The following is a 288,358-nucleotide window of genomic DNA, read 5'->3' on the forward strand; positions in this document are numbered from 1 at the left end:
GTATGTTCTTTGGCTAATCTCTTCCAGTCAGCCTACACCCCTGCCCTCTGAGATTTGTCATCGTGTTCCATGTAGCCATGCTTCTGGTTTTATTTTGCTTGTCAGTTTATTTTATTCATTAGATTCCCATATGAGTGAGATCATATATTATTTGTCTTTCTCTGATTGGCTTATTTCAATTAGCATAACAGGCTGTCGCAAAGGGAAAGAGTTCTTTCATTTGTATAGCTGCATGGTAGTCCATTGTGTAAATGTGAGATTTGCATATGCTGAACCATTTTTGCATTCCAGGGGTAAACCCCACTGGATCATAGTGAATAATCCTTTATTGTACTGCTAAATTTGGGTTGTCAGCACTTTACTGAGAATTTTTGTATCTATATTCATTAGAGATATTGACCTATAGTTGCAAGAAATATTTTTAACAATCAAAAGTGTAGTTATATAACTTACCAATTTAAAAATAAGATATAAGACTTTTAAGTCATGTAAGTGGGATATAAATACCAGCTCTGTTTATCTTGGGAGTCTGAAATGGAGACAAGTAAACAATTTTATGGAACTTAAGAAAATTAAAAGCAAAAATTAAGTAAGATAATATAATGTTGGTAGAATAATGGAAATAACTAAATTTGCATGATTAGTTGCTTTTATATATGAAAATATGAAGGATATTGTTTTTTAGGTATTTTAGTTGACCATATAATGTGTCAGGTGCTTTGTCTGTTTTATCTCATTGAATTCCCCTGACACCTTGGTGAGAATAATTATTCCCATGTTAAACAAATCTTAAGGGATGTGTGTGATATGATAAAATCAGTAACTGGAAATTCTCTCACCTTCCTATTACAACAAATTCTTGTTTAATGGGAATCACTAGAGTGAAAGCAATAGGGAAAAGCATGAATGAAAAAGAGTAGCTCATATGACTCAAGAGCCAGGATGTAGAAGGCACTCAGTGAATATGAGCTAGGCAGTAGTCTTACTCTTTTTCAAACAGTACTGGATTGTATCAGGGTCCAAGGGCCAGCATATTTATTATACTACTGTAGAAAGACCCTCTAAGTAGAGTAGTATCAGTCTTTAGTCATCAGGAATTAATAAACATCAGAAAGAAGGCTGGCAGTCCAAATAGTAGTAATGCTAAGCAAAGAATAAAAAGCAGAACAGAAACATCTGATAAGTCTAAATTCGGGGGGGTGAGAGGGGAAAAAGCATCCTGGCTAGCTCTTTCCCAATTCAGTTCCTCTAAGGCACACATTATTTGCTTCAACTGGAAACATTGATTCACAGCTCAAGATAAAATTCCCTCACTGCTCAGACTTCATGTTTCTGCACAATGAGGAGCAGATATTGTGCATTTTATCCAAGTAGGTATAATTTAATGAAAACCATTTGAGTGTTCTTTATCCCTTTGGAGAAACTTCTGTGTCTTCTGCATGATTCTTAGCTTGCTGTTGCATAGTTCCTCAGAAGAGTAATAATAAAGAAGTGTAGTTTGTTTTGTTCTGTTAGCCTCACAGAGAAGGAAGTGGTTTGAACTTGCAGCCAGGGGAAAATTGGGGGCTTATTTTGGGGCCTCTCAATTTATTATCTATAACATTTTGCTATTATTATCTATAAATATTTTTGTTCTTAGAATATATCCTGAAAAGTAATAGGATGCCTGTAATTTGCTTCCAAAAAATCCACTGGGGGCAGGAGTGAGTAGAGGTGTAGATGAAACCAAAGTTGTCATAAATTTATTATTGTTATAGTGGGGTGATTGATACACAGGGGTTCAGTTGTCTGTTTTTCTACTTTTTAGTATGTTTGGAATTTTCTACAGTTAAAAATTTTTTGAAGATCCTGAACTGTAAATAACTAAGATTGGTATCTGAGTAAGACGGCCAGATCCAAGCAGTTTCTTCATAAGATGTATCTTGTAAAATAGATGAGAATAGATGAACTGGTATGTGTGTCTGTTGTTTTCTATCTGTGTAGATTTTGATCACTATACTAAAAGCCTCTTGCTATCAATGCCTGGGAGGCTTCTGGAAGATAAAAGGGAAAATCTTTCTTCCCTGGGGTCCTGTGGGAAAGTCCAGGAGCCTGTGCAGAGAGAAACACCAGGATGCTGCTAGAAGCCATGAATCTATAAAGGGATGGGGGTCCACTTCACCATGTGGTCAAAGCTATTTCTGTGGGTGCTCTGGATCTCATTTCTGAGTCATAGCCATGTCCTCTCTGTCTCTGTTCTAGGGCTCTGGGTCCTGCTAATATCATGGGGAACTATTGCCCGGAGGTCTGGAAGTGAGTATATTCAAACAAACCCCACCCACCACCTGGAGCCCAGGAAAGGAACTTCACACTAACAAGGACTTATCCTTGGGAATGGTCTTCTTAGGTTTTGAGAAAGTGATCCTTCTTTTTCAAACTTCCAGTCTATTACCAAGGGCTCTTGTTTGTGTGAAGACAGGCATCTCTTCCCTTTCCTTCCTCCATCTCTTTGTTCCCAACTGGCAGCTGGCATCTTCTGAGGGAGCTCAGACCTAGATGTCCATTTCTCACAGCTCCTTGTGCTCGGTGCCCACGCAACGCCCATTGTCTCAATGCCACTTCCTGCTGCTGTGATCCTGGATTCACTTCTCTGTCTGGAAAGGCCATCTTTAGCTCTCTCTTGGAAGTCTGTACAGGTAAGAAGCTGAGGTAAAATAGAGGGGGGTATCAGAAATTTGGGGGCATCTAAAGTCCTCAGCTCTTAAAGTAGCATTAAGATTCTTTGCCAAGGGTAGGAGAGAGGAGTCAAGAAACAGGGCACTCAGTTCTCATGGTCAGGGGTATAGTGTTCAGAGCTCAGGCTTCAGAGCTGGCTATCTGAATTCCAGCTGTATTACTGACTAGCTGTGTGAGTCCAGGTAATTTGTCTCACTTCCTGGCATCTCAATTTCCTTATCTGTAAATCAAGGGTAATAATAATATCAACTCATCTAGTTGCTTTAAATTAATGAATACATATTAATGGAATCCATGGAGACAGAAAGCAAAATGATAGGTACCAGATGCTGGGGAAGAGGGGAATGGGCAATGACTAATTAATGGTGATTACTTTTAGAGAGATAAAAATGTTTGGGAAGTAAGTAGAATTGGTGGTTACACAGCATTGTGAGTTAAATACAACTGAATTGTTCAGTTTAAAACAGTTAATTTTGTTATGTGAATTTTCATCTCAATAAAAAAAGATAAATAAATAACATGTAAAAACAGGACACTGCCTTTCACCTGACAAGTCGATGCATGTTGTTGTTGTTGTTGTTGTTGTTGTTGAAGTGTTGTTGTTGTAAATTGGTCAAGGGTAGAGGCACCATGGCAAAGGAGGAAGCTCTGGCGAGGACCACAGAACAACCACAGATTTGCAATGTTCCACCAACTCTAGCACTTGTTTGCAGAAAAGTCCATATAAGTCAGAATCTCAGTTCCTCCATCCAAAAATAACCACTGTAATTTCTTGCCAGTATGGCCATTTTGCATCTGTACAGCACAATTTCTGAAATTAAAATTAACTTAAACCACATGCTATCTAGATGATAATATTATTATCCCCCACTTAGGAGGAAACAGACTTTGGGAAGTAGCTTGCTCAGGCTCACCCAGCTGGTGGTACGCTGGAATTCAGACAGGGTTAATATGAAGATGAGGAAGCTCTTAAACAATGTCCCGTAAGAGGCTCAGAGCAACCCCTTGAAAAGTAAATAGAAAGAAGGAACTCCTACCCTTTGCAACAGCATGGCTAGAACTAGAAAGCATTATGCTAGGCAAAACAAGCCAGGAAGTGAAAGACAAATACCATATGATCTCACCTTTAACAGGAACCTAATCAATAAAACAAACAAGCAAAATACAACCAAAGACATTGAAATTGAGAACAGGCTGACAGTGACCAGAGGGGAGAAGGGAGAAGGGAGGGAATTTCAGGGGAAAAGGGTGAAGGGTTTGCAGGAAGAAGTATAAAGGACACATGGACAATAACGGGGAGTGGGGTGTGGAAACAGGAGGAGGTGGGGAGGGCTGGGGGGGTTAGCTGGGGTGGGGTAAAAGGCAGAAAACTGTACTTGAACAACAAAATAAAAAATAAAAAAAAGTAAATGAGAAACCTTGGGGCTTGAGAGGTGAAGTAACTTGTCCAAAGCCACACAGCTAAAAAGTGGGAGAACATGGACCACATCTCAAACTACAGTTTTCTGAGTTGATCATGAGTTAGATAAAATATGAAATATTCTTACTATGGAATATTCTATAGGCATGAAAGTTATTTATTATTTTGATATGGAACAGTTGTCACAATATATTTCACAATCCTGGAAGAATTTGCATAAACCTAAGCTGCACTGTGATTCCATGGGAGGTGGGTATAGATGAAAAAGTAATGATCCAGTCTTAATGATTGGTGAAGCTGAGCAATAGGTATATATTCTCCCTTTTAAAAATTGTTTCAGTGATTGCATATCTGTGTTCCTTGCATCTTCTGCTTTTCCAGTTTTCTCCTGCAAACACATTATTTTGTTTAAAATGAAAACACAATGAGTAGAAGCATTTAAATCTGGTTTCTACAAATTCTAACCAGAATTTTGGCCCATCCTAGCTGTTCTCACTTGTGTTTCAGATATCAACGAGTGTGGTCCACCATTATACGTGTCTTGTGGAAATTTTGCAGATTGTCATAATGTGGAGGGAAGTTATTATTGTGAGTGCATTTCTGGGTACCAGCTTGTTTTAGGAGGCACCAAATTCAAAAATGAGACAAACACTTGTCAAGGTAAGTAGTTATCCATGTCATGTGTTCCCTTTACCTGTCTCCCCATGCCACTCTCACACTCAAGTTCATCCAGTCAGTTTTGAGACTCTCTTGGAACAGTTAATTACTAGATCTGAGAGCCCAGGAGAAAGCCCACTTGGGTCTATTTAGGGGCCCATTTCTCGCATTTTCTGTTCTTGTTCAGACTTGCAACTCCATGTTAGGGTACATTTAGAAAGTTATTTATAGCAATGTAATACGCAATAGTTAAAGATTGGAAACAAATGACATGACATTCAGTAATGTATTATGGTAGAACCATACAATCATAAACTTAAGAACTTTTTCATGACTTCTTTTTTTCTTTTTGGTGGGCAGTTCTATGAATTTTAATGCATGTTAAAAACTTGGGTTACCATCACCTTTAGGATCCAGAATAATTAGTTCCATCATCCCAAAGTGCTTCCTCATTTTGTCCCTCTATAGTCACCCTTGCCTCTATCCACTGACAACCCTTAATCTGTTATTTTGCCTATAATATTGTCTTGAGAATATCATATAGAAACAGAATAATGCAGGTGTTTGAGTCAGGTTACTTCCAGTCAGTGTAATAGTTTTGAGGTTCATCCAATAGTTCCACTAGTTCATTTCTTCTTATTGCTAAGTAATATTTTATTACATGGCCATACCACACTTTGTTTAACCATTCACTCACTGAAAGACATTTGGGTCACTTCCAGTCTTGGATGGTTATGAATAGAACTAAATGAGAAAGCTCTTGATAAACTAAATTGAAGTGCTTTCCAAGTTCTGTTTTCAAATTTTTTGAAGTGCTGCAGAATTGTTCCTATAGTATGCCAATAGCTTTTCTTCTCCCTGATCTTCCTTTTTGTTCATCTCCAGCATTTCTTTATAAATATATTTTTATCTTAAAACTCTTCAAGTCCCTTTTAGTAGTATTAAGACAATAATTTCATCATAGGTATGGTCTGATTTCCTATCACTGCTCTGGGCTGCACTCCAGGGCCTGCAAATAGAACTGGGAAGGATAGCCCTGTATCCTGGAGTTTCCTCTTCAGTGGGCAGAGAGACCTGAAGACAAGGGCAACATAAATCAAAGGGCATGAAAAGGAGCAGTGTCTGTGCATAAACCACCCACTTCATGGGTAGATGATGTCCTTTTCACCATTGTGTCAGTGCCTGATACATGGAAGGCATTTAAGAAATATGCATAAATGAATCACTTGAAAGAGCTCTGTTGTTACAATAATCAGAACCACCTTGGCCCTGATATTTGACCTTGGTTTTGGCCAAGTGTTTTGAAATTTCTGGTCTTGGGTTTTTCATGTATAAGTTGGGAATGATAATACCTACTCTTGAAGAGATTAAGTTTTTAAAAAATATATTAAGTTATTTATCTTATAGGATAGAGTTCAACACTCTTTAATTAAAGTATAGTTGACATACAATATTATGTTAGTTTCAGGCACACAGCATAGTTATTCTACATTTACATACCTTACAATGTGATCACCATACAAAGTTATTATGATGTTATTGACTATATTCCCTGTGCTGTACACTGCATTCCCATGACTTAATTTATTTTATAACTGGAACTTTGTACCTCTTATTTCCCCTACAACCCTGCCCTCTGGCAACCATCAGATTGTTCTCTGTATCTATGAGTATGCTTCTGTTTTATTTTGTTGAGTGTTTTTTTAGATTACACATATAAGTGAGATGATACAGTATTTGTCTTTCTTTGTCTGACTTACATCACTTAGCATAATACCTTCTAGATCCATCTATGTTGTTGCAAATGACAAGGTTTCATTTGTTTATTGCTGAATAATATTTCATTGTACCGTACAATACACTTTAAATAAAGTTTAACAGACTTAAATTAATTAATGACTTTTCAATGTATTAATTATTTTGATACTATTTATTTTTATTATTTATATAGTTGTTTGAATAATATTTTAAAGTATTTGAAATAATTTAGAGATGGAGGTATTTAGAATTTACAAAGAGAAAAGTAAAATGTTAAATCTTTCAACATCCCTGGCTGGTGTGGCTCAGTGGATTGAGTGCTGGCCTGCAAACTCAATAGACTGAGTGCCAGCCAGTTTGATTCCCAGTCAGGGCACAAGTCTGGGTTGCAGGCTATGTCCCCAGTAGGGGGCAGGTGAGAGGCAACCACACATTGATATTTCCTTCTCTTTCTGTCTCCATTCTCCTCTCTCTAAAAATAAATAAATAAATTCTTTAAAAAGTAAACCTTTCAACATTAAGAAATATGACATCAATATATTTGCTTTAAAATGTTTTTTGAAAGATTGATTTAAATTTATTGGGGTGACACTGGTTAATAAGATTATACAGGTTTCAGTGTACACTTCTATGAGACATCATCTGTATGTGAACATCAGTCTTGTTGGGAGGATTATCTATTTCTAAGCTATTCACCAGCCCTGGAGGAGAGAAACCTCCAACCTTCAGGGCTCCTCTCACTTCATTGTCTGGGTTACAGACAGAAAAAGTTATACTTAAATATTGTCCAAACTCTACTCTCCTGGTATCTAAGTTAGCAAAAGAGGGTCCAATTTCTCCCCTAACTAGAAAAGAGAGAAAGATAAGTTTAGAGCCAAATAAATTTGAAGATACCCACATTTACTCAACACTGTGACCACAGTCACATGGCTTCCTCATTTCTCATCCACAAACTTCTCTAGAAAGAAGGAACTTCTTCTGAGTGAGGTGATTGCACAAATACCTGAGATATCCTGAGGCCAAAATAAGTTCCTTCTAGGTGTGGCATTGAGAACAGACCTACCATCCACCCCATAGGTTGTGGGCAACCCTGAGGCTATCCTGGAGTGTAGACCTGTGGCTGGAGCCATAGGAGGTTGAGGAAAAGCATCAGCCAGTGGCTGGGAGCTTTGTGAGCTGGCTAATCACAGCTCAGGTTACCCATCAGACTCCTAAGAGCTGATTCCAACACCACTTGGCTGGAACCCATTCTCAGGTTCCTGAATGGACCATTGTACTAGTTTCCTATTGCTCATATAATGAATTTCCACAAACTTAGTAGTTGAAAACAAAACAAATATATTCCCTTAGAGTTTGGGAAGTCAGAAGTTTTAAACAGTTTCTTCTAGTGGCCCTAGGGGAAAATCTGTTTCCCGCCTTTTAGCTTCTAGAGTTTACCTGCATTCCATGGTTCTAGGCTTCTTTCTTTCTCTTCAACACCAACAGCATATCTATCATCTCTTTTCCTCTCTGACCTCCTCCTCCACTCTTATAAATAGGACCTTTGTGATTATACCAGGTACACCCTGGTCATCCAGGATTATTTGCCATTTCAACATCCTTAATCACAAAGCTCAAAAATTCTTTTGAATGAAAGGTAACGTACCTTCCAAAAATTAGGTAACATACATTCCAAAAATTAGAACTTGAACACTTAGACATTTTGAAGAGGCCATTGTTTTGTCTACCATACTCACCACTCACCAAGCAACTCTGATGAAAGATATAACACACATGCACTCACACTCACACTCACATAGTTCTTGTCTTGCCCACCTTGCTTGAATATAGAGACCAGAAAACTCCTTCTGTGAAGGGCCATATAGTAAATATCTTAGGCTTTGGGGACCAAAATGTCTCTGTCACAACTACTTAATTCTGCCATTCTAGTTTGAAAGCAGCCATAGACAACATATAAATAAATAGGTATGACTTTATTCCAATAAAACTTTATCTATAGATACTAATATAAGTTTAATTTTATAAAATTTTCATGTGTCATAAAAGATAGCTCTCTCTTTGACATTTTTTGGCCACTTAAAAATATAAAAAAACATTGTTAGCTAGTTCATGGACTGTATAGAAACAGGCAGCAGGTGGGCTTGGCCTGGGACCATAGTTTGCCAGCCCCTGCCCTGAGGTGGTAGGAGAGCAGAGAGTGACACCACAAGATGGTACCCATTTTAGCTGTGATGGACTCCTTGATGCCTGCACTTGAGGAAGGTGGTGAAGGGTAGTAAGGCTGGGATTGGCAAGTAGAAGAGAGGCCTTAGCAGGGCTGGGCTAGGGGACTGATCCTCTTTTTTATGTCTCCAGATGTGGATGAGTGCAGCTCAGGACAACACCAATGCCACAACTCCACCCGCTGCAGGAATGTGAGGGGCAGCTACAGATGCTACTGTCATCATGACTGGGTGACCAGGTCCAGCCCTCTGAATGGTCTAAACACCACTGTCTGTGAAGGTATATTGTCTTGACACACCCACACAAACAGACACACATGTGCGCACACATACATGTATTCAAGCCACATTACTGCATGTGTGCACAAATGTGCGCACAAAAAACAAGTGCACACATGCATCCACACATATGCACACTCACAAGGTGCACATGCATACACATACCAATGGTGCTCCTGCATCTTTTCCTTGCAGAGGCCCCCTTCTCCTCTTGGACACCACCTTCTGGAGTCAAGAGTCAGGTGAGTGAAGACTCAGAAGAAGACCAGGAAGCAGAAAGATTCTTGCCAACACCATCCTGTGTCTCTGTCCTCTCCTCAAGTTCCCTCTTCAGGATCTCTGATCAACCTCCATGTTTGGTCTCCCCAGAGCCTCACCCACTTCTTTGACAAACTTCAGCAGTTATTTCAAGACTTCAAGCCAGCCTTGGCTGAGAACACCATCCAGGTAAAGTCAGAACCAAGAAAGAGGCAAGATATGGAAATCTCATAGAGACTTGGGTTGCTTTGGTAGCAGTGCAGCCAAATGCCGATATAGTAGACACTGCAATTGGCCTCTCATCCACAGTGGGGAGAAGGCTGGGACACTCAGGTATCTAGAAACACTTTTAAAAGCACCCAGGTGTACTAACTAACTTATGGTTCTTTCCCTATTGCTGGCTTTGGACTTTGGGTTTATGTCATCCTTGGAACTCCTGACCCAGGTTGACCTTTGTGTGGCTAAGATCTAAGCAGCAAAGGCCATCTGAGGAATCTAATTCGGTGCCATTGTTATTCTCCAAATAGATGGTTTCTAGGGTCTGTTTTCTGGGGCTAAATAATCAGGGTCTTCATGAAGCTCCTTTGGTCTGTTACCCACTGTCTTGTGTCCCCATTGTCCCAGAACCTCATGCAGGAGGTGGATGAGCTGCTGGAGACCCCTGGGGACCTGGAGACCCTGCCCCACTCAGAGCAGCACTGTGTAGCCACTAACTTGCTCAGTGGCCTGGAGGATGTTCTGAGAGGGCTGAGCAAGGACCTGTCCAATGGGCCATTGACTCTGCATGCTCCTGCAGGCACAGGTAAGCACCTGGGTCTACCTCATACTCCTGTTCCACCTATTCACCATTCCTCCTTCTCCCTACAGATTGCCCCAGTGGAACCAAGTGACCACACTCACATTTCAGGGTTTTATTTAAAATAGAATATTACTAGTACAAGAAAATAAAGCCCTATGAAACTAAGTTCTTCATTTGTTTCAAGCACAAAACTTAAATTTTAAAAAAAAATGAGAAGCAAAAATAAATATATGCAAATCATCAGTGATAAGTATATCATTATATTACTTACATAATTATAACAAAATACCTGCAATTATATTAATTACAATAAAATGTTAAAAAATAGACACTTCCCCAAGGAGAGGATGTACAGAGGGCCAAAGACATATGATAGGATGCTCAGCATCACTAGTTAAAACCACAATGAGATACAACTTTACACCAGTCAGAATGATCATCATAAACAAACCAACAAACAAGTGCTGTTGAGGTTGTGGAGAAAAGGGACCCCCTAGTCCACTGTTGGTGGGGATGCAGACTGGTGTAGCCACTATGGAAAACGGCATGGAATTTCCCCAGAAAACTAAAAATGGAACTGCTTTTTGACCTGGCAATTCCAGTGCTGGAATTATACCCTAGGAGCCCTGAAACACCAATCCCAAAAAACCTATGCACCCTAATGTTCATAGCAGCACAATTTACAATAGCCAAGTGCTGGAAGCAACCTAAATGCCCACCAGTAAATGAATGGGTCAAAAACCTATGGTACATTTTCACAGTGGGATACTACACAGCAGAAAGAAAGAAGGAACTCCTACTCTTTGTGACAGCATGGAGGAAGTGGAGAACATTATGCTAAGTGAAATAAGCAAGGCAGTGAAAGACAAATACCATATGATCTCATTTTTAAGTGGAACCTAATCAACAAAACAAACAAGCAAGCAAAATATAACCAGAAACATTAAAATAAATAACAAAATTACAGGAATCAGAGGAGAGGGGAAAGAGGGAAAATGGGGGAAAATAGGGGAAGGTCTATCAAGGAACATGTATAAATGACACATGGGCAAAGCCAAAGGGGGTAGGTTTGAGGGTGGGGGGTGGGGATGGGTGGGATGGGGGGGTTGTGGTGGGGTGAAAATGGAGACAACTGTACTTGAACAATAATTTAAAACATAAACACTGCTTGCAAATGAAGAAAATGCAATTAATCTTGAAATGTTGAAAATTAGAAAATATTTTATCTGTTTTAAGTACAATCTTAAATAACATTACATCAATGGTTTCACTGTGGAAACATGTCATTTTTGTGTAATTTTCTCAGTTCTTTCAACGCCTATACTGCCCAGGAAGATGGTAAGAGAGAATTAAACACTGGTCAAAATTATTTCCCTCTGACTCCTTCATCCTCAAATAATTTTGGTCATTGCAATCATTTTATTAATGGTTCCATCTGTATTTCAAAGAAAGCATTTACAGACATTTTTAAAAACTTCACCATATGTAGGTGGCAGTTATCAAGCAGACTTAACCTTGATCAGGTGTTTTTTGAGAGTATTTTTAGGATGTAATTTATACACCATAAACACAAGTGTATAAGTCAATGGTGTTTAGCATAGGCACAAAGTTGTGCACCATCACCATGAAATAATTATGGAACATTTTCACCACCTCAAACAGAAATCCCATATCCATTAGCAGATATTCCCATTCCTGGAACCCTGATTCTGTGGAAACCACTAATCGGCTTCCTATCTCTGAAGATTTACCTACTCTGGCCATTTTGTATAAATGGGATTATATAATATATGGTTTCATGCAATTGGCTTCTTTCACTCAGCATGATGTTTTTGAAGTTCACTCATGTTGTAGCACATATCAGTATTTCATTTCTTTTTATTGATGACTAGTATGCTATTGTGTGGTTATACACATTTTATCTAGTCATTTGATGAACATTTAGGTTGTTTCTGCTTTTTGGCACTTATGAATTAACATTCATGAACAAGTATTTGTGTGGATGTATGTTTTCATTTCTTTTGGTCACATAACTAGGAGTGGAATTGCTGGGGCATATACCAACTCTCTATTTAACATTTTAAGAATTGCTAAACTGTTTTCCAAAGTAAATGCACCATTTATATTCCCACCAGTAGTGTATGAGGGTTTCAATTTTGGCACATTTTGCCAACGTTTGCTATTATTTTTAGTTTTTGATTGTAGCTATTCTACTAGGTATGAGGTGGCATCTCACTGTGGTTTTAATTTTATTTACCTAATAACTAATGATGTTAAATATCTTTTCATATGCTTATCATAACTTTCTATAACTTCTTTGGAGAATTGGTTATTCAATCTTTTATCTAATTTTAAATTGGGTTATTTGTCTTATTACTGAGTTGTAAGAACTCTATACGGGGTGGGCAAAAGTAGACAGTTGTGAGTACATAAAGCAGAGTTTATTCTTGTATTATTATGTATTAATTATTGTACTTATTAGTATTATTATTACTAATCTACTTTTGCCCACTCCTGTATATCCTGGGTACTAGACCTCTGACAGACTGAGTTGCAAATGCCTACATCAGATTTAATAATAGTGTTGTATGCATTTAAATTTTTAAAATCTTTGAACTAGAGTTAGAATTGTCATTGCAATGGAAACCTTGTCTTGTTTGAGAGCATTTTCTTCCTTTTCTTAAGATACATTACACAGTTTTAGTAGAGTGTTTCCTATATAAGCACAATTTTTGGAGACACTGGTTTTAAGCTTTTAAAAATGCTAAAATAACAATCTTACACCAGCCACACTACTCTTTTTTTTATTACTTAAATTTCATGTCATTTGCCAACACACTGAAAAAGCCAGTCCCAAATACAAGAAGTAACCTGACTTTTCCCATCTCTCATGCTGTCAACACCACTACAGAACTGTCTCTGATGGTGCAGGAGGAGCAAGGAGTGGGAGCCGTCACCTTGGGACAGAGCCAGGCAAAGATGCAGTTGGACTGGAATGTGGTGCAGAAATCCAGTGACTTAGGTAATGACTGAGGTGGGGAAGGGAAGGCCACTGAGACCTTGTTATGAAGCAAGACAGCCAGCATGAGACACAGAGGATTATTAAAGATTAAAAAATAACATGTAGGGTGGGTAGGCCCACCAGGGAGAGTTCATATGAGAGAAAGTCACTCTGGTGGGCACCCTAAGATGTCAGCCTTGGCCTCATTCTGCAGGTCCTTCTGTGGTGGGCCTTATCTCTACACCAGGGATGGGCAAACTGCTGGCTGAGGCCTCTCTGGTCCTGGAGACACACAAAGGCTTGCTGCAGGGGGTCTCACCCATCCTGGTCTCAGATGTCAACTCCGCCTTTCTGAGCAACAAAGACACCGAGGACCTCAGCTCCCCAGTCACTTTCATCTTCTCCCACCACGTGAGTTCTGGTGGGACTGGGCTGTAGGTGTGGAAGGAACCTGAGTCCTGGACACAGTCTTGCTGCTCAGCTCAGGCTATGGGTTCAAGTGGCCTCCCCCACAGGTGCATCATATCCCCAGGAAAGTCAGCCTTTCCAGGGTCAGCCTTGAGTCAGCATCTCTGAGCATGAGAACCATTAGCCAGCTCACACCTGTGCCCTATTCCTACAGCCGATGATCCCTGGACCCAGGGAGGAGGTGCTGTGTGTCTTCTGGGATCGTGGTCAGGATGGATGTGGTCGCTGGGCCACTAAAGGTTGCAGGATGGTGGACACCAGAAACACCAGCACCACCTGCCTGTGCACCCACCTCAGCAGCTTTGCTGTCCTCATGGCCCGGTATGAAGTGCAGGTGAGATCCCAAACAGCCAGGAGACAGGGATACTTGGAACTGAAAAGACTTGAAAGAGATCCCATCAGAGGGCAACCAGTGAGAGCAGCCGCATCAAGGGCCAAACTCTTTGGTCACATGATATAGTTACTTTCTCTGGGGGATCACCAGGATTTGAGATTCACCCACATGACATAAGGTAATGAAGATCCACATGCAGATAAGGATGAAAACTCTTTTAGCTAAATGGCCAGGCTGCATGGGTATTCAGAAAAATTCACCTCCCCCCAAAAAACAAATGTGTTTCTTCCTGCTACTTTGCTATAGAATAGAATACATTGTGTAAGTTTTCTAATTTAATTTTTTATTTTTATTTTTATTATTTAATTTAAATTTTTGAAGATATAAAAATATTAAAAACTGTAAGGTAACAGAAGGGATAACATTGAAGTATTTTCCCCACCCATGTTCCTCAGTGATCAGGGTCCTTCTTAGAAGAAATCTCAGTTTCTTCTGAGCTCTCTTAGAGATATTTTATGTATAAATAAGCACATACACATAATGTACACTTTTGTTTTCACTCACACCCTTCATACTGTATTCACTCATGCATTTTTTTTTTATTCAGAGACAGAAACACCAATATGAGAGAGAAATGATCAGTTACCTTCCATATGTACCCTGACCAGGGATTGAACCTACAACTCTTTGGTGTACAGGACAATGTTCCAACCAACTGGGCCACCCAGCCAGGGTTATTATTCTCACTTAAAGTATTTGAGAGATTCTAAACCAGTACATACCAAACTTTCTCATTTATTTTTATATCTATATAACTTTCTATTCCATGGATGTTGTACACTTTAACAAGCCTAATGATAACCATTTTCTTTTTAGTATTTTGCTTCTATGATAGAGTAACATTGCTGGGTTGAATTTGTAGTTGTAATTCTGATAGATATTCTGCCACATTTCAACACATTTCTGTAGCTGCCCAGTAAATACCTTTAAACTTTTTTCTTTGCAGACAGAATTATTTATTTATTTATATTTTTAAGCTTTTTTATTGATCATGCTATTACACTTTTCCCAATTTTTCCCCCTGTATCCTCCCTCTGCACCCCCAACCCTCCAGCATTCCTCCTCCTTAGATCATGTCCATGGGTTGTATATATAAGTTCTTTGAGTTCTCTGTTTCATATGCCATTTTTATCTCTCTGCATCTATTTTATGCCTATTAATTATGCTTCTTCTTCCCTGTACATTTTCTCCCCTATTCCTCCCTTCCCCCTCCCCACTGAGATCCCTTCATGTGATGTCCATTTCAAATCTGATTCTGTTCCTGTCCTAGTTGTTTGCTTAGTTTTTGTTTTCATTGTTTTTCTTTCCTTTAGGTTCATTTATTGATAGTTGTGAGTTTGTTGTCATTTTATTGTTCATATTTTTATCTTTTTCTTAGATAAGTCCCTTTAACATTTCATATAATAAGGGCTTGGTGATGATGAACTCTTTTAACTTGACCTTATCTGGGAAGCACTTTATCTGCCTTTCCATTCTAAATAAAAGTCTTGCTGGATAGAGTAATCTTGGATGTAGGTCCTTGCCTTTCATGACTTGGAATACTTCTTTCCAGCCTCTTCTTGCCTGTAAGGTTTGTTTTGAGAAATTAGGTGATAGTCTTATGGGTGCTTCTTTGTAGGCAACTCTCTCCCTTCCTCTTACTGCTTTTAAGATTCTCTATCTTAATCTTGGGTAACTTAATGATGATGTGCCTTGGTATGTTCCTCTTTGGGTCCAACTTCTTTGGGACTCTCTGGGCTTCCTGGAATTCACGGAATTCTATCTTCTTTGCCAGATTGGGGACGTTTTCCTTCATTATTTGTTCAAATAAGTTTTCAATTTCTTGTTGTTGTTCTTCTCCTTCTGGCACCCCTATAATTCAGATATTGGAACATTTCAAGTTGTCCCAGAGGTTCGTAAGTCTCTCTTCACTTTTTAAAATTCTTGTTTCTTCATTATGTTCTGGTTGGATGTTTATTTCTTCCTTTTGTTCCAAATTGTTGCTTTGAGCCCTTGTTTCCTTCCTGTCACTGTTGGTTCCTTGAATATTTTGCTTTATTTCATTTTGGGTATCTTTCCTTTGTTTTTCACATTTTTGACCAAGCTCCATCAATTCTGTGAGCATGTTGATTTACAAGGGCTTTAAATTCTCCATCAGAGAGGTTGGCTATTTCCTCACTGCTTAGCTCTCTTTCTGAAGCTTTGCTTTGTTCTTTCACTTGGGCCCTATTTCTTTGTCTCAGAGCACCTGCTAAGTTGTAAGGGGGTGGGGCCTTAGGTATTCACCAGGGGAGGGCAACCTGCCTGTTGGGGAGGGGACAGAGAGGGAACAATGCAATGTACCTGCTCATCTCTAGCGCACTTACCAACAAACTCTTGTGTGAGACTGGGAGTTTCTCCCACCTCAGCAACCCCCGAGGTAGTCCACAGTCAACTCTGAGTCTCAGTTTTACCTTCAGCCCACCCCGCCTACATGGTCTGCTGCTTCGTTGTGGGTTCTTACTGGTCTGGTTGTTCTGGTTGATTTTTTTCTTGGTTCCTTGGTTGTAGGAGTTCCATGCAGTTTGATTTGCTGGCCCTTCTGGCTGCTTATTGATTTTAGATTGGTTGTCATCCTTCTTTTGGTTGTGTGAGGAAATGAAGGGTTTCTACCTATGCCTCCAACTTGGCCAGAACTCCAATACCTTTAAATTTTTCAGTTTGCTAACTGTACTTTCATTCTTGGATGTTTCCCCACCCAGCCATGGAAGGTGTTTATTTTAAGTATATAAATTCAACTTTCTTCTATTTTTGAAAAATATGTCTTTAAATCTAATTTACAGATTTTGAGTTTGCTCTCATCAATTTGATTTTCTTCATTGAAGACTCCAATTATGCATTTGGTGGCTCTCTTTTGCCTAACTCCCATGTTTTGTTCCCTGATTCTTTTTTTTTTTTACTCTTTTTAATGTTAATTTTACTATTTATTTTTTCATTCTCATTCTCTATGTTCCTTAAACCAAGTTTCCATCCGGGTTCATTCTTAATACCTTCTTAAATTGTGACTTAATTACTTGTTGGTTTTTTTCCTTTCATTTATTTAATGAGCTTTTCTAATGCACAGTTTCACCAGCCCTCCCTTAATGAGTGAGGTCTTGCATCTTTGTTTTTATTTGTGGGTTATAAAGGCAGTGTTTCCTTACCTATTGTGATTCATGGTCAGTAATGTCACAACTTTCACTTGGTCTGTGGTAACAGTTATCTGGTGAGTCTTCCTTCCTTGATTTTTTTTCTTTTTCCCTTGTAATATTTTCTATAGATATTATGTTTATTCTTTTGATTACTTGTCTGAAAACAGGACTTTTCCTGGAGGAATTATTTCCAAGGTATTTCTGTAAAAACATGGTCAGGGCTATATTACAGAGTATCACAGAGATTTTACATGGGTTTTGAGATTTATCCAAGCAAACTAAAATGTCAGCAATGAGATGTTTGTGTCACCACCGAGCAACTCGCACAAAGAGCAGAAATTCATTTCTTAATTGACTTTACTGGATTACAATAGATTTGCAATAAAAGCCAGGTGATAACCAAACAGGTCATGAGTTTTGATAATAGTAAACACACTGTAACCATGACCGCAACTGAGATGCAGACCCTTTCTCAGGCCTCGCAAAGCCCCTTGTAGAGTCCCAGGCAATGCTCTCATGCCTGCCCTAGGAAAACAGGATCTGATCTTTTTCTATTTTTATATAAAACAAGATATTTCTCTTTATTTTTATTATTGACAATATTACAGATGTCCCTATTTCCTCCTTCTTTTCCAACTCCACCCAACCCCCAGCCCTGTATTCCCTCTGGCCATCGCCACACTGCTGTCTGTGTCCGTGGATCATGCTCATAGGTTCTTTGGCTAATCCCTTCCCCTTTATCACCATAGTTTACTTTTGACTGCTCCAGAATCATGCAGTAGAGTAAAATGATTCTCCCTCATGTCTGCTCCTTCTGTTCGTCGTAGTGTCTATGAGCTTCTCCCTTGTTATATATTCTGTAACCAGAGTTCATTCATTTTTAATGCTGTATAGCATGCCAATGTATGACCACCCTACAATTTGTTTATCTTCTCTCTAATTACTGAACATTTACATTGTTTCCAGTCTGGGCTGTTATGCATAAAGCTGCTATGAACATTCTTAAACATTCTTTCTATGAACTTTTTCTCATTTCTCTTGGATAAATTCTCAAATATGGAATTTATGGGTCATATAGTACATGTATGTTTATAAGAAACCACAAAAATCCACTCCAGAAGAGGTTACCTCTTACATTCTCACCCAGCAGTGTATGAGAGATCCAGTGACTCCATTTTCCCCACATTTGTCACCATTTTTTGTTTGTTTTGTCATTCTAATCTGTGTACTTTGAAAAACACAACTGTACCCCAGAGCAGAAAAATGTGACTGAGATCTCTTTGCTGGGTCCTAGGAGGAGGATCCCACCCTGGATGTGATCACCCACATAGGGCTGAGCCTCTCTCTGCTGTGCCTCTTCCTGGCAGCCCTCACCTTCCTGCTGTGCAAAGCCATCCAGAACACCAGCACCTCCCTCCACTTGCAGCTCTGCATCTGCCTCTTCCTGGCCCACCTGCTCTTCCTCACGGCCATTGACAGAACAGAAATTAAGGTACTGATATCCCCAAGGACCTTTGTCCTGTCCAGGAGATGCAGAGTTCATGTGGCCATGCTGCACTGGATGCCTTAATAAAATGTCCTTGGATTCTGGGAAGGGTAGAGTGGTGAGTAGCCAATTTCACACTGACTGATGCAACAGGATGACAGATCCTCTCTTGACAATTCCTTCATAAACAGAGTTCTCTTTGAGGTATAGGACAGGTCCTAAGGCCATGCTCCACCCTGACAATCCCATCTGGTGACTCTGACTTCTTCCCCAGGTGCTGTGTGCCATCATCGCGGGTGCCTTACACTACCTCTACCTGGCCTCCTTCACCTGGATGCTGCTGGAGGGCCTGCACCTCTTCCTCACTGCACGCAACCTGATGGTGGTCAACTACTCCAGCGTGAGCAGATTCATGAAGAAGTTCATGTTCCCTGTGGGCTATGGAGTCCCGGCTGTCATTGTGGCCATTTCTGCAGTGTCCCGGCCTCAACTTTATGGAGCATCTGCCCGGTAAATTAAAGTTCACACTAGTCGTATTTTCCCTACATGAATGGTCATCTTCTCCAGATGAATAACCAGCAGAGAACCAATGTAGCACTATTATTTCATGAGAACATGAAAAACAGGAGAAAACTCAGTAATCACCTGCAGATGTCTTTTTGGTAGAAGACTGTGGTCATTAAAGTAGCTGTTTTTATGTCCTAGAGATTTAATTGTCTTAAATGTTAATTACATTGTATATAAATAATTATATATTCATATAGTATTGTGTGTAATACTAATAATATACTAACATATTGATTATTAATAATTATAAATTAATGTGTAGTTCAAATAATTGAAGTGACTATTTTTTATCTTTTAGATTTAATTATTAATAACAATTATATATTATATTAATAACTACTTATTGGTATAATATTAATTGTACCTTATAATTAGTGAATATATGAATATCATTCATTGCATTAATTGATGAGACTGAGTTTTTGTTTTTGTTTTTTTATTTTAATATATTTAATTGATTATACTACTACAGTTGTCTTATTCCCCCCCCTTTATTCCCTCCACCCTGCACACCCCCTTCCACCCACATTCCCCCACTTTAATTCATGTCCATGGGTTTCACAAAGAAGTTCTTTTGCTTCTACATTTCCTACACTATTCTTAACCTCCCCCTGTCTATTTTCTACCTACCATTTGTGCTACTTATTCCCTGTACCTTTTCCCCCTCTCTCCCCTTCCCACTCCCCCACTGATAACGCTCCATGTGGTCTCCATTTCTGTGAATCTGTTCCTGTTCTACTTGTTTGCTTGCTTTGTTTTTTTTTTAAATTTGGTTATTAATAACTGTGCACTTGTCATTTTATTGTTCAGAGTTTTGATCTTCTTTTTCTTAGACAAGTCCCTTTAACATTTCATACAATAAAGGCTTGGTGATGATGAACTCCTTTAACTTGACCTTATCTGGGAAGCACTTTATCTGCCCATCCATTCTAAATGATAGTGTTGCTGGATAGAATATCTTGGATGTAGGTCCTTGCCTTCCATGACTTGGAACACTTCTTCCCAGCCCTTTCTTGCCTATAAGGTCTCTTTAGAGAAATCAGCTGATAGTCTTATGGGAACTCCTTTGTAAGTAACTGTCTCCTTTTCTCTTGCTGCTTTTAAGATTCTCTCCTTATCTTTAATCTTGGCTAATGTAATTATGATATGCCTTGGCATGTTCCTCCTTGGGTCCAGCTTCTATGGGAGTCTCTGAGCTTCCTGGACTTCATGGAAGCGTGTTTCCTTCACCAGACTGGGGAAGATCTTCTTTATTATTTTTTCAAATAAGTTTTCAATTTCTTGGTCTTCCTCTTCTCCTTCTGGTACCCCTATGATTCTGATGTTGGAACATGTAAAGATGTCCTGAAGGTTCTTAAGCCTCTCTTCATTTTTTAAAATTCTTGTTTCTTCATTCTGCTCTGGTTGAATGTTTCTTTTTTTTTCTTGTCCAAACCATTTATTTGAGTCCTGGTTTCCTTCCCATCACTGTTGGTTCCCTGTAGATTTTGCTTTATTCCACATAATGCAACCTTCATTGCTGCCTGGGCCTTTTTTATGCTGTTAAAGTACCCAGTGAGTTCCTGGAGCATCTTGGTTACCAGTGTTTTGAACTGTGCATCTGATAGGTTGGCTATCTCTTCATTGCTTAGTTGTATTTTTCCTCAAGCTTTGATCTGTTCTTTCATTTGGGCCATTTTTTTTTTTGTCTTGGCATGCCTGTTACATAGTAAGAGGCAGAGACTTAGGTGTTCACCAGGGAGGGACAACCCACATCACTGAGTTGTGGTGCTGTATGTGGGGGAGGGGTCCAAGAGGGAATAGTGTCGCTTGCTCTGCTCTCTGCTGGTTATCAGTCAGTTCCCCTGCTACCCACAATCAAATTGGACCCTTCTGGTGCTTATTCCCACGTGGGTGGGTTTTTGTACATTATGGGACCCTGTGGGTCTCCCCAGCAAACTCTCCTATGAGGCTGGGAGTTTCTCCCACTGCTGCCTCCACCCCCATGGGTGTTTTCAGTCAGACATTTTCAGGCTTTATTTCCCCCTACTGGAACCCTGGATTGTGTGGTCTATCTTGCTCCCCAGTTGTTCCTCCTGGTTTATCTGCATGCAAATGTGGGACTACCCAGTTTGCCATCCATCACCTTGCCTGGTCCACCAGCTGCCCTTTTCCTCCCTAGTCTTCCAGCAGCTGCCTTACTGTGAGTCTTCTTCACCCAGCTGCCCATCTCTGCTCCTCCTACTGGTCTGGATGAATGTTTTTTCTTGAACTCCTTAGTTGTCAGACTTCCATACAGTTCAATTTTCTGTCAGTTCTGGTTGTTTTTTGTTTTTAAATTTGTTGTTGTCCTTCTTTTGGTTGTGTGAGGAGGCACAGTGTGTCTAACTATGTCTCCATCTTGGCCAAAAGTCAGAGACTGAGTTTTTTGTTTTATTTATTTATTTAAGTATAGTTGGTATACAATATTATATTAAATATATTAGTTTCAGGTGTACAATATAGTGATTTGACATTTTTGTACCTTACAATATGATCACCCCACTAATTCTAGTAATTGTCTCTCACCACACAAATTTGTAAAAATATTATTGACCATATTCCCCTTCACCACTGAAGGGGCTGTTTCAAATCTTCTAGAAAGCAAAATTGAATGAAAGAATGGCATGGGTATGTGTAACCCACTTCCCCTAATTCTAGAAGAAATGGAAGATGATTTCAATGAGGAAGTCATTATTACTCAAACTAATATTTATAAATGAAACTGATATTTATAAATTAATATCTATATACTTATGAAATGCAATCACTGTTTTAATATGTTTTATGTATAAACTCAAATCATCCTCCCAACAACCTTCTGAGGTGGAAACTAGTGAAATGTGAGTTTTACAGATGAGGAAACTGAGGCACAGAGATGACTGGCCATGGTCATACAACTCAGCTTGTTGGTGGCAGAGCTGGGACCAAACCCAAGCAGTCTGGCACTCACAACATACTCTCATGCTGACAGAATGAATGAAGGTTCACCTCTGTCAGACGAGGCCTGACCAATTGGCCTTCCTACACATCTTAGCATAAAGTCAGCAACTTTTCCTATAAATGGCAAAAGACTACATCTTTTGAGCTTTGTGGCCATATAATCTCTATTGCAACTACTCAGTTCTGCTCTGGTAACATAAAAGCAGCCACAGACAATATGGAAATGAATGAGTATAACTGTTCCAGGAAAACACATTTACAAAATCAGGTGATAGCTGAAGTTGTCTCACAGGGTATAATTTGCCAACAGTGCCTTAGTAGTGTTTGTTTTTAGTTTTCTGGTGGATCCATATAACTCCATGGTCCTCGCACCTCCCAACTCATTCTCAAGCATCTCACTTGGCCTTGAATTACTGACTATGTTTCCTTGAGCATCAGATGCCTGACCTGTCATTATCTGAATCTGTATGTTGTCCTAAGAAATAAATTATGGGATGTACATGAGCTCTGCTTTAGTGCTGTGTCAGGTCACAGTCATCATCTTTTTTTACCATCATCTTACATGTCCTAGACTTTCTCACCTTCTTTATACCTGCTCATATTTTATATCTCAGAATAAACAGAATAAGTTCTCTCAGGATCCTTCCTTACTAACCTCCTATACCCCAGACTAGGCTACTGATCCAGCTATGTGTTCTCATAGCTCCTCACACTTGATCAAAAAACTCATCATCTTGATTGTTTCTATTGTGTAATTGGTAACCTTCCTACCCAGCTGGGGCCTCCCTGAGGACTGAGACCAGCCTATCTTTTTTAATCCTCACCTGAGGATATTTATTGATGAGATAGATAGATAGAGATGTGAGAGAGAAACATGGATCTGTTGCCTCCCATACATGCCTCACTGGGGATCAAAGCCATAACCTAGGTATGTGCCCTGACTGGGAAATCAAACCCACAATCTTTTGGTGTACAGGATGATGCTCCAACCAGCTGAGCCATGTGCAAAGGCTGAGACCAGTCTATCTTAATTGCAATTGGATCTTCAGACCAAGCAGATGTCCTGGTTCAGAGGAGACACAATATTTGCCCAATAAACCATAATTTTTTAAAATTGAATTTATTGGGGCAACACTAGTGAATAAAACCATACAGGTTTCAAGTGTACATCTCAATAAAACATCATCTGTACACTGCATTGTGTACTCACTACCCAAAGTCAAGTCTCTTTCTTCCACCATTTATTTTCCCTTTGCCCACTCCTACTCCCCCTCCCCCCTTTCCCTCTGCTATCACAATACTGTTGTCTGTATCTATGTGTCAAAATATATATATTTTGCAGCCCTGGCTGGTGTAGCTCAGTGGATTGAGTGCGGGCTGCAAACCAAAATGTCGCAGGTTCGATTCCCAGTCAGGGTACATGCCTGGGTTGCAGGCCATGACCCCCAGCAACTGCACATTGATGTTTCTCTCTGTCTCTCTTTCTCCCTCCCTTCCCTCTCTAAAAATAAATAAATAAAAAATCTTTAAAAATTATATATATATTTTGCTAATCCCTTACCTTTTTTTACCCAGTCCCCCAGTGCCCCTCCCCTCTGATAGCTCTCAGTGTGTTCTATATATCTATGCTTCTGTTTTTATTAACCATAAATTAATTTGTTGCTTCTTTTAAGAGCTTGTATTTATTTCTGCAAGCATTTTGGGGGCCCAAAACTTAGCAGAGTTTTTTAAAAAGAATTTAAAATTTTAAAAACCACTTTATTAAGGTTAGGTGTTTGATGTGTAAAAAGTTGTGCGTTGTGCATGTTTAATGTCTACAACCTGATGAGTTTGGGTATAAGTATACACTCATGAAACCATCACCACCATCAAAGGAATAAAATGGTATCAATATGAAAGATAAATAAGTTTGGGAGATCTGTAGACCATATACAGATTTGTAGTATCTGTAGCTAACAAATTGTATTGAATACTTATAATTTACTAAGAGGGCAGATCTCAAAATGTTCTTACCCACACACACACACAAATAATAATAAGGAGTCACAGAGAAACTATGGGAAGTGAGGGATATGTTTATTTATTGATTGTTTACCCACAAAGGCAAACAGATTCTTCAATTTCTTTCCATCTCCCTCTTAGATGCTGGCTCCATGCACAACAGGGATTTGTATGGACTTTCCTTGGCCCCGTCTGCATCATCATCTCTGTGAGTAAAGGATGGCATCAGAGCATCCCTTCTTCTCAGCTAAGGGTCAATCAAAGAGCAGGTATATAAGGAGGGCTATAGGCAAGGTGAACAGTCAATCAGTTTCTCCAGGACTGAGGGGGCTCCCAGGAGGCACCGTTACAGTTTTAAATCAGGACAGATTGGATTTCTAAGACATTGGACTTTTGGTGCTAAAACTCAGAAAATTGGGATGACTTGGTCACCCCAGTTAATGGACAAGAATGTGCCTGAGTTAACTTCTTTTGGGATATGGTTTTCTATGACTGCTATGAAATACAAAAGCTTCTTACCTGCTGGGTTCAGTGTTTGATGAGCTAGGAGAAAGCTATACACATGTGGAATGTATTCAATTTGCCTTGTGGGGTTCCTGCAGATTAACTGGGCTTTCTTTCTGATGACCATCTGGATTCTTAAAAACAAGCTCTCCTCCCTCAACAGTGATGTGTCCACCCTTCAGAACACGAGGTGAGATGGGTCAGAGGGGCATACTGCCCCACACAAAGCAGGGCCCAGGAGCAAGGGCCTGCGGTTCCAAGCTCCGGGTGTCCTTTCATAGGGATTCTGAGGAGGCGGGAGGAGAAAGGCAGCCACCCTCCCTGGAAACCTGCTCAGATACTGTGCTTTGCTACCAAATGCAAGCCAGAAACTTTTTATTTCTTCATAAATCCAGCATGAAATTAACTAGTTACAGAGATATTGACTTCATTCTGTTAAATGTGGATTACTTCCATGGCCCTATGAAAATATCCAAAAAACATTTACATCTTTATAAAACTCTTAGGAAATCACCTACCTGTTCCCAGAACCCAGCACTCACCTTCATGCCCACACCTTCATGGAGGCTCTTCCCTCTGTCCTCTTCAATCCTACACCTGCTAAAATCAGGTTCTTTATGCACATACCACATCTTCTGAAAGGCCTGGGATGTCCTTTGCTTTCCCCAAACTTACACAGAATGAATGGTCTCTATTCTGAGCAAAACATACCTGGGGATAGTTCATGAAGAGAGAGAAGACAGGACCAGTACTGGATGGGACCCAGGCAGAGGTACTTCACACATCACAAATATTATAAGTGGACATTTCTTCTATGAAACTGCAAGGTCTGTGAAGACAGAAATTGTCTTTCATATTTGTAAACCCAAGACCCAGCACAGAGTCAGGTACATAGAACATCTTCAGTAATGTCAGTTGAATGAAATTAGGGACATTCATAATACATCATGATCATTTTGAAACCCATATTATGAATTATCACTACTTCAGTCCAAGTCAAAATACCATCACAGTTCCTAATTGCATTTTTTCAGAGAATCATTGAGAGTAAAAATCAAAGTGGGTTACAATTCAGTCACATGCATCCATGGGGTGGAGATGAGAGTGGCCTTTATTCTGTTGCTCTTGGTACACCATGAGCTGCCCTTCTCCTTCTACCCAGGATGCTGACATTTAAAGCAATGGCCCAGCTCTTCATCTTGGGCTGCACGTGGTGTCTGGGAGTCCTGCAGGTGGGCCCAGCTGCCCGTGCCATGGCCTATCTCTTCACCATCATCAACAGCCTGCAGGGCGTCTTCATCTTCCTGGTGTACTGTCTCCTCAACCAGCAGGTACCACAATCTGACTTCCACCCAGCACCCTTTCTATTCTCAGTCCTCTCAGTGAGCTGACTCAGAGCATGCTTTGCCTCTGCAGGTCCGGGAACAATACTGGCGATGGTTGAAAGGGGTCAGGAAAACAAAAGCAGACTCTGAGAAGTACACCCTCTCCAGCAGGGCTATGTCAGATGACCCTAAACACAGTCTGGTAAGATCACTCATCGCTCCCAGAGCACCTCACTAACTGATGGCATTGAGCTTTCATGCCCATCATACTAGACAACTCAGGTATACAGCAGGGGATTCCCTAAAGTAGACCACACTGGGTTTACTCCTAGACTCACTCAAAAACATTTTCCTGTTATGAATGGAACTCTTCCCCTACTATCACTCACTGTGTTTCTATGCTCATCTTAACCCTTGCAAACAACTATGTTCTCATTCCCCATGTGTGTAGAGCACCCACTTTGTGTGACATGGTGCATGTTGTTCTTAATCTTACTGAGTGAGAAGACACAAAAAACTTCGTCATAGGCAGAGAAAATCTACAGTCAATGAGCAGGAACTAGTGATATGAAGCTGTGATGTTCAAAGTGCACAGTCACAGCACCACCCTTTGTCCCAAGACATTCCATGCTCCTCTCTATATGAAGACAACAAACACATGGTAGATGTCATCATAAAAGTTAATAAAATAAATATTAAGTTGGATTTGACTTTCTTTAAAGTCTGCAATCATTCCTGATACTATCAGCACATACATACCTGGGAAAATCAGGGAGGATAATTATGGAGGGCAGAGGAGAGATCCTGGCAGTGTGAATCCTACCAAGTATTTTTATGTTTGGGTTTACAGAACTATTTTCATATTTTTTGTTCATATGTATTCACATTTGCACTTGAAAGTAAGTATTATGTTTCCTCTTGTAGATGAGGGAAATGAGGCCCATGGGGTTCATATGAATTGTTCAAGGACTTCAACTTTCCTCAACTTCCATGTACCCACCACACTGCCTGGCAAGCCTTCTGCATTTTTCTCGGCTTCCATATTCACCCTCCAAAACTACTTCCCAAACTCCCTACTCCTCCAAAGTCTCATTCTTCTAACTCCTTCCTTTTCCTAGCAGATGTTCCTACCAGCTTCTTTACAGAGATAATACAAGTCAGCAGGGTGAAACAAGGTCAACTTTGTGCTCTGAAAAACACCAGCTATTTGACATCTGGTTCATTCTCTTCTTATTCCATTTTATTACCACAGAGAAGATGTGCTTCCTATTTTTTAAAGCAAATTCTTCAACATGTATTTTGCTTCTCAACCCTCCTGACTTCTCAGTAAATTTATATTATTGCTTTTGCAATCTCTGTCTATTTTAATCAGTCTCATATTCTCAACAGCACTGTTTTACTTTAATTGCAACATGCTCTCCCATAATAAATATTAATGATTCCCTCCTGCCTACACATTCAAAAATGGATTTTATCTTTATTATTCCACCCAAAGACCTCTCTCTTAAGCCTCCAGTAATCTCCACTGACAAATATATCTTGGTCCTCTTAGCAGTATTCAATGCTTTGGTTCCTGCCTCCATTTTAAACTCTTGTGTTCCTGACTCCCATGTCTCAATACCTCCCAGAACTATTGCTATCTCTCTAGCTGACCTTTCTTTATCTCCTTTGTATTTCAACCACACTATCTGTCTTGGTTCTGAAAGCATTTCTATTCTAATTTAAACCATCCTCACAGGCAGTTTTGTCCATAAGGACTTAATGTATCCTACAGAAAGAAAGAATGGCCAAATTTGTTTCTTTAGCACTAAATTACCTATGAGCTCCAGACCACTACATTTTTCAGTTGCCTACTTCACAACTCTACTTAGGTATCTCAGAAGCAGTCCAACAAGGTCATAAACAAACATCATTTTTCACCAACACAATCCTCTTTGGGATTTCACATCTCAAATGCATGTCTCTTCTTGCACCTGGAACATCAAGGACTTGAAGCATCTTTGACATTATCCTGTTCCTACTATGCTCCATTCCAAACCAATCCATTGCTAAATCAGGCTACAATTTCCTTTTCACTATCTCACAAATTGGTCTTACTGACACCATCTCTATCACCTTCTCCCTAATTTCAGCTGACATCTTTCCTTGGCTAGATTGCAATATCTTCCTAATGGGTCTCCCCATATATTCTTCTCCTACCTCCAGTAGTTTTCCACATAACAATGGTTTCCCATTGCCCCTAGGAACAATACCAAAGTATACGAAGGTTCTGATTTCCTCCACATTCTCCCAAAACTTGTTAATATTTGTCTCTCTTATTCCTTAGGGTGTGTGAAATAGTTTTTCATTTTGCTTTTGATTTTCAATCCCTCATGTCTAATGATGCTGAGCATCTTTTCATGTGGTTATTATCTATTTGCATATTTTCTTTGGGGAAATATTTAGTTGAATCCTTGCCAATCTTTTATTGAACCATTTTCCTTTCATCAATAGGTTGTAAGAATGCTATATATGTCTGAATACAAGTCCCTTGTCAGATACACAATTTTCAGTTATTTTCTCCCATTCTGTAGTTTTACCTTTACTCTCTTGAAAATGTCCATTGATACACAAAATTTGTTAATTTTGATGAAGACCAAGTTATCTATATTTTTATTCACTTGTGCTTTGGGTATCATATCTAAAAAAGGATTGTTTAATATGAGGTCAAAAAGGTTTAAATACTTTTCCCCCAAGACTTTTATAGTTTTAGTTATTATGTTTATATATTTGATTTATTTGGAATTTTTTGAATGTTGTCCTGTCACCATTTATTGAAAAGATTGTTCTTTCCCCCAATGAATTGCCTTGATATCTTATCAAAATTAATTCACTGTAAATATAAGGGTTTACTTCTGGACCCTTGATTCTCTTCCATCATCTGTTCTTGATTAGAGTAGCTTTGGAACAAATTCAAAATTGGAGAATTGATTCTACAGATTTGTTCTTATTTTTCAGGGTTGTTTCAGCTAGTTTGTGCCCCTTGAAGCTCCATATGCGTTTCAAGCTGTGCTTGTCAGTTTCTGAAAAGTATTTAACTGAGATATTAAAAAGGATTGTATTGAAGGTGTAGGTCAGTTGGGGGGGAATATTGCCATCTTAACTATATTAAGTCTTCTGATTCATGAACATGAGTTGTTTTTCTACTTCTTTAGGTTATTTCACTTCTTTTGACAATGTTTTATAGGTTTCTGTGTACAACAAGTCTTAACACTTTTTAACCCTATCATTGTTACACTTTTCTTTTCAGGAAGAATTATAACAAACAGCTAAAGTTGATGATCTTGACTCCTAGAAAATGAGGAAAATTATGAACTGTAATACTTTGGGCAAAGTGTATAGAAAATATTTTTTTGTGTTTGTTTCAAGTAACTTTTCTTGGCATCATTGTAGGAGGGCATATGCAGAAAATGTTTGACATTCAGTTGCTGGAAAATTGGGATTTTCTGGTCCACACAGCATGCTCAGCTCACTCCCATAACAGTCAGGGAGCTTTGACCCAGTTCCTCAATTGCCTTAGATTAATCCCTCTGCACCAACCATTCTTCTACAAAGGTGTCCCTCAAGTTGAAGATATTTAATAAGGAAAATTCAAATGGCTTTTTAAAAATAGCATAAAAGAGAAAAGTAATGTTAAAATACCTGCACATAGGGCAAACAACTAATCCCAGTTCTTCAAGACTTTCCAGTTTTAGAATCAATAGTCCTACATCCTAAGAAACACCTGAGTTACAGGCAACTAGCGCGGTTGGTCTCCCTACCTGCTTGCCTCAATTTATCCACCCTTCATTTCTAAAGACTTACTAATTTATTCACTCAAAAATTATATTTTTATTACTCACCATGTGTTGCATTCAGATTACAACAGATCTAATTTCTGATTTCACAAAGCTTACATAAAAAAAACCAATAGAGTAAAACTGTTAATAGAATACCTACATCTTTATCATTTATAATGTAGTCTGTAGTAAAAGGCATGTATGCTACTGCACATTTTGTAACATGTATTTACACAAATCATATCATTTCATCCTCAGAATGTGAGCTAGGCAAGATCTAAATCTAGAGCAGTTACACCTAAAAGAAATTCCCTATGGGACCCCATTGCCCAAATCTCTACCAACTGAACATCAAAAAAAGTACTGTAAATGATTACAACATATTAAATAAAAATGCATGATACCTAAAATATCAGCCTGTAAATGTAGAAGATATGCTAGAATAAGAATAATTATGTTTTTTTTCAATATTCAGTATGACCACTAAAAGCATAGGGTATATAACAAACCAATTAGCCTGGACTCTTCTAAAGGTATCATTTTAAAATGCAATATACAGATGATGTATTATAGAGTTATACACTTGAAACCTATACAATTTTATTAATTCCACCCAATAAATTTAATTTTTAAAAGTGGCTAGAGGCTGATCTAGATTAAAAGAGACAAAAGGGATATAAAATAAAATTCAATGTCAATTTTGGTGAGACTCTGGTTCATGTATATAGTTAAAAATGACATTTTGGAAACTATTGAAATAATTGGAATATGTATTGTACATTAGAAGTTATTATAAAATTGTTAATTTTCTTGAGTATAATAATAGCATTTTGGTTATGTAGGAAATATCCTTTAAATGTTTTAATATTTGTTGAAGAATTATTAAAGTGTCATAATGTCACCCAATGAGCATAAATGCTTTAAGAGACATTGAAATAAATAAAGAACAAACTGACAGTAACCAGAGGGGAGGGAGGAGGGGGATGGTGAGGGGGGAAGGGGAAGGATTGTCAAGGAGCATGTATAAGGGCACATGGACAAAGCCAAATGGGGGTAGGATCAAGGGTGGGAGGTGGGGATGGGTCAGGTAGGGCAGAGTGGTGTGAATAAAATGGGGACAACTGTACTTGAACAACAATAAAAAAAGTAAAAGAAAATATGTATGTATGTATATAAATTGAGAAAAATTTTAATATGGTAATATGTTGATAATTGTTGAATCTAGATGGAGAAAATAAAAGTATTTATTGTCATCATTCTTCTAAATTCTCTCTATGTTTAAATATGGTAAAATAAAAGATGTGCCAAAAATAATGAAATAAATAAGTTATTAATTCATTAAAGTAATACCCCCATAAATTCCTAGATGTATGTATCAAATGCTTTTACTCTGCACAAATTGTATAATAGACATTTTATAAAATTATGAATTCACAGGACTATAAGCTGATGGATTTAAAGTAAAAATAAAATTATTAAATTATTAGAAGATAGTAGAGGGAAATCCCTATTTCTGACTGGGAGATAAAAAGTGGAAATGAATATCTCTCTCAACCTAACAATAAGAAAAATTCATATTAACAACAAAATCATTATTTTTCTTGAACCTGTAGGAGAACTAAGGGAACAGTAACCAAAAATCTAGGAAGATAGGCTCATCCAAGGAGAGACCATCAGGAGCACTGAATCCACTATAGCAGAGCATAGAAGGGAGAAATCTAGATGCCAGACAAATAGTTAAGAGGAATTCACCTACATTTTTAATGAATTGCTTAGGGCCCAGTGGGAAATTAGATAGTACAGAGCCTCTGAGGGAATAGAAGAAATGTGGAGAGATCCCCTCTGAGAATCAGCCACACTGGGAAAGTTTACATCTGAAGGTGGGGTAATGAGGAAAAAAAAAAAAAACCCTCTATCAAAGTAGCCCCAACACAAGCACAAGATAACAAGGTCACACGAGAACAAAATGAAAGCCAGGGTGAAATATCTCTCACTAGGTAGATTCAAACTCCCTCAAAAGCAGCCTAACAGAAGAATAGCTATGCCTATTGCCAGTAGCATTTAACCAAAAATTATAAAACATAAGCAAAAGCAAGAGTAAGGAACATGAAGAAATCGATAGAACCAGACTTAAATGAACAGACACTGAATTTTAAATAACTATGATTAGTATGTAAAAGGCTCTAAAGCAGTGCTCACCTGGGGGACAATCTTGTCCCAGGGAACATTTGGCAGTTTCTGGAGACATCTTTTGTTATACAACTGGATGGGTACCAACTGGCATGTAGTGAGTGAAGGCAAGGGATTTTCTTCAACACTCTACAATGCACAGGACAGCCACAGCTAAAGATTTATACAGCCTCCAAATGTCATAATGCTGAGCCTGAGAAACTCTGTTCTAAATTCCCTTACATTATACAGATGCTAAAAACAGGTGTCTTACTTTTCACTATAGAAATAGGAAAGTTTCTATAACAACATGTAAGATAGAAAGAGAGAGTAGCCCTGGCCGGTGTGGCTCAGTGGGTTGAGTGCCAGCCTGCAAACCGAAAGGTCACTGGTTCAATTCCTAGTCAGGGTGCATGCCTGGGTTGTAGACCAGGTCCCTGGTTGTGAGTGTCAGAGAAGCAACCAATTGGTCTTTCTCTCACACATCAATGTTTTCCTCCCTCTTTTCCCCCTCTCTAAAAAATTAAAAATTAAAAAAAAATAAGGAGAAAGTACACTTCAACGGGAAATTTTATGTTCTTTTCTGTTACCCCCCAAGGTTAAGAAAACCTGTTTTACTGAGGAAAGTGGACATTATGAATATATGGCAAACTTCAAAAGAAAATAGAGGCCACAATTTAAAATTTCATTAATAACATTCTTTTAATCAAAATCCAAAGTCAAAGAAAAAAACTTATGACATTTACTACTTAAATGAAAGTATCTAGGTGATAAGACACCATTTTAAAAAGTCTGTAGTGACGGAAGATGAGATGACTTTCAGTGATAGGCACACATGCAATATACAAATTATGTGTCATAGAAGTATACTCAAGTATACATATTACATAGGTTTTGAGTATATTATTTGAGCATAGGTTATTGATTAATAAGATTACATAGGTTTTGAGTATATTATTTGAGCATAGGTTATTAATAAGATTACATAGGTTTTGAGTATATTATTTGAGCATAGGTTATTGATTAATAAGATTACATAGGTTTTGAGTATATTATTTGAGCATAGGTTATTGATTAATAAGATTACATAGGTTTTGAGTATATTATTTGAGCATAGGTTATTGATTAATAAGATTACATGGGTTTTGAGTATATTATTTGAGCATAGGTTATTGATTAATAAGATTACATAGGTTTTGAGTATATGAGTATACTCAAAACCTATGTAATATGTATACTTGAGTATACTTCTATGACACATAATTTGTATATTGCATGTGTGCCTACCACTGAAAGTGATAGTCATCTCATCTTCTGTCACTACAGACTTTTTAAAATGGTGTCTTATCACCTAGATACTTTCATATACTCATATAATCAAAACCTATGTAATCTTATTAATCAATGTCACTGTAATAAATGGTGGGGTGAAAATGGACACAATTGTACTTGAACAACAAAAAATTTTTTAATAAAAAATTTTAAGTCTGAAGGTAAAATAGTTGCTTGTTAGTAAGAGATTCATCATCACTTCTCAGCTTTTTGACTAAGATCAAGTGTAATAAGAGATTCATATCGTCATCATACAAAGAAATTCTTCCCTTTGCAACAGCATGGAGGGAACTGGAAAGCATTATGCTAAGCGAAACAAGCCAGTCAGTGAAAGACAAATACCATATGATCTCACCTTTAACAGGAACCTAAATAACAAAACAAAGAAACAAGCAAAATATAACCAAAGTCACTGAAATAGAGGACAGGCTGATGGTAACTGGAGGGGAGAGAAGAGGGAATTTAAAGGGACAGTGGGAAGGGTTCACAGGAACAAACTTAAAGGACTCATGGTCATAAGCTAAGGGGAGGGTGGTAATGGCAGGGAAGTGGGGAGGGTGGGAGGGGGGACTGGATTGGGAGTAAAAAGGAGAAAACTGTATATGAACAATGGTTAAAATTAAAAAAAATTAAAAAATTAAAAAAAGAAATTCTTAAATTCAATGACAAGGCTAACTTATGATAAAATATTGGAATAGTATAACAGAGTAGTCCTTCCCATTTTCTGATTCTCCAGTTACTTTCCAAGCTCTACATTCTTTCAGTTTCTCACATCTGCCATTCATGGAACTTGTATTTTCTGAGTTCTCAGAATCCCAAATGGCTAAACTTTGGATTCCTGGACATCAGATACCACAATTTCAATTCTTTTCTTTTTAATACCTTTTTTATTGTTGTTCAAGTACAGTTGTCTCCATTTTCTTCCCACCACTCTCCCCCACCCCAAACATCCCCACTTCCCACCCTTGATTCTACCCCCTTTTGGTTTTGTCCGTGTGTCCTTTATAGATGTTCCTGAAAATCCTTCTTCCCCCTCCCCCCCATTATCCCCTTCCATTTCTCCTCTGTCAGTTTTGTTACTGTCAGTTTGTTCTTAATTTCGGTGTTTCTGGTTATACTTTGCTTGCTTGTTTGTTTTGTTGATTAGGTTCCACTTACAGATGAGATCATATGGTATTTGTCTTTCACCACCTGGCTTATTTCACTTAGCATAATGCTCTCCAGTTCCATCTATGCTGTTGCAAAGGGTAAAAGTTCTTTCTTTTTCTCTGCTGCATAGAATTCCTTTGTATAAATGGACCATAGTTTTTTGATCTACTCATTTACTGATGGGCACTTAGGTTGCTTCCGGCATTTGGCTTTTGTGAATTGTGCTGCTATGAACATTGCAGGGCATAGGTTCTTTTGGATTGGTGTTTCAGGGTTCCTAGGCTATAATCCCAGCAGTAGAATTGCTGGGTCAAAAGGCAGATCCATTTTTAGTTTCCTGAGGAAATTCTATACTATTTTCCACAGTGGCTACACCAGTCTGCATTCCCACCAACAGTGCTTTAAGGCTCCCCTTTCTCCACACCCTTGCCTGCATTTGTTTGTTAATTTATGATGGCCATTCTGACTGGTGTGAAGTGGTATCTTGTTGTGGTTTTAATTTGCAAGTCCCTGATGGCTAGTGATGCTGAGCATCCTTTCATATGTCTCTGGGCCCTCTGTACATCCTCCTTGGAGAAGTGTCTGTTCAGGTGTTTTGCCCATTTTTTAATTGAATTTTTTGCCTTCCTGGAGTTGAGTTGTAGAAGTTCTTTATTTATTTTGGAGATCAGTCCGAGGTATTGTTGGCAAATATATTTTCATATATGGTTAGTTCCCTTTTCATTTTGCTGATGTTTTCTTTAACCATACAGAAGCTTTTTAATTTGATGTAGTCCCATTTGTTTATCTTTTCCTTTATTTCCCTTGCCCTAGATGTATCAGCAAAAATATTGCTGCATAGAATATTTGAAACTTTACCGCCTATGTTTTCCTCTAGGACTTTTATGGTGTCTCAGCTTATATTTTTGTATTTTTATCTATTTTGAGTTTATTCTAGTATATGGTATAAATTAGTGGTGTAGTGTAACATTTTTGCATGTACCAGTCTAGCTCTCCCAGCAGAATTTGTTGAAGAGCCTATTTTTACTTCATTTTATGCTTCTTCTCCCTTTGTCTAATATTAATTGACCATAGCGATATGGGCTCTCTATTCTGTTCCATTGATCTCTGTGTCTGTTCTTATGCCAGTACCAGACTGTTTTGATTAGAATGGACTTGTAGTATATTTTTGTATTAGGTATTGTGATCCTTCCTACTTTGTTCTTCTTTCTCAAGATTGCTGTGGCTATTCAGGTCATTTTTGGTTCCATAATTTTTGAAATATTTGTTCTAAATCTGTGAAGTATGTCATTGGTATTTTATGGATAGTGCATTGAATCTATAGATTGCTTTGGGTAGTATGGATATTTTTATGATGTTGATTGTTCCAGTCCATGAACATGGTATATGTTTCCATTTGTTTGTGTCTTCCTTAATTTTACAGTGTTGCATAGTTTTCTTAGTATAGGTCTTTTACCTCCTTGGTTAGGTTTTATTCCTAGATACTTTATTTTTTCTTGTTGCTATAGTAAATGGGAATTTTTTCCTAGTTTCTATTCTGATATTTCATTGTTGGTGTATAAAAATGCCTTCAATTTCTGAATATTGACTTTGTATCCTGATATTTTGCCAAATTCACTTATTAGGTTGAGTAGTTTTATGGTGGAGCTTATAGGCTTTTCTATGTACACTATCATGTCATTTACTGGCAACAATGACAGTCCCATTTAAATTTTAAAACAAAAACTTCAACAGTAGCTAGAACATTCATACAAGAATGCATAAGTTTAGAAAGAATTTTTATCGGGACCTAAAATGATAGATATGGGAATCTAGCTTTATTTAGCATGTTAAATTACATGGGAAGCATTGTCAAATAAACATTGATTATAAACTTTAGTTATATGTATATGGATGTTACTGATATAGGTAATCTAGAAATTGAAGTTCATACACATTTGTCAATATTGTCATTGTCTAGTTGTTAATTATTATATGCCATGAAAATAAATAAATTTTCTTAATAAAGGGGAAAAAAGAAATGCACAAAGTCCTCAAGGACAATACTATAAAGTGTAACTGAAAAAAAATCATAACCTACATAAAGAGAATTATACTGAAGTGATAGAAAATGTTAATGTTGTAAGAAACTATTAACTCCACATTAATCTACACTGTAAGTGCAATCACAGTGAAAGTCCCAAGACATTTTTTACAGAACTTAGTAAACTATCTACAAGGTTATACTGAAGAAAAATGTGAAAGGAGAGACAGAACAGTTGTAAACAATAATAAGTAATCAAGTGTTCACCTTATCCATTGCTTTTTCTTGGCCTTGTTTTGACCATACTTAAATCAGGCTTCTCTTTTCATACAGGCCCCTGAACTCTGCCTACTCCAAGTCTGACCAAGCACTCACACAGAAAGTATAACATGCCCTCTCATCAGTTTCTCTTGGGAACTGGCTGACCACAGAGATCCCCATTTCCTGTCACAACTGTGATAATTTCCCCCTTTTTTTTTTGCAATTCCCCCCGCCTTTTTTTTTTTTTTGAAATTTCCCCTCCAAAGATTCTACTAATTTTGGCCTGCTTTTTTTTTACCCTGTAAAAGACAAATCTTTTTCTGTATGATTTTGAGATACTCACAGATTTCTGAGGATCAGAGCATTCTCCCTATTGGAATATCTTTCTAATTAAAGTCTCCTCTTATCCAAGTCCACATTTGCATTTATTTGATATTAAACACAGAAATTTGCCTCTCAACACACACACACACACACACACATTCTATGGCATTTTAAAGAAGTATAGCATTTTTCCAGGAATAGAGAAATGAACCAATGAAACAAAATAAAGGATACATTATACATAACATACAGTGTTAAACAGAAATGGCATTTCAAGTCAATGTGTGAAAAATGGCATGTAAAGCCAGGAAAATAACAATATTCTCTCCAACAATTGGTGTCAGGATGACAGTCTGTTAATTTAGGAAATATTGTTTATTGAACAAATTGCTGTTATATTAAAAACTATTAAAATTATTTTTCCTCTTTGCTATTACTATTGCCAGTGGAAATGGGATCTCTTCATGCAGGCACAGGAAAAGCATTTCCAGGGACCCATGCATGAGAGGGTGAGGTTTAGTGGTAAGATTTATTGGGGTTGAAATAAACGGCTGGGCCCAGGTTACCAGTGTCTGATTTCTATCCATCCCCCTGTGGAAAAAGTCCAGTTTTGTCTTCATCAGGCCCAAAAGAAAGGCCAGGATCCAAAAATTCTGTGCCATTGGTTCAGTCCAGTTTGGTCCCTGTCCCCATCTGGGCAGTTTAGCTTCTTTTCCTGGCTGTCCTTCAGCTGACACTATATTGCTATACCCAGGCTCATGCCCATGGCCCCAAGTGGTTACTAGGGCCACATGGCTGCTACAGAGAGAGAATGTGCAAGAGGAGAGAATGAGAGAGAGAGAGAGAGAGAGAGAGAGAGAGAGAGAGAGAGAGAGAGAGAGAGAGATTTGTTAAGCTTGAATTATATTATTATCTTGGGCTTGAGAAGGACCAGGTTCCCTTTCAAAATAACCAATATGTCATTAGGCTGGTTTTGGTTTCTACTCCCCTAACTGATTTATGTCCAGGATTTTTGTCCCTAATCCAATCTGATTTTTTTTCCCAAGCTAGGCTCTGCTCCTCATTTTTTCCCTCTTAGTTCCTACTGCTCATGCCTCAGAGTAGAAGCACCTCCCTGTGACATCTTGGCTTCTACTGGGTGTGTGTGCGCTGGAAATTTTCTTTTTATTGTTTATTCCATCTCCCCATGGTCTGGCAGATGTATGGTTGTACCCCTGGGAGATTGAAAGCCCATCCTTCTTCCTTAGATGAGGGAGGGGGTTGTTTTGCCCTTGGTGGGGCAAAGTTTGCAATCCTCTGGAGTGCCTATGAATGCTTGTAACTTCCAATCAGCTCCCTAGTTTATTTTGCTTGATTAATGCCTGATTCCCTTTTACTCCCTTCCTTTATCAATATCTAGCTCTCAACACTGACAATATTATCTCTCTTTTTTCTGTTTTTGTTTATTTTTCAATTACAATTTATATCACTGATAGTCTGTATTAGCTAAAACATTAGAAAAATGAAAGGCAATATCGTAGGCAAGACTAAAGCAAATTCATACAGTAAATGATTGAAAAAAGCTGGAAAAACAGTTTATAGTGATGCTACTCTCAATTTTATTTATTTATCTATATATATATTTATTCTAACCCAAGGACATGCTCATTGATTTTAGAGGGAGGGAAAAGGAGAGAGAGAAAGAGGGAAAGAAACATTGATGTGAAAGAGAAACAACCTATCGGTTGCCTCTCGAACATGTCCCAACTGGGGACAGAACCTGCAACCTAGGCATGTGCCCTGACAGGGAATCAAACCTGTGACCTTTGGTTTACAGGACAACTGAGCCACACCATCCAGGGCTCAATTTTATTTTGATTACAATTTTAATGGGAACAATCTTTACTCAGTTTACTATTAACATGAGAACAGATGTGTGGAATGACCAGGTGAGACTGGTGTTCAAAGATATACTCCTGTCCACAGGGTTATAAAACTGTGCTCTGAACAGGATGTACAAGCTATTCTGGCCCTAATGCACAGAATTCAACACTTTGACTGCTGGCATCCTCAGTATTTATCCTCCCTGGCAATATAGTTATCTATTCTTATCCCAAGGGGTGGCCCTAATCACATAGGATCAATGTTTTTAATCAGATTTCAATTTGGAAGGGGCAGCTAGATTATATTTTCTCTTTTTATCCAAAGACCAGAAAAGGGAAAGCCTAGCAAAACATAAAATATTTCAATAGTAACTTCCCCTACTCCAACTAAACATTACAGAGAAAAACTGGTCACATGCTTATCCTCATCATCAAAAGTCAAGTAGGAAGTCCAGAGCTCTACCCTAACCCACCTGTAATGAAGCATTCCTTGCCACCCCGATGGGGTTGTAGCAGAGAAGCAGCTGAGCCTTTCATCAAACCCAAGAGTAGAGAGCTCTTCTCAGTTATGTCAGTAGAGGCTATGTGGGCAGCAGTTGCAAGGCCTCCTTAGAACTCCAAGAAAGAGTGGTGCAAGCAGCAGGGTGATGTAAGCAGTGGGCTGGTGGGAGTGAGAACTTCCGACTCCATCCAGGAGTGACAAGGTATCCCTCCTCACCAGAGAGTCAGTGGACCCAAGTGGGAAACCTGGATTTTCACCCTCACTTCCAGCAACAAGATGGCATGGTGTCAGAGAAGTCTTCCAAAACAGAAGATTATTAAAATTCAGGGATTTGAAATATAATACCTTAAGTATCCAGGATACAATAAAAAAAAATCATTGTGCTGTGAAGAGCCAGGAAAATCTTAGTTTAGAAACAATTGAAATTATTTGACGAGTATTTTAAAGCTGCCATAATCAAACAATGTTTCAATGAGCAATTGCAAACAATGTTTTGTAACAAAGGAAAACATAAATTGTCTCAGTAAAGAAATAGAAAACCTTGACAAAGAAGCAGGTGATAGAATGAAGACCAAAATGAATATTTTAGACCTGAAAAGTCCAATAACTTAAATGAAAACTCTAGAGTTTTGCTATTAAGCAAAACTCTACTTTGCTTAATAGCAAAATGAGACAAAAGGGGAGAAATCAATGAACTTGAAGACAGAACAATATAACTTACCCAATCTGAACAAGAGACAGAAAATAGACTACAAAAAAAAAGGAGAAGAAGAAGAAGAGTCTCAGGAACCTGTGGTACTATAACAAGGTATATTTAATATTTCTGTTATTGAATTCTACAGGGAGTGAAAGAACATGGAACTGAAAAATCATTCAGAGAAAAAAATGAATAAAAATTTTTCAAATTTTCCAAAAGACAAAAACATACACATTCAAAATCTGAGGAAACTCCAAACAGGATAAACTAAAAGGAATCCAGGCCAAGACACATCAAAATAAAACTTTGGAAAACTAAAGGCAAAAAAAGTCTTGAAAGCAGCAAGGATTGAAAAATAATGATATTCATCAGTAAATGGAAAACAGAGGAAACATCAGCTAATTTCTCATCAGGAATTATGGGTGCCAGTAGCACAACATGATTCAGGTTTTGAAAGAAAAGTGTTGTCAACCCAGAATTCTATATCTGGAAAAAATATTCTTAAGGAATTAATTGAAAATCAAGACATCTTCCTATGTAAAATTTACTCTTTCCATAACTTTCACAAATATTAAATAAAACATGGTATTTTAAGTGAATTGTGTCCCCATTACATTTATATGTTGAAACTCTAACCCCTGTAATTATATATGGAGAGAAGGTCTTCTAGGAGTAAAGGTAAGTGAGATAAGAAGGGTGGGGCCCTAATCACATAGGATTGATATTCTTAAGAAAAAGGGACACCAGAGATCTTGACATCACCTAGATCTTGGACATCTAGACTCCATTGCTATGAGAAAAGAAATGTCTGTTGTTTAAGCTGTCTGGTCTGTTTTGTTTTGTTATAGCAACCCTAGAAAACTAATAGACATGGACACATAGATAAGAGAAAATGTAAAAAGTGCAGAGAAGATTAACAGAATTTTATCACACAGGCTACAGGCAAATTTGGGAGGTATGTTTTCCTTATCTTTTTTTAAAGATTTTATTTATTTATTTTTACAGAGGGAAGGGAGGGAGAAAGAGAGAGAGAGAAACATCAATGTGTGGTTGCTGGGGGCTGTGGCCTGCAACCCAGGCATGTACCCTGACTGGAAATCGAACCTGCGACACTTTGGTTCGCAGCCCACACTCAATCCACTGAGCTACACCAGGCAGGGCGTTTTCCTTATCTTTTTTAAAAAGTATTTATTTATTTTTAGAGAGAGGGGAAGGGAGGGAGAAAGAGAGGGAGAGAAACATCAATGTGTGGTTGCCTCTCATGCACCCCACACCATGGAACCAGCCCACAACCCAGGCATGTGCCCCAACTGGGAATCAAACTGGCAACCCTTTGGTTCACAGGCCTGCACTCAGTCCACTGAGCCACACAAGCCAGGGCTGTTTTACTTATTTTTAAAAACATATCAATAGGTATGAATCTAAGACTGTTAGGAGTATTGCTGAAGAATAAAGAACATCTTAGTTTTAGACCTGCCAGGGTTTAGGGATGTGGGGGGTAACATGGAGGAGATCTTTGTGATGAATGAATCTTTATGTATCTTGATTGCAGAGACAGTTATAGGAATCTACACATGGGAGAAAATGTCACAGAATTGTATACACGCAGTATGCTAATATCAATTTCATACTTGGATTAATCCAATTTAATATTTGGATTAAGTATTTGACTATCATTACATAAAAATGTAACCTTTGTAGGAACCTGGATGAAAGGTACACAGGACCTTTTAACATTGTTTCTACAACTTCACATGAACCTATTAATTATTTCAAAATAGCAACATAAATTTAACTTTTGAAGGTTCCTGAAAAAAATAAACACAAAATTACCATATGATCCAGAAATTTAACTTCTGGGTATTTATCTGAAGAAAACACTAATTCAAAAAGATATGTGCACCCCAATGTTAACTGCAACATTACTTACAACAGCCAAGATATGGAAACAATGTAAGTGTCCATCCATGGATGAGAATATTATTTAACCATAAAAAGGATGAAATGTTGCTATTCATGACAACATGGATGAACCTTGAGATCATTAGGCCTAGAAAAATAAGTCAGGCAGAGGAAGTTAAATACCATATGATCTCACTCTTTTATGAAATCCCCCCCCAAAAAAGCTCTTAGATACAGAAAACATATTGGTTATTGCCAGAGAAAAACTGGATGTGGGAGGGTAGGGTGTAAAACGGATAAAGGGAGTGAAAAGATACAAAGTTCCAGTTGCACAATAAATAAGTCATAGAATCTAATGTACAGCATGGTGGCTATACTCAATAAGAAAGTATTGCATATTTGAAAGTTGCTGACAATGTAGATCTTAAAAGTTCTCATGACAATAAAAATTGTAACAAGATGTGGTAATGAATGTCAACTAGACATTGTGGTGATTATTTCCCAGTAAACACAGTTATTGAATTATGATGTTGTACATCTGAAACTATGTAATGTTGTAGGTCAGTTATACTTCAATAAAATGTCTATTAATAGGTAATTTTGTTTACTCTGACCTAAGGTCCTCAAATAGGCAAAAAAGACTAGTAGAGTGATTATTCATTTGGGGAGGTCTTTGATTACACAGTATCACATCTTCTTATGTAAAGAAACTTAAGAATTACACTCAACAATCTCACTTCTGGGAATATATCCTAAGAATCCCAAAACACTAATCAGAAAGAATATATGCCCCCCTATGTTCCTAGCAACATTATTTACAACGCCAAGATCTGGGAACATCCCAAGTGCCCATCAGTAGATGAGTGGATAAAAAAGCCCTGGTGCATTTACACAGTGGGATACTGTGTGACTGTATAAAAGCAGTAACTCTAACCTTTCGTAACACCATGGATAGACCTGGAGATTGTTATGCTAAGTGAACTAAGCCAGTTAAAGAAAAACAAATACCATATGATCTCACCTATAAACAGAATCTAATGAATAAAATAAACTGATGAATAAAATAGGCCCAGAGGCATGGATACATGGAACAGACTGACAACTGTCAGAGGGGAGGGTGGTGGGATGGCGGGGGGGGACTGGAAGAAATAGGCAAGGAACACATATGCATAACACAGACAGCAATGTGGTGAAGGCTGGTGGGGAGTGCAGTGGCTGGGTGGAGGGGGACAGGGGATAAATGGGGCACATCTGTAATAATGTCAAAAATTTAAAAAACAGCTACAGAAAAGAAAACACACACATGGAAAAAAAACACCTTCAAGGAGGCTTCTAGTACAAGTACTCATGAAACTGCAAATCCTTAAGAGGAAGTGGTGTTTCTGAGAAGTTAATTATTGGCCAGATTTGAGGAGGAAAGCATCCACACTAGTGGTTTCCTAAGTCACCTCCTCCAGGGCACAACACATACTTAAAACAGGGAGTGTTTTTAACACACACAGACCAAGATCAGACATCCTCCGTGGCTGTGTCTGCACCATGAGAAACAGATGTCTAAGGCTGCTGCCAGGTAGGTAGAATTATAACAGTGACAATAGACAGTTAAAGCTATCTGGGAACTCTCTACCCAGCTTGAAAATATTCCCTGTTCTTCTTTATATCTAGCTTGTTTTCCCACTGCTTTTATAAGAAACAAAAGAAAGAAATTTAAAGAAGGGTATTGGCTCATTTGTATTAACTCTCAAAGGAAAAGTTAGTGAAACTCATTCCTACGGAATACTTGAGAACTTAACAGACATTCTCATTTTACCACTTGCATTAGTCCAGTTTCTCCAGAGGCAGAATCAATAGGAGAAAGCACATGCAGGAGAGAGAGAGGGAGAGGGAGGGAGGGGGAGGGAGGGGGAGAGAGGGAGAAGGAGAGAACGCTTTATTATAAAGAATGAGCTCATGAGATAGTGGAGGCTGAAAAATTCAAAATCCACAGGGCAGGCTAATAGGCTGAAAAACCAGGGAAGAATTGACTTTGCATCTCAAATCCAAGTCCATAGGCGATTTGGAAGCATAATTCTCTCTTCCATAAGAGGAAGAAGTCAGTCTTTTTTTCTCTTCAGGTCTTTAACTGATTGGATGAGGCCCACCCAGATTATGGAGGGTCATCTGCTTTACTCAAAGTCTACCGATATAAATCTTAATCTCATCTAAAAACAAACAAACAAAAAAACATATTCACACAAACATCTCAACTCATGTTTCACCAGATGTGTGGGTACTGTGGCTTAGCCAGATTGATCCATAAGATTAACTAACACACTGCCTATATTGTCTCAGAAGAGTAGATGATTGAATTATCTGAAAACCCCATAATGCTAAGAAATACATTATCTTTGTGTTCATATCATGGCAGGATGTAAAAGACAGTGAATTAGTAAAAATCAATATTAATGAGGTTAGCTGAAGTCTGATTAGTCTTTATTTCTCTCAATGCTTAGGATAATAACTGTCATCTAGTAAGTTAGGTATTCCTTATAGATTGTCCCTATTGGTTATAATTTGCTTTCTGGTTTTTATGAAAAATAGCCATATTTATCATTATCTGATTAGTGGAGCATGATTTTTCTAATAATGGACATATTTTGGGAAGTTCTTGTAAAGGCACACAGATCTGAATTTTCATTGGGTTCATGCTCACACGGATGAAATGACAGACTGATAGGTGACCCAGTTATTGCCTGTGGGGTAGAGCTTATTCCTCTGTACCCTTAGTGGTTTTCATACCACGTAGCCTGTCCAGTGACATTTCTCAGGACTGAACGGGTTGAGAAAGGGCAAACGCTGAGCCTTCAGTGCACAACAGGGGGACCAGGAGCTCACTTGGAAGCCACATAGAAGGAGGCATAGAAGCCACAGTCCTGTACCTGGAGAGGCCACTGACCCAGGAGATAGTGGCTGTACCTGCAGGTGCCTTAGTTCTCACTCCTCACCTCCCATCACCTTCCTTCTCTTAATTCCAAAGCTCCCATCCCTGCTGATACTGTGAGCTAGGGTTTGCACTTTGGGAGTCTAACTCCAATACCCACGTTCTTTTTGTATACCCAGAAAATGTACGTTAAGCAAGGGAAATGATCCTGGAAAAAAAATTCTCAGATTTGTGCCACTGACAGAAAACAAGAACCTGGGACTGGGCAAAGGGACACCAGTCTGAGGACTTTCTCCTTTAGGATGTACCCCCTCCATTGGGAGAGGTTGGGATTTCTAAGGTGTGTCCCTGTTAGCAGCTGTGTGTATGTTCTGTCCCTTTACCTGTGACACCTGAGGTTCCATGAGGATTGTGTCTTTTGGTGACTGATTCCTCTGGGTGGGGTGTCAGGGGTCTTGAGAGATGGAGGAGAAAGACAGGGTCCTTGATTCTGAGTAAAGTACAAGAAGAACCTGCTGAAGGCTGTGGACTGCAGGGCAAGAGCCACCTCCACAGAAAGCAATGGCCATGCAGCCAAGAGTTGAAATTGGAGATTGATTCTCCTTTCTTTGTCATCTCTCCATCTTTTTCTGTCCCAGAACTGTCAGTGCTGCTGATGTTGCCTCAGGTTGGTGCAGCCCTTAAAGATACAGGTGAGTCTGCCCACACAGATCCCCATTAGTGACATTAAGCTGAGATCTGGGTCCTCTTACCAGGTGGGAGGGAAGAAGGCTAATTCTGTGAGTGAGGCTCAGAGATGGTCTTCTAGAGATAAGGGAAGCTAAATGCCCAGAGGTCTTTTTTTTTTTCCTCTCCTTTTCCAATAGCAGCCATTTCTCCTTTCTCTCCCCTCCTCCAGTCTTGGGCCCATAGTCGTCCATGGTTTTATACATTCCTTGAGCCTTCTGATCATGGTTTCCATCCTCACTGTTCTGTTCCCACAGCCTGCATTCAATGGTGCCCTCCAAACCCTCCATGTGTCAATGCCCATGCCTGTCACTGTGCTCCGGGATTCAGCTCTGCATCTCCTGACATCTTCACTGGCCACTTGGAGAGTTGTTATAGTATGAAGGTTTGGGGATGATGGAGGGACATAAAGAGGTTGTTGAGAAAGACTGTGGGGCCTCCTGAGCCACCGTTCCTGAGAGCAGCTCCGAAGCCCTTTGTCAAGGACTAAAGATAGGAGGCAGGGCAGGATAGCATGAGGGAAGTGGGCAATTAGGATTCTGTGATTAGTAGAAGCATGTCGAGAGCTTACACAGTGGAGTTGGGCTATGTGGGTTCAAAGTCTAGCTTTACCACTGACTGGCTCTCTGACCTTCAGGAAATTATGTCTCCTCTCTTTCCCTCAGTTTCCTTGTCAGTATATTGGGAATAATCACTGTACATACCCCACAGGGATGGTGTGAGGTTTCATAATTACCCGTATGAAAAAAACTTTGAAAGATGAGAACAGAGAAATTGTCAACAAATGTGAGCTGTTTTCATTGTTATTGCTGTTATTGTAATTATTATTTTCACAGCACAAAGAAAAGAAAAAATAAGGGGAGCAACAGGAGGGAAAGAAACACCAAGGACCTGGAACCTCAGGCTCCCCCACCAGCTCACGCTCACCAGGAATCCTGCCCACTCATGATCATGGTTGCCCACTCAGACTCACAACAGAGCCAGGATGGCAGAGCTGGGGTTTTTCCTTTTCCCCAACTTGACTCATTTTGCCCCACTTCTGGAAACCCCCAATCTGTTTTCCACATCTATATGTTTGTGTGTGTGTGTGTTTTAATTTCACATTTAAGTGAGATAATACTGTATTTGTATTTTTCTTTCTGACTCATTTCACTTAGCCTAATGCCCTCAAGATCCATCCATATTGTCATAAAGGACAGAGTTTCCTTCTTTTTATGGCTGAATAATATTCATTATTATTCATTATCCATTCATCTATCAATGGACTCTCAGGTTGTTTTTGTATCTTGGTTGTTGTAAATAATGCTGCAATGAACATGTAGGTACAGACATCTTTTCAAGATTGTCATTTACTTCTTATATACCCAAAAATAGAATTGATGAATCACATGGTAGTTCTATCTTTACATAAATTACATAATTTACTCCCTCCATCTACTCCTCAAGGCCTGGAAAGATGGATGCAGCTCCATCATGACACAGCAGAGTGTCTGAGTCTAGGTGCCCTCAGAGCAGCCAGAGAGTAAAGATTAGCAGAGGAGTCAGCAGGCTCTGGATCAGCTGACTCTGCCCAGCCCAGCCCCAGGAGTACCACACTGGACCTGCATTCTGTCCAGTCCCCATCACAGGGTTGGACTGTAAGCCAACTTACAGTCCTTCTCTGCCCTGTAGGAACCTATGCCTTTGAGAGGTGACATTTTGTCTTCTTGTATTCCAGACATCAAGGAATGTGGACCATACTCAAGAGTGTCCTGTGGAGTATATTTAGACTGTAAGGACTTCATGGAGAGTTACTGTATGTGCAACCCAGGCTACAGACCTGTTTCTGAGGCAATGTTCGACATTGATCCCCACAAACCATGTGATGGTAAAAAGAACCCTGTGTCTTCTTCTCCTCATTCATCAGATTTGGGATTCTCAACCCTTTCTCCAGGCCATCAGTGGGATAGCCTAGGCATGTACCAGGTCACCCACCCTCTCTGAACCCTAAGGCTCTGAACTTCCTGGCTAAATGCCACTTAGACAATTTTGGAACATCCTCTATTTACCACCTGATATCTTATTTTCATAACACAAAGAAAGAGGTGGCATTCAAAATGCTTTAAGAGCTCACAGAGTGTTGCATTCCGGTGCAATATTCATCTTCATCTTCTTCATCAGTGACTGCCAGGTTGAGACCTTCCCTCACTAGAGTTCACATGGATTCAGCCACTCCAGGAATACTCTCAGACCCCACAGGCCTTGAAGAGCCCTGTTTAGAAGTGTGAGAGTGGAAAGAATCAAGGGCAGGTCCATGTTGCCCAGCTGGCCTTGCCCTGGTCAACACCCATACCTGGTGACACCCCTCCTTGCACCCGACTCCACTTTTCAGCTCCTCAGCTGTATCTATTTCCCCAAACAAGTCTCCACTCTTATTTAATCCAATAATTTCAGTTCCTGGGCCTGTGGGCAACTCAGATGACTGGGATGGGCAGGGTGACATAGACTACCCCACGCATACTTGGAAAGCTGAATAAAAGGAAGAGGCTCCTATCTTGATGGGATTGAAAAAGAGGACATAATTGGACACCATTGCTCCAGGCCCAACTCTCTCCTGTAGAGGTCAACGTAGGTCACCTGGGGGCCCAGACCACTGGGGGACAGATGATGGAGGCTGAGCTCCCCTCAGCAGGACCTACCCATTTTTGTCCCTGGTAGGAAACCAAAGAGCCAGATGATAGAAACAGCTGCCACTCCTCACCCATCAGACCCTGCTCCCCTCTTGAGTCACTTGGCCCTCACCTACCACTGGCCTTGCTCAGAAGTGGATTCTTACCACTTCCTGCCAGTCTAGGGGATGCCTTTGTGGGGGTCAGAAGAGGCACTTCACCACCCTGGAGAGGACATCAACCTTCATTGTCCACCACAGGCTGCCATCTTCCACTGTCTGGGTGGGCCAGCCTTGCCTGGTATCATCTTTATTCTCCTCACTCCTTCCTGTAAGCCCTTTGAGGATTTGGGCTCATGGGTGGGTCCTGAGCCAGCTCCATGGGGCTTGAGTGTCAGAATTTGCATGGATGTGAGAGGTCTGTCCTGCCAGCATCACCAAAGTTCCAAGGAGAATTCAGGCTGGCTTGGAGGAGGGAGGACAAAGGCCATCACTGGGAGCCAAGATCTGTACTGCTCAGAGGATGTAGCATTCCTCCTGCCCTTGGTTCCCAGCAGGGCCTATCCTGGCCTTTGTCCAAATCCTCAGGCTAGCACACAGGTAACCATGATGTCCCCACCCCACCCAGGAGCTGCAGAGGGAAGTGAGGGCACAGGGGCTGAAAGACAGGTTGCCTCAGGCCACTTCCACCCACATCTGGACAACAGAGCATCAAGGCCACCACAGTCACCCATAGGATGGATGCCTCCATGTGAAATGGTACCTACTCAACAAGGAGGAGAGAATGGGGTCTTCACAAACTAGATTTCTACCATTGGCAGAGAACAAAGTATGTGCATAGTGTAGAAGTCAAACCAATCTGAGGACTTTCTTCCTCCTGTAAGATGTATGCCCTCCATTGGGAGAGGTTGGGGTTTCTAAGATGTGTCCCTGTCATTAGCTGTGTGTATGTTCTGTCCCATTACCTGTGGCACCTGAAGTTCCCTGAGGGCTGTGACTGTCAATGACTAACTCCTTGGGGAGTCCCAGGAAATGAAGGGGAAAGACTGAGTCCTTGATTCCAAGTAAAGTATAAAATCATCAGAAAAGCTGCCAGAACTCTGTAGGCTGCAGGGCCAGACCTACCTCCCCAGGTGGCAATGGCCATGTGGACAGGTGTTGAAATTGGAGCTCCACTTTCCTATCTTTATCATCTTTCTGTCTATCTGCCCCAGGACTCATTTTGCAGCTGTTTTTGACATTGATTGCCGCAGAGGAAAACCTGATAGGTGAGTTTGCCCAGTCAGGCCCGTCAGTGACTTAAACTGAGGAATAGTTGTTGAGGTCTGGGTCCTCTCACCAACAAGTGGGGAGTGGAGGCTTACCCTGCAGGATGGGCCCAGAGATGGTCTTCTGGAATTAACAGGAGCCATTTCTGCCTCCTTAAATGCCTAGAATTTTCTGAGCTCTTCCAAGTCCAATGGCAACATCATTCATTCCTTACGCCCTTCTACTTTTGGATCCCCAGTTGGTAGCTGACTTCCTTCATTTTTGGGGCCTTCTGACCATGGTCTACATCCCCACAGCCTCTGCCCCCACAGCCTCTGTCTCCAAAGACTGTGCTCTATGGTGCCCCCCGCACTCCACATGTGTCAATGCTACTGCCTGTCGCTGTCTTCCGGGATTCAGCTCTTCATCTGGGGAGATCATCACTGACCTCTCGGAGACTTGCGATGGTACAGAGACTTGGGTGGGGAGTGGAGGGCATACAGAAATTGTTGCGGGGGGAGGTTGTGGGGCATCCAGAGCCCTCATCCCTGGGAGCAGCACAGGAGCATTTTGTCAAGGATAAGAGAGAAGAGACAGGGCAGGGAAGGAGGGGGGAAGTGGGCAGTTTGTTATGAATAGTCTATCAAATCCACTACCCATTTTTAAATTAGATTGCATAGTTGTTTTGTTGTTGTTGTTGTTCTGTTGAGTTCTATGAGTCCTTTATATAGTATTTTGGATGTCAACCACTTATCACCTATATGATTTGCAAACATTTTCTCCCAAGTTGTAGGTTGTCTTTTTATCTTGCTGATGGTTGCCTTTGCTATACAGTAGTTTTTTAGGTTAATGTAACCCCATTTATTTATTTTTGCTTTTGTTGCCTTTGCTTTATATGTCAAATCCAAAAAATCTTTGCTAAGTCCAATGTCAAGGAATTCAGCTCCTGTGTTTCATTCTAGGACATTTATGGTTTCATGGTAGTATTGTTTTTTAAAAGATCATAATTTGTAGCAAAGGGATTGAGTAAATTATCCAAAGTCACACAATTAATAAGGTGGTAGAACCTAGATCCAGGACTAAAACTGGAGTTTTTATTCTTCAGTAACACAAGATCAGGAAAGGAAAGTATACTTCTTAAAATGGCAAAAATGGTAAATTTATGCTATGTGAATTTTACCACAGTATACAAGGGGCAAAAACTTTATATGTTTTTACACCAAGAAATTCTCTTCATCTACTCAAGATAGTCTTAGATGCATATTTATTGATAATTTAAAATCATTCCTTTGTGTTTTAAACAATTAAAAAATTCCTAAAATTTCTCAGTAGTCTGTGTAGTGAACTTATAGGTGATTTTCTTTGTTGTCTGCATTTTCTTTGTTTTCTAAGTATCTATATGGTATTTAATATTGAGTGAAAAATAAATTTTATTAGGAGAAAGAAAAAGATGTTGAGTAATGCCCAGCCAATCCATGACCCTGGAGGTATTCCTAAAAAATCCTTCATGCATTCGTATGTGGATGTCTCATGAAAATTTGTAGACTCAGTGGACATGGAAGAGATCCTGCCGCTACTGTAACTGGATCCCAGCTTCTTGCTGGGAGCACACTTGTCAGGTTGAGTAATTTCCCATTGTCATGTCTTCCAGAGCCACACTCCTGGTTTCAGCTGTTTCTCATACAACTCTACCCCATACTCTTAACCTGGGAGATAGGCCTCCAGCCATTGTTATGATTTCACCAAGAGCAGAAGCATCCCTCCTCCTTTTTCTCTGACCTGGTGCTGACACCCACAGCCTAGGCCAGGGACCTTAGAGGGAAAACCCACATGTTCAAAGAAGAAACTTTGATCTGAAAGAGACCAGCTGAGAGTCCTATCAGGCTCTAAAGTCTTTGGTTCCCTGCATTTTGGTTCATTCTTGTGTATGTGGTTCTTATTAAGCCATTGTTTCTAGCCAACAGTGCCTAGCCCCTGCTCAGTGGGTCCCTGAGCTACTCAAAGGGGACCTGGGTCATTGGCATCTCTTTCTGTCTCATGCTCAGAGAACAAGGAGATAAGATGCCAGAAAACACTTTAGTGACAGCTGTGAGCAGCTTCATGCTGCTTCCTCATTTCACATCTGTGATAGACTCTGATAAGAGGGAACTTCCTCCAGAGATGGAGACAAGAAGACTTCCCTGAGAGACATCCTGGGGTATCTTCAAAAGGGCAGACATTGGTTGCTGGGAGAGGGCCTGACAAGGAGGGTGGGGTGCAGTATACTTGGGCCACTCTGAGTAATGGGAGGTGGAGACCTCAATGGTCAGGGGCCAGACACCTGGCTCTGTCTTCGGGTGTGAATGATGGTATCACCCTGGACAGTCCCCAGCCATGACCCCCTCCACGACCTCAGCACTGAGGGTGGCCTTCACTGCCACACTGACCCTGACTGGAGGCCACTCCCAGGTTCCCAGTGGTGCAAACAGCACAACAGTGGAGGGTTTGTAGCCTGAGTCAGTGTCTCCATCTACCACTCAAGGCCTGGAATGGGGGATGCAGCCCTCCTTCCTGCTCCATCATGACACATCAGAGTATCTGAGTCTAGGTGCTCTCAGAGCAGCCAGAGAGCAGAGATGAGCAGAGAGGTCAGTGGGCTCTGCAGCAGCTGGCTCTGCCCAGCCCAACCCAGCCCAGCCCAGCCCAGGAGTGCCACCCTGGCCCTGTGTTCTGTCCAGTCCCCATGACAGTGTCTGGCTGGGTGCCAGGGCCTCTGTTATATGGGAACTTACACTGTTGAGAAGTGACCCTTTGTCTTGTTTGTTTCAGACATCAACGAGTGTGGACCACCCTTGTCAGTTTCCTGTGGAAAATTGGCAGTGTGCCAGAACATGGAGGGGAGCTACTACTGCATGTGCACCCCAGGATACAGGCTTGTTTCTGGAGCAATGAATTTCAGTCATGAGAGTCAGAACACGTGTCAAGGTAAGAATGATCGGAATCCTCCATCTCCCTGTCCTTGCAGTTTGGGGTCCATTGCCTCACTTTCTTCAGGCATTAGAGGGCCATCCAGGGCACCTACTTGATATCTGCCTCTCTGAACCCTAAGGCTCAGAACCCTCCACAGGGTGCCACTTCCAGATGTTCAGTATGTCCCTCCTGCCAACCTGGAATCTTATTTTTACAAAATAAGAGGAGGAGTAGTATTAATACTTCACATTTTAGGAGGTGACCCTTGGTTTTCTTGTGTTCCAGACATCAATGAATGTGAACCATCCTCAATGGTATCCTGTGGAAGATTTGCCAACTGCCAGAACACAGAGGGGAGCTATTACTGCAGGTGCAACTCAGGATATAGGCTTCATTCTGGGGCAACAGTGTTCTGGAATGAAAATGAGAACACATGTCAAGGTAAGAACCTCCCTGTGTTTTCCACCTCTTGTCTGTAAAGTTTTAGGTCATTTGGCCCACTTTCCACAACATAAGAGGACTGTCTTACTTGGTCACCTGCCCTCTCTGAAATCCAAGGCCCAAAACCCTCCACAGAGAGTCATTTCTGGAAGTTCAAAGTATCCCTCCTGCCTTTCTGGCATCTTATTTCCATAAAACAAAAGAGAGGGATAACATTCAAGACTCTTCGGGAGCTCATAGTACATTGTATACCAGCACAATATCCATCCTCTCCACCATCACCAGTGACTGCCAGACCAGGATCTTCCCCCACTGCAGCACATGTGAGCTCAGCCATACCATACAGAGTCTCAGGCCTCTTGGCCTCTGACAGATCCAGTGAGTTTGTCCAGAAACATGGGAATGGGGGTTCTAGGATGGGCCTATCTTCCCTGGCCATCCCTGTCCCCAACCAACAACCCTCCCACCCTGGCCCCACTTCTCAGCTGCTCAGACTCCATCTATTTCTAAGTGATGTCCTTGAACCACCCCCCAGTAATTTCAGCTCACCACATGAGGACAACACAGATGATGAGGACCCAGAAGAATGTTGGGTCAGGTCTGGGCAGGATGACATGGACCCAACCACACACACGCAAACTTGAAGAGTCACATAAATGGAAGAGGTTACCATCTGAACCAGGCTACAACAGAGGGCACCATCGGGGACAACTGCCTCACTCATGGGGGTACACAGGTCTGTGTTCCTGGTGGGAGACCAAGGGGCCAGAGCACAGAAACGTCTGCCACCCCTCATTCATCACACCCGCTCCCCTCTCCAGCCAGACAGCCCTCACTTCCTCGGGTCTTCATCAGACATGGATTTTCTCCACTCCCTGCCAGTCTAGGGGATGGCTTCTTAGGAATGAGAAAAAGGCACCAGGAATGGCAGGCTGGATATCATCCCCCAATGACCAACCAGGACTTGGTTTCACTGTCTGGGTGGCCCTGTGTTGTCCAGCAACTTCATTCTCCCTGCCCCTGTCATATAGCCTCATCTGTGGAGGGCCTGCCTCAGCGATGGTTCTTGGGCCACCTCTCTCTAGATTTCTCAGGGTTGGTGTTGAGGGGAGGCTGCTGCCCTGACAGCGTCAATAGGATTCCAAGGAGAACTCAGCCAATGAGCAGCCACTCTTCAGGAATTAGGACAAAGGCTATTATGGGAACCCAAAATGGATCCTGCTAGTGAGATGCAACATTTCTTTTCCAGTCAGTTCTCAAGAAGACCCACTCTGTCTCTGCCCCCCACCCAAGCTGGGAGCTTCCCAGGAAAGCTGAGGGTACTGGGGGTGGCAGACAAGTAGGACTCAAGCTGATTACACCCACTTCCAGACAACAGAGCATCTAGACCACCACATTACTATGCTATGAGGCCTTCATGTGAATAAGAAAGGGGGCCCACTAACTGGTGGGGAGGAAAGCAGGGGATCATGGGTTCTTCCAGCTGCTCCCAAACCAGGGTTTGTGAATTACCAAATGACAATCTGGGAAGGTACCAGGCCAGATCTGTCAACAGACTCCATCCCCAACACACACACACACCCCAAATGAACTGTTGTTCTTTCCATACCAGGAGCATCCTTCCCCAACTGGACTACACCCCCTAGAATCAACAGCAAGGTGAGTGGCTCAAGCAGAAACCAAGAGGCAAAAAATACCTCTGTGTTGCCTACAGCACACATCTAGTTTCCCCAAGTTCCCCCATCTACCTGGGAGTCTCTCTGACCATCTTTTCTCCCCTCACCCCAGAGCTATTCCCAATTCTTAAAAGAAATTGATGATTTGGGCAGAGACTTCACATCATCCTCAGCTATGGACACCATCCAGGTAAAGATAGAACCCAGGGGAGGCAGGTGAAGGCAGCTCATAGAGGACTGGGGGAACCTTGGTTTGGGAAGAGACGGACCTCAGCACAATGGTACCCTGCTCTGAGTCCCTGCCTCTCCTGGGTGGGTGGGAAGAGCAGACACACAGAGTTTGTACTCACTGTTAGACACCACGTGCACAGATTACCATCTTTCCTCTCACTGTTCCTGCCCCTTGGGTTTACATCAACATTGGCATTCATGAACAATTGGCATTGGCTGACCTCTGAGTGGCTGGAGTGCAGGGGCAAAGACCCAGGAAATGCCACCTGGTACCATTTTTCTCTTCAAATAATCAGTTGTCTATGGCTGAGTGTGTAGAGTCTTCCTGTAGCTCCTCTGGTGTAATATCCACTGCTTCTGTCTCCCCAACTTCTCCCCAACCCAAGAACATCGTACAGGTGGTTGACAGCCTACTGGAGAACCCTGAAGACCTGAAGACCTGTTCCCGCTCAGAGCAGCACTCTGTGGCCACTAACCTGCTCTTCAACATGGAGCATGTCTTGAGAGAACTGAGCAAGTCCCCACCCAATGAGTCACTGGCCTTTAATGCAGCAGGAGGCACAGGTAAGTACTGGGGTCTGCCCCTGGCTCTTCTCTGTCCATTCTCTACCTCATTCCTCCCCCAACCTCATGGCAGCTGAGTGACCACACTTGTATCTCAGTGTTATTCTCATAAACAAATTAAAATAAAAGCTTAAAAAGAAATGAATAAATTGTGCAAAGTGAAATAAGTCAGACAGAAACAAATACTGTATGATGTCACTTGTATGTGGAATCTAAAAAACAAACTCATATATACAGAGACCAGGCTGGTGGTTGCCAGAGGCAGGGGGTAAAGGGTGGTTGAAATGGATGAAAGTTCAAAAGCTACAACTTCCAGTCATAGAATAAATAGGTCATGGAGATATGGAGTGCACAGCATGGCAACTATAGTTAATAACCGTGTATTATATATATAAAAGTATCCGTTTGAGTAAATCTTAAAGGTCCTTATAGCAAATCTTAAAAATTTAGTAACTATGTATAATGACCAATGTTAGTTAGACTTATTGTGGTGATCATTTTGCAATATATGTGTTGAACCATTTGAACATCTGAAAGTAATGTCAATTTATACCTCAATAAAAGAAAAATGAATACAATTATAAATAATATATACTTTCATAATAACATTAATTATGAACAGATGAAGTAGAGATAATGAAGAATTTAAAATACAAAACACTTCAAAAAAGAATAATTTATTTCATTTTAAAGAATATATATTTAATATTACTTGGTATTTAAAATGATTGGTCTTATTGAGGTAAAATTCACATAACATAAAGGTCACCATTTTAAACAATTGTACAATTCAGTGGCATTTAGTTCATTCAGAGGTATAATCATCACCTCTTCATCGAACATATTTCCGTCACTCCAAAGCCAAACACAGTACCCACTCAGCACTTGCTCCTCATTTCTTCCTCCTCTAGCACCTGGCAACCACTTACCTGTTTTATGTCTCTATAGATTTGCCTATTTGTGACATTTCATATAAATCAAATCATTAAGTACATTACCCTATTATTTAGCTTCTTTTGCCTAACAATGTTTTCAAGGTTCATCTGTGTTGTAGCATGTATTGTCAACAGATGATACTTGGCACCAATTCAAACACAAACAGGAATCCCCAATTGGGGGTGTGGTAAAGAAGAAAACTACTCAGTGCAAAATAGTTCAGTTGTGGTAGAGCAAGACTGTGAAAACAGAACAGCTGCAGGACAGCCATGGGGCCAGGCCCCTCTCCAGCCAAACATCTCCTCTGCTCCTCAGTGGTCTGCTCTGCTCTGCTCTGCTCTGCTCCACAAAGTGCAGGCCTGCTTTACTCCACTTTAGTGAGACACCTTCAGTATTTCAGCTCAGCCAAGGAGACACAGCCCAGGAAATGAGGTGGCTTATATGGACAAAAGCCCCCATTCCCAGTTTCTGATTGTTCCCTTCTCATGCAAATGAGGATGCCAAATGCATACAGTTTGATTGATCCAAAGGGTACTTTCCTGATTGGTCAGAATAGAGACTGTCTGATTGGTTGCCACTGGGCAGCCTTGGCTGGATGGGGAAGCCTCAATCCTATTGGTTGAAACAGGATTCCAGGAATCCTGTATAAGGGCTGGCTCTGATGGCAGGCATTTTAGGGCACAGCCAGGCCCTTTAGCACAGAGTCCAGTCTGTGATGTGCAGTTTGCCTAAGAGGGCCCTGCACAGGAATGACTGCTAGGCTTTTGCTTTCCTTTGGTTTGAGCCCAGTTAGCTACCAGGAACCCTTCTTAGTAGGTGTCTTTGGTTCCTCAGGGTTCATAGTATCATATTTCTTTCCTTTTTATGGTTGAATAATAGTCCATTGCATATGGACATACCACTTTTTGCTTATCCATTCGTCCATTAATACACATGTAGGCTGTTGCCTCCTTTTGACTATTGTGAATAATGCTAATATGAATATTGGTGTACAAGTTTTGTCTGAATAACTTTTTCACCTCTTTAGCGTATATAACAGGATGAAATTTCTGAGTGATGTGGTAATTCTACATTCAATTTTTTTGAGGAACCACAAAACTATTTTTCCAAAATGCCTCTTCCATTTACATTCCCAACAGCAATTTACTAGAGTTCCAGTTTCCACATCCTCAGAAACACTTGTTGCTTCCCTTTTGTTTTGTATCTTTTTATGGCTTTTCTAGTGTATGTGAGGTGACATCTCATTATGGCTTTGTTTTGCATTTCCCTAATGACTAATGCTGTTCAACATTTTTACCTGTCATTTTTTAACCTTTGAGTATGTGTTTTGGATAAATGTCTATTCAAGTCCTTTGCCTATTTTTAAATTTTGGTTGTTGAGCTATAAGCATTTGTGGTATATCCTAAGAGGATACCCTATAAGATACATGATTTGCAGCTTTTGTCCCAGTCCATAGGTGGTCTTTTCACATTCTTCATAGTCTTCACTAGTGAACAGATGCTTTGGGTATGATGAAGTCCATTTTATCTACTTTTTTCTTTTTTTGCATGTACATGTGGTATCGTATCTAAGAATCCATTTCCAAATTCAACACCATAAAGATTTGCCCTTATATTTTTTCCTAATTGTTCTAGTTTTAGCCCCTAAATATAAGTCTTTGACTCTTTTAAGTTAATTTTTGTTTAGTGAAGGAGGTAAAGTACAAACTTCTTTTCATGTATATGGATAACCAGGTGGCCAAGCACCATTTGTAGAAGAAACTACTCTTTTTACAGTGAGGGATTTTTGCAACTCTTGTTGAAAATTAATTGACCATAGACAAGCGAGTTTGTTTCTAGACTCTCAATTCCATTTTGATGGTCTATATGTCTATCCTTATGCTGGTACCATACTGGGTTTTTTTAGTGTAAATATAATATTTATTTATTTATCAATTATTTTTTAAATTAAAGTTGATATTCAATATTATTTTTATTAGTTTCATGTGTACAGCATACTGGTTAGACATTTATATAATTTACAAAGTGATCCCCTGATAAGTCCAGTACCCACCTAGCACCATATAGTTATTAAAATATTATTGACTATATTCCCTGTGCTGTACTTTACATTCCTGTGACTATTTTGTAACTACCAATTTGTGCTTCTTAATCCCCCTTCCCCTTTTTCACCCAGTCCCTTAATTAAACCTCTCCCCATACAGCAACCATCAGTTTACTCTCTGTATCCATGAGTCACATTCTGTTTTGTTTATTTTGACCTTGATATTCCACATTAAAGTCATATGGAATTTGTCTTGCTCTTCCTGACTTATTTGATTTAGCACAATACCCTCTAGGTCCACCCATGTTGTCACAAATGACAAGATTTTATTTTTTTTCTATGGCTGAATAAGATTCCATTGTGTATATGTGACCTCCCCTTTATCTATTCACGTACCGATGGGCACTTAGGTTGTTTCCGTATGTTGGCTATCGTCAGTAATATTGCAATGAACACAGTGGTCCATCTATCTTTTTGAATTACTACTTTGGATTTCTTTGAATAAATACCCAGAAGTCGAATTGCTGAGTCATAAAGCAGTTGTATTGAATTGTTTTTAGAAACTTCTATACTGTTTTCCATGGTGTCTGCACCAATTGTACCACCAACAATGTACAAGTGATTTATTCCACATCCTCACCAAAACTTACTTATTGTTGAGTTATTGATGATGGCCATTGTGACAGTTGTGAGGCGGTATTTCATTGTGGTTTTAATTTGTATTTCTCTGATGATTAGTGACATTGAGCACCTTTTCATATGTCAGTTTACCATCTGTGCGTCCTCATTGGGGAAATGTCTGTCACATTCTCTGACCATTTCTTAATTTGATTATTCATTTTGTTTTGGTGTTGAGTTGTATGAGTTCTTCATAAATTTTGGATATTAACCCCTTATCAAATGTATCACTAGCAAATATCTTTTCCCAATTCGTAGGCTGTCTTTTTGTTTTGTTGATGGTTTACTTTGCTGTGCAAAAACCTTTTTAGTTTGATGGAGTCCCATTTATTTATTTTTTCTTTTGCTTCCTTAGCTTGAGAGGATATATCAAAAAATACTACTGTGAGTAATATCAGCAAGTTTACTGCCTCCCTTTTCTTTCAGGAGTTTTAAGGTTTTGGGCTTGACACTTAAACCTTTAATCCATTTTTACTTTATTCTCATATATAGTGTAAGAAGATCATCTAGTTTCAATTTCTGGCACGTTTCTGACCAGTTTTCTCAACAGCATTTATTGTAGAAATTGTCTTTACCCCACAAAGGAGGTATATTCTTGCCTCCTTTGTCATAGATTAATTGTGGGTTTATTTCTGAGCTCTCTATCCCACTCCATTGATCTAGGTGTCTGTTTTTATGCCAGTACAATGTTGTTTTGAATATTATAACCTTGTAGAAGAGTTTAATATCAAGTAGCACGATACCACCACCTTTGTTCTTCTTTCTTAAGATTGCTGTGGCTATTCAGGACCTTTTGTGACTCAATATAAACTTTAAAGTTGTTTTTTCTATTTCTGTGAAAAATGACATTGGTATTTTTGGTCTTTTTTAATAGTAAATTTATCTGAGTGACATTGCTTAATAAGATTACATCGGTTTCAAGTGTACATATCTGTGATACATGATGTGTATATTGCATTGTGTGCCCACCACCCAAAATCAAATCATCTTCTGTCACTACATAATTGACCCCATTTTGCCTTTACTAACTTCCTGTCCCAACTTCCCTCTGATAACCACCATACTGTTGTCTGTGGCTATCAGTTTTTGTTTGTTTGTTCATACATTGCTTTCACTTTTACATCTCACACAAGTGAAATCATATGATTCTTAACTTTTTCTGTACAATTTATTTTGCTGGGCATGATATTCTCAAAGTCCATCCATGTTGTTGCACATGGCATTTTGTTATGGCTGAGTAGTATTCCATTGTGTATATCTCCTACATCTGTATCCAGTTATCTATCAAAGGATGCTTTGGTTGTTTCCATATCTTGGCCACTGTGAATAATGCTGCAGTGCACATAGGGCTGTGTATATCTTTGCAAATAAATGTTTTCAAATGTTTCAGGTAGATACTTAGAAGAGGGGTTGGTGAGTCACGTGGTAACTATTCTCCATTTTTTGCAGAAACTCCATATTGTTTCCCATAGTTGCTGTACAAGTTTACATTCCCACCAGCTATATATGAGGGTTTCTTTTTCTCCACAGACTCTCTGGCACTTGTTATTACTTGTCTTGTTGATAATGGCCATTCTAACAGGTGTGAGGTGGTATTCCATTATAGTTTTGATTTGCATTTCCCTAATAGCTAGGGAAATTAAACATCTTTTCTTATATCTGTCGCCATTTGTATGTCTTCTTGGGAGAAGTGTCTGTTCAGATCCTCTGCCCATTCTTTAATTGGATTTTTCATTTGTGTGGCATTGAGTTGTATAAGTTCTTTATATATTTTGAATATTAACCCCTTTTGAGAGCCACTGATTGCAAATATCTTCTCCCATTGGTTGACTTTTTTTTCTGATGGTTTCATTTGCTGTGCAGACGCGTTTTGTTTAATATAGTTGCATTCATGTATTTTTCCTTTTCTTGCTTTTGGGGTCAACTTCATAAACTCTCCTCTATGACCAAGGTCCATAAGATTAATACTTATGTTTTCTTCTATGTCATTTATTGTTTCACATCTTATATTTAGGCCTTTGATCCATTTTGAGTTGTGCCTCCATTTTGTCTAGTTCTTCTCTGGAGTTTTCTGTTCTTTCATTTGTGACATGTTTCCTTGTCTCTGCAGTTTGGCTATTTCTGTGTTTGTTTGTATGTATTAGGTAGATCTGCTATGTCTTGCAGACTTGTCAGGGTGGCCTTCTGTAGCATCTGTTCTGTGAGTCCCAATGGTGCAGTCTCCTTGATTTCTTGAGCTGGGTGCTCCAGGAGTGTCCCTTGTGTGAGTTGAGTGTGCCTTCCTATTATGGTTGACTTTTGATTGCTGTTGGCACATCACTGGGTGGGGTTGACCCTCAGGCTGATTGGCTGTGAAGACTGGCCATGACCACAGTGTATGAACTGATTCCACGTGTAGGGACTGATTCTATGGTGAAGAATTTGCACCAGTGGGACTCTGGTGTCTGTGGAAACCATCCTTTGGTTGTGCCACTTGTGGAGCTAATCAGGTACTGCTCTTTTGCAGTCTGAAGTCAGTCTTCATGTTGGTTCTGGGGCCAGTGATCAGCACGGGGCCATCCTGTGGGAGCTACAAATCTATCCATGACTGGTAGCTGCTTGTGCTGAGCCTGGAGTCGTGTGGGGGAAGCCTATGAGTTGAGGCCAGCTGCCACCAGTACTGGGCATGGGGCCTCTCACTAAAGGCCAGGGACTACCAAGGACTGCTGCGATATTCCATCTGTCTGTGAGGCTGAGCTGCTGAATGAGCCTTTGGCTGTGTGGGAGTTGGGTGAGGTGGGGTCTCAGGGAGTCACCAGGATTGAGCGAGTGGTTTTCATTAGGTTAATGCAGATTCAGATTTGGCATCAGTGCTGAGCCTTGGGCCATTCAGCAAAAGGCCCAGGGCACAGTGAGACCAGCCACTGCCTGTCTGGGGCCTGTGGACCTTTTGAGAGTTTTTAAGAAAGACCGCAGCATGGACCAAGGCTGCCTGCCTGCCTCTGAGCAGCCTCCAGCAGTGCATGGGTACTTGTCAGCTTCTTGCTGCTGAAAGAGCCTTTGGCGGGGCCTCAGTTGGGTGGGGCAGGGTCTCAGGGAATCCACAAGGTGGGATGAGTTATGTTCACCAGGCCAATGTAGATTCAGACTTGGTCATGTGGGGGAAGGGCTCAACACAGAAAAGGTGGTGCTCACCAGCCAGCTTGTGTGGGAGGAAGACTCAACTCAGAGACAATAGAAGCTGTCCTTCCAGCCCTGGCCCTGAAGCCATACAACTTAGTTTCTCCCTGTATGTCTCTGGTTCCCCTGAACCTCTCTCCCTCTGCCAGAACCCAGAGTAAGCACCTGCGAGTATGTGAGTCTGTGTGCAGACCCTTTAAGAGGACACCTGGCTTTCCAAAAGCCATTCATCTCACCCAGGTCGACAGAATTTCTGCTGGTTCTCATAGACAGATATGGGGGCTTTTCTACCCAGCACTGGTACTTCTGACTTGGGAGGCCAGCGTGGGGCTTGGACTCCTCCCTTTTGAGGGGGGACCTCTGCAGCTGAGACGTCTATCTGAGCTCTCAGCTGCTGTACTGAGTGTGCTGCCAGCTCATCTCCACCCCCACCAGTGTTGATGTGGCTTTTTCTTTATTTCCTTAGTTATAGGACCTCTGTACAGCTAGTCTTCTCAGGGTTCCGAGCTGATTGTTCTGTAATTTAGAAGTAATTTTGATGTGTTCATGGTGAGTAGAGTGTTTACCTACTTTGCCATCTTGACTGGAACTCAGCACCATACTGCTCTGATTACTTTAGGTTGACAGTATGTTTGAAATCAGGAAGTGTGAGTCCTCCAGATTTATTTTTTATTTTTAAGATTGTTTTGAGTATTTGGGACTCTCGCAATACCCTATGAACTTTAAGATGATCTTGTCCCTTTCTGTAAAAAGAAATAAATAAAACGATGTTGCAATATTGATATGGACTAAATTTAGTCTGTAGATTACTGGGAGACTGTTGCCATCTCCAATCCATTAACATAAAATGTCTTTTGATTTATTTACAGTTTAAAATTTTTCTTGATAATATTTGTAGTTTTCCATGTACATATTTTGAACTTTGCTAGATAAAAATATTCCCAATATTTGGTTGAATAATTGTACATCTCTGTATATAAGTGATACTGGTCTACAATTTTATTTTCTTGTAATGTCTTTACTTGAATTTGATCTCAGGGTAATGGTAACTCCTTAGAATAGAATTCCAAGTCACAGAATTACTCAGCATTCCTTCCTCTTCTATTTTATGGAGAATTTTACAAAGGATTTAGTGTTAATTCTTTCATAAATGGCTGGTAGAACTCACTAATGAAGCCATCAGTTATGAGCTCTATATTTTGAGAAGTTTTTGATTACTGGTTCAACCTATTTACCTGTTATATGTCTGTTCTAAATTCTTATTTCTTATTAATTCAGTGTTGGTAGTTTGTGTGTCTCTAGGAACTTCTATATTTCATCTAGGTTATTTAAGCTGTTGAATGACTGTTCATGATATTCTCTCATAATTCTTTGTAAATCCCTAACATATATATGCTATTATTATGTATACCAAATATTACGCGCAATATTGTAATGTGTGCCAAATAATACCATTACATAAAATAATATTTATTATTCAATATATAAATACGATGTTATATAATATAGATATCTTATATAGATTATTTATATAATATATTAAATATCTATAATAGGATATTATAGCAGCCATTGCAAGTGCAATTACTAATCTAACTCCCTTATGTAACTCACAGAACTGTCCCTGAAGGTAAAGGAGCAAGGACAAAGGAATGTCAGCTTGAGTGTCAATAAAGCAAAGATGCTGCTGAACTGGGATACAGTTCAGGAATCTGGGGACGCAGGTAATGGTTGAGATGGGGAGAAGGTCACTGAGACTTCACAGTGGGACAAGATGCCCAAGGATAGGACAAATGGAAAATTGAAGTCTAAAAAAAGTGAGGACTATGGTGGGTCCACAAGGAAAGTGTCTACCTGAAGAAGAAGAGGTCCTATTGGGCACCCCAAGATGTCAACCTTAACCTTGTCCTGCAGGCCCTTCTGTGGTGGGCCTTATCTCTACTCCAGGGATGGGCAAGTTGCTGGCAGAGGCCCCCCTTGTGCTGGAAACTGAGGGACTGGAAGTTCTTCATGAGACACACACAGGCTTGATGCAGGGGGTCTCCCCGGTCCTGCTCTCAGATGTCGTCTCTGTCTTTGTGAGCAACAACAACACCAGGAACCTCAGCTCCCCAGTTACCTTTGTCTTTGAGCATGTGAGTCCTGTGGGATGGGGCTGTGGGTGTGGAAGAGGCCAGAGTCTTGGCACAGTCTTGGGGCTCCAGGGGCTTCCCCATGGGTGCATCATCTCCCCAGGAAAGCCTTTCAGAAGCGATATCTGGGTCAGCATTTCTGGGCACCAGAACCACCAGCTCATACCTGTGCCCTGTTCCTACAGTCAGTGACCCCTGGGCCAAGGCAGCAGGTGCTCTGTGTCTTCTGGGAGCATGGCCAGAATGGAAGTGGTCACTGGGCCACCAAAGGCTGCAGGATGGTGGGCTCTAGAGACACCAGCACCACCTGTCAATGCACCCACCTCAGCAGCTTTGCCGTCCTCATGGCCCAGTATGACGTGCAGGTGAGAGACCTAAGAGAAGGTGAATTCAATGTCTATTGCTGTGTAATAAATGCAGACAGATGTCCCACCTTTAAACACACACACACACACACACACACACACACACAAATTTGTTATCCTGCAGAATCCTCAGGTCAACCATCTAACACAGTGTAGGTGGGTTGTCTACTCCAGGTCTCACAAGGCTGTAATGACTGTGTCTGCCAGGCCTGTAATCTCATCTGAATCTAGGAGTTCTCTTCTAAGCTCCCCGTTGCTGGCAGAATTCAGCTCCTTGCAGTTGTAGGACTTATTTCTCACATCTTCACTAGCTGGAAGTAGGGGGCCACACCCAGCTCTGGGGGTTACCTGCATTCCTTCCCATGCAGCCCTCTCCTGTACTCATTCTCCCACAGTTAATCAGTATTCCTACCTGGAGGCTAGCAGGAGAAGACCCCTCATATGAAAACTCAAAGTTTGAATCATTTTTTCCAAGAGCTGAGATCAGGTAAGGGCTCATCTGATTAGGTCTGACCCACCTAAGATGAACTCCTTCTCTTCAAGTCAATTGACTGTGGATCTGAATTCCACCCAGACTGCCTTCACAGAAGCACCCAGATGGCATTGGACTGACAACCTGGGAGCAGTTATGCATACACATGTGGGTAGGGTTATGGTTGCCAAACTAAGATTCTGCCTACCAAAAGGATCTTCAGGACAGCAGTAATCAGGGGCAGCAGACAGGAGGATATGGTGATGGCAGAGGTCAGAGAGGGCTGGAGAATCCAGTGAGTACAGGTGAGTTAGTGGCTGTGTTTGCCTCCTCCCCTGCCCAGTTGAGCTATTTACTTCTCTAGTTCAACAAAACCAGAAGCTTGCTCAGGAGACTTCAGGTAAGGGGGCATTTACTGAAATAAACGTGGCACCCACATGAAAATAACCATGAAAAAGATAACAGCCACATGGCCAGATCTCACAGAAGCTTCCAGAAGTGTGAACAACACTACATGACCATGTTTCCTCTGGCCACATCGCTAGATAACACAATATTTATACTTGTATTGACATACCATTTTACATTTGCTGAAGACTTAAAATATTTGTGTTTCGGAGTTCCAGCCAAGATCGAGTCATAGGTAGAAACCCTTCACTTCCCCACACAACCAAAAGGACAATAACAACCAATCTAAAATCAATAAACAACCCAAAATGCCAGGAAGTCAAACTGCATGGAACTCCAACAACCAAGGAATTAAGAAAAAATCAACCAGAATAACCAGACCAGTAAGGCAGACCACTTGGGCAGACTCAGAAAAACCATGGCAGGGTGGCTGGGGGGCAGGGCTGACCACCTCAGAAGAGCTGCACAGGAAGGACAGACTTAAGGGGAAAACTGAGGCTTAGAGCTGACTGTGGGCTACAGGTTGGGATTGTGGCGGTGAGAGATACTTCCAGTCTGACACGGGAGACTGTTGGAAAGTGCGCTGGAGATGAACAGGCAAGCTGCATTGTTCCCTCTATGGCCCTTCCCCCACAAGCAGCACAGCAAAGAGGGTTGCCCCACCCAGGTGAATACCTAAGGCCCCACCCCTTTTGGTGCACCAAGACAAAGAAATATGACCCAAAAGAAAGAACACAGCAAAACCTCAGAACTAATCGATGAGGAGATTGCCAACCTAACTGATGGAGAATTTAAAGCCTGGTAGTCAAAATGTTCACAGAACTGATTGAGGTTGGTTAAAAAATGAAACAACAGATGAAAAATACCCAAAAATGAAATAAAGCAAAATATTCAGGGAACCAACAGTGACAGAAAGGAAACAAGGGCTCAAAGCAACAATTTGGAACAAAAGGAAGAAATAAACATCCAACTGGATCAGAACAAAGAAACAAGAATCCAAAAAAATGAAAAGAGGCTGAGGATTCTCTGGGACAACCTGAAACGGTCCAATATCCAAATTATAGGGGTGCCAGAAGAACAACAACAACAAGAAATTGAAAACTTATTTGAACAAATAATGAAGGCAAACTTCCCCAATCTGGCAAAGGAAATAGACTTCCAGAAATTCCAGGAAGCCCAGAGAGTCCCAAAGAAGTTGGACCCAAAGAGGAACACACCAAGGCACATCATCATTAAGTTACCCAAGATTAAATATAAAGAGAGAATCCTAAAAGCAGCAAAAGAAAAAGAGACAATTACCTACAAAGGAGTTCTCATAAGGCTATCAGCTGATTTCTCAAAAGAAACCTTGCAGGCAAGAAAGGGCTAGAAAGAAGTATTCCATGTCATGAAAGGCAAGGACCTACATCCAAGATTGCTATTCAGCAAAGTTTTCATTTAGAATGCAAGGGCAGATGAAGTGCTTTCCAGATAAGGTCAAGTTAAAGGAGTTCATCATCACCAAGCCCTTCTATATGAAATGTTAAAGGGACTTATTTAAGAAAAAGAAGATAAAAAGTATGAACAATAAAATGACAACAAACTCACAACTATTAACAAATGAACTTAAAAGAAAAGAAAAACAATGAAAACAAAAACTAAGCAAACAACCAGAACAGAAACAGAATCAGAGAAATGGATATCACACAGAGGGAGGTCAGTGGGGAGGGGGAAGTGAGGGGGGTCGGGGGGGGGGAAACAGTACAGGGAAGAAGAAGCATAATCAGTAGGCATAGAATAGATGGGGAGAGATAAAAATGGTATAGGAAACAGAGGACTCAAACAACTTATGTGTACAACCCATGGACATGAACTAAGGGGAGGGGGGAATGATGGAGGGTTGGGGGGTTAGGATGAACAGGGGATAAAGGAGGAAAATGGGAAAACTGTAATAACATAATCAATAAAAATATTTTAAACAAATAAAAAATATTTGTGTTTCAAATTCAAACAGAATGAGAGAGAAACACTGAAGATTGTTCATCTCATTCCCCCAATCCCAACACCTAGTTCCTCTTGCCCCAACCAACCAAAGTTGTTAGTTTCTCCTGCAATTTTCTGTGGATATTTTATACATACAGGTTGGGCCAAAAGTAGGCTTTCAGTTGTTTGTGTGGAGAATAACACAATATAATAAGTAGTAATAGAAGAATAAATGCTGCATTTCAGGTACTCACAACCTATTTTGTAAACCTATTTTGCCCTACCCTGTGTAAAAGCAATGCAGGTACTTGTTCTTTGGTCTTCTTTTTCTCAAAGACTTGGTGCTGTTTTTTTTCACTGTTGTGAAAATTGTGTTTTATTTATTACATCTAGGAAACCTTCTATTCTAGCCTACAAAGAGACACTTTACTACCTTTATTGCCACATACCATTTTGTTCTGTGAATGCACCATAAATTATACATGAAGGCCTCTCATAGTGGGGTTTTGATCCTCTCCTAATAAATAATGTTGCAATTATCTACACACAATTAATTCTTCTCACATGATAACCTACAGTTTAGTCATGCCAAAATGTGCAAAGGAAAATAAACCCTGTGAATTCCAAGGATCGGTCTTGAGTGAGGACTCTCCTATACCTCAATTTTCCAGCATCTGAATGAATTAGTTCAGAACTCTAGAAAATTCTAACAATATCCAAAAATATCTAAAATTTACCTGGTTCCACCTCCATTCCTAATTTTGTTGTACCCCCACCCCCCCACACACACAAACTAAAAATGGTGGAAGTGTCAATTTCCAAGAGCAGGAAAGCATGACTGAGATCTCTTTGCTGCGTCCTAGGAGGAGGATCCCTTCCTGGCTGTGATCACCCACATAGGGCTGAGCCTCTCTCTGCTGTGCCTCCTCCTGGCAGCCCTCACCTTCATGCTGTGCAAAGCCATCCAGAACACCAGCACCTCCCTCCACCTGCAGCTCTGCATCTGCCTCTTCCTGGCCCACCTGCTCTTCCTCACAGCCATTGACAGAACAGAGATTAAGGTACTGACATCCCCAAGGACCCCTGTCCTGTCCAGGAGATGTAGAGGTCATGTAGCCATGCTGCACTGGATGCCTTAATAAAATGTCCTTGGATTCTGGGAAGGTTAAAGGGGTGAGTAGCCAATTTCACACTGACTGATGCAACAGGATGACAAATCCTCTCTTGACAATTCCTTCATAAACAGAGTTCTCATTGAGGTATAGGACAGGTCCCAAGGCCATGCTCCACCCTGACAATCCCACCTGGTGACTCTGACTGCTTCCCCAGGTGTTGTGTGCCATCATCGCGGGTGCCTTACACTACCTCTACCTGGCCTCCTTCACCTGGATGCTGCTGGAGGGCCTGCACCTCTTCCTCACTGCACGCAACCTCACTGTGGTCAACTACTCCAGCGTGAACAGGTTCATGAAGAAGTTCATGTTCCTTGTGGGCTATGGAGTCCCAGCTGTCATTGTGGCCATTTCTGCAGCATCCAGGCCTCAACTTTATGGAGCATCTGCCCGGTAAATTAAAGTTCACACTGGCCTTATCTTCTCCACATGACCAAGGCCAGCAGAGAACCCATGTAGTACTTCACTTTCACTAGAATATGATAAACAGAGAAAAACACAGTAATCACCCAAAAACATCTTCCTGGTTTCATGATTGCATTCTGTGAAAGAAATGTTTTTAAGAACTTAAAATTTCATTGATTTAAATATTAATTATGTAGCATGTTAATTATATATTTATATAATGTTGATTGTATTATATTAAAAACTAACACTATCATAATAATTAACACTAACAATTATAAGTTAATATATTGATAAAATAAATGAGCTGGCATATATCTTTTAGATTTCATTATTTTAATCAATTATTTAAATCAATTCTATGTTAATGACTCTATTACATTAACAAACATGATACATAATATTAATCCCTTCTTGTATATTAGTAAATATATATTAATATAATATTCATTACATTTAATGTTTGAAATCTTCTAGAAAGCAAACTGGAAATGAAGGAATGGCATTGGTTGGTGTAACTTCTCTTCTTAGTTTAAAAGAAAAAAGGAGGATGATTTAGAAAATGAAACTGTGATGAGCAGAGCTAAGATTTAGAGATGGCTTCTGACATGCAATCATTGTTCTGAACAGTTTTCATGTACTCAAGTCATCCTCCCAACAACCCACTGGGGCAGAAACCAGTGTTATACAACTTTCGTGGATGAGGAAACTGGGGCACAGAGATGACTGACATGACCCAGATCACACAGCTGGTTGGTGGCAGAGCCAGGACCAAATCCAGACAGTGTGTCATTTACATATTCCTATGCTGATAAAATTAATGTTTGCTGACATCAGAGGAGCCCTGGCCAGCTGGCCCTTCTATATAACTTGCACCAAAGTCAGCAGATCTTATCTCCAAAGGACCACAGAGTAAATATTGCAGCTTTGTGGACCATGTGGTCTCTGTTGCAACTGCTCACCCCTGTCCTTGTAGCACAAGAGCCACTGTAGACAATATGGAAAGGGAATGAGTGCAACTGTGTTCCAGTAAAACACATTTGCAAAGTCTGGTGGTGTCCCTATTGCCCCACAGTGTACAGTTTACCAACACAGCCTCAGTAGTGTTCACTTTGAGTCTTCTGGTGGATCCATCGAACTCCATGGTCCTCACACCTTCCAACTCATTCACAAGCGTATCACTTGGGATCATTTCCAGTTCTCTCATTTCTATCACTGTGGCCTTGAGTTACTATGTTTTCTCAAGCATCATATGCCAACCTGTGATCACTTGAGTCTCAGTGTTGTCATGAGGAATAAATTACAGAATGCACATGAGACTGAATTACTACTATCAGTCTATTGTTATATTTTTTATTGTCATTTGTCATGTCCCCAAATTTCTTACCTTCTTTACACCTGCTCATGCTTCACATATCAGAATGAACACAATCAGTTCTCTCAGGGACCCTTCCCAACTACCTGAACCTCCTATACCCCAGACTAGGCTATTGCTCCAGCTACCTGTTCTCATAGCTCCTCACACTTAATCACAAACTCATCATCTTGATTGTTCCTATTGTCTAATTGGTGACCTTCCCACCCAGTTAGGGCCTCCCTAAGGACTGAGACCAGTCTGTCTTAATTGCAACTGGTACTTCAGGTCAATCACAGGTGCTAATACAGAGGAGACACAATATTTGTTAAATAAATTATCAATTAATTCATTGATATTCTTGATTTTTCATTTTAAAATGTATATATTTGTCTGTCAGTATATCTCGGGTCCAGGACTTAACAAACCATTTTGGAAGCAAAAACCTGATAAGTTTGAAGATAAGTAAACAGCCAGTACCATCACATATATCAAGGACACACCCAAAATATCAGTTATGAAAGATAAATAAGATAAAGAAATCTATAGAACATGGTGCCTATAATTAATAATGCTGTACTATATACTTAAAATTTACTAAGAGGGTAGGTCTTAGCATAAACGTTCTTACCAAAAAAGCAATATTAATATTAACATTAAAGGAGGCAGAAGAAAATGTGGGAGGTGAAGGATATGTTAATTTATTCATTGTTTATCCACAAAGGCAAATATATTCTTCAATCCCTTTCCATCTCTGTCCTAGATGCTGGCTCCACACACAACAGGGATTTGTATGGACTTTCCTTGGTCCCGTCTTCATCATCATCTCTGTGAGTAAAGGAGGACATCAGAGCATCCCTCCTGCTCAGCTAAGGGTCAATCAAAGAGCAGGTGTAGAAAAGGGGTAACAGGCAGGATGAGCAAACATTCTGGTTTTCCTGGGACCGATAGGGCTTACAGAAGGCAAAATATCTGGTTTAAAACAAGGATGCAAAGGTTTCCTGAGACATTGGACTTTTAGTGCTGAAATGTGGGAATTCCTCTGTAAACTGTGTAAACTGGAAGTTGGTCACTCCACTTACAGGTTGAAAGGGACCAAGAGTTACTGAATGGGTGGTCACTTTTTCTATAAATGCTATGAAATGTGAAATCTTCTTACCTTCTGGGTTAGGTGTTCAATGAGCTAGGAAGAAGCTATACACATGTGGCATGTATTCAATATGCCTTGTGGGGTTCCTGCAGATTAACTGGGCCTTCTTTCTGATGACCATCTGGATTGTGAAAAACAAGCTCTCCTCCCTCAACAAGGATGTGTCCACCCTCCAGAACACGAGGTGAGATGGGTCAGAGGGGCACACTGCCCCACACAAAGCAGGGTCCAGGAGCAAGACCCTATAGTCCCAATTTCCTGGTGTGCTTTCACAGGGATTCTGAGGAGACAGGAGGAGAAAGGCAGCCACCCTCCCTGGAAACCTGCTCAAATACTGTGCTTTTCTGCTGAAATGCAAGCCAAAAATATTTCATTTCTTCATAAATAAAACATGAAATTACCTAGTTACAAAGATACTGACTTTGTTCTGTAAAATGTGGATTACTTCTATTGCCCCTTATGAAAAATTTTCTTTTTTTAAATATATTTTATTGATTATGCTATTACAGTTGTCCCATTTCCCCTTTCACTCCCCTCCACCCTGTACCCCCTCTCCCACCCACGTTCCCCCCCCTTTAGTCCATGTCCCTGTGTCATACTTATGAGTTCTTTAGCTTCTACATTTCCCGTACTATTCTTGCCCTCCCCCTATTTTCAACCTACATTCTATGCTACTTATTCTCTATACCTTTTCCCCCTCTCTCCTCCTCCCACCCCTACTGCTAGCCCCCCCATGTGCCCTCCATTTCTGTGGTTCTGTTCCTATTCTAGTTGTTTACTTAGTTTCTTTTGGTTTTGCTTTAGGTGTGGTGGTTAATAATTGTGAGTTTGCTGTCCTTTTACTATGCATGTCTTTTCTTTATCTTCTTTTCTTAGATAAGTCCCTTTAGCATTTCATAAAGTAAGGGCTTGGTGATGATGAACTCCTTTAATTTGACCTTATCTGAGAAGCACTTTATTTTATCTTCCATTCTAAATGAGAGCTTTGCTGGATAGAGCAATCTGGGATGTAGGTCCTTGTCTTTCATGACTTGGAATATTTCTTTCCAGCCCCTTCTTGCCTGTAAGGTCTCTTTTGAGAAATCAGCTGACAGTCTGATGGGAACTCCTTTGTAGGTTACTGTCCCCTTATCTCTTGCTGCTTCTAGGATTCTCTCCTTCGTTTTTACCTTGGCTAATGTAATTATGATGTGCCTTGGTGTGTTTCTTCTTGGGTCCAACTTCTTTGGGACCCTCTGCGCTCCTTGGATTTCTTGGAAGACTGTTCCCTTTGCCAGTTTGGGGAAGTTCTCCTTTATTATTTGTTCAAATAACTTTTCCACTTGTTGGTCCTCCCCTTCTGGTACCCCTGTAATTCGGATGTTGGAACGTTTAAAGGTGTCCTCGATGGTCTTAAGCTTTTCTTCGATTTTTTGAATTCTTATTTCATCATGCTTTCCTGCTTGGTTGATTCTATCTTCCTTCTGGTCCACTGTGTTGTTTTGAGACTCAGATTCCTTCCTTTCACTATTGGCTCTCCTTCATGTATCTTCCTGCATCTCTTTTATGGTAATCTGCATTTTTTCATGTAATTTGCATCCAAAATCAATCAGTTCCATGAGCTTCCTGATCACCAGTGTTTTGAACTGTGCATCTGATAGATTGGCTATTTCTTGGTCACTCAAAAGGATGAGTCCTGGGGGACTGATCTGTTCTGCTGGAAACATGTCTTCTGTCTTTCCCTGTCTCTCCTATTATTTTATTTATTTATTTATTTTTTTCCCGGTCTGGTCGCTCTTGTTATGGGAGGGGGCGGAGCCTTAGGTGTTCACCGGGGCTGGGCACCCCAGTCACTAGATTGTGACGTTATATGTGGGGGCAGGGGCGGGAGCAGGGACAGGAGGGATCAATGGCGACTGTTCTGTTCTCCTGGAGTCAGACACTTCCCTGGGCTTCTGGGCCGTGAGCTCTGCCCTGGTCCACAATCGCTGCCCCACTGATTCCCCCAGCCGCTGCTTGCGTACTCAGGGATCACCGCTGCACCGCTGCGCTCTTGCGTCCCGGATTGCTGTCGTGCCGATTTTGCGCCAAATTTCCCCCGACCTACGTGCGCCTGCGACCCGCGCCAGCCCCGCGCCTGCTCGGCTCGTCGTCCCCTACCAGTCTGGATGTACGGGTCTATTTCAACTTCTTGGCTGTCCGACTTCCATTTAGATAAATCCTCTGACAGTTCTGATATTATGACTCCAAATCATTGTTGTAAATTATTGTTGTTCTTTTCTAGGTTGTGCTAGGAGGTACAGTGCGTGCACCTATTCCTCCATCTTGCCAGAAGTCCGAAAAATTTTCAAAGAATATTTACATCTTTATAAAACTCTTAGGAAATCACCTACCTGTTCCCAGAACCCAGCACTCACCTTCATGCCCACACCTTCATGGAGGCTCTTCCCTCTGTCCTCTTCACTCCTACACCTGCTAAAATCAGGTTCTTTATGCACATGCCACATCTTCTGAAAGGCTTGGGATATCCTTTGCTTTCCCCAACTTTACACAGAATGAATGGTCTCTATTCTGAGCAAAACATACCTGGGGGTAGTTCATGAAGAGAGAGAAGACAGGACCAGTACTGGATGGGACCCAGGCAGAGGTACTTCACACATCACAAATATTATAAGTGGACATTTCTTCTATGAAACTGCAAGGTCTGTGAAGACAGAAATTGTCTTTCATATTTGTAAACCCAAGACCCAACACAGAGTCAGGTACATAGAACATCTTCAGTAATGTCAGTTGAATGAAATTAGGGACATTCATAATACATCATGATCATTTTGAAACCCATATTATGAATTATCACTACTTCAGTCCAAGTCAAAATACCATCACAGTTCCTAATTGCATTTTTTTCAGAGAATCATTAAGAGTAAAAATCAAAGTGGGTCACAATTCAGTCACAGGCATCCATGGGGTAGAGATGAGAGTGGCCTTTATTCTGTTGCTCTTGGTACACCATGAGCTGCCCTTCTCCTTCTACCCAGGATGCTGACATTTAAAGCAATGGCCCAGCTCTTCATCTTGGGCTGCACGTGGTGTCTGGGAGTCCTGCAGGTGGGCCCAGCTGCCCGTGCCATGGCCTATCTCTTCACCATCATCAACAGCCTGCAGGGCGTCTTCATCTTCCTGGTGTACTGTCTCCTCAGCCAGCAGGTACCACAGTCCAACTCCCACCCAGCACCCTTTCTATTCTCAGTCCTCTCAGTGAGCTGACTTGGAGCATGCTTTGCCTCTACAGGTCCAGGAGCAATACAGACAATGGTTGAAAGTCATCAAGAAAACCAAAGTGGACTCTGAGAAGTACACCCTCTCCAGCATGGCCATGTCTGAAGCTTCCAAAGACAATGTGGTAGGTCTTGCATTGCTCCCAGAGCCCTTCACAAACTGATCCACTCAAGTAGCTCATGCCCATCACACTGGACAACCTGCGTGTATAGCAGGAGATGCCCTAGCACAGCTCCCACTACCCTCACTTGTGGGCTCACTCCAAGGCATCTTCTTGTCATGGAAAGGGGTCTTCCCATACTTTCACTCACTGTGTTTCTGTGCTCATCTTAACCTTGCAGATGATTATCTTCTCACTCCCCATTTGTGTAGAACACCCATTTTCTGTGACACAGTACATGTGGTTTTTAATCTTACTGAGTGAGCATATGACATAAAAACTTCCTCATAAGCAGAGAGAGAAGCTATGGTCAGCTCAACAAGCAGGAAATTAGTGATGTGAAGCTGTGATGCTCAAAGTGCACAGTCACAGCACCACCCTTTGTCCCAAGTCATTCCAGGCTCCTCTCTATATGAAGAACAACAAACACATGGTACATGTCATCACAACAGTCAGGGAAATAGGTGTTAGGTTGGATTTCAGACTTTCCATCAGATTCTGCTACCACTTCTCATGTTTTCAACATACATGAATAATGCAAAGCAAAGATGGAATTCTCCATCTCCATGATGGAGAATTGCAAAGGGCTGAGGAGAGGTCCTGGCAATGGCAATGAACATTTGTACCTTCTGGTTAACAAAACCTTGTCTCATGCTTTCTTTCACATGTTCTTCACATCTGCACTTGGAGATAAGTATTACTATGTTCCCACTTGGTAGGTGAACACAGTGGGACTCGCAGGATCTATATGAATTGTGCAAGGTTTTCAGACAATTTGTTTTTTCCTCCCAAATTTCATGGACCCACCACGGTGCCTGCCAAGCCTTATGCATTTTACTCATCCACTTGTTTGTCCAACATTCTACCACTGCTCTTTCCAAAATTCTTCACTCCTCAAAAAGCCTCATTGCTCTACCTCCCCTTCCCAGCAAAAGTTTCTACCAGTCTCTTTTATAGCAAATGAAGTCAGCAGGATGAAGCAAAGTCAACTTTGTGCTCTCAAAATACCAGGCACTCGACACCTGGTTCATTCCCTCCTCATGCAATCCTATTGCCACAGACAAAATATGCTTCTGGATATTAAGGCTAATCTTTATTCCATTTTGGTTCCCTATATTCTTGATTTCCCCACTACTTTACTTTACTGTTCATACATTCTCTCTCTGATCCTTGCACAGTCTCACCTTCTCAACAGCATCCTTTCCACCTTTATTGCAACATGGGAAATCTCTATCTTAATGCAAATTATTAAAGTTATACATTTAGTTCCTCTCCTTCATCACACAATCAAAACTGGCATTTGTCTCCACCATTCCTGCAAAACAGCTTTCTCTTAAGCCTGAATGACCTTCATACCAATGGATAAAATAAATATTGTTTGTCCTCTTGTTTCTGGAGAAACCCTGGTTCCTCTCACCAACACAATAAAAAATTACAGGTCAGTGAGCCTATTAGCATGCACACAAAGTTTATTAGTGCTAAATTCTAGTGGGAAAGCAATAGCAAGGGTGGCAAAAGCACAGTATGCAGGGATTGGGTGATTGGCACCTGGGTGTCCAGAGGCCAGGTGTCCAGGGGGCAGGTGGCCAAAAAGGGTTGGGTCCCTTGTGCTTACGACTTATATAGTTGGCAGGGTGGGTTTGAGGGAATTACATTTTAATTGGTGGGTAAAAGTGGTTCCAATTTTCTGTGACTGCTCACATGTAGATAGGGGTGGGGGCCTGTTAGTCTGAATCTTTATCTTGCTCTGGACTCTATTTGTCCCTTTTGTACAAGACAGGAGGCAGACAGTTAACCAAAGTTGTTTTAGGGGCTTTGGGGGCACTGTAGTTCCCCTCCCCTTACCCCTTCTAAGACTTGGGATGAATACATGGTCTCAAGGTTTTCTTTTTCCCAGTTAGTGGAGATGATACACAGAGACTTTCAAGGGCTCTCCACTGTATTATCATAGTTTACTTGTGTTGTTCAGAATACCTGGCAGCTTTATCGGACCAGGCTCAGGATTACTGGGTTAATGGGTGAGACACATCTTCCTTTGCTTTTAGTCACCTGTATTAAGTTCTTTGTTAGACTGCAGCAGTGAGGGCCCTGCTTTTATTTCCCCTCTGGCCACTCATTCCACTGTAACACTCAGTACTACTAGATGCTGTGGTTACTGCCTCCACCATGAAACTTCTCTTTTGTCCCTAGCTTCTATATCACAACATCCCTGGCATTCTCCCTTTCTGGATGAGCTTTCTTCATCTTCTTTAGATTCCATTTATTCTACCTAATTTTGTTTTAGTAGCACTTCCATTATCACCTTATAGCCTCCTTATAGACAATCTTGTCTACAAGGCAAGGCACTCAATGAGCCACACAGAAGGAAATGATGGCCAAATATATTTCTGTAGCTCTGAGTGGTAACTATGTAGCTGTGATCCCCAGACACATTCTTCCCAAATGCCTTGACATCTCTATTTAGATATCTCAGAAGCATCCCAACATGGCAATAAAAGAATTTATATATTTTTTTTTTACCAACTTACTCCTCTTCAGGGTTTCTCATCTTTTTGAGTGGCATCTCCATTCATCACATTGTACCAGTCATGACCTGGAAAATCCTTACCATTATTCTCTTCCCTCCCCTGTTCTGCACCAAATTGGTTCATTGCTAAAACATGCTAGTATTTCCTTCTCAGCTGTCACAGATCTGCCTTGTTGACACCAACTCCAACATCTCCTTCCTAAACCCAGCTGTCATCCTCACTTGGCTGGCTTCCCCCATCTACTCTTCTCCTTCTTCCAGTAGTTGCTCACATAAAACTCAGTTTTCTTCACAAAAGAAATATTTGATATACTACCATGTAGTATAAAAGTCCTTAAAGTGGTTCCCCAATTCTACTAGAAGCAAGATAAAATACATAAGGTTTCCAATTTCCTCCACATCCTTATCAAAACTTGTTGTAGTTAGCTGTTTTTTTTTTTAATCTTCACCTGAGGACATGCTTATTGATTTTACAGACAGGAGAAAGGAAGGAGAAAGAGATGGGGAGAAATATCATTGTGAGGGAGAAACATGGATCAGTTGCCTCTCTCATATATCTCAACCAGAGGTCAAACCCACAGCCTTTTGGCTTAGGGGACAACACTTCAATCAACTGAGCCCCACCAGCCAGAGCTCGTTTAGATTTTCATACCTTAGTGCATGTAAAGTGCTTTTTCATTAGGCTTTTCATTTGTGTCTCCCTAATGTCTATCATGTTGAGCATCATTTCACATGGTTATTAGACCTGCATACCTTCTTTGGGGAAATATCTATTTAAAGTCTTTTGCTATTTTCATTTGGGTCATTTATCTTTATTGATAAGTTGTAAAAGTCTACATCTATTCTGGACACAAATCCCTTGTCAGACATATGATTTTTAATTTTTTCTCTCATTTTGTTGATTTTTCATACCATTCATAGTGTCCACTGATATACAAAAGTATTTCAAATTGGTAAAGTCCAATTTATCTTTTTTTATTTGCACTGTGGGTATTATATTTAAACAACAACTGCTTAATACCTATAAAATTAATACATGTTTTCTTTCTAAACACCCACAGTTTTCATTATTACATTTAGGTATATGATTTATTTTGAATTAATTTTTGAAAATTGTTTGAGGTTTTAATATGGTGTGAGGTGCATTCCTTTTAAAAAAGATTTTATTTATCTATTTTTAGAGAGAGGGGAAGAGGGAGAGAAAAAGAAGGAGAGAAACATCAATGTTTGGTCACCTCTCACATGCCCCCTACTGGGTACCTGGCCTGCAACCCAGGCATGTGTCCTAGACTGGGAATGGAACTGGCAACCCTTTGGTTCCCAGGCCTGTACTCAATCCACTGAGCTATGGCAGCCAGGGCTTAATTGTCTTCTTCTAAAATATATTTTATTAATTATGCTATTACAGTTGTCCCATTTCCCCCCTTCATTTCCCTCCACCCTGCACACCCTCTCTCACCCACATTCCCCCCCTTTAGTTCATGTCCATATGTCATAAGTTCTTTAGCTTCTACATTTCCCATACTATTCTTGCCCTCCCACTGTCTAATTTCTACCTACCATCTATGCTACTTATTCTCTGTACCTTTCCCCCTCTCTTCTCCTCCCACTCCCCTGTTGCTAACCCTCCATGCAATCTCCATTTTTGTGGTTCTGTTCCTGTTCTAGTTGTTTTTCTTTTTGTTTTAGGTGTGGTTGTTACTAATTGTGAGTTTGCTGTAATTTTACTATATGTATTTTTTATCTTCTTTTTCTTAGATAAGTCCCTTTAACATTTCATAAAATAAGGACTTGGTGATGATGAACTCCTTTAATTTGACCTTATCTGAGAAGCACTTTATCTGCCCTTCCATCCTAAATGAAAGCTTTGCTGGATAGAGTAATCTTGGATGTAGGTCCTTGCCTTTCATGACTTGGAATATTTCTTTCCAGCCCCTTCTTGCCTATAAGTTCTCTTTTGAGAAATCAGCTGACAGTCTTATGGGAACTCCTTTGCAGGTAACTGACTCCTTTTCTCTTGCTGATTCTAGGATTCTCTCCTTCATTTTAATTTTGGCTAATGTAATTATGATGTGCCTTGGTGTGTTCCTCCTTGGGTTCAACTTCTTTTGGACTCTGTGAGTTTCCTGGACTTCCTGGAAGTCTATTTCCTTTGCCAGATTGGGGAAGTTCTCTTTTATTATTTGTTCAAATAAGTTTTCCACTTGTTGCTCTTCCTCTTCTTCTTCTGGTACCCCTATAATTCAGATGTGAGAACATTTCAAGATGTCCTGGAGGTTCCTAAGCCTCTCCTCATTTTTCTGAATTCTTGTTTCTTCATTCTTTTCTGTTTGGTTGTTTCTTTCTTCCTTCTGGTCCACTCCATTGATTTGAGTCCCAGTTTTCTTCCCATCACTGTTGGTTCCCTGTGCATTTTCCTTCATTTTACTTAGCATAGTCTTCATTTTTTCATCTAATTTGTGACCAAAGTCAACCAATTCTGTGAGCATCCTGATCACCAGTGCTTTGAACTGTGCATCTGATAGGTTGGCTATCTCTTAGTCGCTTAATTGTATTTGCTGTGGAGCTTTGATCTGTTCTTCCATTTGGGCCTTTTTTTTTGGGGGGGGGGTCTTGTTGTGCCTGTTATGTATGAGGGGAAGAGTCTTAGGTGTACACCACTGCAGAGCAACCCAGTTGCTGGGTTGTGATGTTGTATGTGGGGGCAGGGTCCGAGATGGAACAATGGCGCTTGCTCTGCTCTCTGTCAGATTTCAGTCCCTCCCACCGCTTCCCCCAAGCAAACTGGGCCTTTTTGTGCTAATTCCCATGTGGGTGGGCTTGTGAACATTCTAGGACCCTGTGGGTCTCTCCAACGAATTCTCCTGTGAGGCTGGGAGTCTCTCCCTGCACCTCAACTCCCACAGGTGTTTTCAATCAGTGTCCTGAGGCTCTATTTCTCAGTGCTGGAACCCTGGGTTGCTCAGTCTTCCTTGCTTCCCAATTTTGCTTGGTTTAGCTGCACGCAAATGTGGGACTGCCCAGTCAGCCAGCTGCCTTGAGTGTAGTGCTTTGCTTCACAATTGCCACCTCCCTGGGCCTGCCCATTGCCACCCCATGCCCAGGGTCTGGCAGCCACTGCCTGCATGCCCAGGGTCTGCCTTCTGTGGTCTTGTGCACCCGGGATGCCTTACGTGCCCGGTGCCACCACTTTTTGTGCTGACACCCCTCTCTGCCCAGCTGCCCAACTCTGCCCTTCCTACCAGGTCTGGATGAATGTGTTTATTTTAACTCCTTGGTTTTTGGACTTCCATACAGTTCAATTTTCTATCAGTTCTGGTTGTTATTTTATTTCTAAATTGTTGTTTTCTTTATTTTGGTTGTGTGAGGAACCAAAGGCATGTCTACCTATGCCTCCATCTTGGCCGGAAGTCTTAAATGTCTCTTTTTATTGTTGTTCAAGCACAGTTGACTCCACTTCCCCCTCAATCACCCTCCCCCACCCTTCCCATCCCTACCTCCCACCCACAATCCTACCCACCTTTGGCTTTTCCCATGGATCCTTTATACTTGTCCCTTGATGATCCTTCCTCTTCTTTTTCTTTTACATTTGGATATCCAGATGTCCTATCATCATTTATTGAAAAATTGTTCTTACCATCAATGAATTGTACTGGCATCTTTATGAAAACTAATTCATCATAAATACAAGGTTTTATTTTGGGACATTTAACTCTTCCATCATATCTTGATTGCTGTACTTTGTACCAAGTTTGAAATTAGGGCATCCACTCTACAAATTTGTTCTTCTTTTGCAAGATTGTTTCTGCTATTCTAGACCCTTTGAAGTCCTATATAAATTTTAAGATGTGTTTGTCAATTTCTGAGGAAAATTTAACTGAGATATTGATAAGGATTGTGTTGACTCTGTAGATCACTGTGGAGGTATTGTCAGTGTAACTATATTAATTCCTCTGATCCCTAAAAATGCAATATTTTTCCCATTTCTTTAGTTTCTTTGATGTCTTTTGATAATGTTTTCTACTTTTCAATGTACAAGTCTTGTACTTTTTAACACCATGTCATTTTTACTTCTTCCTTCTCAGGAAAATAAATTTAACAACTAAACCAGATGATCCTGTCTCTTGGAAAATGAAGAAAATACTGAACCGTCAACCTTTGGGCAAAGAGTATAGAAAATACTTTTGTGTCTGTTACAAGTCACTGATCTTGGCACCATTGTGGGAGAGAGTATGCATTAAATGTTTGACATTCAATTGCTACAGAATTGGGGTTTTGGATCCACACCACATGCTCAGCTCACTCCCAGAACAGTCAGGGAGCTATGACCCAGTTTTTCGGTTGTCTTGGGCTAAGCTCTGCACTTCAACCTGTTTTTCTACAAAAATGTCCCTCAAGCATAACAATGAAAACCACCCTCAAACATCTTTCTTATAACAGCATAAAAAGGAAACTAATGCTCAGTCAAATATCTGTATTTGGTCTCCATACCTACATGCCTTGACTTTTTCACTCTTCATGTCTGGAGACTTACTGATTTTTCACTCAAAAAGTAGTTTTCTTATTCACCACTTGCTTCACAGAGATCTCAGTTCCTGATTTCACAGAGCTTATATGTAAAAAAAAAAGTTAGAGTAAAATCAGTAGAGTCCATACATCCTTACATTTTACAAATGGAGCTCTGGAAAAGGTGTATATTCCTACAGCACATCATGTAAGATGTATTTATACATATTATGTCTGCATGTGATCTAGGCAAGACCTAATTCCAGAGCAATTACACCTGAAAGAACTTTCCTGTGGGTTTCCATGGAACACATTTGCATAATTTGAACACCACAGAAAATGACTGTAAATGGTTATAACATTAAAAACATTCATGAGTCCATAGTGATACCTAAAAATATCAGCCAATAATTGTAAAAGACAAGATAGAAGTAGAAATTCATGATTTTTCTTTTCTTTTTTTATTATATTTTAATCATTGTTCAAATACAGTTTTCTCCTTTTTACTCCCAATCCATTACCCCCTCCCACCCTCCCCACTTCCCTCCCATTACCACCCTCCCCTTAGTTTATGACCACGTGTCCTTTAAGTTTGTTCCTGTGAGCCCTTCCCACTGACCCCTTAAATTCCCTCTTCTCTCCCCTCTGGTCACCGTGAGCCTGTCCTCTATTTCAGTGTCTTTGGTTATATTTTGCTTATTTCTTTGTTTTGTTATTTAGGTTCCTGTTAAAGGTGAGATCATATGGTATTTGTCTTTCACTGCCTGGCTTGTTTCGCTAAGCATAATGTTTTCCAGCTCCATTCACACTGTTGCAAAGGGTAGGAGCTCCTTCTTTCTTTCTGCTGCATAGAATTCCATTGTGTAAATGTACCATAGTTTTTTGATCCATTCATTTACTGATGGGCATCTTGGTTGCTTCCAGCACCTAGCTATTGTAAATTGTGCTGCTATGACACTGGGATGCATAGGTTCTTTTGAATTGGTGTTTTAGTATTCTTAGGATAGAGTCCCAGCAGTGGAATTGCTGGGTCAAGAAATTCATGATTTTTCAATGCTGAGTAAATGGCACTAAATACAATGAGAAAAGCTATCCAGAGAACAGGCTAGTCCACACTGCCAAAACAACCACCTCACAGATTACTGATTAATTACAAGGGCCAACGTGCACATTTATAATAGGGAGATCTGAACTTAATGGTCAGCTTCACATTGTCAATAATGGGAAACCTGACTTTATAGATCTCCTGATAAGACATGAAGTTCCAACATCCCATGGGTGGTAAATAATGAATTATGTGCAAATCAGTCTACCCTAAGTCTAACCCAGCCTTTATATCAAGGGTTGGAAAACTATAACATGCAGGCTAAATCTGGGCTTCTGCCTGCTTTTGTAAATAAAGTTTTATTGGAACACATCAAAGTAATTCACTGCTGGGTTGTTTATGTTTCCTTTCATACTACATTGTCAGAGCTGAGTAGTTGTGAAAGACACTGCAAGGCCAAAAAACCAGAAAAATATTTACCAACTAGCCCATTATAGAAAAAGCTTGCTGGGATCTGTTCTTTCAAACCTAAGTATCAGTGTACATGGAATATAGGGAACAGAATAAGAAGTCAACTGACATCATGAGGAAGCAATCAGGCAAATCAAGAATATAGAGCATTCAACAAGCCAGGTCATCTGGACACTTCTAAAGTTAGTATCATTTTAAAAAATAGTTACTATTACTTGAAAAGTGATTACAGGCTATTCTAAAAACAGACAAAAGCAATATAACAATCCAATTCAATGTCAATTATATTGGGATTCTGATTTAGAGACACAACCATAAAAATATTTTGGAGGCAACTGGGAAATCATCTACATGTATCAGATATTACAATTATTATTAATAAATGTCTAATCACTATGCTGTAAACCTGAAACTAATAAATATTGTATACCAACTATATTTGAAAATAATTTTTGGGGTGTAATAATAGTTTCACAGGAGAATTTTACAAATCATTTAAGGAAGATCTAACCCCTATCCTTCTCAGACTATTCAAAAAAATCCAAGAAGAAGGAAGACTCCCAAATGGTTTTTGTGAAGCTGGCATCATCCTAATCCCAAAACCAGATAAAGACACAACACAGGAAGGAAACTATAGGCTGATGTCACAGATGAAAATAGATGCTAAAATCCTCAACAAAATATTGGCAAACCACATCCAGCAATCCATTAAAAAGATCATACAGGATGATGATCTTTTTAGTTCCAGCCAAGATGAGGGCATAAGTAGAAACACTTTGTTCCCTCACACAACCAAGAGAAGGATAAGAACCAATTCAAAAACAATAAACAACCAGGACTGCCAGAATAGCAAACTACATTGAATTCTGACAACCAAGGAGTTAAAGAAACATTCATCCAGACCAGTAGGAGGGGACAGAGACAGGCAGTCAGGCAGGCAGAGAGGACCCTCAACAAGTGAGGAAGTGCTGGCTCATCAGGAAACTAAGACTCAAAACCTCTAGCAGAAAAATACTGTGAGCCTGAGAAAACAGGAGAAACTCCCAGTCTCATAAGAGAGTTCATTGGAAAGTAGGGCTAGAGCAGAGCAAGCAAGTGATTTTGTTCCCTGTCTGACTCCTCCCCCACAGACAGTACCACAATACACCAGCCAAGGATTGCCCTGCCCTGGCAAATACCTAAGACTCTGCCCAAAGAAATATGGAGACAAAGAAATATGGCCCAAATGAAAGAACAGATCAAAACTCCAGCAAAGCCCTGGCTGGTGTAGCTCAGTGAATTGAGCGTGGGCTGCGAACCAAAGTGTTGCAGGTTCGATTCCCAGCCAGGGTACATGCCTGGGTTGCAGGCTATAACCCCCAGCAACCGCACATTGATGTTTCTTTCTCTCTCTATCTCCTTCTCTTCCCTCTCTAAAAATAAATAAATAAAATATTTAAAAAAAAAACAAACTCCAGCAAAAGAGCTAAGCAATGAGGAGATAGACAACCTATCTGATGCAGAGTTCAAAATACTGGTAATCAGGATGCTCACAGAAATGATTAAACTCAGTCACAAAATAAAGGAAGAAATGAAGGCTACACAAAGTGCAATAAAACAAAATATAGAGAGAACCAACAGTGAAGGAAAGAAATCAGGACTCAAATCAATAATTTGGAACAAAAGGAAGAAATTAATAAATAAAAAAGAACAAAATGAAAAAAGAAGAATTCAAAAAAATAAGGAGAGGCTTAGGAAACTCTGGAACAACTTTAAACATTTCCAACACCTGAATCATAGTGGTGCCAGAAGGAAAAGGACAACAGCAAGAAATTGAAAACTTATTTGAACAAATAATGAATGAAAACTCCCCCAATCTGGTGAAGGAAATAGACTTACAGGAAGTCCAGGAAGCTCAGAGAGTCCAAAAGAAACTGTGCCCAAGGAGGAACACATCAAAGCACATTATAATTAGGTTACCAAAGATTAAAGACAAACAGAGAGTCTTAAAAGTAGCAAGAAGAAAGGAGACAGTTACCTACAAAGGAGTGCCCATAAGACTATCAGCTGATTTCTCAAAAGAAACCTTACAGGCAAGAAGGGGCTGGAAAAAAGTATTTGAAGTCATGATAGGCAAGGACTTATATCCAAGCTTACTCTATCCAGCAAAGCTTTCATTTAGAATGGCTGGACAGATAAAGTGCTTCCCAGATAAGGTCAAGTTAAAGGAGTTCATCATCACCATGCCCTTATTATATGAAATGTTAAAGGGACTTATATAAGAAATACAAGATAAAAACTATGAACAGAGAAATGACAACAAACTAATAACTGTCAGTAATCAAACCTAAAAAACAAAAACAAGGACTAAGTGATGCATGGGTCACCGGCCAGCAGTGACCACGGAACGCTGTGGATGGCTCGACAATAACACGTGAGATAAAACATGCACAGAGACAAGACTAGTTTCTGTGGGGAAGTAGGGACGAAATGGCCACCCCCCCTAGTGGGGAGCGCACCGATTTACCATCCGTACCTGCTTTTATTGGGCTCATTTTGCATAATAATTCAGGTAAAGTACAGTACTTATCAGGGGGAAGTAAGGAACTATAGAAAACAAGGAACTCTGCAGGTCTATTGAGTCGGGGTCAAAGAGCTGTAAGACTTTGAGGAACAAACTAACTTCCTCCTTGGACCCCTCTCATTCAACTGAGAGCATTCTAAACAAAGAAGGTTTCACAGTAATTTACATATTCTTTCTTAGGCCTGATCACCTGGGGAATCTGCCCTTTTCAGCACAGAGCTACACCACCCTGTCATTGTTTCAGGCTTAGGTGGAGCAAGGGAACTAAGGCAATAAGGAGATTTTCTCCCAGACGATGAGACGGCTATGTCAAAGCCGAGGAGCGAGGGTCCATCACCCCCTTTTGCTGCAGCGCCCCAAGTCCTTCTTTTGGGGGGCCTCCCAAAGTGATCGTGCCTGTCTTAGGTCATTCCCCCCATGGGGAATCTTACCCATCTTTGGCTAACCGACCAAGCTTTTTGGGGTTCAGTTATGAATAAAGCAGCAGAAGCAGCATTCCTGCCAGGGAGATAAGCTTTTGTCTCCTTGCTGGCTTACGGTTCCAAGGTCATTCCCTTAGCCTTAGCCTAGGCGGGGGTTTCAGCTTCTGATACCAGTCAGGGCGGTTCCCAACACCATTCCTGATGTTTTCTCTCCTGGTGTGTGTCCTCTTATGCACAGTAAGTGAAGAGCTGTGCCTGAAGGCCTTCTCGCACTGATTAAATTCATAAGGTCTCCCTGCGATGTGGGTTCCCACATGCACCATAAGGTGTGAAGACTGGCCAAAGGCCCGCCCACATACCTGACATGCATAGAGTTTCTTCCCAGGGTGGGTTTTCATGTGGCTCTTGAGGGTGGAGAGACGACTCAACACCTGACCGCAAGTGGTACACTCATAAATTTTCTCCCCTGTGTGGATCTTCTTGTGAATGTTCAGATGGGTGCTTGTCCGAAAGGGCTTCCCACACTGGCTGCACTCGTATGGTTTCTCTCTGGTGTGAATCTGCAGATGAGTCTTCAGACATGAATGCTCCCTGAAGGCTTTCCCATACTGACTGCACTCAAAGGGCTTCTGTCCAGTGTGAGTCCACATGTGGCTCCTCAGAGAGGACAGCTGGTTAAAAGCTTTCCCAGTCCTTACATCCATAGGGCTTCTCACCTGTGTGGCTCCTCTGGTGCAATATCAGGTTGAAGTTCCTCATGAAGGTTTTTCCACACTGACTGCACTCAAAGGACTTCTCTCCAGTGTGAGTCCTCATGTGGCACCACAGATTTGAGGAGTACTTGAAGGTGTGCCTACACTCCTCACATTCAAAGCACCTCTCTGAGGCATGGGTCTTCTCGTGCCTGATAAGTTCGGAGCTGTATCTGAAGGATTTTTCACATCTGTTACATGCATAGGTTTTATCTCCACTATGGATCTTCTCACCCACTATTAGGCGAGTAGTCTGGAAGAAGGTTTTCCCACCCTCTTGGCACTTGTAGGGGTTGCCTCCAGCATGAATTCTCTCATACTGAAAAAGCTGTTTAATGCTGTCAAAGTGTTGTCTAAGTTCATTATATATATATATTTGCAGGGTTTTTTCTCCAGGTGGAGGCTGCTCCTATCAAATGAGGAAAATGCAAAACCCAATACTTTGTTACAATCAACATTCTCCTCCAAGTGAACTGTGTGTGGAATCAAGGCATTTCTACAGCTGAAGCTTTCACCACTTCTTTGTGTCTGTACTATTTCTACCTACGTTCTTTCACGTGGATGTGACACCACAAAGAACCATCATTTCCATTTCTTTCATGGGCTTCTTAGCTGTAGATTTTTTCTGAATTGCTTAAGGCTACACTAAGTTTTTTTGTTTGTTTGTTTATAGAGAAGGGAAAGGAGAAAGAAACAGAGGGTGAGAAATATCCATCAGTTGCCTCTCACACCCAACCAACCTAACCCACTGAGCCATGCCTTCAGGGCTGCACTAAGTTTAAATTGACTATGTCTGTTTCTCATTCATGAACATGGTTAGGTGTGAGAACTCTGTCAATATGTGTCTTGGTCCGCGTTTCAAGTTTTCTCTCACTTCATGACATTCACAGACTCTCTCCCAAGAAACAGCTTTCTCCTGGGTGAGCACCCTTTGCCTTCAATCTCTCTCTAGCCTCAGAGCCTCAGCTTCGACCCCAGACTTTTGCTATTATAGAAGGCCAAGTATATTATTTGTGTACCTTACCTTTTTCATGCCAATGGATGGGATCTCTGCAGAAGTAACTTGCTTAAGAATGGACTCTTGGGGTTGAAGCTGAGGTTCTGAAATGAATTAGGGGAAAACAGTAAGTGTACAGAGAACGAAGCTGCAGAATCAAGTGGACCAAAAAAGTAAGCAAGGCACATGTAGAGTATTTTTTAAATACTGACCTTAAATACAGAAAGAAATTATGAAAAGAAGGAGTGTATCAGAGAGTAAAGGAAAATTTTAAGGAATTTGGCTATATGAGGAATCATGTAATCACAGAAACCAAGGACAGAAATAGTAGATAATTTAATATGACTAAGACTGATGTTGAAAGAAAGTATTAACAATGTACAGTGGGGAGTAACTGCATGAACTGTACACATGGAAATGCTAAATGTGAAGAGCACAGGGGATAAATCATTCTATGAAGCCAGAGTAAACTACTGGAAATGAGAAGAGGAAAGGGGAAAGGAAAAAAGTTGCTCTAAGGAAGCTCAACCAACAGCCTTCCCTGTCAAGGATGTTGAAAGTATTCCTTTACTGACACTTTCCAAATCTAACATTCACCTTACTGATCAGAGCTGGTGCTCCACCCACCTGCCTGGTGCTCACCTGTTCTGGCTCTTGGGAAGATCCTTTTCTCAGTGGTCCACATCACTTCTCTTTGCCCCAAATAGGAAAAGGTACTGAGCATGCGTAGTTGACCTCCTGCTTGTAGGGAAAGATACATGGAGTGGGCAGACTGCACGTGCCTCAAAATCGAGGCTGACAGTTTTTGGGGCACTGGCATGGGAGCAGTGAAATGAGCCTGCCTAAACCCTGATGGGCATAGCAGAGGTCTTCCACTAAGAAACAAGCTCCCTCACTGGGTCTCCAGAGGCACTGCAACATTCTGGTCCCCAAAACCAAAGGTTTAGCCCAGGGATGTGTTTGAGAAGCTGAAACAACAGAAAGACCTTTATTTCCACAGGGAAGGCACTATATCGTAGGCACCATGACAGTCTGTCTTCACCTCTCAGTTCCTGGAACCCACACTTGCTGGGTGTGTGTGTGGATGAAGCAATGAGACCAGCCTTACCCACTGAGGCCAGGTTCCTGTAGTTCTCCAGCATGATGTCTCTGTACAGGCTTCTCTGTGCAGAGTCTAGAAACCTCCATTCTTCAAGGGTGAAGAACACGGTCACATCTGCAAAGGTGACTGGTTCCTAAAATGCACACCCACCAGGCTCAGTCAGGGGCCACCTCTGCCAATACTCAAGAAGATGATGGGGGGCAAGCAAGCCTGGGGCAGGGAGCCACTGTACAGAGGATTTTCAGATGGGGGCCCCGAAGTACCTCTGTCCCTTGGCTTAGGCCTCGAGACTAAAACTCTTCTCTCTCTACTCTTCCCTTCCAGAGGGAAAGAATCCAGAGGCATAGCATCAAAGGACCTCAACTTCATGACAGGACTTAGCTATTGACAACTAGCCAGGAAGCCCTTGCAGTTGTATTCCTCACTAGCCCCAGGGTCCAGCAGAGCTGAGCCTGCTACAGGCAAGAGAGAGATATTTGCTCCAGGAGACCAAGAAGGTTATAAGAAGAGGGCAGCTCACACTCTTCCTTTGTTTTCCCTCCTAATGCTCAGCAGCACATGGCACTCGACAACCTGGGGAAGGTGTGACAGGGGTGGAGGTCACTGCCTAGGCTGGTCTCCACCACTGTGAGAGGCCTAGTACCTGTGCCTGGATATCAGCCCTGTGGGGTTGAGAAGTTCCAGGCCATGCAAAGGGGACAACGAGGCAAAGCAAGAAAGAAAAGCAAGAAGGATGTCTTCCTTACCGGTACACAGGTGGATGGCACCCCAGGAATCACAGCTTCTTCCTCCATCCTCTCCCCCTGCAGCCACTCAGGGTCCTGAGCAGGCAGAGCTAGAGAAGAAGAGGAGAGCTGTGAGACCCAGTGAGCTCACTCACAGGCCTGAGGGCTGCCCACCCTGATGGTAGTGACCACGTGTATACACACTTGTATGCACACACTCACAGGGTCACACACAGCACCCACACACCCAGTCCTCTTCTCAGTCTTCTGTACAAGCTCCTCTTCCACCTCATCTCTGGCTAGCATGCCCATGTGCCAGACCTTCCTGTTCTCATCCCCCTCAGTCCTCTCTGCTTCAGCTGCCAACCTCCTCCTCTAGGCTTCAGTTCTCAACTCAACTTCACAAGGCCCAGATCTGTAGGCTGAGTCATCTGAACTCCAGACCCAGACACCCAACCCCTGGCTCTAATCTCTCCACCCACCTATCTGGGGGAATCAGAACAGAATATCCAGAATGAGCCAGAGAGCAGGGTTGTTGCCCAAGCAGGCAGAGGACAGAGCCTCGAGCCACAAAGGATTGTTCCCAGGCTTTGATAATGTCCTGCTGGGTTTTAAACTGGCCTGGAACCCAGGACCCCTTTCTTCTCTCACACTGGGAATGGAAATGTCTGTCCTGAGCCTATCCTACCCTTGTATTATGGATGCAGAGATGCCCTCCTCTGGTTTCACAAGTTTGCAGATGGAGAGACAGTTTGCCCCCAGGCTGGACCACACCCTGAGTCTAACCCTCTTACCTGATTTGGATGATTTGCATGATGAAATTTGTGACTTTCTGAGTTGGTGAGATTTAGATGAGGTTTTAAACTTGGACTTGATGCTGGGATGGGTAAAAATTTTGGGAATGTTAGGATCACGTGAATGCATTTTGCATGTGAAGAGGACATAAACATGGGGAAAGCTGAAGGCACACTGTTATGGATTCTGTTCCCCAGTAAAAGAGGAAGTTCTAACTCCCAGTACTTTGAAATGTGACCTTATTTGAGTTACAGGGGTTTTGCAGATGTAATTACTTAGGATGAAGTACAGTGAAGTAGAGTGGGCCCTCAATCCAGTGACCGGTGTCCTTACAAAAAGAGAAAAAGAGACACAGAAACAGGGACACATGTGGGGAGATGGCCACGTGGCCATGCAGGCAGAGACTGGACCAATGTATCTACAAGCTAAGAGACACCAAGGATGCCACAAGCTCCAGAAGCCAGAAGAGAGGCAAGGAAGGACCAGATTTCACAGGAAATACGACCCTGCCAACACCTCGATTTCAGACTTCTGTGCTCTTAGAACTATGAGGCATAAATTTCTCTTGTTTTACTGCCCCCCTATTAAAAAAACATGCACTCAGCACCTTCTTCCCAAAGCCTGTTCTTCCTCCAGTGTTCCCAATATCAGGAAATGACATCCCCCCTTTACATGAGAAATCTCACCCCCCTCTGACACTCAACAGACCCCAACAACTAATCCACAAACAATGAGTTGTGACCTCTCTACATGAGGCACCCACAGCTCCCCAACCCCACCCACCCATTTTCTTTCCTCCTAACCTGGCCCTCTCCAGGGCTCATGCCAGTCACACCTTCCTCCCTCTTGGATCCACATAAATGTCACTCCCTCGTGACTTAGATGTCACAACCCTGTCCCCCACACCATGCTTGGCACATAAATGCTCTGCCTCATCTGCTAAATGTATAGACACAAAACTCACCAAAACTGTCTCAACTTGACCTCCTTTGTGTCTCAGAATGAATGTTCCATCCTTCTCTACCGTGCAGATGAGAGTTAATACAGCAGCTTTGTGCTCCTTAGCAAGGCTGATGGCAGGGTTGGACTTCGGCTGCAGTCTGCAAACTTGGATTTCAAGAGGGTTCCCACCATCCTCACTAATAAGAGGAGTGCACTCTGCTTAAACTGTTTGTACAGTGTAGTCTGTGCTCCGTGCCTGCTTTCCTACTAGGAGTCTGGATTGTAGGCATGCTCTGGGCAGAGGGCATACACATGCCTAGCCTTGACTAAAATCACTGGGTACTGAGTCTCTAATCAGCCTCCCTGGCAGACAACACTTCACACGTGTTGTCCCTGCACATTGCAGGGAATTAAGTGCATCCCATGTGATTCTGCTGGAAGAGGGGTCTGGATGCTTGTGCCTGGTTCCCTCCAGGCTTCACCCCATGTGTCCTCTCCCTTGGCTGATTTTGTTTTGTATACTTTCCCTGTAACAAAGCATGGCTATGTGCACAACTGTATGCTGTGCCCTGTGAGGCCTCCTAGTAAGTCATTGAACCTGAGAATGGCCTTAGGGACCCCCACCACATCAACTCCACACCCACCCCAAGTCCAGACCACCACCACTCCATTCCTAACTGCCTTCATCCACCACTCACACCCTCCCTGAGGCTCACCGTCCTCCCAGGTCCTGGAGGCCTCTGTTAAAACAACAGGTGCATGGGCTCACTCACCTAAATGCATCCCTAACACCCAGAAGCCTTAGAACATGAGCCAGGGTTCTTTTCCCACACTCCCAGGCACCGAAGGATCTGTAGCTCACTCACTTTCCAGTCAATTCACCCCATTTCCCTGTTCCCCCTTCCCACAGACTGCTATGGGCCCCTGGGCATGCCAGGCTCTCTCTCAGTGAAGGGTTTTCCAGAAGCTGTTTCCAGGTCTGAAATTCTCTCTCCAAACATTACATCTGGCCAAACTAAAGGATACAGTAATTATGGTTTAATCCAGTGCTTGAAATTAAAGTTAAGGTATGCACTGACTGGTGTGGCTCAGTGGATTGAGTGCTGACCTGTGCCCAAAGGGTCACTGGTTCAATTCCCAGTCAAGGTACATGCCTGGCTTGCAGGTCAGGTCTCCAGTGGGGGGCATGAGAGAGGCAACCACACTTTGATGTTCCTCTCCCTCTCTTTCTCCCTCCCTTCCCTCTGTCATAAGCAAATACATAAATAAATGAAATCTTTTTTTTAGAAAAGATGTTATCTATCTTCAAGAATTTTTCCTCTACTTCTTGTACATACAAAACCCTATAGTCTTCACCAAAAACTGCTCATCCTGAAAAATTAATTTGACAAAACAGCGGGATACAAAGTCCATATCCAGAAATCAAAGGCATTTTTGTACACCAACAATGAAATACCAGAAACAGAAATCAATTAAAAAATCCCATTTGATACAGCAACAAGAAAAATAAAATACCTAGGGAGAAACCTAACCAAGGAAGTAAAAGACCTGTACTCAGAAAACTATACAACACTGAAGAAAGAAATCAAGGAAGACACAAACAAATGGAAGCATGTACCATGTTCATGGATTGAAAGAATTAACATCATCAAAATATCCATACTACCCAAAGCAACTTACAGATTCAATGCAATACCTATTAAAGTACCAATGACATACTGCACAGACATAGAACAAACACTTCCAAAAATTATATGGAACCATAAACAACCATGAATAGCTGCAGTAATCTTGAGAAAGAAGAGCAAAGTAGGAGGAATCACAGTATCTGATACCAAACAGTATTACAAGGCCACTATAATCAAAACAGCCTAGTACTGGCATTAGAACAGACACATGAACCAATGGAACAGAACAGAGAGCCCAGAAATAAACCCAAGTCTCTATGGTCAACTAATACTCGACAAAGGGGACAGAAGCATTAAATGGAGCAAAGATAGCCTCTTCAACAAATGGTGTTGGGAGAGCTGGACAGCTACATGCAAAACAATGAGACTCAACCACCAACTTACACCATACACAGAATAAATTCAAGGTGGATAAAAGATTTAAATATAAGTCATGACACCATTAAAGTCCTAGAGGAGAACATAGGCAGGAAAATCTCAGATATTCCATGCAGCAATATTTTCACCGATATGTCCCCTAGAGCAAGGGACATAAAGGAAAGAATAAACAAATGGGATCTCATCAAAATAAAAAGCTTCTGCATAGCTAAAGAAAACAGCATTAAAATGAAAAGAACCAACTGTATGTGAATACATATGGAATAATGCTCAGTATTGCTAGCCACCAGAGAGATGCAAATTAAAACCATAATGAGATACCACTTCACACCAGTCAGAATGGCCATCACAAACAAAGCAACAAACAACAAATGTTGGAGAGGGTGTGGAGAAAAGGGAACCCTACTGCACTGTTGGTGGGATTGCAGACTGGTACAATTACTGTGGAAAACAGTATGCAATTTTCTCAGAAAAATAAATAGAACTGCCTTTTGATCCAGCAATTCCACTGCTAGGATTATATCCTAAGAATCCTAAAACAACAATCCAAAAGAACCTATGCACCCTAATGTTCATAGCAGCACAATTTACAATACCCAAGTGCTGGAAGCAACCCAGGTGCCCATCAGCAAATGAATGGATCAAAAAGCTATGGTACATTTACACAATAGAATTCCATGCAGCAGAAAGAAAGAATGAGCTCCTACCCTTTGCAACAGCATGGATGGAACTCGAGAGCATTATGCTAAGCAAAAAAAGCCTGGTGGTGAGGGACAAATACCATATAATCTCACCACTAACAGGAACCTAATCAACCAAACAAACAACCAAGCAAAATATAGCCAAAAACAGTGAAACTGGGAACAGGCTAACAGTATCAGAAGGGAGAGGGAAGCGGATAATGGGGGGAAAGAGTGAAAGATTTACAGGAACAATTATAAAGGACACATGGACAATAACAAGGTGAAGTGGAAACAGGAGAGGGAGGCAGGGAGCACTGGGATGGTGGGGAGGAAAGGCAGAAAACTGTACTTGAACAAAAATTTTTTAAAAATTTAAAGAAAAAAAGAATTTTTCCTCTGTTTCTCACCAAATGTGTTTTTTAAACTTATTTTTAAAAAGTTCAGTTAAATCATTGCCATGTATAGTACATTCAATTGTAACCTCCACCATTGTCATAATTGTGTCATGAAGAATTTAATCTCTCCCAAAGACAGGACTGGCCATTTGCCACAGCTCAGTGGGGCCTGCTCTTTCTTAACAGAAAGATCTGGGACCAAAAAAAATAAATAAATAACTGAGGACTGTTAAAGTGCCTTTCCCCCCAAACGTATAGATCATGAGAGGCCCTCATGTACTGTCTCCCAGTGGTGCAGGGCAATGCCAGCAGTCAGAGGAGATGAAGGCTGCAGGTGCAGGTTCCCACAGGAAAGCCAGGCCATTCGACTATGATACCACCCGGTTCTCACTCACCAGAAGCTCTGGCCCTCCAAGGGTCAGGGATGCCTGATGCAGGGTCCCGTGTGGCCACCCTTTGAGTCTGCACAGTCGCCTTCAGCCCCTGGACAGTGACAGGGACAGATTAGAGTCAGATGGTGGTCAATGGGATCCGCTCACACCTGCTCACTCTGACTGAATCTGCACGACCTGCATTTCCTCATTTGGGGAACATACTGATAAAAGGACATGCCCGATTATCTGCCCAGATCTGCCGAATTCTTCAAGAACTGCAACTCCTAGAAGGCTAGAGAGAAGGGGCCCCAGCACAGGAGGACTCCTCTGAGCAGCCTCCAGCTGTGAGGGGAACGCTGAAGCAAAGTGGGCAGAGGGTGCCAGCAGGCTGAGGGATAGAGGGTGGGTGTGGGGTGGACCCATGCAAATGAGGGCAGTTAGAAAGTTATTTCTGAAAGGAGGCCCCTTTGTTGGAGAAAGGATTAGAATGCTGCTCTAGTGGTAGCTGCTCCCTCAGGAATCTGACCTGACTTGCACCGCTAAGAGACGCCTCTGGCCTGTGTCCACAGTGAGACCAGTGGAAGCAGGAGCCTTTTGGAAGCAGTTCCAGCTGGAGTGGGTAGGGGTGTAATGGTGAATCTGGGCAGGGTGAAGACAGTGGAGACAAAAGGAGCAGTCTCAGGTAGGTTATGGTTTGGCAGAAAAGCTATAGGATTTGGTGGCAGGTGGGAAGTAAACCCAACAGGTACCTCAGGAAAGGGGATGGGCAGGTGCAGGGAGGTATGTATGTATGTGTCTCAACTATAATTTAAGAAAAAAATATTAAAAAGTTATGAAAATTGATAATTTTCTTTGATGTAATAGTATAGTTACATAGAGAATGTTATTTAAATTCTTCAATATTTGGTAAATATTTAAAAATGAAGTGTCATGATATCTGCCACTGTCACATATTTCAGCAAGAACATGTATATGTATGCATATACTTTAAGAAAGAACTTCAGTGTGATTCTAAATTTTTGCAGTTGTTGACTCTAGATGGACAGCATATGTGAGTTTATCAGTTCAAATTCATCTTATTTTGAAAATTGTAAATAAAAGGTAACAGGGAAGTAAATAAATCTATTAATTAGTTATTTATTTATTAACATAAACCCTCACAAATTCCTAGGAAAAATGTCTTTTTCCCTGCACAAGTCTTTTCCAATACAAGTCAATTCCTATCAGGTCCCCTCATCATCTTCCCAATTTGTCCATCTTCATTCACAAAATTTTCCACGTAGTTCTTCCCAGACTCCTGTCTTGTTCTATCAGTCTTTCAAATTCCCACCCCAGAATGCCCCAGGGCAAGACTGACTTGACCCAGCTCAGTTCCGAGCTGGCCCCATGGGTCCCTCCATTCATTCCATCCCGGCCTCCTTCTCCAGGGTGCCAGCTGAGGCCGCCCCTCTAACCCTGAGGAACTTCCATAACCCAGGCTCACGCCAGAACGCTCAGATCACCAGGACCCAGATCCAACTTCTGCATATCAAAGTCATTCCTGGGACCTGAGAACTCCAAGTCTGCACGCTCTTCTGTTGGTAGTTTTGTGGCCCCTGACCTTCAAACTTACCGTTCTGGTTCTGTGCTGGGTGGCGTCCTGACTTCCGGTTTTTTGTTAGGCGCTCCAGGCATCCAGATCCTGTGTTCTCCACTAGGGGGCTCAATCCTGAATGAGCTCCTGTTTCCTCATCCATACAGTGACCATGGATCCAGAAAGGGGGCGCTGGGTGATATGAGCTATCACAGCAGACCCCCGAAGTGCAGCTGGAGGGAGTGGCCTCTCCACCCTTGTGCCTTAGCCCCTCCCTGCTCCCTTTGACGGGAGTGGGATTGTACTGGGACCCCAGTGTGGGAAATGGAACCCCACTTCAGAGCCGTGTCTCATGGCAGTTTCTGACTCGGTGACATAGTTCTGGAGCAATAAGCTGGGAGATCCCCAAGCCCACTTTCCCTCGTTAATTCATTTGTCTTTGTGGTTCACACTAGAACTTAATCTTTATTTTCTCCCTGAACATTCATGAGAAAATTAATGCTGTTATTCGCATTATAAATAAAGAAAATAGATTTAGTAGATTTAAAAAGAAGGCAAAAGGGTAAATGCTGAGATCTGCCTCCCAAATCATAATCATCTAGGGATACTCCCAACAGCTAGCCCTAGAGCTCCCTCCCACCTGCCTTCCCAGCCATGTCTGTGTCCACCTTTTGCCCTGTCCCCACAGTATCTACTCTACTGCATTTTCCAGGTTTCCTGGTTTCCCACCTTACATACTGCTGTGGACTGAATGTTCACGTATCCGCACCCCCCAGAAAGATTCCTTTTGAAGCACTAACTCCAACTTGATGGAATATGTGATTACACCTTTGAGAGATAATCAGAATTAGATAAGGGTGGGGCCCTCATGATGGGATTAGTGCCCTTGTCACAAAAGACACACAAGAGCTTTTTATCTGTTGTTTTCCTTCGTTTTTAATCTCTTCCTGTTTGAGCACAGAGGAAAGCCCTTGTGAGCCTACAGTAAGAAGGTGGACTTCAGCACAACAGCAAGAGACTTCTCACCCAAAACTGAACTCTGTCAACCTTGATCTTGAACTTCTCAGTCTACAGAACTGTGAGAAAATAAATCCCCATTGTTTAAGATACCCAGTCTGTGAGGTTTTGTTTTGGCAGCCTAAGCTAACTAATACACAGGTAGTCAAGATCCTGGACACGGAGATTATGTCTGCCTCGTTCATTTCAGTTTCTTTCAAGCTAGCATCATCCCTTTCAAAAGAGCAAGTGCTAATCAAATATTTGAATAGTGAATAAATAAATTATTGTAGGACAAAGAGCTCTCTTGAACATCCTAGGACAGAGGTCAGCAAGCACCAGCCAATAGGCCAAACCTGGCTCACCACCTGTTTTTGCACAGCTGACAAGCTAAAAATTTTTTAGATTTTTAACTGATGAAAATAATCAGCAGAAGAATATTTTGTGTCATGAGAACATTACATGAAATTCTAACGCAGTGTGCATAAAGTTGTATTAAAACACAGCATGTTTATTCACTTATTCATGAGTGTCTACAGTTGTCTTTATGACACAATGGCAGAGTTGAGTTGTTGCTATAGATACAAGCATATCCTAATTTTATTGCACTTCACTTTATGACACTTTGTGGACACTACATTTTTTTTTTTACAAATTGAAGGTTTATGGCAACCCTGCCTCAAGCAAGTATATCAGCACCATTTATCTAACTGGCTCAGAATGGTTAGCACTTTTTAGCATTAAACTATTTTCTAATTAGATCATGTGAATTGTTTTTTGAACATAATGCTTTGCTCACCTAATAATTTCTACATGCACAGAGAAACCAAAACAATTGTGTGACTTATTTTACTGCAATATGTACTTTATTGTACTGCTGGAACTGAACCTGCACTGCCTCCAAAGTTCACCTTTACTTGGCTGTGATGGTTAATTTTATTTATCAACTTGACTGGGTCACAGGATGCCCAGATAGCTGGTTAAACATGACTTTGGGATCTATGTGAGGATGTTTCTAGAAGAAGTTAGCATTTGGTAAACTGAGGAAAGCAGATGGCCCTCTCCAATGTGGATGGGCTTATCCAAGCGGTTGAGGGCCTAACCAGAATGCAAAAGTGGAGCAAGCTTGATTTAACTCAGCCTGACTGAGCAGGGACACCTGTCTGCCACCCTCTGTGCTCCTTGGTTCTCAAGATCCCAGACTGGAATCTATACCATCAGCTCTCTGACTCTCAGGTTTTTGAACTACACCACCTGCATTCCTGGGTTTCCAGCTTGCAGATAGCAGACTGTGAAACGTTTCAGCTTCCATTATGGTGTGAGTCAATATCTTGTATTAAATCTTCTCATTTAGACATATAAATGAAAAGAATTAATAGAACTGATAGAAGTGGCGGGGGTGGGGGATCAAGGGAATAAAAAGAAATAAATCTTCCAACTACTTGCGTTAATCAAGACTTTCTCAATTTTATGTGATGGAAATCTAACTTAAGTTTTGTGAAGTAAAAGAGGGTATTTATTTACTCCTAACTGGCAAAGCCAAGTGGGAAAAAATGATGGTGAAATGCAGGCATTTTCAAATGAACAAAATCTAAGCACTTTCACTGCTCACAAACTCTCTCTGGGGCACATGTAACAGGTAAACTCCAGGAAGACAGTAATCAGATTCAGAGCTATGTAATGACACTCAAGAAAAAATCACTGTTCAAAGAGAGTGTTAAAATATGTTTAAGCCTCAACGGAAACACAGAATAAGACAAGGCTCTTTATAACGACTGATTCAGAGAGTTTTAATAAAAATATGTAATCATACAGCCAGACCAAAATAACTTGTATGGTAACAGGGGTTTCAAGTTAAAATAGTCTAAGATTGTTTAGGGGCTAGGCTGTCATAGTGATTAATGTTGGCTTTGGAAGTTACATAGCAATGTTTTGAAAGGATGAAAGGTAACTTTTATAGTAAAGGGGCAGACATAGAATGTAAAATCTCCTTTTAAAAAAAGAACTTGTAAACTCTTGGTATATCCAAAGGAAAAGTAAAAATAAACACAGCAAATGCATGACAGGGAGCAAAAAGGATGCTTTAAAAGCCATCCAAACATACCAATAAACACAACAAGTGAAAATGAACTAAACACACTAGTTAAAGACAGACATTTTGAGAATAAGTGGAAGAAAATAATAGACAATAATGCAGCTATATGAGAGTTTCCTGAGTCAAAGGGTGAAGTAGCATTAGAAAATTAAAAAGGAAAAAGATTATAACAAAGCAAAGCTGCTATACCAATTAATGTCTGACAGACAAATAAGATAATTTTAAGGGAAATGTGGTAGTTGATCAGTCATCTCCTGATTTTATATCTAAAGGACATGTTGGAGAGTGAGGGAAGTCACTATTAATAATTTCTCAGGACAGTAAGCATACACCAGGACTGTCCTTGGAAAATCAGAATTATGGAAATTAAATAGATCATTACATGAGATGAAAAGGAAAATTTAAAAAATCTAAGTGTGTGCAAACCCTTTTTCTTTGCTTATAAATACAAACAATAAGATATTATTAAATAACCAAGAAATATATCAATTATATTTCTCTGGAAAACCATAATAAACTAACACACTGGCCCACAAAGCCCCAAATATACATGTCATGACCTGAGCTGTTAAATGCCTGCATTTTGATGTGAAGATGAACAATGGAGTCTGTGCCATGGTTGACAGGACAGTGGCTCAGGGACAGGGACCTTCCACCTCTGAGGCAACTCTAGGGGCAGAAATTACTCTATTTCCCTCTGAGAGCCTCATGAAGCCAGGACCTGGGTCTCTCTTGATCTGTTTAGACATGTAAGTAAATAATATTTTTGAATGAGTAAACAATTAAACCCATAGAAATACTAAACAAAGAAATTAAGAAATCCAGATTATGGTGTGAACAGTCCACTCTTTTTCATGTTGTTGGCATGAAAACCCTTCAAGGCTAGTTTTCCTGCTCATAGATGTTCAGACTCTGGAAGAGTCTTTGTGGGAAGGAGACACTTTGCAGTAAGTTAACCTAAAGTTCCCAAGGAATTGGGCCACCATTGACACTTTACATGCTGAGTTTTCCAGGTACACTTTCAGAACACAGAAAAATTCCAGGTTTTGCAGGGATTGAGTTTCCAGTGTGTCCACCATGACTTCTTTCACATTGCTGATATAACGAATTTCTCGAAACACACCACAGACGTTTTTATCCTCTCTCAATGGCTCAAAGAATGACAGTTCAGAATTCCATGGGATAAGAGGTGATAGGCTGAAAGATCTTTTTAATTGACCTGCAAAGAGAATACTGTAGAAGTGAAATACAAGAATACGGAGAGACAACTTGAAAGTTTACTCTGATGAAAGAAATAAGAAATTTAAGAAACTTTTAATCACAAAATTCTCTTGCTAGCTGGATTGGTCAGGGCAGGAAAAGGCTGTATCAATTGTATTTTGTTAGACCTGGGCTTCCTCAGAAATTTCATATATCTTCCTATATTTTCTAACCCCAAATAACAGAAGATAAGAACAACTAAATGTGCTACAAAAATGGTCTACCTCTTGCAAAATGTATGTTCTGATCCCTGTGCTTCAACATTTCTGAAATGTTACTTTATGTTTGCAGTCATGAAAGAGGGCAGGTGGGAAATTAATGAAAGGTCAGAAATGCTATCTATTGTCCATTACTGAAGACATAAAGGAAGTGGCATTGAATTCTTCTGTTTTCCCCTTATCCTTTCCATCACCAATATGACTTATTTATTCCTAGGTCTAGAGGAAGCTCAGTGTAATTCCTAGTGCTTGACATGGGCAACTTCATATGCCTCTCTCTACTCAAGAAGTTTATAAATGTTGTGCTTCAGGAAATTATTCAGAACTGAGCACAAGAGAAAGTACATGTAACAGGTTTCACACAGGGGTGACATGATTTGTGTTTTTTGTTTTGAAAAGCTGACTTCTGGGTAAAGAGGCATTGGAAGGTGACAAGAATGGAAAGGAGTGGTCAGTCAGGGGAATGTTGCAGTGGTTCAGGCAAGTGAATATATCAGCCTGGCTCAGGGATGGGGTGGGGATTGAGGAGTTGATGGAGACTAAGTCAGCTGGGAATATTGGGGACATACTGATAAGATATGAACAACAGGATTGTATAATGGATGGGTGGTTGAGGGAAATAATTGATAAGAGTAACTTTCAGTTTCCAAATTTGGGCCACACGATGGATGTAGTTCCATTCAGAGAGAAAAAGACACCGTGGAAAGGGTAGTAGGAGGGTAAAGACCCTGAGTCTTATCTTGGAAGGCTGAGCCAAGATGCCTTGGGGATATCAACGGTGTCAAGTAAGCAACTGGAAATGCTCTTCTAGTTTTCAGAGGAGAAGTCACAACTGAAGAAACATACATGGTGCTGAAATCAAAGTAATGAATGCTATAGCCTTGGAAGAAAGAATTTAATGAGAATTGAAGTGGCTCTGGAACCAATCCATTGGATGAAGGGATGAAGAAAAAGAGAAAATAAGAAAGATATGAAGGAGGAGCATGGAAGTCAAATTGAGACAGGATAAGGATAGAGTGTTTCATGAGAAAGCAGTGATAAATAGTGTGAGGAGTTTCTGGGAGGCCCTTCAGGGACATGGAGATCATTGTAACCTAAGAGATATTTGCTTTGGTGGAATGATGGGGGAGAGAAGCCATATTCACATGGGTTGAGAGAGTAAATTTAAAGCAAGGAAATAGAGACAGAGAAGAGTCAACTCTTGGCTCATAAGTAGCTACAAGGAAATGGCAGGCCAAGTGGTACATGACTATAAGATAGAAAAGAACCAATCATGTTTCTATGACAAGGGGAATGAACTTTTGAGAAGGCAAAGGAAGGATGAATGGGGAGATGTATAGAGAAAAGGGAAGAGGGAAGAGAAAGAGAAAGGGAATGTGTAAAAATAATGTAAGGATAATTGATAAGGCATGAATGATGGGATTCAACATGCAGGTGGAAGTGCTGTCTTCAGAAAGAAGGAAAATAGAGTCAATGGCAGTGTGGGGAGGATGCACACTAATGTCTGCATGGTGTGGTTGAGAGCATGCAGTTCACAGTCATCGTGATATCTTGGATATTCTCTGTGAAATAGGTGGTAAGAATATTTGCTGAGAGAGGGAAAGGAAATAGAAGATTCAACTGTGAAACCAGTGCTTGTGTGAAGGATGGTGAACAGGTGAGAGAAATGCAACACTTCCTAGGAGCACAGTTGGCTCCTTTAAATGGGAAAGAAGACTCAACACATTTAATGGAAGAGGGAAGAAGAGGTGAAAAACTTAAGTAAAAGAACTTTCTATGTCTAAAAACATTTTTTAATTAAAAAAGAGCCTTTAAATCTATGCAAGTGGTGATTCTTAGTAATCACTGCCAGGAATTTTCCCATGCACTACAGCTTGTCTTTCCTGGTTTTGCAGTGGGTGGAGGGTGCTGAACATATCAGGCAATCTTACTTAAAAAGTCTGAAATGCCAACTAACACTGATTTCTGTTTAATTCTTAAATATGTACATCATTTCCCCATCTTTGCCCTTTTTGGGGGGGGGTGCTGAATGACTATGAAATAGAGGTGGATGAAGGATAAGATGTGGCTCTCTGAGTGGAATATGCATCCCTGCTTCAGGTCATTGATTCTCAGTCATTTAGTTAACCATGCATGGCATGTGGTAGGTGTTCAATAAGTGTGCTGTTATGTAAAAGTCAAGATGAACACAGTTGCTAAGGAGTAAGAGCAAAATACATGTTTTTCAGCTGAGATCATTGCTAATGGTTAAGGAGCCAAATGGTAAAACCCATGGGAGTCATGCTAGGACATCCCCTACTGTATTCCCAGGTTGTCCAGTGTGAGAGGCATAAACTACTCAAAAGGATCAGTTAGCAAAGGGCTCTGGGAGCAATGCGGTACCTTACCATGCTGGGCTTGTAAGCTTCAGGTGTGACCCTGCTGGAGAGGGTGTACTTCTCAGAGTCTGTTTTGATTTTCCTGATCCCTTTCAACCATTTCCTGTATTGTTCCCAGACCTGCAGAGGCAAAGCATACTCCTAGTCAGCTCACTGAGAGGACTAAAACAGAAAGGGTACTAGGTGGGTGTTGGACTGTGGTACCTACTGGTTGAGGAGACAGTACACCAGGAAGATGCAGACACCCTGCAGGCTGTTGATAATGGTGCAGAGATAGGCCATGGTTTGGGCAGCTGGGCCCAGCTGCTGGATTCCCAGACACCACGTGCAGCCCAAGGTGAAGAGCTGAGCCAAAACTTTAAACATAAGCATCCTGGGAAGGAAGAGAAGGGAGGCCCATTGTGGAAAGCAACCTTATCAGAACCCAGAACAACAGAATCAAGGCCATTCTCATCTCCACCCTATGCATGCTCCTTCCTGCTTTCCCCTGTTGGTGGTGAGTTCACAGACTGAGTTGTGTTCAGCTCTGACCTTTACTGTCAATGATTCTCCACAATAGAAATGCCACTCTGGTACAAGGTGACATTTTGACTGTATTGAGTGGGGTTATGACACTTCCTAATGTAAGTTCAAAAATGTATGACGCTCCTTGGAGATCCTTGTTTTTATTAAACCAACATGTCTGAGGCTGCACTGTGCATTAGGCTGGCTCTGTGCTGGGGCCTGGGCAGTGAAAGTAATAGAGGCACGACTTCTATTTTCACAAACCTCTCAGGCTCTTCGAATTATTGACACAACCAAGTAATGACATGCAAAAATTAGAAAGGATACTGATAGGAACATACAAGAAAGAACATTATATTTGCACAGGGGTTCCTGAAACAAAGCAGTGCCCATGCTTCCTAGAATAGAATTTTTTCCTGACAGAAATGGAGAGGGCTGAGAAGGAACCTGAACACAGGGTGGTATGAAAGGGTAGGCTGGGTGCATACACATTCTTTGTACTTTTGTCAAAGGACTGCTGACAAAAGTCCAAGTTCTTCCTACTGCTGAGGGAGGTACAAGTTGGGGTTAGAGGTGGAGCATTGTGGCCAGGGAGTCAGCTGCACACTACTGAATCCCAGCCTGCTGCCACACAAGGATCACTGCATCTCTTTACCCTGGGTTCCCTTGGCACACCCTGAGTGGGGACATCAGGGGCTGCTGAATCACATGGATTTGCTCTTGGGATCACACGTGACTGCAGGGATGTCACCCTCTTCTCCAGCTTACTTTGTATTCTGCAGGGTGGACACATCAGTGTTGAGGGAACAGAGTTTGCTTTACAAAATCCAGAGAATCATCAGAAAGAAAGTTAGATTGACCTTAAGGAGCACAGAGGGTGAGTGAATAAAATTTTAATTTGTTATCTCTAGCCTAACCTGTCCAATAGCAATTCCACACTTCAGTAGTTTTCATACTTAGTAACAATGTCAGAGTTTGTAGTTTCAGGAGCAGTTTTAGAAAACCAAAGCAACCCCATCAGAACCTAGGAAAAGTCCTGCCCCTGCCATTCCCCCACACACACACTTATAATTCTGCTCTTCTAATGACCCTCAGCTGATCATTAAGGATGCTCTGATGTCACCATCACAGAGATGATGGTGCAGACAGGTGCAAAGAAGCTCCACAGAAATCCATTTGTTGTGCTTAGCAAGCAGCTAAAAAAGAGGGAGAATCACAAATACATCAGTCCTTAGAAATATAGAACAATTATGTAAATCCACTCACTGATTCATCCATCAACAAATACTGAGTGTCCCTTCTGTGATAAGGCTCTGTGTTTGGCTCTGAACATTCCAGTCATGAAGAAATCAAACATGGCCTTAAATCCCACACATCTCACATCAGGCAGGAGACACACAGACACAATGCAACTACAAAACAAAATGGGTGGCTAAGAGAATGTTACATTGGATGTCACGCTTAGTTTTGCATCTAGGAAATTAGCATGTTCTGGGAAGATTCCACAAGGAAATATTATCTGACCTGAGATTGGAGCAATGAGTGGATGTTACTGAGGTTGTGTTGAAGCACAGGAGAAGTCTTTATATGTGTTAACAGTTTTTGAGAGTCCTGTGAATCTCACATGACTTTAAGAGCTGTTCCTGCCCCAGTCAACATAATTATTTTCATCTGCTGCAAAACCCATCTACTGAACATTTTGAATTATGGCTCTTTTGAGATGTATTTCACATACCATAAATTTCACCCATTTACACTGTACCATTCAGTGACCTTTGAAATATTCACAGAGTTGTGTAATCATCACAATCTCACTTAGAATGTTTTCAACTCCTCAGAAAATTCACATTAGCAGTCAGTCCTCATCCCTGCTTCCATGCACCTCACCACCCACCACAGTCCCACAGCACCAGTGCTCTACTGTCTGTCTCCTTGGACATACCTGAACCAGACATAAATGTATTCATACAATATATGGTCTTTTATGACTGGATTCTTTCACCTAGCTGAATGTTTTTCAATCAAGGTTCACCATGTTGCTGCAAGTTTTTATGTCTGAATAATATTTTTAATTCCTTTTTAATGGCTAAACAATATTTTATTGTAGAGATATGCCATTCTTTTATCCATTGATCAATTGATGGACATTTATTGTGTTTCCAATTTCTGGCCATTTTGAATAATGCTGCTATGAGCATTCATGTACAATTTTTTTTGTGGACATGTGTTTCCATTTGCTTTGCGTATATACCTAGGAGTGGAATTGCTGGGTCAAGTGGTAGCTATGTGTGTTCAACATCTGAGAAACTATCAAACCATTTTATAAAGTGGCTGCACTATTTTACATTCCAACCAGGAATTCATGAGGGTTCAAATTTTTCTACATCCTTGTAAACATTTTTTATTCTCTGTGCTTTTATTTTAACCATTTTACCTAATTGCTATGAAGTGACCTCTCATTTTGATGTTTTTGATTTTCATTTTCCTAATGACTAATGAAGTTGAGCATCTGATCATGCCCTGACTGCTCATTGACGTATCTTGTCAGAAATGTCTATTCAAACATACTGACCCTTTTTTAATTGGGTTGTATTGTCACTGAGTTATTTCATGTGATTTTAACAACAATGCACAACAGAAGTTCTTACATGATTACAGGTTTGTACCAGAAGCACAAAGGGCTTGAATCTATTGCTCAAGGTTTTACTGATACACGGAGTTAGAATTCACTCTTGATCCAACATTAGGGTAATGCACAGGGGTGGGGAAGAGGAGGTTTACAGTTGTGTGTACGTGAAACACAGAGTTCATTCTTGTAATGTTATTTACTAATTATTATATTACTTTACATTCAAACAACTGTTAACCTATTGTTTTCCACCCATATATAGAGTAAGGCAAGACATTTAGGATAGTGAAATATACACTGAGAATAATGCAAGCAAGAGACAATGGAAGCATTTCCCTAACAGCTAGTGAAGTTGAGCATCTTTTCATATATTTGTTGACAAATCATGTATCTTGGGAGAAGTATCTGTTCAGATCCTCTGCCCATTTTTACTTGATTTGTTTGTTTTTTCTTGTTGTTGAGTTCAATGAGTGCCTTATTTTGGGTATTAACCCCTCATCCCAGATTTTATTTGCAAATACCTTCTCCCACTTAGTGGCTTACCTTTGGGTAGCTCCCAGAAAACATTTATTCACAAAGATATATGCATCCCTATGTTCACTGCAGCATTACTCACGGTGGACAAGACATAGAAACAACTGAAGTGTCCCTTGATAGATGATTGAATAAAGATGTGGTACTTACATGCAATGGAACACTATTCAACCACAAAAAAGACAAGTACTGTATTTGCAACAACATAGGTGGATCTTGAGAAATCATGCTAAGCAAAATAATTCAGACAGAAAAGTCAAGAATGATTTCACTCATATGTGGGATATGAAACTGAAAGCAACAAATGAACAAACAAGACAAACAAACAAACAAAAAATCACAGACACAGACAACAGGATGGTGGTGACTGGAAAGGGGGATGGCAAGAGGGAGTGAGGGTAAAGGTGGTCAGATATAGGGTGATGGAAGGAGATTAGACTTTGGGTGGTAAACACACAATGCAATATACAGTTGGTATATCAGAGAATTGTACACTTGAAACACATATAATACTACTAACCAATGTCACTACAATAAATTTAATTTAAAAAATACTTTAAACTTGTATGTGTATGTTTATAGTGGCACCTTTCATAGTAGTTACAAATGGAAACAATCCAAATGTTTATCGATTGAGGAATGGATAAGACTAGGTGGTATACTATGTAATGGGATATTGTTTACAAATAACACCAGCAACAACAATAACAGCAACAAAGAATGATCTCACGATACTTGCTACAACATGATGAACATTGAACATACCATGCTAAGTGAAAGAATCCCATCACGAAAGAAGAAATGTATGATTTCATTTATGGGAAATATCTGGGATAGGCAGATCCGTGTAGATTACTGGTTGTCAGGGGTTGGAGCGAGGTTTCTTTTGGGGAAGTTGAAAATGTGAAATTTGATTGTGGCATCTGTTGCACTACTCTGCGATTATTCTCAAAACCACTGATCTGTACTCTTTAAAGGAGAAATTTTATGGTACTTGAAATATACTTCAAAAGTAAGTAGAACCACGAAACCCAGTATTTAAAGCTGAAAATAAGAGAGTGAAGCTCTGGAACTTGACTCCCTGGATTGAATCCCTGCTCTGCTACTTACTAGCTAAAATACCTTGGGCATTTACTTAAACTATTTTTGCCTCGATTTACTTATCTGTAAAATGGATCAAATCACAGCATCTACTTTACAGTGCTGTGTGAGGATGAATAGTTTTGACCAATATACAAACAGCTAGAAAAATTTCTGGCACAGAGTAATCATCATGTAAATCTCAACTATGATACAATCTATTCTTCAGATTATTTAAATCATCTCTACTTTACTTTATGTAAAATTGGAATATCTTATACAATTTGAATAAAGAGGAAGGCTAAATTGTTTACAATGATAATCAAAGCACTGGGCATGACTAAGCTGTAGGTTACCGTGTGAGGGTCACAGGGGTGCACAGCTTTGGGTTGCTGTGTGACCGAGTCTACACCTGGAGACTCAATGTCCAGGGATCAACTCCCCACCCCAGACTCACTCACCTCACCCCTGTAACACCTCTTCCTTACAGTGAGGTCCTTGGTTAAAGAAGGGAAAGTACTATGCTCTGATGCCTTTGGGGTTTTTTTTAAGATTTTATTTATTTATTTTTAGAGAGGGAAGAGAGGGAGAAAGAGAGAGAGAAGCATCAATGTGCGGTTGCTGAGGGCCGGGGTCTGCAACCTAGGCATGTGCCCTGACTGGGAATCGAACCTGCGACACTTTGCTTCGCAGCTGGCACTCAATCCACTGAGCTACACCAGCCAGGAGCATGCCTTTGTTTTTAAAGATTAAAAATTTGTGCCTATTTTTTCAAATCATCTTAAATCCACAAGGAGAATAAAAACTATTAATTATAGTGTAAGTGACAGAAAGAAAGGCAGGGAGAGAAAAACAGAAATGTGAAAATGATGAAGAAAATGGAGGTAAATGTTTAAAGTAGTATTGAGAGTTTGTTTCATTTGCTTTTTAAACTTAATATATTCTTGAGAATACCACAGAGAAGTGAGCATGCCCATCCAGGGTGGTGTGATTGGCCCCAGAACAGGGAGGAGCAGGCAGGGCCCAGCTGAGGACAGACCACATTACTTCCCTGTTCCTGCAGATGTACTGAAGGTCAATGGCCCACGGGGCAGGCTCTTGCTTGGCTCTGTCAGGACCTGCTTCTGGACTGTGAGCATGCTCAGGGGTGGGTGGTCAGTGGGGCACTAGCTGGAACAGGGCCTCTGGTGTCAGGCCACAATGTTCAGTTACTGGGTCATGGGGAGGTGTTCTGTGGACCCCACCAGGTGTGGGTGGGTGAATGCAGGATGAGCCCACCTGGGCTGTGCAACCATCCAGAACCAGTTGGGCCACACCATCAAGAACCCGCTGCTTGTCTCAGATAAGCTGGCCTCTTATCTGTGGGTTTGGAGGGCAGCCCTGGGACTGGTCACCTCCACATCATAGTGGGCCATGAGGACGGCAAAACTGCTCAGGTGTCTGCATCGGCAGGTGGTGCTGCCATTCCTGCTGCCCACCTTCCAGCTACCTGTGGTGGCCCAGTACCTGCCACTGTCATTGTCGCCCTTCCAGAAGGCACAAATTAGCTCCTGCCGTGACCGGGGCTTCTCCTCCTGTGGGTAGGTGGGGGTGGTCAGAGATGCTAGCCTAGAGCTCACTCTTGGGTTCTGAGCTTGAGCTGGGTCTGAGAAAGGGCTGATTGCAATTGACAAGTATTTACTGAGCACCTACTGTGTGTGCCAGCCAGGGGCACAGCACAGAACAAAGCAGACACAGTCCCTGCCCTTGTGGGGCTGATATGCTCATAGGGAGACAGGCAGTACATAGTAAACCTAATAGATAAGTAAACTAGATAGTGTTGTAAAAGGTGATTGGAGCTATTTTTTAAAAAAAGAAAGAAGCAGGAATGGAGAAAGGTGGGGTATGATTGATAACTGGTTGTAATATTAAATAAGGAGGTCACAGAGGGCCTAAAAGAGAAGGTGGCATTAGAACAAACACTAGAAACAGGGAAAGGACTGAGTCATGTGAGGGAAAGCTGTCCCAGGCAGAGAGCACAATAAGTGCAAAGGCCCTGGGGTACATGAAGGAAGCAGCAGAATGGGTGGAGGTGGGGAAATAGAGACTGCAGAGGGGCCTCCATGACATTGTCTATGGGGTGAAGAGTGGGGCTGATCCCCTGTACCCACCCAAGGACTCACAGGGTGGGAGAAGGAGAAGTTGAGAGGAGAGCCTAGTTTCTCCATGTTCTTGTTGCTCAGAAAGACCATGTTGACAGTGGAGAGGAGCCTGGACTGGCTACCACTAACAAGACCTCCATGTGTGTTTTCCAGCTGGGCTTTCTTCTCAGGGTCCAGCTCCAGTGAAGCATTGGCCAGCAGTTTCTGCATGTTGCATCTGGAGAATAAGCCTGCCAGGGTGGGGCCTGGGGGACAGGCAGGCTGGCTGCCTTCTCCTGCCCTCCCACCTCCCTCCTAAGAACTATACAATAGGCATTTCCAATTGTTACATATTTGGAACGTCACCCCTAGCCACACCCAGCTCTTTCTTCCCCCTCCCTGGCACCCGCTCCGGCTCCCTGCTGTTACCTGGCTTGGGACCACAATTGCCTCAGCCCAGTTCAGCTGCATCTGTGCATGGCTCTGGCCCAGGGTGACGGTTCCATTCCCTTGTTCCTGGCTTCTGTTCAGGGACAAATCTGAGGGGAGAGGGGCAGTGACTGGGGGCTCCAGTTGCAGGGTAGGTCCCAAGGCTGATACGAGGCAGGAAGACAGCTCACCTATGTCCCAAGGGGAACAGTAGTTGAAGGAGAGTTCAGGTATGGTCTTGGCCAGAGTCCTCAGGACTTCTTCCAGGTACAACAGCAGGTAGGTAGCCACCTGCTGGGAAGGCAGGGTCAGGACCTCCAGGTCCCCAGGGACTTCCAGTAGCTCATCCAATGCCTTGACAACATTCTGGAGGGGAAGGGTGACAGCTACTGGGTCACTGCACCACAGGAACCTCCCAAAAGACCTGATCTCACTTCCTTATGAGGGGACACACCAGGGAACCACCCAGGGTGCCTGGGGGACAGCCACGGGGGAATCATCGAGACACGGCAGTAGCCAGAAGGCAAGTAGGGGGATCAGTGGATGCCTCTGAGCACCTGAAACAATGACTGTTAACATTGATCAGTCCCTGACGTTCCGCCAGGAACTGTTCTCAGTCTGCACTGTCCAGGACAGTCACCATGAGCCACATGTGGTGCCACATTGAAGTGGTAATATTTTGGATCTGTTGAGTTAATGCAACCTTCACATTAATCTCACCTGTTTATTGTACTTTTTTTAAAAAAAAAATAAAGCTACTGGAAAATTTAAACTGACATAAGGGGCTCATATATTTCTGCCAGTCGAAATGAATATGCTAAAACTTACATCTAATGCTAACTATGTGCCGGGCACGCATCCCTGAGTCCTCTCTTAGTTCACTTAACCCTTCACAACTGCTGCATGAAGTAGGAGGCTGAGCCCCACACAGGGGGAGTCATTTGCCTGAGGTCACAGCAGAACGGTGTGGGGGAAGGGGACAGTTGGAACCTTTGTGGCTCAGCTCTGGAGGCAAAATTCTCCCTTGCTCCATTCTGTAGCCATTAGATCCCTCATGAGTGTGAGTGTGCGTGCCAAGGCCCTGTTCCAGCCATTGGGGGACCCAGGAACTAGGGATATTTGTACATCTGTGTTTGTGTGATGGGGATATCGATGAGGTGTATATGCTGTGCACACAGCCACACATGTTTCTCTGATCGGAAGCCCTTGCCTGGGCTGCCTCCACTCACCCGGAAGCATTCACAGCCAGCCCCTCACTGTCCTTGCGTACCCCCAGGTCCAGCCCTTACCTTGATGGTGTCTTTGCCTGAAGCAGGCCTGAAGTCTCTGCCCGGATCCTGGACTTTTTCACAGAAGTGGGAGAGACTCTGGGAGAGAGGAGAGGAGGGGTCAGAGAGCCTCACCCGTGGTGGGGGAGCAGCACAGGATTAGGGGAAACAGTCCCTGCTGGAGTCCCTCACCTGGCTCTTGATTCTGGGGGGAAGGGTCCAGGTGGGGAAGGAGATCTCTGCAGGGCACAGAACAGAGGCTCTTAAGTGAGAGAGTGTCTGTGTGTATTGGAGGTGGGGTCCAGGGTCAGGCCAGGTACCTTCACACTGGGGAGTCCTTTGTTTATGTGGAAATCCAGGTTTGGGCACCCAGCCTGGGAGGCAGTGGAAAACATATGAGCCAGGAGTGTTCATGTAGAAGTTGCAGTTGTCACACTAATGCTCCCTGGAGGTGTACTCTTTCACATGTGGGGACATGAAGAGGGGGTCAGGCCCTGCCTGTCCCAGGCAGATCAGGCCCCTCTCCTCTCCTCATCCTGCCCCTTCCTCCTGTGAGTCCCCCTATCCCTACCCTTTGGCTGGAGGTGAAGACACCTAGTGACTGCAGGTCCCTGTGTGGTAAACTCAGGGGCTATGGGAAGTGTGCAAAGGCCTGACCTGTAGCAGGTGAGCCCCACACAGATGTACACATGTCAGGTATCGAAATATCTTCATCTCAGTTAATAATTAGCTGCTGCTTGGGTCCCCCAGGAGCCTTCCCCTGGATACCCTGGCTCCTTCCTCAGGACCCCCAAGGCCTTCTCTCATTTAGCCTCCAAAGAACTGATGCCAGGACAAGAGGACACCCACCAGCATTCATTCTGCTGGGATCCTGTGGGTGTCACTGTGGTCTTCAGAGTGTGTGTGGGGTCTGAACTCCGAACCTTCACAGACATTCCAAACTTCTGGAAATGGGCTCTGTACAGGGTTCTGAGCCCCAGGGTTCACAGAGGCTGGGAGACCAGGTAGGTGCCTGGGATGGCCCATTGATGCCCGGAGAAAGTGGGGCGAGTGGCCAAGGAAGTGAGTGGCCTGGGTCCTGCTCAAAGCAGGCCTCGTGGGCCATGACATGAGTAGACAGGCCTCAGGTGGGCAAAGGATGGAATGCCGAGGTGGGCAGAGGGCCCAGCTGAGCCCGTCACAAAGCTGTGTGGTCAGACGGCAGGTCCTGATCCAAACCAGCAGGCTGCTCTCTCCCTTGAGGTCCCCCTCACTCTTGTTCAACCGTGTCTCTGCCCAGCAGCTCCAGGCCTTGCTCTCAGCCCTGGCCCCTTTCTCACACAGCAGCACATCTCCTCACTCCCCACAACCACCACCTGTGCCGCAGGGCTTGCCTCAGTCCAGGCACAACAACCGTGATCCATGGACACCATGGGCAGTTGTGCAGGGTGTCACTACACAAGGGTGTCCAGCCAAACAGGCAAATGGGGGCTAAAGATCAGCTCACTCTCCACTCCTCAAACACACACAGTGTTCACCTGGAGATGGGGAACTTTTTCCAATTTCCTCTGCCCTCTGGCCAGCCTACATATTTGGGGCATAACATCCACCCACAGAGACCCCTGTGGACCAGCAGTGAGGTGGATGGAGCTACCCCATTGGGCTCCAGGCAGGTGTGGGTGCAGCTGCCCCCTTCCCTCCCACCAGGGGGCTCTGCCACCTCCCTTCTGCATGCAGGGCTGAAGGGAGGGTGCTGGGACCATGGATTCAGGCTCTTCTCTCTTCAGCCAGGTGGGCCTGTGGACCTTGCTCAGAGTCCTCCAGGATCCTTGACCCAGCCTCCTCCTCCCCTCTCTGAATTCTGCACTAACCCCCTCTCTCTGGGCAACTCCTGGCTTCTGCCTGACCACTGCTGGCCCCATCTGCCCCTGCAGATGCCTGAAGCCCCTTCCCTGTTCACCTGCTCCTCCCAGAAAGGAGGAAGCTCTGCATCCCCTTCTTCAGTCCTGGAAGGGTAAACTAGGCACAGATTCCAGGCTTGTAGAGACCTAGCTCCTCTCTCTTTAGGAAGCCACATTTATTCACTTCTCATTTTTCACATTTGTATCCTTTCCTTTCTCTTTTTTCTGTTCCTGATGACAGTCTGAGGACAAAGGCTGAGGCCCTCAACCACCATTCATGTCTCCATCGGGGCTCTCCACCCCCAAATCCTGAATACCATCACAGGTCTCTAATGGATTGGTGATAATCTCCACAAAGGAAGAGATGAATCTCAGAAGACAGCAAAAGGCTGTGGCATTGACACACTAGGAGTAAGGTGGGTACCAGCAAACACAGGTAATAGAGACAAAGGCTCTCAGGGAGAACACAATGGTCACAAGATGAGTGCTGAGACAGGGGCTGGGGAGGAGTGTTGGGAGAGGCAACCCTGAGCTTCCCCCTGCAACAGGCCTTTCTCCTGCCTGTGCTGAGAAGTGCAGGTGAGGGCTGGGACTGTGGCTGTGGACTGAGTTACTCCCAGCAGACTCACCTCTGGTGTTCTGGGGTTGATCTTCCAACACAACCAGCAAGATACATAGCACTGGACAGAGAGATGGAGGGTCAGGGAAGTGTTAACATGTGGCAGTAAGGAGCTAGGGAAATTCCTTAATAAGTGGAATAAGAGAAACTGAGACAAAATAAAAGTAAACAAGGACAAACAATTTGAGCAACTTACAACCAGCTAGTAAATCATAAAGTTTTTATCTCCACTAACCAAGGACACTTAGAAGCAAATGCTTTGCACACTCCAGACCATCCCTGGGACACCAGCCTCAGTCCTGGTCCCTCTTCAGTGAACTCCTTTGAAAATAAAACTAATTAGAAAATAAAACTAATTACTATTAGAAAGTACCCCCAACGCTCTATACACACATTTTGATGAATCAACACATTGAAGGACATACCTGGAAAGCTAATAAATATTCTGTTAAGAACCTCACCTGATTTCCAGCCAACATAAGGAATAGGTAGATATACTGTGCCTCCTCACACAACCAAAAGAAAGACGACAACAAATTTAAAAACAAAAACAACCAGAATTGACAGTAAGTCGAACTGTATGGAAGTATGACAGCCAAGGAGTTAAAGAAGAAACATTCATCCAGACCAGTAGGAGGGGTAGAGACAGGCAGCCAGGGCTGAGAGGATGCACACAAGGCAGCAGCTGGTGGACTGGCGTGGTTATGTGGTGATGGGCAGACCCAGGAGATGCAGTGGCTGGTAGAGCAGGCAGTACCACATTCCTGTGAGGATAAAACAGGAGGAACAACTGGGAAGTGAGACAGACCATGCAACCCAAGGTTCCAGTTCAGGGAAATAAATTCTCAGAACCTCTTACTGGAAAAACCTGTGGGTGTTGACATGCCAGTGGGAGAAACTCCCACCCTCACATGAGAGTGCATGGAGAGCCCAGTGGATCCTAGAATGTACAAAACCCCACCCACCTGGGAATCAGAACCAGGGGGACCCAATTTGCTTGTGGGTAGCAGAGGAAGTGACAAAGGCAACCAAGAACACAGCAAACACATTTTTTCCTCTCTGACTCCTCCCCCAAATACAGTACCACCACACAGTAACCTGGGTTGCTCCACCCTGGTGAATAACTAAGGCTCCACCCCTTGCTATGTAACAGGTACTCCAACAAGACAAAAAAATATGGCCCAAATGAAAGAACAGATCAAAGCTCCAAAAAAATACAGCTAAGTGATGAGGAGGTAGCCAACCTATCAGATGCACAGATCAAAACACTAGTAATCAGGATGCTCACAGAAATGGTTGAGTATGGCCACAAAATAGAGGAAAAAGTGGTGGCTATGAAAAATGAAATAAAGGAAAATATACAGGGAACCAATAGTGACAAGAAGGCAACCAGGACTACAATCAACAGTTTGGAGCAGAAGGAAGAAATAAACATTCAAACAGAAGAGAATGAAGAAACAAGAATTCAAAAAAAAAAATGAGGAGAGGCTTAGGAACCTTCAGGACAACTTTAAATGTTCCAACACCCTAATCATAGGGGTGCCAGAAGAAGAGGAACAAAAGAAATTGAAACTTATTTGAAAAAATAATGAAGGAGAACTTCCCCAATCTAGCAAAGGAAATAGACTTCCAGGAAGTCCAGGGAGCTCAGGGGGTCCCAAAGAAGTTGAACACAAGGAAGCATACACCAAGGCACATCATAATGACATTACCCAAGATTAAAGAGAAGGAGAGAATCCTAAAAGAGAAAAGCAGTTACCAATAAAGGAGTTCCCATAAGACTACCAGCTGATTTCTCAAAAGGAACTTTGCAGGCAAGAAGGGGCTGGAAAGAAGTATTCCAAGTCAAGAAAAGCAAGGACATACATCCAAGATTATTCTATCCAGCAAAGCTTTCATTTAGAATGAAAGGGCAGATAAAGTGCTTCCTAGATAAGTCAAGTTAATAAAGGAGTTCATCATTACCAAGCCCTTTTATATAAAATGTTAAATCGACTTATCTAAGAAAAATGAAAAGTTAAAAAATATGAACAGTAAAATGACAACAAATTCACAGCTATCAACAACTGAATGTAAAAACAAAAACAAACTAAGCAAATGACTAGAACAGGAACAGAATCACAGAAATGGAGATCACATGAAGAGTTATTAGAGGGGCAGGGAGAGAGAATGGGGAAAAGGTACAGGGAACAAGTGGCATAAATGGTAGGTCCAGCATATAGACAGGGAGAGGTTAAGAATAGTATAGAAAATAGAGAAGCTAAAGAACTTACATGTATGACCCATGGACATGAACTAAGGTGTGGAGAGGGAATGTGGGTGGGAGGGGTGTGCAGAGTGGAGGGAAATAAGAGGAGGAAATGGGACAACTGGAATAGCATAATCAATAAAATAAAATTTTTTTAAAAAGGACTTTACCTGCAACCTCCTCTAGGATTTTCACTGGCTCAAGAAAGATAAAGAGTCTCAAGACAAAGGACCCCCAGCACACTTTTGCTGAAGCATGCCATGCCTGATATCCCTGTTTTCTTTCTCCTAAACTCTAAGAGTCCCCATGAGACTGGCAATCAGGGGAGTGGCAGGCAGAAGCAGCTTGTCCTGGGCTTACCACCTGACCCTGGCTCCAAGGCCTACTTTTCTGACTTTCCTGCAAACTAACAGTAGCCCTACCTTCACTCACTTCTGTCACTGTGACTTTTACTTCTCAGTGAATTCATGAAGCACAACTTGGCCCACTTCTTTCCTATAACATTTCTAGATAGCCAAAGCTGCCCTACTTAGGTTCTCCCCTACTGCTTCTTCTGTCCTAAGCCTTTCCTTTGTTTCACTGTCCCCAACTTTAATAGAAATACTCTCAAAATCACCTAGTCTCATGTTGTGAAATGTTTCCTGCCATTTCCAGCATGAAGTTGAGAAACCACACACTACTGGTGGGCCTGAGGCAAACCTACCTGGACCCTGTCCCTGGCCAGATATCATTTGGCAACCCAGGTGGGAGGTAGGTTTGTTCTCTCTTCTTTACTCTCTTTCTAATTCATCTTTCCTGTCACTTCTCTTTGTTGGTGTGGGAGAATTTACCTGTCAGCTGTAATGTAAATCCTTCATCAAAACATGCCTCATCAATGCTGAGATGGAAGGTAAGTCTGCCCTCTGGACACAGTCACTGTCCTTACAACTGTAAGGACACAACTGTCCTTAGGTTACACCTGAGTGATGAAGTCTGATGAGTCAGGACCCAATTACCTCTGATATCTGAAGGGATCTTTTCCCTCCTACTCATACTATAATTCCTGGTGTTCCACCTAGAGCATTTATTGCACCTTTTTAAAAAAGGTTTTATTTATTTATTTTTATAGAGAGGGGAAGGGAAGGAGAAAGAGAGGGAGCAAAACATCAATGTGTGGTTGCCACTTGTGTGCCCTCTACTGCAGGTGGGGGGCCCTGGCCCACAACCCAGGCATGTGCCCTGAATGGAAATCGAACCAGCAATCCTTTGGTTCGCAGGCCTATGCTCAATCCACTGAGCTACACCAGCCAGAGCTCATTACACCAATTTTAACAACTTCATTTTTGTCATGCCACACTTATCTTCCACCACCAGATTTCTCTTTCTCCTGTTTACACAGCTCTTTGGGACAATACCTGTGTAATTCCTTGAACTGGGGCCAAGACTTTCCTTGTTTCCACAGCTTATTCATGGCCTTTGAAGCTTTCATTGAGAGTCTCAACATCTTCCTACTGGGTAATTAAAAATGTAAACAAGAGTTCAAAGATGGTGGAGGAGTGAGTGGAAAGTACACTAACCTCCTCCCCGGACCAACATGGAATTACAACAAAATTGTGGAGAAGCAAACAACCAGAACAAACAATGGAGCAATAGCAAGAAAGAAGCTATAAGCTCAGACAGACAGAAGAATCAGTGTCAGCACAACTTGACTGGTAGGACATGTGATAGAGATGTGAGAGGGCTGGCCAGGCACCACAGGTTGGGGCTGAAGCACTGGAGGGATACTTAAGCAGCCAGTTGGATTCCTCTGAGAAGTGTTGGATCTTCAAAAATATTGCTGATGAATATAGATGCTAAAATCCTCAACAAAAATATAGGCAAATGGCATCCAGCATTACATCAAAGAGTTCATGTACCATGACCAACTAGGATTCATCCCAGGGATGCAAGGATGGTACAATCTTCAAAAGTCAATACATGTAATACATCACATAAACAAAAGGAAAGAAAAAAATCACATGATCATATCAATAGATGTGGGAAAAGCATTTGATAAGGTATAGTACCCATTTATGATAAAAAATACTTAGCAAAGTGGGAATAGAAGAGGTACACCTCCACATAATAAAGACCATATATGAGAAACCTACAGCCAACATCATACTCAAAGGTGAAAACTAAAAGCTTCCCACCTAAGATCAAGAACAGGACAAGGGTGTCTGCTTTCACCACTTGTATTCAACATGGTATTGGAAAATCTAGCCAAAGTGATCAGACAAGAAAAACAAAAAATAAAAGGCATCCAAGTTGGAAAGGAGAAGTAAAACTGTCTTTGTTTGCAGATGACATAATAGTGTATATAGAAAATCTTATAGACTCCACCAAAAAACTGCTCAACCTAATAAATGAATTTGGCAAAAGGCGGGATACAAAGTCAATATCCAGAAAGCAAAGAAACCATATTTTTGTATACCAACAATGAAACAGCAGAAGCAGAAATCAAGAAAAAAACCCATTCGATGTAGCAAAAAGAAAATTAAAAAACCTAGGAATAAACCTAACCAATGAGGTAAAAGACCTGTATGCAGAAAATTACACAACACTGAAGAAAGAAATCAAGGAAGACACAAACAAATGGAAACGTACACCATGTTCATGGATTGGAAGAATTAACATCATCAAAATGTCCATACTACCCAGAGCAATTTATAGATTCAATGCAATATCTATTAAAGTACCAATGGCATACTGCACAGACATAGAACAAACACTCCAATAATTTGTAGAGAACAATAAATGACCCCAAAGAGCTGCTGCAATTTTGAGAAAGAAGAGCAAAGTAGGCAGGATCACAGTACCTGATACCAAACTGTATTACAAGACCACTGTAATCAAAACAGCTTGGTACTGGCATAAAAACAGGCACCTGGACCAATGGCACAGAACAGAGAGCCCAGAAATAAGCCCAAGTCTCTGTAGTCAATTAATATTCAACAAAGGGGACAGCAACATAAAATGAAGTAAAAATAGCCTCGTCAACAAATGGTGTTGGGAGAACTGGACAACTACATCCAAAAAAATGAAACTCAAGCACCAACTTTCACCATACACAAAAATAAGTTCAAGGTGGATAAAAGATTTAAATATAAGCCATGACACCATTAAAGTCCTAGAGGAGAACATAGGCAGAAAATCTCAGATATTCCATGCAGCAACATTTTTACTGATATGTCCCCCAGAGCAAGGAACATAAAGGAAAGAATAAACAAATGAGATCTTATCAAAATAAAAAGCTTCTGCACAGCTAAAGAAAACAGTATTAAAATAAAAAGAGAACCAACTGTATGGGAAAACATATTTGCCAATGATACCTCAGACAAGGGTTTAATCTCCAAAATATACAAAGAACTTGCATGACTCCACTCTAAGAAGACAAGCAATCCAATTTAAAAAACAGGGCAAAGGACTTGAACAGACACTTCCCCAAGGAGGACAAACCGAGGATCCAGACACACATGAAAAGATGCTCAGTATCACCAGCTATCAGAGAGATGCAAATTAAAACCACAATGAGATACCACTTCACACCAGTCAGAATGGCCATCACAAACAAAGCAACAGGCAACAAGTGTTGGAGAGGTTGTGGAGAAAAGGGAACCCTAGGTCACTGTTGGTGGGATTGTAGACTAGTACAACCACTATGGAAAACAGTGTGGAATTTTCTCAGAAAACTAAAAATAAATCTGCCTTTTGACCCAGAGATTCCACTGCTAGGATTATATCCTAAGAACCCTGAAACAGCAATCCAAAATACCCTATGCACCCCAATGTTCATAGCAGCAAATTTGCAATAGCCAAATGCTGGAAGCAACCTAGGTGCCCATCAGTAAATGAATAGATCAAAAAACTATGGTACATTTACACAATGGAATCCTATGCAGCAGAAAGAAAGAAGGAGCTCCTACCCTTTGGGACAGCATGGATGGAACTGGAAAGCATTATGCTAAGCAAAATAAGCCAGGCAGTGAAAGACAAATACCATATGATCTCGCCTTTAACAGGAGCCTAAACAACAAAACAAAGAAACAAGCAAAATATAACCAAAGACACTGAAATAGAGGACAGGCTGACAGTGACCAGAGGGGAGAGAAGAGGGAATTTCAGGGGATGATGAGGAGGGTTTACAGGAACAAATTTAAAGGACACATGGACAAAAACTAGGGGGAGGATGGTAATGGTAGGGAAGTGGGGAGGGATGGGTAGGTCGGCTGTAATAGGAGTAAAAGCGTGAAAACTGTACTTGAACAATGATTAAAATAAAATTTAGAAAAAGAAAGTAAAAAATAACTATGATACAGTTACACAATGGAATTCTATGCAGCAGAAAGAAAGAAGGAGCTCCTACCCTTTGCAACAGCATGGATGGAGCTGGAAAGCATTATGCTAACTGAAACAAGCCAGGAAGTTAAGGACAAATACCATATAATTTCATCTTTAACAGGAACCTAATCAACAAAACAAACAAATAAGCAAAATATAACCAAAGACACTGAACTTGAGAACAGATTGACAGTGACCTGAGGGGAGAGGGGAGAAAATTTCAGGAGGAAAGGTAAAGGGTTTACAGGAACAAGTATAAAGGACGCATGGACAAAAACAAGCATGGTGGAAATGGGAGGGAGGTGGGGAGGGCTGGGGGGTGGGCTGGGATGGGGGTAAAAGGCAGAAAAGCATACTTGAACAACAATTAATTTTTTTGAAGTCTACTAGTTGAATAAATAGATAATAATGTTCACTCTGACCTAATGTCCTCATGTGGGCATAAAGTGAAGTAAAGTGATTCTTCATTTGGGGAAGTCTTGGAGTGCAGAGTCGCACATCTTCCTATGTAAAAGCATTTAAAATCACTGGCAAGGAGGCTTCCAGTACAAATACTTGTTACTAAGCAAATCCTTAAAAAGAAGAAGTGGTGTCTCTGAGAAGTTAATTATTGGGCAGATTTGGGGAGGAAAACACCCAGACCAGAAGTTTCCTAAGCCACCTCCTCCAGGGCACAACACATACTTAAAACAGGGAGTGTTTTTAACACACACACAGACCAAGATCAGACGTCCTCTGTGGCTGTGTCTACACCATGACAAACAGATGTCTAAGGCTGCTACCAGGTAGGTAAAATTATAACAGTGACAGTAGACAGTTAAAGCTATCTGGGAACTCTCTACCCAGTTTGAAAATATTCCCTGTTCTTCATACCTAGCTTATTTTCCCTCTGTTTTTATAGAAAACAAAAGAGAGAAACTGTATAAAGGGTATTAGCTCATTTGTATTAACTCTCAAAGGAAAAGTCACTGAAGGTCACTCCTAGGGGAAGGTGGGGATGTAAAAGAGAGTTCTAATTTTACTACCTGTATTAGAGCAGTTCACCAGAGAAACAGCCAATAAAGTGGAGGGGTGTAGATTTAAATCACTATGCTTCACATTATATCCCCAAGCATTTAAAAGCATTGGTTCATTAAATCTGTAGGACAGGCTGGCAGGCTGGGAGCCCAGGGAAGACTTTCACAGCTGAATTCAAGTCCAAAGGCAGTCTGGAGGCTGAATTCCCTCTTCCTCAAGAGAGGCCAATCTTTTTTCTCCCCCACTGATTGGATGAAACCCACCCAGATTATGGAGGGTGATATGCTTTCTTCAAAGTGTACTGATTTAACTGTTAATCTCATCTAAAAGGAAAATAAACCTTCACAGCAACATCTATCTACACTAGGGTTTAAACAATTATCTGTGTGCTATGGCCTAGCCAAATTGGAACATAAAATTAACTGTAATACCACTTATATTTTTTTTCAGAAGAATAAACAACAAAACTATCGGAAAACTCTACTACACTAAGAAAAATATCATCCTTTAGCCTATAGGCTTTGTGTGGGTCATGGAATGATTTAAAGGGCAGTAACAGTGAAAGAGTAAAAACCAGTATCAGTGAAATCAGCTGAATTCTGATTGGTGTTTATTTCCTTTAATGCTTACATGTTACCTAGTAAGTTAGGTGTTCTTTACATATTGTCTTCATTAGTTATAATTTGTTTCCTGATTTTTATAAAAATAGCCACATTTCTTATCATCTGAATTTGGAACATTATTATTGTTTTAATGCTGGGCATGTTTTGGGAAAATTCTGGAAAGACACACAGACCTAAAAAGACTTTCATGAGGTTCATGGCTCACAAAAATGGGCATTGGCTCTAATAAGTGGTCTGTTCACTGCCTACAGGGAACATTTCATTCCTTTGTACCTGTCATGGCTTTCACACCACAGAGGGCAAACAAGGGCTAGGCCCCCATGCATGACATGGGGGCCAGGAGCTCATCTGGAAGGAGGCATAGAAACCATGGTGCTGTACTGGAGAGGCCACTGACCCAGGAAGTAGTGGCTCTACCTGCAGGCACCTTAGTTCTCACTCCTCACCTCTCATCAGCTCCCCTCTCTTGATTCCAGGGCTCAATATCCTGCTCATCATTATTTGAGAATTCAAACTTTAGGCTGTATGACTTCAATACCTATGCTATTTTTGTATATTCTGAAACTGTGTGGTAAACCGGAGAAGTGATCCTGAAAGAGAAATACTCAGTGCAGATTTCTGTCATTGCCAGAGAACATAGAACCTGGATCTAGGCAAAGGCACACCAATCTGAGGACTTTCTCCTTTAAGATGTAGCACCTCCACTGGGAGATAGTGGGGTGTCTAGGATATGACCCTGTTACCAGCCATCTGTGTGCTTTTTCTCCCCTCACCTGTAACATCTGGTGTTCCGTGAGGACTATATATGTTAGTGACTCCTCAGGGAGTCTTGGCACATGGAGGAGAAAGGCCTATTCTTCCATTCTCAGTAAGGTCAGGGACATCCAGGAGCTGCTGGGAGCTGTGGGCTGCAGGGCTAAAGCCACCTACTAAAGGGGCAATGGCTGTGCTGACAGGGGTTGATATTGGAACTTGAGTGTCCTCCACTTTATCATCTCTCTGTCTTTCTGCCCCAGGACTCTTGGCGCTGCTGCTGTTGACACTAGGAGCAGCACCCCTGAACTCTGGAGGTGAGTCTCCCAGACATCCCATTAGAGACATAATCTGGGGAGTCATGCTGGGGTCTGGGGATTCTCACCAACCAGTGAAAGAAAGGAGGATTTCACTGCAAGTGAGGAACAGAGATGGTCTAGAGATAAGAGTAGCTGTTTCTTCCTCCCTGCATGCCCAGAATTTTGTGCTATTTTCTCTTCCAGTGGCAGCCATCTCCTCACTTCCTTCCTCTTCTCTACTATGGACCCTTGGCTGGCAGCTGGCTTCATCCATTCCTTGGGTCTTTAACTATGGTCACCATTCACACTGCCTTAGTCCCAACACCCATGCTCCATGGACCCCTCCAAACATTACATGTAAATTCCACCACATCCCCAGATTCAGCTCTTGACCTAGGCACCTGTCAGGTTGAGGAATTTCCCATCTTCATGTCCTCCCATTCCATACACCTTATTCTCAACACTCCTCCACTCAACTCCACCCGATCCAATCAACATTTAAGACAGATCTCCAGCCATTGCCACCACCTGAGCACAGAAGAGGAAGCCCTGTTACCCAGGTAGGGACTAAACATAAATCCCTCAGATGTCTATCCACCTGCTTCCTCTCACGTGCTCGTGCTGACACCCACAGCTGGGTCTTGGCCCTTAGAAGGGAAACATGCAGGTGAAGAGAAGAGAACTCTGATCTGAGGAGACCAGTAGCCTACCCTGACTCATCATGACACTGTGAGTCCTTTCAGGCTCTAAAAGTCTTTGGTATGATCTCAACTTAAGTGGAATTTAATCAACAAAACAAACAAGCAAACAAAATACAACCAGAGACTTTGAAATAAACAACAAGCTGACAGCAACCAGAGGGGAGGTGGGAGGGGGATACTCAAGGGAAAGAAGGGGAAGGGTCATCAAGGAACATGTATAAAGGACCCATAGACAAAGCCAAAGGGGGGCAAGACTGAGGGTGGGAGGTGGGAATTAGTGGGGTAAGGGAGACAGGTGGGGAGAAAATGGAGGCAACTTACTTGAACAATAAAAAAATATTTTAAACTAAAAAAAGAAAGTTAAAAAAAGAAGTCTTTGGTCCCCTCATTGGAATGTACAGGACCATACATTCTTCCTTTCATTTTGATTCATTCTTGTGTTGCTGATTCTTACTAAGCTGTTGTTGTTTAAGTCAATAGTGTGCAGCCTCTGCTCTGGGGGTCTCTGAGCTATTCAGTGGGGAACTGGGTCATTGGCATCTGTCTCTCTCATGTTTAGAGAACAGGGAGGTAAGATGTCAGAAGCACTGTTGTGAGCAGTTTTGTGTCGCTTCCTCATTACACATCTACAATGGGTTCTGTTAAGGGGTAGTAGAATGACCCCCCCAGAGACAACTTGGGGCATCTGGAAAAGGTCCGACATTAGGAGCTGAGTGAGTGCCTGGCAAGGAGTGTGGGGTGTACTTGAACCACTGTGGGATGGAAGCCATCAATGGGCAGGGACTCAACCACCTGGCTCTAGCCTCAGGTGTGAATGATGTCACCCTGGAGATACCTCAGCCATGACTCCCCCCATTATCTCAGCATCAAAGAAGGACTTCAATGCCATTGTCATACTGACTAGAGCCCACCCCTAAGTCCCCAGTGGTGCCGTTTGGAGCTGAGTCAGTGCTTCTGTGTACCCCCTCAAGGCCTGGGAAAGGGATGCAGCCCTCCTCCCCACCCCATCATGACACAACAGAGTGTTTGAGTCTAGGTGCCCTCAGGGCAGCCAGACAGCAGAGATGAGCAGACAGGTTAGTGGGCTCTGGAGCAGCTGGTTCTGACCAGCTCAGCCCCAGGAGTATCACCTAAAAGCTAGTTCTGCTCTGTCCCCATGGTTGTCACACTTGAGGCCAAGATTTCTGCCCTGTGTAAACGCGTGCCTTTTGGAGGTAATACTTTTACCTTGTTATGTTCCAGGCATCAATGAGTGTGTACCGAACTCAACAGCGTCCTGTGGAATGTATGCAGAGTGCGCAAACAGAGAGGAGAGCTACTGCATGTGTAGCCCAGGATATGGGCCTGTTTCTGAGGCAGGGTTCAGGAAGGAGAGTGAGAACACATGTGAAGGTAAGAAGGACACTGCATCTTCTGCTTCCTCATCTGTGGTGTTCAGGGCCACTCACTCCACTTTCCCCAGGCATCAGAGAGACATCCTGGGCATCTGCCTAGTGTCCCGACCCCAAGGCTTCACACCTCAAACAGAGTGCCAGTTCCACAATTTTGGAACATCCCCCTTGCCACTTGCATCTTATTTTGGTAAAATAAAGAAAGGGGTGGAATTCAAGATAGTTCTAGAACTTACAGTGCACTGCATTTCAACACAATGTTCATCCTCTTCTTCATCAGTGACTGTCAAAACTAGAGCTCCCCTGACTAGAAACCCCATGGGCTTGGCCATGCAAGGAGCCCTCTCAGACCCAGGGGCCATGATGAACCCAGGAACTCTGTGCAGAAATGTGAGAGTAGAGAGATTGGCTGGGGGTGGGGGGTCCTACTTATTCAGGCTGCCTTGCCCCTGGCCAGCAGCCCCACCTGGAGAAAACACCTCCTGGCTCCCTAACCTGGTTCTTTGGCTGCTCAGCCTCCAGTTATCTCCCCTGAACTTCCCAACAATTCAGCTCATGGGCCTGTGAGCAACACAAATGAGTGAGACCCAGGAGGATGTTGTGTCAGGAGTTGCAGGGTGACATGGATCCCCCCACGTACACTCCAGAGTAAGATGAATGAAAGATGCTCCCATCTGTGCTGAACTGAAAGAGAAGGTGTCATTGCCCCAGGCTGGGCCCTCTTCCATGAGGTCAGCCCAGGCCCCATGATGACCTAGATGACACAGGGACAGAGATGAAGGCTATGCCCCACTACAACAAGGCCCACAGGACTGCATCCCTGATGAGAGGCCATAGGCTGAGATGACAGTAATGCCTGCCTCCCCTTCCCACAAGCACATGCTGTCCCTTCCAGCCATCCAGCCCTCACCCAAGGCTGGCCTTGCTCAGATATAGATTCTCACCACTTCCTGCCAGTGCAGGGGATGTCTTTGTATTGATCAGAAAAGCACCTTTACAACCCCAAGGCTGCAGGATCAGATGTCAACCCCCATGTTCATTCCAGCCTCACACTCACTCAGGGTCTTAGTGGCCCTCGCCTGTCTGGCTCATTGGTCACTCTTCACACCCGTCTTGTAAGTCCTTTGAGGGGCCTATGTCAAGAGTGGTTTTTGGTCCAGTTTCATGGATGGGAGAGCTCTGCCTCCCAGAGTCTCTGGGATTTCCAGAATTTGGGCAGAGCTCAGCTTCCCTGGGGGAGGCAGGACACAGGCCATCACTGGGAGTCAAGATGGGTATTTCTCTGGGAACACAGCATTTCTCCTGCACTTGGTTCCAGGAAGACCCACCTTGGCCTTTGTCTAAATCCTCAGGCTAGGACTAAGGTGGCCACAATGTTCCCGTCCTACCTGGGACCTGCCCAGGTAAGCTGAGGGTCACAGGGCTTACAGGTGGTGAGACTCAGGCCACTTTTTGCCACTTCTAGACAATGCAGCATCGAGGCCACACATTCACCCATAGGGTGGATGCCTCCATGTGAATAAGAAAAGAAAAGGCACCTACTCACTGGGGAAGAGAGAGTAGAGTGGGGCTTTCACAAAACAGATCTGTGCCATTGCCAAAGAACGAGACCCTGGGTCTGGGCAAAGACACCCCAGTCTGAGGACTTTCTTCTTCAAGATTTATTCCCTCCATTGGGAAAGTTGAGAGTTCCTAGGATGTGTCGCTGTCAGCAGTCTGAATCATACATTTAAGTATGACCACACATATGATGGTGGTCCCATAAGATTATAGTGGAGCAAAAAAGTTCCTGTCACTTAGTGACATAGTAGCTTGTGATAACATCACAGAGTGACACATTACTCAACTGTTTGTGGTGATGGTGTAAACAAACCTACTGCACTGAAGCCATGTAAAAGTATAGCACATGCTGTTATATAAGTACATGATACTTGATAGTGATAATAAACAACTGTTTCTGGTTACATATTTACTAGTCTATAGTTTTTATTATTATTCTAGAGTGTACTCACTATTTATAAGAGAATGTTTGCTCTAAAACAGCATGCTGTGTTATGCTGGCAGCAGCCTCATACATCTCATGTTCACAATCCCCTGATTGCATTAGTGGCTGTGTGCTTGATTTAATCCCATGTTGTTTTGTTCAACGTGGCCCCTAGTTATAGAGGATTCACTGCTCGTGCTGGAAGTAAGAGGTCACCTTGAGTGACAGATCTGGAAATGAAATTAAAAGTCAATAAGGACTAGGAATGTTGAAAATCAGTGTTGGTTCTTGCTCAGCAGTCAGGCATGTCCCCATCCACCATGGCTATGATCTTAAAGGGCAAGAACAATGTGATAGGAGGCTGTCAAAACATCTGCTTCATCGAAAGCAACAAGACTAACAAAAATGCAAGAAGGGCCTATATCAAACACAAAGAAACTTCTAAAGACTTGGTTTGAAGACCAAACAAAAAGTGTATCTCTCATAGCACTCTGATGTTCATGGACAAAGCAAAAACTTTGTTTGCAATGTTGAAAGAAAAGGCTGGGCTGGGCTACAGTGTTAAATTTACTATCAGTTCTAAGTGGTTTAAGTGCTTCCAGAATCATTGTGTGATGTGGAAATGAGTGGTGAGTCTCAGTGCTGATGTGAAGGCAGCTGAAGAATGTTTTAGAGACTCCAGATAAACTGACTGGAAGAAAATTACCTGCCAGACCAAATAGGCAAAACAGATGAAACCTCCCTGTTCTGGAAATGGATACCTGAAAGGACATTTATCCATAATGAGGGCAAGTCTAGGTCAGGGTTCAAGGTTTAAGAACAGGATAAAGGTCATGCTCGGGGACCATGCTGTAGGCTGCCAATGGAAGCCCTGTGTGACCTGGCAGTGAGAGGACCCCAGGGCCTTCCAGCACAGCAGTCAGCACACACTGCCAGGGCACTGCAGGGCAGTAAGAAGTCACGAATGACCCAGCTCCTCTTCCATGACTCCTTTGTAAATTGCTATGCCAGTGAAATGGAGGAGTATGTTAGGAGAATAGTACTAAAATAGTAATAGAATTTAAGATTTTGCTTATTGTTGATAGTGCTCCTGGGCAATGCTTTCCCATGTAAAATGCACACTCATGTTTTGGCTCAAACTTCCAGGAAAATATCTTTCACTTAAATTTTTAATTCACTTTTGTATTTATTTATATTTAGAAACAAAAGCAATTATTGCATTCCAGGGTATCATTTTGCATAAGGATATCCTTATTGCTTTCTAGAGTTACACTGTTAATGCATAAACATTAGTAAAAGAATTAAAAACATTTGCCCTGGCTGCCATAGCTCAGTGGATTGAGCATGGACTGGGAACCAAAGTGTCCCAGGTTCGATTCCCAGCCAGGGTACATGCCTGGGTTGCAGGCCACAACCCCCAGCAACTGCACATTGATGTTTCTCTCTCTCTCTCTGTCTATCTCCCTCCCTTCCCCTCTAAAAATAAACAAATAAAATCTTTAAAAAATTTTTTAAAAAAGAATTAAAAACATTTATATAGATGTGGAATTAATACTATCCATGTACTACCCATGTACCCATGTGCATCCTTATTTTTCCCTCATAAATTTGGGTACCTGGCTGGTGTAGCTCAGTGGATTGAGCTTGGGCTGGGAACCAAAGTGTCCCAGGTTCGATTCCCAGCCAGGGTACATGCCTGGGTTGCAGGCCATAACCCTAGCAACCACACATTGATGTTTCTCTCTCCCTCTCTCTCTCTCTCTCTCTCTCTATCTCCCTCCCTTCCCTCTCTAAAAATAAATAAATAAATAAATAAATAAATAAATAAATAAAATACACATTATACATGGTAAAATATGGTACTCCTTTTAATGGTGATCTTCTTCCTAACATCAATGTGGTATTTTGTCTCCCAACACCACCTCTTTAATTTAACCAATGGATAAAGGAGTTATAGCAGCTTTTAAGCCTTGCTGCCTGAGAGGAACTTTGCCCAAGTTATTGCTGCAACTGAGGAAGACACTAAGGAGACACAGATGCAATTGTAGAAGGGTAACAACACCTGTGACTGCATTGAGAACCTTGCATGGGCTTGGGGTGATGTCACTAAGGAGCATATGAATGGCATCTGAAAGAAGACATCAAGAGGTTTCTGTATGACTTCAAAGGACTTATCAAGGATGAGGAGGCTGCAGAAATCAACAAGGCTGTGAATGAGACAGCAAACAGTTTAACTTGGGTGTGGAAATGGAGGACGTGAGGGAGCTCAGAGCTCCTAGAGGTGGGTTTCAAGAACTGATTAATGAGGGGTGTAGGGAACTGGAACAGGAATGCAGAGCTGAGGAAGAGTCAAGAGAGAAGGAAGTGGAAGGAGAAGAAAAAGAAGAACCCCTAAGAAGATTTCCATAGAAGCATTTAGCAGAAGTTTTTACAGATCTCAACAAGCTTTTCAAAGTCGTTGAAAACATGGACCCCCAAGACCAAAAGGCTTTCATTGACAGAGAGGAAAGTTCATGGTGCAGTTTCTGCTTACAAGCAAACCTGTGATGAAAAAAAAAGAAAAGAAAGAAACCAAGCAAACCACTGTGAACATATTTCTGAACAGAGTGACACCTCCTCCAGAAGAGCCTCAGGCAGGTCCTTCAGGAAGTGTTCCTGAAGACACTGTTACCCCAGGAGATGAAAGTTTCATGTGTGTTATTGCCCCTGAAGACCTCCCAGTGGGAGGAGATGTGGAGGTGGAGGCAGTGATGTTGATGATCCTGACCCTGTGCAGACCTAAACTAATGTGTGTGTTTATGTCTGAGTTTTTAACAAAAAGTTTAAAATAAAAAAAATATTTAAATAGCAAAAAAGTTTATATAATAAATATATAAAGAAAGAAAATATTTTTGTACAGCTGTACAATTTGTGTTTTAAGCTAAGTGTTATTACAGAGAAGTCAGAAAGATTTAATGAAGTAAAAAAGTTACAGTAAGCTAAGGTTAACTTATTATGAAAGAAAAGAAATTTTATCAATGTACTGCAGCCTAAAATCGTACAGTGTTTGTAAGTCTGCAGTAGTGAGCAGTGATGCCCCAGGCCTACATATTCACTCACCACTCACTCACTGACTCATCCAAAGCAACTTCCAGCCCTGCAGGCTCCACCCATGGTAAGTATCCTATCCAGATGTACCATATTTTTAATCTTTTATGTCATACTTTGCCATACCTTTTCCATGAGTACATCTGTTGAGACACACAAATACTAACCATTGTTGCCTGTATTATTTAGTGTAGTAGTGTTGTAGCCTGGGAGCAGTAGGCTGTGCCACGTAGCTTAGGCTGGACCATCTAGGTTTGTGTGAGTGCACTGTATGCTCCTGACACAACAGGAGCCTAAAGACACTTTTCTCAGTGTGTATCCCCACCTTAGTTGGCACACAATTGTATTCTGTCCCCATATTTGTGCCACCTGAGGTTCCACAAGGAAAAGGCTGGGATGGAGGGAAAAGGTTAAGTATTCAATTGCAAGTAAGCCACAGGAGCCTTGGGGAAGCTGCTAAAAAGCTATGACATGCAAGTCCAGAGCCACCTACTAAGGAGGCAATGGCCAAGCTTTCAAGGTATGCTTGAAATTAGAGCTCGACCCTCCTCTCCTTGTCACTTCTCTGTCTTTCTGCCCCAGGATTCCTGGTGCTGCTGCTGTTGACATTGGGACCTGCAGATGAGAACGCTAGAGGTGAGTCTGCCCAGCCAGAGGTGTTAGTGATGGAAGACAGGGAGTGCATGCCAGGGTGTGGGTCCTCTCATTAACAAAGGGAGAAGGGAGAATGTTTTGCAAGTGAGGCTCAGAGATGGTCCTCTAGAATGTGAAAATCTATTTCTTTTTCCTTATGTGTTCAGATTCTTTTGGAGTTCTTCCACTTCTAATTAATACTGTCTCTCTCCCCCAACCTCCTCTCTTGAACCTCCAGCTAACAGCTGGCTCCCTCCATTTCTTGGGCCTTCTGACCCCGTCCCCTCAGCCTCTGCTGCCACAGCCTCTGACTTCACAGCGTCTGCCCCCACAGCCTCTGCCCCCACAGCCTGTGCTCACTGGTGCCCTCTGCATTCCACATGTGTCAACGCCACTGCCTGTTGCTGCCTTCCAGGATTCAGCTCTTCATCTGGAGAGATTGTCATCAACCCCATGGAGACTTGTGATGGTACAGAGGTTTGAGGGGTGGAGGGCATACGGGGATTGTGGGGGGAGGCTGTGGGGCATCCAGAGCCCTTGTCCCTGAGAGCAGCACAGGAGCACTTTATGAAGGATAAGAGAGAGGGGGCAGGGCAGGGAAGGAGGAAGCAAGTGGACAATTGGGTTTTCATGATCAGTAGGTAGAGTGCTGAGGGCTTACACAGTGGAGCTTGGTGGTGTGGGTTCAAAGTCTAGCTCTGCCACCAACTAGCTCTCTGACATTAATGAAAGTATGCCTCCTCTCTTTGCCTCAGTTTGTTTGTCTGCAAACTGGGGATAATCATTGTACCCTCCCCACATACATGGAGATTTAATATTTACCTGTGTAAAGAACAGGTAAAGATTTGTACAGAGAAAATTGTCAATGAATGCAAGTTATATCACCGTTACTCTTATTATCACTGCACAACAAAAGGGAAGAAATAATGGAAGCAATGAGAAAAGAGAAACACCAGGGCCTGGAACCTCAGGCTCCCCCACCAGCTCAGACTCACCAGGAATCCTGCCCACTCACAACCATGGTTGCCCACTCAGACTCATGGCAGCTCCTTGATCCAGGCAGAACTAGCTGGTTTTACTTCCAAACCACTTTTTTTACCCCTCACTCCCTAGCTGTGTAAACCACATGTGTCTGTGTGTTAGGTTTTTTAGATCCCACATGTGAGATTATATAGTATTTGGCTTTTTCTGTCTTATTTCAGTTAACATAATGCTCAAAAAATGTATCCACATTGTTATAAATGACAGGATTTCCTTCTCTGTTATGACCAAATAACATTTTACTGTATGCATACACAACATTTTTATTATCTATTCATTCATCAATGCACACTTAGGTTGTTTCCACACCTTGGCTATTTGAAATAATGCTTCAGTGAACATGGGCATGCAGGTGTCCCTTTTACTTAGTGTTTTGGATTTCTTCAGATGAATGCCCACAGGTGGAATTACTGGATCATATAATAGTTCTATTTTTAATTTTTTGAGGCACTTCCATACTATTTTCCATAATGGCTGCACCAGTTTAAAATACACCAACAGTACACAAGGGTTCTCTTTGCTCCACATCCTCACCAACACTTACTATTTCTTGTGTTTTTTTTATAACAGTCATTATAAAAGGTTCAAAGTTACAAATATTTGATTATGTGGGATTTTTTTTACTTTTTTATTGAAGTTCAAATACAGTTGCCTCCATTTTCCCACTATCACTTTCCCTCACTCACCCACGCCCACCTCCCACCTTGAATCCCACCCCTCCTTGGTCCCATCCATGGATTCCTCATTCATGTTCATTTACTCCCCTTTCCCTTCTTTCCCACATTATTATGGTTTTAATTTGCATTTCCCTAATGATTAGTGATGTTGAGCAACTTTTTATTTACCTGTTGGCCATTCAAATGCCTTCTTTGGAAAATGCATGTCTGATCCTCTGCCAATTTCTATATTGGATGTTTAGCGTTTTTTCGATTGAGTTATATGAGCTATTTATATGTGTTGAATGTTAACGCTTATCAGATATATGATCTGCAAATATTTTTCTACCAAATTGTACATTGCCTTTTCATTTTGTTGATGGTTTTGTCGCTGTGCAGAAGTTTTTAATTTGAGGTGCTTCTGCTTGTCTATTTATGCTTCTGAAGTCAAACCCCAAAAATTCTTTGCCAAGACCAATGTCAAAGTGCTTAACCTCTATGTTTTCTCCTAAAAGTCATATGGTTTCAGGATAGCATCCTTTTTAAAATGATCATAATTGGACTCAAGAGATTGAGTGATTTATCCAAAGTCACAGAATTAATAAGGTGGTACAACCCAGATGTCAGTCTAAAACTAAAGGGTTTTTACTCTTCAACAGCACAGCATCATAAAAGGAACTTATGTAATTAAAAATGGTTATGATAGTCTACCTGGCTAATGTGGCTCAGTTTGTTGGAGTGTTGTCCTATAAACCAAAATGTTGCAGGTTCAATTCCTGGTCAGTGCACATACTTAGGTTACACATAAGAAAAGCAACTGATTGATATTTCTATCCCTCTCTCTCTCCTTCCTCTCCCCTCTTTCTAAAATCAATAAGCATGTCTTCAGATGAAGATTTTTTAAATGCTTATGATAGCAAATTTTATGTTATGTGCACATTTTACCTCAACAAAAAAAACAAAGAAGGAGGAGAAGGAAATTACATGATTTTTACATCAGGAAATACCATTGATATACTCAAAATGGTCTTAGGTAAATATTTAGTGCTAATCAAACATTCTTAATATATTTGAAGCAATGAGGAAAAAAATCTCTAAAATTTCCCAGGACTCTGTGTGGTGGACTCATGGGTAATTTTTTTGTCTTCAATTTTTATATTTTCTTTGTTTTTCTAAGTATCATGTTGTTATTTAACATTAGGAGAAAAGTTGATTCATCAGATAAAAAGGTGTTACTGTGACTAGTGCCCAGCCCATCCATGGCCCTAGAGGTATTCCTAAAGGTCCTTTGTGCATTCTCACGTGTGTGTCTCATGGAGACTTGTAGACTGGATGCACACAGAGAGGAGATCCTGCTACTCCTGTGCCTGGGTTCCAGCTCCTTGCTGGGAGCACACTTATTGGGTCGAGGAATTTCCCATCCTCATGATTTCTCCTCCACAAACCTCATTCCAAGTTTTCCTCCACTCTATTCCACCCCATCTTGTCAAACTTGAAGACAGATCTCCAGCCATTGTCACCAACTGAGAACAAAGGAGGAAAGTCCCATTGCCTCTGTAGGGAATGCACATGAATCCCTCAGGTGTTCATTCCTCCCACTTCCTCTTGTATCCTGGGGCTAAAACCCCAAGCCTGGGCCTGGGGCCTTAGAAAGGAAATCTGCAAATGTGGAGAAGAAACTCTGACCTAGGGGAGACTAGTTGCCTGCCCATCATAACACCATGAGAGTTTTCAAGCTCTGAAGTTTAGGCTCCTTCATTAGAATGTATAGGGTCAAACATTCTGTCCCTGCATTTTTTATTCATTTTATGTCTCTGGTTCTTACTGAGTTGTTGTTATTATTGTTACTTAGTGGTGTCCAGGCCCTGCTCTGGGGGTCTCAGAGCTACTCAAAGGGGACCTGGCTCATGGGCATCTTTCCTCTCACTTTCAAAGAACAGTGGAAGGTAAGATGCCAGAAAATACACCCAGTGACTCACCTGTGAGCACTTTCAGGCTGCTTTGCTGTTTCCTCATTTCACATCCCTGATGAGCTCTGATAAGGAGGGATTACCCTCAGGGGTAAAGATAATAAGAAGAGTCTCTCTGAGACATCTTGGGGCATCTGAAAAGGCTTGACATTGGGAGATGAGGGAGTGTCTGGTGAGGAATGTGGGGTGGACTGTGGCTGCTGTGATTAAAGGAGGATGGAAGCCATCAGTGGACAAGTGTCTTACAACCTGGCTCTACCCTCAGGTGTGAATGATGATGTCACCCTAGACAGCCCGCAGCCATGCATGACTCCCTCCTCTACCTCCACATTGAGGGCATTCTTTAATGCCACTGCCACCCTGACTGGAGGTGATGCCTATAGTCCTGATAGTCCTGCACTGTAAGGGATGATCTAGAGACTCAGTGCTTCTGTCTACCCCTCAAGGCCTGAAGAAGGGGATACAGACATCCTTCCAGCCCCATCATGACACAGAAGGCTCCAACCAGAGAGCAGATATAACCACCTAAGTCACCAGGCTTTCTGGAGGATCTGGCTCCAGCTCAGCCCAGCCTCCAAAATACCAGGCAGGATCTAAGTTCTGTCCAGCCCCCACAGTGGCATCAGGCTGGAAGCTAGGTTCTCCCCACTGTGGGAATTCATGCCTTTAGAATGCTACCCTTTGTCTTGTTCCAGACATCAATGAATGTGAACTACCCTCGGTGTCCTGTGGAAAATTTGCCAACTGCCAGAACACAGAAGGGAGCTATTACTGCAGGTGCAACTCAGGATATAGGCTTCATTCTGGGGCAACAGTGTTCTGGAATGAAAATGAGAACACATGTCAAGGTAAGAACCTCTCTGTGTTTTCCACCTTCTTATCTGTGAAGTTTTCGGTTATTTGGCCCACTTTCCACAACATAAGAGGGCTGTTCTACTTGGTCACCTGCCCTCTCTGAAATCCAAGTCCCAAAATCTTCCACAGAGAGTCATTTCTGGAAGCTCAAAGGATCCCTCCTGCCTTTCTGGCATCTTATTTCCATAAAAGAGAGGGATACCACCCAAGACTCTTCGGGAGCTCATAGTACATTGTATGCCAGCACAATATCCATCCTCTCCACCATCACCAGTGACTGCCAGACCAGGATCTTCCCCCACTGCAGCACACGTGAGCTCTCAGACTCTCAGGCCTCCTGGCCTCTGACAGACCCAATAAGTTTGTCCAGAAATACAAGAGTGGGGAGTTCAAGGGCAGGCCCACCTTCCCTGGCCAGCCCTGTCCCTGACCAACAACCTTGACACCCTGGCCCCACTTCTCAGCTGCTCAGACTCCATCTACTTACCCATGTAAGTGACCCCCTGACTCCCCACCCCAATAATTTCAGCTCACTACATGAGGACAACACAGATGATGAGGACCCAGAAGAATGTTGGGTCAGTTCTGGGCAGGACAACACAGACCCCACCGCACACACACAAGCTTGAAGAGTCAGGTAAATGGAAGAGGTTCCCATCTGACCCAGGCTACAACAGAGGGCACCATCAGGTGGGAGACCAAAGGCCAGAGCAAAAAAGCACCTGCCACTCCTCACCCATCACACCTGGTTCCCTCTCCAGTCAGCCAGCCCTCACCTCCGAGGGACTTCCTCAGACATGGATTCTTGCCACTTCCTGTCAGTCTAGAAGATGCCTTCTTAGGAATGAGAAAAAGGCACAGGGGATGTCTGGCTGAATATCAGGCCCCAGTGACCAACCAGGGCTTGGTGCCACTGTCTGGGTGGCCCTGTCTTGTCCAGCAACTTTTTCATTCTCCCTGCCCCTGTCATATAGCCTCATCTGTGGAGGGCCTGCCTCAAGGATGGTTCTTGGGTCATCTCTCTCAAGATGTCTTAGGGTTGGCATGGAGGCAGGACTACTCCCCTGACAGTGTCCATGCGATTCCAAGGAGAACTCAGCCAGTGAGCAGCCATCCTTTGGGAATTAGGACAAAAGCCATTATGGAAACCCAAAATTGGTCCTGCTGGTGACATGCAGCATTTCCTTTCTATTCAGTTCTCAAGAAGACCCACTCTGTCTCTGTCCCCCATCCGAGCTGGGAGCTTCTCTGGAAAGTTGAGGGTCCTGAGGGTGACAGACAGGTAGGACTCAGGCTGATGCAATCCACTTCCAGACAACAGAGCATCTAGGCCACCACATTAACCCACAGGACACTAGGAGAACTCCAATGTGAATAAGCAAAGGTGCCAACAGGGTGGAGAGAATTTCCATATTCTTCTATTCCTAAACTAGGGTCCCTGAGCTACCAAATGACAGTCTGGGAAGTCACCTGGCCTAACCTGACTCCAGACCCCACCCCAACCTTCTGTCTGTCTCTCTCTTTCGCTCTCCGTCTCTGTCTCTCTCTCTCTTACACACACACACACACACACACACACACACACACACACCTAATAAACCGCTGTTTTGTCTGCAGCAGGATTCTCCTTCCCCACCGGGACCCCACCCTCTGGAAAGAAGAGCAAGGTGAGTGGTTCCCTGAAGAGACCGAGAAGCAGAAAATACCGAAGCGCCCACCTGTTTTCCTCACCACCTGTGAGGCTCTCTCACCCCCTCATCTCACCTCTTCCCAGTGGCTTTCCTGCTTCTTTAGAAAAAAAAAATGTTGATCTGGGGAGAGACTTCACATCAGCCTCAGCCCTGGACATCATCCCTGTAAGCATATCCCTATAGAGCAGGTGGAGGCACCCTATAGAGCATTGCTCCCCAACCTTTTTGGAACCAGGGGTCTGTTTTTCTACAGGCAGGTGGGAGTCGAGGGGTGGAGACAGGAGGCAGACCTCAGGTGAGCTTCCCTGGTAACTGGATTCCTAACAGGCCTCAGACCAATACCAGCCTGCAGCCCAGGGTCTAGGAAACCCTATCTCAATCCTAACCCCAGACACCTAATTCTTCTTGCTGCAGACACCCAAAATTGTTCGTTTCTCCTACTTTTCTATGGATATTTTATACATATAAAAGTAATATATGTATTATATTTGTTCTTTGTCCCTCTTCTTTTCAGACATAGTGTTTTCTTCAGTGTTATGCATTCTGTGTTTTTATTACATCTAAGAAGTTATTCCATCCCAGTATACAAAGAGACATGCCATTATTTTTATTGCCACATAGCACTTCATTGTGTGGGTGTGCCATAAATTACACATTAAGGCCTGTTATAGTGAGTGTTTTGTTGTGATCATTAGTACACATATAATACAAATAATGTTTCAATTGTTCACACACACTTCATTGTTCTCACATTTGAATATGCAAAAAAGAATATGCGGACAGGACAAATACTGGATCGGATTCATAATTGTATGTTGGTAGATTTTTCCATATTTCAAAATATAGATATTGTAGCTATGAACAATTCCACCAGTATATTATGAAGACGTGTGATTCCTCACACCTCACTACAAGCTTATTATTAAGTTTTCCAAATCTAGGAAAATTTTTGTATCTTTTTTCTTATGAGTGAAATGAAATATATTTAAGAGTGGCTCTTATTTCATTTTCTGGAAACGATTTGTTCACATTCTTAGCCTATTTTTCTATTGGCCTGTTGCTATACTACACATGGATTTGTGAGAGTATTTTTTATATAGTTGGGAAATTAGAGGTTTTTTTTCCTATGCCAAAGATTCTCAAAATTTAGTGTGCATCAGAATCATTTGGAAGATTTGTTACTTATTCATTAACATTTTATTAGGAATCAGTTACAAACTTACAGATAAGTTGCAACAATTAAAAAGACAAATATCTTGCCCTTTACTCAGATACACCAGCTTTAAACATTTATATCTGCACTTCCTTTATCATTTGCCAATTTCTCTCTTCCTCTTTCCTCTCTCCATTCTCATCCCTTCTCCCTACTCCTCCTCCCTCCCCTAGGTACACTAAAATGGAATTGATGGAGAGGGTGAGGTTCCTTCTCTCAAATATATGATTTGTAAAGTGAGGCAGAAAATATGAATTTTAAACTATCACTATTAAAAACATAGTAGTTTTCCTCCATTAACTCAGGATCAAGCTATAAATGTGTAAACATTAGTGACTGGCAAGAACAAGTGTTGGAGAGATGAGGTGAGTGAAGTCCAAAATGGGGAGTTGATACCTGGACATTGAGTCTCCAGGTACAGACTCGGTCACACAGCATCATGTAATGGGGATGGCAAATGGCACTCAACATGGAGTTTCTGTGCCTCAGTGACCCTCACAGGGTAATCTATATTCTTAGTCATGCCCAAAAGTCCTTAAAAAAATAATAAACCTTATGAGTTCCAGGAGTTGGTCTTGAGTAAGGACTATTCCATTCCTCAAATATTTTAGTATGAATCACTTAAAAGCCTCATAAAATTCTAACATTACTCATAAACATCACAAGTCTACATGGCTCCTCCATTCTTGATCTTGTTACACCAAAAAATAAAAGTAAAAATGGTGGAAGGGTCATTACCCCAGAGCAGGAAAGTATGACTGATATCTCCTCTTTGTTGGGTCCCAGGAGGAGGATGTCGCCCTGACTGTGATCACCTATGTGGGGCTGAGCCTCTCCCTGCTGTGCCTCTTCCTGGCAGCCCTCACCTTCCTGCTGTGCAAAGCCATCCAGAACACCAGCACCTCCCTCCACCTGCAGCTCTGCATCTGCCTCTTCCTGGCCCACCTGCTCTTACTCATGGCCATTAACAGAACAGAGATTAAGGTACTGACATCCCCAAGGACCCTTGCCCTGCCCAGGGTATGTGGAATTCATGTGGCCATGCTGCATGGGACCCCTTAATAAAATGTCCTTGGGTTCTGGGAAGGTTGGAGGGGTGAGTAGCCAATTTCACACTGACTGACACAACAAGAGGACACACCCTCTTTGGACAATTCCTTCATATATAACAGAGGTCTTCCCAATGGCACGGCATAGGACAGGTCCTAGGGCCATGCCCCCCACTGACAATCCCACCTGGTTATTCTGACTGCTTCCCCAGGTGCTGTGCGCCATCATCGCAGGTGCCTTACACTACCTCTACCTGGCCTCCTTCACCTGGATGCTGCTGGAGGGTCTGCACCTCTTCCTCACTGCATGCAACCTCACTGTGGGAAACTACTCCAGCGTGAACAGGTTCATGAAGAAGTTCATGTTCCTTGTGGGCTATGGAGTCCCGGCTGTCATTGTGGCCATTTCTGCAGCATCCAGGCCTCACCTTTATGGAACATCTGCCCGGTAAATCAAAGTTCACACTGGTCTTATCTTCTCCATATGACCAAGGCCAGTAGAGAACCCATGTAGCACTTTACTTTCACTAGAATATGATAAACAGAGAAAAACACAGTAATCACCCAAAGACATCTTCCTGGTTTCCTGATTGCATTCCCTGAAAGAAATGTTTTTAAGATCTTAACATTTCATTGTTTTAAATATTAATTATTAAATATGCATATAATATTGATCATATTATATTAAAAACTAACACTATCATAATAATGAAACATTAACAACTATAAATTATTATTAAAATTATTTAGTTGATATATATATTTTAGATTTAATTATTTTAAATATTATCAATTCTATGTTAATGATTCTATTACATTAACAAACATGATACATAATATTAATCCCATCTTATTTATTAGTAAGTGTATATTAATATAATATTCATTACATTTAATGTTTGAAATCTTCTAGAAAGCAAACTGGAAATGAAGGAATGGCATTGGTTGGTGTAACTTACTTCTCTCCTTAGTTTAAAAGAAAAAAGAGGATGATTTAGAAAATAAAACTGTGACGAGCAGAGCTAAGATTTAGAGATGGCTTCTGACATGCAATCATTGTTCTGAACAGTTTTCACGTACTCAAGTCATCCTCCTAACAACCCGCTGGGGTAGAAACCAGTGTAATACAAGTTTCATGGATGAGGAAACTGGGGCATGGAGATGACTGACATGACCCAGATCATACAGCTGGTTGGTGGCAGAGCCAGGACCAAATCCAGACAGTGTGTCATTTACATATTCCTATGCTGATAAAATTAATGTTTGCTGATATCAGAGGAGCCCTGGCCAGCTGGCCCTTCTATATAACTTGCATTAAAGTCAGCAGATCTTATCTCCAAAGGACCACAGAGTAAATATTGCAGCTTTGTGGACCATGTGGTCTCTGTTGCAACTACTCACCCATGTCCTTGTAGCACAAGAGCCGCCATAGACCATATGGAAAGGGAATGAGTGCAACTGTGTTCCATTAAAACACATGTACAAAGTCAGGTGGTGGCTCCATTGCCCCGCAGGGTACAGTTTACAAGCACAGCCTCAGTAGTGTTTGCTTTGAGTCTTCTGGCAGATCCATCTAACTCCATGGTCCTCACACCTCCCAACTCATTCACAAACATCTCACTTGAGATCATTTCCAGTTCTATCATTTCTATCACTGTGGCCTTGAGTTTCTATGTTTTCTCAAGCATTATATGCCAACCTGTGATCACTTGAGTCTCAAAGTTGTCATGAGGAATAAATTATATAATGCACATGAGACTGAATTACTACTATCAGTCTATTGTTATATTTTTATTGTCATTTGGCATGTCCCCAAATTTTCTCACCTTCTTTGCACCTGCTCATGCTTCACATCTCAGAATGAACACGATCAGTTCTCTCAGGGACCCTTCCCAACTACTTGAACCTCCTATACCCCAGACTAGGCTATTGCTCCAGCTACCTGTTCTCATAGCTCCTCACACTTGATCACAAAACTCATCATCTTGATTGTTTCTATTGTCTAATTGATGACCTTTCCACCCAGGTGGGGCCTCCCTGAGGACTGAGACCAGTCTATCTTAATTGCAATTGGATCTTCAGGCCATCACAGATCCTAATACAGAGGAGACACAATATTTGTCCAATGAATTGTAAATGAATTTACTAGTTGATTCTTGTCTTTCATTAAAAAACATATTTTTTCTACTAGCATATCCGGAGTCCAAGACTTAAAATACTAATTTTTTTATTGTTTTAATCATTGTTCAAGTACACTTTTCTCCCTTTTTCTCCCATTCCAGCCCACCTACCCATCCCTACCCACTTCCCTAACATTACCACCCCCCCTAGTTTTTGTCCATGCGTCCTTTAAATTTGTTCCTGTAAACCCTTCCCATTGTCCCCTGAAATTCCCTCTTCTCTCCCCTCTGGTCACTGTCAGCCTGTCCTCTATTTCAATGTCTTTGGTTATATTTTGCTTGTTTCTGTGTTTTGTTCATTAGGTTCCTGTTAAAGGTGAGATCATATGGTATTTGTCTTTCATTACCTGGCTCATTTTGCTTAGCATAATGCCTTCCAGCTCCATCCATACTGATGCAAAGGGTAGGAGCTCCTTCTTTCTTTCTGCTGCATAGAATTCCATTGTGTAAATGTACCATGGTTTTGGATCCATTCATTTACTGATGGACATCTAGGTTGCTTCCAGCACTTAGCTATTGTAAATTGTGCTGCTATGAACAACACGGTGTGAGGGTTCTCTTCTATTGGTGTTTTAGGGTTCTTAGGATATAGTCCCAGCAGTGGAATTGTTGGGTCAAAAGACAGATCCATTTTTAGTTTTCTGAGAAAATTCCATACTGCTTTCCATAGTGATTGGACCAGTCTGCAGTCCCACCAACAGTGAACTAGGGACCTCTTTTCTCCACAACCTCTCCAACACTTGTTGTTTGTTGCTTTGCTTATGATGGCCATTCTGACTGGTGTGAAGTGATATCTCATTTGGTTTCAATTTACATCTCTCTGAGAGCTAGCGATATTGAACATTGTTTCATGTGTCTTTGGATCTTCTGTATGTCCTCCTTGAAGAAGTGTCTGTTCAAGTCCTTTGCCCATTTTTTAATTGGGTTGCTTGTCTTCTTAGAGTGGAGTCGTGTAAGTTCTTTATACATTTTGGAGATTAAACCCTTGTCTGAGGTATCATTGGCAAATATGTTTTCCCATACAGTTGGTTCTCTTTTAATTTTGATATTGTTTTCTTTAGCTGTGCAGAAGCTTTTTATTTTGATGAGGCCCTATTTGTTTATTCTTTCCTGTATGTTCCTTGCTCTGGGGGACATATCAGTAAAAATGTTGCTGCATGAAATATCTGAGATTTTTCCTACCTATGTTCTCCTCTAGGAATTTAATGGTGTCACAGTTTATATTTAAATCTTTTATCCACTTTGAATTTATTTTTCTATAAGGTGTAAGTTGGTGTTCTAATTTCACTTTTTTTTTTTTTTTTGCACGTAGCTATCAAGTTCTCCCAACACCATTTGTTGAAGAGGCTATTTTTATTCCATTTTATGTTGCTGCCTCCTTTGTTGAATATTAATTGACCATGGAGACTTGGGTTTATTTCTGGGCTCTCTGTTCTGTTCCATTGGTTCATGTGCCTGTTTCTATGCCAGTACCAGGCTGTTTTGATTACAGTGGCTTGTAGTATCCTTTAATGTCAGGTATTGTGATCCCTCCTACTTGACTCTTCTTTCTCAAAGTTGCAGCAGCTATTTGGAGTCATTTATGGTTCCATATAAAATTTTGGAGTGTTTGTTCTATGTCTGTGCAGGATGCAATTGGTGCTTTAATAGGTATTGCATTGAGTGTGTAAATTGCTTTGGGTAGTATGGACATTTTGATTATATTAATTCTTCCAATCCATGAACATGGTATATATTTCCATTTGTTTGTGTCTTCCTTGATTTCTTTCCTCAGTGTTATGTAGTTTTCTGAATACAGGTCTTTTACCTCCTTGGTTAGGTTTATTCCTAGATATTTTATTTTTCTTTTTCCTAATTCAAATGGGATTTTTTTCCTTGATTTCTGCTTCTACTGTTTCATTTTTAGTGTACAGAAATGCCTTTGATTTCTGGATATTGACTTTGTATCCCACTGTTTTACCAAATTCATTTATTAGGTCAAGCAGATTTTTGGTGGAGTCTATAGGATTTTCTATATACACTATCATGCCATCTGCAAACAATGACAGTTATGTTTCCTCCTTTCCAATTTTGGACACCTTTTATTTCTTTTTCTTGTCTGATCATTGTGGCTAAAACATCCAGTACTATATTGAATAGAAGTGCTGAAAGTGGACAGCCTTGTCTTGTTCCTGATCTTAGTGGAAAAGATTTTAATTTTTGCCCATTGAGTATGATGTTGGCTGTAGGTCTCTCCTACATGGCCTTTATTATGGTGAGGAATGCTCCCTCTATTCCCACTTTGCTGAGTGTTTTTATCATAAATGCCTGCTGTACCTTATCAAATGCTTTTCTGCATCTATTGATATGATCATGTGGTTTTGTCTTTGCTTTTGTTTATGTGATGTATTACATTTACTGATTTGTGAATATTGTACCATCCTTGCATGACACCACTTGGTCATGGTGTATGATCTTCCTAATGTACTGTTGGATGCGGTTTGCCAGTATTTTGTTGAGGATTTTAGAACCTATGTTCATCAGTGATACTGGCCTGAATTTTTCTTTCTTTGTTGTGTCTTTATCTGGTTTTGGAATTAGGATGATGTTGGCCTCATAAAAAGAGTATGGGAGTATTCTATCTTTTTGGATTTTTTAGAATAGTCTGTGAAGGCCAGGGGTTAGTGCTTCCTGAAATGCTTTGTAGAATTCTCCTGTGAAACCATCTGGTCCAGGGCTTTTGTGTGCCGGGAGTTTTTTGATTACTGCTTCAATTTCTTTTGCTGTTATTGGTCTGTTCAGGCTTTCTGCTTCTTTTTCATTGAGTTTTGGAGGATTATATTTTTCTAGAAAGTTGTCCATTTCACCTAGGCTTTCAAATTTCTTGGCATACAGCTCTTCATAGTAATTTCTTATAGTCCTTTGCATTTCCGTGGTATCAGTTGCAATCTCTCCTCTTTCATTTCTGATTGTGTTTATTTGCGTCTTTTCTCTTTTTCTCTTGATGAGCCTGCTTAAAGGCTTGTCATTTTTGTTTATCTTTTCAAAGAACCAGCTCTTGGATTCATTGATCCTTAGAATTGTGTTTCCAGTCTCTATGTCATTTAATTCTGCTCTGATCTTGGTTATTTCCTTCTTTCTGCTTGCTCTGAGCTGTCTTTGTTGTTGTTCCTTGAGTTCTTGTAGATGTAGGGTTAGGTTGTTTGTTTGGAATGTTTCTAACTTTTTTAGGTGGGCCTGTATCACTATGAACTTCCCTCTCAGGACTGCCTTGGCTGTGTCCCATAAGTTTTGGGTTGTTGTGAGTTTGTTTTCATTTGTTTCCAGAAACCTTTTGATTTCTTCCCTAATATCATTCTTGACCCCTTCATTGTTTAATAGCATGCTATTTAATCTCCATGATTTTGAGTGTTTTGGGTTTTTTTTTCCATGGGGTTGGTTTCTTGCTCTAGTCCCTTGTGATCTGAGAAAATCCTTGTTATGATTTCAATTTTCTTGAAATTGTTGAGGCTTGTTTTGTGTCCTATCATGTGGTCAATCTTTGAAAATGTTCCGTGTACATTTGAAAAGAATGTGCATTTAGCTTCTTTGGGATGGGGGGCTCTGTATATATCAGTAAAGTCCATTTCATCAAGGGTGTTGTTCAATGCCACAATATCTTTGTTGATATTTTGTTTAGAAGATCTGTCCATTTTTCAGAGTGGGGTGTTAAAATCCCCCAGAATAATGGTGTTGCTGTCCATATCTTTCTTGAAGTCTTCTAAGATTTTCTTTATGTATTTGGGTGCTCCTATGTTGGGTGCATATATATTTACAATATTTATGTCTTCTTGGTGGATTCTTCCCTTGAGTGTTATGAAGTGACCTTCTGGGTCTCTCTTTATGGCCCTTTTGTAGAAGTCTATTTTGTCTGATATGAGTATTGCTACCCCACCTTTTTTTTTCCTACCCATTTGCTTGGAAAATTTGTTTTCAGTCCTTCACTTTCAGCCTGTGCAGGTCTTTTATCCAGAGGTGTATCTCTTGTAGGCAGCATATGTGTGGATCATGTTTTCTTATCAGTTCAGCTATTCTATGTCTTTTGATTGGAGCATTTAATCCATTTATGTTTCAGGTTATTATTGATAGGTGCTTATTCATCACCATTTACATAACTGTGTTCCTCTCTCTCTCTTTTCCTTCCTTTCCTTAAAGCAGTCCCTCTAGCATCTCTTGCAGAGCTGGTTTGGTAGAGGTGTATTCTTTTAGACTTCTTTTGTCTGGGAAGCTTCTTATTTTGCCTTCTATCTTGATTGAGAGACTTGCTGGGTAAAGTAACCTTGGTTGCAGACTTCTGATTCTCATAACTTGGAATATTTCTTGCCATTCTCTTCTGGCTTGGAGTGTTTTCATTGAGAAGTCAGCTGTTAGCCTTATTGGGGCTCCCTAGTATGTTACTTCCTGTTTTCCCTCGCTGCCTTTAATATTCTCTCTTTTTCTTCAAATTTTGCCATTTTAATTATGATGTGTCTTGAGGTGGGCCTCTTCGGGTTCCTCTTGATTGGGACTCTCTGTGTTTCCTGGATTTGTGTCATTTTTTCTCTCATCAAATTAGGGAAGTTTTCCTTCATTACTTTTTAAAATAGGTTTTCTATACCTTGCTCTTCTTCTTCTCCTTCTGGTATCCCTATTATGCAGATATTTTTACGTTTTCTATTGTCTTGCATTTCTCTTAATCCTGTTCATTTTTTCTGAGCTTCTTTTCCTTTTCTTGCTCTTTCTGGGTGTTTTTTTCTACTTTGCCCTCCAATTCACTAATCCGGTCCTCTGCCTCATCAGTCCTGCTTTTCATTCCTTCTACTGTGTTCTTCAGTTCAGAAATTGTATTCTTCATTTCCTCTTGGCCCTTGTTGAGAGTTTCTATTTCCTTTTTCATGTTGATGTAGTTTGCAGTGAGATCATTGTAGCTTCCCTCTAGTTTCTGGTAGCTCATTGTGAACTCACTGAGCTTCCTTATATTCATTATTTTGAACTCAATATCTGAGAGTTAAGTTGCCTCTATTTCATTTAGCATTCTTTCTGAGGCTTCCTCCTTCCCCTTCATTTGGGGATTGTTTCTTTGTCTTCTCATTGTCTGTGAGACTCTTCTTGTTAGCCTCAGCTTCTTAAGTTTATCTGTTCTGGTTCCCTGTGTTTATGGTGTAAACTTCTGTGGTAGAATACCTGTGAGATTCAGTGGTGCAGTCTCCTTCATGTATCCTGGTGTTCAAAGCTTCTCCCTATTCTTTTTTTGTGATCAGTTGGAGGAATAAGGCAAAATGGTTTAAGAAAGCAAGACAATATTCTATGATATTTACAGTAGCAGCCAGTAGAGAATAGATGGGAGATCCTTTGGCTATGTATAGTGTTAAGCTTAATCTTCCACCCCACTAGCCACATTTAGAAAGGATGGAAAGAAGGTAAGACTCTTATTGGGGAAGAAAGGATTGTTAGTTGGATCTAGAAAGCTATGAGGCTGTGGGAAGTCAGATTTTAAGGTAGGGTGGGAATAAAGAATAGTAAATAAGAGTAGTGTGTAAAATAATAGAGATAACTCCTACAATAATATAGTTCAGGAAATTGCAAAGTGGGCTGAGATCTGGGATGGGTGTTGTGTAGTATTTACAATTGTATGAACTGAGTGTTATTTACAGTAATATTAAAGTAACAATCCTGTGGCAGACTCTATGAGATCTAGATAACAAGAATAAGGAGTATAGAACCTTGAGAGGTGTACTAATGGAACACAAATGAAGGACAATAAATTATCAACACACTATGAATGAGATAACAAGGGGAACCTATCAAACGACAGTATAACCAGCCAAGCAAAGAAGATTATACAGAAAGAAAAAGAATACCAAAATACTATTAAAATAAAAAATGTCAGAAAAGTGAGAAAAAGATAATACAAATTTGCAGTAACTTGCAGGCTCAAAAAAAGGGGGGGAAGCAGAAGATGGAATGCAGGACAGATAAATTTGAAGTGGAAGGAATAATACTAGGATGAAAGGAAGAGAAACATAAGGAATTAAGAGATATAAAAATAATAAGAATTAAAAAATAAAAAGTCTAAAAAACAAGGAAAATCAAATAATCAAACAACAACAACAGCCCCCCCCCATACACACACACACAAAAAAACCCTCTTGTTGGTTTCTAACTGGCCAAACCAGTTTTTCTGGTCTTGCTGGCTTCAGCAGGCTGAGGGGCATTTGGAATGCTTTTTACTCTTCCCAGTCAGAACTCAGTCAGTCTCTCTCCTACTGTCCCTAGGGCTAGTAGTGTGCTCTCCCCAGAGCTGATCTGATGCTTTCCCCGAGGGACCCTGGGTGTGGGTATGGCCGCTCCCAAGCACGCTCTCCGGAGCTCACTGCGGTGAGAGCGCAGTGTCCTGTGCTCCAGGGCCCCACAGAGCTCCTGGGTCTTTTCCGTGTTCAGGGTGCAAGCTCCGGAGATAGAGAAGGGGCACGCACTTCTACCAATTTCTCCGCTGTGGGCTCCAGGAACCCAAGTGCCCGCATCTTTTCTGGGTTCACAGCGCAAGAGTTGGGAATCCCGAAAGGGCACATGCTCCCCCGAGTTCACCACCGCAGGGTCCAGAAACCCGCAAACACCTGTTCCCTTTCCTTATTCAGGGCTTTGGGGTCTGTGTCTTCCACAGAACCACACTCTCACCAGGTTGGGGGTGCAGGTGCACGGCCAGGCTGCCCTTGGTCGCACAGGCTGGGGGCACTCACCATTCCCAGGGCTATGTGTGGGTGCTCGCAGCCCCTGTGTGATTGTCTCCCAATCTAACTCCCCTCTCTGTGTCTTCAAGCAACAAGGCCTCCCCTGGTGCTGCTCAATTCTTGTTTTCTGGGGAGGAAGCTGTGACTCCACTCTCCCAGGTGCCCTGAGGCAGACCCAGGAGCACTGGGCCTGGGGGCTGCAACCCCCCTGGTCCCCGAGCTGATCCCTGGGCCCTTATTATCCTGAAGCAGTCTCCTGACCATCTGGTTTTTCAATGTCCGCTATAATTTTTGATGTCCTGTTTTCATAAATGTTGCGATAATCTAGGCCCCTTGCTCTGTTCCTCCACAGATCCACGAGTTTTTCTCCCTGCAACAAAGCTGCCATCTTCTTTCTCCTCTTAAAATACTTATTTAAAACACATTTATCTTTTCTTAAAACCACATTATTATGGCATGATTGATTTGTTAAACTCTGTGCATAGTTAATATGTGTAACTTGATGAGTTTGAAGATAAGTAAACAGCCAGGAACATTGCCAGCATCAAGGCCACACCCTAAGTTTCAGTTATGAAAGAAAAATAAGATAAGGAGATCTAGATAGCATAGTGCCTATAATTAGCAATATTGTATTATATACTTAAAATTTACTAAGAGGATAGTTCTTAGCATAAATATTGTTACCAAAAAAAGATCAACAATAGTATTAACAAAAAGAAAACAGAAGAAACTGTGGGAGGTGAAAGATATGTTAATTTATTGATTCTTTATCCACAAAAGCAAATAGGTTCACCAATTCCTTTTCATCTCTGTCCTAGATGCTGGCTCCACACACAACAGGGATTTGTATGGACTTTCCTTGGCCCCGTCTGCACCATCTTCTCTGTGAGTAAAGGACAGCATCAGAGCATCTCTCCTGCTCAACTGAGGGTCAAAGAGCAGGTATATAAGGAGGTTATAGGCAGAATGAGCAATAATTCATTTTTCCAGGAATGAAGGGGCTTGCAGAAGGCAAAATTTCTGGTTTAAAACAAGGATGCAAAGGTTTCCTGAGACACTGGACTTTTAGTGCTGAAATGAGGGAATTCCTGTGTAAACTAGGACAAGTTGGTCACCCGAGTTACAGGACAAGAGGGACCAAGATTTACTGAACGGGTGGTCACTTTTTCTATAACTGCTATGAAATGTGAAAGCTTCTTACCTACTGAGTTAGGTGTTCAATGAGCTAGGAGGAAGCTATACACATGTGGCATTCAATATGCCTTGGGGGTTTCTGCAGGTTAACTGGGCCTTCTTTCTGATGACCATCTGGATTCTGAAAAACAAGCTCTCCTCCCTCAACAGTGATGTGTCCACCCTCCAGAACACGAGGTGAGATGGGTCAGAGGGGCACACTGCCCCACACAAAGCAGGGTCCAGGAGCAAGGCCCTATGGTTCCAAGCTCCTGGTGTCCTTTCACAGGAATTCAGAGGGGACAGGAGGAGAAAGGCAGCCACCCTCCTTGGAAACCATGCTCAAATACTGTGCTTTGCTGCCAAAATGCAAGCCAAAAATATTTCATTTCTCCATAAATCCAGCTTGAAATTACCTCAGCTACAGAGGGATTGACTTTGTTCTGTTAAATGTGGATTACTTCCATTGCCCCCTATGAAAAATATCCAGAGAATGTTTACATTTTCATAAAACTCTTAGGAAATCACCTACCTGTTCCCAGAACCCCACATGCACATTCATGCCCACACCTTCATGGAGGCTCTTCTCTCTGTCCTCTCCACTCCTACACCTGCTAAAATCAAGTTATTTTTATCCACATATCTCATCTTCTGAAAGGCTAGGGGTGTCCTTTGCTTCCTCAACTTTACACAGAATGAATGGCCTCTATTCTGAGCAAAGCACACCTGGGGGCAGTTCAGGGAGAGAAGAAGGGACCTGGATGGGACCTGGGCAGAGGTAGCTCACACGTCACAAATATTATAAGTGACCATTTGTTTTAGTCTTTCTATGAAACTGTAAGGTCTGTGAACACAAAAATTGTCTTGGTTATTTCCAAAGCCCAAGACCTAGCACAGGATTGGGTGCACTGAACTTCTCAGTAATGTCAGTTGAATGAAATTTTGAACATTCCTGATACATCATGATCATTTTGAAACCCATATTAAGAATTATCACTATCTCAGCGCTGGCTGGTGTGGCTCAGTGGATTGAGTGCTGGCCTGCAACACAAAAGGTCACCAGTTCAATTCCAATTCAGGGCATGTGCAAGGGTTGCAGGCCAGGTCCCCAAGTGGGGTATGCAAGAGGAAACCGATCTCTCATATCTCTCTCTCTTTTTTTCCCTCCCTTCCCCTCTATAAATAAACAAACAAACAAACAAACAAACTCTTTTTAAACAAATAATTATCACTACTTCTGTCCAACTACAATTGTCATCCTGAACACAAAGAGCACTTCTTTTGAGGGAATCAAGATCAGGGAGTAAAGATCAAAGTGGGTCACAATTCAGCCGCATGCATCCATGGGGTGCAGATGACAGTGGCCTTGATTCTGTTGCTCTGGGTGCACCATGGGCCTCCATTTTCCTCCTACTCAGGATGCTGACATTTAAAGCAATGGCCCAGCTCTTCATCTTAGGCTGCACATGGTGTCTGGGAGTCCTGCAGCTGGGTCCAGCTGCCCCTGCCATGGCCTATCTCTTCACCATCATCAACAGCCTGCAGGGCGTCTTCATCTTCCTGGTGTACTGTCTCCTCAGCCAGCAGGTACCACAGTCCAACTCCCACCTAGCACCCTTTCTATTCTCAGTCCTCTCAGTGAGCTGACTTGGAGCATGCTTTGCCTCTGCAGGTCCGGGAGCAATACAGGCAATGGTTGAAAGGAATCAAGAAAACCAAAGCAGACTCTGGGAAGTACACCCTCTCCAGCATGGCCATGTCTGAAGCTTCCAAAGACAATGTGGTAGGTCTTGCAATGCTCCCAGAGCCCTTCACAAACTGATCCATTCAAGTAGCTCATGCCCATCACACTGGACAACCTACGAGTATAGCAGGACATGCCCTAGCACAGCTCCCACTGTCCTCACTTGTGGACTCACTCCAAGGCATTTTCTTGTCATGGATAGAGGTCTTCCCATAGTTTCACTTACTGTGTTTCTGTGCTCACCTTAACCTTGTAGATGATGATCTTCTCACTCCCTATTTGTGTAGAACACCCACTTTGTGTGACATGGTATATGTGGTTTTTAATCTTAGTGAGTGAGAAGACACAAAACTTCCTCATAAGCAGAGAGAGAAGCTACAGTCAGCTCAACAAGCAAGAAACTAGTGATGTGAAGCTGTGATGCTCAAAGTGCACAGTCACAGCACCACCCTTTGTCCCAAGTCATTCCAGGCTCTTCTCCATATGAAGAACAACAAACACATGGTACATGTCATCACAACAGTCAGGGAAATAGGTGTTAGGTTGGATTTCAGACTTCCCATCAGATTCTGCTACCACTTCTCATGTTTTCAACATACACAAATAATGCAAAGCCAGGATGAAGAATTGCAGATGGCTGAGGAGAGGTCCTGGCAATGGCAATGAACATTTGTACCTTCTGGTTAACAAAACCTTGTCTCATGCTTTCTTTCACATGTTCTTCACATCTGCACTTGGAGATAAGTATTACTATGTTCCCACTTGGTAGGTGAACACAGTGGGACTCGCAGGATCTATATGAATTGTGCAAGGTTTTCAGACAATTCATTTTTTTCTCCCAACTTTCATGGGCCCACCACGATGCCTGCCAAGCCTGATGCATTTTACTCACCCACTTGTTTGTCCAACACTCTACCACTGCTCTTTCCAAAATTCTTCACTCCTCAAAAAGCCTCATTCCTCTACCTCCCCTTCCCAGCAAAAGTTTCTACCAGTCTCTTTTATAGCAAATGAAGTCAGCAGGATGAAGCAAAGTCAACTTTGTGCTCTCAAAATACCAGGCACTCAACACCTGGTTCATTCTCTCCTCATGCAATCCTATTGCCACAGACAAAATGTGCTTCCGGATATTAAGGCTAATCTTTCTATTGCATTTTGGTTCCCAACATTCTGGACTTCCTCTTTACTTACTTTACTGTTCATACATTCTCTCTCTGATCCTTGCACAGTCTCACCTTCTCAACAGCATCCTTTCCACCTTTATGGCAACATGGGAAATCTCTATCTTACTGAAAATTATTAAAGTTATACGCTTGTTCCTTCCTCTCCTTCCTCACAGACTCAAAACTGGCATTTGCTTCCACCATTCCCCAAAAACAGCTTTCTCTTAAACCTTCAATGACCTTCATATTACTGGATAAAATAAGTATTTTTTGTCCTCTTAGTATTATTGGGTGTTGTTGTTACTGCCTCCACCATAAGACTTCTCTTTTGTCCCTGGCTCCTATATCACAACATCCCTGGCTTTCCTATGTTTCTGGATGAAATTTCTGTTCTAGTAACACTTCCATTTTCACATTATACTCTCCTCATAGACAGCTTTATCTACAGGGACTCAATGAGCCATGCAGAAGGAAGTGATGGCCAAATATATTTGTGTAGCTCTGAATTACCTATGATCCCCAGACCACTATTTCCAATTGCCTGCTTGGCATCTCTACTTAGATATCTCAGAAGTATCCCAACATGGCAATAAAAGAATTTATCTTTTTTTTTCTTACAATCTTACTCCTCTTCAGGGTTTCTCATCTTTTTGAGTGGCATCTCCATTCATCACATTGTACCAGTCATGACCTGGAAAATCCTTACCATTATCCTCTCCCCTCCCCTGTTCTGCACCAAATCGGTTCATTGCTAAACCATGCTAGTATTTCCTCATCAGCAGTCACAGATCCCCCTTGTTGATACCAACTCCAACACCTCCTCCTTAAACCCAGCTGTCATCCCCACTTGGCTGGTCTCCCCCATCTACTCTTGTCCTTCCTCCAGTAGTTGGTCGCATAAAACTCAGATTTATCTCCTCAACACAGAAATTTGATATTCTACCATGTTGCATAAAAATATCCAAAATGGTTCCCAATTCCTCAAGGAACAAGACAAGGTATATACAGGTTCCAGTTTCCTTCACATCCTCATCAAAACTAGTGGTTTAGCTTTTTTTTTTAATCCTCACCCAAGAACATGCTTATTAATTTTAGAAAGAGGTGAAGGGGGGAAGAGAGATGGGGAGACAAACATCAATATATGAAACATCGATCCATTGCCTCTCACACCACCCTGAGTGGAGACTGAACCTGCAGCCCAGGAATGTGCCCTGACCAGGAATCAAACCTTCAACTTCCTGGTTTACGGGATGACACTCCAACCAATTGAGCCACATCAGCCAGGGCTGGTTTAGGTGTTTATCCCTTAGTGTGTGTAAAGTGCTTTTCATTAGGCTTTTGATCTGTATTTCCCTTATGTCTAATGATATTGAGCATCTATTTTTTTTTTGCTTATTTGTGCTTTCAGTATCATATTTAAAGAATAATTGCTAACACCTATAAGATTTATACTAGTTTTCCTTCAAAATGCTTATAGTTTTAGTTATTACATTTAGGTATATGTTTAGAATTAATTTTTTAAATAGTTTGAGGTTTATAATATGGTGTGAGATGCACATCCCTGTACATATGAATGTCCACCTTTCCCATCATTTTTATTGAAAATATTATTCTTGTCATCAATGAATTGTACTAGCATTTTATGTAAATCAATTCATCATAAACATAAGGTTTTACTTTTGGACACTTAACTCTCTTCCGTCATATCTTGATTACTATAGTTTGTAGCAAGTTTGAAATTGGGGCATTGACTCTACAATTTTTTTCTTTTTTTAATACATTTTATTGACTATGCTATTACTGTTATCCCATTCCCCCCCTTCACTCCCCTCTGCCCTGCACGCACCCTCCCACCCACATTCTCCCCCTTTAGTTCATGGCCATGGGTTGCACCTGTAAGTTCTTTGGCTTCTATATTTCCTATACTATTCTTATGCTCCCCCTGTCTATTTTCTACCCACCATCTATACTACTTATTCTCTTTTCCCCCTCTCTCCTACTCCCACCCTTCTGTTGATAACCCTCCATGTTATCTCCATTTCTGTGGTTCTGTTCCTGTTCTAGTTGTTTGCTTAGTTTATTTATGTTTTTGTTTTAGGTGTGGTTGTTAATGATTGTGAGTTAGCTGTCATTTTATTGTTCATAGTTTTTATCTTCTTTTTCTTAGATAAGCCCCTTTACCTTTTCATATAATAAGGGCTTGGTGATGATGAACTCCTTTAACTTGACCTTATCTGAGAAGCACTTTATCTGCCCTTCCATTCCAAATGAAAGCTTTGCTGGATAGAGCAATCTTGGATGTAGGTCCTTGCCTTTCATGACTTGGAATACTTCTTTCCAGACCCCTCTTGCCTGTAAGGTCTCTTTTGAGAAATCAGCTGACATCTGATGGGAACTCCTTTGTAGGTAACTGCCTCCTTTTCTCTTGCTGATTCTAGGATTCCCTCCTTCATTTTAATTTTGGCTAATGTAATTGTGATGTACCTTGGTGTGTTCCTCTTTGGGTCCAGCTTCTCTGGGACTCTCTGAGCTTCCTGGACTTCTTAGAAGTCTATTTCCTTTCCCAGATTGGGGAAGTTCTCCTTTATTATTTGTTGAAGGAACTTTTCCACTTGTTGCTCTTCCTCTTCTTCTTCTGGCACCCCTATGATTAGGATGTTAGAATATTTAAAGATGTCCTGGAGGTTCTTAAGCCTCTCCTCATTTTTTTGAATTCTTGTTTCTTCATTCTTTTGGCTGGATGTTTGTTTCTTCCTTCTGGTTCACACTGTTGATTTGAGTCCCAGTTTCCTTCCCATCACTATTGGTTCCCTGTACATTTTCCTTTATTTCACTTAACGTAGCCTTCATTTTTTCATCTAATTTGCAACCAAATTCAACCAATTCTGTGAGCATCCCCATTACCAGTGTAATGGTACCTATCTGTGCATCTGATAGGTTGGCTATCTCTTCATCTTTTAGTTGTATTTTTCTGGAGCTTTGATCTGTTCTTTCATTTGGGTCATTTTTTTTTGTCTTGATGCACCTGTTATGTAGTGAGGGGTGGAGCCTTAGGTGTTCACCAGAGCAGGGTAACCCATGTCACTGTGTTGTGATGCCGTATGTGGGGAAGGGGCCCAAAAGGGAACAACGGCACTTGCTCTGTTCTCTGTTGGATTTCAGTCACTTCTCCTGCTTCCCACAAGCAAACTGGGCCCTTCTGGTGCTGATTTCTATGTGGGTAAGTTTGTGTACATTCTAGGACCCTGTGGGTCTCTCCAACAACTTTCCTGTGAGGCTGGGGGTTTCTCCTGCTGCTGCCTCAACCCCCACATGTGTTTTCCATCAATGGTTTGAGGCTTTATTTCCCCACATTGGGGCCCGGGTTTTGAAGTCCATCCAGCCTCCCAGTTGTTTCTCCTGGTTTATCTGCATGTGAATGTGGGACAGCCTAGTCCACAATCCACTGCCTCGCTGGGTCCACCTGCTGCTGCCTTGCCAGCCAGCTGCAGCCTTGTGCACCCTGCTCTACAATTCGCTGCCTTGCTGGGTTGCCAGCCACCACCCTGCCGAGAGTCCTCTCTGCCAGGCCGCCCATCTCCACCCCTTCTACCAGTGTGGATGAATGTGCCTTCATTGTTGGACTTCCATACAATTCAGTTTTCTGTCAGTTCTGGTTGTTTTTTGTTTTGTTAAATTGTTGTTGTCCTTCTTTTGGTTGTGCCAGGAGGCACAGTGAGTGTGTCAACCTATACCTCCATCTTGTCCAGAAGTCCAGTTCTTTTTTTCTTTTGCAAGATTGTTTCAGCTATTTTAGATGCTTTCAAGTCCCATGCAAATTTAGGATGTGCTTGTCAATTTCTGAAAACAATTTTAACTGAGATATTGATAAGGAATGTGTTGACTCTGTAGATCACTGTGGAGGTACTGTCAGCATAACTATATTAAGTTTCTGACCCATGAACATGTAATAATTTTTCCATTTCTTTAGCTTCTTTGATGTCTTTTGACAATGTTTTCTAGTTGTCATTTTACAAGTCTTGCACTTTTTAACACCATATCATTTTTACATCTCCCTTCTCAGGAGGAGTAAATTAACAAGCAAACCAGATGATCCTTTCCCCTGGAAAATGAGGAAAACACTGAACTGTCATCCTTTGGACAAAGAGTATAAAAAATACTTTTGTGTCTGTTACAAGTAACTTATTCTGGAACCATTTGGTAGAGACCATGCACAAAATGTTTGACATTCAACTGCTGGAGAATTGGGATATTCTGATCCACACAGCATGCTCAGCTCACTCCCAGAACAGTCAGGGACCTATGACCCAGTTCCTCGATAGTCTTGGGTTAACCACTGCACTTCAACCTGTTTTTCTACAAAAATGCCCCTCAAGCATAACAAGGAAAACCATCCTCAAACACCTTTCTTATAACAGCATAAAAAAGGAAAGTAATGTTCAGTCAAATACCTGTATTTGGTCTCCCTACCTACATGCCTTGATTTCTTCACTCTTCATGTCTAGAGACTTACTGATTTTTCACTCAAAAAGTAGTTTTCTTACTCACAATTTGCTTCACAGAGATCTCAGTTCCTGATGTCACAGAGCTTATATGTAAAAAAAAATAGAATAAAATCAATAGAGTCCCTATATCCTTACATTTTACAAATGGAGCTCTGGGAAAGGTGTATATTCCTGCAGCACATCATATAAGATGTATTTATACATATTATTTCATCCAAAGCATGTGAGCTAGGCAAGATCTAATTCCAAAACAATTACACCTGAAAGAAATTTCCTGTGGGTTTCCACAGAACATATTTGCATAATTTGAACACCACAGAAAATGACTGTAACATTTATAACATTAAAAACATTCATGAGTCCATAGTGATACCCAAAAATATCAGCCAATAATTGTAAAAGACAAGATAGAAGTGGAAATTCATGATTTTTCAATATGGAGTAAAAGGCACTAAATACAATGAGAAAAGCAATTGGAAAACAGGCTAGTCCACACTGCCAAAACAACCACCTCACAGATTACTGATTAATTACAAGGGCCAAAGTGCACATTTATAATAGGGAGATCTGAACTTAATGGTCAGCTTCACATTGTCAATAATGGGAAACCTGACTTTATAGATCTCTTGATAAGACATGAAGTTCCAACATCCCATGGGTGGTAAATAATGAATTATGTGCAAATCAGTCTACCCTAAGTCTAACTCAGCCTTTAGATCAAGGGTTGGAAAACTATAACATGCAGGCTAAATCTGGGCATCTGCCTGTTTTTGTAAATAAAGTTTTATTGGAACACATCAAAGTCATTCACTGCTGGGTTGTGTATGATTACTTTCATACTACAATGTCAGAGCTGAGTAGTTGTGAAAGACACTGCAAGGCCAAAAAAAAAACAGAAAAATATTTATTAGCTAGCCCATTATAGAAAAAGCTTTCCAGGATCTGTTCTTTCAGGCCTAAGTATCAGTGTACATGGAATATAGGGAACAGAATAAGAAGTCAGCTGACATCATGAGGAAGCAATCAGGCAAATCAAGAATATAGAGCATTCAACAAGTCAGGTCATCTGGACACTTCTAAAGTCAGTACCATTTTAAAAAATAGTTACTATTACTTGAAAAGTGATTACAGGCTATTCTAAAAACAGACAAAAGCAATATAACAATCCATTTCAATGTCAATTATATTGGGATTCTGATTTAGAGACACAACCATAAAAATATTTTGGAGGCAACTGGGGAATCATCTACATGTATCAGATATTACAATTATTATTAACAAATTCTAATCACTATGTTGTACACTTGGTACTAATATTGTATGTTGATTATAATTTTAAATGAATTATTAAAAAGTTATGCAAATTGATAATTTTTGGTATAATAACAGTATGATAGGTATGTAGAAAACATTATTTAAATTCTTCAATATTTGGTAAATATTTAAAAATGAAGTGTCATGATATCTGCCACTGTCACATATTTCAGCAAGAACATGTATATGTATGCATATACTTTAAGAAAGAACTTCAGTGTGATTCTAAATTTTTGCAGTTGTTGACTCTAGATGGACAGCATATGTGAGTTTATCAGTTCAAATTCATCTTATTTTGAAAATTGTAAATAAAAGGTAACAGGAAAGTAAATAAATCTATTAATTAGTTATTTATTTATTAACATAAACCCTCACAAATTCCTAGAAAAAAATGTCTTTTTCACCGCACAAGTCTTTTCCAATACAAGTCAATTCCTATCAGGTCCCCTCATCATCTTCCCAATTTGTCCATCTTCATTCACAAAATTTTCCACGTGGTTCTTTCCCAGACTCCTGTCTTGTTCTATCAGTCTTTCAAATTCCCACCCCAGAATGCCCCAGGGCAAGACTGACTTGACCCAGCTCAGTTCCGAGCTGGCTCCATGGGTCCCTCCATTCATTCCATCCCGGCCTCCTTCTCCAGGGTGCCAGCTGAGGCCGCCCCTCTAACCCTGAGGAACTTCCATAACCCAGGCTCACGCCAGAATGCTCAGATCACTAGGACCCAGATCCAACTTCTGCATATCAAAGTCATTCCTGAGACCTGAGAACTCCAAGTCTGCACGCTCTTCTGTTGGTAGTTTTGTGGCCCCTGACCTTCAAACTTACCGTTCTGGTTCTGTGCTGGGTGGCGTCCTGACTTCCGGTTTTTTGTTAGGCGCTCCAGGCATCCAGATCCTGTGTTCTCCACTAGGGGGCTCAATCCTGAATGAGCTCCTGTTTCCTCATCCATACAGTGACCATGGATCCAGAAAGGGGGCGCTGGGTGATATGAGCTATCACAGCAGACCCCCGAAGTGCAGCTGGAGGGAGTGGCCTCTCCACCCTTGTGCCTTAGCCCCTCCCTGCTCCCTTTGACGGGAGTGGGATTGTACTGGGACCCCAGTGTGGGAAATGGAACCCCACTTCAGAGCCGTGTCTCATGGCAGTTTCTGACTCGGTGACATAGTTCTGGAGCAATAAGCTGGGAGATCCCCAAGCCCACTTTCCCTCGTTAATTCATTTGTCTTTGTGGTTCACACTAGAACTTAATCTTTATTTTCTCCCTGAACATTCATGAGAAAATTAATGCTGTTATTCGCATTATAAATAAAGAAAATAGATTTAGTAGATTTAAAAAGAAGGCAAAAGGGTAAATGCTGAGATCTGCCTCCCAAATCATAATCATCTAGGGATACTCCCAACAGCTAGCCCTAGAGCTCCCTCCCACCTGCCTTCCCAGCCATGTCTGTGTCCACCTTTTGCCCTGTCCCCACAGTATCTACTCTACTGCATTTTCCAGGTTTCCTGGTTTCCCACCTTACATACTGCTGTGGACTGAATGTTCACGTATCCGCACCCCCCAGAAAGATTCCTTTTGAAGCACTAACTCCAACTTGATGGAATATGTGATTACACCTTTGAGAGATAATCAGAATTAGATAAGGGTGGGGCCCTCATGATGGGATTAGTGCCCTTGTCACAAAAGACACACAAGAGCTTTTTATCTGTTGTTTTCCTTCGTTTTTAATCTCTTCCTGTTTGAGCACAGAGGAAAGCCCTTGTGAGCCTACAGTAAGAAGGTGGACTTCAGCACAACAGCAAGAGACTTCTCACCCAAAACTGAACTCTGTCAACCTTGATCTTGAACTTCTCAGTCTACAGAACTGTGAGAAAATAAATCCCCATTGTTTAAGATACCCAGTCTGTGAGGTTTTGTTTTGGCAGCCTAAGCTAACTAATACACAGGTAGTCAAGATCCTGGACACGGAGATTATGTCTGCCTCGTTCATTTCAGTTTCTTTCAAGCTAGCATCATCCCTTTCAAAAGAGCAAGTGCTAATCAAATATTTGAATAGTGAATAAATAAATTATTGTAGGACAAAGAGCTCTCTTGAACATCCTAGGACAGAGGTCAGCAAGCACCAGCCAATAGGCCAAACCTGGCTCACCACCTGTTTTTGCACAGCTGACAAGCTAAAATTTTTTTAGATTTTTAACTGATGAAAATAATCAGCAGAAGAATATTTTGTGTCATGAGAACATTACATGAAATTCTAATGCAGTGTGCATAAAGTTGTATTAAAACACAGCATGTTTATTCACTTATTCATGAGTGTCTACAGTTGTCTTTATGACACAATGGCAGAGCTGAGTTGTTGCTATAGACACAAGCATATCCTAATTTTATTGCACTTCACTTTATGACACTTTGTGGACACTACATTTTTTTTTACAAATTGAAGGTTTATGGCAACCCTGCCTCAAGCAAGTATATCAGCACCATTTATCTAACTGGCTCAGAATGGTTAGCACTTTTTAGCATTAAACTATTTTCTAATTAGATCATGTGAATTGTTTTTTGAACATAATGCTTTGCTCACCTAATAATTTCTACATGCACAGAGAAACCAAAACAATTGTGTGACTTATTTTACTGCAATATGTACTTTATTGTACTGCTGGAACTGAACCTGCACTGCCTCCAAAGTTCACCTTTACTTGGCTGTGATGGTTAATTTTATTTATCAACTTGACTGGGTCACAGGATGCCCAGATAGCTGGTTAAACATGACTTTGGGATCTATGTGAGGATGTTTCTAGAAGAAGTTAGCATTTGGTAAACTGAGGAAAGCAGATGGCCCTCTCCAATGTGGATGGGCTTATCCAAGCGGTTGAGGGCCTAACCAGAATGCAAAAGTGGAGCAAGCTTGATTTAACTCAGCCTGACTGAGCAGGGACACCTGTCTGCCACCCTCTGTGCTCCTTGGTTCTCAAGATCCCAGACTGGAATCTATACCATCAGCTCTCTGACTCTCAGGTTTTTGAACTACACCACCTGCATTCCTGGGTTTCCAGCTTGCAGATAGCAGATTGTGAAACGTTTCAGCTTCCATTATGGTGTGAGTCAATATCTTGTATTAAATCTTCTCATTTAGACATATAAATGAAAAGAATTAATAGAACTGATACAAGTGGCGGGGGTGGGGGATCAAGGGAATAAAAAGAAATAAATCTTCCAACTACTTGCGTTAATCAAGACTTTCTCAATTTTATGCGATGGAAATCTAACTTAAGTTTTGTGAAGTAAAAGAGGGTATTTATTTACTCCTAACTGGCAAAGCCAAGTGGGAAAAAATGATGGTGAAATGCAGGCATTTTCAAATGAACAAAATCTAAGCACTTTCACTGCTCACAAACTCTCTCTGGGGCACATTGTAACAGGTAAACTCCAGGAAGACAGTAATCAGATTCAGAGCTATGTAATGACACTCAAGAAAAAATCACTGTTCAAAGAGAGTGTTAAAATATGTTTAAGCCTCAACGGAAACACAGAATAAGACAAGGCTCTTTATAACGACTGATTCAGAGAGTTTTAATAAAAATATGTAATCATACAGCCAGACCAAAATAACTTGTATGGTAACAGGGGTTTCAAGTTAAAATAGTCTAAGATTGTTTAGGGGCTAGGCTGTCATAGTGATTAATGTTGGCTTTGGAAGTTACATAGCAATGTTTTGAAAGGATGAAAGGTAACTTTTATAGTAAAGGGGCAGACATAGAATGTAAAATCTCCTTTTAAAAAAAGAACTTGTAAACTCTTGGTATATCCAAAGGAAAAGTAAAAATAAACACAGCAAATGCATGACAGGGAGCAAAAAGGATGCTTTAAAAGCCATCCAAACATACCAATAAACACAACAAGTGAAAATGAACTAAACACACTAGTTAAAGACAGACATTTTGAGAATAAGTGGAAGAAAATAATAGACAATAATGCAGCTATATGAGAGTTTCCTGAGACAAAGGGTGAAGTAACATTAGAAAATTAAAAAGGAAAAAGATTATAACAAAGCAAAGCTGCTATACCAATTAATGTCTGACAGACAAATAAGGTAATTTTAAGGGAAATGTGGTAGTTGATCAGTCATCTCCTGATTTTATATCTAAAGGACATGTTGGAGAGTGAGGGAAGTCACTATTAATAATTTCTCAGGACAGTAAGCATACACCAGGACTGTCCTTGGAAAATCAGAATTATGGAAATTAAATAGATCATTACATGAGATGAAAAGGAAAATTTAAAAAATCTAAGTGTGTGCAAACCCTTTTTCTTTGCTTATAAATACAAACAATAAGATATTGTTAAATAACCAAGAAATATATCAATTATATTTCTCTGGAAAACCATAATAAACTAACACACTGGCCCACAAAGTCCAAAATATACATGTCATGACCTGAGCTGTTAAATGTCTGCATTTTGATGTGAAGATGAACAATGGAGTCTGTGCCATGGTTGATAGGACAGTGGCTCAGGGACAGGGACCTTCCACCTCTGAGGCAACTCTAGGGGCAGAAATTACTCTATTTCCCTCTGAGAGCCTCATGAAGCCAGGACCTGGGTCTCTCTTGATCTGTTTAGACATGGTAAGTAAATAATATTTTTGAATGAGTAAACAATTAAACCCATAGAAATACTAAACAAAGAAATTAAGAAATCCAGATTATGGTGTGAACAGTCCACTCTTTTTCATGTTGTTGGCATGAAAACCCTTCAACACCAGTTTTCCTGCTCACAGATGTTCAGACTCTGGAAGAGTCTTTGTGGGAAGGAGACACTTTGCAGTAAGTTAACCTAAAGTTCCCAAGGAATTGGGCCACCATTGGCACTTTACATGCTGAGTTTTCCAGGTACACTTTCAGAACACAGAAAAATTCCAGGTTTTGCAGGGATTGAGTTTCCAGTGTGTCCACCATGACTTCTTTCACATTGCTGATATAACGAATTTCTCGAAACACACCTCAGACGTTTTTATCCTCTCTCAATGGCTCAAAGAATGACAGTTCAGAATTCCATGGGATAAGAGGTGATAGACTGAAAGATCTTTTTAATTGACCTGCAAAGAGAATATTGTAGAAGTGAAATATAAGAATACGGAGAGACAACTTGAAAGTTTACTCTGATGAAAGAAATAAGAAATTTAAGAAACTTTTAATCACAAAATTCTCTTGCTAGCTGGATTGGTCAGGGCAGGAAAAGGCTGTATCAATTGTATTTTGTTAGACCTGGGCTTCCTCAGAAATTTCATATATCTTCCTATATTTTCTAACCCCAAATAACAGAAGATAAGAACAACTAAATGTGCTACAAAAATGGTCTACCTCTTGCAAAATGTATGTTCTGATCCCTGTGCTTCAACATTTCTGAAATGTTACTTTATGTTTGCAGTCATGAAAGAGGGCAGGTGGGAAATTAATGAAAGGTCAGAAATGCTATCTATTGTCCATTACCAAGGACATAAAGGAAGTGGCATTGAATTCTTCTGTTTTCCCCTTATCCTTTCCATCACCAATATGACTTATTTATTCCTAGGTCTAGAGGAAGCTCAGTGTAATTCCTAGTGCTTGACATGGGCAACTTCATATGCCTCTCTCTACTCAAGAAGTTTATAAATGTGCTTCAGGAAATTATTCAGAACTGAGCACAAGAGAAAGTACATGTAACAGGTTTCACACAGGGGTGACATGATTTGTGTTTTTTGTTTTGAAAAGCTGACTTCTGGGTAAAGAGGCATTGGAAGGTGACAAGAATGGAAAGGAGTGGTCAGTCAGGGGAATGTTGCAGTGGTTCAGGCAAGTGAAGGTGGAAGACTGGCTCAGGGATAGGGTGGGAGAGGGGATGTGATGGAGACTGAGTCAGCTGGGCATATTGGGGACATACTGAGAAGATATAAACAATAGGATTATATAATGGATAGGTGGTAGTGGGAAATAATTAATGAGAGTAACTTTCAGTTTCCAAAGTTGGGCCACACAATGGGTGTAGTGCCATTTGGAGAGATTGGAGAGAGAAAGACACTGTGGAAAGGGTAGTAGGAGGGTAAAGACCCTGAGTCTTATCTTGGAAGGCTGAGTCAAGATGCCTTGGGGATATCAATGGTGTCAAGTAAGCAACTGGAAATGCTCTTCTAGTTTTCAGAGGAGAAGTCAGAGCTAGAGAAACATCTGTGGTGATTGAATCAAAGGAACGAATGCTATAGCCTTGGAAGAAAGAATTTAATGAGAATTGAAGTGGCTCTGGAACCAATCCATTGGATGAAGGGATGAAGAAAAAGAGAAAACAAGAAAGATATGAAGGAGAAGCATGGAAGTCAAATTGAGACAGGATAAGGATAGAGTGTTTCATGAGAAAGCAGTGATAAATAGTGTGAGGAGTTTCTGGGAGGCCCTTCAGGGACATGGAGATCATTGCAACCTAAGAGATATTTGCTTTGGTGGAATGATGGGGGAGAGAAGCCATATTCATATGGGTTGAGAGAGTAAATTTAAAGCAAGGAAATACAGACACAGAAGAGTCAACTCTTGGCTGGTAAGTAGCTACAAGGAAATGGCAGGCCAAGTGGTACATGACTATAAGACAGAAAAGAACCAATCATGTTTCTATGACAAAGGGAAATAACTTTTGAGAAGGTGAAGGAAGGATGAATGGGGAAATGGATAGAGAAAGGGAAAGAGGGAAGACAAAAAGAGAGGGAATATGTGAAAATAATGTAAGGATAATTGATAAGGCATGAATGATGGGATACAACATGCAGGTGGAAGTGCTGTCTTCAGAAAAAAGGGAAATAGAGTCAATGGCAGTGTGGGGAGGATGCACAGTAATGTTTGCATGGTGTGGTTGAGAGCATGCAGTTCATAGTCATCATGATAAATTGGATATTCTCTGTGAAATAGGCGGTAAGAATATTTGCTGAGAGAAGGAGAGGAAATAGAAGATTCGACCATGAAACCAGTGCTTGTGTAAAGGAGACACAAGTGCTGTGTCTCCTTTACACAAGCAAGATGGTGAACAGGAGAGAGAAATGCAACACTTCCCAGGAGCACAGTTGGCTCCTTTAAATGGGAAAGAAGACTCAACATATTTAATGGAAGAGGGAAGAGGAGGTGAAAAATTAAGTTAAAGAAGTTTTCATGTCTAAAAACTTTTTTTGTGGATATAATCATCTATCTTTATTAAATCAGGACAGGAAAAATATTGTTATTAGACGAAAGTGCCCCATAGAAATATATGGGGAAGTAACTTTTTTTCTTTCTTTATATTTATTTTAATTGTTGTTGCAGTACAATTTTCTGTCTTTTACTCCCATCCCAACTCACCCATCCAGCCCTCCTGACCTTCCTCCCATTTCCACCGCCCCTAGTTTTTATCCACGTGTCCTTTATACTTGTTCCTGTAAACCCTTCCCCTGTTCCCCTGAAATTCCCTCTCCTCTCCCCTCTGAACTCTGTCAGTCTGTTCTTTATTTTAAAAAAGAGCTTTTAATTCTATACAAGTGGTGGTTCTTTGTAATCACTGCCAGGAATCTTCCCATGCACTATGGCTTGTCCTTCTGGTTTTGCAGTGTATGGAGAGTGCTGAAAATGTCAGGCAATCTTACTGAGAAAATCTGAAATGCCAACTAACACTGATTTCTGTTTAATTCTTAAATATGTACATCATTTTCCCCATCTTTGCCTTTTTGTTTGGGTGGTGCTGAGTGACTATGAGATAGAGGTGGATGAAGGATAAGATAATGTGGCTCTTTGAGTGGCATGTGCATCCTTGCTTCAGGTCATTGATTCTCAGTCATTTAGTTAACCATTCATGGTATGTGGCAGGCATTCAGTAAGAGTGCTGTTATGTAAAAGTCAAGATGAACACAGTTCCTAAGGAGTAAGAGCAAAATACATGTTTTTCAACTGAGATCATTGCTAATGGTTAAGGAGTCAAAGAGTAAAACCCATGGAAGTCATGCTAGGACATCCCCTACTGTATGCCCAGGTTGTCCAGTGTGAGGGGCATGAGCTACTCAAGTGGATCAGTTAGCAAAGGGCTCTGGGAGCAATGTGGTACATTACCATGCTGAGCTTGTAAGCTTCAGGTGTGGCCCTGCTGGAGAAGGTGTACTTCTCAGAGTCCACTTTGATTATCCTGACTGCTTTCAACCATTGCTATATTGCTCCCAGACCTGCACAGGCAAATCATGCTCTGAGTCAGCTCACTGAAAAGAGTGAGAACAGAAAGGGTACTAGGTGGGTGTTGGACTGTGGTACCTGTTGGTTGAGGAGACAGTACACCAGGAAGATGAAGACACCCTGCAGGCTGTTGATAATGGTGCAGAGATAGGCCATGGCTTGGGAAGCTGGGCCCAGCTGCAGGACTCCCAGACACCAAATGCAGCCCAAGGTGAAGAGCTGAGCCAAAACTTTAAACATAAGCATCCTGGGAAGGAAGAGAAGGGAGGCCCATGGTGGAAAGCAACCTTATCAGAACCCAGAACAACAGAATCAAGGCCATTCTCATCTCCACCCTATGCATGCTCCTTCCTGCTTTCCCCTGTTGGTGGTGAGTTCACAGACTGAGTTGTGTTCAGCTCTGACCTTTACTGTCAATGATTCTCCACAATAGAAATGCCACTCTGGTACAAGGTGACATTTTGACTGTATTGAGTGGGGTTATGACACTTCCTAATGTAAGTTCAGAAATGTATGATGCTCCTTGGAGATCCTTATTTTTATGAAACCAACATGTCTGAGGCTGCACTGTGCATTAGGCTGGCTCTGTGCTGGGGCCTGGGCAGTGAAAGTAATAGAGGCAGGACTTCTATTTTCACAAACCTCTCAGGCTCTTCGAATTATTGACACAACCAAGTAATGACATGCAAAAATTAGAAAGGATACTGATAGGAACACACAAGAAAGAACATTATATTTGCACAGGGGTTCCTGAAACAAAGCAGTGCCCATGCTTCCTAGAATAGAATTTTTTCCTGACAGAAATGGAGAGGGCTGAGAAGGAACCTGAACACAGGGTGGTGTGAAAGGGTAGGCTGGGTGCATACACGTTCTTTGTACTTTCGTCATAGGACTGCTGACAAAAGTCCAAGGAAGTTTCATGAACCAACAGAAGTTCTTCCTACTGCTGAGGGAGGTACAAGTTGGGGTTAGAGGTGGAGCACTGTGGCCAGGGAGTCAGCTGCACACCACTGAATCCCAGCCTGCTGCCACACAAGGATCACTGCATCTCTTTACCCTGGGTTCCCTTGGCACACCCTGAGTGGGGACATCAGGGGCTGCTGAAACACATGGATTTGCTCTTGGGATCACACGTGACTGCAGGGATGTCACCCTCTTCTCCAGCTTACTTTGTATTCTGCAGGGTGGACACATCAGTGTTGAGGGAACAGAGTTTGCTTTACAAAATCCAGAGAATCATCAGAAAGAAAGTTAGATTGACCTTAAAGAACACAGAGGGTTAGTGAATAAACTTTTAATTTGTTATCTCTAGCCTAGCTTGTCCAACAGCAATTCCACACTTCAGTAGTTTTCATACTTAGTAACAGTAGCAGAGTTTGTAGTTTTAGGAGCAGTTTTAGAAAACCAAAGCAACCCCATCAGAACCCAAGAAAAGTCCTGCCCCTGTCATTCCCCCCACACACACTTATAATTCTGCTCTTCTAATGACCCTCAGCTGATCATTAAGGATGCTCTGATGTCATCATCACAGAGATGATGGGGCAGACGGGTGCAAAGAAGCTCCACAGAAATCCATTTGTTGTGCTTAGCCAGCAGCTAAAAAAGAGGGAGAATTACAAATGCATCGGTCCTTAGAAATATACAACAATTATGTAAATCCACTCATTAATTCATTCATCAACAAATACTGAGTGTCCCTTCTGTGATCGGCTCTGTGTTTGGCTCTGAACATTCAGTCATGAAGAAATCAAACATGGTCTTAAGTCCCACACATCTCACATCAGGCAGGAGACACACAAACACAATGCAACTACAAAACAAAATGGGTGGCTAAGAGAATCTTACACTGGATGTCAGTTTCAGTCTAGGAAATTAGGATGGTTAAAGAAGAGTCCACAAGGAAATATTATCTGAGCTGAGACTGGAGCAATGAGTGGGTGTTACTGAGATTGTGTTGAAGCACAGGAGAAGTCTGTATTTGTGTCAACAGTTTTTGCAATTATTCTCAAAACCACTGATCTGTACTCTTTAAAAGAGTAAATTTTATGGTACTTGAAATATATTTCAAAAGTAAGTAGAACCATGAAACCCAGATTTAAAGCTGAAAATAAGAGAGTGAAGCTCTGGAGCTTGACTCCCTGGAATGAATCCCAGCTCTGCTACTTACTAGCTGAAATATCTTTGGGCATTTACTTAAACTATTTTTGCCTTGATTTACTTATCTGTAAAATGGATCAAATCACAGCATCTACTTTACAGTGCTGGGTGAGGATGAATAGTGTTGATGAATACAAAAACAGCTAGAAAAATTTCTGGCACAGAGTAATCACCATGTAAATTTCAACTATGATAAAACTTATGCTTCACATTATTTAAATCATCTCTACTTTACCATATGTAAAATTGGAATATCTTTTTTCTTTTTTTAACATTTTATTTTAATTGTTGCAGTACAATTTTCTATCTTTTACTACCATCCCAGCCCACCGACCCAGCACTCCCCTCCTCCCTCCCATTTCCACCCGCCCTAGTTTTTTATCCATGTGTCCTTTATACTTGTTCCGGTAAACCCTTCCCCTTTTCCCCTGAAATTCCCCTGAAATTACCTCTCCTCTCCCCTCTGAACACTGTCAGTCTGCTCTCTATTTCAGTGTCTTTGGTTATATTTTGCTTGTTTCTTTGTTTTGTTGTTTAGGTTCCTGTTAAAGGCGAGATCATATGGTGTTTGTCTTTCACCATCTGGCTTATTTCGCTTAGCATAATGCTTTCCAGTTCCATCCATGCTGTCCCAAAGGGTAGAAGCTCCTTCTTTCTTTCTGCTGTATAGAATTCCATTGTGTAAATGTACCATAGTTTTTGGATCCATTCATTTACTGAAGGGTATCTAGGTTGCTTCCAACACTTGGCTATTGTAAATTGTGCTGCTATGAATACTGGGGTGCATAGGTTCTTTTGGATTGGTGTTTCAGGCCTAATAGCATATAATCCTAGCAGTGGAATTGCTGGGTCAAAAGGCAGATCCATTTTTAGTTTTCTGAGAAAATTCCATACTGTTTTCCATACTGGTTGTACCAGTCAGCAGTCCCACCAACAGTGCACTAGGGTTCCCTTTTCTCCACAACTGCTCCAACACTTGTTTTTTACTTTACATGTTATTTACTTGTTTTTTACTTATTGCTTTGTTTATGATGGCCATTCTGACTGATGTGAAGTGGTATCTCATTGTGATTTTAATTTCCATCTCTCTGATAGCTAGCTATACTGAGCATCTTTTCATGTGTGTCTGGATCGTCAGTATGTCCTCCTTGGAGAAGTGTCTGTTCAAGTCCTTTGCCCATTTTTTAATTGGGTTGCTTTTCTTCTTAGAGTGGAGTCATGTAAGTTCTTTATATATTTTGGAGATTAAACCCTTGTCTGAGGTATCACTGGCAAATATGTTTCCCCATACAGTTGGTTATCTTTTTATTTTAATACTGTTTTCTTTAGCTGTGCAGAAGCTTTTTACTTTGATGAAGTCCCTTTTATTTATTCATTCCTTTATGTCCCTTGCTCTGGGGGACATATCAGTAAAAATGTTGCTGCATGAAATATCTGAGATTTTCTTGCCTATATTCTCCTCTAGGGCTTTAATGGTGTCATGGCTTATATTTAAGTCTTTTATCCACCTTGAATATATTTTTTTGTATGGTGTAAGTTGGTGCTCAAGTTTCATTTTTTGCACATAGCTGTCCAGTTCTCCTAACATCATTTGTTGAAGAGGCCATTTTGACTCTATTTTATGTTGCTGCCTCCTTTGTCAAATATTAATTGACCATAGAGACTTGAGGTTATTTCTGGGCTCTCTGTTCTGTGCCATTGGTTCATGTGCCTGTTTTTATCCAGTACCAGGCTGTTTTGAATACAGTGGCCTTGTAATACAGTTTGGAATCAGGTATTATGATTCCTCCTACTTTGCTCTTCTTTCTCAAAATTGCAGCAGCTATTCAGGGTCATTTATGGTTTTATACAAATTATTGGAGTGTTTGTTCTATGTCTGTGCAGTATGCCATTGGTACTTTAATAGATATTTCACTGAACCTATAAATTGCTCTGGGTAGTGTGGACATTTTGATGATGTTAATTCTTCCAATCCATGAACACGGTATACATTCCCATTGTTTGTGTCTTCCTTGGTTTCTTTCCTCAGTGTTATGTAGTTTTCTAAATACACGTCTTTTACTTCTTTGGTTAGGTTTATTCCTAGGTATTTTAATTTTCTTTTTGCTATATCAAATGGGATTTTTTTCTTGATTTCTGCTTCTGCTATTTCATTGGTGGTATACAAAAATATTATTTCTTTGACTTCTGGATATTGACTTTGTATCCTGCTGTTTTGCCAAATTTGTTTATTAGGTCAAGCAATTTTTTGGCCAAGTCTATAGGATTTTCTATGTACACTATCATGTCATTTGCAAACAATGACAATTTTGTTTCCTCCTTTCTGATTTGGATGCCTTTTATTTCTTTTTCTTGTCTGATCACTGTGGCTAAAACTTCCAATACTATATTGAATAGAAGTGGTGAAGGTGGAGAGCCTTATCTTGTTCCTGATCTTAGTGGAACAGATTTTAGTTTCTGTCCATTGAGTATGATGTTGGCTGTAGGTCTCTCCTATATGGCCTTTATTATGTTGAGGGATCCTCCCTCTATTCCCACTTTGCTGAGTGTTTTTTATCTAAATGGGTGCTGTACCTTATCAAATGCTTTTTCTGCATCTATTGATATGATCATGTGATTTTGGCTTTTCTTTTGTTTATGTGGTGTATTACATTTACTGATTTGCGAATATCGTACCATCCTTGCATCCCTGGAATGAATCCTACTTGGTCATGGTGTATGATCTTTTTAATGTATTGTTGGATGCAGTTTGCCAATATTTTGTTGAGGATTTTAGCGTCTATGTTCATCAGCAGTATAGGCCTGAAGTTTTCTTTCTTTGTTGTGTCTTTATCTGGTTTTGGGATTAGGATGATGCTGGCTTCATAAAAAGAGTTTGGGAGTCTTCCATCATTCTCAATTTTTTGGAATAGTCTGTGAAGGATAGGGGTTAGTTCTTCCTTAAATGCTTTGTGGGATTCTCCTGTGAAATCATCTGGTCCAGGGCTTTTGTGTGTCAGGAGTTTTTTTTATTACTACTTCAATTTCATCTGCTGTTATTGGTCTGTTCAGGTTTTCTGCTTCTTGTTCACTGAGTTTTGGAAAATTATATTTTTCTAGAAATTTGTCCATTTCACCTAGGCTTTCAAATTTCTTGGCATATAGTTCTTCATAGTAATTTCTTATAATATTTTGCATTTTTTGTGGTAACAGTTGTAATCTCTCCTCTTTCATTTCTGATTGTGTTTATTTGGGTCTTCCCTCTTTTTTTTCTGGTCAATTGTGTTTATCCTTTCAAAAAAACCAGCCCCTGGATTTATTGATCCTTAGAATTGTGCTTTTAGTTTCTATGTCATTTAATTCTGCTCTGATCTTGGTTATTTCCTTCCTTCTACTTGCTCTGGGCTGTCTTTGTTGTTGTTCCTCGAGTTCTTGTAGACATAGGGTTAGGTTGTTTGTTTGAAATGTTTCTATCTTTTTTAGGTATGCCTGTATTGCTATGAACTTCCCTCTCAGGACTTCCTTGGCTGTGTCCCATAAATTTTGTGTTGTTGTGAGTTCATTTTCATTTGTTTTCAGAAACCTTTTGATTTCTTCCCTTATTTCATACTTGACCCATTCATTATTTAATAGCATGCTATTCAATCTCCATGATTTTGAGTGTTTCAGGCTTCTTCCCTTGGGGTTTGGTTTCTAGTTTCAGTCCCTTGTAGTCAGAGAAAATGCTTGGCATGATTTCAATTTTCTTGAAATTGTTGAGGCTTGTTTTGTGTTCTATCATGTGGTCTATCTTTGAAAATGTTCTATGCGCATTTGGAAAAATGTGTATTTTGCTTCTTTGGGATGGGGGCTTTCTCTCTCTATATATATATCACTTAAGTCCATTTCATCTAGGGCATTGTCCAATGCCTCAATATCTTTGTTGATATTTTGTTTCAAAGATCTGTCCATTTTTGACAGTAGGGGTGTTAAAATCCCCTACTATAATTGTGTTGTTGTCCATATCTTTCTTGAAGTCCTCTAAGATTTTCTTTATGTATCTGGGTGCTCCTATGTTGGGTGCATATATATTTACAATGTTTATGTCTTCTAGGTGGATTCTTCCTTTAAGTAATATGAAGTGACCTTCTGGGTCTCTCCTTATGGCCCTTTTTTGGAAGTCTATTTTGTCTGACATGAGGACTGCTACCCTGGATTTTTATTCCTGTCCATTTGTTTGGAAAATTTGTTTCCAGCCTTTCACTTTTAGTCTGTATATATCTTTTGTCCTGAGGTGGGTCTCTTGTAGGCAGCATATGTGTGGGTCATGTTTTCTTATCCATTCAACTATTCTATGTCTCTTGATTGGAGCATTTAATCCATTTACATTTAAGGTTATTACTGATAGGTACTTATTCATTGCCATTTTTGTACCTGTGTTTCTCTCTCTCTCTCTCTCTCTCTCTCTCTCTCTCTCTCTCTCTCTCTCTCTCTCTCTCCCTCCCTCTCTCTCTCTCCCTCCCCCTCTCCCTCTCCCTCTCTCTTCCTTTCCTTAAAGTAGTCCTTTTAGCATCTCTTGCAGAGCTGGCTTGGTGGAGGTGTTTTCTTTTAGACTTCTTTTGTCTGGGAAACTTCTCATTTGGCCTTCTATCTTGACTGAGAGCCTTGCTGGGTAAAGTAGCTTTCTGGTTCTCATTGGAATATTTCTTGCCATTCTCTTCTGGCTTGGAGTATTTCCATTGTGAAGTCAGCTGCTAACCTTATTGGGGCTCCCTTATATGTTACTTCCTGTTTCTCACTTGCTGCTTTTAAGATTCTCTCTTTGTCTTGATATTTTGCCATTTTAATTATGATGTATCTTGGGGTGGGCCTCTTTGGGTTCCACTTGATTGGGACTCTCTGTGTTTCCTGGATTTGTGTGACTTTTTCTCTCATCAAATTAAGGAAGTTTTCCATGAATATTTTTTCAAACAGATTTTCTATCCCTTGCTCTTCTTCTTCTCCTTCTGGTATCCCTATTACATGAATATTATTATGTTTCATATTGTCTTTCATTTCTTTAATCCCTTTTGTTCTTTCTGAGCCTCTTTCATAGTGTATTTCCCTTTCTTGCCCTTTCTGAGTGTTTTCTTCTACTTTATCTTCTACCCCATTGATCCGATCTTCTGCTTCATCAGTCCTGCTTTTCACTCCTTCTCCTGTGTTCTTCAGTTCAGAAATTGTATTCTTCATTTCCTCTTGGCCCTTGTTGAGAGTTTCTATTTCCTTTTTCATGTTGATATAGTTTTCAGTGAGTTCATTGTAGCTTCCCTGTAGTTTCTGGTAGCTCATTGTGAGCTCATTGAGCTTCCTGACAATCATTGCTTGAACTCAATATCTGATAGTTGAGTTGCCTCTATTTCATTTAGCATTCTTTCTGAGGCTTCCTCCTTTCCTTCATTTGGGGATTGTTTCTTTGTCTTCCCATTGTTTGTGAGACTCTTCTTTTTAGCCTCAGCTTCTTAAATTTATCTGTTCTGGCTCTCTGGGTTTATGGTGTGAACTTCTGTGGTAGAATACCAGTTGGTTTCAGTAGTGCAGTTTCCTTGATCTCTCAAGCTCACTGATCTTGGGCTGTCATTTAAGTTGGCTCTGTGTTTGTCTTTGGGTTTTGATTGTTGTTGGGTCTTTCTTTGGTGGTTCCTTCCCACCAGCTGGTTAAATGAGGGTTACTCTGTCCACCCCTTCTTGTATTTTGTTGTGCTGGTAAGGGCAGGTTGTTTTGAATCTGGTTCTTCTGTGTGTATAAGGTTCTGAGGATTCTCTCTTGCTCTTTTTCAGTTGTTTGTACTGGGTAGTGTCTCTACTATTTAGTTGTATTTCCAGATAGGTCCTGGATTGAGGTTTGTGTGGTTTCCACTCCTTCCTTCACCTTCTTCTTTTGTTTTCTGTTAGTGGTTCCTTTGTTGTTGGGTTTCCTCTTCCAGCAGGTATCCTGGTGTTCACAGCTTCCACCTACACTTTTTTATGATCAGTTGGAGGGGGAAGGCAAAATGGTTTAAGATAGCAAGAGAGTATTCTATGACATTTACAGTAGCAGCCAGTAGGAAAGAGATAGGAGATTCTTTAACTATGTATGGTGTTAACCATGATCTTCCACCCAGCTAGCTGATTTTTACAAAGGGTGGAAAGAAGATAAGACTCTTGTTGGGGAAGGAAAGATTGTAAGTTGGATCTAGAAAGCAGTGGAGTTGTGGGAGGTCAGATTCTGAGGTAAGGTAAGAGTAAAGGATAGTGAATAGGTGTAGTGTGTGAGAAAATAGTGTTAACCACTACAGTAATAGAGTTCAGGAAACTTTGAAGTGGGCTAAGATCTGGGAGGGGTGTTGTGAAGTATTTACTATTGCATAGAACAGCAATTATTTACAATAATATTAGAGCAACAATCATATGACAGAATCTATATGATCTAGATAACAAGAGTAGGGAGTATAGAACCTTGAGTAGTGTGCTAATGGGACACAGGTGACATGAAGGACAGTAAATTAGCAATACACTATGAAAGAGATATCGGGGAAACCTATAAAATGATACAATATAACCAGCCTAGCAAAGCAGACTATACAGAAAGAAGAGGAATACAAAGGTACTATTTTTTAAAAATGTAAGAATAATTGGAAAATAATAATAATACAAATATGCAATAATTTTGCAGGTTCTCTGTAATAGCAGAGTGAAATTTTCTCACTGTCGTAGCTGTTGTGATGCCTCTTCTTTGGGTTCCACTCTGGTCTTTTCACAGTTTCAGGTTTTTGTCTCACTTGTAGGTATTTAGAAAAAGAAAAGCATACGAAGGAAGGAAGAAGAGATAAAATTGGAGGAAAGAAAGGCTGAAGGAATAAAACAAGAAAGCAGGAAAGAGAGGAAAAAGAAATTAAAAGAGAATAAAAATAATAAAAAGTAAAAAATTAAGAATTGTTTTTTAAAAATAGAATAAAATTAAAAAGCCTCTTGGTTTCAAACTGGCCAAACCGGTTTTTCTAGTCTTGCTGGCTGCGGTAGGCTGAGGGGTGATTGCTATGGCTTTTCTTCCCTCCAAACCTGCACTCAGTCAGCTGGGTGCACTGTCTGAGGAGCAATCGTGGCACCTCTCCCCTGCACCCTGGAACCAGGCCTTTCTCCAGGGTTACCGCTGTGGGCTGGGGTGCGGGGATGTGCTCCCGTGCACACATGCCCTCGGCCAGACTACCTCACCCTTCCCAGTGCTATGGGGGTGTGCAGCGTCCTCCGCACAAGCACAATCTTCCATGCAACCTTGGGATCACTGCTCAGCTGGGTGGCAGGGAGGCTGGAGCAATTGCTGTAGGAGAATTCCCCAAACAGTGTCTGTCTTTTCACTCCTTCTTCTTGAGAAATTCCTCCTACTCAAGCCTGCCACTCCATATAATGGCCTGGCTTCTCCCGCAGCCCAACTCTCCAGCCAGACCGGTGACCATGGGGGTCAGGGTCCAGTGCGTGACCCAACCCCGCCAGTATCCACAGACTCCATGGGTGCTCACAGCCCTTGTGTGTTTGCTAGCAACTGGGTTTCTCCCAGTGCTGCTCAGACCTTGTTTGGCTGGGGAGGGAGCAGTTGCCCTGGGTCTCTCCAAAGGACTGTGGCAAACCCAGCAGTGGGCACTGGGCCTGGGGCTGCAGCCCCCACCCCCAAACCCTGAGCTGGTCCCTGGGACCCTACCATCCTGCAGCACTCCTCTCGCCATCCAGTTTTTTGGTTCTGCCACAATTCTTGGTCCCTTATTTTCATATATGTTCAGGTATGTTGGTTGCTTGCTCTTTTGCTCCGTAGATTGACCAGGATTTTCTCCTGTGTGTAGGAGAAAGTTGAATCTTCTCCCTCCTACTCCGACGCCATCTTCCTTCCAAATTGGAATATCTTACATGATTTGGATAAAGAGGAAGGCTACATTGTTTACAATGATAATCAAAGCTCTATTTTAAATTACACCTTTGTTATTTCAAAGAGAGGTTTGAAGACATTCTCCCTATTATTATAAATAGCCAACAGAAAGATGCCCTAAGGATTAACACTTGTTCTCTCTACTACTATGACCTGGCATAATCAAATGCTGCGTTGGTTTTACAAAGGCCATAGACATGGTGAAGAAGTTAAAGTCCGAATTTGCTCTTACGAGGAACTTCTTCCATAAATGTTATGCCCCAAATCTGTAGAGGTGGCCAGGACTCTGTAGCCCACAGGGAACATGAGCCACTTCATGAACCTGCTCACAGTGGAGTAGTTGCCCACCATCAGGTTGCGTGCGGTGAGGAAGAGGTGCTGCAAGCCCTCCAGCAGCACCCAGGTGAAGGAGGCCAGTAGAAGTAATGTAAGGCACCCGTGATGATGGCGCACAGTACCTGGGAGAGCAGTCAGAATAACCAGGTGGGATTGTCAGGGTGGAGTATGGCCCCAGAACCAGTCCTGTACCTTGCCACTAGGGAGAACTCTGTTGTATATGAAGGAATTGTCAAAGGAGAGTGTGCCTTCTAGGTGTGTCAGTCAGTGTGAAATTGGCTACTCACCCCTCTAACCTTCCCAGAAGCCAAAGACATTTTATTAAGGGGTTAGAGATGACACCCTGAACTCCACATTCTATGACAGGTCAGAGTCCTTTGGGACAGCATCAGTACCCTGCTCTGCTCTGTCGATGGCCGTGAGGAAGAGCAGGTGGACCAGGAAGAGGCAGATGCAGAGCTGCAGGTGGAGGGAGGTGCTGGTGTTCTGGATGGCTTTGCACAGCAGGAAGGTGAGGGCTGCCAGGAGAAAGAACAGCAGAGAGAGGCTAAGCCCCATGTATGTAATCACACTCAGGGTGGAATAATTCTGCTGGGACCCATAAAAGAGGAGGTATCAATCAAAGTTTCCTGCTCTGTGATAATGTCCCTTCCAACATTTGGGGGGATTTGGGGGGGAATAAAGTACAAAAAAATTAGGAATGGAAGAACCAGGTAAATGTGTGATATTATGGATACTGTTAAAATTTTCTGGTCTTATGAACTGATTAATTCAGAACCTGAAAATATTGAGATATGGAGAGCCCTCACTCAAGACCAAGCCCTGGAATTCACAGGGGTCACTTTCCTTTGGACTTCTGGGCATGACTAAGCTGCAGGTGACCATGTGAGGGTCGCAGAGGTGCACAGCTTTGGGTTGCTGTGTGACCGAGTCTATACTTGGAGACTCAATGTCCAGGGAACAACTCCCCACCTCATCCCTGCAATGCCTCTTCCTTACAGTGAGGTCCTTGGTTAAAGAAGGGAAAGTACTATATTCTGATGCCTTTGTTTTTAAAGATTAAAAAGTTTTGTGCCCATTTTTTCAAATCACCTTAAATCCACAAAGAGAATAAAAACTATTAATTATAGTGTAAGTGACAGAAAGAAAGGCAGGGAGAGAAAAACAGAAATGTGAAAATGATGAAGAAAATGGAGGTAAAATGTTTAAAGTAGTATTGACAGTTTGTTTCATTTGCTTTTTAAATTTAACCTAATATTTTCTTGAGAGTACAACAGAGAAGCAAGCATGCCCACCCAGCGTGATATGATTGGCCCCGGAACAGGGAGGAGCAGGCAGGGCCCAGCTGAGGGCAGACCACGTTACTTCCCTATTCCTGCAGCTGTACTGAAGGTCAATGGCCCATGAGGCAGGCTCTTGCTCGGCTCTGTCAGGACCTGCCCCTGGCCAGTGAGCATGCTTAGGAGTGGGTGGTCAGCAGGGAACTAGGTGGAACAGGGCCTCTGGCGTCAGGCCACAGTGTTCAGTTGCGGGGTCATGGGGAGGTGGTCTGTGGGCCCCAAGGAGGGGACTGGGTGGGTGGATGCAGCATGAGCCCACCTGGGCTGTGCAACCATCCAGAACCAGTTGGGCCATACCATCAAGAACCAGCTGCTTGTCTCAGCTAAGCTGGCCTCATCTGTAGGCATTGAGGGCAGCCCTGGGACTGCTCACCTCCACGTCATAGTGGGCCATGAGGACGGCAAAACTGCTCAGGTGTCTGCATTGGCAGGTGGTGCTGCCATTCCTGCTGCCCACCTTCCAGCTACCTGTGGTGGCCCAGTATCTGCCACTATCATTGTCACCCTTCCAGAAGGCACAAATTAGCTCCTGCCGTGGACGGGGCTTCTCCTCCTGTGGGTAGGTGGGGGTGGTCAGAGATGCTAGCCTAGAGCTCACTCTTGGGTTCTCAGCTTGGGCTGGGTCTGAGAAAGGGCTGAATGCAAATGACAAGTATTTACTGAGCACCTACTGTGTGTGCCAGCCAGGGGCACAGCACAGACCAGAGCAGACTAAATCCCTGCCCTTGTGGGGCTGATGTGCTCATGGGGAGACAGGCAGTACATAGTAAACCTAATAGATAAGTAAACTAGATAGTGTTGTAAAAGGTGATTGGAGCTATTTTTTAAAAAAAGAAAGAAGCAGGAATGGAGAAAGGTGGGGCATGATTGATTACAGGTTCTAATTTCAAATTAAAAGGTCACAGAGGGCCTAAAAGAGAAGGTGGCATTAGAACAAAGGCTAGAAACAGGGAAAGGACTGAGTCATGTGAGGGAAAGTTGTCCAAGTCAGAGAGCACAGTAAGTGCAAAGGCCCTGGGGTACATGAAGGAAGCGGCAGAATGGGTGGAGGTGGGGAAATGAAGACTGCAGAGGGGCCACCATGATATTGCCTATGGGCTCAATACAGGGCTGATCTCCTCTACCCACCCAAGGACTCACAGGGTGGGAGAAGGAGAAGTTGACAGGGGAGCCTAGTTTCTCCATGTTCTTGTTGCTCAGAAAGACCATGTTGACAGCAGAGAGGAGCCTGGGCTGGCCACCACCAACAAGACCTCCATGTGTGCTTTCCAGCTGGGCTTTCTTCTCAGGGTCCAGCTCCAGTGAAGCATTGGCCAGCAATTTCTGCATGTTGCATCTGGAGAATAAGCCTGCCAGGGTGAGGGTTTGGGGGACAGACATGCTGGTTGTCTTCTCCTGCCCTTCCTCCTCCCTCCCAAGAACTATACATTAGGCATTTCCAATTGTTACATGTTTGGAACCTCACCCCTAGCCACACCCAGCTCTTTCTTCCCTCTCCCTGGTGCCCCCTCCAGCTCCCTGCTATTACCCAGCTCCCTGACTCCAACTGCCTCAGCCCAGTTCAGCTGCATGTGTGTGGCTCTGTCCCACGGTGATGGTTCCATTCCCTTGCTCCTAGCTTCTGTTCAGGGACACCTCTGAGGGGAGAGGGGCAGTGACTGGGGGCTCCAGTTGCAGGGTAGGACCCAGTGCTGGGGTGGGGCTGGAAGAGGCCTCACCTGTGTCCAAACGGGAATGGTAGGTGAAGGAGGGTTCAGGTATGATTTTGGTCAGGGTCCTCAGGACTTCTTCCAGGTACAACAGCAGGTAGGTGGCTACGTGGTGCCAGTCAGGCAGGGTCAGGGCCTCCAGGTCTCCAGGGACTTCCAGTAGCTCATCCAATGCCTTGATGACATTCTGGAGGGGAAGGGTGACAGCTGCTGGGTCACTGTACCACAGGAACCTCCCAAAGGACCTGATCTGACTCCCTCACAAGGGGAGGGAGTCAGATCCCCCAGGGAACCACCCAGGGTGCCTGGGGGACAGGCACGGGGGAATCATCGAGACACGGCAGTAGCCAGAAGACAAGTAAGGGGATCAGTGGATGCCTCTGAGCACCTGAAACAATGGCTGTTAACATTGATCAGTCCCTGACGTTCTGCCAGGGACTGTTCTCAGTCTGCACTGTCCAGGACAGTCACCATGAGCCACATGTGGTGCCACATTGAAGTGGTAATATTTTGGATCTGTTGAGTTAATGCAACCTTCACATTAATCTCACCTGTTTATTGTACCTTTTTTTAAAAAAAAATAAAGCTACTGGAAAATTTAAACTGACATAAGGGGCTCATATATTTCTGCCAGTCGAAATGAATATGCTAAAACTTACATCTAATGCTAACTATGTGCCGGGCACGCATCCCTGAGTCCTCTCTTAGTTCACTTAACCCTTCACAACTGCTGCATGAAGTAGGAGGCTGAGCCCCACACAGGGGGAGTCATTTGCCTGAGGTCACAGCAGAAAGGTGTGGGGGAAGGGGACAGTTGGAACCTTTGTGGCTCAGCTCTGGAGGCAAAATTCTCCCTTGCTCCATTCTGTAGCCATTAGATCCCTCATGAGTGTGAGTGTGCGTGCCAAGGCCCTGTTCCAGCCATTGGGGGACCCAGGAACCAGGGAGTATGTGTACATCCGTGTTTGTGTGATGGGGAGATCGATGAGGTGTATATGCTGTGCACACAGCCACACGTGTTTCTCTGACCAGAAGCCCTTGCCTGGGCTGCCTCCACTCACCTGGAAGCATTCCCAGCCAGCCCCTCACTGTCCTGGGGTCCCCCCCAGTTCCAGCCCTTACCTTGATGGTGTCCTTGGCTGAGGCAGGCCTGAAGTCTCTGCCCGGATCCTGGACTTTTTCACAGAAGTGGGAGAGACTCTGGGAGAGAGGAGAGGAGGGGTCAGAGAGCCTCACCCGTGGTGGGGGAGCAGCATGGGGTGGGGAAAACAGTCCCTGCTGGAGTCCCTCACCTGGCTCTTGATTCTCCGGGGAAGGGCCCAGGTGGGGAAGGAGATCTCTGCAGGGCACAGAACAGAGGCTCATGAGGTGAGACAGTGTCTGTGTGTATTGGAGGTGGGATCTAAGGTCAGGCCAGGTACCTTCACACTGGGGAGTCCTTTTTTTATGTGGAAATCCAGGTTTGGGCACCCAGCCTGGGAGGCAGTGGCAAACATATGAGCCAACAGTGCTCATGTAGAAGGTGCAGTTGTCACACTAATGCTCCCTGGAGGTGTACTCTTTCACATGTGGGGACATGAAGAGGGGGTCAGGCCCTGCCTGTCCCAGGCAGATCAGGCCCCTCTCCTCTCCTCGTCCTGCCCCTTCCTCCTGTGAGTCCCCCTGTCCCTACCCTTTGGCTGGAGGTGAAGACACCTAGTGACTGCAGGTCCCTGTGTGGTAAACTCAGGGGCTATGGGAAGTGTGCAGAGGCCTGACCTGTAGCAGGTGAGCCCCACACAGATGTACACATGTCAGGTATCAAAATACCTTCATCTCAGTTAATGATTAGCTGCTGCTTGGGTCCCCCAGGAGCCTTCCCCTGGATACCCTGGCTCCTTCCTCAGGACCCCCCAGGCCTTCTCCCATTTAGCCTCCAAAGAACTGATGCCAGGACAAGAGGACACCCACCAGCATTCATTCTGCTGGGATCCTGTGGGTGTCACTGTGGTCTTCAGAGTGTGTGTGGGGTCTGAACTCCGAACCTTCACAGACATTCCAAACTTCTGGAAATGGGCTCTGTACAGGGTTCTGAGCCCCAGGGTTCACAGAGGCTGGGAGACCAGGTAGGTGCCTGGGATGGCCCATTGATGCCCGGAGAAAGTGGGGCGAGTGGCCAAGGAAGTGAGTGGCCTGGGTCCTGCTCAAAGCAGGCCTCATGGGCCATGACATGAGTAGACAGGCCCTCAGGTGGGCAAAGGAGGGAATGCCGAGGTGGGCAGACGGCCCAGCTGAGCCTGTCACAAAACTGTGTGGTCAGACGGCAGGTCCTGACCCAAACCAGCAGGCTGCTCTGTCCCTTGAGGTCCCCCTCACTCTTGTTCATCCGTGTCTCTGCCCAGCAGCTCCAGGCCTTGCTCTCAGCCCTGGCCCCTTTCTCACACAGGAGCACATCTCCTCACTCCCCACAACCACCACCTGTGCCACAGGGCTTGACTCAGTCCTGGCATACCAAGCGCGATCCACGGCCACCATGGGCAGTTGTGCAGGGTGTCACTACACAAGGGTGTCCAGCCAAACAGGCAAATTGGGGCTAAAGATCAGCTCACTCTCCACTCCTCAAACACACACAGTGTTCACCTGGAGATGGGGAATTTTTTCCAATTTCCTCTGCCCTCTGGCCAGCCTACATATTTGGGGCATAATATCCACCCACAGAGACCCCTGTGGACCAGCAGTGAGGTGGATGGAGCTATCCCATTGGGCTCCAGGCAGGTGTGGGTGCAGCTGCCCCCTTCCCTCCCACCAGGGGCTCTGCCACCTCCCTTCTGCATGCAGGGCTGAAGGGAGGGTGCTGGGACCATGGATTCAGGCTCTTCTCTCTTCAGCCAGGTGGGCCTGTGGACCTTGCTCAGAGTCCTCCAGGATCCTCGACCCAGCCTCCTCCTCCCCATTTGAATTCTGCACTAACCCCCTCTCTCTGGGCAACTCCTGGCTTCTGCCTGACCACTGCTGGCCCCATCTGCCCCTGCAGATGCCTGAAGCCCCTTCCCTGTTCACCTGCTCCTCCCAGAAAGGAGAAAGCTCTGCATCCCCTTCTTCAGTCCTGGAAGGGTAAACTAGGCACAGATTCCAGGCTTGTAGAGACCTAGCTCCTCTCTCTTTAGGAAGCCACATTTATTCACTTCTCATTTTTCACATTTGTATCTTTTCCTTTCTCTTCTTTCTGTTCCTGATGACAGTTCTGAGGACAAAGGCTGAGGCCCCCAACCATCATTCATGTCTCCATCTGGCCCTCCACCCCGCAAGGCTCCATACCATCACAGTTCTCTGAAGGGTAGGTGATAATCTCCCCAGATGAAGGCATGAATCCCTGAAGGCAGCTACAGGCAGTGATGTTGACACCTGCGAAGTGTGGAGGGCACCAGCGAGCACAGGCCATGGAGCCAGAGGCTGTGAGGAAGGACACAATGGTCACAAGACCAGGAAGAGACAGGGACTGGGGAGAAGTGTTGGGAAGGGCAACCCTGAACTTCCCCCTGCAACAGGCCTTTCTCCTGCCTGTGCTGAGAAGTGCAGGTGAGGATGGGACTCTGGCTGTGGGCTGAGTTACTCCCAGCAGACTCACCTCTGGTGTTCTGGGGTCAATCTTCCAACACAACCAGCAAGATACACAGCACTGGAACAGAGAGATGAAGGGTCAGGGAAGTGTTAACATGTGGCAGTCGAAGCTAGGGAAATTCCTTCATAAGTGGAATAAGAGGAACTGAGACAAAATAAAAGTAAACAAGGACAAACAATTTGAGCAATTTACAACCAGCTAGTAAATCATAAAGTTTTTATCTTCACTAACCAAGGATGCTTAGGAGCAAATGGTTTGCACATTTCAGACCACACCCAGGCACACCAGCCTCAGTCCTGGTCCCTCTTCAGTGAACTCCTTTGAAAATAAAACTAACCACAAAGTAACCCCAATCTCTCTATTCACACATTTTCATGAACCAACATATTGAAGGACACACCTAGAAAGCTAATACATATTCTGTTAAGAACTTCACCTGACTTCCAGCCAACATGAGTCATAGCTAGATACACTGTGCCTCCTCACACAACCAAAAGAAAACAACAAATTTAAAAACAAAAAGCAACCTGAACTGACAGAAAATAGAACTGTATGGAAGTATGACAGCCAAGGAGTTAAAGAAGAAACATTCATCCAGACCAGTAGGAGGGGCAGAGACAGGTAGCCAGGGCTGAGAGGATGCACACAAGGCAGCAGCTGGTGGACTAGCGTGGGCTACGTGGCGATGAGCACAGCTGGGAGAGGCAGTGGCTGGCAGAGCAGGCAGTACCACATTCCTGTGAGGATAAAACAGGAGGAACAACTGGGAAGTGAGACAGACCATGCAACCAGGAGTTCCAGTGCAGGGAAATAAATCCTCAGAACCTCTTACTGGAAAAACCTGTGGGTGTTGACATGCCAGTGGGAGAAACTCCCACCCTCACATGAGAGTGCATGGAGAGCCCAGTGGATCCTAGAATGTACAAAACCCCACCCACCTGGGAATCAGAACCAGGGGGACCCAATTTGCTTGTGGGTAGCAGAGGAAGTGACAAAGGCAACCAAGAACACAGCAAACACATTTTTTCCTCTCTAACCCCTCCCCCAAATACAGTACCACAACACAGCAACCTGGGTTATCCTGCCCTGGTGAATAACTAAGGCTCTACCCCTTGCTATGTAACAGGCACTCCAATGAGACAAAAAAAAAAAAATGGCCCAAATGAAAGAGCAGATCAAAGCTCCAGAAAAACACAGCTAAGTGATGAGGAGGTAGCCAACCTATCAGATGCACAGATCAAAACACTAGTAATCAGGATGATCACAGAAATGGTTGAGTGTGGTCACAAAATAGAGGAAAAAGTAATGACTATGAAAAGTGAAATAAAGGAAAATATACAGGGAACCAATAGTGACAGGAAGGTAACTAAGACTCCAATTAACAGTTTGGAGAAGAAGGAAGAAATAAACTTTCAAACAGAACAGAATGAAGAAACAAGAATTCAAAAAAATGAGGAGAGGCTTAGGAACCTCCAGGACAACTTTAAATGTTCCAACATCCTAATCATAGGGGTGCCAGAAGGAGAAGAAGAACAGAAGAAATCAAAACTTATTTGAAAAAATAATGAAGGAGAACTTCCCCAGTCTAGCAAAGGAAATAGACTTCCAGAAACTCCAGGAAGCTCAGGGAGTCCCAAAGAAGTTGAACACAAAGAAGCATACACCAAGGCACATCATAATTACATTACCCAAGATTAAAGAGAAGGAGAGAATCCTAAAAGCGAAAAGCAGTTACCAACAAAGGATTCCCATAAGACTACCAGCTGATTTCTCAAAAGGAACTTTGCAGGCAAGAAGGGGCTGGAAAGAAGTATTCCAAGTCAAGAAAAGCAAGGACCTACATCCAAGATTACTCTATCCAGCAAAGCTTTCATTTAGAATGGAAGGGCAGATAAAGTACTTCCCAGATAAGGTCAAGTTAATAAAGGAGTTCATCATTACCAAGCCCTCTTATATAAAACGTTAAAGGGACTTATCTAAGAAAAATGAAAAGTTAAAAAATATGAACAGTAAAATGACAACAAATTCACAGCTATCAACAACTGAATGTAAAAACAAAAACAAACTAAGCAAATGACTAGAACAGGAACAGAATCACAGAAATGGAGATCACATGGTTAGTTATCAGAGGGCAGGGAGAGAGAATGGTGGAAAAGGTACAGGGAACAAGTGGCATAAATGGTAGATACAACATAGACAGGTAAAGGTTAAGAATAGTATGGGAAACAGAGAAGCTAAAGAACTTATATGTATGACCCATGGACATGAACTAAGATGTGGGGAGGGAATGTGGGTGGGAGGGGTGTGCAGAGTGGAGGGGAATAAGAGGAGGAAATGGGACAACTGGAATAGCATAATCAATAAAATAAAATTTTTTAAAAAAGGACTTTACCTGCAACCTCCTCTAGGATTTTCACTGGCTCAAGAAAGATAAAGAGTCTCAAGACAAAGGACCCCCAGCACACTTTTGCTGAAGCATACCATGCCTGTTATCCCTGTTTTCTTTCTCCTAAACTCTAAGAGTCCCCATGAGACTGGCAATCAGGGGAGTGGCAGGCAGAAGCAGCTTGTCCTGGGCTTACCACCTGACCCTGGCTCCAAGGCCCACTTTTCTGACTTTCCTGCAAACTAACAGTAGCCCTACCTTCACTCACTTCTGTCACTGACTTTTACTTCTCAGTGAATTCATGCAGCACAACTTGGCCCACTTCTTTCCTATAACATTTCTAGATAGCCAAAGCTGCCCTACTTAGGCTCTCCCCTACTGCTTCTTCTGTCCTAAGCCTTTCCTTTGTTTCACTGTCCCCAACTTTAATAGAAATACTCTCAAAATCACCTGGTCTCATGTTGTGAAATGTTTCCTGCCATTTCCAGCATGAAGTTGAGAAACCACACACTACTGGTGGGCCTGAGGCAAACCTACCTGGACCCTGTCCCTGGCCAGATATCATTTGGCAACCCAGATGGAAGGTAGATTTGTTCTCTCTTCTTTACTCTCTTTCTAATTCATCTTTCCTGTCACTTCTCTTTGTTAGTGTGGGAGAATCTACCTGTCAGCTGCAAAGTAAATCCTTCATCAAAACATGCCTCATCAATGCTGAGATGGAAGGTAAGTCTGCCCTCTGGACACAGTCGCCTGCCCACACAACTGTCCTTAGGTTACACCTGAGTGATGAAGTCTGATGAGTCAGGACCCAATTACCTCTGACATCTGAAGGGACCTTTTCCCTCCTACTCATACTATAATTCCTGGTGTTCCATCTAAAGCGTTTATTGCACCTTTTTAAAAAAGGTTTTATTTATTTATTTTTATAGAGAGGGGAAGGGAAGGAGAAAGAGAGGGAGCAAAACATCAATGTGTGGTTGCCACTTGTGTGCCCTCTACTGCGGGTGGGGGGCCCTGACCCACAACCCAGGCATGTGCCCTGAATAGAAATCGAACCAGCAATCCTTTGGTTCACAGGCCCGTGCTCAGTCCACTGAGCTACACCAGCCAGAGCTCATTACACCAATTTTAACAACTTCATTTTTGTCATGTCACACTTATCTTCCATCACCAGATTTCTCTTTCTCCTGTTTACACAACTCTTTGGGACAATACCTATGTAACTCCTTGAACTGGAGTCAAGACTTTCCTTGTTTCCACAGCTTATTCATGGCCTTTGAAGCTTTCATTGAGAGTCTCAACATCTTCCTACTGGGTAATTAAAAATGTAAACAAGAGTTCACAGATGGTGGAGGAGTGAGTGGAAGGTACACTAACCTCCTCCCCCAACCAATATGGAATAACAACAAAATTGTGGAGAAGCAAACAACCAGGATAAACAATGGAGCAATAGCAAGAAAGAAGCTAAAACATAGGCAGGAAAATTTCAGATATTCCACATAGCAATATTTTCACCAATATGTCCCCAGGGCAAGGGACTTAAAGGAAAGAATAAACAAAAGGGACTTCATCAAAATAAAAAGCTTCTGCACAGCTAAAGGAAACATTAGCAAAATGAAAAGGAAACCAACTATATGGAAAAACATATTTGCCAATGATACCTCAGACAAGAGTTTGATCTCCTAAATATATAAAGAACTCACATGACTCGAGACCAGGAAAAAAACAACTCAATTAAAAAATGGGTAAAGGACCTGAACAGTCACTTCTCCAAGGGGGACATACAGAGGGCCTAGAAACATATGAAAGGATGCTCAGTATAGCTAGCCATCAGAGAGATACAAATTAAAACCACAATGAGATACCACTTCACACCAGTCAGAATGGCCATTAAAAACAAATCAACAAACAAGTGCTGGCAAGGTTGTAGAGAAAAGGGAACTCTAGTGCACTATTGGTGAGAATACAGACTGGTGCAGCCACTGGGAAAAACTGTATGGAATTTACTCAGAAAATGAAACTGCTTTTTGACCTGGCAGTTCCACTACTGGGATTATACGCTAAGAATCCTGAAACACCAATTCAAAAGATACTATGCACCCCTATGTTTGTTGCAGCATTATCTACAATAGTCAAATGCTGGAAATTGCCTAAGTGCCCATCAGTAAATGAGTGGATCAAAAATCTCTGGTACATTTACACAATGGGATACTACGCAGAAGAAAAAAAGGAACTCCAACCCTTTGCAACAACTGGGATGGAACTGAAGAGTATTATGCTAACTGAAATAAGCCAGGTGGTAAAAGACAAATAGCACGTGATCTCACCTATAAGTGGCATATAATCAACAAGACAAACAAGCAAGAAAAATATAACCAGAGGCATGGAAACAAGGAACAGAGTGACGGTGACCAGTGGGAGAGGGGAGGAAACGGGAAAGAAGGGAAGTGACAAGTCAAGAAATATATATGAAGAACCCATGGACAAAGTCAAGGGTGGGAAGAATTGAAACTGGAAATTGTGGGGTGGGTAGGGCAGGGGAGAGCAAAGGGGGGATAAATGGGGAAAACTGTAACTGAACAACATTTAAAAAAATTTTTTAATTGTAAATAAGACTGATGTAATTGAGGTGAGAAACAGAGGGGGGATACATGAGTCTTTTTAAACACCCTAAATGCTCCTTCCAAGGCCCACTAGCTGCTGTGGTCCCAGGAACAATAGGGGAATTAATGCCCCCCACACCCACACCAGAACCCTGTGCAGGCTGTGGAAACAGTAGAGGGAGTTGCACCACCTCATTGTGAAAGGGGAAAGTACCACTTTTAAAACCCCAAGAGGCTGAAGTCACCCAAGCCAGATATCTAGATCTCTTTTCTCCAGCCTCCTTAAAAGATATCAAAGACACTAGGTAATTAAGCAGATTGCTTTTGAGCACACTAAAGTAATGCAATAAGCACCACACTTTGAATAGATGGTTTAAGTTTAATGTCTTTTCATGGTATTAACATTAAATATGTGTTTATTTTGTCTGGGTTTACAAAAAAGTTTCATGTTATCCCTGTTATACCTCTTAAAAATGTAATTGTATTTGCCAATAGAAACAACCTGTTTCAGCCCTGGCTGGCATAGCTCAGTGGATTGAGTGCAGGCTGTGAACCAAAGTGTCACAGGTTCGATTCCCAGTCAGGGCACATGCCTGGGTTACAGGCCATGACCCCCAGCAACCGCACATTGATGTTTCTCCCTCTGTCTCTCTCTCTCTCTCTCTCTCTCTCCCCCCCCTCCTTTCCCTCTCTAAAAATAAATAAAATCTTTAAAAAAAAAAGAAGCTCAAGGGTATGTAGCTTTAAAAAAAAAGGAAACAACCTGTTTCTAAAAGTTATCATCACATGTGCTCATGAATTTGCCAATCTAAAGAATGGTAATTACTTTTAGTTGTCAATAAAAATTAAGGTTTCTAAAAACTAGAATTTTAATTCAGTTTAAAATAAACTGTATGGTTTTAGTAATAGAAGAAAAATACATTTTTGAAGGATAAGAATTGAAAATACATTGTCCTAAAGATAGTTATTTTTGAATGAGTTTAAAAAATCCAATTAAAAGGGACTAGGTAAGTTGTAGAAAGTTTGTGTAAGTCACACAATGTTTGTGTAAGTTGAAGAGTTCTGAATGGGAAAAAAGCAAAAAGAGTAGGAATTGAGGAAATGGTAAAAAGAGGGAGAAAGGCCTATAAAGGAAAGGGACATACATATTAACAGGGAAGAATACTGGAAGAAGGATTTTCCTAAATGTAAAAAAGACAAAAAAGAAAGAAAGAAAAAAAGGAAAAGCACATAGATAGGTGGTAAATCAGAGTGATAATTTTAATAACAAATGAAAAAGCTTGCAAGCTCCCATTAACTTTTCAAAACCAGTTGTTATTTCTCCACAGAAACCTCAAGTACAATTGACAGTGGAGAACAAGTTGGTTGGTTTCTTAGTCAAAAATCTACAAATTTCTGCCCTGGCTGGTATGATTCAGTGGATTGAACGCCAGGCTGTGAACTGAAAGGTTGTCGGTTCAGTTCCTGTCCAGGTAACATGCCTGAGTTTCGGGCCAGGTCCCCAGTTGGGTGTGGGAGAGGTAACCAATCAATGTTTCTCTTCCTCTCTTTCTCTCTCCCTTCTCCTCTCTCTAAAAATAATAAAATATTTAAAACAACCACTATTGTGGTTTTTTAAAAAATCTACAAATTTCTGAGACACTTTTATTTGTAAATCTGATTGTTATCTTAAAACATTGTTACAAAAAAGCAAACTCTTTTGTCAAATAACCATGTCATTTTACTCTAATGCTTTTGCAAATACGTTAAAGAACTCTTATTTATTCTAAATTACAAATTTATAAAAATAAATTTTTAGATTATACCTTTAACGTGAACAAATATTTCTAAACTCTAAGGAACAACTGAATCAACACTTTGACCAGTGCTGGGCCCACATTTTGGTACTGGAGGCCCCATCACCAGTCATCAGCTGCGTTGACCAGGTAGAAAGAGGTGAAGTGGGTGTCACCAAAAGCATTCCCCCAGATTCCCTCCTAAGGTGTCTCCTTAACAAAGGGCTACCTTTAAGGGTGAGGATCAAAAGAAAAACACCCCATTTTCTTTTGCAGTGTCACCTGGCCTCAATACAAATTCAGGGATGGGGAAGTCTGGCCTGTAAATGGATCTCTGAATTATAACACTATTCTTCAATTAGATTTGTTTTGCAAGAGTGAAGGTCAATGGAGTGAAATGCCTTATATTCAAAGGTTTATGGCCCATTACCAACATAGGGATTTTTAAAAGTTTTGTAGGATGTGTGTTGCCACAGCATCAGATGAATTAGAGGAAACCTTCCTCACAGTCCCAGCAAAAAGCAGGACCTTGCTCCTGGTAGATCAAAGAGAATGCCCCCAAAGGTGGAGCAGCCCATTTCCAAGCTCACTCTCTGACGTCTCCCAAAGTGTAGCCACCTTTATATAACCCCTCTCCCAGTGCACAGCTGTGGCACCTGCACCTGCTTGTCATCCTGCCACTACCAGGAGCAGAATTCAGTATCACCCAAACCCTAACATGTTACCTCTGAGGGAAGTAGCAGATGGGGAACCCTGTAGCAGAATTATTTAAGTACATGTTTCCTTCTCTATGTCTGACCTGGCCATTTGCAGAGAAAAACTTGGTCAGTTTTCTGAAACCCCAATCAAGTTCACAAAGGAGGTTATAAATATATAACCCCTCTCCTACTGCTGCACTATAGATTAAAAGCAGTGCATAATTGGAGCCTCTAGGGCTTATGCTGATGAATTAGCTGGTTGTCATGCTCAATATCACATATTACACCAAGGGAAGATGCAAGTCCAGATCAGGACCCTGACTAGGTCTATCCAACTGGGACAGGTGAAGGACAAGAGGGAAGGGACTGCCAGACCATTGTGGTTACTTATCTCAGAGAGGGATGAAAAAAATGTACTGTTCAGCCTGTTACTTATGGCAAAATGAAAAAGGTTACTGAAGAAAAGGATAGAAACCCTCCCCTTTTTCAGGGGTGATTAACAGAAGCTTTACAAAAGTACACAAACATCTACCCTGAGTCTGCCAACGGTCGACCATATCTGGAGGTGCATTCTATCCATCAGGCAGCCCCAGACATCAGGGGAAAATTACAAAAACTAGCCTTGGGACCTCCAGCCCCAGGCCTCCACTGAACAACTGGTAGACATAGCTTTCAGTGTTTTTAACAACTGAGACAGGGCAAAGGATAAGCAAAGAGTAACCTCATAGAAAGAAAAGACTCACTTGTTAGCCACAGCTTTAGCTCCTATGCCCTCTCTGGACCACTCAGCCCCCAGGCTATAACGAACATCAAAGGGGCAATGCTACAACTTGAGGAAAGAAGGAGTGCCCACACCTGACTCCAGCTTGGGCTCCACTGCCTCCAGGACCCTCTCCCCTCTGCAAGAAGGAAGGCCATTGGAAAGGCAAGTGTCCTGGACTACAAAGGGATCCTAGTGCCTCCAAACCAATGATGGTTGAAACACCCCAGAATTCATGGTGCCTGAGGCCTTCCGCTGCCCCCACCAACCATCTGACCATCTCACCAGAGGAACCTTGGGTGACTGCGATGTGGCAGGTAAGCCCACTGCATTTCGATTAAATATGGGGCTGCTTGCCCTGCTCTGGCCCACTCCCCAGGGCCTCCTTCTTCCAAAACCCGTTTGATCCTTGGGATGAATGGGCATCCTCAATGCTACTATTTTACTCAATTCCTCAGCTACTGCATCAGAAATCTCACTTTTAGTCATGCCTTTCTTGTAGTTCTGGGATTCCTCATCCCCATTCCATTATTATGAAGGGACATCTTGTCTAGTGTAGGAACTACTATGACCCCCAGCGTCACCTCGCTCCTCCTCTCCACTTAATGCAGGTACAACACAGGGACACCTGCCCTGGAGAAGACTGGCAGATTAACTTCACTCAGATATCCCCTGAAGCTGGATTTGAATATTTGCTAGTATTTCAGACACTTTCGCCAGATGAATTGAAGCCTTTCCTACCAGACCAGGAAAAGGCTACTGACATGGCCAAGTACTTGCTAAAAGAAATCTCACCTAGGTTTGAACTACCAAGAAGCTTACATAGTGACAGTGGACTCTCTTCTGTAGCCAATATTATACAACAGCTGGCTCAAGCTTTAGGAATCGACTATCATACTCATTATGAAGACCTTAATCCTTGGTTAAGATAGAAAGAGTTCATCAGACCCTGAAAAGGACTCTAGCCAAGCTATGCCAAGAAACCACAGAGGCCTGGGTATCTGTGCTATCCATAGGTGTCATGAGACTGAGAGCTGCACCTAAAGAAAAGTTACAAGTGAGCCCCTTTGAACTCACCTATACTTGGCCCTTTCTTAGGTCTGACCTACTAATAAATGAGGAAACCCTCCAGCTGTTGTCTTACACCATTAATCTGGTAAAAGTACAAAAAGCATTACAGGAATATGAAAACAAAATTCTACCTGCCCCTGATTAAAAAAAAAAATCTACCAAAACAAACAAGGTAAACCAAGAGATATGGTCTACTTCAAAGCTGGGAAGATCAATTGTCCTAAGTCCCAACTGCAGCCCCATTGGAAGAACCCACATTAGGTCCTACTAAGCACCCCAACTGCAGTAAAAGCTCCTGGGGACACCTAGTTGGGCTTACTTTATCTCGAAGTAAACCTGTGAGTCCCCACAGAAAACACAACTTGAGACCCTTGAGAACCCATCACAGACCTCAAGCTCCTCTTCAAGAAACAAAAAACCTGTTACACATAAGTAATGTAATAACTAGGCCTTGATATAATGATCTTCCTCATATTTCTGACATTCCTTCTAATAGCCTGTTTAAATGCCCAGCCTCCTCCCCCAGAAAAGGAATGTTTCTGTCCCTGTTGGATTTAACCCTTATCAGGTAAAACTCCCAGGTCGTCCACTCCATTAACATTTTTGTCAAACGTATCACTCTAGGATAAACAATTTCACGTCAAGATGATGGCATTTCAGGGATTACAGCCCATCTCTACTTTAGAAAAATCAACAAACAGCCTCTCGGTTTCAGTTTCATATCCCATTCCCTTATCCCTCTTACATCAGGCAGGGAGGAGACTTCCATACCCTACACAGGCTGAGACCATGACTCTTGTCAGCAGGAAGGAATTACTGAAAATATATCATCCTCCTTATCAACCCTAAGATTCTAGGGATGGAAACCTCTAAGGGGGAAATGTGGCAGGATAGTAAGAAGCTAGGGAAGTTTCTTGACAAGTGGAATAAGAGAAACTGAGACAAAATAACTCAACAAAGCCAAACAATTTGAGCAATGCACCAAATTGAGCAAACAGTTTGAGCCAGCTAATGAATCACAGTTTTATCTTTTTTAACCAAGGATACTTAGGAACAAATGGTTTACAAATTCCAGATTATTCCATGCCTCAGTCCCTGTCCCTCTTTGATGATGATCTTTGAAAATAAAACTAACCAGAAAGTAACCCTGACCCCTCTGTACATACATTTTGATGAACCAACATATTGAAGGACACACCTGAAAAGCCAATGAGTATTCTGTTCAGATCTCCTGTTAAAAATCCTCCTCTGAGACCATACCTAGGATTCCTACTGGCCATAGAAAGAAAAAAATCTCAAGACAAAGGACCAATCACACACTCTCCTTAAAGCATGCCCATGCCTTGTATCTCTGCTCTCTTTCTTTTAAACTCTCAGGGTCCCCACAAGACTTACCACCAGGAGAACAGCAGGCAGCGGCAGCTTCTGATCCAGTCTCCAAAGTCCCCTTTTTTCCTAACTTCCCAGTGAGCTAAAAGCAGTCCCAACTAGGCTCATTTTTTTCCTATAACTTTTCTAGAGAGCCAAAGCAGCCCTGCCTAGGCTCTCTCCTGTTGCTTCATCTACCTTAATTGTTTTCTTTGTCACAATGTCCCCAGCTTTAATAAAAATACTGTCAAATCACCTGGACTTGTGTTGTGAAACCTTCCCTACAAAGTCAAGAACCCACACACTATCATCCAACAAGAGACAGACCCATTCTAGGCCCAGACCTCCTGCAGTAATAGTATCACTATTATTGTCCTTCAAAACATTTCATGACCCACAAAGCTATAGACTAAAGGACCATGTTTTCTTCAGCAAATTAGAGTTCTCAGAAAGCTTGGTTTTCTAGTCTTCTGAAAAAAATTAGGTTGTGTTATAGTTATTTTATGTATCAAATTGTCCAGGTCACAGTGCCCAGATACTTGGTCAAACCCTAATGTAGATGCTACTGTGAAAGGGTTTTTTAGATGAGATTAACATTTAAATCAGTCGATTTTGAGTAAAGGAGATGACCCTTCATAATTTAAGTGGGCTTCATCCAATCATTTGAAGACCTTAAGGGAAAGAAGACCAACCTATTCTGAGAAAGAGGAAATTCTGGTTCCAAACTGCATTTGAACTTGAGATGAAACAAGAAGTCTACCCTGGGTTTTTAACCTGCCAGCCTGCCCAGCAGATTTTTTTTCCAACCTCCACTATCTCATAAGTCCATTTCTCAGAATAATACATACAGTAAGTCTTTACTTGATGTTAGTGATAGGTTCTTGTAACTGTGGCAAAATGACATATAACAAGACCATTTTTAACACAGGCTAATTGCTCTAACCAAAAGTTAGTTTCCTATAGCATCTCATGAATGTTATAATCAAACAACTTTGAATAAAATAATGTTATTCCAGAGCCTGCTGTATATTCCGTTTCTCTAGCAAACCTAGACTAATGCAGGTAGAAAAATGAGAAATTTCTTTTAAGTCCCAAGTTTGCCCTAGAAATAAGTTTCACTGACTTTCTCCTTTCAGCACTTAATATAACTGAGTTAATAGCTCCTTAAAATTTCTTCTCTGCTTTTCTTTATGTAGTGGGAAAACCAGATATATGCAAAGAACACAGAGAATTCTCAAACTGAGTGGAGACTTCCCAGACAACTTTAGAGTTCCCAGAGAGTTTTGCATTGTCATTGTTATAATTCTACCTACCTGGCAGCAACATTAGACATCTGTTTTTCATGGTGCAGACGGCAGCAAGCCCAGACAGAGTGCCTTTGACATTGGTCTCAGACTTCCTGTTTTAAATGTGATTCATGCCTTAGATTAGCTAATTAAGGAAACAGCTAATCTAGATGCTTTCTTCCCTCTGTTTTGTCCACTAACTTCTTTAAATTTCACAATTCCATTTTTTAACTATTTGCACAGCATTACTCATATTCTTACTGAGGCCTCCTTGAAGGTAGTTTTTAATGTCTTTTTGATAAAGAAAAAACTCCCAACTATGAAGAATCACTCTACTGGTCCTTTTGCCCCTACAAGGATCTTGGATCAGAGTGAACAGACTTATCTATTCTCTATTAACAAGCTTCCTTATTTTTTAGTTTTTATTTTCACATAAACACAGATTCACATAAAATTACAAAAACAATACCAAAAGGTCCTCTGTGCCCTTCACCCAATTTCCTGAAAGGGTTGCATTTCTATGTAATGATAATCCAATATCTAAACCAAGAAACTGACATTGGTACAATGTATGTTCAACCCATGTCATACTATCAAGTGTAGATTCCTGTAACTGTCACTGCCATCAAGATGCATAAACACCCCATCAGCACAAAGATCTCCATCATGCTAACCCAACATCTTTAAACCTTGGCAAGTCTAAAACTAAGGTGTTGTTATTCTTCAACAACACTCAAAATAGTTTTAGGTTCATATTTATTGATGACGGAAAATACTTCTGATACGTTTTAATAAAAGATGAGAAAAAACATAAAAATCCCCAAAACATTCCAGTAGTCCATGTGGTAAAATTATGGTTTTCCTTGTCAACATTTTTTACATTTTCTTTGTTTCCTACATGGTCATGTATGTTAGTCTACTAGGGCTGCCATAACAAAACAGTATAGACTGGTCAGCTTTAAACAACAGAAATTTCTTTCTCTTGGTGTTGGAGGCTGGTTGTCCAAGATCAAGCTGCTGGCAGTGTTATTTCCTGGTGAGAGCTCTCTCTTGGTGTGTAGATGGCTGCCTTCTTCCTGTGTCTTCACATGACCTTTCACTTAGTGCAGATCCACTGTCTCTGATTCCCTGATACAGAAAACCATGCTCCTCAGGTCATAAACTTCCAGTTTCCAGATTCAGAGGATCTGAACATCCAGGGATACTAACATCCAGGGATTGGTGGCAAGGGGCTGAATCCTACCTAAGATCTTTTTTATCCACCAGACTGCAGGAAGTTTTCCCTGCTCATGAAAGCTTCAGAAGTAGGGAGCTCAAGGAGTGTACTAACTTCCATATGTTCACTGCAGCATTGTAAGGGGGATAAACACAAAACACTCAAAAAACTATCAATAAAAAATGGCAACAGAAAAGTAATTTCAATTTTAAGTAATGCTGGCTCACAGACACAAAGACTGAATTACTTCTATTTATCTTGACACAGAAAAACCTCCAGGTACAATACAAAGTGAGGACAACTTGCTGTGTGTTTTTAGGAAAATATTATATAATTCTAAAAGTATATATTTATTAACATTTTGAAGTTTTCAAGGGTATATTTTTATTTAACTAACAATGAAAATATAAATTCTATGTCTATCAGAACAAACTATAATTGTGTGGTGGTAGAGGATACCAACTTAAGGAGGTTATATTAAGGCAAGGATCAATCAGATACCTTTTGTACTTGTAGTATTATGTTTTATAACAAGACTGTGTCCATTTTTACATATTATCAAAAATAAATTTTTAAAACATTATTTTCATAATGTGCATTATTCAAACAAAAGCAAGTCTGTTGTCTTCAGAAATAAACCCACATGTATATGAGGAAATAATTTTTGACAAATGAGTCAAAATCATGCAATGGAGAAATGAAAGCTTCTTCAGTAAATGGTGCTGGGGAAATTGGAAAGCCACATGCAAAAGGGTGAAAGTGGGCTGCTATTTGTCATCATATACAAAATTTAATTCTAAGTGGGTCTAAATGTAAGATCTGAAACAATAAATTACATGGAAGAAAACATAGGTACTAAACTTATGGACTTTGTTCTTATAGAAGATTTTATGAATTTGAAATCTCTCTATTTCCTAGCTTTTGAGGGAAATCTCTCTATTCCCTTGCTTTTGAGAGAAATAGAATTCCCTCAAATGCCCAAATAACTAAATGGGACTATATATAACTAAAAAACTTCTGCACAGCAAAAGAAACCTAAACAGAAACCATCAACAAAACAAAAAAGTAACCAACTGAATGGGGGAAGATATTTTCAAACCACTCCTCTGATAAAAGGTTAATATCCAAAATATATAAAAACTCATGTAATTCAACAACAACAAAAATAAGCAATCCAATTAAAAATTGGGAAGAGGACCTGAACAGACATTTCTCCCAAGAAGATATACAAATGTCCAACAGATATACAAAAAGATGCTCAACTTCGCCAGCTGTTAGGGAAATGCAAGTCAAAACTGTAATGAGATACCACCTCACACCTGTTAGAATGGCTATTGTCAATGAGACAAGTAACAAGTGTTGGAGAGGTTGTGGAGAAAAAGGAACCTCCACATTGCTGGTGAAAGTGTAAACTGGTACAGCCACTATGGAAAATAGTATGGATGTTTCTAAATAATCAAGACTCCAGTTACTCCATGACCCAGCAACCCCTCTTCTGGATATTTACCAAAAAAAAATTGAAGCATTTACTCTCAAAGATAGGGAGACCCCTATGTTCACTGCAGTTTTATTCACAGTGGCCAAGACATGCAAATGACTGAAGTTTCCTTCAATAAATGATTGGATAAAGAGAATCTCATTGTATATATGTGGGACATATATGCAATGGAATACTATTCAGCTGTAAGAAAAGATGAAATGGTGCCATTTGCAACAACATGGATGGATCTTGAGAACATTATGCTAAGTGAAGTAAGTCAGACAGAAAAAGTCAAGAGCCACATGATTTTACTCATCTGTGGGATCTGAAACTGAAAGATACAAATGAACAAACAGTCTAAATAAACAGACAAAAATTCATAGATGCAAACAACAGTATGGTAGTTACCAGAGGGAAAGAGGCACTGGGGTAGGTAGGAAAGGGGATCAAATATATGGCAACGGGTGGAGACATGACTGGGTGATAAATGCACAATGCATTATACAGATTGTGTATTATGGAATTATACACTGGAAACCTATACAATTTTATTAACCAATGTCACCCCAATACATTTAATTTTTAAAAAGTGAAGGCAAGAATACAATTACTGAAATGCAAAGTCTGAGACATGATATATTCCAACTTTAATTCTTAACTTGTGGTCTGCCTGGAACACTTCGTGAAATTCCTTCTGCATGCAGATCATCTGGTATCTTTTATTAAATTGATTCAATAACCACTGGGCCTTGTCCTTTGGTTGTGCAGCAAGATTTACTGTGCAGCAACCTCATGGTCCACATGTTAAATATTCATTTTGAAAGCTCTCAAAATTGATACCCAAATTGGCTCACAATTCATTATTCCACCTTCTACATCAATCCAATCCAATGAAAAAGAGAAAAAGATACAAGTAACATAAAGCAGTTATTATTTGCAGAAGGCATCATTGGCTACCAAGAAAACTTCAGAGAGTTCACCAGAAAATATTGAAGGTTCTGTAAGATGTCTATAAAAAGATCAACATTCAAAAAGCAATGGTTTTAAAACAAAAACAAACTCATAGACACAGACAACAAATGGGTGGTTACCAGAGGTGAACAGATGGGGAGAGGACAAAATGGGAAAAAGAGGTCAAATATATGCTGATGAATGAAAACTAGAATATTGTTAGTGAGCACACTACAGTGTATACAAATATTAAATTTATTTTTATTTTGAATAGAATTTATTTTTTTATTTTTGTTCAAGTAAATTCATTTCCATTTTCACCCCACCACACCCCACCTTGCCCCATCCATCCCTGCCTCCCACCTTTGAACCTACCCTCCTTAGCTTTGTCCATGTGTCCTTTATACATGCTCCTTGATGGCCCCCCTCTATTATCCCCTATTGTCCCTCTCCCCTCTCCTCTCTGGTTACTGTCAGTTTGTTCTTTATTTCAATGTCTCTGGTTGTATTTTGCTTGCTTGTTTGTTTTGTTGATAGGGTTCCACTTATAGGTGAGACCATATGCTATTTGTCTTTCACCACCTGGCTTATTTCACTTAGCATAATGCTCTCCTGTTCCATCCATGCTGTTGTGAAGGGTAAGAGCTTAATGTTGCACACTAAAAATTATATAATGTTATTAACCAATGTTATCTCAATAAAAAAAGAAAAACCAAATTTTTCTTCTTTAAAGAAATTTTTAGAAAACAAAATGTGATGGTGTTTTATCAAAGAAAAACTCACAAACAAGAAAAATATAACCACAGGCATTGAAATTAAGAACAAACTGGCAGTAACCAGAGGGTAGGTGAGAGGAGATAATGGGGAGAGTAGGGAAAAGGGGCATCAAAGAACATGTATAAAGGACACATTGACAAAACCAAAGGGGGGCAGGATCGAGGGTGGGTAGGGATGTATGGGGTGGGGAGGAGTGGTTGGGGGAAAATGGAGACAACTGTACTTGAAAAATAATTTTTGAAAAGAGGGAATAAAAGGAAAACCCAATTTTAAAACACAGTAGGAAAGTCACTTAAAATTTTAAAACAAAACTTCAACAATACCTAGCAACATTCCTACAAAAATAACAGGGAAAGAAGGTGGGAGGGCTGGGCTGGTGGGGAGGGGTGGGACCAAAGGCAGAAAACTGTAATTGAACAATAATTTTAAAATAATAATTAATTAATCAGTTAACTTTAAAAAGAAATGCATAAAATTCTGAAGGGCAATACTATATAAAGTGTCTTCTTCTCAGACTGTTTCATAGAATTCAAAAGGAAAGAAGGCTCCCAAACTCATTTCACAAGGCCAGCATTATTCTTACTCCAAAACCAAATAAAGATACTACAAAGAAAGAAAATTATAGGCCAATATATCTGATGAACATAACTGCTAAAATCCTCAACAAAATGTTAGAAAACTGAATACAGCAATGCATCAAGAAGATCATACAGCATGATCAAGTGGGATTTATTCCAGAAATGCAAGGCTGGTACCAGAGTAGCAAATGAATAAATGCAATTTGCAACATAAACAAATTGAAGGATGAAAACCACATGATAATATCAACAGATGCAGAAAAACCACCTGTTAAAATCCAGCACCCATTTATAATAAAAACTTTCAGCAAAGTGGGAATAGAGGGAACATACCTAAACATAACAAAGGCCATATATGACAAACCCACTGCCAACATCATACTCAGTCGGCAAAATCTACAGGTGTTCTCCTTAAGATCTGCAATAAGACAAGGATGTCTGCTTTCACCTCACTTATTCAGCATAGTACTGGAAGTCCTAGTCACAGTAACCAGACAAGAAAAAGAAATAAAAGGCATCCAATTGCAAAGGAAGTAGTAAAACTGTCTTTATTTGCAGATTCCATGATTCTGTACATTGAGAACCCCAAAGATCCCACAAAAAAACTACTAGAACTGATCATTGAATTCAGCAAAGTAGCAGGACACAAAATTAATATCAAGAAATCAGTTGCATTTTTATATGCCAACAGTGAACTAACAGAAAGGGAAATTAAAAAAAACAATCCTATTCACAATCGCTTCAAAAAAGAATAAAATACCTAGGAATAAATCTAATCAAGGATGTTAAAGACCTGTACTCAGAAAAATGTAAGACACTGAAGAAAGAAGTTGAAGAAAGTACAAGTAAGTGGAAGCACATACATGTTCATGGATAGAAAGAATTAACATCATTAAAATGTCCATACTACCCAAAGGAATCTATGCATTCTGTGCAATTCCTATCAAGATTCCAATGACATATTTCATTGAACTAGAACGAATATTTCAGAAAGTTATATGGAACCACAAAAGGACCTGGCATAGTGACAGTGATCCTGAGAAAGGAGAACAAAGTTGGAGGAATCATGCTACCTAACATCAAACTGTACTATAAGGCCATTGTAATCAAAACAGCATGGAACTGGCATAAAAACAGTCACATAGATCAATGGAACAGAATGCAGGGCCCAGAAATAAACCCATATCTTTATAGTCAATTAACATTTGACAGAAGAAGCAAGCACATGCACATACAATGAGCAAAAGATAATTTGTTCAATAAATGATGTTGGGAAAATTGGACAGGTACATGGAGAAAAATGAAACTAGACCACCTTCTCACACCTCCCAAAAGAATAAATTCAAAATGGATGAAATACTTAAAGGTTAAACCTGAGACCATAAAAATTGTAGAGGGAAACATAGGCAGCAAAATCTCAGACATTGCTCATAACAATTTTTTTATCAGATATATTTCCCAGGCAAGGGCAACAAAAGAAAAAATAAACAAATAGGACTACATCAAGCTAAAAAGATTTTGCACAGCAAAGGAAATCATCAACAAAATAAAAAGACGGCCCACAGAATGGGAGAACATATTCACCAATACATCTGATAAGGGGTCCAAAATTTACAAAGTACTTACAGATACCAAAAACAACTCAATTAAAAAATAAGCAAAGGACCTGAATGGACAGTTCTCCAAAGAGGGCATACAGATGGCCAATAGACATATTAAAAGATGTTCAACATCACTAATTATCAGAGAAATGCAAATTAAAACCACAACAAAATACTATCTCACACCTGTCAGAATGGCTATCATCAGTAAATCAACAAACAAGTGCTAGCAAGGATATGCAGAAAAGGAAACTCTTTTGCACTGTTGGTGGGAATGCAGGCTGGTGCAGCCACTGTGGAAAACAGTATGGAGATAACTCAACAAATTAAAAATGGATCTGCCTTTTGACCCAGCAATTCCACTTCTGTGAATATATCTGAATGAACCCAAAACACTAATTCAAAAGAATATAAGCACCCCTCTGTTCCTTGCACCATCATTTACAATCACCAAGATATGGAATACTACTTGGCTGTTAAAAAGAAGAAAATTTTACTCTTTGCAACAGTGTGGATAGACCTGAAGAACATTATGCTAAGTGAATGAAATAAGCCAGTCAGAGAAAGACAAACACCACATGGTTTTACTCATATGTGGAATCTAATGAACAAATGAACTAACAAGGACAATGGGAACAGACTCATAGATGGAGAACAGAATGACAGCTAGTGTGGGGAAGAGGTTAGGGAGTGGAGGGATCGGGCAAAAAGGAAAAAGGATTCATGGACATGGACAACAGTGTGGTGACTGTTAGGGAATAAAGAGGTATAAGGGGACTAAAAGGAAATGTGAAAAAACAATAAACATTGACTTTTTAAAAAAGAAAGAAAGAAAAATCATTACCTGCCTAAAGATAGAATTTTACTGATTGGGTGGAAGAATCATAATGTTATACAAAAGCTATTAACTCCAAATTAATCTACACAGGCAATACAATCAGAATGAATGTCCCAAGACATTTTTTTCGTGGAACTTAGTCACCTACTTATAAAGTTCACGTGGAAGAAAAATGTAATAGAAGAAATAGCACAATTGTGAAGAATAGTAAGTGATCAAGTGTTCACAAATTCCTATTTCTTACCCTTGCCTTACCCCCAAGTCTGAGCAAGCACACACACAAAAAATGTAAATGCTCCTCTCATCAGCGCCTGTTGGGAAAGAGCTGACCACAGAGACCCATTTGCGTCACCACCCTTTGACAGTTTCCCCTATTCATCCAGCTTCCCCTCCAAAGACTCTGCTCGTCTCTGCCTGTTTCCTCCTTCACCCAACACAAGAAATCTCTTTTCCTGTATGATTTTTGAGATGCTCACTGATTTCTGAGATCAGAGACTTCTCCCTATTAAAATAGTTTTTCTAGTTAAAGTCTCCTCTTATCCAAGTCCAGATTTGGATTATATAACATAAAACACAGCTTTGCCTTATAACATCTATAAAAGCCCAACCATGTCATTTTAAAAGAATAGTATTGTTTCAAGAATAAAAAAATGGATCAATGAAAGAAAATTTAAAATACATCCTATGTAGCAATATTATATTTAACAGAAATGGCATTTTGAATTAATGTGTGAAACTTCATGTATGAAGTCAAGACAGACAATATAGTCTACCCCCAGAATGGTGTCAGGAAAACACTCTACTCACTTGAAACTATTATTTAATAAAAAGTTTCAGGCACATTAAAAATCTACCAAAGTTATCAAAGTAGTAGAAAAAAAGGACAATATCCTAGGCAAGACTAAAGCAAAATCCATACAGTAAATAATTGAAAAAAAAATAAAAGGACAATTTGTGGTGAAACAGCTCCCAGCTGCATCTCTATTACAACTGTAACAGACACATTTGCCCCGTTTACTATTCATGTGCACACAAACATGCAGTGAGATGGGTGCTCAAGTGTGCTCCTGTACAGCATGGTCTGAAAGTGTGCAGTGAACAGGGCACACACGTCATCCTGGGCCTGTGCATGGCATCGACTCTGACAGCTGGCATCCTCAGCATCTGTCCCACCTGGCAGCATACTTATTGACTTTTTTCTTTTTTTTTTAATTTTTCAATTAATTTTAACATTTAATATTATTTTATATTAGTTTCAGGTGTACAACGTAGTGGTTAGACATTTATGAAGAGGGACCCCCCAAAAATCTGGAGTTTATTTATAAAAAGTTGTGTATTTATTCTTACCATGTTCAAACTTCAGTCACCTTCAGAATACTCTCCATTTGATGCAACACACCTATGGTGATGGTTTCTCCACCACTCAAAACTGTTTTTGAACTTGCCACTTTGTTACCTTTCAGTGCTTCTGCCATTTTTGTTTCACCTCTTACACATAGGCAAAACATTTCCCTTTGAGGATTTTTTTCATCCATGCAAACACACACAAAAAAAGTCTCTCAGGGTGAGATCAGGTAAATAGGGTGGGACACAGGGATCATGCTGTTTTCAGTCAAAAACTGCTAAATACTCAGTGCAATGTGGGCAGGAGTGCTCATAAATCACCCATCATGAAATAGGCAAACATGTTGAGTCTTCAAAAACAATTCACTGAGACCGAACACAGCTCTCACAACAACACCAGCTGACACACTGATAAAGATGAGTTCCTAGAACACTCACCTAGCAGGGGGAGCCTGTACAAGCCTGTACTACAAGGATCCACCCTCCAGAAGATAATTCCCGGGTTTGGGGGGCCCACCCCTTGTTTATAATTTACAAAGTGATACCACCATAAGTCTAGTATTCACCTGGCACCATACATAATTTTTACAACACTATTGACTATTTCCTTAGCTATACTTTATATCCTCATCACTATTTTGAGACTACCAATTTGTACTTCTTAATTCCTTCACCTTTTCACCCAGTTTCCAAATCCCCCTCCCCTCTGTCAATCATCAGTCTGTTCTCTGACTCTGTGTGTCTGTTTCTGTTTTGTTTGTTCATTCACTTCGATTTTTAGATTTCACATAGAAGTGAAACCAGATGGTACTTGTCTTTCTCTGTCTGATTTATTTCACTCAGCATAATACCCTGTAGGTTTATCCATGTTGTTGCCACAGTAAGATCTCATTGTTTTTATGGCTGAATTATATTCCACTGTATATAAGTACCACATCATCTTTGTCCAATTTTCTATCAATGGACACTGAGATTGCTTCTATTTCTTGGCTATTGCAAATAATACCACAATGAACAGAGGGGTGTATATATCTTTGTGAGGGATGGGGTTTTTTCAGATCAATACCCAAAAGTGGAACTTCTGAGCATAAGATAGTCTTATTTTTAATTTTTTAAGGACCCTCTTTACTGTTTTCCACAGTGGATGGATGAATTTGCAATCCCACCAACAGTGCACAAGGATTCCCTTTCATCCACATCTTCACAACACTTGTTTGTTGATTTATTGATGATATACATTCTGACTGGTGTGAGGTGATATCTCATTGTGGTTTTAATTTGCATTTCTCTTATAATTAGTGATTTTGAGCATCTTTTCATATGTGTAATGGCCATCCGTATGTCCTCTTTGGAGGACTGTCTATTCAAGTCTTCTGTCAACATATATAATAAAATGTCCCAGAACTAAACACACACATTGTACCAATGTCAATTTTTTTTGCTTAAATATTTGATTCTCATTACATAAAAATGTAACCTTTGCAAAAAACTGGGTGAACAGGAAACATGACATCATGGTATTGTTTTTGCAACCCCTGTGAATCTATTTTATTTCAAAATAAAAACTTAAAAATAAAATTTGAAGGTTCAAAAAATTAAAAATAAAATTATCATATCATCCAGCAATTCCACTTCTCAATAATGGTCTGAAGAATATGAAACTGCCAGCTCAGATAAATATATACATGCTAGTGTTCATTGCAGCATTATTTATAACAGACAGATGAGGAAACAATCTGAGCCTTCATCCATGGATGAGCAGATTTTTAAAGTGTGTTTATAGACATTGAGATATTATTCATCAATTAAAAAATGAAATCTTGGCATTGTGACAATACAGATGGACCTTGAGATGCTAAGGGAAATAAGTCATATAAATTAAGAAATATAAAGTATGATCTAACTTTTATGTAAAATCTAAAAAATAAAATCAAACCCATAGATACAGGGAACAGACTGGTGATTGCCAGAGACAAGGGTAGGTTGCTGAAATGCACGAAGGAAGTCAAACCTACAAACTTCCAGTGATAAGATAAATCATGGGGATACAATGTCAAACATAGTGACTACAGTTAATAATACTTCATTAACATATTTCAAAGTTGCTAACAGTGTAATATTAAAAGTTCTCATCACAAGAAATAATTTTTTATAACTCTGTATGGTGATGCATGTAAACTATACTTACCGTGTTGATGATTTCAAAATACAAACAAGTATCAAATCATTATGTTGTACTCCTGAAACTATAGTGTTGTAGGTCAATTATATTTTCTTTACAAAGTCTGCTAATAGACTAAAGATGGCAGTGAGATAGGAGGGAGTGGATTCCACTTGTCCCTACACACGGGAGAAAAACCTAACCAATCTATGAGGAACAGAGCAAACAGCCAATAGTACCCCAGCATATATGAAGATAGGAGACCAAAAATTCTAGAGGACATTGAAAAACCAAATGGTAAAGAGAGTGCTTCTGGACAATAAGGCCCCTGAGACCAGCGTGGAGGCCAGGGCAGCTGCAGCCCCAGACCCTGTGCCCACCAGGTCTGCCACTAGGTTCTTGGGCGAGCTGGGTCAACAGCTCCCTCCCCTGACAAACAAGGATTGAGCAGCACCAGGAGAGACCTGGTTGCTTGAAGTCACAGAGAGGGGAATAAGGACTAAGTGGCAAACACACATGGGGCTGTGAACACCCATGGAGTCTGTGGACGCCGGCTTGGGACAATTGAGAGTTGGGTCATGATGGGCCCTGACCCAGACCGTCCCCAGTCTGATTGAAGAATTGGGCTTTGCAAGAGGCCAGGCCTCTTTATGGAGAGGCAGACTTGAGCAGGGGGAATTTCTCAAATGGAAAAAGTGAAAAAAAAAATCGGCTGTTTGGGGAATTCTCCTGCAGCAGTCACTCCAGCCTCTTCCCCAACCAGCCACGCAGCACTTCCAAGGTGGTGTAGAGAGAGCCCTGCACATACTCCCGTAGCCCTGGGAAGAGTGCATGCCCAAACCTGAGGGACTGAAGGCAGCCTGGCTGAGCACACACTCCCACAACCTGAGAAGAGTGCACTCTGTAGAAGGCCCCAAGCCCACACCTGTAGCTCTGAAAAGAGTGCGCTCTGAGGAAGGCCTGGCGCCCACACCCAAAGCCCCCAGGAGAGTGAACACCTGAACCGGTGGAACCTGAGGGACCAAGGGGTGCTCGGGAACTGGGCTGGAGGCTGACTGAGTGCAGATCAGGAAGGGAGAAAAGCAAAACCAATTGCCCCTCAGCCTACTGCAGCCAGGAAAACCAGCAAAACTGCTATGGCCAGTCTGAAGCCAGCAAGAGGATTTTTGGCTTTTTTTTTTAAGTAATTATTTATTTTTTACTATTTTTATTATTTTTTATCTTTCAACTCTTTTTTCTTCTCTTTCCTTCTTTCTTCTTTTATTCCTGCTTCCTTTCTTTCCCATTTTATCTCCTCTTCCTTCCTTCCTTCTTTATTTTTTTTTTTTTGTTGTTAAATTCCCACAAGAGAGACAAAAAAACCTGGAACTGTGAAAAGACCGGAGTTGGACCCAAAAAGGGGTCATCCCAACATCTGGGACAGTGAGACAAATTTCACTTTGCTACAACAGAGAACCTGGAAGTTATTGCATATTTGTATTATTTTTTCATTATTCTTATGTCTTTTATTAGTATTTTTGTATTTCTCTTCTTTCTGTTCAGTCTCCTTTGCTTGGCTGGCTAAACTATATTGTTTGATTGGTACCCCTTGTTCTCTCTTTCATAGTGTATTCTTAATTTACTGTCTTTCACTTCACTTGTGTTCTATTAGCACACTACTCAAGGTCCAATACTTCATATTCTTGTAATCCAGATCACATAGATTTTGTCATATGATTGCTGCTCTATTGTTACTGTAAATAATACCTGTTCCATACAATTGTAAATACTACAAAGCACCCCTTCCATATCTTAGTCCACTTCACAGTTTCCTGAACTTTATTACTGTTGTGGTTAACTCTATTCTCTCACACACTACACATACTTTCTATCCTTTACTCTCACCTTACCTTAGAATCTGACCTCCCACAACCTCACTGCTTCCTAGGTCCAACTCACAACCCTTCCCTCCCCAACAAGAGTCTTATCTTCTTTTCACCCTTTCTAAAAAGTGGCTAGTTGGGTGGGATATCACAATTAACACTATATATAGCCAAAGGATCTCCTATCTCTTCTCTACTGGCTGCTACTGTAGATATCATAGAATACTCTCTTGCTGTCTTAAAACATTTTGCCTTCCCCCTCCAACTGATCATAACAAAAGAGTAGGCCAAAGCTGTGAACACCAGGATACCTGCTGGAAGAGGAAACCCACCAACAAAGAAAACACCAACAGATAACAACAGAAGAAGATAAAGGAGGGAGTGGAAGCCACACTAACTTCAATCCAGGACCTATCTGGAAATACAACTAAATACTGAACAAATTACCCATAACAAACAACTGAACAAAGGCAAGAGAGAATCCTCAAAACCTTGTACACATGACAACCAGCTTCGATACAACCTGCCCACACCAGCACAACAAAATACAAGAGGTGGTGGACAGAGTGACACTCAGTTAACCAGCTGGTAGTAAGGAACCACTAAAGAAAGATCCTGGGCTGGAATGGGAGTAGGGGGGAGAAAACTGTACTTGAACAATGATTAAAAAAAAAAAAAAAGATCCAACAACAATCAAACCCCCCCAAAAAAACCACAGAGCCAACTTAAATGACAGCCCAAGACCAGTGACCTCGGGAGATCAAGGAGACTGCACCACTGAATCTCACAGGTATTCTACCACAGAAGTTCACACCATAAACCCAGGGAGCCAGAACAGATCAACTTATGAAGCTGAGGCTAACAAGAAGTCTCACAAACAATGGGAATACAAAGAAACAATACCCTATACCGTGTTCATGGACTGGAAGAATTAATATCATCAAAATGTCCATACTACCAAAAGCAATTTACACATTCAATGCAATACCTATTAAAGTACCAATGGCATATTTCACAGACATAGAACAAACACTTCAACAATTTATATGGAACCATAAATGACGCCGAATAGCTGCTGCAATTTTGAAAAAGAAGAGTAAAGTAGGAGGGATCACAATACCTGATACCACACTGTATTACAAGGCCACTGTAATCAAAACTGCCTGGTACTGGCATAAAAACAGGCACATTGACCAATGGAACAAAACAGAGAGCCCAGAAATAAACCCAAGCCTCTATGGTCAATTAATATTTGACAAAGGAAGCAGCAACATAAAATGGAATAAAAATAGCCTCTTCAACAAATGGTGTTGGGAGAACTGGACAGCTACGTGCAAAAAAATGAAACTCGAGCACCAACTTACACCTTATACAAAAATAGATTCAAGGTGGATAAAAGACTTAAATATAAAGCGTGACACCATTAAGGTCCTAGAAGAGAACGTAGGTAGGAAAATCTCAGATGTTTCACACAGAAACTTTTTTACTGACTTGTCTCCTAGAGCAAGGGACATAAAAGAAAGAATAAACAAATGGGACCTCATCAAAATTAAAAGCTTTTGCACAGCTAAAGAAAACAGTATCAAAATAAAAAGAGAACCAACTGTATGGGAAAACATATTTGCCAATGATACCTCAGACAAGGGTTTAATCTCCAAAATATATAAAGAACTTACATGACTCCACTCTAAGAAGACAAGTAACCCAATTAAAAAATGGGCAAAGGACTTGAACAGACACTTCTCCAAGGAGGACATACAGAAAATCCAAAGACACATGAAGCGATGCTCAATATCGCTAGCCATCAGAGAGATACAGATTAAAACCACAATGAGATACCACTTCACACCAGTCAGAATGGCCACCATAAACAAAGCAACAAACAACAAGTGTTGGAGAGGTTGTGGAGAAAGGGGGTCCCTAGTGCACTGTTGGTGGGACTGCAGACTATTACAACCACTATGGAAAGCAGTATGGAACTTCCTCAGAAAACTAAAAGTGGATCTGCCTTTTGACCCGGCAATTCCACTGCTGGGACTATATCCTAAGAACACTAAAACACCAATACAAAAGAACCTTTGCACCCCGATGTTCATAGCAGCTATTTACAATAGCTAGGTGCTGGAAGCAACCTAGATGCCCATCAGTAAATGAATGGATCAAAAAACTATGGTACATTTACACAATGGAATTCTATGCAGCAGAAAGAAAGAAGGAGCTCCTACCCTTTGCAACAGCATGGATGGAGCTGGAAAGCATTATGCTAAGCGAAACAAGCCAGGCAGTGAAAGACAAATACCACATGATATCACCTTTAACAGGAATCTAAACAACAAAACAAAAAAACTAGCAAAATATAATCAAAGACGCTGTAATAGGGGATAGCCTGACAGTGACCAGAGGGGAGAGAAGAGGGAATTTCAGGGGGGAATGGGTAGGGTTTACAGGAACAAATTTGGAGGACACATGGACAAAAACAAGGGGTGGGAGGTAATGGGGGGGAAGGGGGGAGGGTTGGGTGGGTGGGCTGGAATGGGAGTAGGGGGGAGAAAACTGTACTTGAACAATGATTAAAATTAAAAAAAAAAGAAACAATACCCAAGTGAAAGGAAAGGAGGAAGCCTTAGAAAGAATGGTAAATGAAATAGAGGCAACTCAATTCTCAGATATTGAGTTCAAAGCAATGGTTATCAGGAAGCTCAATGAACTCACAGAGAATTACCAGGAACTATGGGGAAACTACAATGAACTCGCTGCAAACTATATCAACATGAAAAAGGAAATAGAAACTATCACCAAAGGTCAACAGGAAATGGAGAATACAATTTCTGAACTGAAGAACACAGTAGAAGGAATCAAAAGCAGGCTAGATGAAGCAGAAGACCAGAGCAGTGAGCTGGAGGACAAGGTAGAAAAAAACACCCAGAAAGAGCAAGAAAAAGAAAAGAGTCTCAGAAAGAATGAAGAAGGATTAAGAGAAATTCAGGACAACATGAAATGTAATAATATTCATATAATAGGGATACCAGAAGGAGAAGAGGAAGAGCAAGGGATAGAAAATCTGTTTGAAAAAGTATTCATGGAAAACTTCCCTAATTTGATAAGAGAAAAAGTCACACAAATCCAGGAAACACAGAGTCCCAACTAAGAGGAACCCAAAATTACGGTTTTAAGATCCACTTCAAGACACATCATAATTAAAATGGCAAAATACCAAGACAAAGAGAGAATTTTAAAGGCAGCAAGGGAGAAACAGGAAGTAATATACAAGGGAGCCCCAATAAGGTTAGCAGCTGACTTCTCAATGGAAATACTCCAAGCCAGAAGAGAATGGCAAGAAATATTCCAAGTAATGAGAACCATAGGCCTGCAACCAAAGCTACTTTACTCAGCAGGGCTCTCACTCAAAATGGAAGGCCAAATAAGGAGCTTCCCAGACAAAAGAAGTCTAAAAGAATACACCTCCACCAAATGAGCTCTGCAAGAGATGCTAAAGGGGCTGCTTTAAGAAAAGGAAGGAAAAGAGAGAGGGAGAAGAACACAGGTATGAAAATGGCAATGAATAAGTACTTATCAATAATAACCTTAAATGTAAATGAATTAAATGCTCCAATGAAAAGACATAGAATACCTGAATGGATAAGAAAACATGACCCACACATATGCTGCCTACAAGAGACCCACCTCAGGACAAAAGACCTACACAGACTGAAAGTGAAGGGTTGGAAAAAAATTTTCCAGGGAAACTGACAGGGAAAAAAGCCAGGATAGCAATACTCATATCAGACAAAATAGACTTCCAAAAAAGGGCCATAAGGAGAGACCCAGAAGGTCACTTCATAATTCTCAAGGGAAGAATCCACCAAGACATAAACATTGTAAATATATATATGCACCCAACATAAGAGCACCCAAATGCATAACGAAAATCTTAGAGGACTTCAAGAAAGATACTGACAACAACACAATTCTAGTAGGGGATTTTAACACCCCAGTCAAAAATGGACAGATCTTCAAAACAAAATATAAACAAATATATTGTGGCGTTGAACAATGCCCTAGATGAAATGGGCTTAACTGATATATATTGAGCCCCTTGTAACAAAGAAGCTAAATACACATTCTTTTCAAATGCACATGGAACATTTTCAAAGACCACATGACAGGACACAAAACAAGCCTCAACAAATTCAAGAATATTGAAATCATAACAGGCATTTTCTCCAACCACAAGGAACTGAAACGAGAAACCAACCCCAAGGGAAGAAGCCTGAAACACTCAAAATCATGGAGATTCAATAGCATGCTATTAAACAATGAATGGGTCAAGAATGAAATTAAGGAAGGTATCAAAAATTTCTGGAAACAAATAAAAATGAACTCACAAAAACCCAAAACTTATGGGACACAGCCAAGGCAGTCCTGAGAGGGAAGTTCATAGTGATACAAGCCTACCTAAAAAAGACAGAAACATTTCAAACAAACAACCTAACCCTACACCTACAAGAACTCAAAGAACAACAACAAGACAGCCCAGAGCAAGTGGAAGGAAGGAAATAACCAAGATCAGAGCAGAATTAAATTGCATAAAGACTAAAAGCACAATTCTAAGCATCAATAACTCCAGGGGCTGGTTCTTTGAAAAGATAAACACAATTGACAAGCCTTTAAACAGACTCATCAAGAAAAAAAGAGGGAAGACCCAAATAAACACAATCAGAAATGAAAGAGGAGAGATTGCAACTGATACCACAGAAATACAAAGGACTGTAAGAAATTACTATGAAGAACTGTATGCCAAGAAATTTGAAAACCTAGGAGAAATGGACAAATTTATGGAAAAATATAATCTTCCAAAACTCAATAAAGAAGAAGCAGAAAGCCTGGACAGACCAATAACAGCAAAAGAAATTGAAGCAGTAATCAAAAAAAAATTCCCAACACACAAAACCCCTGGACCAGATGGTTTCACAGGAGAATTCCACAAAGCATTTAAGGAAGAACTAACCCCTATCCTTCACAGACTATTCCACAATATCCAGAATGATGGAAGACTCCCAAATTCTTTTTATGAAGCCAGCATCATCCTAATCCCACAACAAGATAAAGACACAACAAAGAAAGAAAGCTTGAGGCCAATATCACTAGTGAATATAGACTAAAATCCTCAACAAAATACTGGCAAACCACATCCAACAATACATTAAAAAGATCATACACCATGGCCAAGTGAGATTCATTCCAGGGATGCAAGGATGGTTCAAATTTGCAAATCAGTAAATGTAATACACCACATAAACAAAAGCAAAGACAAAAACCACATGATTATATCAATAGATGCAGAAAAAAGCATTTGATAAGGTACAGCAGGCATTTATGATAAAAACACTCAGCAAAGTGGGAATAGAGGGAGGATCCCTCAACATAATAAAGGTCATATATGACAGACCTACAGCCAATATCATACTCCTTGGGAAAAAACTAAAATCTTTTCCACTAAGATCAGGAACAAGACAAGGCTGTCCACTTTCACCACTTCTATTCAACATAGTATTGGAAGATGTAGCCACAGTAATCAGACAAGAAAAGGAAATAAAAGGCGTCCAAAATTGGAAAGGAGGAAACAAAACTGTCATTGTTTGCAGATGACATGATAGTGTACGTAGACAATCCTATAGACTCGACCAGAAAAACTGCTTGACCTAATAAATGAATTTGGTAAAACAGCAGAATACAAAGTCAATATCCAGAAATCAAAGAAATCATATTTTTGTATACCAACATTGAAACAGCACAAACAGAAATCAAGAAAAAAATCCCGTTCAATATAGCAAAAAGGAAAATAAAATACCTAGGAATAAACCTAACCAAGGAGGTAGAAGACCTCTATGCAGAAAATTACACAACACTGAGGAAAGAAATCAAGGAAGATACAAACAAATGGAAATATATACCATGTTCGTGGATTGGAAGAAATAACATCATTAAAATGTCCATACTGCCCAAAGCAATTTATAGTTTCAATGCAATACCTATTAAAGTATGTCTGTGTAGGATCCAATCGCATCCTACACAGACATAGAACAAACACTCCAAAATTTTATATGGAACCATAAACGACCCCAAATAGCTGCTGCAATTTTCAGAAAGAAGAACAAAGTAGGATGGATCACAATACCTGATACCACACTGTATTACAAGGCCACTGTAATCAAAACACCCTAGTATTGGCATAAACACAGGCACATGGACCAATGGAACAGAACAGAGAGCCCAGAAATAAACCCAAGTCTCTAGGGTCAATTAATATTTGACAAAGGAGGCAGCAACATAAAATGGAGTAAAAATAGCCTCTTCAACAAATGGTGTTGGGAGAACTGGACAGCTATGTGCAAAAAAATGAAGCTCCAGCACCAATTTACACCATACACAAAAATAAATTCAAGGTGGATAAAAGATTGAAATATAACCTGTGACACCATTAAAGTCCTAGAGGACAACATAGGCAGGAAAATCTCAGATATTTCACGCAGCAACATTTTTACTGATATGTCCCCTAGAGCAAGAGACATAAAGGAAAGAATAAACAAATGAGATCTCATCAAAATAAAAAGCTTCTGCACTGCTAAAGAAAACAGTATTAAAATAAAAAGAGAACCAACTGTACAGGAAAGCATATTTGCCAATGATACCTCAGACAAGGGTTTAATCTCCAAAATATATAAAGAACTTACATGACTCCACTATAAGAAGACAAGCAACCCAATTAAAAAATGGGCAAAGGACTTCAAAAGACACTTCTTCAATGAGGACATACACAGGATCCAGAGACACGTGAAAAGACGCTCAGTATCGCTAGCTATCAGAGAGATGCAAATTAAAACCATAATGAGATACCACTTCACACCAGTCAGAATGGCCATCATAAACAAAGCAACAGACTAGTGTTGGAGAGGTTGTAGAGAAAAGGGAACCCTAGTGCACTGTTGGTGGAATTTCAGACTGGTACAACCAATATGGAAAACAGTATGGAATTTTCTCAGAAAACTAAAAATAGATCTGCCTTTTGACCCAGAGATTCCACTGCTAGAATTATATGCTATTAGTCCTGAAACACCAATCCAAAAGACCCTATCACCCCAATGTTCATAGCAGCACAATTTACAATAGCCAAGTGTTGGAAGCAACCTAGATGCCTATCAGTAAATGAATGGATCAAAAAACTATGGTACATTTACACAATGGAATTCTATGCAGCAGAAAGAAAGAAGGAGCTCCTACCCTTTGGGACACCATGGATGCAGCTGGAAAGCATTATGCTAAGTGAAATAAGCCAGGCAGTTAAGGACAAATACCATATGATATCACCTTTAACAGGAACCCAATCAACAAAACAAACAAACAAGCAAAATATAACCAAAGACACTGAACTTCAGAGCAGATTGACAGTGACCTGAGGGGAGAGGGGAGGAAATTCCAGGGGAAAAGGGGAAGGGTTTACAGGAACAAGTATAAAGGACACATGGACAAAAACAAGGAAGGAGGTGGAAATGGGAGGGAGATAGGAACGGCTGGGGGGTGGGCTGGGATACGGGTAAAGGGAAGAAAACTGTACTTGAACAACAATTAAATTAAAAAAAAAAAAAAGGCTCTGCTAGTAGAATAAGTAGATAATTCTGTTCACTCTGACCTAATGTCCTCATGTGGGCATAAAGTGAAGTAAAGTGATTCTTCATTTGGGGAAGTCTTGGAGTGCACAGTAGCACATCTTCCTGTGTAAAAGCATTTTAAATCACCGGCAAGGAGGCTTCCAGTACAAATACTTGTTACTAAGCAAATCCTTAAAAAGAAGAAGTGGTGTCTCTGAGAAGTTAATTATTGGGCAGATTTGGGGAGGAAAACACCCAGACCAGAAGTTTCCTAAGCCACCTCCTCCAGGGCACAACACATACTTAAAACAGGGAGTGTTTTTAACATATACAGACCAAGATAAGACGTCCTCCGTGGCTGTGTCTGCACCATGAGAAACAGATGTCTAAGGCTGCTACCAGGTAGAATTACAACAGTGACAGTAGACAATTAAAGCTATCTGGGAACTCTCTACCCAGTTTGAAAATATTCCCTGTTCTTCTTCATATCTAGCTTGTGTTCCCACTGTTTTTATAAGAAACAAAGGAAAGAAATTTTAAGAAGGGTATTAGCTCATTTGTATTAACTCTCAAAGGAAAGTCAGTGAAAGTCACTCCTAGGGGAAGGTGGGGATGTAAAAGAGTTCTGATTTTACTACCTGTATTAGTTCAGTTCACCAGAGAAACAGCCAATAAGGTGGAGGTGGTATGGATTTAAATCACTATGCTTCACATTATATCCCCATGCATTTAAAAGCATTGGTTCATTAAATCTGTAGGACAGGCTGGCAGGCTGGGAGCCCAGGGAAGACTTTCACAGCTGAATTCAAGTCCAAAGGCAGTCTGGAGGCTGAATTCCCTCTTCCTCAAGAGAAGCCAATCTTTTTTCTCCCCCACTGATTGGATGAAACCCACCCAGATTATGGAGGGTGATATGCTTTCTTCAAAGTGTACTGATTTAACTGTTAATCTCATCTAAAAGGAAAATAAACCTTCACAGCAACATCTATCTACACTAGGGTTTAAACAATTGTCTATGTGCTATGGTCTAGCCAAATTGGAACATAAAATTAACTATAATACCACTTATATTTTTTTCAGAAGAATAAACAACAAAACTATCGGAAAACTCTACTACACTAAGAGAAACATCATCCTTTAGCCTATAGGCTTTGTGTGGGTCATGGAATGATTTAAAAGGCAATAACAGTGAAAGAGTAAAAACCAGTATCAGTGAGATCAGCTGAATTCTGATTGGTGTTTATTTCCTTTAATGCTTACATGTTACCTAGTAAGTTAGGTGTTCTTTACATATTGTCTTCATTAGTTATAATTTGTTTCCTGATTTTTATAAAAATAGCCACATTTCTTATCATCTGAATTTGGAACATTATTATTGTTTTAATGCTGGGCATGTTTTGGGAAAATTCTGGAAAGACACACAGACCTAAAAAGACTTTCATCAGGTTCATGGCTCACAAAAATGGGCACAGGCTCTTATAAGTGGTCCATCCACTGCCTATAGGGAATATTTCATTCCTTCGTACCTGTCATGGCTTTCACACCACAGAGGGCAAACAAGGACTGGGCCCCCATGCATGACATGGGGGTTAGGAGCTCATCTGGAAGGAGGCATAGAAGCCATGGTGCTGTACTGAAGAGGCCACTGACCCAGGGAGTAGTGGCTCTACCTGCAGGCACTTAGTTCTCACTCCTCATCTCTCACCAGCTCCCTTCTCTTGATTCCAGGGCTCAATGCCCTGCTCATCATCATTTGAGGACTCAAACTTTAGGCTGATGACTCCAATACCTATGCTACCTATGCTATCTGAAACTGTGTGGTAAACAGCAGAAGTGATCCTGGAAGAGAAATCCTCAATGCAGATTTCTGTCACTGCCAGAGAACATAGAACCTGGGTCTAGGCAAAGGCACGCCAATCTGAGGACTTTCTCCTTTAAGATGTAGCACCTCCACTGGGAGATAGTGGGGTGTCTAGGATATGTCCCTATTACCAGCCATCTGTGTGCTTTTTGTCCCCTTACCTGTAATATCTGGCATTCCGTGAGGACTATATATGTTAGTGACTCCTCAGGGAGGCTTGGTATGTAGAGGAGAAAGGCCTATTCCTCCATTTCCAGTAAGTTCAGGGGCCTCCAGGAGGAGCTGCTGGGAGCTGTGGGCTGCAGGGCCAAACCCACCTACAAAAGGGGCAATGGCTGTGCTGACAGGGATTGATACTGGAACTCAACTGTCCTCCACTTTGTCATCTCTCTGTCTTTCTGTCCCAGGACTCTTGGCACTGCTGCTGTTGACACCAGGAGAAGCACCCCTGAACTCTGGAGGTGAGTCTCCCAGGCATCCCATTAGTGACATAATCTGGGGAGTCATGCTGGGGTCTGGGGACTCTCAAGAACCAGTGAGAAAGGAGGCTTCTTCTGCAAGTGAGGAACAGAGATGGTCTTCTGGAGATAAGAGTAGCTGTTTCTTCCTGCGTGCCCAGAGTTTTGTGCCATTTTCTCTTCCAATGGCAGCCATCTCTTCACTTCCTTTCCCTTCTCTACTATGGACCCCTGGCTGGTGGCTGGCTTTATCCATTCCTTGAGTCTTTAACTATGTTCACCATTCACTCTGCCTTCGTCCCAACACCCATGCTCCATGGACCCCTCCAAACTTTACATGTCAATTCCACCACATCCCCAGATTCAGTTCTTGACCTGAGCACCTGTCAGGTTGAGGAATTTCCCATATTCATGTCCTCCCATTCCATACACCTGATTCTCAACTCTCCACTCAACTCCACCCCATCCAATCAACATTTAAGACAGATTTCCAGCCATTGCCACCACCTGAACACAGAAGAGGAAGTCCTGTTACCCAGGTAGGGACTAAACATGAATCCCTCAGATGTCTATCCACCTGCTTCCTCTCATGTGCTCGTGCTGACACCCACAGCCGGGTCTTGGCCCTTAGAAGGGAAACATGCAGGTGCAGAGAAGAGAACTCTGATCTGGGGAGACCAGTAGCCTACCCTGACTCATCATGACACTGTGAGTCCTTTCAGGCTCTAAAAGTCTTTGGTATGATCTCAACTTAAGTGGAACCTAATCAACAAAACAAACAAGCAAGCAAAATACAACCAGAGACTTTGAAATAAACAACAAGCTGACAGTAACCAGAGGGGAGGTGGGAGGGGGATACTCAAGGGAAAGAAGGGGAAGGGTCATCAAGGAACATGTATAAAGAACCCATTGACAAAGCCAAAGGGGGGCAAGACTGAGGGTGGGAAGTGGTGGTCGGTGGGGTAAGGGAGACAGGTGGGGGGGGGGGTGGAAATGGAGGCAACTGTACTTGAACAATAAAAAAATATTTTAAAGTAAAAAAAAGGAAAGTTAAAAAAAGAAGTCTTTGATCCCCTCATTGGAATGTACAGGACCATACATTTTTCCCTTCATTTTGATTCATTCTTGTGTTGCTGATTCTTACTAAGCTGTTGTTTAAGCCAATAGTGTGCAGCCTCTGCTCTTGGGGTCTCTGAGCTATTTAGTGAGGAACTGGGTCATTGGCATCTGTCTCTCTCATGTTTAGAGAACAGGGAGGTAAGATGCCAGAAGCACTGCTGTGAGCAGTTTTGTGCCGCTTCCTCATTACACATCTACAATGGGTTCTGATAAGGGGTAGGAGTAATATGACAGCCCCAGAGACAACTTGGGGCATCTGGAAAAGGTCCGACATTAGGAGCTGAGTGAGTGCCTGGCAAGGAGTGTGGGGTGTACTTGAACCACTGTGGGATGGAAGCCATCAATGGGCAGGGACTCAACCACCTGGCTCTAGCCTCAGGTGTGAATGATGATGTCACCCTGGAGATACCTCAGCCATGACTCCCCCCATTATCTCAGCATCAAAGAAGGACTTCAATGCCATTGTCATACTGACTAGAGCCCACCCCTAAGTCCCCAGTGGTGCTGTTTGGAGCTGAGTCAGTGCTTCCGTGTACCCCTCAAGGCCTGGGAAAGGGATGCAGCCCTCCTCCCCACCCCATCGTGACACAGCAGAGTGTTTGAGTCTAGGTGCCCTCAGGGCAGCCAGACAGCAGAGATGAGCAGACAGGTTAGCGGGCTCTGGAGCAGCTGGTTCTGACCAGCTCAGCCCCAGGAGTATCACCTAAAAGCTAGTTCTGCTCTGTCCCCATGGTTGTCACACTTGAGGCCAGGATTTCTGCCCTGTGTAAACTCGTGCCTTTTGGAGGTAATACTTTTACCTTGTTATGTTCCAGGCATCAATGAGTGTGTACCGAACTCAACAGTGTCCTGTGGAATGTATGTAGAGTGCGAGAACAGAGAGGAGAGCTACTGCATGTGTAGCCCAGGATATGGGCCTGTTTCTGAGGCAGGGTTCAGGAAGGAGAGTGAGAACACATGTGAAGGTAAAAAGGACACTGCGTCTTCTGTTTCCTCATCTGTGGTGTTCAGGGCCACTCACTCCACTTTCCCCAGGCATCAGAGGGCTGTCCTGGGCATCTGCCTGGTGTCCCGACCACAAACCTTCACACCACACACAAGTGCCAGTTCCGCAATTTTGGAACATCCCCCTTGCCACATGCATTATTTTGGGGGGGGGGAGGTAAAACAAAGAAAGAGGTGGATTTCAAGATAGTTCTATAACTTACAGTGCACTGCCTTTGAACACAATGTTCATCCTCTTCTTCATCAGTGACTGTCAGAACTAGAGCTCCCCTGACTGGAACCCCCATGGGCTTGGCCATGCAAGGAGCCCTCTCAGACCCAGAGGCCATGATGAACCCAGGAACCCCATGCAGAAATGTGGGGGTAGAGAGATTGGATTGAGGTCCTACCTTACCCAGCCTGCCTTGCCTCTAGCCAACAACCTCACCTGGAAAAGACACCTCCCGGCTCCCTGACCTGGTTCTTTGGCTGTTCAGCCTCCAGCTATTTCCCCTGAACTTCCCAACAGTTCAGCTCATGAACCTGTGGGCAATGCAGATGAGTGGGACCCAGGAGACTGTTGTGTCAGGGGTTGCAGGGTGACATGGATCCCCCCACATACACTCAAGAGTAAGATGAATGGAAGATGCTCCCATCTGGGCTAAACAGAAAGAGAAGGTGTCATTGCTCCAGGCTGGACCGTCTTCCATGAGGTCAGCCCAGGCCCCATGATGACCTAGATGACACAGGGACAGAGATGAATGCTATGCTCCACTTCAGCAAGGCCCTCAGGACTGCATCCCTGATGAGAAGCCATAGGCTGAGATGACAGTAATGCCTGCCTCCCCTTCCCACAAGCACATGCTGTCCCTTCCAGCCATCCAGCCCTCACCCAAGGCTGGCCTTGCTCAGATATAGATTCTCACCACTTCCTGCCAGTGCAGGGGATGTCTTTGTATTGATCAGAAAAGCACCTTTACAACCCCAAGGCTGCAGGATCAGATGTCAACCCCCATGTTCATTCCAGCCTCACACTCACTCAGGGTCTTAGTGGCCCTCGCCTGTCTGGTTCATTGGTCACTCTCCACACCCATCTTGTAAGTCCTTTGAGGGGCCTATGTCAAGAGTGGTTTTTGGTCCAGTTCCATGGATGGGAGAGCTCTGCCTCCCATAGTCTCTGGGATTTCCAGAATTTGGGCAGAGCTCAGCTTCCCTGGGGGAGGCAGGACACAGGCCATCACTGGGAGTCAAGATGGGTATTTCTCTGGGAACACAGCATTTCTCCTGCACTTGGTTCCAGGAAGACCCACCTTGGCCTTTGTCTAAATCCTCAGGCTAGGACTAAGGTGGCCACAATGTTCCCGTCCTACCTGGGACCTGCCCAGGTAAGCTGAGGGTCACAGGGCTTACAGGTGGTGAGACTCAGGCCACTTTTTGCCACTTCTAGACAATGCAGCATCGAGGCCACACACTTACCCATAGGGTGGATGCCTCCATGTGAATAAGAAAAGAAAAGGCACCTACTCACTGGGGAAGAGAGAGTAGAGTGGGGCTTTCACAAAGCAGATCTGTGCCATTGCCAAAGAACGAGAACCCGGGTCTGGGCAAAGACACCCCAGTCTGAGGACTTTCTTCTTCAAGATTTATTCCCTCCATTGGGAGAGTTGAGAGTTTCTAGGATGTGTCCCTGTCAGCAGTTTGTGTCATATATTTAAGTATGACCACACATATGATGGTGGTCCCATAAGATTATAGTGGAGCAAAAAAGTTCCTGTCACTTAGTGACATAGTAGCTTGTGGTAACATCACAGAGTGACACATTACTCAACTGTTTGTGGTGATGGTGTAAACAAGACTACTGCACTGAAGCCATGTAAAAGTATAGCACGTGCCGTTATATAAGTACATGATACTTGATAGTGATAATAAACAACTGTTTCTAGTTACATATTTACTAGTCTATAGTTTTTATTATTATTCTAGAGTGTACTCATTATTTATAAGAGAATGTTTGCTCTAAAACAGCATGCTGTGTTATGCCGGCAGCAGCCTCATACATCTCATGTTCACAGTCCCCTGATTGCATCAGTGGATCTGTGCTTGATTCAATCCCATGTTGTTTTGTTCAACATGGCCCCTAGTTATAGAGGATTCACTGCTCATGCTGGCAGTAAGAGGTCACCTTGAGTGACAGATCTGGAAATGAAATTAAAAGTCAATAAGGACTAGGAATGTTGAAAATCAGTGTTGGTTCTTGCTCAGCAGTCAGGCACGTCCCCATCCACCATGGCTATGATCTTAAAGGGCAAGAACAATGTGATAGGAGGCTGTCAAAACATCTGCTTCATTGAAGACAACAAGACTAACAAAAATGCAAGAAGGGCCTATATCAAACACAAAGAAATTTCTAAAGACTTGGTTTGAAGACCAAACAAAAAGTGTATCTCTCATAGCACTCTGATGTTCATGGACAAAGCAAAAACTTTGTTTGCAATGTTGAAAGAAAGGGCTGGGCTGGGCTACAGTATTAAATTTACTGCCAGTTCTAAGTAGTTTAAGTGCTTCCAGAATCATTGTGTGATGTGGAAGTGAGTGGTGAGGCTGAGTGCTGATGTGAAGACAGCTGAAGAATGTTTTGGAGACTCCAGATAAACTGTGGAAGAAAATTACCTGCCAGACCAAATAGGCAAAACAGATGAAACCTCCCTATTCTGGAAATGGATACCTGAAAGGACATTTATCCATAATGAGGGCAAGTCAAGGTTAGGGCTCAAGGCTTTTAAGGACAGGATAAAGGTCATGTTTGGGGGCCATGCTGCAGTCTGCCAATGGAAGCCCTGTGTGACCTGGCAGTGAGAGGACCCCAGGGCCTTCCAGCACAGCAGTCAGCACACATTGCCAGGGCACTGCAGGGCGGTAAGAAGTCACAGATGACCCAGCTCCTCTTCCATGACTCCTTCATAAATTGCTATGCCAGTGAAATGGAGGAGTATGTTAGAAGAATAATACTAAAATAGTAATAGAATTTAAGATTTTGCTTATTGTTGATAGTGCTCCTGGACAATGCTTTCCCATGTAAAATGCACACTCATGTTTTGGCCCAAACTTCCAAGAAAACATCTTTCATTTTAAATTTTTAATTCAATTTTGTATTTATTTATATTTAAAAACAAAAGCAATTATTGCATTCCAGGGTATCATTTTGCATAAGGATATCCTTATTGCTTTCTAGAGTTACACTGTTAATGCATAAACATAAGTAAAAGAATTAAAAACATTTATATAGATACAGAATTAATACTACCCATGTACTACCCATGTACCCATGTGCATCCTTATTTTTCCCTCATAAATTTGAGCAAAAAAGTACACATTATACATGGTAAAATATGGTACTCCTTTTAATGGTGATCTTCTTCCTAATATCAATGTGGTATTTTGTCTCGCAACACCACCTCTTTAATTTAACCAATGGATAAAGGAGTTACAGCAGGTTTTAAGCCTTGCTGCCTGCAGAGGAACTTTGCCCAAGTTATTGCTGCAACTGAGGAAGACACTAAGGAGACACAGGCACAACTGTAGAAGGGTAACCACACCTGTGACTGCATCGAGAACCTTGCATGGGCTTGGGGTGGTGTCACTAAGGAGCATATGAATGGCATCTGAAAGAAGACATCAAGAGGTTCCTGTGTGACTACAAAGGACTTACCAAGGATGAGGAGGCTGCAGAAAATCAACAAGGCTGTGAATGAGATGGCAAACAACTTAACCTGGGTGTGGAAGAGGAGGACGTGAGGGAGCTCAGAGCTCCTAGAGGTGGGTTCCAAGAACTGACTAATGAGGGGTGTGGGGAACTGGAACAGGAATGCAGAGCTGAGGAAGAGTCAAGAGAGAAGAAAGTGGAAGAAGAAAAAGAAGAACCCCTAAGATTTCCATAGAAGCATTTAGCAGAAGTTTTTACAGATCTTTTCAAAGTCATTGAAAACATGGACCGCAAGACCAAAAAGCTTTCCCTGATAGAGAGGGAAGTTCATGGTACTTACAAGCAAATCTGTGATGAAAAAAACAAAAAAAGAAAGAAACCAAGCAAACCACTGTGAACACATTTCTGAACAGAGTGACACCTCCTCCAGAAGAGCCTCAGGCAGGTCCTTCAGGAGGGTTTCCTGAAGACACTGTTACCCCAGGAGAGGACAACTCCATGCGTGTTATTGCCCCTGAAGACCTCCCAGTGGGAGATGTGGAGGTGGAGGCAGTGATGTTGATGATCCTGACCCTGTGCAGGCCTAAACTAATGTGTGTGTTTGTGTCTGAGTTTTTAACAAAAAGTTTAAAATAAAAAAAATTATTTAAATAGAAAAATAATTTTGTTTTTGTTTGTGTTTTAAGCTAAGTGTTATTACAGAGAAGTCAGAAAGATTTGATGAAGTAAAAAAGTTACAGTAAGCTAAGGTTAATTTATTATGAAAGAAAAGAAATTTTATCAATGTACTGCAGCCTAAAGTACAGTGTTTGTAAGTCTGCAGTAGTGAGCAGTGATGCCCCAGGCCTACACATTCACTCACCACTCACTCACTGACTCATCCAAAGCAACTTCCAGCCCTGCAGGCTCCACCCATGGTAAGTATCCTATCCAGATGTACCATATTTTTAATCTTTTATGTCATACTTTGCCATACCTTTTCCATGAGTACATCTGTTGAGACACACAAATACTAACCATTGTTGCCTGTATTATTTAGTGTAGTAACATCTGGACAGGCTTGTAGCCTGGGAGCAGTAGGCTGTGCCACGTAGCTTAGGCTGGACCATCTAGGTTTGTGTGAGTGCAATGTATGCTCCTGACACAACAAAAGTGCCTTAAGACACTTTTCTCAGTGTGTATCCCCATCTTAGTTGGCACACAATTGTATTCTGTCCCCATATTTGTACCGCCTGAGGTTCCACAAGGAAAAGGCTGGGATGGAGGGAAAAGGTTAAGTATTCAATTGCAAGTAAGCCACAGGAGCCTTGGGGAAGCTGCTAGAAAGCTATGAGATGCAAGTCCAGAGCCACCTACTAAGGAGGCAATGGCCAAGCTTTCAAAGTATGCTTGAAATTAGAGTTCGACTCTCCTCTCCTTGTCACTTCTCTGTCTTTCTGCCCCAGGATTCCTGGTGCTGCTGCTGTTGATATTGGGACCTGCAGATGAGAACGCTAGAGGTGAGTCTGCCTAGCCAGAGGTGTTAGTGATGGAAGACAGGGAGTGCATGCCAGGGTGTGGGTTTTCTCATCAACAAGGGAGAATGGAGAATGTTTTGCAAGCAAGGCTCAGAGATGGTCCTCTAGAATGTGAAAATCTATTTCTTTTTCCTTATATATTCAGATTTTTTGGAGTTCTTCCACTTCTAATGACAACTGTCTCTCTCCCCCAACCTCTACTCTTGAACCTCCAGCTAACAGCTGGCTCCCTCCATTTCTTGGGCCTTCTGACCCCATCCCCTCAGGCTCTGCTGCCACAGCCTCTGACTTCACAGCATCTGCCCCCACAGCCTCTGCCCCCACAGCCTGTGCTCACTGGTGCCCTCTGCATTCCACATGTGTCAGCACCACTGCCTGTTGCTGCCTTCCAGGATTCAGCTCTTCATCTGGAGAGACTGTCACCAACCCCATGGAGACTTGTGATGGTACAGAGGTTTGGGGGGTGGAGGACATACAGAGATTGTTGGGGGAGGCTGTGGGGCATCCAGGGCCCTTGTCCCTGAGAGCAGCACAGGAGCACTTTATGAAGGATAAGAGAGAGGGGGCAGGGCAGGGAAGGAGGAGGCAAGTGGACAATCGGGTTTTCATGATCAATAGGTAGAGTGCTGAGGGCTTACACAGTGGAGCTTGGTGGTGTGGGTTCAAAGTCTAGCTCTGCCACCAACTAGCTCTCTGACATTAATGAAAGTATGCCTCCTCTCTTTGCCTCAGTTTGTTTGTCTGTAAATTGGGGATAATCATTGTACCCTCCCCACATACATGGAGATTTAATATTTACCAGTGTAAAGAACAGGTAAAGATTTGTACAGAGAAAATTGTCAATGAATGCAAGTTATATCACCATTACTCTTATTATCACTGCACAAAAAAGGGAAGAAATAATGGAAGTAATGGGACAAGAGAAACACCAGGGCCTGGAACCTCAGGCTCCCCTACCAGCTCAGGCTCACTAGGAATCCTGCCCACTCATGATCATGGTTGGCCACTCAGACTCATGGCAGCTCCTTGATCCAGGCAGAACTAGTTGGTTTTGTTTCCAAACCACTTTTTTCACCCCTCACTCCCCAGCTGTGTAAACCACATGTGTCTATGTGTTAGTTTTTTTAGACCCCACATGTGAGATTATATAGTATTTGTCTTTTTCTATCTTATTTCAGTTAACATAATGCTCAAAAAAATGTATCCACGTTGTTATAAATGACAGGATTTCCTTCTATGTTATGGCTGAATAATATTTCACTGTATACATACACAACATTTTTATTATCTATTCAATCATCAATGCACACTTAGGTTGTTTCCATATCTTGGCTATTCAAAATAATGCTTCACTGAACACGGGCATGCAGGTATCCTTTTTAGTTAGTGTTTTGGATTTCTTCAGATAAATGCTCACAGGTGGGATTACTGGATCATATAATAGTTCTATTTTTAATTTTTTGAGGCACTTCCATACTATTTTCCATAATGGCTGCACCAGTTTAAAATACACCAACAGTGCACAAGGGTTCTCTTCTCTCCACATCCTCACCAACACTTACTATTTCTTATTTATTTTTGTAATAGTCATTATAAAAGGTTCAAGGTCACAAATATTTGATTTCTTTTACTTTTTTTATTGATGTTCAAATACAGTTGACTCCATTTTCCCACCACCACTTTCCCCCACTCACCCATGCCCACCTCCCACCCTCAATCCCACCCCTCCTTGGTCCCATCCATGGGTCCCTCATTCATGTTCATTTACTCCCCTTTCCCTTCTTTCCCACATTATTATGGTTTTAATTTGCATTTCCCTAATGATTAGTAATGTTGAGCAACTTTTTATTTACCTGTTGCCATTCAAATGCCTTCTTTGGAAAATGCATATCTGATCCTCTGCCAATTTCTGTATTGGATGTTTAAGGTTTTTTTCTATCGAGTTATATGAGCTATTTATATGTGTTGAATGTTAACGCTTATCAGATATATGATCTGCAAATATTTTTCTACCAAATTGTACATTGCCTTTTCATTTTGTTGATGGTTTTGTCGCTGTGCAGAAGTTTTTAATTTGAGGTGCTTCTGCTTGTCTATTTACGCTTCTGGACTCAAACCCAAAAAATTCTTTGCCAAGGCAAATGTCACGGAGCTTAACCCCTATGTTTTCTCCTAAAAGTTTTATGGTATCAGGGTAGCATCCTTTTTAAAATTACCATAATTGGGCTCCAGAGATTGAGTGATTTATCCAGAGTCACAGAATTAATAAGGTGGTACAACCCAGATGTCAGTCTAAAAGTAAAGGGTTTTTACTCTTCAACAGCACAGCATCATAAAAGGAACTTATGTAATTAAAAATGGTTACGATAGTCTACCTGGCTAATGTGGCTCAGTTTGTTGGAGTGTTGTCCTGTAAACCAAAAGGTTGCAGGTTCAATTCCTGGTCAGTGCACATGCTTAGTTTACACACAGGAGAAGCAACTGATTGATATTTCTATCCCTCTCTCTCTCCTTCCTCTCCCCTCTCTCTAAAATCAATAAGCATGTCTTCAGGTGAAGATTTTTTTTAATGGTTATGAGGCAGGAGACAGCATAGGAAAAACTCAGACTGCAATACTGTCACTGGCCAGCATTTAGCACCCTGGTTGCCAGGTAACACCTTTTACCAATTAGGTAGAATAAACAGTAAACCGAGGCAGGAGGGAGAAAGAAGACAAGTCTCACATGTTAACTCAGCAGTCCTAAGCCTGGTCTGATAATATTGCCAGGTGTTCCAACATCACAAGAAACACTATGTTAGCAAGAAAGAAGGAAAGTCCTTGAAATTCTATGTAACATTTCCACAATCTGGGAAGGAGAGCCTTGAGTCTGTGCTTTCATCCCACGGCCTGAATATGGGAGAGGATCCCCGGTACCCACAGAAAGAGCCCATAAATAACTTTGGAAAGTGACCAGTTTTAATTAACTGCCTCCTGACACGTATTTGTTTTATGACAGGATGACCAGTTGGAGTCTGGAGCAAGATAAGGATTCGGGCTGACAGACCCCCACACATCCCTAAGTTTGGGTAGTCACATTTCCCCAGGAAAGCTGGCACCACATTTACCTGTTAATCAATATGTGACTTTTTTCCCCTCCTATCTCATCAACTATATAAGTCCTGAGAACAAAGGATGCGCTCACTCTCTCTCTCCCCCCCCCCCACCCCCCCCCGCCGGGCTCTTGGCTCTCAGGCCATAGGGCCTCTGGCCACACGGCCTCAGGCTGCCCAGGGGCTTGCCACCCTGGTCTCCAGCCTCTCTTGCTTTTCTCACCCTGCTTTGCCCTGAAAATTTGCCTTTTACCCCCTACTCTACCCAGTCCTGTTCTCTTCCATGGGAAAGGGCCACTAATAAACTGATTACATACTACTAGATTTGCTGATATGTAATTCTTTACATGCATCAGCAAGAAGAACCAGGTCTCTCCCGTCAACAAATTTGATAGTAAATTTTATGTTATGTGCACATTTTACCTCAACAAAAAAAAAAACGATGAAGGAAGGGAAGGAAATTACATGATTTTTACATCAGAAAATATCATCAATATACTCAAAATGGTCTTAGGTAAATATTTACTGCTAATAAAACATTCTTAATATATTCAAAGCAATGAGAAAAAAGTCTCTAAAATTTCCCAGGACTCTGTGTGATGGACTCATGGGTAATTTTCTGTCTTCAATTTTTATATTTTCTTTGTTTTTCTAAGTATCATGTTGTTATTTAACATTAGGAGAAAAGTTGATTTATCAGATAAAAAGGTGTTATTGTGACTAGTGCCCAGCCCATCCATGGCCCTAGAGGTATTCCTAAAGGTCCTTTGTGCATTCTCCCATGTGTGTCTCATGGAGACTTGTAGACTGGATGCACACAGAGAGGAGATCCTGCTGCTCCTGTGCCTGGGTTCCAGCTCCTTGCTGGGAGCACACTTGTTGGGTCGAGGAATTTCCCATCCTCATGATTTCTCCTCCACAAACTTCATCCCAAGCTCTCCTCCACTCTATTCCACCCCATCTTATCAAACTTGAAGACAGATCTCCAGCCATTGTCACCAACTGAGAACAAAGGAGGGAAGTCCCATTGCCTCTGTAGGGAATGCACATGAATCCCTCAGGTGTTCATCCCTCCCACTTTCTCTTGTATCCCGGGGCTAAAACCCCAAGCCTGGGCCTGGGGCCTTAGAAAGCAAATCCACAAATGTGGAGAAGAAACTCTGACCTAGGGGAGACTAGTTGCCTGCCCATCATAACACCATGAGAGTTTTCAAGCTCTGAAGTTTTGGCTCCTTCATTAGAATGTATAGGGTCAAACATTCTGTCCCTGCATTTTTTATTCATTTTATGTCTCTGGTTCTTACTGAGTTGTTGTTATTATTGTTACCTAGTGGTGTCCAGGCCCTGCTCTGGGGGTCCCAGAGCTACTCAAAGGAGAACTGGCTCATGAGCATCTTTCCTCTCACTTTCAAAGAACAGTGGAAGGTAAGATGCCAGAAAATACACCCAGTGACTCACCTGTGAGCACTTTCAGGCTGCTTTGCTGTTTCCTCATTTCACATCCCTGATGAGCTCTGATAAGGAGGGATTACCCTCAGGGGTAAAGATAATAAGAGTCCCTCTGAGACATCCTGGGGCATCTGAAAAGATCTGACATTGGGAGATGAGGGAGTGTCTGGTGAGGAATGTGGGGTACACTGAGGCCACTGTGATGAAAGGAGGATGGAAGCCACCAGTGGGCCAGTATCTGACAACCTGGCTCTACCCTCAGGTGTGAATGATGATGTCACCCTGGACAGCCCCCAGCCATGCATGACTCCCTCCTCTACCTCTGCATTGAGGGCATTCTTTAATGCCACTGCCACCCTGGAAGTGATGCCTATGGTCCTGACAGTCCTGCACTGTAAGGGATGGTCTGGAGCCTGAGTCAGTGCCTCTATCTACCCCTCAAGGCCTGAAGAAGGGGATACAGACATCCTTCCAGCCCCATCATGACACAGAAGGCTCCAACCAGAGAGCAGATATAACCACCTAAGTCACCAGGCTTTCTGGAGGATCTGGCTCCAGCTCAGCCCAGCCTCCAAAATGCCAGGCAGGATCTGAGTTCTGTCCAGCCCCCACAGTGGCATCAGGCTGGAAGCTAGGTTCTCTGCCCTGTGGGAATCCATGCTTTTAGGATGCTACCCTTTGTCTTGCTCCAGACATCAATGAATGTGAACTACCCTCGGTGTCCTGTGGAAAATTTGCCAACTGCCAGAACACAGAAGGGAGCTATTACTGCAGGTGCAACTCAGGATATAGGCTTCATTCTGGAGCAACAGTGTTCTGGAATGAAAATGAGAACACATGTCAAGGTAAGAACCTCTCTGTGTTTTCCACCTTCTTATCTGTGAAGTTTTAGGTCATTTGGCCCACTTTCCACAACACAAGAGGGCTGTTCTACTTGGTCACCACCCCTCTCTGAAATTCAAGACCCAAAACCTCTCACAGGGAGTCATTTCTAGAAGTTCAAAGGATCCCTCCTGTCTTCCTGGCATCTTATTTCCATAAAACAAAAGAGAGGGATAACATTCAAGACTCTTCAGGAGCTCATAGTACATTGTATGCCAGCACAATATCCATCCTCTCCACCATCACCAGTGACTGCCAGACCAGGACCTTCCCCCACTGCAGCACACATGAGCTTGGTCACACTTTACAGATTCTCAGGCCTCCTGGCCTCTGACAGACGCAATAAGTTTGTCCAGAAACATGGGAGTGGGGGTTCTAGGGCAGATCCATCTTCCCTGGCCAGCCTTGTCCCTAACCAACAACCCCCACACCCTGGCCCCACTTCTCAGCTGCTCAGACTCTATCTATTTCTATGTGATGTCCTTGAACCACATCCCAATAATTTCAGCTTACCACATGGGGACAACGCAGATGACGAGGACCCAGAAGAATGTTGGGTCAGATTTGGGCAGGACGACACAGACCCCACTGCACACACGCAAACTTGAAGAGTCACATAAATGGAAGACATTCCCCTCTGAACCAGGCTATAACAGAGGGCACCATTGGGGACAACTGCCTCACTCATGGGGGTACACAGGTCTGTGTTCCTGGTGGGAGACCAAGGGGCCAGAGCACAGAAATGTCTGCCATCCCTCACTCATCACACCTGCTCCCTTCTCTAGCCAGACAGCCCTCACTTCCGCGGGTCTTCATCAGACATGGATTCTCTCCACCCCCTGCCAGTCTATGGGATGCCTTCTTAGGAATGAGAAAAAGGCACCAGGAATGCCTGGCTGGACATCAGCCCCCAGTGAGCAACCAGGACTTGGTGTTACTGTCTGGGTGGCCCTGTGTTGTCCAGCAACTTCATTCTCCCTGCCGTGTCATATATCCTCATCTGTGGAGGGCCTACCTCAGGGATAGTTCTTGGGCCATCTCTGTCTAGATTTCTCAGGGTTGGTGTTGAGGGGAGACTGCTGCCCTGACAGCGTCAAAGGGAATTCAAGAATAACTCAGCCAGTGAGTAGCTACCCTTCGAGAATTAGGACAAAGGCTATTATGGGAACCCAAAATGGATCCTGCTAGTGAGATGCCGCATTTCCTTTCCACTCAGTTCTCAAGAAGACCCACTCTGTCTCTGCTCCCCACCCGAGCTGGGAGCTTCCCAGGAAAGCTGAGGATACTGGGGGTGGCAGACAGGTAGGACTCAGGCTGATTCAACCCACTTCCAGACAACAGAGCATCTAGGCCACCACATTACTATGGTATGAGGCCTTCATGTGAATAAGAAAGGGGGCCCACTAACCGGTGGGAAGGAAAGTGTAGGACAATGGGTTGTTTCAGATGCTCCCAAACCAGGGTCTATGAATTACCAAATGACAATCTGGGAAGGTACTGGGCCAGACCTGTCAACAGACTCCACCCCCAACACACACACACACACACACACACACACACACCAAATAAACTGTTGTTCTTTCCACACCAGGGACATCCTTCCCCAACTGGACTGCACCCCCTAGAATCAACAGCAAGGTGAGTGGCTCAAGCAGAAACCAAGAGGCAGGAAATACCTCTGTGTTGCCTGCAGCACCCACCTAGTTTCCCCAAGTTCCCCATCCACCTGGGATGCCTCTCTGACCATCTTATCTCCCCTTGTCCCAGCGCTATTCCCGATTCTTAAAAGAAATTGATGATTTGGGCAGAGATTTCACATTATCCTCAGCTATGGACACCATCCAGGTAAAGATAGAACCCAGGGGAGGCAGGTGGAGGCAGCTCATAGAGGACTGGGGGAACCTTGGTTTGGAAAAAGACAGACCTCAACACAATGGTACCCTGCTCTGAGTCCCTGCCTCTCCTGGGTGGGAGGGAAGAGCAGACACACAGAGTTTGTACTCACTGTTAGACACCACGTGCACAGATTAGTATCTTTCCTCTCACTGTTCCTGCCCCTTGGGTTTACATCAACATTGACATTCATGAACAGGGCTGACCTCTGAGTGGCTGGAGTGCAGGGGCAAAGACCCAGGAAATGCCACCTGGTATCATTTTTCTCTCCAAATAATCAGTTCTCTGTGGCTGAGTGCATAGAGTCTTCCTGTAGCTCCTCTGGTGTAATATCCACTGTTTCGGTGTCCCCAACTCCCCCCCCCCCCCGCCAAGAACATCGTACAGGTGGTTGACAGCCTACTGGAGAACCCTGAAGACCTGAAGACCTGTTCCCGCTCAGAGCAGCACTCTGTGGCCACTAACCTGCTCTTCAACATGGAGCATGTCTTGAGAGAGCTGAGCAAGTCCCCACCCAATGAGTCACTGGCCTTTAATGCAGCAGGAGGCACAGGTAAGTACTGGGGTCTGCCCCTGGTTCTGCTTTGTCCATTCTCCGCCTCATTCCTCCCCCAACCTCATTGCAGCCGAGTGACTACACTTGTATCTCAGTGTTATTCTCATAAACAAATTAAAATAAAAGCTTAAAAAATGAATAAATTGTGCAAAGTGAAATAAGTCAGACAGAAACAAATGCTGTATGATGTCACTTGTATGTGGAATCTAAAAAACAAACTCATATATACAGAGACCAGGCTGGTGGTTGCCAGAGGCAGGGGGTGAGGGGTGGTTAAAATGGATGAAAGGAGTCAAAAGCTACAACTTCCAGTCGCAGAATAAATAGGTCATGGGGATATGGAGTGCACAGCATGGCAACTATAGTTAATAACCGTGTATTACGTATATGAAAGTATCTATGTGAGTAAATCTTAAAGTTCCTTATAGCAAATCTTAAAAATTTAATAACTATGCATAATGACCAATGTTAGTTAGACTTACTGTGGTGATCATTTTGCAATATATATGTGTTGAACCATTTGAACATCTGAAAGTAATGTCAATTATACCTCAATAAAAGAGAAATGAATACAATTATAAATAATATATACTTTCATAATAACATTAATTATGAACAAATGAAATAAAGATAATGAAGAATTTAAAATACAAAATGTTTCAAAAAAGAATAATTTATTTCATTTTAAAGAATATATATTTAATATTACTTAGTATTTAAAATGATTGGTCTTATTGAGGTAAAATTCACATAACATAAAGGTCACCATTTTAAACAATTGTACAGTTCAGTGGCATTTAGTTCATTCAGAGTTATAATCATCACCTCTTCATCGAACATATTTCCGTCACTCCAAAGCCAAACACAGTACCCACTCAGCACTTGCTCCTCATTTCTTCCTCCTCTAGCCCCTGGCAACCACTTACCTATTTTATGTCTCTATAGATTTGCCTATTTGGGACATTTGATATAAATCAAATCATTAAGTACATTACCCTATAATTTAGCTTCTTTTTCCTAACAATGTTTTCAAGGTTCATCTGTGTTGTAGCATGTATTGTCAACAGATGATACTTGGCACCAATTCAAATACAAACAGGAATCCTCAGTTGGGGGTGTGGGAAAGAAAACTACTCAGTGCAAAATAGTTCAGTTGTGGTAGAGCAAGGCTGTGAGAACAGCTGCAGGACAGCCGTGGGGCCAGGCCCCTCTCCAGCTAAGCATCTCCTCTGCTCCTCAGTGGTCTGCTCTGCTCTGCTCTGCTCTGCTCCACAAAGAGCAGGCCTGCTTTACTCCACTTTAGTGAAACACCTTCAGTATGTCAGCTCAGCCAGGGAGACACAGCCCAGGAAATGAGGTGGCTTATATGGACAAAAGTCCCCACCCCCAGTTTCTGATTGTTCCCTTCTCATGCAAATGAGGATGCCAAATGCATACAGTTTGATTGATCCAAAGGGTACTTTCCTGATTGGTCAGAATAGAGACTGTCTGATTGGTTGCCACTAGGCAGCCTTGGCTGGATTGGGGGTAAGCCTTCATCCTATTGGTTGAAACAGGATTCCAGGAATCCTGTATAAGGGCTGGCTCAGATGGCAGGCATTTTAGGGCACAGGCAGGCCCTTTAGCACAGAGTCCAGTCTGTGATGTGCAGTTTCCCTGAGAGGCCCCTGTGCAGGAATGACTGCTAGGCTTCCACTTTTCTTTGATTTCAGCCCAGTTAGCTACCAGGAGCCCTTCTTAGTAGGTGTCTTTGGTTCCTCAGGGTTCACAGTATCATATTTCTTTCCTTTTTATGGTTGAATAATAGTCCATTGCATATGGACATACCACTTTTTGATTATCCATTCGTCCATTAATAAACATGTAGGTTGTTGCCTCCTTTTGACTATTGTGAATAATGCTAATATGAATATTGGTGTACACGTTTTGTCTGAATAACTTTTTCAGCTCTTTAGGGTACATAATTTAGGATGAAATTTCTGAGTGATATGGTAATTCTACATTCAACTTTTTTGAGGAACCACAAAACTATTTTTCCAAAATGCCTCTTCCATTTACATTCCCACCAGCAATTTACTAGAGTCCCAGTTTCCACATCCTCAGAAACACTTGTTACTTTCATTTTGTTCTGTACTTTTTATAGCTTTTCTAGTGTATGTGAGGTAACATCTCATTATGGTTTGGTTTTGCATTTCCCTAGTGAGTGCTAATGCTGTTCAACATTTTTACCTGTCATTTTTGAACATTTGAGTATGTGTTTTGGATAAATATCTGTTCAAGTCCTTTGCCTATTTTTAAATTTTGGTTGTTGAGCTGTAAGTATTTGCAGTATATCCTAAGAGGATACCCTATAAGATACATGATTTGCAGCTTTTGTCCCAGTCCATAGGTGGTCTTTTCATGCTCTTCATAGTCTTCACTAGTGAACAGATGCTTTGGGTATGATGAAGTCCATTTTATCTATTTTTTTCTTTTCTTGCGTGTACATGTGGTATCATATCTAAGAATCCATTTCCAAATTCAACACCATGAAGATTTGCCCTTATATTTTTTCCTAATTGTTCTAGTTTTAGCCCCTAAATATAAGTCTTTGACTCATTTTAAGTTAATTTTTGTTTGGTGAATGAGGTAAAGTACCAACTTCTTTTTGTGTCTATGTGACCAGGTGGCCAAACACCATTTGTAGAAGAAACTACTCTTTCTACAGTGAGGGATTTTTGCAACTCTTGTTAAAAATTAATTGACCATAGACAAGTGAGTTTGTTTCTAGACTCTCAATTCCATTTTGATGGTCTATATGTCTATCCTTATGCTGGTACCATACTGGCTTACTTTTTTTTAGTGTAAATGTATTTATTTATTTATCTATTATTTTTTTAATTACAGTTGACACTCAATATTATTTTTATTAGTTTCATGTGTACAGCATACTGATTAGACATTTATATAATTTACAAAGTGATCCCCTAATAAGCCCAGTACCCACCTGGCACCATACATAGTTATTAAAATATTATTGGCTCTATTCCCTGTGCTGTACTTTACATTCCTGTGACTATTTTGTAACTACCAATTTGTGCTTCTTAATCCCCCTTCCCCTTTTTCACCCAGTGCCTTAATTAAACCTCTCCCCATACAGCAACCATCAGTTTATTCTCTGTATCCATGAGTCACATTCTGTTTTGTTTATTTTGACCTTGAGATTCCACATTAAAGTCATATGGTATTTGTCTTGCTCTTCCTGACTTATTTGATTTAGCGCAATACCCTCTAGTCCATCCATATTGTCACAAATGGCAAGATTTTATTTTTTTCAATGGCTGAATAAGATTCCATTCATTGTATATGTGCAACCTCATCTTTATCTATTCATGTACTTTTTTAAAGGATTTTATTTATTTTTAGACAGAGGGAAAGGGAAGGAGGAAGAGAGGGAGAGAAACATCAATGTGTGGTTGCCTCTTGCACTCCCCACACTGGGAACATGGTCTGCAACCCAGGCATGTGCCCTGACTGGGAATCGAACCAGTGACCATCTGCTTTGAAGTCCAGCATTCAATCCACTGAGCCACACCAGCCAGGGCTCTATTCATGTTCTGACAGGCACTTAGGTTGCTTCCATATGTTGGCTATCGTCAGTAATATTGCAATGAACACAGTGGTCCATCTATCTTTTTGAATTACTACTTTGGATTTCTTTGAATAAATACCCAGAAGTAGAATTGCTGAGTCGTAAAGCAGTTGTATTGAATTTTTTTTAGAAACTTCTATACTGTTTTCCATAGTGGCACCATAGGTGCACCAATTGTACCACCAATGCACAAGGGTTCCCTTTTTCCACATCCTCACCAAAACTTACTGATTGTTGACTTATTGATGATAGCCATTCTGACAGCTGTGAGGTGGTATCTCATTGTGGTTTTAATTTGCATTTCTCTGATGATTAATGACGTTGAGCACCTTTTCATGTCAGTTTACCATCTGTACATCCTCATTGGGGAAATGTCTGTCACATTCTCTGACCATTTCTTAATTGGATTATTTGTTTTGTTTTGGTGTTGAGTTGTATGAGTTCTTCATAAATTTTGGATATTAACCCCTTATCAAATGTATCACTAGCAAATATCTTTTCCCAATTCATAGGTTGTCTTCTTGTTTTGTTGATGGTTTACTTTGCTGTGCAAAAACCTTTTTAGTTTGATGGAGTCCCATTTGTTTATTTTTTCATTTGCTCCCTTGGCCTGAGGAGGTGTATCAAAAAATACTACTATGAGTAATGTCAGAGAGTTTACTGCCTCCCTTTTCTTTCAGGAGTTTTAAGGTTTGGGGCTTGACACTTAAACCTTTAATTCATTTTGAGTTTATTCTCATATAAAGTGTAAGAAGGTAGTCTAATTTCAATTTTTTCATTTGGCCAATTTTCTCAAGAGCATTTATTGTGGAAATTGTCTTTACCCCACTGTATATTTTTGCCTCCTTTGTCATAGATTAATTAACCACATAGGTGTGGGTTTATTTCTGAGCCCTCTATCCCATTCCATTGATCTAGGTGTCTGTTTTTATGCCAGTACAATGTTGTTTTGACTACTGTAACCTTGTAGAAGAGTTTAATATCAAGTAGCACGATACCACCACCTTTGTTCTTCTTTCTTAAGATTGCTGTGGCTATTTGGGACCTTTTGTGATTCAATATAAATTTTAAAAATTTTTTTCTAGTTCTGTGAAAAATGCCATTGGTATTTTTGGTTGTTTTTAATAGTAAATTTATCTGGGTGACATTGGTTAATAAGATTACATCAGTTTCAAGTGTACATTTCTGTGATACATGATGTGTATATTGCATTGTGTGCCCACCATCCAAAATCAAATCATCTTCTGTCACCACATAATTGACCCCATTTACCCTTTACTAACTTCCTGTCCCAACTTCCCTCTGGTGACCACCATACTGTTGTCTGTGGCTATCAGTTTTTGTTTGTTCATACATTGTTTTCACTTTTACATCTCACACAAGTGAAATCATATAATTCTTAACTTTTTCTGTACAATTTATTTTGCTGGGCATGATATTTTCAAAGTCCATCCATGTTGTTGCAAATGGCATTTTCTTATGGCTGACTAGTATTCCATTGTGTATATCTCCTACATCTGTATCCAGTCACCTATCAAAGGATGCTTTGGTCGTTTCCATGTCTTGGCCACTGTGAATAATGCTACAGTGCACATAGGGTTGTGTATATCTTTGCAAATAAATGTTTTCAAATGTTTCAGGTAGATACTTAGAAGATGGGTTGCTGAGTCATGTGGTAACTATTCTCAATTTTTTGCAGAAACTCCATATTGTTTCCCATAGTGGCTGTACAAGTTTACATTCTCACCAGCTATATATGAGGGTTTCTTTTTCTCTACAACCTCTCTGACACTTGTTATTACTTGTCTTGTTGATAATGGCCATTGTAACAGGTGTGATGTGGTATCTCATTATAGTTTTGATTTGCATTTCCCTAATAGCTAGAGCCCAGGGTAAGTGCCTGCAAGTATGTGAGTCTCTGTACAGACCCTTTAAGAGGACACCTGGCTTTCCAAAAGCCGTTCATCTCACCCAGGTGGACAGAATTTCTGCTGGTTCTCACAGACAGATATGGGGGCTTTTCTACCCAGCACTGGTACTTCTGACTTGGGAGCCCACTGTAGGGCTTGGACTCCTCCCTTTTGAGGGGGGACCTCTGCAGCTGAGACGTCTATCTGAGCTCTCAGCTGCTGTACTGAGTGTGCTGCCAGCTCATCTCCACCCCCACCAGTGTTGATGTGGCTTTTTCTTTATTTCCTTAGTTATAGGACCTCTGTACAGCTAGTCTTCTCAGGGTTCCGAGCTGATTGTTCTGTCATTTAGAAGTAATTTTGATGCGGTCATGGTGAGTAGAGTGTTTACCTACTTTGCCATCTTGACTGGAATGCAGTACCATACTGCTTTGATTACTTTAGGTTGGCAGTACATTTGAAATCAGGAAGTGTGAGTCCTCCAGATTTATTTTTTATTTTTAAGATCGTTTTGAGTATTTGGGACTCTTGCAATGCCCTATGAATTTTAAGATGATCTTGTGTTCTTCTGTAAAAATAAATAAATAAAATTATGTTGCAATATTGATGACTAAATTTAGTCTATAGATCACTTGGGGGACTGTTGCCATCTCCAATCCATTAACACAAAATGTCTTCTGATTTATTTGTGGTTTAAAATTTTTCTCGATAATATTTCTAGTTTTTCATGTACATATTTTAAACTTTGTTAAATAAAATATTCCCAATATTTGGTTGAATAATTGTGTATCTCTGTATATAAGCAATGTTGGTCTACAGTTTTATTTTCTTGTGATGTCTTCACTTGACTTTGTTCTCAGGGTAATGGTGACTACTTAAAATAGACTTCTAAGCCATAAAATTACTTAGTGTTCCTTCCTCTTCTATTTTATGGAGAATTTTACAAAGAATTAGTATTAATTCTTTCATAAATGACTAGTAGAACTCAACAATGAAGCCATCAGTTATGAGCTTTATATTTTGAGGAGTTTTTGATTACTGGTTCAATCTATTTACCTGTTATAAGTCTGTTCTAACTTCTTATTTCTTATTAATTTATTGTTAGTAGTTTGTGTGTCTCTGGGAACTCCTATATTTCATCTAGGTTATTTAAGCTGTTAAATAGCTGATCATGGTATTCTTTCATAATTCTTTGTAAATCCCTAAGATATATATGCTATTATTATGTATACCAAATATTATGTGTGATATTGTTATTATGTGTGCCAAATAATACCATTCTATATAAATAATATATGTTATTTAATAGATAAATATGATATATAATATATAGATGTTTTATATATTATATATAAAATATATAATATATTGTATTGTATATATCACACCCTATAATATATATTATGTAATATATACTATTATGTTATATAATATAATAGTATATATTATATATAATATAATATATTATATATAATACCCTGTATGTGTAATATAATATATTATATATAATATATTATATATATTATAGGGTATTATAGCAGCCATTGCAAGTGCAATTACTAATCTAACTCCCTTATGTAACTCCCACAACTCACAGAACTGTCCCTGAAGGTAAAGGAACAAGGACAAAGGAGTGTCAGCTTGAGTGTCAGTCAGGCAAAGATGCTGCTGAACTGGGATATGGTGCAGGAGTCTGGGGACTCAGGTAATGGCTGAAATGGGGAGAAGGTCACTGAGGCTTCACAGTGGGACAAGATGCCCAAGGATGGGACAAATAGAAAATCGAAGTCTAAAGGAAAGTAAGGGCTATGGTGGGTCCACAAAGAAAGATTCTACCTGAAGAAGAAGAGGTCCTATTGGGCACCCCAAGATGTCAACCTTAACCTTGCCCTGCAGACCCTTCTGTGGTGGGCCTTATCTCTACTCCAGGGATGGGCAGGTTGCTGGCAGGGGCCCCCCTTGTGCTGGAAACTGAGGGACCAAAAGTTCTGCATGAGACACACACAGGCTTGATGCAGGGGGTCTCCCCGGTCCTGCTCTCAGATGTCATCTCTGTCTTTGTGAGCAACAACAACACCCAGAACCTCAGTTCCCCAGTCACCTTTGTCTTCCAGCATGTGAGTCCTGTGGGATGGGGCTGTGGATATGGAAGAGGCCAGAGTCTTGGCACAGTCTTGAGGCTCAAGGGGCTCCCCCATGGGTGCATCATCTCCCCATGAAAGCCCTTCACAAGCGAGATCTGGGTCAGCATTTCTGGGCACCAGAACCACCAGCTCATACCTGTGCCCTGTTCCTACAGTCAGTGACCCCTAGGCCAAGGCAGCAGGTACTCTGTCTTCTGGGAGCATGGCCATAATGGAAGTGGTTATTGGTCCATCAAAGGCTGCAGGATGGTGGGATCCAGAGACACCAGCACCACCTGTCAATGCACCCACCTCAGCAGCTTTGCTGTCCTCATGGCCCAGTATGACATGCAGGCGAGAGACCTAAGAGAAGGTGAATTTAATATCTATTGCTGTGTAATAAATTTAAACAGATGTCCCACCTTTAAACACACACACACACACACACACACACACACACACACACACAAATTTGTTATCCTGAAGAATCCTCAGGTCAACCATCTAACACAGTGTAGGTGGGTTGTCTACTCCAGGTCTCACAAGGCTGTAATGACTGTGTCTGCCAGGCCTGTAATCTCATCTGAGTCTAGGAGTTCTCCTCTAAGCTCCCTGGTTGCTGGCAGAATTCAGCTCCTTGCAGTTGTAGGACTTATTTCTCACATCTTTACTAGCTGGAAGTAGGGGGCCACACCCAGCTCTGGGGGCTACCTGAATTCCTTTCCATGCAGCCCTCTCCTCTCCTCATTCTCCCACAGTAGATCAGTATTCCTAGCTGGAGGCCAGCAGGAGAAGCTCCCTCACATGAAAACTCAAAGTTTGAATCATTTTTTCCAAGAGCCAAGATCAGTTAAGGGCTCATCTGATTAGGTCTGACCCACCCAAGATAAACTTCCTCTCTTCAAGTCAATTGACTGTGGATCTGAATTCCACCCAGACTGCCTTCACAGAAGCACCCAGATGGCATTGGACTGACAACCTGGGAGTAGTTATGCATACACATGTGGGTAGGGTTATGGTTGCTAAACTATGATTCTGCCTACCAAAACGATCTTCAGGACAGCAGTAATCAGGGGCAGCAGAAAGGAGGATATGGTGATGGCAGAGGTCAGAGAGGGCTGGGGAATCCAGTGAGTACAGGTGAGTTAGTGGCTGTGTTTGCCTCCTCCCCTGTCCAGTTGAGCTGGTTACTTCTCTAGTTCAACAAAACCAGAAGCTTGCTCAGGAGACTTCAGGTAAGGGGGCATTTACTGAAATAGATGTGGCACCCACATGAAAATAACCATGAAAAAGATAATAGCCACACGGCCAGATCTCACAGAAGCTTCCAGAAGTGTGAACACTAAAAGACCATATTTCCTCCAGCCACAACACTAGATAACACAATATTCATACTTGTATTGATGTACCATTTTATATTTACTGAAGACTTAAAATATTTGTGTTTCAAATTCCAACAGAATGAGAGAGAAACACTGAAGATTCTCATCTCATTCCCCTAATCCCAACACCTAGTTCTTCTTGCCTCGACCAACCAAAGTTGTTAGTTTCTCCTGCAATTTTCTGTGGATATTTTATACATACAGGGTGGGCCAAAAGTAGGCTTTCAGTTGTTTGTGTGGAGAATAATACAATATAATAAGTAGTAATAGAAGAATAAATGCTGCATGTCAGGTACTCACAACCTATTTTGTAAACCTATTTTGCCTTACCCTGTGTAACAGTAATGTGGGTACTTGTTCTTTGGTCTTCTTCTTCTCAAAGACTTGGTGCTGTGTGTTTTTTTCACTGTTCTACAAATTGTGTTTTATTTATTACATCTAGGAAACTTTCTACTCTAGCCTACAAAGAGACACTTTATTACCTTTATTGCCACATACCATTTTGTTCTGTGAATGCACCATAAATTATACATGAAGGCCTCTCATAGTGGGGTTTTGATCATCTCCTAATAAATAATGTTGCAATTATCTACACACAATTCATTCTTCTCACATGATAACCTACAGCTTAGTCATGCCAAAAAGTGCAAAGGAAAATAAACCCTGTGAATTCCAAGGATCGGTCTTGAGTGACGACTCTCCTATACCTCAATTTTCCAGCGTCTGAATTAATCAGTTCAGAACCCTAGAAAATTCTAACAATATCCATAAAATATCTAAAATTTACCTGGTTCCACCTCCACTCCTAATTTTGTTGTACAGCCCCCCCCCCACACACACACACAAAAAATACTAAAAATGGTGGAAGGGTCATTACCACAGAGCAGGACAGTGTGACTGATATCTCCTCTTTTCTGGGTCCCAGGAGGAGGATCCTGCCCTGACTGTGATCACCCACATGGGACTGAGCCTCTCTCTGCTGTGCCCCTTCCTGGTGGCCCTCACTTTCCTGCTGTGCAAAGCCATCAAGAACACCAGCACCTCCCTCCACCTGCAGCTCTGCATCTGCCTCTTCTTGGCCCACCTGCTCTTCCTCACTGCCATCTACAGAACAGAAACATCCCCAAGGACCCTTGTCCTGCCCAGGGGATGTAAAATTCATGTGGCCATGCTGCATTGGACCCCTTAACAAAATGTCCTTGGGTTCTGGGAAGGTTAGAGGGGTGAGTAGCCAATTTCACACTGACTGACCCAACTAGCAGACACACCCTCTTTTGATAATTCCTTCATATACAACAGAGGTCTTCCCAATGGCATGGCATAGGACATGTCCTGGGGCCATACTCCACCCTGACAATCCCACCTGGTGACTCTGACTGCTTCCCCAGGTGCTGTGCGCCATCATCGCAGGTGCCTTACACTACCTCTACCTGGCCTCCTTCACCTGGATGCTGCTGGAGGGCCTGCACCTCTTCCTCACTGCATGCAACCTCACTGTGGTCAACTATTCCAATGTGAGCAGTTCATGAAGCAGTTCATGTTCCTTGTGGGCTATGGAGTCCCGGCTGTCATTGTGGCCATTTCTGCAGCATCCAGGCCTCAACTTTATGGACCATCTGCCCAGTAAATTAAAGTTCACACTGGTCTTATCTTCTCCATATGACCAAGGCCAGCAGAGAACCCATGTAGCACTTTACTTTCACTAGAATATGATAAACAGAGAAAAACACAGTAATCACCCAAAAGCATCTTCCTGGTTTCATGATTGTATTCCTTGAAAAAATGTTTTTAAGAACTTAAAATTTCATTGATTTAAATATTAATTATGTGGTATGTTAATTACATATTTTTATAATGTTGATTGTATTATATTAAAAACTAACACTATCATAATAATGAACACTAACAATTATAAATTAATATGTTGATAAAATAAATGAGATGGCATATATCTTTTAGATTTAATTATTGTAATCAATTATTTAAATCAATTCTATGTTAATGACTCTATTACACTAACAAACATGATACATAGTATTAATCCATCTTATTTATTAGTAAGTGTATATTAATATAATATTCATTACATTTAATGTTTGAAATCTTCTAGAAAGCAAACTGGAAATGAAGGAATGGCATTGGTTAGTATAACCCACTTCTCTCCTTAGTTTAAAAGAAAAAAGAGGATGATTTAGAAAATGAAACTGTGATGAGCAGAGCTAAGATTTAGAGATGGCTTCTGACATGCAGTCATTGTTCTGAACAGTTTTCACGTACTCAAGTCATCCTCCCAACAACCTGTTGGGGCAGAAACCAGTGTTATATGAGTTTTGTGGATGAGGAAACTGGGGCACGGAGATGACTGACATGACCCAGATCATACAGCTGGTTGGTGGCAGAGCTGGAACCGAATCCAGACGGTGTGTCATTTACATATTCCTATGCTGATAAAATTAATGTTTGCTGACATCAGAGGAGCCCTGGCCAGCTGGCCCTTCTATATAACTTGCACCAAAGTCAGCAGATCTTATCTCCAAAGGACCACAGAGTAAATATTGCAGCTTTGTGGACCATGTGGTCTCTGTTGCAACTACTCACCCATGTCCTTGTAGCACAAGAGCTGCCATAGACAATATGGAAAGGGAATGAGTGCAACTGTGTTCCATTAAAACACATGTACAAAGTTGGGTGGTGGCTCCATTGCCCCACAGTGTGCAGTTTACCAACACAGACTCAGTAGTGTTCACTTTGAGTCTTCTGGTGGATCCATCTAGCTCCATGGTCCTCACACCTCCCAACTCATTCACAAGCATCTCACTTGGGATCATTTACAGTTCTATCATTTCTATCACTGTGGCCTTGAGTTTCTATGTTTTCTCAAGCATCATATGCCAACCTGTGATCACTTGAGTTTCAATGTTGTCATGAGGAATAAATTATATAATGCACATGAGACTGAATTACTACTATCAGTCTATTGTTATATTTTTATTGTCATTTGGCATGTCCCCAAATTTTCTAACCTTCTTTACACTTGCTCATGCTTCACATCTCAGATTGAACACAATCAGTTCCCTCAGGGACCCTTCCCAACTACATGAACCTCCTATACCCCAGACTAGGCTATTGCTCCAGCTACTTGTTCTCATAGCTCCTCACACTTGATCACAAAACTCATCATCTTGATTGTTTCTATTGTCTAATTGGTGACCTTCCCACCCAGGTGGGGCCTCCCTGAGGACTGAGACCAGTCTATCTTAATTGCAATTGGATCTTCAGGCCACCACAAATCCTAATACAGAGGAGACACAATATTTGTCGAATAAATTATAAATGAATTTACTAATTGATTCTTGTCTTTTCATTAAAAAACATATGTTTTTCTGCTAGCATATCTGGGGTCCAAGACTTAAAATACTTATTTAAAACAACTTTATCTTTTCTTAAAACCACATTATTATGGCATGATTGATTTGTAAAACTCTGTACACAGTTAATACATGTAACCTGATGAGTTTGAAGATAAGTAAACAGCCAGAACTATTACCATCATCAAAGCCACACCTAAAGTCTCAGTTATGAACGCAAAATAAGATAAGGAGATCTATAGAACATGGTGCCTGTAATTAAGAATACTCTACTCTTCCTGGCTGGTGTAGCTCAGTGGACTGAGTGTGGGCTGTGAACCAAAGTGTCGCAGGTTCGATTCCCAGTCAGGGTACATGCCTGGGTTGCAGGCCATAACCCCCAGCAACCGCACATTGATGATTCTCTCTCTATCTCCCTCCCTTCCCTCTCTAAAAATAAATAAACAAAATCTAAAAATCAAAAAAAGAATACTCTACTGTATACTTATAATTTACTAAGAGGGTATGTCTTAGCATAAATGTTCTTACCAAAAAAGCAATATTAATATTAATAGTAAAGGAGGCAGAAGAAGTGTGGGAGGTGAAGGATATGTTAATTTATTCATTGTTTTTGTTAATCTTTTTTATTTTTAATCATTGTTCAAGTACAGTTTTCTCCCCCCTACTCCCATTCCAGCCCACCCACCCAACCCTCCCCCCTTCCCCCCATTACCCCCCATCCCTAGTTTTTGTCCATGTGTCCTCCAAATTTGTTCCTGTAAACCCTACCCATTCCCCCCTGAAATTCCCTCTTCTCTCCCCTCTGGCCACTGTCAGACTATCCCCTATTTCAGTGTCTTTGGTTATATTTTGCTAGTTTTTGTTTTGTTTTGTTGTTTAGATTCCTGTTAAAGGTGATATCCTGTGGTATTTGTCTTTCACTGCCTGGCTTGTTTCGCTTAGCATAATGCTTTCCAGCTCCATCCAAGTTGTTGCAAAGGGTAGGAGCTCCTTCTTTCTTTCTGCTGCATAGAATTCCATTGTGTAAATGTACCATAGTTTTTTGACCCATTCATTTACTGATGGGCATCTAGGTTGCTTCCAGCACCTAGCTATTGTAAATTGTGCTGCTATGAACATCAGGGTGCAAAGGTTCTTTTGTATTGGTGTTTTAGTGTTCTTAGGATAGAGTCCCAGCAATGGAATGAAAACTACAAAATATTGTCAAAAGACATCAAAGAAACTGAAGAAATGGAAAAAATATTGCATGGCCAGGGATCAGAGGATTTAACATATTTATGCTGGCAGTACCTCTACAGTGATCTACAGAGTCAACACAATCTTTATCAATATCTCAGTTAAATTTTCCTAGAAATTCACAAGCACATCTTAAAATTTATATAGGACTTCAAAGGGTCTAGAATAGCAGAAACAATCTTGCAAAAGAAGAACAAAATTGTAGAGTTGATGCCCCAATTGCAAGCTTTGTACAAACTATAGTAATAAAGATGTGATGGAAGAGTTAAATGTCCAAAAATAAAACCTTGTATTTATGATGAATTAGTTTTCATAAAGATACCAGTACAATTCATTGATGGTAAGAGCAATTTTTCAATAAATAATGATGGGCCATGGTTCGTGTGACCCAGTGGGTTGAGCATAATTTTGTGGACTGAAAGGTCACTGGTTCGATTCCCAGTCAGGGCATATGCCTGGGTTGTGGACCAGATCCCCAGCTGGGAGCTTGTAAGAAGCACCTGATCTGTGTTTCTGTCCTTCTTTTTTTCTCTCTCTAAAATAAATAAATAAAATCTTTTAAAAAAATGATGATGGGACACCTGGATACTCAAATGTAAAAGAAGAAGAAGAGGAAGGATCATCAGGGAACAAGTATAAAGGACCTATGGACAAAGTCAAAGGTAGGTAGGATTGAGGGTGGGAGAAAGGGATGGGAGGAGAAGGGGAGGGTGGTGAGGGGGGAAGTGGAGACAACTGTGCTTGAATAACAGTAAAAATAGAGAGTTAAAAAAAAGAATGCACCTCACACAATATTAAAACCTCAAACAATTTTAAAAAATTAATTCAAAATAAATCATATACCTAAATGTAATAACTAAAACTATAAGTGTTTAGAAAGAAAACATGTATCAATGTTACAGGTATTAAGCATTTCTTGTTTAAATATAATTTCCACAGTGCAAATAAAAAAAAGATAAACTGGACTCTACCAATTTGAAAAACTTTTATGTATCAATGGGTACTACCAATGGTATGAAAAATCAATCAACAGAATGAGAGAAAAAATTAAAAATCATATGTCAACAAGGGATTTGTGTCCAGAATATATGTAGAATTTGTACAATTTATCAATAAAGATAAATGACTCAAATGAAAATAGCAAAAGACTTTAAATAGATATTTCCCCAAAGAAGGCATGCAAGTCTAATAACCATGTGAAATGATGCTCAAAATGATTAGACATTAGGGAAACACAAATGAAAAGCCTAATGAAAAAGCACTTTACATGCACTAAGGTATGAAAATCTAAACAAGTTCTGGCTGGTGTGGCTTAGTTGATTGAAGTGTCACCCCATGAACCAAAAGCTTATGGGTTTTTCAACTAAAAAATGGGCAACAGACACTTCTTCAAGGAGGACATACAGAGGGTCCAGACACATGAATAGATGCTCAGCATCACTAGCCATCAGAGAGATGTAAATTAAAACTACAATGAGACACCACTTCACACCAGTCAGAATGGCCATCATAAACAAAGCAACAAACAACAAGTGTTGGAGAGGTTGTGGAGAAAAGGGAACCCTACTGCACTGTTGGTAGGATTGCAGACTATTACAACCACTATGGAAAGCAGTATGGAACTTCCTCAGAAAACTAAAAATGGATCTGCCTTTTGACCCAGCAATTCCACTGCTGGGACTATATTCTAAGAACACTAAAACACCAATACAAAAGAACCTTTGCACCCCAATGTTCATAGAAGCACAATTCACAATAACTAAGTGCTGGAAGCAACCTAGATGCCCATCAAGAAATGAATGGATCAAAAAACTATGGTACATTTACACAATGGAATTCTATGCAGCAGAAAGAAAGAAGGAGCTCCTACCCTTTGCAACAACTTGGACGGAGCTGGAAAGCATTATGCTAAGTGAAATAAGCCAGGCAGTGAAGGACAAATACCATATGATATCACCTTTAACAGGAACCCAATCAACAAAACAAACAAACAAGCAAAATATAACCAAAGACACTGAAATAGAGGACAGGCTGACAGTGACCAGAGGGGAGAGGGGAAAGAATTTCAGGGGAAAAGGGAAAGGGTTTGCAGGAACAAGTATAAGAGACACATAGACAAAAACAAGGGGGAGGTGGAGATGAGAGGGAGGTGGGGAGGGTTGGGGGGGTGGGCTGGGATAGGGGTAAAAGGCAGAAAACTGTACTTGAACAATAAAAAGAAAAAAAGGGGAGAGAAATGGGTGGGTGGGCTGGAATGGGAGTAAAAGGCAGAAAACTGTACTTGAAAAATGATTAAAAGAAAAGAAAAGAAAAAAAAGGTTGTGGGTTTGACCTCTGGTTGGGACATATTAGAGAGGCAACTGACCCATATTCTCCCTCACAGTGATATTTCTATGTCTCTCTTTCTTCTTCCTTTCCCCTTTCTGTAAAATCAATAAGCATGTCCTCAAGTGAGGATTTAAAAATAAAACCAACTAATGACAACAAGTTTTGATGAGGCTGTGGAGGCAGTTGGAACACTTATGTATTTTATCTTGCTTCTAGTAAAACTGGGGAACCATTTTAGGGACTTTTAGTCTACATGGTAGTATATTAAATATTCCTTTCATGAAGATAACTGAGTTTTATGTGAGCAACTACTGGAGGAAGGAGAAGAGTAGGTGGGGGAGACCAGCCAAGTGAGGATGACAGCTGGGTTTAGGGAGGAGGTGTTGGAGTTGGTGTCAACAAGGCAGATTTGTGACAGCTGAGGAGGAAATACTAGATGGTTTAGCAATGAACCCATGTGGTGCAGAGCAGAGAGGATAATGGTAAGGATTTTCCAGGTCATGACTGGTACATTCAGATAAATGGAGATGCCACTCAAAGAGATGAGAAACCCTGAAGAGGAGTAAGTTGGTATATAAAAAAAGATAAATTATTTTATTGCCATGTTGGCTGCTTCTGAGATATCTAAGTAGAGATGTCAAGCAGGCAATTGGGAAGAGTGTGTCTGAGGATCATAGGTAATTCAGAGCTACAGAAATAAATTTGGCTATCATTTGCTTTGGTGTGGCTCACTGAGTGCCTTGCCCTGTCTATAAGGAGGCTATAAGGTGACAATGCAAGTGCTACTAAAACAAAATTAGGTAGAATAAATGGAATCTAAAGAAGATGAAGAAAGCTCATCCAGAAAGGGAGAATGCCAGGGATGCTGTGATATAGGAGCTAGGGACAAAGAGAAGTTTCATGGTGGAGGCAGGAACCACAACATCTAGTAGTACTGAGTGTTTGGCGGAATGAGTGGCCAGAGGGGAGATAAAGGCAGAGCCCTCACTACTGTGGTCTAACAAAGAACTTAACACAGGTTACTAAAAGCAAAGGAAGATGTGTCTCACCCATTGACCTGGTAATCCTGAGCCCGATAAAGCTTCCAGGCATTCTGAACAACGCAAGTAAAGTGTGATAATACAGTGGGGAGCCCTTGAAAGTCTCTGTGTATCATATTCACTAACTGGGAAAAGGGAAACCTTGAGACTGTGTATTCATCACAAGTCTTAGAAGGGGTAAGGGGAGGGCAACTACAGTGCCCCCAAAAGCCCCTAAAACTAAAAGTGCCCAATTTGCTTGTGGGAAGTGGCAGAGGGGACTGAAATCCAACTGAGAGTGGAGCAAGCACCATTGTTTTCTCTCTGACTCCGACCCCACATACGGTGTCACAAACCAGCAACTGGGTTGCCCACCCTGTTGTACACCTAAGGCTCCACCCCTCATATGTAACAGGCACAACCCACACAAACCCAACCCCCACAAAAAAAAATAGCTCAAACAGAATAACAGATCAAAGCCCCAGAACCAATACTTTTAAACAACCAAGAGATAGCCAACCTATCAGATGCACAGTTCAAAGCACTGGTGATCAGGATGCTCACAGAATTGGTTGAATTTGGTCACAAGTTAGATGAACAAATGAAGGCTACGATAAGAGAAATGAAGGAAAATGCACAGGGAACCAATAGTGATGGAAAGAAAACTGGGTCTCAAATCAATGGAGTGGACCAGAAGGAAGAAAGAAACAACCAAACAGAAAAGAATGGAGAAATAATTCAAAAAAATGAGGAGAAGCTTAGGAACCTCTAGGACATCTTTAAACATTCCCAATCTGAATTATAGGGGTATCAGAAGGGGAAGAGGAAGAGCAACAAGTGGAAAACTTATTTGAACAAATAATAAAGGAGAACTTCCCCAATCTGGCAAAGGAAATAGACTTCCAGGAAGTCCAGGAAGCTCAGAGAGTCCCAAGGAAGTTGAACCCAAGGAGGAACACACCAGGACACATCATAATTACATTAGCCAAGGTAAAAATGAAGGAGAGAATTCTAGAAGCAGCAAGAGATAAGGGGACAGTCACCTACAAAGGAGTTCCCATCAGACTGTCAGCTGATTTCTCAAAGGAGACCTTACAGGCAAGAAGGGTCTGGAAAGAAGTATTCCAAGTCATGAAAGGCAAGGACCTACATCCAAGATTGCTCTATCCAGAAAAGCTTTCATTTAGAATGAAAGGGCAGATAAAGTGCTTCTCAGATAAGGTCAAGTTAAAGGAGTTCATCATCACCAAGCCCTTATTATATGAAATGTCAAAGGGACTTATCTAAGAAAAAGAAGATACAAAATATGAACAGTAAAAAGACAGCAAACTCACAGTTATTAACAACCACAACTAAAACAAAAACAAACTAAGCAAACAACTAGAACAGGAACAGAACCACAGAAATGGAGATCACATGGAGGGTTAGCAATAGGAGAGTGGGAGGGGGAGAGAAGGGGAAAAGGTACAGAGAATAAGTAGCATAGATAGTAGGTAGAAAACAGACAGGGGGAGGGCAAGAATAGTATGGGAAATGTAGAAGCTAAAGAACCTATGACACAGGGACATGAACTGAAGGGGGGTAATGTGGGTGGGAGAGGGTGTGCAGGGTGGAGGGGAGTGAGGCAGGGAAATGGGACAACTGTAATAGCATAATCAATAAAATATATTTTTAAAAAAAAAGAAAGCTAAAAATGAAACTGCCTTTTGACCCGGAAATTCCACTGCTGCAATTATACCCTAGGAAACTTGAAACACCAATCCAAAAGAACCTATGCACCCTAATGTTCATAGCAGCACAATTTACAATAACCAAGTGCTGGAAGCAATGTAAGTGCCCATCAGTAAATGAATGGATCAAAAAACTATGATACATTTACACAATGGAATGCTATGTAGCAGAAAGAAAGAAGGAGCTCCTACCCTTTGCAACAGCATGAATGGAACTGGAGAGCATTATGCTGAGTGAAATAAGCCAGACAGTGAAAGACAAATACTATATGACCTCACCTTTAAGTGGAACCTAATCAACAAAACAAACAAGCAAGCAAAATATAGCCAAAGACACTGAAATTAAGAACAAATGGACAGTAACCAGAGAGGAGGTGGAAAGGGATAATGGTGGAGAGGGTAAAGGGTTTGCAGGAACAATTATAAAGGACACATGGACAATAACAAGTGGGTGGAAATAGCGGGGGAGTTAGGAAGGGCTGTGGTGGTGGTGGAGGAGTGGGGGGAGGCAGAAAACTGTACTTGAACAACAATTTTAAAAATGTTTAAAAAAAAGAAAATTAATAATGATCAGAAAAATACAAATTAACACCACAATGAGCTATCACCTCACATCTGTCAGAATAGCTATCATCAATAAATCTCCCGTGGCCAGTGTAGCTGAATTTGTTAGAGTGTCGTCCCATAAAACAAAAAGTAATGGGTTTAATCTCAGGCAGGGCACATGCCTAGGTTGCAGGCTTGGTCCCTGGTCAGGGAGCATACGAGAGGCAACTGATCGATGTTTCTCTCCTTCTCTCTTTCTCCTCTCTCTAAAATCAGTAAGCATGTCCTCAAGTGAGAATAAATAAAATAATAATAATAATCTACAAACAGGAAGTGTAGCTGCATAAATTAATTTATTTCCCTCTGAAAGCTCCATGAAGGCAGGACCTGCCTGAGTAGCTCTTAATTTCTGCCTTAGACATGGTGAATAATTAATCATTTTACACAAGTACACAATTAAACCTCTAGAAATACTGAAAAAAGAAATTAAGAAATCCAGACATTAGCATGAACATTCCACTCTTCTTCATGTTCATAAACATTCAGTCTCTGGAGAGTCTGTAGAAAGCAGAGCCTTTGCAGAAACTTAACTCAAAGTTCCAAAAAATTGGGCCACCATTGGAATTTTACATGCCAAACTTTCCAAGTACACAGCAGAGCACAGAAAAATTCCAGATTTTGCAGAGATTGAGTTTCCAGCATGTCCACCATGACTTCTTTCACATTGCTGATATGAAGAATTTCTTGAAACACACCACAAAGGCTTTCTATCCTCTCTCAATGGCTCAAAGAATGGCAGGGCACAGTTTCCATGGGATAAGAGGCTATAGATCAAAAGATCTTCTTAATTCACCTGGAAAGAGAATATTGTAGAAATTAAATATAAGAGTATGGAAAGAAAACCTGAAAGTTTCCTCTAATGAAAGAAATAAGAAATTTAAGAAGATTTTAGTCAAAAAATTACCTTGCCACATGGATTGGTCAGGGTAAGAAAAGGCCATATCAATTGTACTAGACCTGGGCTTCCTAAGGAGTTTCATCTTCCTATGTTATCTGAACCCCAAGTTACAGAGGATAAGAACAACTAAATGTGCTACAGAAATAGTCTATCTTTTTGAAAATGTGTGTTCTGATCCCTCTGCTTCAAGGTTTGTGAAATGTTACTTTATGTTTTCAGTCATAAAAGAGGGCAGGTGAGAAATTAATGAAAGGTCAGAAACACTATCTATTGTCCATTACCGAGGATATAAAAGAAGCTGCATTGAATTCTTCTGTTTTTCCCTTCTCCTTTCCATCACCAATATGAGTTACTTATTCCTAGGTCTAGAGAAAGCTCAGTGTAATTCCTAGTGCTTGACATGGGCAACTTCATATGCCTCTCTCTACTCAAGAAGTTTATAAATGTTGTGCTTCAGAAAATTATTCAGAAGTGAACACAAGAGAAAGTACATGTAACAGGTTTCACACAGGGGTGACATGATTTGTCTTTTTAGTTCTGAAAAGATCCCTCTGACTTCTGGGTAAAGAGGCATTGGAAGGTGATGAGAATGGAAAGGGGTGGTCAGTCAGGAGGATGTTGCAGTGCTTCAGGCAAGTGAAGGTGGCAACCTGGCTCAGGGACGCATTTGGGGGATGTAGATGTGATAGAGGCTGAGTCAGCTGGGCATATTGGGGACATACTTTCCCTCTCTAAAACTAAATTAATTAAGTCTTTTTTAAAATGAAAAAAAATAGAAATTTTTAGATCTAAACCAGTAGTGGTTCTTAGTAATCACTGCCAGGAATTTTCCATGCACTTATGGTTTGTCCATCCTGGTTCTCAAGTGGGAGGAAGGTGCTGAAAATATCAGGCAATCTTACTAAGAAAGTCCAAAATGCCAAGTAACACTGATTTCTGTTCACTTCTTAAATATGTACATCATTTTTCCCATCTTTGCCTTTTAGTTTGGGTGGTGCTGAGTGACTGTGAGATAGAGGTGGATGAAGGGTAAGATAATGTGGCTCTCTGACTGGCATGTGCATCCCTGCTTCAGGTAATTGATTCTCAGCCATTTAGTTAACCATGCATGGCATGCAGCAGGCATTCAGTAAGAATGCTGATATGTGAAAGTCAAGATGAACACAGTTCCTAAGGAGTAAGAGCAAAATATATGTTTTTTAACTGGGACCATTACTAACGGTTAAGGAGTCAAAGAGTGAAGCCCATGGGAGCCATGCTAGGACATCCCCTGCTGTATTCCCAGTTTGTCCAGTGTGAGGGGCATGAGCTATTCCTTATATCAGTTCGAGTGAAGGGCTCTGGGAACATTCGGGATCTCACCATGCTAGGCTTGGAAGATTCAGATGTGGCCCTGCTGGAGAGGGTGTACTTGTCAGAGTCTGTTTTGATTTTCCTCACTCGTTTAAACCATTGTCTGTATTGCTCCCGGACCTGCAGAGGCAAAGCATGCTCTGAGTCAGCTCACTGAGAGGACTGAGAATAGAAACGGCGATAGGTGGGAGTTGGACTGTGGTACCTGCTGGCTGAGGAGACAGTACACCAGGAAGATGAAGACACCCTGCAGGCTATTGATGATGGTGAAGAGATAGGCCATGGCTTGGGCAGCTGGGCCCACCTGCAGGATTCCCAGACACCACGTGCAGCCCAAAATGAAGAGCTGGGCCATTGCTTTAAATGTCAACATCCTAAGTAGGAGGAGAAATGAGGTCCATGGTGCACCCAGAGCAACAGAATCAAGGTCACTGTCATCTCTACCCCATGGATGTTCCTTCCTGCTTTCCCCTGTTGGTGATGAGTTCACAGATTTGAGTTGTGTTCAGGTCTCATCCATACTGTCAATGGTTCTCCACAATAGAAATGCCACTCTGGTCCAAGGCAGTTTTGACTATGTTGAGTAGGATTCTGACACTTCAAAATGTAGGTTTCAAAAATTGTATAATGCTCTGTGGATTTTATTAAAGCAGCATTTCTGAGGCTATACTGTGCATCAGGCAGGCTCTGTGCTGGGGCCTGGGCAGGGAAAGTAACGGAGGAAGGATTTCTCTTTTCACAAAGCTCTCAGGCTATTCAAGTGACTGATACAACAAAATAATGACACGTAAAATTTAGAAGGATACTGATGGGAACATTCAAGAAAGATCACTAAAATTGCACAGCAGCCCCAGCTGATGTGACTCAGTGACTTGTGTGCCAGCCTGCAAACCAAAGGGTCTTGTTCAATTCCCAATCAGGGCATATGTCTGGGTTGCGGGCCAGGTCCCCAGGAAGGGGTGCGTGAGAGGCAACCACACATTGATGTTTCTCTGCCTCTGCTTCTCCCTCCCTTCCCCTCTCTCTAAAAAGATAAATAAGTAAAATTTTACAAAAACAATATCACAGGGGATTCTAAAACAAAGCCGTGCCCATGCCTCCTGGAACAGAATTTTTTTCCAGACAAAAATGGCAAGGGCTGAGGAGCCTGAACTGAGGGTGGTATGAAAGGGTAGGCTGGGTGCATACAGGTTCTTTGTACTTTTGTCATAGGACTGCTGACAAAAGTCCAAAGAAGGTTCATCAACCAACTTCAGTCCTTCCTGCTGCTGAGGGAGTCACAAGCTGGGGTTAGAGACAGAGCTTTGTGGCAGGGGAGTCAGCTGCACACCACTGAAACCCAGCCTGCTGCCACACAAGGATCGCTGCATCTCTTTACCCTGGGTTCCCCTGGCACACCCTGAGAAGGGACATCAGGGGCTGCCGAAACACATGGATTTGCTCTTGGGACCACACGTGACTGTGGGTATGTCACCCTTCTCCAGCTTACTTTGTATTCTGCAGGGTGGATACATCAGTGTTGAGGGAAGAGAGTTTGCTTTTCAAAATCCAGAGTGTCATCAGAAAGAAAGCCAGATTGACCTTTGGGAACACAGAGGATTAGCAAATACACTTTTAATTTGTTACCTCTAGCCTACCCTGTCCAATAGCAATTCCACACTTCAATAGTTTTCATACTTAGTAACAGTGTCAGAGTTTGTAGTTTTAGGAGCAGTCTGAGAAAATCAAAGCAACCCAATCAGAGCCCAGGAAAATTCCTACCCCTGTCATTCCCTCCCCCACACCCTTATAATTCTGTTCTTCTAATGATCCTCAGCTGAATGTTAAGGATGCTCTGATGTCATCACTCACAGAGATGATGGCGCAGACGGGTCCAAGGAAGCCCCACATAAATCCTTTTTCTGGGTGGAGCCAGCAGCTAAAAAAGAGAGATTATTAAGAATGCACTGGTCAATACCATATGATCTCTGAAGTATATTCTAAAGAAGAAAATAAGCAAATTTAGCAAAATAGAACCAGAGGCATAGAGACATGGAACAGACTGACAGCTGTCAGAGGGGACAGGGAGATGGGGACAGGGTGAAAGAAGGTGAAGGGATTAGTCAAAGAACATATATGAATGACCCATGGACATGGACAACGGTGTGGGGATTGACTGTGGGAATCGAGGGTGAGCTGGAAGGAGAAGAGCTGAAAAATTGGGACATCTAATAGCATAAACAATGAAATATATAAATTAAAATATAAATAAATAAACAAAAAGAAATAAGAAAGAAACTTCCAAATACAAAATTAAAGAAAAAGGGATTGGTCCTTCAAAATATAGAACAGTTATGTAAATCCATTCTCTAATTCATTCAACAACAAATACTGAGTGTCCCTTCTGTGATAGGCTCTGTGTCTGGCTCTGAACATTCAGTCATGAAGAAATCAAACATGTGAAATTCACGGATCAGCAGAGGAACAGAGCGAGTGGCCTAGGTTACCAAAACATTTTTGAAAACAGGGCATCAAAACGTATAGCGGACATTGAAAAACCAGACGGTAAGGAAGCTGCTTCAGGACAACAGGGACCCAGGGATCAGCACGGAGACTGGGGAGTTGCAGCCTCAGGTCCTGGTCTGCCTCAAGGCACCCGGGAGAGCTGAGTCACTGCTCCCTCCCTGGACTACAGGGGTTGAGCAACACCAGGGGAGACCTTATTGCTTAAAGGCACAGAGAGGGGAGTTGGACTGGGAGACAATCATGCAGGGGCTTCGAGCACCCACCCATAGCCCTGGGAGAAGTGAGTGCCTACAGCCGGCACGTTCAGAGGTGGCCTGGGTGTGTGCCCCCACCCCCAGCCCGGTGGGAGTGTGGATCTGTGAAAAACCCAGACCTGGAAGCCCTGAACAAGCAAAGGGCGCAGGGTTCTCAGGTTTCTGGAGCCTACAGTGGTGAACTAAAGAAGCACGCGCCCCCTCAAAAATCCTGACTGTTGCGCTGTGAACCCGGAAGGGACACAGCACCTGGGGGGTTCCTAGAGCCCAAAACTGAAAAACTGATGGAAGTGCACGCCCCTTTATGATCCCCAGAGGTTGCACCATGAATACAGAAAAGATGCCAGTGCTTCCCGAGAACAAAGCACCCGCCACTGTGAAATTTGGGGGAAGGGTGTGTCTCCTTGCGATCCCCAGAGCTTGCATAGTGAACCCGGAATGGATGCAGGAGCTCTGCGGGGAGGGCCCCCCCCCCCCCCCCCAAGCCAGGAGACTGCGGCAGTGAGCTCTGGAGAGCGAGCTCAGGAGCACCCAGGGTCCTGTAGGGGAAAGTCAGATTGGCTCTGGGGAGAGCAGCCTGCTGTGGCCCTGGGGACAGTACTGGAGAGGCTTACTGAGTTTTGACTGGGAAGAGTGATAAGCATTTCAAACCCCTCTCAGCCTGCTGAAGCCAGCAAGACCAGAAAAACTGGTCTGGCCAGTTAGAAACTAACAACAGATTTTTGTTTGTTTGTTTGTTTGCTTGCTTGCTTGCTTGCTTGTTTGTTGGGGGGGGGGGTTGGGTTTTTTCTCTTTGGGGTTTTTTTTGTCTTTTATTTGGCTATTGTTGGTTGATTGTTTGATTTTATCTTGTTTTTTAAGTGACTTTTTATTTTTCAATTCTTATTATTTTTATACCTCTCAATCCCTTATGTTTCTCTTCCATTCATCCTAGTATTATTCCTTCTAGTCCAAACTTATCTCTCCTGCACTCAATCTTCTGCTATTCCCCCCCCCCTTTTTTTTTTTGAGCTTGCAAGTTACTGCAGATTTGTATTATCTTTTTCTCACTTATCTGAAATTTTTTATTTTAATAGTATTTTGGTATTCTTTCTCTTTCTGTATAATCTTCTTTGCTTGGCTGGTTATACTGTTATTTGATAGGTTCCCCCTGTTATCTCAGTCACAGTGTGTTGATAATTTACTATCCTTCATCTGTGTCCCATTAGTACACCTCTCAAGGTTCTATACTCTTTATTCTTGTTACCTAGATCTCATAGATTCTGCCACATGATTGTTGCTTTATTATTACTGTAAATAAGACCTAGTTCATACAATTTTGTCAATACTACTCAACACCCCTCCCTGATCTCAGCCCACATCGCAATTTTCTAAACTATATTATTGTGGGGGTTGTCTCTATTCTTTTACACACTACTCCTATTTACTAATCTTTATTCCAACCGTACCTCAGAATCTGACCTCCCACAGCCTCACAGCTTTCTAGATCCAACTAACAATCCTTTTGTCTCCAATAAGAGTCTTACCTTCTTTCCATCCTTTCTAAAACGTGGCTACTGGGGTGGAAGATCATGGTTAACACTACACATAGACAAAGAATCTCCCATCTCTTCTCTACTGGCTGCTACTGTAAATATCATAGAATACTGTCTTGCTGTCTTAAACCATCTTGCCTTACTCCTCCAACTGATCGCAAAAAAAAAGCAGGGGGAAGTTGTGAACACCAGGACACACAAAGGAGATTGCACCACAGAATCTCACAGGTATTCTACCACAGAAGTTCACACCATAATCACAGGGAACAGATCAATTTAAGAAACAGAGGCTAACAAAAAGAATCTGACAAACAATGAGAAAACAAAGAAACAATCCCCAAATGAAGGGAAAGGAGGAAGCCTCAGAAAAAAAAATGCTAAATGAAATAGAGGCAACTCAACTATCAGATATTGAGTTCAAAACAATGATTATCAGGAAGCTCAATGAACTCACAATGAGCTACCAGAAACTAGAGGGAAGCTACAATGATCTCACTGCAAACTATATAAACATGAAAAAGGAAATAGAAACTCTCAACAAGGGACAACAGGAAATGAAGAATGCCATTTCTGAACTGAAGAACACAGTAGAAGGGATGAAAAAGCAGGATTGATGAAGCAGAAGATCGGATTAGCAAGCTAGAGGACAAAGTAGAAAAGAACACCCAGAAAGAACAAGAAAAGGAAAAGAGGCTCAGAAAGAATGAAGAGGGATTAAGAGAAATACAAGACATGCAACATGAAACATAATAATATCCATATAATAGGGATACCAGAAGGAGAAAATGAAGAGCAAGATATAGAAAACCTATTTTAAAAAGTATTCATGGAAAACTTCCCTAATTTGATGAGAGAAAAAAATCACACAAATCCAGGAAACACAGAGAGTCCCAATCAAGAGGAACCCAAAGAGACCCACCCCAAGGCACATCATAATTAAAATGGCAAAATTTCAAGACAAAGAGAGAATCTTAAAGGCAGCAAGGGAGAAACAGGAAGTAACATACAAGGGAGCCCCAATAAGGCTAACAGCTGACTTCTCAATGGAAACACTCCAAGCCAGAAGAGAATGGCAAGAAATATTCCAAGTAATGAGAACCAGAGGTCTGCAACCAAGGCTCCTTTACCCAGCAAAGCTCCCAATCAAGATAGAAGGCCAAATAAGAAGCTTCCCAGATGAAAGAAGTCTAAAAGAATACACCTCCACCAAACCAGCTCTGCAAGGGGCGGGGGGAGGGGGGGAACTCATACATAAAAGACAATGAATAAATACCTATCAATAATAACCTTAAACATAAATGGATTAAATGCTCCATCAAAAGACATAGAATAGCTGATTGGATAAGAAAAAATGACCCACACATATGCTGCCTACAAGAGACCCACCTCAGGATAAAAGACCTGCACAGGCTGAAAGTGAAGGGCTGGAAACAAATCTTCCAAGCAAATGCACACGAAAAAAAAGGCAGGGTAGCAACACTCATATCACACAAAAGAGACTTTCAAAAAAGGTCCATAAAGAGAGACCCAGAAGGTCACTTCATAATACTCAAGGGAAGAATCCACCAACAAGGCATAAATATTGTAAGACTATATATGCACCCAACATAGGAGCACTCAAGTACATAAAGAAAATCTTAGAGGACTTCAAGAAAGATATGGACAGCAACACAATTACAGTGGGGGATTTTAATACCCCACTATAAATAATGGACAGATCTTCCAAACAAAATATCAACAAAGATATTGTGGCATTGAACAATACCCTTGATGAAATGGACTTTACTGATATATACAGAGACCTCCATCCCAAAGAACCTAAATACACATTCTTTTCAAATGTACATGAAACATTTTCAAAGATAGACCACATGATAGGACACAAAACAAGCCTCAATAATTTCAAGAAAATTGAAATCATACCAAGCACTTTCTCGGATCACAAAAGGCTAAAGCTAGAAACCAACCCAAAGGGAAAAAAACCCAAAACACTCAAAATCATGGAGGTTAAATAGCATGCTATTAAACAGTGAACAGGTCAAGAAAGATACTAGGAAAGAAATCAAAAGGTTTCTGGAAACAAATGAAAACAAACTCACAACAACCCAAAACTTATGGGACACAGCCAAGGCAGTCCTGAGAGGGAAGTTCAGAGCAATACAGGCCCACCTAAAAAAGTTAGAAACATTCCAAACAAACAACCTAACCCTACATCTACAAGAACTCAAGGAACAACAACAAAGACAGCCCAGAGCGAGCAGAAGGAAGGAAATAAACAAGATCAGAGCAGAATTAAATGACATAGAGACTAAAAGCACAATTCTAAGGATCAATGAATCCAGGGGCTGGTTCTTTGAAAAGATAGACAAAATCGACAAGCCTTTAAGCAGGCTCATCAAGAAAAAAAAAGAGAGAGGACCCAAATAAACACAATCAGAAATGAAAGAGGAGAGATTACAAGAGATACCACAGAAATACAAAGGATTGTAAGAAATTACTACAAAGAACTGTATGCCAAGAAATTTGAAAACCTAGGTGAAATGGACAACTTTCTAGAAAAATATAATCTTACAAAACTCAATGAAAAACAAGCAGAAAGCCTGAACAAACCAATAACAGCAAAAGAATTGAAGCAGTCATCAAAAAACTCCCAACACACAAAAGTCCTGGACCAGATGGTTTCACGGGAGAATTCTACAAAGCATTTAAGGAAGAGCTAGCCCCTATCCTTCACAGACTATTCCAAAAAATCCAAAAAGATGGGAGACTCCCAAACTCTTTTTATGAGGCCAACATCATCCTAATTCCAAAACCAGATAAAGACACAACAAAGAAAGAAAACTTCAGGCCAATATCACTGATGAACATTGACGTTAAAATCCTCAACAAAATACTGGCAAACCGCATCCAACAATACATTAAAAAGATCATACACCATGACCAAGTGGGATTCATTCCAGGGATGCAAGGATGGTACAATATTCACAAATCAGTAAATGTAATACATCACATAAACAAAAGCAAAGACAAAAACCACATGATCATAGCAATAGATGCAGAAAAACCATTTGATAAGGTACAGCACCCACCCATTTATGATAAAAACACTCAGTAAAGTGGGAATAGAGGGCGCATTCCTCAACATAATAAAGGCCATATAGGAGAGACCTACAGCCAACATCATACTCAATGGGCAAAAATTAAAATGTTTTCCACTAAGATCAGGAACAAGACAAGGCTGTCCACTTTCACCACTTCTCTTCAATATAGTACTGGGAGTTTTAGCCACAGCGATCATACAAGCAAAAGAAATAAAAGGCATCCAGATCAGAAAGGAGGAAACAAAACTGTCTCTGTTTGCAGACGACATGATAGTGTACACAGAAAATCCTATAGACTCCACCAAAAAACTGCTTGACCTAATAAATGAATTTGGCAAAACAGCAGGATACAAAGTCAATATCCACAAATCAAAGGCATTTCTGTACACCACAAATGAAGCAGCAGAAGCAGAAATCAAGAAAAAAATACCATTTGAAATAGCAAAAAGAAAAATAAAATAACTAGGAATACACCTAAGCAAAGATGTAAAAGACGTGTATTTAGAAAACTACATAACACTGAGGCAAAAAAATCAAGGAAGACACAAACAAATGGAAACATATACCGTGTTCATGGATTGGAAGAATTAATATCATCAAAATGTCCATACTACCCAAAGCAATTTACACATTCAATGCAATTCCTATTAAAGTACCAATGGCTTATTTCACAGACATAGAACAAACACTTCAAAAATTTATATGGAATCATAAGTGACCCCAAATAGCTGCTGCAATTTTGAGAAAGAAGAGTCAAGCAGGAGAGGTCACAATACCTGGCACTAAACTATACTACAAGGCCACTGTAATCAAAACAGCCTGGTACTGGCATAAAATCAGGCACATGGACCAATGGAACAGAACAGAGAGCCCAAAAATAAACCCAAGTCTCTATGGTCAATTAATATTTGACAAAGGAGGCAGCAACATAAAATGGAGTAAAAATAGCCTCTTCAACAAATGGTGTTGGGAGAACTGGACAGCTACGTGCAAAAAAATGAAACTCAAGCACCAACTTACACCTTATACAAAAATAAATTCAAGGTGGATAAAGGATTTAAATACAAAACTTGACACCATTAAAGTCCTAGAGGAGAATGTAGGTAGGAAAATCTCAGATATCTCACGCAGAAACTTTTTTACTCACATGTCCCCTAGAGCAAGGGACATAAAGGAAAGAATAAACAAATGGTACCTCATCAAAAAAAGCCCCTGCACAGCTAAAGAAAACAGTATAAAAATAAAAAGATAACCAACTGTATGGGAAAACATATTTGCCAAAGATACCTCAGACAAGGGTTTAATCTCCAAAATATATAAAGCACTTACACAACTCCACTCTAAGAAGACAAGCAAACCAATTAAAAAATGGGCAAAGGACTTGAACACACACTTCTCCAAGGAGGACATACAGAAGATCCAAGGACACATGAAACTATGTTCAATATCGCTAGCTATCAGAGAGATGCAAATTAAAACCACTTCACACCAGTCAGAATGGCCATCATAAACAAAGCAACAAACAAGTGTTGGAGAGGTTGTGAAGAAAAGGGGACCCTAGTGCACTGTTGGTGAACTACAGACTGGTACAACCACTATGGAAAGCAGTATGGAACTTCCTCAGAAAACTAAAAATGGATCTGCCTTTTGACCCAGCAATTCCACCGCTGGGACTATATCCTAAGAACACTAAAACACCAATCCAAAAGGATCTATGCACCCCAATGTTCATAGCAGCACAATTTACAATAGCTAGGTGCTGGAAGCAACCTAGATGCCCATCAGTAAATGAATGGATCAAAAAACTATGGTACATTTACACAATGGAATTCTATGCAGCAGAAAGAAAGAAGGAGCTCCTACCCTTTGGGACAGCATGGATGCAGCTGGAAAGCATTATGCTAAGTGAAATAAGCCAGGCAATGAAAGACAAATACCATATGATCTCACCTTTAACAGGAACCTAAACAACAAAACAAAGAAACAAACAAAATATAACCAAAGACACTGAAATAGAGGACAGGCTGACAGTGACCAGAGGGGAGAGAAGAGGGAATTTCAGGGGAGAATCGGAAGGGCTTACAGGAACAAATTTAAAGGACCCATGGTCAAAAACTAGGTGGAAGGTGGTGATGGGAGGGAGGTGGGGAGGGTTGGGTGGTTAGGCTGGACTGGGAGTAAAAGGGAGAAAACTGTACTTGAACAATGATTAAAATAAAATTTTAAAAAAAGAAATCAAACATGATCTTAAATCCCACACATCTCACATCAGGCAGGAGACAGGCAGACACAATGCAACTACAAAACAAAATGGGTGGCTAAGAGAATGTTTTGTTGGATGTCACACTTAGTTTTGAGTCTAGGAAATTAGGAAGTCTAGGAAACTAGGAAATGTTTTGGGAAGATTCCACAAGGAAATATTATTTGAGCTGAGACTGGAGCAATGAGTGGATGTTACTGAGACTGTGTTGAAGCACAGGAGAAGTCTGTATATGTGTCAACAGTTTTTGAGAGTCCTGTGAATCTCACGTGACTTTAAGGGCTGTTCCTGCCCTAGTTAATATAATTATTTTCATCTGTTGCAAAACCTATCTACTGAACATTTTGAATTATGGCTTTTTTGAGATGTATTTCACACACCATAAATTTCACCCATTACACTGTACAGTTCAGTAACCTTTAAAATACTCAGTTATGCAATCCTCACAATCTCACTTTAGAACATTTTCAACTCCTCAGAAAATTCACATTAGCAGTCAGTCCTCATCCCTGCTTCCATGCACCTCACCACCCACCACAGTCCCAAGGCACCAGTGCTCTACTGTCTGTCTCCTTGGATGTGCCTGTTCTGGACATAAATGGAATCATACAATATATGGTCTTTTATGACTGGATTCTGTCACCTAGCCTAATGTTTTTCAATCAAGGTTCACCATGTTGCTGCATGTTTTTATGTCTGAATAATAATATTAATTCATTTTAATGGCTAAATAATATATTTTTATGCCATTCTTTTATCCATTCTTCCATTAATGGATAGTTAGTATGTTTCCAATTTCTAGCCATTTTGAATAATGCTGCTGTGAGCATTCATTGACAAGATTTTGTGTGGGCATGTGTTTCCATTTGCTTTGAGTATATACCTAGAAGTGGAATTGCTGGGTCAAGTGGTAGCTATGTGTGTTCAATATCTAAGAAACTATCAAACCATTTTCCAAAGTGGCTGCACTATTTTACATTCCAACCAGCAATGCATAAGGGTTCACATTTTTCTACATCCTTGCACACGTTTTTTATCTTTCATGTTTTTATTTTAACAATTTAACATAATTACTATGAAGCAACCTCTCATTTTAATGTTTTTTTATTTTCATTCTCCTAACAACTCAAGAAGTTGAGCATCTTTTCATATATCTGTTGGCCATTTGTATGTCTTCTTGGGAGAAGTATCTGTTCAGGTCCTCTGCCCATTTTTTAACAGCATTGTTGCAAGGGGGAGGGGCAGTTTGTTGTGGAATTGTAAGAGCTCTTTATATATTTTGGATATTAAGCCCTTATCAGAGGTGTTGTTTGCAAATACCTTCTCCTACTCAGTAAGCTGCCATTAGGTATCCACCTGAAAATTTTGAAAACATTTATTTGCAAAGATATATGCATCCCTATTTCTATTGCAGCATTACTCTTGGTGGACAAGACATGGAAACAACTTAAGTGTCCTTTGATAGATGGTTGAATAAAGATGTGGTACTTACATACAATGGAACACTACTCAGCCACAACGAAAGATGAAGTGCTGTCATTGGGACAATATAGAAGGATCTGGAGAGTAGCATGCTAAGTGAAACAATTCACACAGAAAAAGTCAGGAACCATACGATTTCACTCACATGTTCACTACAAAACTGAAAACAACAAATGACCAAACAAGATAAACAAACAAAAATTCACAGACACACAGACAACAGGATGGTGGTGATCAGAAAGGGGGATGGGAAGAGGGAGTGAGGGTAGATGTGACCAAATATATGGTGATGGAGGAGATTTGACACTGGGTGGTAAACATTCAATGCAATATACAGATGATGTATTAGAGAATTGTATACTTGAAACCTATATAATATTATTAACCAATGTCACCACAGTAAATTTAATTTTTAAAAGATTTTTGAGCGTGGGCTGGGAACCAAAGTGTCCCAGGTTCGATTCCCAGCCAGGGTACATTCCTGGGTTGCAGGCCATAACCCCCAGCAACCGCACATTGATGTCTCTCTCTCTCTCTCTCTCTCCCTTCCTTCCCTCCCTAAAAATAAATAAATAAAATCTTTAAAAAAAAAAAAAAGATTTTAAACTTGCACATGTATGTTTATAGTAACACCTTTCATACTAGTTACAAATGGAAAAAATTCAAATGTCTATCAACTTTGGATAAATTTTTAAAATGTGGAATATCTATGTAATGGGACATTATTTACAAACAACACCAGCAACAACAACAGCAAAGAATGATGTCACGATACTTGATACAACATGATGAACCTTGAAGACATCATGCTAAGTGAAACAATCCTGTCAGAAAGACAAAATGTATGATTTTAGTTATGGGAACTATCCAGGATAGGCAGGTCCATGTAGATTACTTGGTTCAAGGGTTGGAGGAGTGGGTAGCAGGAAGGGGGAGTGCACGATATTGTGTATGAAATTTCTTTTGGGGAGTTGAACATTTTATGAGATTTGATTGTGCTATCTACTGTACAACTCTGTGATTATTGTCAATACCATGATTTGTACTCTTTAAAGGAGTAAATTTTATGGTGTTTGAAATATATTTCAAAAATAAGTAAAGCCATTAAAACTAGTGTTAAAAGCTGAAAATAAAAGAGTGAACTCTGGAGCTAGACACTCTGGATTTGAATACCAGCTCTGCTATTTACAAGCTGTCCACTTTTGGTCATTTACCTAAAGTCAACATGTCTCAATTTACTTATCTTTAAATGGGTCCATCGCGGTATCTACTTTACAGTACTGTGAGAGGACGCATTGTGCTAACTAATATAATAACAGCTAGAAAATGCCTGGCACAGAGTACGCACTATGCAAATCTCAACTGTAATACAATTTATTGTTTATGTTATTTAAATCAGCCCTATTCTCCAAATATAAAATCAGAACCTCCTATAGTGTTTAGATAAAGAGGAAGATTACATTGTTTATAATAATGTCCAAAGCACTTTTTTAAATTATACCTTTGTAGGGGGTAGGATCAAGGGTGGGAAGAGGGGATGACTGGGGTGGGGGGAGTGGTGGGAGGAAAATGGAGACAACTATACTTGAACAACAATAAAAAATGTGAAAAAAATGAAAATAAATTAAAAAATAAATTATACCTTTGTTATTTCAAGAAGAGGTTTAAAGACATTCCCCTTAATCATCATAAAACATGACCCAAGATTACCACTTGTTGTCTCCATTAATATGATCTGGCATAATCAAATACTACACTGGTTTTATAAAGGCCAGAGACATGGTGAAGAAGATAAAGAAGTCAGAATTTGCCCTTACCGAGCAGCTGTTCCATAAAGGTGAGGCCTGGATACTGCAGAAATGGCCACAATGACAGCCGGGACTCCATAGCCCACAGGGAACATGAACTTCTTCATGAACCTGCTCACATTAGAGTAGTTGACCACAGTGAGGTTGCGTGCAGTAAGAAAGAGGTGCAAGCCCTCCAGCAGCATCCAGGTGAAGGAGGCCAGGTAGAGGTAGTGTAAGGCACCTGCGATGATGGCGCACAGCACCTGGGGAAGCAGTCAGAGTCACCAGGCAGCATTGTCAGGGGGAGCAGGGCCCCAGCACCTGTCCTGTGCCTTGCCATTGGGGAGAACTCTGTGGTATATGAAGGAATTGTCAAAGAGGATGTATTTGCTAGTTGGGTCAGTCAGTGTGAAATTGGCTACTCACCCCTCTAACATTCCCAGAACCCAAGGACATTTTATTAAGGGGTTAGACATGGAGCCCTGAACTCCACAATCTATGACAGGTCAGAGGGTCCTTTGGGATAGCATCAGTACCCTGGGCTCTGTTCTGTCGATGGCCGTGAGGAAGAGCAGGTGGGCCAGGAAGAGGCAGATGCAGAGCTGCAGGTGGAGGGAGGTGCTGGTGTTCTGGATGGCTTTGCACAGCAGGAAGGTGAGGGCCGCCAGGAAGAGGCACAGCAGAGAGAGGCTCAGCCCCACATAGGTGATCACAGCCAGGGCGACATCCTCCTCCTGGGACCCAGCAAAGAAGAGATCTCAGTCACACTGTCCTGCTCTGGGGCAATAAAACTTCCACCATTTACAGTTTCCTTCCCTTTCCTTTCCTTCCCTTTCCTTTCCTTCCTTCCTTTCCTTTCCTTTCCTTTCCTTTCCTTTCCTTTCCTTTCCTTTCCTTTCCTTTCCTTTCCTTTCCTTTCTTCTTTCTTTCTTTCTTTCTTTTTTTTTTGAGGCAGGGAGAGTGGGGGCAGACAGTGTACAGCAAAGTTAGGAATGGGGGCATGACCGGGTAAAATAGTGATATTTATGGATACTGTTAGAATTTTCTGGAGTTCTGAAATGATTAATTCAGACCGGAAAAACTGAAATATAGGAGAGTCCTCACTCAAGACCAAGCCCTGGAATTCACAGGGCTCATTTTCCTTTAGACTTCTGGCATGACTAAGCTGTAGGTGATCATGTGAGGGTCACAGGGCACACAGCTCCAGGTTGCTGTGTGACCAAGTCTGTGCCTGGAGACTCGATGTCCAAGGATCATCTCCCCACCCCAGACTCACTCACCTCATCCCTGCAGCACGTCTTCCTTACAGATGAGATCCTTGGTTAAAGAAGGGAAAGGGCTATGCTCTGATGCCTTTGTTTTTAAAGATTAAAACTTTCCTGCCTATTTTTTCAAGTCATCTTAAAGCCATGAGGAATATTTAAAAATTTAATTTTGGTGTAAGTAGGTGATAAAAAGAGGGAGGGAGGGAGAGAAAAACAAACGTAAAAATGATAGAGAAAACAGAGGTAAAATGTTTAAACTTGGCGCATCTGGATACAGAGTGGTATGGTATTATTTGCACTATTTCTATTGTTGCAACAAATCTGTAAGATTCAAATTGTTTACAAATAAATAGCAAGCCCTCCAGGTGATTTTGATGCATACTAGGTTTGAGAATCTTTGGTGTAACGAGATCAAACCAATTCCTCTGCCACATAAAGAGCTCCCAGATCCATAAGAAATGTATCAACAGGCCAATAGAAAAGTGGACCAAGAAAGTGAACGACCTCTTTCCAGACACACACAACAAAAGGCTCTTAAATGAGGTTCTGTTCCACTCATAATAAAAAAGACACAAAAATTCTCCTAGATGTTCTATTTAACTCTCTGATAGATAAAAGATCTAAAACCTTGACAATGCCCTTGTGCTAAGGGTCTGAGGAATCACACACCTTCGTGTAATGCTGGTGGGAGTGTTCTCATATGTGACCTCTGTATGTTGACCATGGAAACATCTACCCACATAGGGTTATGACTTTGACCCAGTGTACCTCTTAACTAGACACTCGAACAGGAAAACGATGAAGTGCATGTGAATTGTGACAATGTTATTTGTATGAGGAAATGATCATGAAATAACATGCCCACTCTGAGAAGAACTGATATGTCATTTAGGGCACATTCATGAACCGGAATGCACTGTCAGTAAAAATAATGGTGTGACACTTTGTAGATTGGAATAATCTCTTAGGTGTCATAAATAAAAACACAAAACACAACAATGAAAAATGCCACTATGTGAGTAAAAAAAAAAACAGGGACAAAAATCAGTCACTTGTATTTTTTATACGTATAAAACAATCATTAAAACATGTAAGAGAAACTGACAACTCTTCCTGAGGCAAGAGGAAGTAGGTGCCTGGGGTTAGGAGTGAAGCAGACAATCTTCAAAGTTTCTCTTTTATTCTGTTTGAGTTTGAAACACACATATTTTAAGTCTTCAGTAAAATAGAGTAAAAACACCCTCTTCAACAAGTGCTGCTGAGAGAGCAGGACAGGCACATGCAAAAAAGTGAAAAGAGACCACCAGCTTACACCATACACCAAAATAAACTCAAGGTGGATAAAAGACTTAAATATAAGTTGTGACACAATAAAAGTCCTGGAGGAAAACATAGGCAGGAAAATGTCAGATACCCCACACAGCAATATCTTCACTGATAATATCTCCCAGGGCAAGGGATGTAAAAGATAGAATAAACAAAAGGGACTACATCAAATTGAAAAGCTTCTCTACAGCTAAAGGAAATATCAGCAAAATGAAGGAGAACCATCTGCATGAAAAGACATATTTGCCAATTATACCTCAGACAAAGGTTTGATCTCCAAAATACATAAAGAAGTCACACAAGCTCAACACCAGAAGACAAGCAACCCATTTAAAAATGGACAAATGACCTGAACAATCACTTCTCCAAGGAAGACATACAGAGGGCTCAGGGACATGTGAAAGGATGCTCAGCATCACTAGCCATCAGAGAGATGTAAATTAAAACCACACGGATATATCACACAGAGATTCTCACACCATCCAGAATGGCCATCATTAACTAATCAAGAAACAGCAAGTGCTGGCTAGGTTGTGGGGAAAAGGGAATCCTAGTGCACTGTTGGTGGGAATGCAGACTGGTGCAGCCACTGTGGAAAACTGTATGGAATTTCCTCAGAAAACTAAAGATGGAACTGGGTTTGATCCAGTGATCCCACTGCAGGGATTATACCCTAAGGAACCTGAAACACCAATTCAAAGAACCTATGCACCCATTGTTCATAGCAGCACAATTTACAATAGCCAAGTGCTGGAAACAACCAGTGAGCTTAGAGGACTCCAAGCCTCAGATAAGATTGCACTTACTCTGGCCTTGTTAGACCCTGAGAGGCAAACTCAACTACCCCATGGCAGATTGCTGACCCGAAGAAACTGCAAAATAACAAACTTGTGTGTGTTTAGGGTGCTGCATGTGTGGAAATTTACTTCACAGCAATAGACATTGAACAAAGCCCCTTCCCAAGGCTCTCACCTGCATGTCATACTGGGCCATGAGGACAGCAAAGCTGCTGAGGTGCGTGCACAGGCAGGTGGTGCTGGTGTCTCCAGTGCCCACCATCCTGCAGCCTTTGGTGGCCCAGTGACCACTTCCATTCTGGCCATGCTCCCAGAAGACACAGAATACCTGCTGCCTTGGCCCAGGGGTCACTGACTGTAGGAACAGGGCACAGGTGTGAGCTGTGGTTCTGGCACCCAGAAATGCTGACCCAGATCTCGTTTGTGAAGGGCTTTCCTGGGGAGATGATGTACCCATGGGAGCGCACTTCGAATTCCAAGACTGTGCACAAAACTCAGGCCTCTTCTGCACCCACAGCCCCAACCCACAGGACTCACATGCTGGAAGACAAAAGTGACTGGGTAGCTGAGGTGAAAGGGCTGCTTTGCATTGACAACTCTTTACTGAGCACCTACTGTGTGTGCCAGCCAGGGGCATGGCACAAAACAAAGCAGACACAAGTCCCTGTCTTTGTGGGGCTGATGTGCTGCTCATGGGGAGACAGGCAGTACATAGTAAACCTAATAGATAAGTAAACTAGGTAGTGTGGTAGAAGGTGATCAGTGCTATTGGAGAAAAAAAGAAGAGAAGAGAAGAGAAGAGAAGAGAAGAGAAGAGAAGAGAAGAGAAGAGAAGAGAAGAGAAGAGAAGAGAAGAGAAGAGAAGAGAAGAGAAGAGAAGAAAAAAGAGCAGGAATGGAGAAAGGTGGGGCATGATTGATTACAGGTTGTAATTTTAAATAAGGAATTCAGAGAGACCCTAAAAGAGAAGGTGGCATTAGAACAAAGACTAGAAACAGGTAAAGGGCTGAGTCACGTGATGGAAAGCTGTCCAAGTCAGAGAGTACAGTAAGTGCAAAGGCCCTGGGGTACATGAAGGAAGTGGCAGAATGGGTGGAGGTGGGGAAATAGAGACTGCAGAGGGCCCATCATGACATGGTCTATAGGGTGAATATGGGGCTGATCCCCTCTACCCACCCAAGGACTCACAGAGTGGGAGAAGGAGAAGTTGACAGGGGAGCCTAGTTTCTCCATGTTCTTGTTGCTCAGAAAGACCGTGTTGACAGCAGAGAGGAGCCTGGGCTGGCCACCACCAACAGGACCTCCATGTGTGCTTTCCAGCTGGGCTTTCTTCTCAGGGTCCAGCTCCAGGGAAGCATTGGCCAGCAATCTCTGCATGTTGCGGCTGGAGAATAAGCCTGCCACGATGGGGCCTGGGGGACAGACAGGCTGGCTGCCTCTCCTGCCCTCCCACCTCCCTCCTAAGAACTATACATTAGGCATTTCCAATTGTTACATGTTTGGAACCTCACCCCCAGCCACACCCAGCTCTTTCTTCCCCCTCCCTGGCGTCCCCTCCGGCTCCCTGCTGTTACCTGGCTCCCCAATGCCAACTGCCTCAGCCCAGTTCAGCTGCATCCGTGCGTGGCTCTGGCCCAGGATGATGGTTCCATTCCCTTGCTTCTGGATCACCAGGGACAGCTCTGAGGGGAGAGGGACAGTGACTGGGGGCTCCAGTTGCAGGGTAGGACCCAGTGCTGGGGTGGGGCTGGAAGAGGCCTCACCTGTGTTCCAAGGGGAACAGTAGGTGAAGGAGGGTTCAGGTATGGACTTGGTCAGGGTCCTCAGGACTTCTTCCAGGTACAACAGTAGGTAGGTGGCTACACGGTGCCGGTCAGCCAGGGTCAGGGCCTCCAGGTCCCCAGGGACTTCCAGTAGCTCATCCAATGCCTTGATGACATTCTGGAGAGGAAGGGTGACAGCTGCTGGGTCACTGCACCACAGGAACCTCCCAAAGGACCTGATCTCACTCTCTCACTGGGGACACACCAGGGAACCACCCGGGGTGCCTGGGAACAGGCACGGGGGAATCATCGAGACACGGCAGTAGCCAGAAGACAAGTAGGGGGAGGAGTGGATGCATCTGAGCTCCTGAAACAATGGCTCTGAACGTTGATCAGTCCCTGACGTTCTGCCAGGAACTGTTCTCAGTCTGCGCTGTCCAGGACAGTCACCATGAGCCACGTGCGGTGCCACGTTGAAGTGGTAATATTTTGGATCTATTGGGTTAATGCAACCTTCACATTAATTTCACTTGTTTACTTGTACTTTTTTTTAAATAAAACTACTGGGAAATTTAAACTGACATAAGGGGCTTATATATTTCTGTGGGGCTAAGTGCATATGCTAAAACTGACATCTAATGCTAACTGTGTGCAGGCAGGAATCTTTGAGCCCTCTCTTAGTTCACTTAACCCTTCACAGTGGCTGCATGAAGTAGGAGACTGAGCCCCATGCAGGGGGAGTCACTTGCCTGAGGTCACATCAGAAAGTGGGGGGAGGTGGAATTACAACCTTTGTGTCTCAGCTCTGGAGGCAAAATTCTCCCTTGCTCCATTCTGTAGCCATTAGATCCCCCTTGAGTGTGAGTGTGCATGTGAGGGCCCTGCTCCAGCCACTGGGGGACCAAGGAATCAGGGAGTGTGTGTACGTCTGTGTTTGTGTGATGGAGATATCCATGGGGTGTGTATGCTGTACACACAGCCACACATGTTTCTCTGATCAGATGTGCTTGTTTGACCAGCCTCCACTCACCTGGAGGCATCCCCAGCCAGCCCCTCACTGTCCTGATGTCCTGCCAGGTCCAGCCCTTACCTTGATGGTGTCCTGGGCTGTGGCGGGCCTGAAGTATCTGCCAAGATCCTGGATTTCTTCAGAGAAGTGGGACAGATTCTGGGAGAGAGGAGAGGAGGGGTCAGAGAGCCTCACCCATGGTGGGGGAGCAGCATGGGGAACCAGTCCCTGCTGGAGTCACTCACCTGGCTTTTGATTCCAGGGGGAGGGGTCCAAGTGGGGAAGGAGATCACTGCAGGGCACAGAAGAGAGGCTCATGAAGTGAGAGAGTGTCTGTGTGTATTGGAGGTGGGGTCTAGGGTCAAGCCAGGTACCTTCACACTGGGTAGTCCTTTGTTTATGTGGAAATCCAGGTTTGGGCACCAAGTCTGGGAGGCAGTGGCAAACATATGAGCCAGGAGTGTTGATGCAGAAGGTGGAGTTGTGACACTGATGCTCCCTGGAGCTGCACTCGTCCACATCTGGGAACATGGAGAGGGCGTCAGGCCCTGCCTGCCCCAGGTGGGTCAGTCCCCTACCTTCTCTGTGTCTCACCCCCTTCCCCCTATGAGTGCCCCTTACCCCTACCCCTCTGGTGGAGGTGATGACAGCTGGTGACCTGCAGGTCCCTAAGTGGTGGACCCAGGGACTATGAGAAGTGTGCAGAGGCCTGACACGTAGCAGGTGACCCCCACACTGATGTACGGTGTGTGGTATTGAAATACCTTCATCCTAGTTAATGACTAGATGCTGCCTGGATCCCCCTGGAGCCTTCCCCTGGATAACCCAGCTCCTTCCTCAGGACCCCCCAGGCTTTCTCCCACTTAGTCTCAAAGGAACTAATTCAGGGACAGCAGTGCATGCCCAGCATTCATTCTGCTAGGATCCTGTGGGTACCACTGAGTATGTGATCAGACTGTGTCACTTGTGGCCTTTGGAGTGTGTGTGGGATCTGAATTCTGAACCTTCACAAACAGTGTTGTCTAGGCCACTGGGGGACCCAGGAATCGGCTTCCAACCAGGGTGGCAATGGCACTGTTAGCTGCCTAGGACATTGAGGCAGTGGGTGGAGTTGTGGCAGGGGTTTTGCCCAGAGGTATATTCATCTACATCTAAGGACAAAGCCAGAGCATCAGGCCCTCCCTCCACTCACTGCACCCTCTTCTCACTGCCCAGCACTAAGGACCTCACTGCTAGTACACAGGCCACCACCTGGTGACCTTCAACTTCACCCTCTAAGCACATTATGGTGGCCTCCCTGAAAGGTGGACACAGCAGGGACCAGAGTCTCCAGTGTATAGGTGGCAAAACCAGGAGGGAAACTGAGTTTGTGGCTGACTTCCTGACCAAAGACTCCTGCCTGCTCCCTCCTGGGCCCTGGCCCCTGTTCCCTTTCTGGGAACAGGAAGTGATACCTCCCTCAGTGCTTGTATGTGACACATGAGAAAGGGGAAGTGTCGGGGGGTGCTCACAGGGGCTCCACACAAAACTCCCAGCACATAAGGCCCTGCCACCTCCCTGCTCTGTGGCAGGACTGTCCAGGGAGACAATTCCTTGGGCAGGGCCTATTATGCAGCAATTTAAAAAAAAAAAAAGAATAAAATCTTGCCATTTGCAAGAGCATGGAAAGACCCAGAAGGTATTAGGTGAAATGAAATAAGTCAGAGAAAGACAAATACCATATGGTTTCACTTATATGGGGAATCTAAAAAATGAAACAGCAAACAAACAAAAGGAAAGAAAAGCAGGCTCATAGGAACCAAGACCACATGGATGGTTCCCAGAGGGCAGGGAGAGGGGAGTGGGTGGAAATGTGAAGAGGAACATAGTCAATGTTGTGTGAGAAGTTCGCACTGGGACTGATGGTTCCTAGACTTAATGTGGTGGGCACACTGTAAGGTGTATAAATGTGGTGGGAAGTGGGGCTGGTGTGCAGTGATTCAGCATGGAGCAGTGATAGCGCCTTTTCTGATTTTTTTGAAGGCATCCCCTGGACTGGCAGAAAGTGGTGAGAATTCACCTGTGAGCAAGGCCAGTGGTAGTCAAGGGCTGGGTGACTAGAAGGGAAAGCCAGTGCTGAAGTCCAAGGGGTGACAACTGTGTCTGTTACCTGGTTTGTTGGGTTCCCACCAGGGACACATGCCTGGGGACCTGAGTGTGACTCAGTCTCTCTATCTTTTGTCTGCCAATGGTCTGGGCCCCCATGGTGACTGGGTTGCCCACCTCAGGATAGGGTCCAGCCTGAGACAGTGCTCCCTATGACGCCCTCCCTTGTCATCTGGTCCAGATGGGAACTTCTTTGTTCATACAACAATCTGAGCTTAGAGCAGGGGTTGACATCACCCTGCCCACCACCAACACAAGATCCTTCTGGGTCCCAGTCACCTCACCTGCGCTTGGGTCTCTGAATTGAAACTGTTGGGGAGTGTCAGGGTGGGTGGGGACTTGCTCAGGGGAATGGATGGAGGCTGAGCAGACATAGTGCCAGGAGGCATCTTCTCAGGTGGGGTTGTTGGTGAGGGGCACAGCTGGCCCAGCACAGTGGGTCTGCCTTTGAATCTCCCTTCCTCCCATGATGCTGGGTGTAATTCCAGGGTCCATCAAAGCCCATCAAGGACTGGGTGGGAGGGGGGTTATAAGAGATCTCCAGGTGTGACTGAGTCCATGTGGGCTCCAGTTGGGGTGGGGGGTCTCATCCTGCCAGTCACTGACCATGGTGAAGAAGATGGATGTTGCACTGGAACCCAAGGTGCTGTCAACTCATGAAGTCTCTTAATACCACAGCCCCTCTTGTTTCATAAAAATAAGATTCCAGGTTGGCAGGAGGGACATTCTGAACATCTGGAAGTGGCACTCTGTGGAGAGTTCTGAGCCTTGGGGTTCAGAGAGGGTGGATGACCAGGAAGGTGCCCAGGATGGCGCTCTAATGACTGAAGAAAGTGGGGCAACTGACCCAAAACTGCAGGGACACGGAGATGGAGGATGCAGGGTTTCTGACCTTGACACGTGTTCTGACTCTCATGACTGAAATTCATTGCTCCAGAAACAAGCCTGTATCCCGGGGCGCACATGCAGTAGTAGCTCCCCTGTGTGTTCTGGCACTCTGCCAGTTTTCCACAGGAAACTGGCAAGGGTGGTCTGCACTCGTTGATGTCTGAAACAAAACAGGACAAAGGGTCACCTCCCAACAGTGTGAGTTCCCATAGGACAAAGACCCTGGCCCCCAGCCAGACACTGTCATGGGGACTAGACAGAACACAGGTCCAGGGTGGCACTCCTGGGGCTGGGGCTGGGCTGGGCTGGGCAGAGCCAGCTGCTGCAGAGCCCACTGACCTCTCTGCCCATGTCTGCTGTCTGGCTGCTCTGAGGATACCTAGACTTGGACACTCTGCTCTTTTGTGATGGGGCTGCATCCCGCTTTCCAAACCTTGAGGGGTAGATGGAGGCACTGACTCAGGCTACAAACCATCCACTCTAGTGCTGTTTGTACTACTGGGAACCTCGGAGTGGACTCCAGTCAGGGTCAGTGTGGCAAAGAAGGCCACCCTCAGGGCTGAGGTCATAGAGAGAGTCATGGCTGGGGGCTATCTAGGGTGACACCATCATTCACATTTGATGTGAATGTGAGCCATGTGTCCAGCCCCTGCCCATTGAGGTCTCCACCTCCCATTACTCAGAGTGGCTCAGATTGGCACCCCACCCTCCTCGTCAGGCCCTCCCCCAGCTCCCAATGTCAGCCCTTTTGCAGATACCCCAGGATGCCTCAGAGGGGAGTCTCCACCTCTGGAGGAAGTTGCCCCTTATCAGAGATCATCACAGGGGTGAAATGAGGAAGCAGCCTGCAGTTGCTCGCAGCTGAGTCAGTGCAGTGTTTTCTGGCATCTTATCTCCTTGTTCTCTGAACTTGAGAGAGAGATGCCAATGACCCAGGTCCACTTTGAGTAGCTCAGAGACTGACTGAGCAGGGGCTTGACACTGTTGGCCAAAAACAATGGTTTAAGGAAAACCACATACACAGGAATGCAGGGGCAGAATGGTAGGTCATATACAATCAGGTGACCAAAGGCTTTAGAGGCTGAAAGGACTCACAGTGTCATGAGTCAGGCAGCGAGCCTCCCCCACATCCAACTTTCTTCTCCACACCTGTGGATTTCCCTTCTAAGTTCCCAGACCAGGCTGTGGCTTTCAACACCCAGTACAGGACAGGAGGCACTCATGTTCATTCCCCACTTGGGCATTGGGACTTCTCCACTCTGTTCTCAGATGGTGATAATGGCTAGAGACCTGTCTTCAAGTTTGATGGCACAAGGTGGAGTTGAATGGGGGAGAGTTGGAAATGAGGCTTGCACAACAAGTAGATGTGACAGTGGAAAATTCCCCAAGCTGATAAGTGTGCTCCCAGCAAGGAGCTGGGATCCAGTCATAGTAGCAATGGATCTCCTCCATGTCACCCAGACTGCAAGTCTCCATGAGACACACACATGCGAATGCACAATGGAACCTAGGAATGCCTCCAGGGCCACGGATGGGCCAGGCACTGGTCACAGCAACATCATTATATTTTCTCTGATAAAATCTGCTTTTCTCCAAATATTAAATAACACATAATACTTAGAAAGAAAATGTTGAAAAAGGAAAGAAAATCTCACCCATAGGAGGTATTTTTTCTTTTCTTTTCACATACATTAAGAGTATATTTTATTATCAATAAATATGCATTTAAGACTATTTTGTGTTGATAAAGGCTATTTCTTGTATAATGTCCTATTTTCCTATTTCCTTATTGTGGTAAAATGCACATAACATAAAATTTACTATCTTAATTATTTTTAGGTAATTTCTATCTTAAGTATTTTTAGATAATTTCTTGTTGCGATCTCATATGGTTAAAGGATAAAAAGTTCTTAGATTTAGGTCTTAGATTCTACCACTTTATTGGTTATGGGACTTTGGACAAGTCACTCAATCTCTTTAAGCCCAAATCTGATCATTTAAGAAACAATCCTAGTTCTGCCTCCCTAACAGGGTTTCCATGAGTCTGAGTGGGCAACCATGATCGTGAGTGGGCAGGATTCCTGGTGAACTCAAGCTGGTGGGGGAGCCTGAGGATCCGGGCCCTGGGCGTTTCTTTCCTCCTGTTGCTTCCATTATTTTCCTTCTTTCTGAGTGCTATGAAAATAATAATAATAGCAGTAACAATAATAAAAGCTACCATTTTGTTGGGAACCGCCCTGACTGGTATCAGAAGCTGAAACCCCTGCCTAGGCTAAGGCTAAGGGAATGCCCTTGGAACTGTAAGCCAGCAAGGAGACAAAAGCTTGTCTCCCTGGCAGGAATGCTGCTTCTGCTGCTGAACCCCAAAAAGCTTGGTCAATTAGCCAAAGATGGGTAAGATTCCCCACGGGGGGAACGACCTAAGGCAGGCACGATCACTTTGGGAGGCCCCCCAAAAGAAGGACTTTGGGGGCTGCAGCAAAAGGGGGTGATGGACCCTCACTCCTCGGCTTTGACATAGCCTGAGTTCTCATCATCTGGGAGAAAATCTCCTTATTGCCTTAGTCCCGTGCTAAGCCTGAAACAATGACAGGGTGGTGCAGCTCTGTGCTGAAAAGGGGCGGATTCCCTGGGTGATCAGGCCTAAGAAAGAACAAGTAAATTACTGTGAAACCTTCTTTGTTTAGGATGCTCTCAGTTGAATGAGAGGGGTCCAAGGAGGAAGTTGGTTCCTCAAAGTCTTACAGCTCTTTGACCCCCACTCAAAATAGACCAGCAGAGTTCCTTGCTTTCTATGGTTCCTTACTTCCCCCTAATGAGTACTGTACTTTACCTGAATTATTATGCAAAATGAGCCCAATAAAAGCATGTATGGATGGTAAATCGAGGCCCTCCCCACTAGGGGGGCTGGCCATTTCGTCCTTACTTCCCCACAGAAACTAGTTTGTCTCTGTGCATGTTTGTGTTTTTTCTCGCGTGTTTTTCGGCGAGCCATCCACAGCGTTCCGTGGTCACTGCTGGCCGGTGACCCACGCACAACACCATTTGTTGAAATTTGCTCTATAATAGTCTTTACCTTTATTCACACAGGTAATATATAAACTCACTCCATGTAAGCAAGGAGGGTACAGTGATTATCCCCAATTTACAGACAAGCAAACTGAATCAAAGACGCAACAAATAATTTCATTAATGGCAGAGAGCCATCCACGGCAGAGTGAGATTTTCAACCAACGCCACCCAGCTCCACTGTGTAACCTCTCAGCACTCTACCTACTGATCATGAAAGTTTATAGCCCACTTCCCTCCTCCTTCCCTGCCCTTCCACTGCTCTCTTATCCTTGACAAGGTGTTCCTTTGCTGCTCTCAGGGATGAGGGCTCTGGATGTCCCTCAACCTCCCCCCACAATCTCTGCATGCCCTCCACCCCCTTCAAGCCATTGTACCATCACAACTCTCTGAGGGGTTGGTGACGATCTCTCCAGACGAAGAGTTGAATCCTGGAAGGCACTGACAGGTGGTGGCGTTGACACATGTGGAGTGCGGGGGGCACCAGTGAGCACAGGCCAAGGAGGCAGAGGCTGTGGAGGTGGAGAAAACAGTCAGAGGACTCAAGAAATAAAGGCAGCCAGCTGGGGTCCAAGGGGAGAGGACAGGAAGGAAGGAAGAGATGGCTGTTATTAGAAGAGGAACAACTAAGAAAACTCTGGACATTTAGGGAGAAAAATAGCTTTTCTCACTTTCAGAAGACTTTTCTGAGCCTCACTTGCAGAATAAGCCTCCTTTCTTTCACTGGTGGTGAGAGGCCCCAGACCCCAGCACAACTCCCCATCTTACATCACTAATGGGGGTGGCTGGGCAGACTCACCTCCTGGGGCCTTGTCTGCATGTCTTAACGTCAACAGCAGCAGCACTGAGAGTCCTGGGGCAGAAAAAACAGACAGGAGAGTTTCAACCCCTATCCACATGGTCATTGCCCCCTTAGCAGGTGGCTCTGGCCCTGCAGCCCACAGCTGCCAGCATATCCCCCAGGCTCCTGTACTTCACTGACAACTGAGACTCTGTCTTTCCCCTCCATCTCCTGGGACCCCCTGAGAAGTCAGTCACCAACAGACACAGTCCTCATGGAACCCCAGGTGGCACAGGTAAGAACATACACACAGCTGCTGACAGGGACACATCTTGAACACCCCAACCTCTCCCAATGGAGGAGTTACATCTTAAAGGAGAAAGTCCTCAGACTGGTGTCCCTTTGCCCAGACCCAGGTTCTTCTTCTCTGTCAATGGCACAAATATGAGGATCTCTCTTCAATGATCATTTCCCCTGATTAAGGTACCCTTTGAAGGCATACAAGAAGAGTGTCAATTTCGGGGTTGGAGAGCCCAAAGTGTGAGCCCTAGCTCACAATATCAATGGGGATCAGAGCTCTGGAATAGGCAGAAGGGAGCTGATGAGAGGTGAGAAGTGAGAACTAAGGCCCCTGCAGGTAGAGCCACTATCCCCTGGGTGAGGGACCTCCCTAGCTACAGCACTGTGGCTTTTATGCCTTCTTCCAGATGAGCTCCTGGCTCCCCTGTCATGCACTGAGAGCTCAGCCTTTGCCCTTTATACCCTGAGAAATGGGGCACAGAGCAGGCTTTATGGGATGAAAATTACTACAGTGCCAAGGATACAACCTACTGTAAAGGCAATAACCAGTCTACCTGGCAGCCCATGCATGGGAGCCATGAACCCTAAGAGCATCTTTCCTGATCTCTGTGTCCCCTATACAGGGTCTTTCTTCTCAGGAGAAGGCAAAGATGAATTCCTCCTCCAGGCTGCACTGCCAGCTCAACACTCTGTAAGGTGACAGAGGACACTGGTGGAGAAGAAATTTGGAGTCACACGTGTCCAAGACTGCAACCCAAACTCCCACCTGGTGGCTGTGAGACTTCAGAAATGCCACCTAGTCTTTGAACCACAATTTCCCAATGCTAAATGGGTACAGTGGTCATTGTAATAGGATGGGCATTATTATGATTGCACATTATTAGTGAAGACTAATAATGGGCTAGCACAGTGCCTGGCTCACAATAAACATTCCACAGGAGTCAGCTAAGGGAAAGAGTAAAGAAGAAAATGAAGAGTAGAGTTCTTCCTGTTCCTGCTTTTCCTTCCTGTTCCTACTTTACCTGACTGTTACCTGAAACACACCTGTGTCCAGGTCAGACCCAAGGTCAGGCATAATGACATGCTCACTTTGGTTCTGCCAGGGGTCAGAATCCAGACTTCTGTTTTTCCCTCCTTGCCCACAAAATGCTCCTCTTCTCTGTCAGCTCACTGCAGATGTGATGAGAGCCAGGTGCCAGGGCCAGACTGCCTAACCCAAAATCCAGCAGGGAGCCACCCCTCGGGAAAGTTGTCTAGGCGTTCCTTGCCTCTGATGCCCCATCAACTATGCTTCTTCCATTTTCTAACACATGGCACCCAAAGAAAAATGAAATGAGTCTTAATGTGCCTTAAGTAAGAATGAAGTCATTTGCTCTTCTGAGTTTATTTTATGGGTACAAGCACACATAAAAGTGATAATAAATTGGAGAAACTAAGTTTGTTTTCCATTTCTCTTAATTTTTTTGTCCTTACCCATGGACATTTTCTCATTGCTTTTAGAGAGAGAGGAAGGGAGAAAGACAAACATCAATGCAAGAGAGAAGCATTGATTGGCTGCCTCCCATATATGCCAGACCAGGGAGCACACCCAGATGGGGGATGGAACCCACAACCTAGGTATGTGCACTGACCAGGAATCGAACCCACAACTTTTCAGTTATGGAATGACACTCCAACCATCTGAGCCACACCAGCCATGGCTTGTTTTCCATGTCTTTTAAATACCCACTGCATTTAGTACAATGAACCCTCCAAAATGCTCCCAGCTTTTTTTAAAAAATCATGTTCCACAAATCAGATAAGAAATGTGGATATTTTCACTTGAAATATTAATCAAAATTAAGTTGACCTTGATAATATCAGTTTTTACTATATCATTGTTATTATCCTCCAAATTATTCCATGGCACATACAAATTCTATAGACTAAATGACAATATTTTGTTTATCAAATTAGTTTTTCAGAAAGTTTGGCTATGCGCACTTCTGAAAAAATAGGTTGTGTTACAGTTAATTTTATGTATCAACTTGGTCAGATCACAATGCCCAGATCTTTGGTCAAACCTTACTGTAGATAGTGTTGAGAAGGTGTTTCTTACATGAGATTAACATTTAAATCAGTAGACTTTGAGTAAAGCAGATGACCCTCCATAGTCCAGGTGGGCTTCATCCATTCGGTTGAAGGCCTTAAGAGAAAAAAAGACTGACCTCCTTCAAAATAAATGGAATTCTATCTCCAAACTGCCTTTGAACTTGAGGTGTGACATGAAGTCTTCCTTGGGTTTCCAGCCTGTCAGCCTGCCCTGCATATTTTGCACTTCCCAGTCTCTACTATTTCAGAAACCCATTTCTTAATATAATAGGTACAGTAAGTCCTCACTTAATATTAGTGATAGCTTCTTGTAAATGTGGCAAAATGACATGCACCCGACCATTTTTACCAAAGGCTAATCACTCTAACCAAGAGTTAGGTTCCTATAGTATCTCATCGATGTTATAATGAAATGACATTGAACAACATGATGCTATTCCAGGACCTGCCATATATTCTGTTTCTTTAGCAAATGTAGTGGTAAAATGAGAAACCTCTGTTAAGGCCCCAAGTTTACCCTAGAAATAAGTTTCACTGACTTTCTACTTTCAACATTTAGTATAATTGAGTGAATATTCTTAAAATTATTCCCTGCTTTCCTTTATAGAAGTAGTAGGAAAACCAGAAATAAATCAAAGAACAGAGAAAATTCTCAAACTGGATATAGAAGTCCCAGATATCTTTAAAGTTCCCAGATAGTCATCCATTGCCATTGTTATAACTCTACCTACCTGGCAACAACCTTAGATATCCACTCCTCATGGTGGGGATACCAGCAAGCCCAGCTGCAGAATGCCCATGAGCTGGTTCTCTGTATGTTAAATAGACTTCCTGTTTTAAATGTGACTCATGTCTTAGATTAACTAATTTAAGAAACACCTAATCTAGATGATTTCTTCCTCATTTTGTCCATGGATTAACTTCTTTGAAGCTCACAATTCTATTTCTTAATTATTTGCATGGAATTACTCATAGTCTTATGGAAACCTCCTTGAGGGTGGTTGTTACATCTTTCTAATGTAGAAAGAACTCCCAACCATGAAGAATCACTCTACTAGTCTTTTTGCCCCTACAAGGACCTTGGTTCAGAATGGACAGATACCTATTATCTATTAGCAAACTTCTTTATTTTTTAGTTTTCATTTTGACATAAATATAGATTCACAGAAAGTTGCAAAAACAATACCAAGAGGTCCTGTGTGCCCTTCACCCAGTTTCCTGAAAGGGTTGCATTTCTATGTAATGATAGTCCAATATCTAAGCCAAATAACTGACATTGGTACAATGTGTGTTTAGTCCATGGCATATTATCAAGTGTAGATTCCTGTAGCTGTCACTGCCACCAAGATGCATGAACATTCCATCAGGAGGTTCAAAATGCAGGCCTAGGTAAACATACATCACCTCCTCACAAAACCACATCAAAATTACAACTGAACTACAGAAAAACCATCATTCAGAACCATCAAAAATCAAGCTGAGTGGAAGTCCTACAACTACAAAATTAAAGAAGAAACTACATCCAGACTAGTAGGAGGGAAGGAGACTGGTAATGGGCTGGTCCCACACCCACATGTGGTAGATAAAAACTGAAAGGAATATCACAGGAGTAAGGAGTCCCAACCCAAGGTTCCAGTGATAGGAAGATAAGTTTCAACCTCTGACTATAAAAACCAGTGGGAATTAAGGCTGAGGAAGACAAACTGCTAGAGTCTCAGGTAGTTCCTCTTTAAGTGCCTGCACACAGACTTACTCTGAATCACTCCTTCTGAGCTCCAGCACAGGAACAGCAGCTTGAAAGGCATCAGAGACATATAGAGAGAGACTGAATTGTCCAGCATCAGGGCAAGAACTGGGGAACAGTGTTCACCAAGACAAAAGTGCGGGCAGAGGTCATTGTTCCTTTTCTGAGCACTCCCCTCACAAAGCCAGAGATCCAACAAGTGGGCACCATATCTGAGACTCCATCAAACTGGCTCACACTGTTCCTCACCTCCCCATCTCGGTGATTCCCTGAGGCTTCACACCACCCAACCTTCGGGCCCACCCAGGCTGTTTCCAGGGGCTTTTCCATATAAATGGCTTGTCTTAGTTCATGCTTCAGATCCTCCCAAATTCTCTCTGGCAAACAGTATCTCACCTCATAGTGCTGGATGCCTATTGCTGAGTGGCTCCAGGCACAGCACTACCAGCAACTAGCATTGGTTTATAGCTTGGACTCACTTTGGCAACTCAATGACCAACAGAAGTAGCAGCCAACAGTAAATTGCTTTGTAGCTTATTTGTGTGGCCCCAGACAGAACACAGTGGTTGGCTTACCTTGGTCTGCACCTCCCAGGAGACCCCAAAACCACCTTTGCAAATGACACACTCAAGGGGTGGACTCAGCAGGCACCATAACTTTGCTGAAGTAAGTCCTCCTCTGTGGAGTAGGACTCCGTGGAGTAATGTCCTTGCACAGTTGATCCTATACAGTGGTCAGAGGTTGGTGGTAAGTGGTCACTGCCAATCCTTGCAGCTGATCAGCCTGGGTAAATCCCTCCCATTGACCAGACAACAGCAACAAATGCTCAGCTGCAGGAAGGGAGTGTACACAGCCCACTTGAGGGGCACACCTCAAGTGCCCAGCTTGGGTGATAGGGGAAGCTGTGCCACTGGACCCTACAGGACATTTACTACATTAGGCCACTCTAACAGCCAGGCAGTTGTAACAGCTCTACGTAATATGTGGAAACAAACACAAGGAGGCTGCCAAAATGAAGAGACAAAAAAGCACAGCCAAAAATAAGGAATGGAGCAAAACTCCAGAAGAAGAACTAAACAAAATGGAGACAAGCAGCCCGCTAGATGCAGAGTTTAAAACACTGTTTACGAGGATGTTCAGTGATGTTAGTGAGGACCTCAAACTGCATTAAAAAACAGCATGGAAACCATGGAAATGACCCAGTCAGAAATTAAGGATACACTAACTGAAATGAAGAACAACTTACAGGAAATCAACAGAAGAACCAAATCAGAGATTTAGAATATAAGGAAGCAAAAAACACCCAATCAGAACAATGGGAAGAAAAAAAATTCCCAAAAATGAGAATAGTTTAAGGAGCCTCTGAGACAACTTTAATTATACCAACATTCACATCATGGGGATGCCAGAAGGAGAAGAAAGAGCAAGAAGTTGGAAACCTATTTGAAAAAATAATGACAGAAAATTTCCCTAACTTGGTGAAGGAAATAGACATAAAAGCCCAGGAAGAACAGAGTCCCAAATAAAATGGACCCAAAGAGGCCTACACTAAGGCATGTCATAATTAAAATGCCAAAGGTTAAAGACAAAGAGAGAACCTTAAAAGTAGCAAGAGAAAAGCAGTTAGTTACCTACAAGGGAGTTCCCATGAGATCATTAGCTGATTTCTCAAAAGAAACTTTTCAAGCTAGATAGAATTGCCAAGAAATATTCAAAGTGATGAAAATCAAGGATCTACAACCAAGATTACTCTACCCAGAAAACCTATCATTTAGAATTGCAAGACAGATAAAGAGCTTCCCAGACAAGAAAAAGCTAAAGGAATTCATTGACACCAAACCACTATTATATTAAATGTTAAAGGCCCTTCTTTAAAAAGAAGATAAAAAATATGAACAATAAAGTGGCAATAAATACATATCTATCAATAATTAAATCTAAAAAAGAAACAACAAGCAGAACAGAAACAGAATCATAGAATATTTTGATGGTTGCTAGATGGGAGGATGGTCAAGGGGACAGGCAAAAAGGCATAGGGATTAAGAAATACAAATTGGTAGTTACAGAATGGTCATAGGGATGTAAAGCACTGCATAAGGAATAGAGTAGT

General features: G+C 41.8%; 6 protein-coding genes and 3 long non-coding RNA genes across 13 annotated transcripts; 4 read left to right on the forward strand and 5 right to left on the reverse strand.

Moving 5' to 3' along the window:
* Positions 1-1,220: 1,220 nt before the first annotated feature.
* On the forward strand, positions 1,221-29,585 carry LOC114503675 (adhesion G protein-coupled receptor E2-like). 2 transcript variants are annotated; one of them, XM_036032357.1, is made up of 18 exons: positions 1,222-1,370; positions 2,242-2,292; positions 2,553-2,675; positions 4,643-4,795; positions 8,906-9,052; positions 9,247-9,293; positions 9,421-9,498; positions 9,934-10,111; positions 13,020-13,130; positions 13,324-13,520; positions 13,732-13,911; positions 18,415-18,612; positions 18,881-19,116; positions 24,277-24,343; positions 24,738-24,829; positions 25,802-25,970; positions 26,056-26,166; positions 29,254-29,585. In XM_036032357.1, exons 1-18 carry the CDS (start codon positions 1,340-1,342, stop codon positions 29,263-29,265), a joined length of 2,181 nt encoding a protein of 726 aa, XP_035888250.1. In that variant the 5' UTR covers positions 1,222-1,339; the 3' UTR covers positions 29,266-29,585. The 2 variants fall into 2 exon arrangements, with proteins under 2 accessions (XP_028377115.1, XP_035888250.1); XM_028521314.2 differs by lacking the exon at positions 29,254-29,585 and having other exon boundaries at positions 1,221-1,370; positions 26,056-27,356.
* Positions 29,586-43,441: 13,856 nt separating this feature from the next.
* On the forward strand, positions 43,442-159,718 carry LOC114503676 (adhesion G protein-coupled receptor E2-like). 4 transcript variants are annotated; one of them, XM_036032353.1, is made up of 22 exons: positions 43,442-43,573; positions 45,562-45,615; positions 45,907-46,026; positions 47,367-47,516; positions 49,511-49,564; positions 49,862-50,011; positions 52,353-52,508; positions 52,779-52,934; positions 53,479-53,670; positions 54,547-54,593; positions 54,723-54,800; positions 55,228-55,405; positions 63,839-63,946; positions 64,137-64,357; positions 64,540-64,719; positions 68,425-68,622; positions 68,891-69,126; positions 71,256-71,322; positions 71,735-71,826; positions 74,660-74,828; positions 74,914-75,024; positions 157,630-159,718. In XM_036032353.1, exons 1-22 carry the CDS (start codon positions 43,543-43,545, stop codon positions 157,636-157,638), a joined length of 2,757 nt encoding a protein of 918 aa, XP_035888246.1. In that variant the 5' UTR covers positions 43,442-43,542; the 3' UTR covers positions 157,639-159,718. The 4 variants fall into 4 exon arrangements, with proteins under 4 accessions (XP_035888246.1, XP_035888244.1, XP_035888247.1 ...); XM_036032351.1 differs by lacking the exon at positions 157,630-159,718 and adding an exon at positions 81,673-82,544 and having other exon boundaries at positions 43,444-43,573; XM_036032354.1 differs by lacking the exon at positions 157,630-159,718 and adding an exon at positions 81,673-82,544 and having other exon boundaries at positions 43,444-43,573; positions 49,877-50,011.
* LOC118502006 lies at positions 71,178-71,792 on the reverse strand. The gene is made up of 2 exons (XR_004904683.1): positions 71,652-71,792; positions 71,178-71,320 (listed from the first exon to the last, which is right to left on the reverse strand). It is a non-coding gene; the product is annotated as an uncharacterized LOC118502006 (long non-coding RNA).
* Positions 111,253-130,457, reverse strand: LOC118502007. Its single transcript, XR_004904684.1, has 3 exons — positions 130,446-130,457; positions 124,679-124,694; positions 111,253-111,332 (listed from the first exon to the last, which is right to left on the reverse strand). It is a non-coding gene; the product is annotated as an uncharacterized LOC118502007 (long non-coding RNA).
* On the reverse strand, positions 112,568-112,924 carry LOC118502008. Its single transcript, XR_004904685.1, has 3 exons — positions 112,830-112,924; positions 112,702-112,748; positions 112,568-112,608 (listed from the first exon to the last, which is right to left on the reverse strand). It is a non-coding gene; the product is annotated as an uncharacterized LOC118502008 (long non-coding RNA).
* Positions 159,719-167,449: 7,731 nt separating the features above from the next.
* LOC114503678 (adhesion G protein-coupled receptor E2-like) lies at positions 167,450-184,462 on the reverse strand. Its single transcript, XM_036034484.1, is given in 14 exon segments — positions 167,450-167,578; positions 167,657-167,849; positions 168,772-168,863; positions 169,132-169,198; positions 177,889-178,072; positions 178,075-178,119; positions 178,391-178,583; positions 179,706-179,885; positions 180,473-180,695; positions 180,860-180,953; positions 181,051-181,228; positions 182,164-182,241; positions 182,334-182,380; positions 184,339-184,462. Coding segments are annotated over 14 exon segments (1,827 nt in total).
* A 32,839-nt stretch (positions 184,463-217,301) lies between these two features.
* Positions 217,302-226,859, forward strand: LOC118502333 (adhesion G protein-coupled receptor E5-like). The gene is made up of 5 exons (XM_036034485.1): positions 217,302-217,448; positions 219,315-219,368; positions 221,300-221,449; positions 226,617-226,670; positions 226,834-226,859. The coding sequence occupies exons 1-5, from the start codon at positions 217,418-217,420 to the stop codon at positions 226,857-226,859; spliced, it is 315 nt and encodes a 104-aa protein (XP_035890378.1). The 5' UTR covers positions 217,302-217,417.
* LOC114503679 (adhesion G protein-coupled receptor E2-like) lies at positions 226,768-242,572 on the forward strand. The gene is made up of 9 exons (XM_036032363.1): positions 226,768-227,134; positions 231,921-232,073; positions 232,619-232,810; positions 233,702-233,748; positions 233,878-233,955; positions 234,379-234,556; positions 241,698-241,805; positions 241,997-242,217; positions 242,400-242,572. Exons 1-9 carry the CDS (start codon positions 227,119-227,121, stop codon positions 242,454-242,456), a joined length of 1,050 nt encoding a protein of 349 aa, XP_035888256.1. The 5' UTR covers positions 226,768-227,118; the 3' UTR covers positions 242,457-242,572.
* Positions 242,573-254,155: 11,583 nt separating this feature from the next.
* On the reverse strand, positions 254,156-273,247 carry LOC114503680 (adhesion G protein-coupled receptor E2-like). The gene is made up of 9 exons (XM_036032368.1): positions 272,996-273,247; positions 272,634-272,813; positions 269,607-269,804; positions 269,098-269,333; positions 257,995-258,061; positions 257,633-257,724; positions 256,349-256,517; positions 256,153-256,263; positions 254,156-254,685 (listed from the first exon to the last, which is right to left on the reverse strand). The coding sequence occupies exons 2-9, from the start codon at positions 272,718-272,720 to the stop codon at positions 254,677-254,679; spliced, it is 969 nt and encodes a 322-aa protein (XP_035888261.1). The 5' UTR covers positions 272,721-272,813; positions 272,996-273,247; the 3' UTR covers positions 254,156-254,676.
* Positions 273,248-288,358: the final 15,111 nt, after the last annotated feature.

Source organism: Phyllostomus discolor, chromosome 8, assembly GCF_004126475.2.
Source record: "Phyllostomus discolor isolate MPI-MPIP mPhyDis1 chromosome 8, mPhyDis1.pri.v3, whole genome shotgun sequence".
In the NCBI taxonomy this organism is placed as follows: Eukaryota; Metazoa; Chordata; class Mammalia; order Chiroptera; family Phyllostomidae; genus Phyllostomus; species Phyllostomus discolor.

Bases quoted from the DNA above. Each gene is read 5' to 3' on its own strand.
- LOC114503675 (XM_028521314.2), top strand. From the start codon at position 1,340: ATGAGGAGCAGATATTGTGCATTTTATCCAA. The intron at 2,293-2,552 runs GTGAGTATATTC...CATTTCTCACAG, and splicing joins TATTGCCCGGAGGTCTGGAA to CTCCTTGTGCTCGGTGCCCA. The intron at 25,971-26,055 runs GTACCACAATCT...TTGCCTCTGCAG, and splicing joins ACTGTCTCCTCAACCAGCAG to GTCCGGGAACAATACTGGCG.
- LOC114503676 (XM_036032351.1), top strand. From the start codon at position 43,543: ATGAGAAACAGATGTCTAAGGCTGCTGCCAG. The intron at 69,127-71,255 runs GTAAATTAAAGT...TCTCTGTCCTAG, and splicing joins CTTTATGGAGCATCTGCCCG to ATGCTGGCTCCACACACAAC. The intron at 71,323-71,734 runs GTGAGTAAAGGA...GGGTTCCTGCAG, and splicing joins CCGTCTTCATCATCATCTCT to ATTAACTGGGCCTTCTTTCT.
- LOC118502333 (XM_036034485.1), top strand. From the start codon at position 217,418: ATGAGAAACAGATGTCTAAGGCTGCTACCAG. The intron at 217,449-219,314 runs GTAGAATTACAA...TTTCTGTCCCAG, and splicing joins ATGTCTAAGGCTGCTACCAG to GACTCTTGGCACTGCTGCTG. The intron at 226,671-226,833 runs GTGAGTCTGCCT...TTATATATTCAG, and splicing joins TGCAGATGAGAACGCTAGAG to ATTTTTTGGAGTTCTTCCAC.
- LOC114503679 (XM_036032363.1), top strand. The intron at 232,811-233,701 runs GTCTGTGTTCCT...TTTCCACACCAG, and splicing joins TCACTCATGGGGGTACACAG to GGACATCCTTCCCCAACTGG. The intron at 234,557-241,697 runs GTAAGTACTGGG...CACAACTCACAG, and splicing joins TAATGCAGCAGGAGGCACAG to AACTGTCCCTGAAGGTAAAG.
- LOC114503680 (XM_036032368.1), bottom strand. From the start codon at position 272,720: ATGGTGGGCACTGGAGACACCAGCACCACCTGCCTGTGCACGCACCTC. The intron at 269,805-272,633 runs GTGAGAGCCTTG...GCTGGGTCCCAG, and splicing joins TGGCCCAGTATGACATGCAG to GAGGAGGATGTCGCCCTGGC. The intron at 269,334-269,606 runs GTACTGATGCTA...CTGCTTCCCCAG, and splicing joins TCGACAGAACAGAGCCCAGG to GTGCTGTGCGCCATCATCGC.